Genomic DNA, 288,358 nt, shown 5'->3' with positions numbered 1-288,358 from the left:
TTTTTTTTTTGCTTTTACCAAAGTGTCTACAATTTAGATTATTTTTTTAGTTTGGTGTGGTCATTTTGAACCCTACTAATGAAAAAGACTGAAAAAAAATCCACCAATTTTCCAGTTTTCCAGTGTGATACGGTACATGTAATCAAAATATGACCACCAGAATCAGCATCCAATCATTTTGTGGTCAGCAAAAGGTCATTATTTGATAAATTGAATGCTCCATTCCTTCAAAAACGAACTGAAAATAGTTTTTAAAAAAAAAAAGTTTAAAACAAATCGAATTACCCTGAAATAAACCCTCGCCCTCTCCACTGTCTCGTCTTCACAACTATAACCAAAATCGTATTCTTTTCAAAGTCTTCAAGAGACTATTATATTCTGAATGCGAGGTCCGCACCATCATCTTCAAAGTTGAGCTTAGTCATGAGAGAGAGCAGACAAATACGAGTTTAATAGCCTTTATCCTTTCATCTGTTGTTGCTTCACAACTTTCTTTATCCCTTTCTCTCTCTCTCTCTCTCGCTCCCCACTCATTTCCTCTGTTTCTTTGTATTGTACATTCATTCTTTGATAAATATTAATGAAACTCACAACATAACACAAATAAAGTCAGCTTGAACGAAATAGGTGTGGTTTATAACACAGTTATGTTGTTTAATGCCAACATGCATATTTATGTACATAAAGTTGGATCATTAGCTTTAAAGGGTCATGATAGGACAGGGAAAAGTGTCTAATTATAATGCAAGCAAGATGAACGGAGTTGTGTGGTGATGTTAATTATAGAAAACTTGAGAATGAGAACCCTCACCGATCCTGATGATCTTACAGTAAAGGGCTATTTTCGGCACCACGGACAGCAATTGCCTTAAACAGTACTTACTTGCCGTGGACTGAAAGAGTTATTGTTTATTTCATTGAGCTGACAGTGCAATAGGAAGATGATATACTGTAGATGGGGCGTATGAGAGGAAAAGAAAAATACAGTGTCCCCTTAACCTAAAGTAGAGGGGCGGGGTTAGCTTAGCAGCAGGTGGTGAGAGAGATGGTGAAGAAGCTGAGCAGGATAGTCTTCGAGTTTGGTGAAGAGGGAATGGTGTTGATGGCCATGTGTAACAGGTGTGAACTAATGTTGCTTAAATATATAGACACAAGTTATACTAAATTAGATGTGAATCAGGTAGAGCAGAGGTGGGTGTGCATGAGTATGGACTCTGTATGGATTCTGTGAGCCTCCCTAAGGTGTCGTGGGTCTAACTCGACAAAACACTGGTAGTAACCCCACTATAGATACTGCACACTATCACCTGGTTGAAAAAGACTTTGGACTAGATAGTTTCTTACTCGGGAAAATGAGCAATGTGTATAATCACATTAAGGTAGTGTTAGCATAGCATCCTGTGAGTCAGTGAGGTGTTTGTTATAACGACATGTAGTAATATTGTCGACCATTGCAGTGTTACTCTGCAATAATATGGCGATTTGTGTGTACTTTAAAACTAAACACTTGGTTGTCGTCTTTGGTTATCTTTTGAGAGGATACCATCTACCCCCGTTTTGACTTGTTTATACAGTACTGTGCAAATGCTTTGTACAAAAAAAGACAAATTAGCATGCCTTGACAAAATAATGCCAGTTTTCTTGATAGAACGTGTAGTAACAGGGAAAAATGAATCAAATCAACATTTGATGTGCCAACTCTTTGCCTCTAAACCAGCACCAGATACATCGAGGTACACTTGAGCACAGATTTTCAAATTACTTGCTGTCTGTCTTTTCATGTAATCTAAGATTGACTTGGTGGCGTTGAGATCGGGCTCTGTGGGGGGGGGGTCACACTGTCCTTTGCAGAGACAGTTCTTTATGATGCTGGCTGTATGTAGATAGATAGAGGTCAATAACTAGAATAATACTTTTTGCTCTGAATAAGGACTATCGATTTTGGCCCTGTCCCACAAAGATCAATCACTCTTTCTTTTGAAATATTCTCACCAGAAAATATGTCAGCATGTGACTATTGTAAATTCAAGCAACAGTTAGTCCTCAAGTCAGCTTTTACATCGTTTTCTTACATTTATGACTAAGGCCTCAAAACAAAACAAAGTCCTTATCATCTGTAATCACACATTTTTCATGGTAGATTATAAAACAAATTAAACATAATACATGTTGCACCAATTCTTTACTGCGATGTTTTTCCTCTCCAGCATGGAAAGTTATAATCCAGAGGTTGAGAGGCATCACACTGCATGAACGTCGAAGCACTGGTCATAATGACAGTCAGCTGAGAGCCTCCAAGGTCAAGACTAACACTCCAACCCTGGCCTCTCCTCTGCAGTCACTGAGTAAGGCAAGAGGGTCTGTGTGTGTTAAGGCTGACCCCGAAGGCATTCACACAAACAGACACAAAAACACATGCACCAGGTGGCCCCGGTAAGGTTGGGCGATGGAGCATGTGATAACACCACTGCCTGCTCCTCTGCCAGGACAGGTCAGAGCAGCAGAGCCTGGTTACATGTTTCACTGGTTCAGTTAATGACCTGCCATTCTGCCCTACCTGCTGTAGCCTCCCTCACCATTCTCAAAGGTATCCGTGTGTGTGTGTGTGTGTGTGTGTGTGTGTGTGTGTGTGTGTGTGTGTGTGTGTGTGTGTGTGTGTGTGTGTGTGTGTGTGTGTGTGTGTGTGTGTGTGTGTGTGTGTGTGTAGCCGAGCAATGAGCTGCTTCAACATGTGTGCTTCTGAGAGAGAGAGAGAGAGGTATGTCCATGCATCAATCTGTGTGTGACATTTGTGTGAAAGATGGCGCTTGTAAAACAGACCTGAGAATGTCAGGGAAGCCATTTGATTTGTGCAGATTGCCTGAGCAGCCTGCGTTGTTACACAGGTCCTTTCACCTGAAGCTGACTGTAATTAGTTGGAAAAACACAAGAGAATGATGCAGACTCAAATGCAGGGAGTGTTTGTCCTTTTGGTCAGACAGAATGGGAAATCGAAATAATTGCATGCAAAATAAACCTTTCTCTTTAACAAATGTTATTGTCTGAAATTAATAAAATATTCCCTTTGTTTTATTATTTTTGTTATGGGGCCGTGTGCGTGCATGCGGATGCCATATGCTGCTCTGCTGTTATTCATGCTGTATTTTATAACTTTATTCACTGCTCTTTTAAATGTAAACATGAACATTCTAAGGATAGGTGTGTGTCTGTAGCCGTATGATGGATGTGCATGAATAAACAAAAGGTGGACGCAACAATTTGAACACCTGACAACTAAATATAACCTACTGAAATAGCCATGCAATACACAGGCTGCTGGTTGTGACCGCGGTGATGCATATTTGTTCCAATACGTTGTATTATGAAGTTATATCACCATAACATTCAAGTACATTACCATAAAACACTTTAGAGCTGTTATCAACACCTGTCTAACACACTGTCCAAATAAAATGTATATACTTTTCAATACAATTAATTCAATGACTATTGCATGGAGTTTCAATACATAATATATATAATGGTTGGCGGGTCTTTTTAAATGTGTGCTATAAATAGTCCTGATCTGTCCACTGAACAAATTTAACGACAAAATGTATCCCACTTTTAATCCTGTTATGGTCTCCACTAACTCCTGAGAAATCATCTGGCTTTTTAGCTGTTAAATATTCCACTATGTTCACCAGGGGACTCTGATCTGGTGCTGGGCAGGTGGTGTAATTGTGGGTTTCTATGATTTCTTATTTTCCTTTTTGCTAAAAATCAGCGGCCTGCTGCTGTTGAAAGCAATGTTGGTGAGATCAACAAAAAATAACAACACAGTAAAGTTGCGTGCCAGGCAAGCTAAAAGATGCTACAACTTTCTGCACTGCTGATGTCCCTTACCCGTTTGTCACTACGAGCAACATCTCTGACATTTCACACAGTCATATTTTCCTTTGCTTGGATTGATTGGCCCAGTTTATGTCGTGTTACTATGGAGGTGGCTGCATGAATGAATGAATGGGTGTGCTGAATGTGTGATGAAATAGTAAAGAAGAGGATTACGGATAAAAGCAGATGGTTGGCATATGTGTGTGCAAGCAAAACAAATGGTACGAAAGGCAAACAGTGTGAAGTACACCGATTTGTATTTATTTATTTGGCATTGTGTAATGCGTAGCTCGCTCCTGATTCAGTCATCACCTAACCAGCAATAATCTTTCACTTGAAAAAAATAGCTATACATGTCGCAGCAATTACCGTACAAACAGACAGACAGTCAAAATATGACATTAGAGATTTCCCCACCAAATGGAGCTAATCAGATCATCACTGAGGAGAAAATGTCAAGCATCACCTGACATGTAGGAAAGTATTAATTAGACAGATGATGAATGTCACTATAATGAAGGAGGGTGGAAACATGAATGAAACATGAATCACATGTAAATGGGCAGCAATATGGTTTCCTTCTGATTCTCAAGGCTGGATAACATTTCCATGAACCCTTTTCCTTACTGATATGCCTTTCTAATGACGGCTGCTTTGTTATTTCTATACCAGCTCTTATTCACTGTTGGTTTTAAATGGTGTGTCAACCAGGTCAGCTTCAAAACAGACACCATTTTATTTCCATTTGTATATAAAGCAATATTTACAAACATAGCCTTTACAGTTTATTTTGAATATCTTAATTGACTAAGCAGTAAATGACTACTGTATGCACACAGGAAGTGTCATTGCGGTGGCAGTCATTTACTACTCTCTAGTTTAACAGGAATCCAAATAGCCTTCTTCTGGCCCTATAAACATTAGACTACACTATTAAAGTCCACACAAGTGGCAAATTGCCTGTCCGCCTCTCATCATCAATGCTGCTGGTTTTGCTGCACTTCAAGCCTCATTGTGTTTCTCAGAATTAATTGATTTGGAAATGGTTTTTCAGTCAGCACAGAGCTGAGTAAACAAGCACAAAAGAGGGCAGGGAGGTAGGGATGTGGTTAGATGAGATTACATGTTGTTTTAGATAATAAACCAACTTCATTTTGTGTTTCATTCTCTTAATTCTGCCGGTGGCTGACAACACATCTTCTGTCTGCTAAACCTCTGTACGTACAGTAATCTCTCAATCGGCTTGGAGGGAGGCCTGCCACCGCTGTTGATAGAGACGAACAGCAACTGACTTCGTAGGGAAGAGGCTCCATCAACTTTGTGGGTTTTTTTTTTCAATATAAGGCAGGTCTGACAAAATTCAGAAAACAGGGACAAACTGTATTTTGCAGACAGATCGTATTTCATAATCAGGGATTGCTGTAGCCTTGCACAAATTTCATGAAATAGATTTTTCCATTTAATTTACTGTCCATCAACAAGTCATTATACAAAACATTCCCTGAAATTACGCTCTGTACCAAAATTACAGTTTTTTTCCCCTGTCTGTTTCTTCCGAGTCATCTGATTAGAAGAGTAAAGTTTTGATTTCCTTATCTTTTGACTTAGATTTGATTTGTTTTGTTCTCTGTAAGGACACACAAAGAAAAAAAAATAATGTTCCTGCTATTTCATCAGCGAAACAGTTAAATGAAATGAACCATGCATGAAAAGAACATGAAAGCTAAAAGGTAATCCAATTTCCATTAAATGCGATATTCTTAAATTCCTCTGAAGACCTTTTTGGGGAAAGCCATGATTAGAGAGCGTGAATGCATGTCATTTTATTCCAGCATTTCATAAAATGAGACCTATTAATAAAAATGTGGGTCTTGGAGATTAGTTGTTTCCCCCAGTGCTAACTGTCACAGTGTGCACAGATGGCTGTGGTAGGTATTAATGAAAAATCAGTATTCAACATTTAACAGCTCCCACTCAATCATCCTATTTAGATTGTATTTTAAAACAAAAAGACTACAAGAACACGGTGCAGATGTTTGAGTTCTTTGTTTACAGCTAAAAATCAATTTTACCAACATTATCTCTGAGTATCTCACATTATATTCACAACACAGAATCTTTCTACTTGAGATGCAGGCCTTTGCTCTAGCAGCAAATGTCACGCAGTTTATCATCATCCTGATCATCATGTGCATCAAAAAGAGACCTTTTGGGATTATACATCCAAAACACTCTTTACATTTGTAGAAGACAAACAAAATATGTCACTAAAAGAGGGGAAATCCTTACACCCGGGACACACTGCCGTGGATATTTATTTCAGCGCCCAGGTTAGAGCAGCCACACACACAGCTTGTGTGAGAAGCATGTCTCGCACACATGTCATCTAGAGAGTAGGCATCTTTGATCACGTGTTTACAATCTAACTATAGCAGAAACCCCATGTAGGCTCTAACTATAATACATCAACGATTTAACAGGTCAAGGACAGTCGTTCTCCAGTACACTTTCTCTTTCTAGCTGTGTGTGTGTGTGTGTGTGTGTGTGTGTGTGTGTGTGTGTGTGTGTGTGTGTGTGTGTGTGTGTGTGTGTGTGTGTGTGTGTGTGTGTGTGTGTGTGTGTGTGTGTGTGTGTGTGTGTGTGTGTGTGTGTGTCTAGTGCTGAACAAAGATAAACAAAAATCACGTGCCTACTTTTTGGTTACAACTCTTTACTTGTTGGACCACAAACATTCAATTAGTGATGGCTGTGGGAAACGAAAGATCAGGATGGCCTTCGCAACTCAGACATACTGGAAGTGTGAATACACACACGTGAGAGTGAGCCCCAGTACAGCGAGGGATACATCACACACATATGCATGTCCTGATTTATATGCTGCTGAATAAAGCTTTGATAGCTTTGAGAGCTATACTGATAGCTTTGAGAGCTATACAATCATGCTTGACCTTTCTTTATACACCAGCCTGAATTTGTTTATGAATGAATACACCCAGTCTGTGTTGCAGATCTCAGTAACAAAAAGGCACAGTTATATAGAATTAAGAGAAAGCAGAAGAGGGCTGATAATCAGTATAGAGGTCTTTAAGGTAACACAGCATGGAAGGAAGATAGAAGTCAGCAGTTCTTGAGGAACAATAGGTGTGATCAGATTATTTGGTATCTTTGCCTTGCACTGTCTTGAACATGCATATCACATAAATTGCTGGTTACGAAACCACAGTGTCTTCCACTTCTGGGATTTTACGCCACAGTGTGTTGCTCTAGTGCTGTGATGTTTGGTGATCCTGCAATTTGTTTCAGTCTGTCAAGTATTAGATGGATTGCCATAAAATGTTATACATGCATTCTTTGTCCCCAGAAGATGAAGCCTAACTTTTTATTCTTACGTTTTCATGCAATTTAGAGGGGGAGAGTGTAACCCTGGTTTATTTCTGTAGTTACAATTAACAAATGTCCCCTAAACACCTTACATATAAGTTAGTCACTGCTATTTACTAATGCTCCCTAAACGACTCATTTGCTTTTAGTAGACACTAACCAACTGCCTGCGCATGGATTAGACTTTTACTGCAGTGCACACAACTCAAACAACTCAGGCCAAACATATGTTTAAAGAAATTTAAATAAGGCACTCTCTTGTGAGAGTTACATACCAAATTTGAAACTGAGTGAACTGATCTATGTGTGCAGGTCTTACAAGTAGAGGCCTCATGGGATAAATGCTCTGGGCTCACTGACAATGATTTACTCCTGCATAAATGTAGGAAAGGTTATGGAAGGTATTTGGCACCAAATGGCATTTTTTTGATGGCAGATAATACCAAGGCAAATCTGTGAATTAAAAGTATCAAAGTTTGGTACCATACATGTAAGCCTCTAAAAAAGGTCATAGACACCAAGGACTTTGTTGCTCTCCAGTAACCCATTTTCATCTAATATATTTATTGACAGGTAATCATAAACTATTTGTTAGTTACTTGTTCAATAGCACTAACTTTGTAATTATTCTTGATGTATCAGTTTTAAAAAAATAAATACTAATGGACACCTGTTCAATCTTTTGTTTTCTGTCTGCCTTTTAGATTCAGCAACCGTCTGTTGAGGGGAGGGGGGTTCCATGCAGAGGCTTAATTTATTTTTATTCTGCTAGCATGAGTAGGTGTAAGGTTGATGAGTGCTTGCATGGCGATGATTCATTGGCAGGCACACGAGCAGCTCCAGAATTTACAGGAGAAAAATGTTAGGGACACCATGCTGACCTGAGTAAACTCTACATGAACACCCCCGGGGGGTGGTGTGTGAATGCTTAATGACACTTTGAGTGGAAGTTAAACGTCATTTACATACGGGCGGAAAGTGAATCAGTTTCAACACAGTCTGCGTCTGCAGTGCCGTTTCAGGCAATTTCAACCTCCCATTTTGAGTCAGTAACCAGCTTTTCCTGGCTTGTTGCCATTCGCATGCCCTCTCACTCAGAAACCAAACTCTCTGTAGCCTTTGCACCGAGACAAATAGCTTCTGCAAATTACCTGAGAACACTGCCAGTGATTGCCTGTTTACACTGTGTGCCCAAAATCCTGATGCAGTCATAATAAGACGCATGGTGTTCTGAACCTCACAGCAATTCCAACACAAAAAATATATATTGTGGTGTTGCTCATGAAGAAGTAATATTGCTTTTATTTGTTTTTCAATTATAGATAATGAGGGACAAAAATTGAAACTACATTTTTTTCCCTCTGACTATTATTGAAAATACCTTCAGATAAGAATGTGCTATGAAAGTTACAAAAAATCTTGAAGCTTTTTTTGAGTCTGTGTATGTGTTTGTGCTTTAGTGTGTTTGTGCTTTAGTGTGTGAAAGAGACACACACTAAACATACAAGCTATCTTAAAAATTACTAAGACTAAATATGCTTATAAGTCCTTTCAAGACACATTGGGAAAACTGTAAAATACAGGTGTCATATTTTGGCCTGTTTAAAATTAAATTATGAATAAAGCCTTTTGGCAGTTACTGGAGACTTTAACCACACCAGTCTGGATAAAGCTCTGCCAACTTTGCACCAGTATGTTAACTGCCCCACCCGGAACAATAAAACTCTGCATCTCCTGTATGCTAATGCCATGGATGCATACAGTGCTACTGCCCTTCCCCCCCCCCCCCCCATTGGTCGGTCTGATCACAACCTGGTCCTGCTGACACCAAAGTATGTTCCTCTGGTGCAGAGGCAGCCTGTAACCACCAGGACTGTGAGGAGGTGGACACAGGAGGCTAAAGACGCCCTGCAGGACTGCTTTGAGTCCACGGACTGGGATGTGCTGTTTGGACCACATGGGGAGGACATCAACAGCATGATGGACTGTATCACAGAATACATCAATTTCTGTGAACACACACCACCGTACCATCCCAGACTGTACACTGCTTCCCCAACAACAAGCCGTGGATCACCAGTGACCTGAAAGTTCTACTTAATAAGAAGAAAGCAGCCTTCAGGTCTGGGGACAGGGAGGAGCTCAAGAGAGTGCAGCACGACCTGAAGGAGAAGCTCAGGGAGTGCAAGGACTCCTACAGGAGGAAGCTGGAGGCCAAACTCCAGCAGAACAATGTGAGGGAGGTGTGGACCGGGATGAAGGAGATTACTGGCTTCAAAGGGAGAGAGACAACCAGGGGACTCCCTGGAGAGGAACAATGAGCTAAACTGTTTCTTCAACAGGTTTAGTTCACCACCCTCATCTGTCTCCTCCACACACCACACCTCCCAAACCCCCTCTGCTGCCTTCCCCCCCCTCCCCCCTCTTTCCCCCTGGTGAGCTGCATGGACACAGAGTCCTCAACTCCAAAGGGCTCTTCCACCATTGATGCCATGACCCCCTCCCCCTCCTCTCTGTGACAACTGGCCAGGTTAGGAGAGTACAAGGCAGTACTGCCCTGAACCAGTTCAAAATAGAACTTGGTTGAACACAGCTGCGGGTCATTTTGACCCAAGGACAACACAAGGGTTAATATTTTACTGTTGTTTTATTGCTTTCCTGTACCTATAATGCTGCTGTAGCGAAAAAATTTCCCCTTGTGGGATTAATAAAGTGTCTATCTATCTATCTATCTATCTATCTATCTATCTATCTATCTATCTATCTATCTATCTATCTATCTATCTATCTATCTATCTATCTATCTATCTATCTATCTATCTATCTGACAGTTTGAAAAAGTTATAAATAACATCTTTTACCTCTAACCCTAACCACTTTACTGGTGCCAATATATTGTGAGGCGAGAAGTTGTGAAAATTTAACATTGGTCACGTGTTTTCACATCAAAACCAGTTTTTCACAATATGAATGGTCTTTGAATGTCATATGTTTGCACATTTGCACAAACTAAAAAAAAGGAAAGTATAATGACAGCAAGCAATGTGGTGTGATCCATTGCTGTGCCTATGAAAAGTCTGGCAGCTGAATTCAAATCTGGAAAACATAAAAGTACTCTTGACCTTCTCCGTTTCTTTAAAAAAAAAAAAAAACGAGGAAACACTGTATTTTGGAAGTAGTTCTAAGCTTCAGAAAACCGCCTCAGTTATTTTCTTAATCTGCTCTTAAGATAACGAGTCAACACCTAGGTTTTGGTGTGTGTGTGTGTGTGTGTGTGTGTGTGTGTGTGTGTGTGTGTGTGTGTGTGTGTGTGTGTGTGTGTGTGTGTGTGTGTGTGTGTGTGTGTGTGTGTGTGTGTGTGTGTGTGTGTGTGTGTGTGTGTGTGTGTGTGTGTGTGTGTGTGTGTGTGTGTGTGTGTGTGTGTGTGTGTGTGTGTGACCAATATACAGTATAGTATCTTTTGTTTTGGACAAGTATTATGTTTTTGCATTATGTGTCCCGGTGCAAGCATATAAAGTGAAAAAAAGACCTGAGCCCAAGATGGAACCTTGTGGCACTGGGTAGAAGGATATGAGCAGCAGGATGAGGAACTACCAAGTAATGCTCGCAAGGTTTTATTGGAAAGAAAATATTTAAGCCATTTGAGGACAAATCCTGAGACAAAATCAGTCCCTACAACGGTTTATAAGAATTATGTGGTCTACTATGGTAAAATGATCCTCGAATGTGTAAAATGAAAACCCCATCTTTAAAAAAGCTTAAAACAAAAGCATAAAGCCACTAAAAAAACCTTCATAATACAGCTTGTGGTATAAAGACAGACAGAACTGAGGTGCATTGCATCGCACTGCTTGACCACACACCACCACTGTGACACAATGATATCACTGTCATACTGGCTCCTAAAAATAACATCGCTGCCAGATGCTTTGCCCTCCGCTATAATAGTCCCCATTACAGCAGCTCGTAAAACTCAATGTTTCACCATGGTAACAGTGGATGTATAGGCAGGTTTATTGGTAATATGTATTCCCTACTCTGAAAATGTCACTGGATAATGCAATAGGGATTAAATCTCTGGATAATGCAATAGGGATTAAATCTTTTAGATCAGGCAAACAGCTGGTTTAAGGAGAAGTGAGTGGGAAGCATTCATTATGTTTCTGCCTGTTTGTGGGGAAGTGACTTATTCTTGATGTTAAACCATGAGTTGTGTGTTTGATATTATAAGAATAATACAAAGCTTTGCTTTTGAAGTTTCACATACGTGATAGTTAAGATTTTAATATATTTGGAACGCTTGTTAATCTCAAACTAAGTCTGTTCTCTATTTCACATAGTATTTCAGAGAACTGATCAGAATGCTCGTTTGTGTGAGTAAACATGCTCTGCTGTTGAGAGTTGCACACAAACTTGGAGGCTCTTGGGGGTTGGCCTCCATCATTACTTCCAAATTCGGGAATTCAGAGAAACTGCACACACAGAAACATGTGCATGCACCAAAAAAAACAAAAAAAAACCAGTAATGTTTGGATTCCGCACGAGCTGTATGCACACAGAATGAGATAGTTTTGAAAGCACAATGTATGTACACACTGGCCATCCAAAGAACAAACTCTCAAACATGCAAGCAGAAAAGTTTTTTGGAAAGTAATGTTTGGACATCTTCTACAAACAATCCCACATACAGTCTTCAGAGACTATAAATTCCTCTTTGGTATTTACAGAAATGTTTTTCTATGCTGCTGTTGCTGATCAATAGCAGATCGTACTCGTCTGTAGCTGTCTCTCTCCCTCCGTCAGCCTGATCAATATCATGAATGATCAAAATCCAGTAAAAACCATAAAACTCAGTGTTAAAGACATGGAGGTAGACATAAATATGCCTGAAACGCCATCACTTCATGATCATTAAAGGCTATAGGAGCACTCAGTGCAACCCAGAGGAGTTATATCAGTTGATATTTTAATCACAGTGTAGCCCACATTATGCCAGTCCTCCTCCTCGACCGTTTTTATCTCTCCACCTCTTGTTCCCACTCTGACATATTTTTAAAGCACTGCAGTGTGTGTATTTCTTTGTATTTTAATGTACTGTGTGTGTCGACTATGTGTCTGCTTGATACCAGGCGAAGCAGCAGCCTCCTGTGAACTGATTGGTTCGCCTCTGTGGACACAAAGCAAGCTCAGACAGAGTTGTGCCACTGGTGGAAAACCTGCAGCATCCACTTTGAGGCTGACCTGTTACCCCTGCATCATCTCAGTGTGTGTGGTCGAGGGAAGTAGAGATCATGCAGTGCTTTTTAATGGATAGAGCAGACCAAAAACATGCCCTGCCGCAGAACTGAAATATACCAAGGTGTCTGGCACATTATTTTTCTGAAGCGGTGAAATAATAATATATGGCACCCTGAGTTTTTACAGAATGTCATGTTGTTTCCCAAGATCCTCGCCACTGGATGGACTGGATCAAACAGGTCTATCTAAATAAATGCTCAGTTCATGAGTTGCAACTACGGAGTGCAGTAAAGTGAAAGAAAAAATAACTATATGCTTTTACCCACCTTATTCTTCTGTTCTTGCAATAAATCTTGTGATTGCTGTGTAGTCTGGTCTTGGAGTTTGTGTTGACACTGTTGGTTACTTGCTGCAGAGATACCTTTGAGCCGTTTTCGTGGACTTTTTTCCTGCAAAAACAAGCAAAACATCATAGTGAATTTGCTGGAAGAGCTTATCAAAATCATTACACACGTTCTCCTACTTTGCAATTGTCAAACATAAGTGTAAAAATACTATATGACGGGCACTATTGTGTTGTAAAAAGGGACAGAGTGGCTAGAGGGACACAAATGGCTGTCACTCAGTCGGCACACCGCTTTGGTTCAGACTGAAGTATCTCAACAACTGTTTGATAGATTTCCATAAAACTATGTACACATATCCACGTTGGCCAGAGGATTAATCCTAATGATGGATGATCATGCTGATGTTAGCATTAGTTCAAAACGCCACTGTGACTAAGCACTGCCCCACAGAGCAACTAACATCTCAGAGGACTCCTGTCCTTTTTTCTGATTGACAATGGAAAATCCTCCCAGTCAAATGCTGACATGTACAAGACACAGAAGATGTAGTTTATAAATCATACTTCTAAATCCTGGGTTTGCTTTCAGGCCATAAACAAACTGCTCCTGATTGTTTACAATAGTTCAGCTGACAGATTTTATAGCAGCCCAAACAAACCGAACCCAACCAGACAAACTGACCAGAGTTTGTCTGAGCTGAACAGTTTAGTAGTAAAAGCACACTCTCTACTTGTCTCAGTTGCCATAGTTGCTCTTGTCTTTGAGCTTGTGTGTTATACATTACTTTGGCTTCTTTTTCTTAGATTATGTTTATAATTCAATATGCATATGCCCTTATTGGTCAAAACAAAACAAAAAAATAAATTGCAATACGGTTGCATAAATCTGTATACAGAAGCAAATTTGTCTTTTTCCTCTCCATACACTTATTCGTTGTTGTTTAAGCCTCCAGCTCTGAAACTTTTCTGTACCCGTCTGCCTCCAACTCGAAAACAGCTGTCATAGTTACATTTTTGATGCCCCGTGAAATAGCAAAACACCTTCAGCAGGGATCCTTGGAGGAGTTATGGCAGTGACCAAGAACCTTCAGGCATGGAACAGTATTACTGTTACAGTGCTGCCATGTACTCAATCTAGCTTCTCCCTGAACAACTACTCTGCTCCTCAGGCCAGTCATTTTCTGAGCTTGGGTTGTGTCGATATTGACCTCCCACAGGTACACGACTCTCCTTTCATCATTCCCTCTCTCTGCCCTGCAGGAGAAAGAAAATAGGCACACTTTCCTCTGTCTAGATTCATAACCTCTCTGCTGTCAGTCAGAACTTATGGTAAGTGTGTTTGTTTGTGTGTGTGTGTGTGTGTGTGTGTGTGTGTGTGTGTGTGTGTGTGTGTGTGTGTGTGTGTGTGTGTGTGTGTGTGTGTGTGTGTGTGTGTGTGTGTGTGTGTGTGTGTGTGTGTGTGTGTGTGTGTCTGCTTGCATGCGACTTTCCCCTGAGGATGTGTGCAAAGAGGGTGGGATTACCATAAAAGTGAGTTGTTGGTTCGTTCAAGGTTGCAGAAGTAAATCAGAAAAGTACAACTACACACATGTCCCACACTTTCTACATGGTGGTTAGACTTTTAAAGAGGTTCATATCCAGCATATAAACTGTACTTTAGACATAATGCATCAAATTAACATGGCCTTTATTCATTGTGGGTACATTTAAAAAATATGCACCTTGTTATGCCTCAACTGATGTTTAATTCATAGGAAAAGATTGAGATATATAATTATTTTTCTCATATAGAAAAGAAATAGCCCTTGATAGGAAGACTAGCAAACCAGGCAAAATGTCACATGAATGCATTACAGACAATCCTGTACACTCCTCGCCTCGAGTGTCTGGCCTCACGTGTCAAAGGTTGTCACTGGACACTTCGTTAAGAGAGATCACTCTGGTCATCAGTGGCATCACTATTTGCTACGTAGCTGTTACAGCGAGATACGAGAGGGTTTTATTGCACCAGGTGGCTCTTTATTAGTTTTGAGAAGACTTCCTCATTAGGAAAAGCAATTCTGGAGATATGAACTTTCTGTCTGTTGTAGCCACAAAAAAATGAATTTCATCTTACTTGCCATCATGAAGAGCTATTTATGTAAACTTCCCACCAAATCTAATCATGCAAACACGGAGCAAACACGGCACATTTGCCCGCTGTGCATATTTTGTATGGAACAATATAAATGTGCAGATGCAATCTGCCAACAGTAAACTGCTGATTGTTCAACAAAGATGCTGTATATTTGCCTCCTGTTGTACTCTCAGTGCAATATGTTCTCTGATAGGAGTTTGTTGCATTGCTCCCAATGTGCTGTTGTCCCTCAATTGCACTCTCCTGTACATCACTGCATTGATTATCAAATTTTAATTACATCATTTTAGAGTAATCAAATGCACCATAATCAACAGCTCATCAGCATGTTCTTGTCATCAGTTGTACTAAATATCATTGTATCACAATTATCAATTATGGTTGTCAAATTACTATCTGGCCCGTTTATTTTTCTGCCCCAACTGCCACTGTTGTGAAAAATAAAAAAGTCAAATCTAACAGACTGACCTTGGTGTATCATCTGTCTCAATGACCTATTAGTGTCCCTTCCTTTTATATACAATCACTCAAAGACACCATAATATCTCAACATGATCCCAACACTGCTGTTCATGAAAAATAAATACAACGGTAATTAATGCCCAAATTCTGTGCCCTTGAAATGAGGCTCATAACAGCTTTTCGATAAGAGCTGAGCAGAATGAGTGTGAAAGGCTCTCTGGTGTTTCACTGAGGGGAGCTGTGGCACCAAAAAGATACTTCAGTGCATAAAAATAAAAGCAGCAAAGGGAGTGCGGGAGCCACAAAAGTTCCCAAAGATTCTAAAGCTTCATTAAGAAGTGGAATTTTCGCTTTTTAGTTAGTAAGCCCAGATGTCAGATAGCAAGACATTTTAATATGCATGAAGGTGACAGAACTTCATTTCACAAAGTCATTTTAGGAGATAATAGGATATTTACATGAAAAAATTGCAATTTTCCTCCTTAGTTCTACGATATCTTCGCACTGACTCTGACCACTTATCAACTGTTTCTTCTTTCAACCACTGACTGATCAATCAAACAGTCGTTATCATCACAAAACTACAAAATTTGAAAAAACGTCTTGGCAAGCAAACAGAGTAAGCTGCACAGCAAAGATTAGAAAATGATACAGTCATCAAATGTAATCAGAGATAGCACTTTTAATCGAGTATAAATAGTCGGTTGTATTAAAAGCTGAAAAATTAAACAGTTAAGTGAAACAGAGAAATGCCCCCCCATTGTGCATTTAATCCACTTTAATTTTAGATAACCCATCAAATAATTTAGTAATATTTATGCTATTGGAGAGAGTGAAATTCTCCTCTGAACTTGTAGAATGTTCAGCTTCCCTGTTTAAATCTGAATAATATCTAATCAATGAAAACAAAAGAAAAAAAAAAGGCATATTTAGTATGTTTACATCTGGACATACTGCTCTGCTCTAATGAATCACTGAGAGGCTTTAGTCAAAAAAGTATCACTGCCATATGCACATACTGGTTAACACAACAACATGTTTTCACATTCGACCCATCGACCTCATGCACAATTAGCCAGTTGAGAGGAGTGGTGGTGGTGGGGGGGAGGGGGGGTGGGGAGCAGATCTCCATCCCAACCCCCTGTCCAAATATTTAATTGTGTTCAAAATATGTCCCCAATATATTGATATGAAAATATAAATAAAAATAATCATCTTTTAAACCACACAGAACTACATTACAAGGGTGGATCTTAAGTTCAGAGACTGCTCCTGAATCAATCCATAAAATAAAAAATGATAATAATAGTCATAAGTTAATTTCATGTATGAGTAAATTGTTAAATATTTTAGAATGGCAACAAGTACATTTTCAGATTTAGAATTTTTTGTGAAGGAGACTCCCAGACCACCCGGCAGATGTAGTCCCCTCAACGATGTTGTCTCCATGGTTACAGCCTTGCTATAAGCTATAACACCAGCAGTTATATAGATCAGCTTGGTATAAAGACTGGAAGCAAAGGGAAACCGCCAACCTTTTGTTGCATATTTCAAACGGAAAAAAAGCTGCCTACCACTACCTTTAAAGCTCACTAATTAACATGTGATAACTTGCTCTTAAAAAAATGAAGTGCAAGAAAAACAGCTGGTTTTACAAAGGGTTGTGTGCTGCACCAGTTCTTAGTCTGGCCTGTGATTAAAGACAGGAGACCTGTGCAATAAAAGCCATGAGTATATCATCTGTAGAGAATAATACTTGTGATGTTGAGTGCGGGTGGAGATTCAGCATCTTAATGAAGAACACTTACGCAAGGTGAAAGATTACTGATAGCCTTTGCAGCTCATTGTGGTTGTAGGGTTCATCTCAGTGCTTCTTCAGTCCCTCTTTATTCTTAAGTAGCCATCTATCAGCAAGCAACAGACATGGGGGATTTCATCTATCCTCCAAAGCTGCCTAAGGGATGTTACTGTGCCTAAAATTATAGACCAAATAAGGCAAAAATGACAGCCAACACTGCTATGAATCTGTGTTGTATTTCCTGGACAAAGCCCTACTCTCTTCAGACTCAGCCTCTTACTATATGTATAATATTTTTTCAAAGTAGCTCCACATCTCTGACCCATGTGCACCCACAGACAGATTCAGCTTGTCCCTTGTGCCATCGCTCTCTGGTGTTTCTCTATTATTACACTGAATTTTCTCTCCTGAGTTTTACTGTCAGCCCCTTTACCCCCGGTTCAATCCCTCCGCTCTGCTCTTCCTCTTATCCCGCTTCTTTCCTCACCACTTTCACCTCATCCCCGTATGACCTCCTTTCTCACCCTCAGAGCTCCCAACGGCTTCCACCTGCTCCCCTCTTCCTCCCTCCTCCTTTTCTTCTCAGCGCCTCATTTGATAGTTCTCCAGAGCTACAGCATGTTAGCGGTGGGAGCTGCTCCGATTCCATCTCCAAAATAAATGACTGTGAGGAGATAAAGAGCAGGGAAAGGCAGAATGATTGTGTGGGTTGGAGAGAGGGGCTCTCATTCCTCCAAGATAAGCAGGAACATGGAGTGTGTGTGTGTGTGTGTGTGTGTGTGTGTGTGTGTGTGTGTGTGTGTGTGTGTGTGTGTGTGTGTGTGTGTGTGTGTGTGTGTGTGTGTGTGTGTGTGTGTGTGTGTGTGTGTGTGTGTGTAAAAGGAGGAAGCGGCAGCAGAGAGGAAGCTCCTGAGGGCACCCCCGACGTATCACCTTATCAGCCACCAACACTCAAGCATCACTGCAGACCACCCCTCACTGCGTCTTCTTGATCTGTAGCGATAGGCCTCTCCCGCTTCGGCTCGCTCTCTCAAACAGCCAAAGGTAATTGTGTGGAATCATATCGCCATCAACCTGTGAACTACCCGATATGAAATTGACGCACCATGCATTAAGGCGGGGAGGAATTAATTTTACGGAACAGCGTTCATCCTTTAAGGATGAAACCAGAAGTGGAACAGGGAGGAAGAAATCTGCTTGATTTCCTCTCATGAAGCCCCTAAAAACAGAGCTGTGCTGCATGGGTCAGCGGCTTTGTTGAATGTGGGATGAATCTGCGATGAATGAATAATTGCATTTTCCTTCAAGAGAATCAGACTTGCTTTTATAAAGGGTGCTTAATGTGAATAATAGATCTCTACGCTCCATCTATTCACCAGATAGTCTACTGTGTCCCCACACACACACACACACACAAACACACACAAACACACACAAACACACACAAACAACATATTTCCAACTCCCCAAAGTTCCTTTACTCGCTTTCCCGAAACAGTTTAGTAATTAAGATCAGCAGCTGCGATTTCTGACACAGCTAGTCAGCATGTCACAGCCGAGCAGATCCCTCACACTTCCTTTCACCCGTTGTCTTTACAGTCTGCTGCTGGCACTCTCCCCCCCTCTGCACTGTCTTACCATGACAAATTGAGATGGGAAGATGAATGCTTAATGTTTTGTTGTTTTCTGTTTTCAATCTCCGCCTTCCAGAAGTAGGCCCCCTTTAATCACTATCAGTCAAGCGACTATTCAGCTGAGGGGATGTGCGATGTGCAAATATGGGAGAAGGTAAGACACTGCAGTTTTACAAGATCTCACAAAAAATTTAAAGGTTTATTACCTCTTTCTTGTTATAATGTGTCACAAAGAGGCAGAGGGGAATGGTCTCTAAAACCCTTGTTTTTTGGAGATCTGTTCATATTTTCATGCTTTCAGGGCTGAATAAATATTACACTAGACAAAATGAGTAAATACAGCACCAGGAATAAACACTGACAACTCCTGAGGAGATTTAGTGCAACTAAATAATACAATGCAGCATCCAAATCACTTCCCATTTACTAAGTAATGCACCGTAGTATTTTTTACTGCCATTTGATTTGAGTGTCCAAATTCTAAGTGTGTTCATTCATCTCCTGCGTATGACACCCATAAAGATTAGAAAATATAAGTACTACCATACTCTTTGCCAACAATTTCACAATGCAATTCATCCCATTGTATGGAAGCAAAATATACCATTATAATTTACTGTTCACTTATGACTTCTTTTCTTTATCATTCTATCTATAACTGTATTATACTGAAAGTGCTGAATGAATCAATGAGGCAGGGATTTTGGGGAAGCAAAAAGTTCACGTTCATGAATTATGTTCATTAACATGCTAGTGTTTATGTAGAATTTAAGGTCTTCCATGTTCACCATATAATTAGCTAAAGCACAACTGATGCTATACCTATGTATTGGGTAATAAGCGACTTATTAAAGGCGAACGTAAATTTTTAACTGATGATGGCACTAGATGAAAGATTATGATTTCACCAATGTGGCAGAATGTAAGTACATTTACGTAAGTATTGTACTTAAGTACAAATTTGTACTTTATTTGAGTATTTCTTTTTGACGGTACTTCTACTTCCCTCATCTCAGAGAAAAATATTGTATTTTTTACTCCACTACATCTATCTGACAGCTTTACGAGTTACTTTTCACATTACAATGTTTCATTCCCTTCCTGCTCAGTGAAAACCATGTATCTCCAAAGTTGATGATATTTGAATATTTGTGATAAACTGAAGGATTACATGTAAATTAGTAAATCTTTATGTGCTGAGAAAAATCTCCATAATTTTAAAAGCCTTCTTGACTTTGTTGTAAAGAGCCACAAACCTGAAAATAGAAGAGGTTTTTTTTTACATTGTTCACTTTTTAAAGATGCATGGTTTTCAGAGGAAAGTGACGTGAGTACTTTCCCTTTTGATACTTTACGTTTGATACAAAATGTACTTAAGTACATTTTTCTGATAATACTTACATACTTTTAATTAAGAAAGGTTTTGAATACAGGACTTTTACTTCTGAGGACTATTTTCACAGTGTGATATTATGACTTATGACGAGACCTGAATATTTCTTTAACATCTGGTGAAACCTCACCTGGGAACTATGAATATCTATTACAAATTTCATGGCCATCTGTTCAATAGTTACAAACCTCAATCTCAAACCAAAAACCTCAACATAATGGTGGTGTAAGGGTGAGGTCAGGGGATCACCAAAGTCTTTAGGATTTATACTATGGACACCATATATGCATCAAAGTCATTGCAGTCCATCTAATACTTATTGAGATAATAGAATATGGACCAAAGTGGTTGACTGACTGAACAATGTCTCTAAAAATCAACTTCTGATTAAAAATATCTCTCAACAAATCTTGTTTCTCTTCTTTTTATCTTATGTTTGAAAAAAGACATTCCATTAAAGCATGTCTTTACCATGGCTTGAAGTAGCAACTGACTATGAATAATTTACTCAACTTTATAGAATAATATTAATCCATGAACAATGACAACCTTTAGTCACCTGGTTGGTGTTTATTGTCTTGCTTTGTATTTTTGATTGTACTATAATTCATCATGTTGATTGAACCAACAAACAATTTGCAGACTGAAGTCAGAATCAGCTTACACACAGTTTCAGCCACATCATGGTCTGACTCAACTGATGTGAAGAATCTGAGGTAAAAATGAGCATCAGTTGCCGTCATCTGATCCCACACAGTGTGTTATAGTGGAGGACAACCCACAGAGCATCTGTGATACCACGTCATAGCTTCCCAAATACAAAGACTAGTGAGAAGTTTTATTTCTTCTCGAGACTCGTGTAACAACTTCCGTGACATGCTCCATGATGGTGACCCCGCAGCGGGAGTGCAGAGATCTATTCTGCAAAAGTGTAAACATGACGAGGCAAAGAGGAATGACGCTGATCAAGTAGAACGGAGAGGAAGGCCTCTGGAAGACTGTGACCTGAGTCGCAAAATCTCAGAAGGCAAGAGTCCTACTAAAAAAGAACTACAGAGTATCAGAGCCAAACATGTATTGATGCCCCATTAAAATGTACAACTGCAGACATAATGGAATTTTGTTCATTATTATTATTAATGTTTTATCAACCTTTATAACATGCACATGACTTACTAACTTTTTCTGATGGCTTATCACAAAGTAAGAATGGAATGACCCTTAAATGACTCGCACATAATTATACCTGAAGACAGAAGGCTTATTATTTATTAAGAAATCTCTGAGCATTTACAGCTGGTTTCTCAAAACCTTGCAAATTGAGTTTATAACTGACCTAACCTTCTACCTCACCTATAAAACATTAATTAATTATTTATTTCCTACTATTAAAGTCGTGAATTACAATTTATGAATCCACTGTAAATGACACCTTGTTAAAAAGTGGTACTGTGAGAAAATACTGAAGATGAAGAGCATTACTTTTTAACTGTGGGGGATCTTTTCCATAAATTGTTCATTCATGCGTCGACCTTTTCAGCTACTTAATCCCTAACAAGAAAGAAGACAAATTAAGCGATTAATGTCAAACGTGTGCAGTTACAACAGCCACTCTAAAACACAAGAAAATGCGGCAGTGTGCACAGGTTTGTGAACAGTCAGCTGGCTAAGAGCTATTCAAGGCCTTCCCAGCAGTTTGTCCTGACACTGTCTTATATCCCTCTTCAGTTTGTTGGTAATATTTCCTCGATGTATTCTCTCCAGTGGGTGCAGTGCAGCAGTGACCTTTACATGACTTCTCTATCTGCAACACACCATCTCGTCTGCCCTCACGGACGCAGCGGTAGAGTTCCCCACCACAACATAACCAGGCAATTTGATTCTATTGTATCTCTTTGCTCAAACACAGCCGAAATAATAAGTACAATTTATGTCCTCATAGATACATAGTGTAAAGTTATGCTGCACTGTGGGAGGAAGATCTTTAAATTCTGAAGCTGCTGCTCTCAAATAGTAATTACATTACTATACGATTTCATCTTTCTGTTAAATAAAAGGAAACCCTTTCATAATCCATCTCTAAAGCTAGTTTCCCTGCAAAACACAAAAATATAATAAGGATGCTTTCAAATGGTGTTTTAATAAATAAAAGTGTTCCCAGTAATGTAGACAAAAATGAACAAACATCAATCCCATTCAAATACAATTAATCTCATAAGCTTGCAACTTGGGGAATTTCTGTGTATTTGTATGGACTCTATACAGCTTCTTATTCTTATCTGTGTTTGGTTGTTCATTATACAGAGAAAGGCCAATTATCGCCAACAGGCTTGCTGAGGAGTGACCCCGAGAGAGTGAGTGGGGAGCATTCACAATTACCAAACCTCCAAGATAAGAATTTCATATGTTCATCCATATGCTGCAAAGTATTTTGGAGCCAGGACATCCACTGTGTATTCTGAAACCCACTTAAGAGAAACTCTCTCTCATTTTAGTGCTGAAAATCTGTCTTCCTGTTGACTTGAGAGAGGGGAGAAAAATCAGCTTTTAGGAGCTAAAAGTGTGTGGAAAACATGCCTAGATTACTTCTTTTCTTTAACCTTGGGCACATCACTTGTCACGGCTTTAGTGGGTGTGAAGCAGCACACGGCTATGCTATCAACAGGAGTTTGAGTGGCATGAAGAAGCGATTAAAAAGCAGCGTCAGCAGGAAGAGATGCACGGCGCAAATAATGTCATCCCAGGATGGAGCTGCTCTATTTTTCTGGAGCTCATTCCTTTTGCTGTGTCCAGTAAAGGCGATTACATTGAGATTGCATATTGTTTCAATTGATGAATAAATGTACTTGTTCATGTGTACAAGTGACAATGCCATAAGCACTCATTAAAACTCCAATTACTTTAACTGAGTGCATATTTAGTGGAAGCTGCAAATAAACCCTGTGCCCTGATTGATTTTAGCACAAAAGAAACAATCAGCAGGCCATCAATGCAGGCAAGGTGTGTGTGTGTGTGTGTGTGTGTGTGTGTGTGTGTGTGTGTGTGTGTGTGTGTGTGTGTGTGTGTGTGTGTGTGTGTGTGTGCGCGCGCGTGCGCGTGCGCGTGCGCGTGCGTGACTGTGTTACCACATTTAGATTTTTTTTTTTTAGTGGGAAGAGTGATGGGATTAATGTATGCAATAATTGGGGTGATACAGGGCCAAAGCTTTATTCTTAATGAGGCTCTCGGTTCTGGAGACAAGGTGCCCTCTCATGAATGACACGTGGAACCAACATGCTTTGCTTCCAGTATTAAGCTGGACAGAGTTTAAGGAGTGTCTGTGAAAATCAAAACGAGATATAAAAGCGACGTTATGAGCTTCAGTCTCAATGGAAAAGATTTGAATGTACTAATGAGAGAAATGGGAGCATCCAAGAAACAATACAAAGCTTAGAACAATAGAATAGAAATTATTTTAAAGGACATTCCCCTAATTAATTTAGAATTAAAATGTACTTTTTAATTGATGAAGAAAACATCAATATTGAGCTTGGTGTTTGTTTTGATTTGAGATATTTGTTCCCAAAAAGAGGAATTTTCAGTCATTTTCGCTATACCGACAATGTCAGTGTTGGATATTTGATTGGTCCGTGTGGGCATGATCTAAAATGGTTATTGTCTGTTGATGAATTAAAATTTGAATTATATCTATTTCTAGTTCTAATAACGTTCTATGCTACCATTATTCATGTAAAAAAAAATATGGAAATGAAGAAGTAAGAAACCAAAATCCCAAGAAATTCTCAAAACATGCCAAAGCCCCAGCCTCGTATTTTTTTACGGATCTGGGTTGACTTGCAGGCTGCGTAGCGATCAAATTTGTTTTGCACTCTGGAATCTTTTGTCAGCGATATTTGTTGAAAAATCACAGAATGACTAATGTACAGGAATGCTGGTATTACAGGACTGTGCACTGATATGAGTTTTGACACTCACCTTCATCTGGAGTCATTACAGAGACATCTCGCTGGATCCTGTCCTTTTACCACAAACACAGCCCTGAGTGTGCAGCTGTCTGTGACCCATCGTTACATCAAGGTGGAAACCAGTTAGCCAACCTTGTTAACTTCCACGTTCCTCAGAATAAAGGAAAACTTAAATACACAATGCATATTCCTAAACGTTGAATGTTCGTAATGAAAATAAATCTCGAATGGCAATACATTAACAACTAACAGTACATAACTGATAACATCTTACGGCAACATTTGTAGGCTCCAGAGCGAGTCATTACATGAATGATTGAATATCTATCAACGTGACAAACAGTGAAGCCTAAAAAACCAATCAGCGCTGAGCTGTGCAGCAATTTTGGCTTAGTGGCCAAACCACGTAAGTACAACTTCCACATTCATCCTAATGTGTGCACTGGCTCAAAAAGCATGTTATGTATGGGAAATACATAACACTGAAACACAAAATGAAAATATCAATCCGGTCAATAATTCGGGAACTAATTCAAAAGCATGAAAAGTACATTTCCGTGTGAACTGATGTTTTCTGCCCGCTCACCAGCAGGAGTGGTAGGCAGACAGATAGAAATAAAAGACTAAAATGCCAAACCTAAACTTAACGATGATCAAAGTAACTACAAGCAAAGGTCACAAGCATCAAAAGATTATCTTTTGATGCTTGTTCTCAATGAAAACATAGTCAAATTAAACCATGCTATACTTTAGCTCAAATACAACCTCCAAAAAAGAGTGCTAATGCTTTAATGTGATTGAGTATTTCCCTTTAAATGAAGCTTTAAGTTTCTGCTCCACTAAATTTCAGCAAAAACATGAAATAACTACAACACTAAAATGCACATCAATTCAACAATAATAATCCAAAACAGCATATATGTTTACTTACAGGGAGCATTTACTGCAGAGTGGGTACTTATTAAATATACCTTGTAATTCTCAAAATTCTGACCATCTTTTGAATAACAACATTTAATTTTACTTTCCGTACCTGAGTATTCAATATCAAGAAAAATACTTTTGATACTCAATAAATATCACCTAGCAGACTGTCAGACTTTTGCTTAAGTAATTTTCGAATAGGTGGCTTTCACTTTTACCAAAAATATTTTCTGGTAAGATATATGAAGAGTAGTTTTAGATGCTTCAGACACCATTACGAGTTAATCACAGGGAAGGAGTCAACCAAAGGATGCTAAAAGACCTAATCTGAGACAGATCCGTGTGTTTCGTTGTTGTCTTGAATGATATCAGGAAGGGATGATGTGAGACAGAAGAATGAAAGAGAAGCGCGGTGATTGTATCTGAAAAGTTGACATATAGAAAAATGCACAAACTGTTTTACTTCATGTGACATTCCTGGAAACTGTGTTACAGATAAGAGATTAAAAAAAAGGTGAAAAGGTTAAGAATAGCAGAGAGTCTGACAACACTCTGCCCAAAAGTGCCTTAGAGCTTTTGTACAAAGATGAAACAGACATCTCAGGATTTAAAAGAGAAAATAATAATGGCTTGGAATAAAAGGGAAACTAAATCAGGGCCATCCTTTTACAGGTCTAAACTAAAAGTAAAATGTGTAAGCATAAACAACAAGCATCTAAAAGGGGGGCAGACCCAGCACACTGGAGATATTAACTAGCAAAACAAATAAATAAAGAATGAAAGCAACAGTGTAAATAATAAACTATAAAAAAATCGAATCTAGACACTAAATGTACAGTTTGGTTGTGTGTAAAAAAACAAAACAACAAACGTTTAAAAATGTGTGATTGCATGTATTCTGACTGTGTGAATACCAAACTGAATGAGTTTGGTTTTTGTGTATTTTATGAGATTAAGTGTTGGATGTTGATGTCTCGGGACCTTGAAAGGCTAAAAACAAGAACTACATGTGCCTCAGCGGTGAAGCTGTGTAAACCAATTGGACTCTGGTTTTGGCTGTTTCCCCAGACTGTGATCCGAACAGGTTCAACCCGTGCATGACTGAGTTCAGAACTCAGGGACTACCTCCCAAAAGGACCTCGCAAAACGGGTTCCTGGGTAGGAGCGAGTCCAACCTGGGGATGTATCAGTCCGAGCAACTGCCAATAGAGCCATAAATGTTTTGGGTAAAATATACAATTCTGTAGACGAAAAAGAAAGCAGAATGAATGTCATGATAGTAAAAAATAATACTTCTAGGAAGTGACACCAATGATTGTGTTAGCCGTTAAAAGATACTGCTCTTGCAGGCTGTATATATTTTAAAATACACAAAACATTAGACATGATGCTAATAAACACCAGACACTCAAATAATAACTGGATTTGAAATTGGTACAGTTAGGTCTGCAAGTATTGTGGTTGGATTTGTGAACTAATTTTCTTGTTCTAAGTATTGCTTGTGATTACAGGACCAATTGGGGAAAAATGCTGTTCCGAAGCGGTGTAAAGTTCCAATTAAAATGTACAAAAGGGGGGTGTAATTTGTAAGGTTTATACGAATGATTAATTTTATGATGTTTTGACTGATGTTTGAATTTACATGATCCCAGGTTAATCAGAAATACATTCTAATGGATCCTCAGGGTTCCCCACTCGATAATTGTGGTTAACAGTTGTATTGTTCTTACACAGTTTGCATTTCGTTGTTCTGGTATTTTATTATAAACCTTAAAACCTTAATACCTCTATTTTGATTATTTGTGTAAAAGTAAGTAAAAGAGCAACAGGCATAAAGTAAATTAATTGATATGTGTTTCAACATGTATAAACAGGTTAACTGTGTTGGAAGAGGGTTTTCATCAAAATAGTCTTCAAACAGATGTTACGACTGTGACTGTATTTTTCTACATTCCGACAGTATTGGTCATATTTATAGGTTTAAATGGCCGGTCATGGGTCTTTTTTGCTCTGCTCCGAAGCTACATCATGGAGGGAGGTTTTGGACCATGGCTGCCCCTGGGACCTACGCATGCCCTCTTTATTCAAACCTGGCACACCTCACTTGTTGTGCATTCCAATTTTGGTGAGTGGACATGTCTTGGCTCCAGGGGAACAAAATTTACAGGTTCCTTGATGATATGGAACGATTTGATGATTAATTGACTGACATGATGTAATGAATCTTGAACTTTGAAAAGAAAATAATGGGTGTATGTCGCTCCTGTTGATTATATCAAATGTATTGATTGTAATCGTGATTTGATTTTGACTGAATGTGATTATTATGATGTTCACTTATGAGTAAGCCCGGACGTCATTTTTCTCTGACTGAGTCTCACTTAGTGGTTTTGGATTAAACTTAAGGTGTTGATTTCACATCAACAAAAGGGGGGGTTTCTCAAGGAAACTCTATTGTTTAGGCCTGACATACTATGAGACTCCTCTGATTCCGTGAACGGGGTAAAGGTCCTATAAAGGACACCCCCACCACAGGAACTAACTATCCATGATAAGTGTTGATTATGGCCACACTGGAGACAGCATGTCTGACTCTCTATCTGACAGTATTCAGCCAAGGACACATTGCTATCCTTATCGGAACCAATGTGTTCCTTATAGTTGAGCCCTGGTGAGAGTACGGTAGACAGGTTTACCAACCGGGCACGGCCACACGTCGTGTCCTCTCTCCTCGATCAAGCTGCTGCCAATAAACATCACTGCGTTGACACCCAGAACGGTCCACTCTGCCTTCACCTCATCTCCACGATTTCCATCACAGAGATTCTGTAAAATGGTGAATAAAACACAAACCCTGTAAAATTACTTTTTTTGTAAAATTCCCAAAAAGCTCCATTCAGTCCAATAACATTTGGAAGTAGTCAAATGATAGCTTTGTGTTTACTCATTCATTTGTGCAGGGAGTCAGATATCTTGGACATACATGCTCCCAATCAACATGACTGGGCAGAGATGTTAATGCACATACTTTATGGGTTCAAAGATACAGAGGCATGAGGAAGCGCTCTAAAACGTGGCAGATGTTTTTGGCATGTACGCCAAAGAACAACTTTTATATGAATCAGGCCCCATCTTAGAACACAGCATCCCCCTTTCCTAAATACATCCCTGGTATGAAATGATGCATAATAATAAAAATTCCTTACACAAGAAGTCAGGACACTGTAAGAAAATCTCAGATATTGTACAATCCCATCTTCATAGATAAAAATTAATAGTCTAGAATTCAGTCACCAAAAAGCCATGAACACAGAGTTCTTAGTTCTCTTTCTTTGCCAGCCACAATTCATATTTAGGCAGAATATCTGAGGTACAGTGTGAAATATGCAACTGCAGCTTCCACTATAAGTAGATATTATAGCCTCTACTTCCTCACTCTCTCCTTCACCTGTTCTCTCTCTCCCTTAGTCACATCCCGATACATATCGTTGCCTCTAAGTCTTCCCAATCTCCACTCCTTTTACAGTCTATCCTGTCATTCCCACCTCTCCGGTAATATCAAAATGGAAATGATGGACAGGCAATCTATATGGAAATGGTATACAGGAGTCCACACACTGCTCAGGGAGATGGACATCGCCGGACTTAATCCGAGGTTCCCCTGCACAACAATACATTCTCTATTGAAATTACAGTGCTGTTGTTTGAAACATTAATCAGCTTTATGGTTTTTTTTGGCCTATCACTGGTGGAAACAGCACAGTACATGGCAATTATAGGTGTCGTGAGATTGTTTTGAGTGACTAACAACAGTCCATTAGAGTAGGATCAGCACCACACTATTTAATCAAATTAACTGATTGCTGGTGTAACTTGGATTGTCCATGGGGTAACAAAAATCAGTGCACTTCATCTCAATATATGACATTTGGATGCAACAATATCTCAATTAGGAACTGTTTGATAACAAAGCAGAAAAGATAATGCCCACACAGCTGAGTTAAGTTTTGGTAAATATTACATAAGATCCTTGATTTTACGTCTCCCTTTTAATCAGTGTAACAAACACCTATGAGTGTCATTTCTTAAGCATGCACTTTTAAATGATGCGTGGAAGTAGTTCCAAAAGTAGCAGCAGTGGTAGAGTTTTGGCCCACAACGTGGTATAGAGTGGTCGATGCCAATTTGTTAAAGGGCTGCTCCAATAGTTTGAAAATTAACTCAAGGTCTATGCCGAGCATGATCGAACGACTGAAAACAATCCTCAATGGAGCATGACCATACCCCTTTTATTCACACAGGGAATTTAAGTCTGGTATGAAGGTCAAGGTGTGTCTCTACTTGTCTCAGTGTTTACAACTGTAATCCACAGTAAAGTGCACATAATCAGTTGTATTATTAATGTGAAAAATCATTTAATTCTAAAAAGCTGTCTCTGAAGGATTCCGACATAGAGTGTTTGTCTGTTTGAAGGAAGAGAATCTGATGATGTCACAGCAGAGTGATATCACAGCACAACAGTAAAAGTACAGCTTATTAAGTGGTGAGGAAACATGTTTGAAGAATAAGCTCAACAGCTCACCACTAAGTCTTGTGGATTTGGGAAGACAGAATTTAAGCAAAAACACGCTGCTTTACATGTAAATGAAGTCAAGACAAACACTTCTATAACTACTGTCTTTATTTCAGCACTTAAGAATCCATTTAATGTTCTTTAAGTTTTACGATTATTTTTTTTTACTGTTAGTTTCAACAATTTAACCACTGAACATAAAAAAAAATATTCAACTCCTGAAATAAAAACTTAAAAAGAGAGAAAAATGTGGTGTTGAGTTTTGTGTTTTGCTCACACTCATCACATGCAGACATTATCAGATTCTCTTCCTTCAAACTCAGATGAGCATTTTATTTTGGAAAGCTTTAGAGACAGCTCTTTAGAATTGCCTGTTTGTCTCTTTCAACTGCAGGTAACGAAGAGCTTCCAATGTGTCTATTATCGGCATCATCATAGACAACTGTACTACCGTCATGCAGATGCCCGTGTCAGTGAGTGTCTCAGCCCAGGTGAGGAGAAATCTACACTGATTAATAGCAACAGTTATGACACTGCAGCCAATTAACACATTGCAAGCTGTTATAAGTGTCCATGATAGGAATTCAAATGCAGTCGTGTGCTTCTTTATTCCATCAGTCCTGCGTGAATTTCAGATTGGATTTATTTAGAGTTTGGTTAACAACACAATAATACTCCTCTTCCTTTCCCTCTGTCTGTCTCAATCCCTCCTTCTTCCTTACCTCCTCTACCTGGGGTAACCAGGTGTCCCCACGTTATGTGGGAAAGCACAGCATTTGTATCAATTGTCCCACGTCCCACATATTGAGACAATGTCCTACATCTAGATTCACTCTAGTTAGTTTCTGGTAAACACTTCGGGACAGAATCTTTTGTAATATCTGGATTTTGTCTAAAGGCTGTGGAGAAAGCAAACTGTGCATAAGTGGGTCATGTGCAGGTTAGCCTGTCACTATCTTTACTGCCAACACGATGCCAAACGGGCAAAATTTTTAGTCACCACAAAGTCACAAGTTAAGCTGCATTTTCTGACACAGTACATGTGAGTCTCATAATGAATCTGTGGCTCAAAAAGAGATGTGCCAAACTGTTGATACATTCCCTCTGCATCCCAAAGATGATTCTTAGAAAGATAAGGAAACAGAAGTTGAAACAACTTGGGTTTACCACTGTGCAGCATCCCAACCATACGGGTAAGCAGACTGTGGTTGAAAGCTGGCACCACATAAAACCATTTAGCTGTCAAACTTTAGCTTTCCTTTAGTCTTACTGTATTTACTTCGTATGTGAGTTTGGGAAGTTGCATTCAAATGAAAAAAACATTTGTTTAGTCCTTCACATGTTAACAGCCTAACCTGTAACCTTCAAAGGGATCAAACAAATGTAAATAAATGTGGTCCATTCAACAAAAGCACCTTACTAGTTGTGTTAATTATTTGATGCAAGCTATTTGAAAAAGCTCTGAACACAGAGCACAAACATTCCATACTGAAATACCATGAAAAAATATAGACCGGTTTAATATTTGAATAGACCTGCTGGAAAATGGGTTTTAAATGTTTGTGTAATTATTGGAATTAACCATTTGCATTTAATATTACACAGTTGGAAACATATGATGTGTACTTATTCAATTGTCTGCACATATATGATAATGATATTTGCCAATAAAAAATTTTAGAAAGTTCATATATTGTAAAGAATATCAAGTAGGTGAACTGAAAGTTATTACTTGTAGAATAATGTACGTTACATGCTGTGTGTACTCTGATTGGTACTCGTAATTCTCTCAAAAGTTCACTACATCTGTACAGAAAGCAAAATACGGCATTTGAATTGGAAGGAGGCTGCTGCCCTGAGTTTCAGGTGCCAGTGTTTGTCATTGTTAATAACTACAAGCATCACAGCATTACTGCTGATTGATTCTGCTTGGGGCAATGAAATAATCGTCCTTTTCGCATCAGATTGGAGGACACAGACACCGGCTAAATTTATGGGGCTGTTTGCAAATCTACTGTCAGCCTCCTCCCCCGCCTCCCCTCTCCTTGAAAAGAAATTACAGCATCTCCATCCCCCAACAACAGTGATTTATATTTCATATGTAACACATGTTATTGAGTATGTTTAATATAACACTTGAAAAATGGCGGTACTGTATGAATGCATAATAAGAGGACTCCCTGACGAATTATCAAAAGACACCATAGGCATTAGCATGCAATCTGTCAAGCCTTACTAGTACAGTACAGTAAAGTATCGTTTTACACCGACTTGGATAATGTACACCTCTGTTGTAATCAATTATACAGCAGCATCTGTGTACAGACGTGTGGAAGTCCTACATGAAGCACACTTGTACGTGATGTATTGTAATTTAGATTTTTATTCATGCAGTAATTTGGTGACACAAAATAGGCATTAGTGGTCCTCATCAGCAACTGCATATCATTTACTGATGACACTGTGTGCCCAGCTGTTTCCAACAGATCTCATTAAGTGAAAAAGACATTAAATCAATGGTAATGAAGGGTTGAAATAATATTTCTAACAAGATAAACAGAAGTGTACACAAGAAGCCAAAATTCTACAGCTAAAGTTGTAAGGGCCCTACAGCAGTTCTGCAGTGTCACCAGGAAATCGGTGTGCTAGTGTTCTTCCTGCTTAAAGGCATTAAAAAATGTATGAATTTCATTGGATTAAATGCCAAAGTAAAAGTTATTTATTTCAGAGAAAAATAACACAGGCACACTGGTCAAGCAAAATATTTCACAAGACTAAAAATTATTTGGACGTCCAATGGTGATTTAACTATCAATCGTAGTTACAAAGTTTTAGTATTTAGGGCCCCATCCGACCAAACATTTGCAACACAATGATTTTAACTTCCAACTACTCGCAATTCGCCAGTCTTTAACATTCTGAAACCAGTCAACACCAAAGGAACAAGACGAGACGGTGTAACATCTCCACAGCAACGACCCTCTGTACTTCCATTTTAACTGACGGCTTTTCAGGCTTTTTCAGAGCTGGATAGAATTTGTCGCATCTTAAAATATGACTGACAATAGTGATAATGAGTTCCTTGCAGCAGTTACATTTTTAGTAATGATGAAACGGTGAAAACATTTTAACAAATAAGAGTAGACAGCATGGAGTCCATTGGTGCTTCAATGAGATACCCAGGACGCTTATGACAATTTATGCTGTAAACTGCCCTGTTTTCAAATTTTCTCCTATCCTTTTCTGAATCCGTTGCATCAGTTAGAGGAGGTGGTGTCTCCTCCAATAAGTAGAAAAAACACAAACTATTGTGCCTTAGATTACATTGTTCCCATTTACTACTTGACAAGCTGTGTTGTAGATGACACCATCAGCTGGTTTGAGTCGAGCTAAGACGGGCCAGTTCACAGTGCTCCAACTTTCCCTCACAACACTCTCAAACAGTTTCATCTCTGTGAATCTTTGGTCTGAACTTGGCTTTAGTTTGCCATCCTTTAGGTGACAGAACTCTCTACCGATTTTCTCAACATCCCTCCATGTTTCAGCCAGCAACGTTTTCAGTTCATGCGCATTAGACCATTGGCGAGCTGATATTTTTTTTTATCTATGGCATCCAATAGGAGCTCTATGGGATTTAGTTTTTTTTAAGAGGTGTGGTTCATCACATTAAAAATGGACATCTTACACCAAGATTGACAGTCAGAAATTGTCCAAATACATTTTTGTTATCAGCCTGATTTATTTTCAGCAGAAAAGTTTTTTTTAGAGTTGTGTTTAGTGTGTTTTTCTATGGATGAAATACTAGTTATAAAAACACTTTATTAAACAAAATGGAAGTTTGAAGATGCTTTAACTGTCCAAATACTTTTTGGCAGCCAACTGTAGCCTCCTCCTGACTCAGAACACAAAAGACTTTATACCTTCACTTCCAAATAAAGCTATATTGGTTTGGAGCAAAACAAAAGAAGAAATTAGTGGAGACAGAGCACACGAAAGAGTCAGAGAAGATTAAGCAATGGGGTGGGTTACAAAAAAGGAAAGCAACAGTGACAGAGACACAGAGGACTGCTTGGAGTCCACTCAGTCTTGACATGTTCAACATGCTGCTGTGGGTACACTGTTCCATGCCAAGCTGTTTTACCCTCTGAGACCCACTAAGCTGCCTACAACTCGGCCTGCCTCCTTAACGCACTGCTTTAGAAAGGTCAGCGAAAACTCCACAGTGCACCTTCCTACTGGTCGACCAAGGCTGCAGGTATGTATTAAGAAGTAGCAACAGTTCCCAGGTGAGTTTCTGGCATTATTGAACCATTGAGGTCAGTTGGAGATCACAGCAAGATCAAACTGCAATGAAGTGGGGTAGGCTCAACTTCAGACTCAGGGTCAGGCCTGTGAACTGTAAAGTGCTGTTTGAAATCCCCAACCAATAAAGACATGCAAGGTCGGTTTGTGGAGATTTGTTGTTACTGTCATTCCATCAAATCCTTTGTCTTTCTCTCAAGCAGAAAACAACAACTTTAATCTCAAAACTTTTACCCCTTTAAAGTTTGTTGAAACCATCATATTCCACATTGAATGTCAGTATCAAATGAAGCATATAATATGGACTTGTTCCCTCTAAACTAATGTCTATGTTTCCAACTTCCATCAATTAACTTAAGATAATAACTTAATGATGATTACACAGAGCGAAAAAGTCAAACCCAACTCTATGTTTTCTATCTTGCCAACATTGCAGTAACTGGCTCAATGTGAATTGTGTATCACTTTATCGAACAAAACTTCTGTCATATTTTGTATCCTTGGAAACCTTGGAATCTCTGATATAATTTAGAAATAACCCGTGGTGTTTTAAAAAATAGTTGGCCACACAGTATCCGTTTAATGACTGCCCACTGACAGCCACTGCTTGTTAGAGGTTGAAATACTGTGGATATTGTCTAAAAGAGGTTTATTTCCAATGTATCTCTGTAGGATCAATATGTCCTTTTACCTAGACAACAAAACAAAAGTTTATTTTCTGAAAAAAAATTATTTGACGACCTGCAACATGTCGTACCTTCGTTATCATAGTGACCATAATAAAAATGTGGTTAACGTTGTGAAATAGTTGCAGTTTGGTAAGGTTCGAGCACCAAAAATACTTGGTTAGATCATGGTTACAGTAAGACTTTTAACATAAGATATGTTACAACACTATGTCAAGTTAAATACATAAATAAGTAAGTAGGTTCAAATTAGTTAACATTGGCTTGTTTTCACACAGGACAGAAATAACAGTCTGCTAGGTGAAAGTGCTGTTTGATCCATCAAACCACCTCGACCTCCTCCCTACTACTTGGACTTTATCACTCTATGCAAGACCTTCCTCCTTTGTTCCCATCATAATCACTACAACCACTAGAGGTCACAATATATTTGTTTGTATTAAGCAATCTATATGGCCTTTTTTTTATAGGGAGGAAAGGCTGATATTGGCAGAGTTGGGTGTGTTGATTTGTTGTGTGGCGGGCTGTAAATTAGGCTTCAAATGTGTTTTTATGCACAGAGCTCTGATTTGCATGGGACATCCAAGAATTGGATGGCAGTTTAGGTTGCAACAGTAATCTCGGGGAGACATTTGTTTTATATTCACACATGTGGTCTGTGTTGTTTCCATAGCAACAGGTCATTCTGCCAGAAGAAAGGAGGCATAAAAAGTGGTTACACATCTGAGAAACGTCCTCCTATTCTCTGCTTTTCTATGTCTTCTCAGTCTCCGTTCACAATAGAGTCTCTTCCTTTCTAGCTTAATCTGCTCTCTGTTATTCTTGCCCTCTATCTAGAGAAACATGCATCTGCGCTGAGTGTCTTCTTCTTCTTGATCTTATCTCAAACAGCTCATCTTGAGCCCCGTTTGTCTTCAGGTCAGACTCTGCAGATGCTTTGTTCTTTTTTGCTTCGATCTGTTCACGCTGACTGGATAATCAAAACTATTCTGTTCTTTCCTGACTTTTATGGACAACAATCAAGAGTAAAAGTTGATTTGTAACAACAGTGTCAGTAATGAGGACCTTGTTTTTGATCTGACTGGAGCCCCTTCTTTAAAGTTAAGCAGTCAAGGGTCATCTCTTCCGGCAATGTCAGTCTTCCTAATGAGTAGAGTGGACACCAAACGACAACTGTTGTTTGCTTTCAAATGATGCACTACCCAATTATTTATGTAGCTTGAACTTTTGAGGACCATGGAACAGAGGAATCATACTGCTCTTTACAGGTAAAGGTCAGTGCATAGGCCACTCATCTCAATCAACATTTTAACACAAAACAAAGAAAGTGTAGAGATTCATAAAGACAGTCCAGATATCATCTGGTGGTTGAGATGCAGACTAATTAACAGCCAGATTCGGGATTCGATTTGATCTGAGAAGCTTTGACGCATGTCGTCACCTTTTTCCACACTTTTTGTTCCTCTCTGTATTGTCATATTGATAGAAAAAAAGGCTTACATACCCTTTCAGAAAAACAAAAAAACAAAGGGTGCACTGATATGCATACCAAAAATTATATATATTGACTCAGACTGGATTTCCAAACAACAAACGTACTGCTGCTATGGACTCCACAAATGTACTTGAATAGACACAGCCAGCGTGATCTGTTTGCATGCAGTGTGTCAATAATATATTTGCCAACCAGTCAGCCAATGATTTGGAAAAACAAAAATGTTTTCTGTGTATTAACAGACTTCGTGAGGAGATCTACAAAAATATTCATCACACACACTCCCATCACCCTCACAGAGTACACTCAAAGAAAGCATTAGTTTATGCCGGTTTCGAACAATCACTCTGCTTGATAATAACCCAACCTCAAAATGGGCAATTGATTGTTTTGTAGTGACAGCAATGTAATCTTGAACATTTCACAACATCCTAAAAAAAAAAAAGACTACTCTGTCTTCTTTACTTTCTTGCACAGCTTATGAGGACTTGTACGGTCTGCTCTGGAATAACATACCCACAGAAGCAAATTGTAATCATAGCGAGAACTGTAAACATGGCAAAGTGAAAGAGAGATGATGTTGATGGATGAAAGGTTCATGAAACTATGGCAGCAAGAACTGCTTTTTTGATATGTTCCGAAGAGACAAAAGAGTTTGTGAGAAACAACAGAGAAACCACAGCCCAGTGGTAGCAACAAAAAGGATTTAACTTGTGTTAACTTGCATTTTCTGCAACCTTTTTTTACAATGTGGTCTCAGTCCACACAGCAAGTAAGTAGTCTGCAACAATTCAATTTAATCTGTATATGGTCTGGTATAATGTGCTTATTTTAGTTGGATGACTTGGACCTCAGCAGAGCAAATATAATAGACGAGGGTGGTGTAGACCAGGACAAAGATGAGGATGTGTCTGCGTCATCCACCTCGACCTTACCACCAACAACTGCAGTTCAGCAGACATTAATCAACATCATCAACTCACACACTGTACCAAGGCCAAAACAAAAGTCAAGGGACAATCACGAACACCAAACAGCTTGGCAGGGACGCACACGTCATATCAATCAGCCATTTTACTATCAAAATCCATCCATCCGTGTACCTACTGCAAAACGCCCAGTGAGCTTCCTGGGGGCAGTACAAGAGCATAATAACCAGGTATTAATTGTATTGTGCTGCTAGACTACACAGAATTTAACTGAGATTTTTAAAGAGGGACATGTGACTTCCCCGTGTGATCATGAACACATACAGTGCTTATGTCCGTTCAGACTGTCTCATATTTGACTCCTTACAGGACTGATTCGTGTTTGTAAAAGCTTTATCAGTGCCATTCAGTATAACAGTGATATAGCTACATATACATCAGAATCTGCTACCCTGTGGTGGCCAATTAACTACATTTAGATTTTATAACAGGCTAAAAATATCCTTTATTTGTATGCTGAACTTCTCAAAAGATCGAACCTTAGGGTAATTTTTGAGTAACCCCAAAAAAAGTTTTTTTGTTTTTTTTTAGTTCCTCCTTTCTATCGTCATCACTCAAGTTGACAGATTGCAAGCGATGATTTGTTGAGAACCGACACGTCTGTTGTTGCTAGGTCAAGTTAAAGTGAAACTTTATTATCATCCGAAATCTCTGAGAGGTCCCACAAAGAATGGAGTCTTTTCAACAAACTTGAGGCAAACTTATTTGCTATAAATGGTTAATTAAGTGTCTACGACTAAAATATAGCTCACCCTACATAAGCTTTATTATAGTCTCGTGCAGGGGTCCCCAACCTTTTTTCCTCTGAGAACTACATTGACAAATAGAGCAACTCATGTTCAGTAATATTTATCCACCAACCTGAACTCCACTAAACCAACTGAATAAGCTTCTTTTATGTGAACAAAAACAAATCGATACTCAATACACACATACTCGACCACTAGCTCACGGGCTACGGGTAGCTTGTGAGCTACTGATTGGAGACCCCTGGTCTACTGTCTTCATTAACCTTTTGCCATTTGTGTGCTCATTCCTTGAAGTATTGTGATCCATTACTTTGAAAGGTCCAATGCTTTGTTGGGTTACAGCAGGAAGTCCTCCGATGTTTGATTCAGCTGAAAGTTTGTGACCCTTTTGTGGAGTCCTGCGATTGTACCAGTTATCAACCACAGCCAGGGATTTTTACAGCAGGAGATAAAATTAGCCACATCTGTCATTTTTTCAGGTTATATAAACATTTTACTGCTTAAATTCCAGAGAGGATTTACATACAAAAATAGCATACAGAATGCACACTCCACTTTCAAAAAAATAGCACAAGAGTGGATCAGAGCCAAAAGCAAACTGAGTATGTTTACTGTGCTTCTGTACCAGCATGGAGGGAAATAGAGTTTGTTTTTCTCCTTGTTATCTAAAGAGGTTTGTTTATCTGCTCATAGCTGAAATTTTCACTTATAAGAGGATAAGTGGGCACATTTTACTTTTAGGACAGCAGTTAACCCATGCAAAGACTTTACAGCCAATCTTGGACTTCTTGCCATCAGGCACGGCCATGCTATTGTTTTTGCTTTGCTCACAATATGTCACGATTTATTATTTACAATACACAATTACAATACAATGAATGTAACTTAACTGGCAAGATGGTTTCATACTGTAGACTTTATCAAAGCAGCTTTTAAATAGGCTCCTGTAAAGGTGCAATATGTAAGATTTCAGTGACATCTTGTAATACCACTGTAAATACTAAAAGGTGATAGTGAGTCGCATCCTGTATTTTTGCTCTTCTTCAGGAGTTATTGGCTTTTAATAACTGGTGAGAAATGGTGAAATGGAGCCTATAGTTCATGTTACAGCTTTCCTATCGCCATTTTTAACAGGACCATAGTAACAAGGAAACAGCGACAGCTAACCTACATATCAACACCATTTGGAATGATTTTTGTTATGGTTTGTGTTATTATTCGCTGCAGTGAAATCTATGTTGAATTATCCAAACAAGGTCAGTCAGCTGGTTTGTTTGCCACATAAATTGCCTCAGTTATGTAAATAGCTAGATGACGAGCTAATGTTAATGTCAGTTATGTTATATAATTAGCTAACTATATAAGCTATATAGTCACCATTAGCAATAGCAGTTCAACAAAAGTATAATTAATATAGCTAATGTATAATAATGAAGGTAAATACTATGTGAAGAAGTCGCCATGTGGTAAATATGGGCCTCACTTTGTGGGGAGAATTTACAATCTAATTTTGCCAGAAATGTTTTTTTCAAGTGAACACTGAGAGCAATTCATTTAAAAATCACTCTATTTTTAATATTTTGCAAGAAGTGATTGAAATTCTTTTCATCATGAATACATAATTTGCACTTTAATACATGAACAGGATACTATGTTGTTTTGTTGAGGATTTTCTGTCTCAAAAATGTGTGCTAAACACACTGCTGTTGATAATCCAATCCTGTTCTAGTTTTAAATATTTAAATTAATATTTAAATAAATCGTTATTGGTGAGTTACAGTCTATACTGTACAGTGTGTATATAAATGTAAAAATTAAATTTCTACATGGATAAAAGCTAAATAATGTCACTATTGATCTGCCTGTAGAAGCTCGAAGTAGGATACATGTCGAACAAGTTTGTGTAGATTCAGTCACAAACTGTTTATAACAATATGAAGATGTTTCATAAGGTCGAGTACTGTTAAGAAACTGCACGAATACTGACTCTAAATTATAATATTTATGTTGTGGATTTGACACGGGAAACACCAAAGCATATGTTCTCCTCTCCTGTTTTGTTTATGTGGTTTGTTTTCTGAAAAATGGCCAGCAAAACAATTCCGGGGCTGAGCTTACAAGTGAGCAATAAGTGAAACAAAAGAGGAAACATTCAGTGCCAAGTCAGAGTTTTTCACAGCAGCATACCAAGGAAGTGTATGTGCTCTCTGAGAGAAAATAAAACTGTGAAAGATGGCGGTGAATCACCACAGAAGGTGTGTAGTTTCTTGTAGCAGGGTTTAAACTAGAGATTCATTTGTTTCGATGATGTTATGAAACAACTTTGAGGTTTAAACTGAATACATATGTGTCATTTAAAGCTGTGTGATTATTGATACAATAAGTAGCACTAATGATGAGCTTCACACTTTGTTAATGTACTCCAACTGTCTCGCCTACTAGATGAATCAAAAAATCCTTAAACACCTCAAATATTTTCTAGTTCCATCAAAAGGTTTAAAGTAACACATTTACTTTCATCTCACACACACATCAAAGTTTGTGTTGTCTCAAAATCCACTGGTCTGTTGAGTGTCAAAACACAAAGAGGCTAATGAGGCTTGAGGGACCTTAGTTCATTTGGAGATCATGTTTCTTTTTTTGAAACACTGGGATATGTACTGTGGTAAACCCGAGATAAAAAAAAAAATTTAAAAAAAAAAGTCTCGTCATGTAAAGTGAAGTAGCATGTAAAATAGTGCTACGTAAATGAGCACGTTTGTGTAAAAAAAAAAAAAAAAAAGGCAGTCGGGTTTTAAATCGGCAGGCTTTAAACAGGAATAGCCGTGGGGAATAAAGTGGGACGAGAGTGGCAAAAAGCTTCAAATTCAAATAACGGTAATTCTAACCTTTTGTGTTCTCAGTGAAAAGCACAGCATGCTGAAAAGACGCTGCCATACAAGAGTGCCGGCCCTTTTATCTGCTGTAGGAGGAAAATATCACAAAAGTGGGCTTTAATCTTTAATTGCAACATTTTAGTCGGAATCAAATCCCTGCTGAAAGAACAACATCCGTCAACATAAAAGTTGGCATTGTTTGACATATGTCCAAGTTGTATAACAGTGATGCTTCATGAAATCCAGCATCCCACCCCCATATTTATTTCCCGTATCCTGGAGGGGTCAGAGCTGCTGCAGGACTGTAAAAAAAAAAAAAAAAAAAAAAGTCCTTCCAGAAAAGATTCCAGGTCTAAATACCAAACTAAAATTAAGCCTTATATAATTTTTATATGAAGTAAAAATTGATGCCTTTGACAATGCTGCTCTCCCTCTGCCTCTCAAAAAGAATATTCTTTCTCTCACCTTACACCTCTGCCTGAGGTAACACCAATTATCACAACAAGAAAAGGAGAACAGGAGAGTCAGAGAAACATTTCAGAAAAAAAACTTTTCAGTGAAGATTACTTCACTGTGTCCAACGAGGAAAAAAAGATAGAAAAATGTGCATACAGAGCCACGCAGCCCTATACATTCACTACGCAAACTCAGGGTCCCGCAAATGACACAAAGGCCTCCACCTCTCCTTTGTGCTTACAACTATGATCAGGGGATAAAGCAAAACTACTCTTCTCATCACAAAAAGAGAAACAAGACAAGGACAAAACCTAGTGTGTGCTGGATTGTGCATGAAACACTAGAGGACTTTTTATTTTAAAAAACAGGGCTTTTTATTCAATTAGTCTGATAGAGGCGAGAGCTGTTATGTGGACTGTAGTGATGAAGACGTAGCTGAGCAGTAAGGCAAACCTCCCTATTTACTGGCTACTCTACATCCCTACTCTATATCCTTACTCTCACCTGTGGTTGTAAACACTGGATACTGACTGAAAGAAAACGATCACGTAGCTGCTCGGGATCCCCCCGGGAAGAGCTGGAGGAAGTTGGGAGGAACAGGGACAGAAACTTTGATCAGTCAGTCCCTCACTCAGTGACCGACATTCGTGTCGCAACCTCTGTGGGAACCAGTTTAATATATGGGCCTGATGGGGCTCCTTTTAGGTGCACGTCATTTTAACACAAAACAAGGATTCTCTGGTCTATCAGTAAAGGTGTAATTATAACTCTGGATCAATACAAAATGTAAAGTAATGGATTGACAGCTGCTGGGCAGTATCGCATCTGTCATATCTGTGAAGTTTCCAGCCAAGCCATCAAAAAAAAAATCATTTTATATTTGAAAATGTATAAAAAGGGAATCTGATGGAATTTTAATCTGGGCCATGAGTCAGGAAGGGGGCCCCATCTCCGAATTTTGCTTAAAGCCCCCAGGAGGTCAGGACAGGTTTTGTGTGAGTGTATATGTGTGTGTTGCAAATTAATGATCCCAGATCTAGACTGGTTGACAGACATGCTGCTGAAAGGGTCAAAGAGCACTTTAACATTCTACAGCATGTTAGGCTGAATCGATTATTAGCAATGCTAGAGAACTGTTAGATTTTCTGGCAGCAGATATTCCCTCCAGCAGACAGCAGCTCAGTCGTGCTGGGAGCCGCTCTGACACCTGGCTTTCCCTGACAGATTGTAATGTTATGAATTCTAATTATCTGAAAGGAAGCAGTTTGTAATCCATAGACTTCGCCCCAACTGTGTCCACTGACAATTGATGCCACAGTGGTGGCAGGAAGCAGCACAGCGAAGAGCAATCATGTTTTTTGCTGCATAGCAGGATGCACATCATACAAACATTTATCCTTACACAGATGAAAAACACATTAGAAGATAATGTATCTCAAGACTGAAAATCTTGGTTGGTACATTTGACATTATTTTCAGTTTATTTAGTCCAATGGATTAACAACTTGAAATCAGTATTTTGCAACAGTGGAGTGCGTCTTGTACATTTTAAGGTTAGCAGATCATTTGTAACACTGACATATGAATCAATTTCATGATGACAGTTTAATCATTCCACTTGTTTTGATATATGAATTATGCAAACCATAAGACTTCTCCCAAAAACAACCTTGAAGGGCTCTACTGGCATGAGCTTGTGTTGCCGATAGAGGCCAGTTCATGTTGTCTGTGTCTATAGCCTCTCAAAAATTGTATTGATTATTCCTTGGCTAATGCTACACCCTTCAACCCAAGCTCATGAACATTGGGCCAGTAGTTTTTCAGTATTACTGCAGGAAAAACAAAGAAACTGCATCAAAAACATAATCTTTTTACATGTTTGTCCATTCTGTGACATTCTCAACTTTCCTTCAAAGGTCACTGCTGTCAAGAGCTCAACAGCACATCACCAGCTTGATGCAGAATAATATTCAGATTGATGCAGTTCCACTGAAATGACTTACTTTCACCACAAACTTTGCAGTTCTAAATACTGGTGTAACAGCACCTTAACAACACCAAAGTACTCATTACAGCCACCTACTGCAGGATCAGATGAAGATTTCTTCCAATGCACAAGTGCCTTAAAGTGCAATACCACTGAGAGCCACTGAGGGCTGGCTCTGGCACCAACAGAGTCCCATTTAACTTCTCTCACAACAGTATAAAGTCAAGAACAATTTTTCCACAAGCCAATATGGTGTCATTTCCAAAATTTACTCATGATGGTCAGCGTTCTAGTGGATAATAATATCAGGCCTTAAAGAGTGGGAAATTTGAGGGGTTGTCTGGTTTGATTGACATTCTCATAGGTCAGTCTATTCCAACCCTAGAAATCAAAGGTTTAAAGAAGGTATCAAATGTCTGTGTACCCATTGTGGTGTGTCAACTCCCTCTAAATAGTCTGCACCACACCCCACAAACAGAAATCTCTCTCCTTATGGCTGGCTGTGCCGTGCCGTGGGCTGAATGGCTGATGTATCTGGGTTTTACCTTTGACGACAGCGAGGCAGCTAGAGGTAGCTGAAACCGGCAGAGCTGGAGGGCTCCCACACAAAATTCCCTTTCCTCTGGGGGGCACCACCAATGTTTGCCTTACAAATTAAGTATTCATTTAAAAGTCCTGGTGAAAAACCTCTCAGAACCAATTATCATTGCTGTCTGAGATATAGTCTCCAGAGGCAGAGGGGGGACACCGTAGGCTCTTTGATTTTCTATTTTGAGATACTTAAAGTGTCTCTTTAGACAGGTATTTTTGAAGAGCCTTGGGTAGATACAGATAGTCGAGTAATTTCTTCTTTTTTTTTCTTTATGTTTTCGTCCTCTTAGATAGCTCTCCTGGTACTTTCCCCTGAGCTTTTTTTTTTTTTTTTATTGAATAATCATTTTGATTTGACAGTTTCCACCTTCCATATCTATCTTTTCTACCAACGTGCAGCTCCTTTACATGACATTTCAAACGTTTAGCTGGTGCTTAGTGTGACTGAACAGCGAATGAAAAACCTTTATGTTTTTTGGGGGGTTCTCTCCAATAATGAAACAAGGTCCAGAGTTTTTGTTCTGTAAAGCCTATCTCTACTACTTCTAATTAATACAAGTTATATTTGATGTTACTTTTAAGCTGATATTGTGGCTTTATTTACCTGAATTTTGCCTTAATTTCAAAGCATACCTTCCCATTAAATGATATGCATCAGTCAGGCAATTATTGTTAATTAAAAACAGCTGATATTAAATTGTGCTACATAGTAAAATTTTCTAAAGCACTGAAATTGTTCAGAAAAACCCCCAAAGTAAACAGAAACAAAAAGCTGTTTATTCCTTGGTGTGGTGACAAGCCTCCTGCTGCTGCTTTTCATTCAATACATTCAAAGTGAGGATATAAAATAAAACTTTATTATATCCCCGTAGACTGAGCTAAAACAGAGAAAATGGGGAGTTGAGGGGGCCCAAAACATGTTGTAAATAAGAAACTAAATAAATGGAAATATTGGAGAAGAAGCTTTGTTATTATCCATTACCCGATCTTTTCTAGTGTTTAACCTCAGAATTCGCAAAGCGATTCAAGCAATGCATTTAAAGGTTACCGTTTTCTGCTACAAATAGCAGTTTGGTTCCCATTAGAGTAACTCCATCTTTACATTCAAACCCCACCTAGTCAATGTCCTCCTCCCCAGTGAGGCAAACAATGGTTCACATTGGAGGAAATATTTCTTCAGCCACTGTTTGAGCAGCAGAGAGCCTGCACTGCTAACTCCCTCCCACAATGTATTCATGAGCTGTCAGTAGCAGCCACCGCAGGGGGAATAAAAGATGAAAATGATTCATGTGATGTTATGTTGTGCTCTTCGGTAAATCGGCCAGAACAAGTAAACAAATTTATGTTTCTTACACGAAGTACATTGTGACAAGTGAGGGGAAAAATGAGTGAAAGGATTTTATTTTATCCTCCTTGTCCTTCAGGAGTGTGAATGGGTTTGATTTATGGGTCTGCTGTTGGTCTTGGTGGGGCCGTGCGTGTGTGTGTGTGTGTGTGTGTGTGTGTGTGTGTGTGTGTGTGTGTGTGTGTGTGTGTGTGTGTGTGTGTGTGTGTGTGTGTGTGTGTGTGTGTGTGTGTGTGTGTGTGTGTGTGTGTGTGTGTGTGTGCGTGTTGATATACTGCATGTGTATGTCTGTGTTGTCCGCCACTGTACTAGACAGCAGGGCTAGCACCGCTCTCCTCTGGCCATTCAACCCAAACAAGTAGGCTCAACAGTGATTGATGGGGGTCCAAGTTCTGTACAAATCAAACCTGAGGGAACAAAACACACACAAACGATACATAATAGACACACTCAAACACCTGGATTATCAGGAGTGTACATCTCCCTCCACATTCTCCACCACTCGACAGTAGCTACCCGATTGTTTGCCTCCCCTCTCCCAATTCACTCCCCTGCTATTTCATCACATGGTCTTCTAGTCTTCTAAGAGCTCCAGAGACTACACTTGTCACCATCAAACCGGCAGTCAGATTTAAATCCACTGAAAATGACCGGCCATCGCTGTTCAACCGCACATCTGGAGGAAAGGGAAATACCATTCCCCGTATAAATTTCCGTTTAATGCTCTCGCCGTCTCATAGTTTCCCTAGAGGAGCATTGACATGCTGATATTCACTGCCCCCCACTGACTCTGCCTAGAATCACACTGTGCTGCCTGCTCAAGCAGACAAAAAGGTCTGCAATATGATTTATTTTGGACAAAGAATGTGCACATGTTGTAGTACTGATGTTGACCCAGGCATTTGTGTTCAATATGTCGAAGCAGAAAACTCTGTGCACTGTATTATCTGCACACCTTTAAAAACAAAAGAAGGTATTGTTAATTATGGTGGTAAAGTCACACCGAAATGAAACACTTAAGCACTACAAATGCTGTGTACTGAAAAGCAAACCCACGAAGGCAAACAGTATATGCAAAATTATTACAGAAAATCTATGCTTATTCATAAATAATTCACTTGTTTAGGGGCCTCTGCAGAACCTGAAGCAACTACTATGTTTATGCAGATATGTGCAAAACATATGGGGATAACCACACGGAACTGTTAGATGTACAACATTTGATGTTTCCCAAGCGGAACATAAATAATAAACCATACCATTAGCTCTACTCGCTAATCCATTAGAGAGGTTGGAGCCTATCACAGCAGGCAAGACGACCATTCCTGCTTACTTTGCGACAATCCTCCCGCTGAAACGACACCAACTTCCAAAACTACATATTTGAGTGTCTTAAGAGCCCTCTATAGGACCAACACGTCCTCACACCTAGCGACAGAAAAGGTTATCTGACCAGTGGAGTGTACAAGGATGGTCACAATTATTCCTCAATCGCCTGGTTGTAATTGTTTGAGCTGACCGCATTATAGTTTAATAATACACCTCATGACAAAGAAGAGCCTTTTGTTGGCATTGAACATTGAAATATAAGTAAAAATCTCTTTGCCCTTTAGGTTTTGTAAACGTGGGTGTGTGTGTTCATACGCTGCATGTGTATATCTGTGTTGTCCGCTACTGTACCAGACAGCAGGGCCAGCACCGCTTTCTTCAGGCCATTCAACACAAACAAGTAGGCTCAACAGTGATTGATGGAGGTCAAAGTTCTGTACAAATCAAACCTGAGGGGACAAAACACACATGAACGATACACAATAGACACACTCAAACACCTGGATTATCAGGGCTGTCAGGATGCTGAACTCTCTCCCCTCTCTGCCACTTTCACCATAAACTCTGAACTTTTGCACTGCGGACCCACACTTCTACGTGGTCTGTTTTATTGTTTTCGTTGCATATTTATGCTTTCTTGTTTTGTCTTTTTTTTTTTTTTTTGCACACAGTGGGACTGTGAGAAACAGTTTTTCGATCCATCTGTATGTCTGTATGTCATATGGTGGATTGACATTAAAAAAAAAAAAAGTTGTATAAGGGTTAGAATCATTTCCCTTCTTCTTCATAAAAACATCTGGATAAATTGTTGGTACCTTTTTTATATTTTAGGACAGGATTTGTATAATAAAGTTGTTATCATCATTTATATCTGCCCCATGCAAGTTTTGTTTACAAAGCCTAAAGGGCAAAGAAATGATTATTTATATTTCAATGTTCAATGCCAACAAAAGGCTCTTCTTTGTCATGAGGTGTTTTATTAAACTATAATTATATTATGATAATGAACAGAAAAATATAATTAAATTGTTAGCTGCAATAATTTGGATAACGATTGATCATTAGCTAAAATTTTATGATTGTGAGAGCCCTAGATCGTTCCAGCGAAAGGCATACTAAACCTTCATTGTCATAGAAACAACAACAACCACGTGATTCATGTTTCCAAATGGTCGCAGTTTGTTCAAGTTCAGGCACCAAAACTACTTGTTAGGCTTAGGGAAACTTAATGGTTTGGGTGAAAATAACTATGTTATGAAAGTTACGTTCCATACTATACAACTATGTATGCATTGCTCCCATTATAATGACAAAGACCAACAGCTCAAAATAAACTTAGGTCATTTTAATAACCTTCAACAATAAACCAGTGTTGTCATTTTCGGTATGAGGGTGGGCTGCATATTCACACCTATGGCTCATTTAGAATCAATATAACGCTACAAAAGTATAAACACAGAATAAATCAATATTTTCACACAGAAAGGCCCCAACCAACCAGTAGGTTCAAAACATCTGAGACATTTCCTGATGCTCATTTTTAAACAAGGATTAATAATGATTTAGCAAAGGTTATAAATATGTTATGCTGTAACTTGTATATGGTGTCTGCAACACATAGTGTTTGCAAATGCACAACTCCTCATTAACTGAGGCAGCAAAAGACATGCATTATCTTATACCCTGTAGCAAGGGTGTCAAGTGTGTGTGCGTGTTGGGTACAGGACAAGAGAGGTCGTAATTAGCAGTTCTACTAATTAGACTAAAGGTCAATTTTAACAAGACAGAGTATCTGGTTTCTCATTGGATATGAATCTGCACACTGACCACAGGCTAAGAGAACAAACACACACACACACACACACACACACACACACACACACACACACACACACACACACACACACACACACACACACACACACACACACACACACCATTACTCATATGTACACACAAAAAAGTGAGGCAACATTTCCATGTGAACTTGCTCGTGACATTTTGCACCCGACGTTTACACCCCCCTCTTCCTCTCTTCAGCCACTGCATCTCATTAATGCTGATAGCCAATTAATAGAAGCAAGAATTACTAACCTTTTCCATTTCTCCTCCAGACCACTAATGACCCCAGTGTGCTCTGCTACTTATCTTTATCCTTGCTATCCAGAGACACAAGTGAGTTTGTTTCTATGCCCGGGGCCGGAGTTAATGCGGCAGCACTCATGAGGAAGAAGATAGCTGTGGTTCTGTATATTGCCTTAAAGGGCACTACCACCTATGAGGGGTTTTCATGAAGATTAAGTCTAGAGGTGAACTACTCACCTAAGAACATACTACCATGCTGCCTGAGCATGTTTCTTTATGTCTAATTTTTTAATGTATAGTAGATGGTGTCAACATCTAGGCCTATGCATTAACCTCTTCATGTGATGTTTCAACAGTGTCTCATTACAAGCTGGTACAGTAGGTTATACTCTACAATATGCATGAATGGCACAACTCAGGAGAGAGCTTTGAAAACCTCACAAGGAGAACTGTATCTAGTTTTTGTGACTCTGCCATGTCTTTACAGAAGACTGGAAACAGACTTTTCAGACAAGTTTTCAAGGACTAGGGGGCACGAATGCTTAACAGTCTGACGTAGCTTTGTAGGAAGTGTGTTTAAAAAATGCTGAGAAAAGTCTACATGCTTTAACACATCTTTCTCTCACACAATCACAGAGAGAGGTGAGAGAGAAATATTACCAGGGAAAGGAGGAGCTATAGGGTCCAAACTTTGCAACCGCAATTCATCACTACATTTGATATTTGATTAGGCTAGTGCTAGTGCGGCAGCATGTCAGGTATGTTAATGTGTTGACTCGGTAAGAGCCTTGCAGTCACCACAAATTTGAAAGCAGAGCTAGGAGCTAGCCAGGGACTATAATGAAGATGTCCTCTTCTTTTATCACGATGCTCTAAAGTGACTAGCTTGCCTCCTTCCCGGCCAATGTATGTCTCCAATGAGAGAGAGAGAAAAAAAAAGAAAAGGTCTTAACATGTATTTTTTTATAAGTTTAAAGCTTTTTGGCTACAAGCTATAAACTAAACAACCCTGTTATGGTATGGCTTTTTAATCTGATGTGGTGAGAACGTTAAAAAACAACAGTACTTTGTACAAATCCAGCTAATTTTTTTCACAGAATTTGTCAAAAATCGATAAAAGAAAAGGCACATTTAACCATTTAGCCTCTGACCTGATGGATCTTCTTTGGTCTTGGACAGTGATGTGTTGCCCCTCTTGAATGACAAATGTCACTTAAAACACCTGGCTCATTGCTTCATTGCTATCGGCTTTCTGAAGCATTTCAAGGGTCTATGAAAGTGATTTCCTGAGTTCTACACAAGATTTGACACGCAACCTCTGCTCATGTCTACGGAGAAATCATAGATATATGCCTGGACTAGTGGTACAGCAATAAATATGTGTGTAAATCAGATGCTGAAGTTGATGAAGCCACAAAACTTAGAATACTTACTTATGAAGCTTAGAGCTTTTTCACTGGAAATGCAACAGAGGGCAACACTATGAGGGCAGTGAGAGGGAACCAAAACAGTCAAGTTGTGGGCTGTTGAATGAACTGCAAGATGCTACAATAGAGATGATGAGAACTGCAAAGGCTTGTAATAGTTCTCAGTGGGCTCATTGCCATAAGAAGCTCCTTCACATTACATGTTGTCATTTCATCAACGCTATTATAGAAATATTGCTTAGAGCTATTTTTTAACAAAATAAATGGCCTTGATTGAAGAGGTCTGGAGAAAAGACAATAAACAGATCTATCAGTAGCTGGATCGCTTACGTAGCCATCATCTTGGAAACCCACTCACCATTTGCCACTTCACCTGAAACTTATCAAGTGTGAAAAGACTCCTAATTGCCAACAACAATATAAGACTGTAGATTGTCTGGCCTGCACAATCAATGATAATGACGTTTCTCTCAATGGCATCAGGACCTCTTTCGGTGGAAAATAAGAAGCAGCTACGAACAATAAGATGCAATCTGAACGACACCAAAATGGAGACATCTGGAATGAGGCTGGTGCAGATGAAATAATAGATTGCTGGCAGGTGGAGAGAAACAAAAGTAGATGGGGATGTGACCTTTACGCTCAGCACCTGCAGGCGGGGACACTACGCAGCAGGCCACTCAACGAGTGTATCGATCCAGATACGCAGCTCACTTGGAATCAATACCGGCCTTAATATAGTCCATACTAAATATCGGCTTTTTAAAGAGATACAGGTGGCAAAAAAATTTTTTACCTCACTTCTCTAGTTAAAAGTGCTGATCATGTTTCATTTCACTTCCAGCTGGCCTCCAGAGGCGGTAAATATTCAAGTGAGCATTTCGGTTTATTGGCTGGCCTTAAAGTGTGTGAGGGATTCCAATCTACGGTTATTCCTTTGTGCAACAATGCTCATTACCAAACTCTGTAGTGAAAGTGTGTGAGCAATTCTGTGCTCTCAGCTAGCTGTGTGTGTCAATATGTGTGTGTGTAGATCCAAAATGAATTCATTAAGCCTCCTCTGTTAGATGGTCTAGTCGTATTTTATCTCTATTAAGTTCAATTCAATTTAATTTATATAGCACCAAATCACAACCCAAGTCCTTTCAAGGCTCTTACAACAGAAATTGTTTGACAAAGTGGCAATCCTCTAACAAATAGCTCCCTCATGTGGTGAACAGCTTCTACTCCTCCCCTACTGATGTATGTTTTCCTAGTATGTATTCAGCAGGATGGAGTTTTTCCTTTTTTTTCGTAGGTTACAACTTCCCTCTGGAACAAAAGCGGGATACGAGCGCAGCATATTTGTCAGTCTCTGAGGCTGGATCACTTTTACAAAACGCCAACATTTGTCCAGACCACTGAAGATTAGTCAAACCGAAATGTCACATTTGCATTCTTTTGGAGAGCCAATTCCCCTGCAGATACATCTTTTTATCTTCAGGCTAGACAGTTGAAGGGATAAGGCTACGGCAAAACCCTCAGTCGATAAATCTTCTGTAGGCTGTGAAGCGAACAACACAAAAATCATTCAGCATTCATCTGCATTAGAAGTAAAAAACCTGATGTGACTATGAATAAAGGTACTTGTCTTTATTTCATTCACCAGATCAAAATGTGTTTCTATGTTCACTCCTTGAAGGCTTTGCATTTTCAGTAGTCTGCCAAACTATCTCAGCAAAAACACAGACATTATGTATGAGTGTATAATAAAGCCAGGCTTTAAAAGCTACAAAACCTTCAGGCTCTCCAGAATCACTGCTCATAATGTTCAGGTATGCTCTTTTAATTCCTGAGTAAACTTTGGATAAGGGAGTCCTTGAGGAGGACAGAGGGTCTGGGACTTACCTCATTCTTCCTGGTACCTCCTGCCCTACTGGCATGACCTGGATAAGGTCTGATCGCGCTGCCCTGCCCTGGGAAAGGGGAAGCCATTAACAGTCCCGTGAGAAAGACACATTCAAATAGGAAACCATACAGAATAAACACACCGTCGCGTTCCCATGACCCAAGATGACTGGATGTGTGTGTGTGTGTGTGTGTGTGTGTGTGTGTGTGTGTGTGTGTGTGTGTGTGTGTGTGTGTGTGTGTGTGTGTGTGTGTGTGTGTGTGTGTGTGTGTGTGTGTGTGTGTGTGTGTGTGTGTGTGTGTGTGTGTGTGTGTGTGTGTGTGTACAGTGTCAGCCAGATAACCAGGAGTATCGTGTGTTGACCCAGCCAACTCCCTGCGGGAGTTTAGACTACAGGTGGCACCTCCCAGAGAACATGCAGGACGTTTGGGATGTGGGACACTGAGTGACGGTAACTACACCTCTACAACAGAGGGGCCACTAGGAGATATTGCCAATTTTTGAAAACTAATCTTAAAAGTTTATTTGCAATTGTAGTTCAGCAAGACTGTTTTTGATGACACATTAAAGAGTCTTAAATACAAAGAAAAACAGGCATTTATAAAGGGAGAAAAGATAGAGAAAGGGAGAAACTGGTGTAGAAGAGCTGAGTTTAGACTGAAAATGATCATTTAATTAATCACTGATTATTTTGGCAGCTATTTTGTCAATAATTCAATCCAGCATTTGGTCTAAAAGTTGTTTAAAAATTGCCTAGTATATTGTTCACAGTCACGTAAATGTAAAAATAGCTGCAAATCCCCACATTTAATAAGCTGTAACCTGAGAATTCATTTTTATTTTTAAGCCCTGAGTGATAAATTATTTCAATAACCTTATGAAGAACAAGCATATAAATATCTAATCCAGTAAGTTTTTTTCTGGTCAAACTCAAATGTTTCATATTTCTTTCATTCCTAAAATGTTTATTTTGTCAAATCTACTCTTGGCTCCAGATGTAAAATCAAAGTAACCTTCCTCTTAGCCACTTAGCCAGCCACTGCCCACTGAGAGGCAGTAGAGTTCCAGTATTCAGCACACCATCCATGCAGCCCTCAGTGCTGCCTTTGCCTGGAGCCAAATAAATCACAAACACCTTCAATATTTCTTGATATATTGCAGGCAAAATCATATTTAATCAAGCCCCAAATTCACCTAAATAGAACACATCATACCAAAGGCTACAGAGCAGTGCTGATATAGCAGCATAATATCCCAAGTCTACATTCGCAGTACATAAAAAGAATGTTTCTATCAAAAGAAAAACACACACTTTGTCCAAATCTTACACTCGCGCTTTGATTTACGGCCCCACCTTGGAACAATAACAGGTTGCTATTCATTATTTCATGAAGATTTACTATGTGAACAATTTAAGCTTTAGGAGCTCGAGTGCTGTGATTTCACTTGGTGATGAGCCAAGACGCTCAGCCGGAGGTAGCCAAGATCATTTCATCCCATTCCCTTTGCTCTTGAATGGCTAGAGCGAGCTTTGCACTAAACACAGGTCACACCCTCAGCCGGCCGACCTGAGTGTTGTATATATTATGTATACATAAGTGAATGTGTGCCTTGACAAAAGTAGAGGGGGGTTGTTGAGACCTCAGGGGTTGGGGGTTGTTCAAGGAGGCTTTGATTATACGATAATGAAGGCCAAGATTGAGAGCTGAAAAAAAGAGAAGGGTGGGTTTGCCTCATACAAAACAATAGATTGATCAAAATAAAGCAGGAAATAATCTTATAGAATAAAGAACTTTAAAGAACTAATCCTAAATGCTGTATTAATATGTGGTTAATAAAGTATGCAAGACAAAAAAAAAACTATTTTACAGTGGCTTTATTTAATTCCTGACAGAAATCCAAATAGAGCGTAGGCACAGACAGATTGATAGAGGGCTTACAGGCTCACTGATGGGTATAATAGCATGGTTATCTTTATAGGCCTGATGTTCATGCATGTGCGTGTGCTTATGTACCCATATTTCTGCCTGTCTACTTGTGTGTCAGAGCTTCTTTACATGTGAGTGTGTGCATGCATGTATTGTGTGTATATATCAAGGGGGATGGGGGTTGTCACTGAAAGCATGGTGCAGATTAAAAAGGGGGAGTGTGCAAAAGGAGTAATGACAAGAAAGAGGGAGCCGAGGGTTCCCAAGGCAACCTGCTGCTCCCTGGCCCTTGCGAGCTGGCGTGGGGGGTCCTGTCTCATCTTGCGTTGTGCCTGAGCACCTGCATACTGTTTGCACAGGCAACAGTGATTATTTTGATGATCTCTTGGTTTGCCAGAAGCCCACATCGCAGGCCATATTCACTGATCTAACATCCCCCTCTAGATGTCATCCATTTATTCAGCTGGAAATGTGTTGAAGAAATGCCATGTATGCATAGACAAAAAGACCCAGCCCAGGAGTAAAGCAACAATCAGAGCAGACCTTGAATCCACATGGAGAATGACAGTTCAGCGACATGCTTGGCATATCCCCAATGACATGTTGCAGCCTAATTTCCACACTTTTATCAAAATCGGGAACCTCAGTGGGAACCTGGCTGGATGTATTTGAGTCGATGGTATGTTGGATGATACAAAAACACTGACAGCGTTTGGTGGATCACAGAAACTCTTAAACATCAGACAATGGAATCTCTTCCTTTCCAGAGGGAGTTCTGGATTTATATTCCGCAGCCACTACCCCTCGTCAATCATACCAAATACTTCAAAATATAACAAGACCATAAATAACAACTACAGTACAAGACTGAAGGAAAAGATGGTTGCATTTGAGTTTAGAAGAATAAACTAGTAATACTTGAATGCCAAGCAGGTAACAGCTGATTCAGACAAAGTAGCCATGTGCAGTTATAAAAAGCTTGTCAAGTTTTCAATTTTTTGAAAAGTGCCTATACTTTAGGAACGTTTTTTTAGTCTCAACTAACTCCAGATGGAAATGTCTGGCTCTGAAATTTACAATCTCAAAGATCTCCATTTTGTTCTCTTTGGTGGCCCCTCTGGCAATAAACTATAAATGCATCTGTGTTTTTGGACTTCAATTCAGAGATCCAAACGTGTGTCGCCTGTTTGATGTCTGTCGGATGTCAGTCGGCTGTCAGTCGAAGAGAGAGTCTGTTGCGTTGGCTCCGCCTACCAGCTACCATCTATGTGGGAACAAGTACTGCTGGGAGATAAAAAAATTAAAAAAAAAAACATGTCACTAACTCTGCAGCACTTTACATTTTTTCCTGGTAATGTTGCCAATTCATAATATTGCAAATGCAAGGACTCTCATCAATGAGCCACAGCCTCAATCAACTTTGCGTTACCTCATTCGAGACAGAAATCCACTTAACAAACGTTGACTATCTTTGAGATTATTTCTTTAAACTGTTGAAGGCTCCGTGTTTGTCAGCGAGCCGATAGATTTCGTAAACAGTTTGATGCTGGGCAGGTAGTGTTCTTTTGGTTTTGTCAGAGCTTCGCTTGAGGAAAACAACTACCTGCTGTGCCCGGATATTGATGCAGATGAGAGCCGAGCAAGTCGATCAAAACTGTAAAGTCGTAGGCCATAAAAGCAAAACAAAGGGTTGTAACACTAAAAGGCTCCATAGGGCTGAAAAAAACTGATAATTCTCTGAAGGGTTGTCGCTTCAAAGGACCCCTTTAATATACACTTATACACTATAAGAATAATGTTTAATGCTGCTTTAATTCATATTTATAGGGTGTGTGACAACAACAAGTAACTATGTACACACACACACACACACAAAACACACACACACACACACACACACACACACACTTTACCCCTTCTGAAGACCTCTGCATTTCCTGTTAGTCCCAATAATGGAGGAACAAGCAGTTCTACTTCCTGGTTCTCAGGCTGGCGAGGAAGGAACAGCAGTCTGGTCACACGGTGCTCACTGCTTCCCCCTCACCTCCACCCCACCCGCCCTCCCTCCCTCCATTCTTCACACTTTTCTTTCATTCAGTTTTTCCCTCTCGTTCTTGAGCCCTCTGGTGTCGTTTACTTTTTCCTTACTGCTATCACCTCTGCCTTCTTTTACCTCCCACACAGGCCCACACAGACACACACAGTGGAAAGGAAAGACAGCTACCTCTCGCAGGAGAAGGCACACTCACAAACAAACACACTGTGTTTTCTCTGGTGGCAGGATGTTCCCCAGATCGAAGGATATTTTCACATGTCACGGACATGGTTTGAGGGGTGAAAAACACTGGTTCTATATTTACAGGCTTTGTTTATCTCCTGTTGTGGAAGTAGGACGTGGAAGTTGTCTTTAAAAAGACAACAGTTGTGCTATCCCGGGACAGGACAAGAGCCCTTGATGGAGATACGTAAAGCAATAGATAGCCAATACACAATGTGCTGTTGCAGCTGAGTGCAGGGAAAGTGACCTACTGTTCACACTTCACCTAAAAACGGCCACCTCAAAACTCTTTTATAAATCATTCATCGGGGCCTCCAGAGCACCATATGGGAACTTGCTGATGCAGTTCCAGAACAAGTGCCGACAAAGTAGTGCACTGCACGGTTATGTGTCCCCATAGACGTGTTATAGCATCATTGTCTGGCTGCGAGCACCGTGCTCTTTGCTCGTGCTCCCCGTGGCGTGTCCCATTAGTGGTCTCTAGCAGGCCACAACTCATTCCCGGCACAAGCCAAAACACTGCATTATTAACCAGCTGCGCTTGTTTACCGTATGTGATCAACCTTCAAAGCAACCAGTATGATAGGGCCGCATGCGCACAACCGGGCACCAATGCATTCATTCTGCATGTACACACACACATGTTATTTACTCTCAGCTGTAATGCCCTTAGGTCTGAAGCCTCATGGGGGAAAAAAATTGGTGCTCTGGTTACAGGCGACAATGGTGGCATTTAATATGGGTCATGGTTACTAGGCAACCAAAAGCTGAGTGGACTGGTGTTGGATTACTGATCGTTTCATAATTAATTACGGATTATGAATAATTGATTGAGAAGTGTTGGGTAATTTACAGTCGTGTGTAAATGGGAGATACTCCACTGCCTTACCCTCAGTGTGTGTGTGTGTGTGTGTGTGTGTGTGTGTGTGTGTGTGTGTGTGTGTGTGTGTGTGTGTGTGTGTGTGTGTGTGTGTGTGTGTGTGTGTGTGTGTGTGTGTGTGTGTGTGTGTGTGTGTGTGTGTGTGTGTGTGTGTGTGTGTGTGTGCCTGCCTGCGTGTGTCCATATGTAAATTATATGAATTTATTCATACCGCTAACATGTATATTGGTGTTAGTAGTGGATGATATCTTGGAGAAAAAATACATTTTCAAAAGTTTCCATGTAACCATGTCTGATGAATGAATTGTTTTTATTTTCAGTGAAAACACTGAACTGAGAGTGTTTCTCGCAAAATGTGGGTTATTCTACAACCAAGATAATCCAAATGACATAGGTCAAGAGGAATATTCACCATGTTTGTTTTCCTGAGATATAAAAGTTATAACTGGAAACTGTTGTTCTGGATGTTGGCACGGAGGCATCGATGATTTGCTGGTGAGAGGGGCTTCAAGAAGTGTGTGAGTGTGTTAACAGATAGAGAGCGAGAGTTAGAAAGAGAGGCAAAAGAAGAGAGGAGGATGTAGGTGAGAGGTAGATAAGCGGTGCGTAGGAGTTTGAGTGGGCCGAAGAGAGAGGGATGGAGCTGAAAGCAGATCTGGACAAAGGACCAGCCAGGAGAGAAAAACGTCCTGTATTCCTCATTTCAAGCTTAATCTAAATGCAAGGTTAGCTTTGAAAAACACTCATAAATGACTGTTAATATCTGGGATTAGGTGACTGAGATCTTCATTTCAGCATATGTTACACAAAAGCCACATTCTGCAGATGTGAATGATTTCAGAAAACAACAATTTGAATAGTTTCTGCTATGACAGAAGTAATTAACGTTGCATAATTTACAGAAAGATGCTGTTCTGGAGGTGACCAGTAGGGGTCAATGACCATCACAAAGTCCTTTTAAAATGCACCTGACTTCCACTGTCTCCATAGACAGACAGATAAGTAAACAGATAGATTGATTGATTGATGGATTGATAATAATTGATCAAATAAAGCTTGAGAACAGAGAGCACAGTGGAGACACATTAAAGAGAACCAGAAGATGTACTAATGTGCTATTGTATGATTTTTCGAGTCAGCTATCCTCGAGCACTACAACCTGTTACTATGGAAACACAGAGATATGTCAAAAATATGTTTTGACATCGGCATTATGAGTAGGGAGAATGGCATGAGGCTCACAAATATGCTGGAAAGGAAGGATGTGTAACACAGAAAACATCAATGGTCTCAAGTGGCAACCACATTGCTCTAAATCCAGCTGTATGTTTTCATGTCAGTCAAAGGTTTACATCATAAATCTAAACTTTTAAATAAAAATACATTGTGGTCAAATATAAAGCAGTCTCTGTTATATTCCTGAAAACTTGATATATTTGATGTGTTGCTTTTGAGGTTTTGACATGACTGCTGTGATATTTAAGCACAAGAAGCAGGCACAGCTGGTGACGCTGTTCATGCCGTGTCCTTGTGTTTTTTTCTAATTCTGAAATAACACAAAACATCAAATAGAGTTTGGAGGGGGGTGGAGGGTCAAACTAATTATTACAAATACAGGAAAAAGACTTAAAGAAAGACAGAGAGAGAGGGGGGTAGAGGAAGCAACGTAAAGAAAAGGACACCAGTATGTGTGGTGTGAGCGGGAGATGCATAAAAGGAGGGAGGGAAAGAAAAGGGCAGCAGCTGAAAGAAAATAAAGGAGGGAGGTGAAAGGAGAGGTAGATTACTGCAGTATTGTTTTCCTCCTTCAAACCCCGCCATCTCTCCTGCGAATCCACCTCTGTTGGCCTCACACAAACGTGTTAAATTATGTGCTGTGAGTTCTTGGTGGCTGCTTAGATCACACACCTTTATGAGAAGGCAGTTCAGAGAAAAAAGAGGGTTGTTCGTCTCAGACACGCAGCTCCCTATCAAGTGCCATCACTGAGGTGTGTGCAAGTATTTGTGTGTGAGATTGACAGTCTGCAGAGAGGAGGAGATGTGAGACTGGAATGACAAGCTGATGAAAACATTCAGAATTGAGCTTTTCAACCTACAAAGTGAGGCTGATTCCAACATAGATCTGAAGCAGAATGAGTTTGCTGCTTTTGTGAATTAAGTCTAGGAATAACTTTAGAAAATATTATCTGTGAGACAACGGTAAACAGAAGCAAAGAAGTAAAAGTCAGGGAGGGTTCAAGTGAGTAAGTAAAATAAGTGAGCAAAATGTTATACATTTTTCAAAAGCAGGGTAACGAAGTGAATCTCAGATTCGAAAAGACAAGCAAAAATGATTTAAGAACAAATCAAGGCAAAGCAAGGTTTTTTGGAATGCACATTTCAACAATAAGGCTGTTCAGAGTGCTTCACATAAAACCATTACAAGCATCAAAACATAAGGCAAAAGAAAAGGACATTTAAAAACAATTAAGAACAGTAATTAAAACATTAAAAACTATCATTAAAACATAAAACAAGCTTAAAAAAATAGGATAAAAGTTACAGTGCAGTTTAAGAAATAAAATACAGTAGTAAAATGCAGAAATGCAAGAAATTAATCAACATCCTTGAATCTGGTTCAATGAAAGGCAGCAGCAAACAGAAAAGTCTTCAATCTTGATTTGAAACAGCTGAGTCTCAGCAGACCTGCAGCTTTCTGGGAGTTTGTTCCAGATATGCTGAGCATTAAAAACTGAATGCTGCTTCTCCATGTTTAGTTCTGACTCTGGGAACAGAAAGGAGACTCGTCCCAGACGACCTGAGGGGTCGGGATGGTTCATAAGGTCGCAGCAAATTAGAAATGTATTTTGGCCCTAAACCATTCAGTGCTTTATAAACCAACAGCAGGATTTTAAAGTCAATTCTTTGTTGGACAGGAAGTCAGTGTAAAGACTTCAGAACTGGAGTGATGTGATCCAGTTTCTTGGTCTTAGTGAGGACTCGAGCTGCAGCGTTGTTCTGAATCAGCTGCAGCGTTCTGATTGACTTTTTAGAGAGACCTTTGAACACACCGTTACAATAGTCAAGTGTACTGAAGATGAATGGATGGACAAGTTTTTCCAAATCCTTTTGAGACATAAGTCCTCTAATCTTTGATATATTCTTCAGGTGATAGTAGGCTGATTTTGTAATTGTCTTGATATGGCTGTTCAGATTGAGGTCTGAATCCATGACAATACCTAGATTTCTGGCTTGGTTTGTGGTTTGTAACATCAGTGATTGAAGCTGAGCGCTGACTTTCAATTGTTCTTCCTTGGCCCCAAAAACAATTAATTCTGTTTTACCTTTGTTTAATTGAAGAAAATTATGGCACATACAGTTGTTGATTTGTTCAATGCATTTACAGCCCTTGTATGGGATTATAGTCCCCTGGCAATATAGTTATGTAAATTTGTGTCATCTGCATAATTATGATAACACACTTTTTTGTTTTCCATAATCTGAGCAAGTGGAAGCATGTAGATGTTGAACAGAAGAGGCCCCAGAAATTAACCTTGGGAACACCACATGTCATTTTAGTCCGCTCTGATGTGTAATTAGCTACAGACACAAAGTATTCTCGGTACTTCAAGTAGGATTCCAACCAGTTTCGTGCTGTGCCAGAAAGTCCCACCCAGCTTTCTAGTCAGTCTAGTATACTGTATGTCATGTTCAACAGTGTCAAATGCAGCCCTGAGATCCAATAATACTAACACTGAAATACTGCCACTGTCCGTGTTTAAGTGGGAATCAAATCAAATCAAGGAAAGGAAAATAGATGTAAGAATAAGTTTTGAGATGAAATATAAAACACTCAACAGAGTTTGCTGACGGGACCCTTTGAGTGTTGACTTGAGTGTGGATTTACAGTATATAGGAACAGCAACTCAATAATGATGGAGCCTAGTTGTATGACAGGTGGAGAATGGAAAAAACAGTGTGTTACAGTCGTAAAGATCTGAGGGGATATAACAATGAGGGATTTGTTCAGCCTATCTGAAAGATCACAAGAGGCGTAGTTTAACATAATTTCTTAATCAAAAGGAATAAGACTGAGGGAAATGACTTTAACCTCTAACAACTGAGACTTTTTGCCATTCTGTCACAGAAGAAAAAGATGTAAACACAAAGTAGGCTTATTATCTTTTTTTGACATCACATTTCTGGTCCAATATTCACTCTCTGTTTTGTGCTGAACATGTATAGCATAATGTACAAACCATAAAAAGCTTTCAGATTCTTTCACAATCAGAGTAGTGAGAATGAACCAAAACAGTGGAATTTCTGGCCACACAGCTAATGATAATGTGAAACGAAGGCGAGCTGCAAATACGGGGGTAATTTTCTAAAATCAAGCAACCCTTTCACACAGTCATGCTGTTTTCACATTGACATTTGATAAAACTATACCCACTTGTAATAATCCCTATATTTCTGGAAGATAAAGCCAGAGAATCTAATTACTTTTGTAAAAAAAAACATGAATTTAAGGTCTGTTTTGATTTCACATCAGGAAACATGCATGTACTATCTCTCAAGACAAGTAAAGTGAACAAATTAAACAAATACATAGAGTTGGACATCATCAGCATAGAAGCAATACTCAACAACAAAGCCAGTCTGAAAGACAATGCAGCATGTAAAGGGGAATAAGACAGGCCCTCGGATTAACCCCTGAGGAACTCCACAAATCACAAGAGCACAATTTAACTCCTTGTTAGCAAAGGAAAATAAGAACTGACTTGATGTCAAGAGACAAAACCATTCTGAGGGACAATTATGACACAGCAAATTAGTACTCGTCTCCTCTGCAGTCACAACACTTGTAATAAGATTCTTACTGTAACTAAGTTAAAACAAAAATAAAAACAAAAGTAGAAGTACATATGACAGTAAAGTAGGTTGTTCCCGGAAAACATCAGGAGACCTTGTGAATAAAAATGTTTTTATTGCGTTTTAGACATAAAACTGGAAACAGTGAGAGAAGAAATTAAAGGAACTACAAATAGCTGCAGCTCTGTGCGCAGCTGGGGGGTTATTTGTGGTGATAAACAGTTATGGCAGAGCAAAAAAAATGGTTGTGGTGAGGTGCAGGTGATAAACTATATGTGTATATTTACCGAGCAGTAGTAAATCTGACAGGGGTCAAAGTACAGGCGTAAAATACCCCAACAGCAGATAAACTGCAGGCCCGTTGTCCTGCCTCCCTGTGTGTGTCGTGTGTTCTTGTTTATTAGTAAGGATCTGAATCTGAGATCATGGGCAGTGTGGACAGCCAATCCATCATCATGACTGTTGTTCCATGCTCAGATTAGGTAACATGTTTGTTAGGTAACAATCACGAACAGAAAGTGAGAGATGTACAGATGTTCCAGTCACATCTACACTGGTTCCTCTTTGTTGAAGCCTATAGAGATGTTCTGCTTTCTAATGTCCTGCATAAAACCAGAGAGGAGGACTCTGCCTTTACTGCAGAATGGCTGTTTATCTTTAATGGGGAGCCTTGCTAAGTGCATGCGTGTCACGCTGACATCCTGCATCGTCCATGCTCATCTGCTTTTACAACCTATTAATTACAGCTCTGCTATCTCAGAGCCTGTGGCTATCTGTCTATCAGTCCATCGCCCTTTCTATCTCTCTTTGGACAAACAATCTCTTTCAATTTCACTCCCTCTGATTGCTTTCTCTTTCATTTCAGTCACTCAACTCTTTAATCTCATTTTCATTCTCTCTCAAAGTAAAATGTATCCAAAGAATCTCGCAGAACCGTGCAAGCATACAGTCATAAAAGAACAGATGACCTTGGCAGTTTGAAATCTTCCTCTCTCTTCCTCTCTTTCTTTCTCACGAAGGTTGAGAGATAACGGCGTGACTACAACAGGTTCACTGGCAAAGTCAGGAAGGATATACCTGAATAAACATGCACTGTGTGTGACGGTGTGCACATGAACATACACACCCCACACACTCCTATAAAAGCTAGTTGTGTGCGTGTATTTTCATGTCTACACACACATGAATACTGTGCTGCAAGACAATGTGCTATTTGACTGGGAGTGTATGTTGGAGTTGGGTGTGTGTGTGTGTGTGTGTGTGTGTGTGTGTGTGTGTGTGTGTGTGTGTGTGTGTGTGTGTGTGTGTGTGTGTGTGTGTGTGTGTGTGTGTGTGTGTGTGTGTGTGTGTGTGTGTGTGTGTGTGTGTGTGTGTGTGTGTGTGTGTGTGTGTGTGTGTATATGCCCATGAGTGTTGTGTGCACATTGGACAGGTTGTAATTTACAGAGGGAACATGGAGGCTCACAGAGGGGGCAGGACCCTGGGGAGCCATCAGGCTGAACTTGCTGTTCCTGGGACGTGCCCCAGGAAAAGACCCGATGTCACACGGATAAAAACAACACACACGCCCTGTCAAACAGCAGGGAGGATGGATGGATGGCGATAGGACAGGGGAGAGATAAAGAAGACAGAAAAGCAATCGATGGCCCCCTGAGTTAAACGGACAAAGAGAGGTATAAATTGATAGGAAGGGATAGAGGGGTGGGGGTGAAGACAAATTAAAAAAAAGGAAAAAGTAAAGCGTGTGTTCCCCTGGAAATACCATACCATGACCTGGCAGAGGATGGAAAAGATTCTGATACTGTAATGTTTTATAACAATACCTCACACTTGAACCCCACTCCCCAATGTATAACTAATGGCTAACAGATAAAGGCTTGAGCCAATGATAGAAGTGCGGTTTGGCAGAAACAGGATCAGTGTGACTCTTCAAAACCTATAAAAGAGTCCTATTGGTATTTAAATGTATTTGTTCCACAAATGCAGCCTTCTCTCCTTCCAGATACTTCTACATGGTGTGAGGTACCAGTACAGCAGGAGCAATACAAGAAGTATAAAAGGCAGACTTTGGTGACAGCTGAGCCGGATAACACGACAGCTCAAGATGACTCAGTTTACTTGCTGTCACAATTTCTTTTTTTTCTTTTTTTTTCTTTTTTTTTTTATCACCGACAAGTCCCAGTTGTGTGAGGAGGAATAAAACGGCAACATCTGTAGAACCTCCAGTCTTTATGCTGGAATGCTGAGATTTATGAGACGCATTCAAACAGATGAATGGTTTCGTTAAAAGCTGGACCTGGATGCATGTGCCAAAACATGTCGAAAGGCAGGTTGTAATTTAGTGGAAAAGTTGTGTTTTCTGCATTGCTGCTCTGCGTGAGTCTTTGCCCCCTACTGCAGCCCAATTGCAGAGACTTCCTAATGGATATCCTCTTGTCTCTGCTCTCTGATCCTCTACTACCCCTCCGGGATGGGGGGCCTTGTTTGTCTGCAAGTGTGTGTGTGTGCATGTGTGTGTATGCCTGAATGCTGCATTACTATACTGTATGTATGCACGGTAATTGGATAGGAGTTTTACACAAGCATCCTCGGGGCTGTTCATTACAGGCTGCACGGTATGACCTGGCGACTTGGTTATTCCAACTGTTATTTGACCCTTTGCGGGGGTCTGACGAGTGAAGCACCTCATGCACATTGCAGGTCAGAAAAAACAGACATATTAAAGGCATAATTGAACATTTATCATTTTAGCTAACCCTGTTTTTGTCCCTCCAAATTCTTCAATTATATTAGAATTTTAATAGACACCAATCAGACGTGATATGTGGGACACAGGTGTTGTTTTCTGAGTTGAAGCACTATGCATCTATTTCCCTAAATCTCTGTCAGTAAGGGAAAAAACACAGATTCTGTGTGATTAGGTAGTGCTGGGAGTTGCAGGAAGAATGATCAAAGCCTCTTCCTTTTCTCAGGGATCAAACAACAAAGGGGTATTTACTGCTTTGTTTAGTGCAGGGACAGAGAACTGCATCATTAGATGAAGGAGGGAAACTGGAGACGTTTTAGTTTCAGTGATAAACAGAAAGGTGTGACAGCAGCAGAAACAAATTGTCGCCCCAAAAAAGGTTTAGTTCCGTATTTGATTCACAGTTTGATACGGACAAAATTACTCTCAGAATCGCGTCAAAGCAACACAAAACATGTGACCACCTACAGCAAGCTGAGGGTTACGTGTTTCCTAAAACACAAACGCGATGGGTCTCGGTAATTTGACGGGGGTTATTTTAATGCTCACTTATAATTTAATCTGAGGACAGATCTGTGTTATGTACAACTGAAATATAATACCCTCCATTTACCCTGATTCTCCATCACTAATTCCAGTTAATGTGTCAGGGCAGAGGTCTATCACACCATGCACTGGACAAGACGCAGAATCCAACTTGGACTAAGCAGGAACCAACCATGAGATCGATGCATGAGCCGATCCCTAGTGGCTCTCAGTGGTATTGCAGTTTAAGGCACTTGTGCATTGACCTCATTTTCCAGTCCCAGGAGCTACATCCACTTTTATATAGTCTATGGCTTAGAGATATTCACACTCATATTTTTGATCAAATTTCCCTCACCTGCATATTTTTGGAAAGTGGGAAGCAAACCACAGAAAACACACGCAAGCCCATGGCTCTCATGATGTGAAGCAATGGTTCAAACCATTCAATCACTTTAACCACTGTAGTGGTTCGGTAGCTGTACCAATACAAAGATCTGAAACAGTGGCTCAAAAATAAGCTTATCTCTTCCTTACCAAGCACCAAAAGGGGAAATATTAAATCTAGTTTTTAGAGTGCAAGTGCACCTGAATTAGTTATTACATTACATTTCATTTAGCTGACGCTTTTATCCAAAGCGACTTACAATAGGTGCATTTCAACCATGAGGGTACACAACCCAGAACAACAAGAATCAAATGTGATGATCTCAAACTAAAAAATATTTTGGCTGCAATGCTTTTAGGAGTTAATCCATTTGTCCACTGTTTGAGTTATAAAGACAGGATAAAACTTTTATCTATACTTATACCTCATAAATCCTTTCATACAAGGCCATATAGGTCGTGTGTGCCAGCAGCTTAATAGGACCCATATTGACATTTATTGCAACCTCTGGTGGCAGTAGTAATTATGACGGGAGCGAAGGAGGTCGTAAGATAGCCCACTTAACACTCACTATAAAAACACAATCTAGAAAAGGAACAATAAACGAGCAATATCTTGTTCTCGTGTCAAAAGCAGCATATGGACTAAAACTGTTTAATGGAGGACTATCTGACAGAACATCTACACAATTCCATTAAAAGAAGCAGAGATCTACAGAAACATCTGTTTTATGACTTGTGTGCACTCAAAACACACCTGTGCGTTTTTCCAGGTAGCAATTAAAGCATGGGGTGATCACTGCAGTTGGTTTGGTTGTGCCAATTTATAGGATTATTGTGAGCGACCTGGCAGCTGTTTCATTATGTCTGAGGATTGATTTCATGTTTTAACAGACAATAAATATAGCGGGACTTTCTACAATTTAAAAGTATATGAATGTCTAAATATATAAATAAATAGATTATATATCAAATTAATTTTACTTTTTACAAATTTGTGGCTCATTTGTGCACTGCATACAATTTTATTTGGCCTCATTGAAAATTAACAAATATCAGTTTGTTTGTTTTCAAAAATAAGATTTAACACAAGGTAATATTGATACAACTACTGTATAAGATATTGCATTGTTTAAAATGATGTCTTATCAAATTATGTATGTGATTATTGACTATAGTACATATTTTTTTATCATGTTTTGCTTGTGTTTCTTGGTTTTGGTATTTTCTTTTAATTTTTTATCTTTTCTTTGTCATCTCTTTTGCATTTAATGAAACCTGTTATAGAATAACTACTATAGCAGTTGTATTAGGATATAGTACCTTGACAAGGTGAAAAAATAAGTCCCTCATCTTCTGTACTTGTTTCAGTGGAGGTAAACTCCATAGTTTTATATTATTGGCAACATAAGATAAATGTTTTCTAACATCAAACTGTTGTGTTTGCTTCCTATGAGCCCTTACTTTATTGTGAGTTGTTTTCTTTTCCGCTTAATCACCCCAAACTGTCTCGCCTCTCTACCTCTGTCTTGTCCTTCCAGTCGTGTTCTGGCAACAGTTGGAGAGCTTGGCTGTAGTGACCATCTCCTCATCCAGTCGAACAGCAGCCGTTCCAACGAGCAGTCGCAGGGTGTCTGGGGCCCTCGGCCCCAGCTGCTATCTAGGCTTCACAGTGGGTCTGCTCAGTGTGAATATTCATTAGGCTGGCCAGATAATCATGGGCTTCCCAATGTTTGTGTTGCTGCTTCGGGGGTTGAGGGGCCCATCGAAATATGTGAGGTTCAGTTTATTGCCAATTTAATGTTTTAAGATGTCTCTTATGAGCACTACATCACGGCGACATCCACACTGCTTAATTGAAACCATTACATAATAGTACATCATACCACAGGATTGGGCCTCGTAATTTCTTTAAAGTGTCTCCTTGGGACGCTGTCTGAAGAAGAACGAGGAAGAAAACCACAAAGTTTCCGGCAAAGCTAATATTATGATAATACTGCACAGTCAATTCACACACTTGGCCCAAATTCTTGTGGAACAGATCACCCCCAAATTTGATCATGACCATGGTGGGGGCCGGCCGGGCAGGCACAAACCAGAATAAGTCGCTCTGGGGCTTTTTGGCCCTCATGAGGCCTCATGATCCTGCAGGCCTGGATGGCACAGGGATGTTGAACAGCCCCAGCATCCTGCTCCACTGAACCAAATAATTCCTGCCAGTTGGAGGCCTATAGAGCCACTCTGATCCCTGGGAGGATGCCTTTCACAGCTACAACACCCACAAATCACTAGATTCATGGCTTGACTTCCTCTACAGAGCCAGGGCTTTTGCCCCCATGGTATACTCAGGGGGAGGGTTCATTTCCAGGTGTCCAATCCCCTTAAGGCTGTTCATAAAATTGGGGCCTCTGACTGGACAGGAAAAGACCAGATGATCAAATGCCCACAATTTGCTTTCCCAAATTAGGTTGGATGAAATCAAGGCAGCTGCTGGAGAATTGTGGAGAATTAGACAGATACTGTGGGTCGACTTGATTGAAACCATCAGGGACACGCCAATTTTTAGAAAATTTCCTGGAAATTCAAAGTTAAGAAAATATAGACAATTAAAAACACTGCAGAGGGGATGTTGCAGTATGTAATCCCCCAGCAATCTCTCAGTGTGTCCAATAATTCCCCTACGTAGCAACCAACAGCTTTGGAGATTTATAAATGGCTCCTTAGGTATTATACACCATCTTTGGATAATTAATTTGGACTGTTTAGGGGAACATACCACAGAGAGCAGTGTGGTATCTTCTTTCCTTTCCAGTGGTCTCCTTTTCTATTCCTCTATTCCTCCTCCCCTCCTCCCCTCCTCTCTCGCGGGGCGACAGCAAGGGGCGGCGGCGCACGTGGTGGTAGAACGGATCCTCCAGGTGATTGAGTTTTCAGCCAAAGCACCTTGAATAATTAAACATGTGGTGGGCGAGCCTGCTCAGGTTTCGCGGTTGATTCAGATTACCATGTGTATACAAACAGATGGAGGCGCGTACGTAAGCACACTCACGCAAATTCTCCTCTGTGTAAAGTACACACACACACACACAAATACAAACGCACTGCTCAGTATAGCCAGACCCTTGGCTATGCAGCTTTGTGGGAGGATATCTCACACAATTATCTGGCTGTACGGGCCGACTCCCTCCCTCTCACTATCTGCTGTACAATCAACTGTGGCTTCAAAACAACTTAATCCCTCTGACTGGCACACTGCGCTGTGTTGTTGCTATGCCGGCTAGATGTCCTGCACCAGGGTACAATTTCACACCATTGTATCCCACTCAGTCCGGTAGTTATGTTTATCCTTAAGAGTATTATGGAAATGCTTTTTTTCCCTATGAATGAGCAACAGCACTTCACTGATGATTTAAACATACTTCCTTCATGCTCAGGACTCTCTAGATTTATGTTGCCAAGCGCAGGAACTGGGAGTCTTTTGTTTATTAATATGTGTTCATGGCTCCAAAGGCTTAAGTAAAGTATTTGTATGTCTGCATACCCAGTGTCTACACCTGTAATGTGAATGCATGAAGAAAATGTGACACGCTGATCCATTGCTTCCACTGAACTTTTTTTGCATAATGTATGAGGGTACTGTCACTTTAAGATGCTGTTTCCTTCTGTAATACATGACCCCCCCCACAGTTTAGCTCATCACCCTTTACAGCCAAGCAAAGCATACACTGATATTACATCACAGGTTACACTCAAGCCTCAAGCAGTTCAAACACAAAGATGCCTTCTCTTGGCTTATTATTCCCAAAGACACCAAACTCTTCAGTATTACACATAGACACAAATATTTAACAAAAAAAGTATCATTCTGATCATGCAACACCCAAAACTTCCTGTTATCCACTGAGGATTAGCCCTGCCCTAAAATATATCTTCTGCTTAGGGTTGTCACTATCATGACATTTTAGTTGACATTTTAGTTGACATTCAATTGTCATACAAATAATGATCATAAAAAAAGTTGTCTTTTACTGTTATGCCCCTATTATAGTATAAGCATAATCATAGTTTGATAATACACATAACTTATGAAGAAGAAGAGCCATTTATTGGCTGCGGTGTTTATTTACATCTAAATCCACGTTAAAGTCAATAGATGCTCATCGGTTGAATATTAGAAGTGAGGTGCCACTAAATAAACCATTGGTGACCATAATTGTCCACTCGTGTGCCTTTAAACAACAGCAGAAGAAGGGCGTGAGATGAGATGATGTCATTAGAAGAGCACCAGTCAAACCTCAAACGGTGCCAAATGACCTCACTGTATCACTTTTGTTATAGACAATTGGAAATGATTCTGCCGATTGTGCTGAATTTTGATAGGTCTACATCTGCTATGACATGTCATGTCATCAGCGGTGGAGAAAGTAGTCACTATAAAATACTACAGTTAAAAAAAAGTACTGATGATTGGGAATGGCCCTTTATTGTTTGATATCCATTTCTTGTAAACAGCATTTTAATGGTATAATGAAGACTAATTTTAAGATAGGACAAGATTATGTGGTTTGTAATCTTTAAATAAACAGTCAATACAGCTGTCAATAAATGTCACAGAGAAATAAATAGAATATTTCCCTCTGAAAGGTAGTTAAATAGAACATTCAAGTTTTATAAAATAGAATGGCCAAAGCAGTCTTGACTATTAAGGATGAATATAAAAAGAAATACAGAAAATAAGTCATTTCTCCTGAGTTATACAGTGTTTTAGAGCTCCTAAAACATATGAAGGAAAAACTATTTTCATATGGCCTTGGCCCTGCCCTCCTTCCTGCCCACTTCCGTCGGTGCCACATGGCAGCCCGGCTGGCATCACCCTTCTAGGCTATGATACCGGGTGATGTCACACACCTGGCTGGCCTCTGCTGCCACTGTGACACCTGATCATGTTTGGCATGGCCCTGGTTCTGTTCATGGATGTTGGTACAAGTGTAATGTGACAGCTCGTTCCTTTCACATGGCATGAGTCTCTACATATGCTGATAGGCTTATGCTCCTCAGTTACAGCACTCTTCACTTGCCAGGACACAGGAAGCGCAGATACGTTCGGATCACTTCTAGTCGTTGAGTTGGATCAGGTGTGCAGTTTGGGGATACCAGGGGCAGCTAAGTCTGACATGCACATCGCATAGAAGATGCAGCGAGTGTCTTGTGATGCCAGTCCTGATTCTGATTGGTGCATCAGATTAATCAGATCTGGGTAGTCCATATAATCTTCATATAGGATGTAATCAAACAGGCCACACTTGCAGCAACGTCCACTTCCAGCAGTGTAACAATACAGCAGCTCACAGTACAAAGTTCCCTGATGGTTTTAAAATATAAACCAAGGACTTTACAGCACAAAGGATTCAAAATTCTTTGTCCTCCAAATATCTATGATGTCCAAAGTGATTTCAGCTTTCAAGCCAACATGTTTAAAACAATGTAAAGTTTGAATTCCATGGAGCCAAGTAAACTCCATCTCTCGACAAAACAAGAGAGAACAAACTAGTAAATTAATATCTTGAGCTGACACTGCGATGTCTCCAGAGTAAGAATAAACTGTCAAACTAAACATTATTATACTTTTTTTGGTGCAAAATGTAAATTAATAAACGTTTGTAAGAAACAACACAACTACTTTATTACAAGCAGATATTTATGGCCATAAAACTGAAGAGAACAAATGTCCAAAAGAAATTATCATCACATAAATAAAGAGCAAATGTCTGAACTTGAATTTCAGTTTGAATATCTCTATAGAAACTGATTATATATATCTGGAGTTGGAGGTTTTCATGAAACTGTAATTTACAAGGCAGCAGTTCAGACCTCTGACATTCAACAGTGTTAATATATATTAATTTATGTGACATTTAATTGCATCCTATGGCATTTTTAATGTCAACAAAATAAAAAATACTTAATTTAAGATGCCATACTTGGTCAGACTTGAGTTAATAATGTGATATTTTTTCAGCTCCATAATGTACACTGTCCCATTTTTATGGTGATAGATTGTGCCACAGTATATTTTCACACCCCCATCCAACTGTATAACTTTAGTTCATATTCCAGACGTATTCACAGCCCATGCTGTCACACAGACAGGATGACAGAGCGGAGCGCTTTACACCTGGTAAGGAAACAACCATTGGCTGAACGTCGCGATGGGTATGGGAGAGCCTCTGGGCTTCCACCACCTGCTCCATTTCTCACATTCTGTCACACCTTAGGGGACATAGCTCATCCGGTCCACAACCCAATTACTCCACAACACGTTTAACTGCCATCAAACGCTGCACAGCAGGGGTGCAGGGGTGCAAGGGAGCCGCGGAGAGCCGGGCTGTTGCCATGGCCACTGTCACTCAGCAGATTTCCGAGGATGGAGAAAGATACGGAGAGCTCTCTGATTGGTTGCGGTGCTATTTTGACCAACCGAGACATAGCCAGTACTAACAACAATCACAGACACTGTTGTTATGTAATTGAACAATTAAAATATGCACATTTGTGAATACTGGCTGGTCCTACTTGTTCCGTTGGAGGCATGTCAGAAAAAGTGGTTGGAGACCAAATTGTAGGATCTCTCTGTAATATAAATATACTATGAATTCAGACCACGTGCTCCCTCATATGATCTGTGAAATTACAGTATAAGTAAAGTTCTCATTTATCTTTATGTTAGTAGAGAAAGAAATCCAGGAAAGAATTACATTTATTTGTGACTCAAACTTTCATTCAACAGTCACATTGTTTAAAATGAGGAAAAATAAACATAAAAACATTCAAATAAAAGAGTATTATATCGAGTATGTCTCATTTAATTTTTTCACCAGGGTGGTGTGTTTCTGGAAATAAAATAGAAAGAAACTTCCGAATTCAACTCAGACTCACAGAAAGAAGTGCAAAGAAAAGACAGACAGGCAGAAGTAGCGAGGAAGAGAGAGTGATGTATCACTAGCACTTGATAAGAATGGGAATTCAAGCAAAAGTACCATTTAATAATCACTGGGAACTATTTGCCTAGACACCCTGCACACACAGACTCCATTTACCCCATAATCCCGGGCTCAACAAATGCAATCAAACTTCAGATACTCTCCTTGGACAAAGCTGATGAGGACCATTTTGATTTAACATTAAATTTAATCTGTCTAGCCATTGACTGTTAATCTGTACATGGACCGTCTGCTGACTGCTTTTCGCTCAAATGACTGTGCCAGGTCAAGCTAGCATCTCATAAATTTACAACTATGCAGAGTTTGCACTGCACCTCATTTTTGCTTATTATTTTGAGTTTCACAGAACTTTTTGTAGTAGTCTTTGCATGCCTTCTACTGTTTGTACAGTGTCATCTAATCTCACAACGTCACACATGTTTTACCAGAACCTGGTAGCAACTTGTTTGTCGTCTTCTTTTGTTGCTTAAAGGCGTTTGGCAAACAGCTTTTAGGTGCATTACTGACACCTTCTGGTGTTAGTAACAAATTACTACTAGCTGCTGATAAAAACAAGGGAAAATAGAAATTTTAACACCAGACAATAGTTGCATAGACTACTTTTGTTATTTATGATTTAATGACTATTTGACGGTTCAAAAATCAGGGCCCATTCCTACTTGATATCACAGATTTTTCCACTTGAACAACAATCAGAAATGGATGTCACACGCAGCTGATAAGATGTCTCAGATAAACTCTTGTCTAATGCCCAAGGTTAACCAGAGAAAAAAAGTATACTTAAGAAACTTAAAACAAATGTTACTATAGAAACATCTTGACAGAAATATGAATGCTAAAGTTTCCCAAAAGAATAAACTGTTCCAGCGCTGCCAAGTGCAACTCCAGTTTTATTCTGGAATCACTAAAATTCCAGTGAACTGAACAAATATTGGTTTTGTGCTGCTTATTTCTTGTTTATGCTTAAAAATTGCACTCAGAAACTGGGCAACAGATAATCTTTGAACATTCCTTGTTCCAGTGTTGATATGTTCAGAAAAATATGCGGAAAACTCATCTTTGAAAAACAAATGTTGCTATAATCACAGAGTAAGTCTGTCTGGGGATATGAGCATAAAAAGCATGAAAATTGGCACCCAGACCAATGAAACGTGACAAAAAAAAATATATGGACAATGACTCTCCATCTAGGGTATGGCACTGATTCAGATCCTATCAAGGTGTGGATGTAGCTCCTTTGGCATAGTAATGAAGTCATATCCATCGATGTGTTTCTTTGTGGTCATGGTGACAACATTGAGAACAGGAACAGGACCTGACTAACACACTCATTTCCCCCAAGCTTTGTTTCCTCTGACTCAGTATCTTGGGTCAAGGGAGCAGGACACACAGGAATACACAAAAATTCACCCCCCCCAAAGGCACACTAAGGAGTCCGACAACCTGCATTTGTATCCCAAGAAAACGGCTCTCAAATGGTCAGTAATAAATGTCACATCTATCCTTCTGCTGTCAGGGGACATTTTTGTGCATCAAAGAGATGGAAACTCAGTGCCGCTCAATCATCACGGAGAGCTGCAGGGCAGCGCCACAAACACACTGCTGAAGCCAGATACCAGGCCAAAACTAATGCGGAACGGAACCCGCCTGGGTCTTTTAACCACCGGACTCAGAGATACTGTATGGGGGTTGGATGATGGCGGGGGGGGGGGGGGGGGGGGCTAATGGGGACCAGAGGTCTGTAGTCTACGTGATGCTGGCCAGAGAGACCAGACGGCCGATGACTGATCTGGAGGGAGGAGGGGGTGAGAGGGCGGTCATTAGGGAGCTGCTCCGGCTCTAATCATAGAATAACACTCAGTCTTTTATCTACCTTCAGTTCCATATCACAATGAGGAAAACCAAGAGAGTGTAATCCAAGTCGTGGTCAGAGCAGCGAAGTTCACTGATGAGTCTCGGCAAGGAAACATCTGCAAACCATCCGCTTGGAATGAGACTCAAAATAAGTGGAGCTTACCCAAAAAAGGGGAGGATTAATTGGATTATTCCAAGGAGTAGTCGTTCACTGTAGTCATTACTCGGATCTTTATTTATATTGTGCAAGAAAGGCATGGCTGCAATATTTCATCTCGTGAAGTAAACCCTTATCCTGTTTTTCCACAAGTGTATAAAGTGTTATGTCACTTTGACAGTTTGGCCTCTAGTGTAGAAACGGGCTGTAAATCCGTAGAACTTCACACCGTGTGTCGTCGAAGAAAATAAAAGGACCTCTTAACTTCGCATGTTCAAGTCAGCGTGTCATCAGCTCGTGTTGCAAGTTTAAATATTAGCAAATAAAATGACAGCGCAGCCGATTAAATATAGATCTAACACACTGATCTGGTTTAAATACACACACGTGAATTGGCTCATTCAAATAATTTGCTTTGACATTTTCATTCCTGAATGGTGAGGAGATCCAACGTAGATCTTAAACTGATTAAAAAGGCCTAGGGAGAGAGCGAGGAGGGCATTAGTTAAGAAAACAGAGGCGAGAGCCGAGAGCGACAGCGGCTTGGCTTACGGAGACTGTGAGCTGGGGCACTCTTAATTCACTCAGAATTAGCCGAGTCGTGTGCGCTGAAATAATCATGCCCTTGTTTATTTGTTCAGGCCTTTGGCACAAGCCTTTATTAAGCTGCCTCCCTCCACGCTGCCTGTCTTAAAACTCTGCGTGAAAAGCAAGCGCTGGTTTACCAGAAAACATGGGACAGAGGGTCACTGGAACCCGTCTGGCAGAAATCATCTCTTGTTTTAAGCTCTGCTGTTCCATCAGCAGCTGTAGAACATGATTGGACTGGATAACTGACAAGCCCTGCGGGGAAAACCTGCCTGTCAGGCCAGTGTTTTAATAGCCTTGAAATAAAGGAACTCCACTCAGAACGTCACAGCTCCGAGTGCATAAAACATTGGTTGTCACTGAAGCAGCTCAACTGTTATAACGTGCAGACATAAGTTTGACAACCTGCCTCACACTTTAAAGCAACGTGGAGATATGTCAGTTTCTTGAAAGGCCCTCAATCATCATCTATGTAAAACTTTCATTAGAAATCACTCCGGATTGTCTTCATCTGCGAGGAAACAATGAAACGGTGTGCAGCATGCCTCATTAATTTGCAGATGTGCTGACTGATTCACTTATAAGACCATGTAAATATCCCAGAGACTGGACAGAGTAGATTACATGGACAATTTAGACATCAGTGCTCAGGCTAATTGTAGTCATCACTGGATCGTCTGTTACCAAACATTTAATGAACTAACACAGTGAAAAAGTACTTTGTGATCTACGTGGAACACAGTAAAACTGCGGTGTAGACAATATGTCACATGTAATAATGCACTAGTCCATCTGAATCTATTCAACTCTTAGTCACACAGCATTTATGACTTTTATGACCTCTGGCCCCATGAACTTGCAGATTGCATGCATATCACATTGGCACAGAGTCTCCATTTTGATTTCCATTGTGGTTGAGTCTGTCATTAAGAGCGCCAAAACAATGGCTAGAATGAGTGGTGCCACGGTAAACAGCTCCCCTGTGAATCCAAGCACAACAGTTCCACATTGCGGGGGAACGGGAGCTCGATGGGACTAAACACCATAGTCATACTCGAGCTGCAAATCATCGAAAGACATTATTGCAACCAGTTCCCACACAATGGCCCTTAAATTCCACCATAACGGAAAACGGTGGGTGTATTGCAAAGATGTGAGAAGTGAGAAAGCAGCCTGTGTCTTTTGGCCCTCTTTTGTGCCCTCGCTGTGACCTCTCTGTGGTTTACTGGGATAGGAGAGATTGTGCTATTGTGGGTGTGGAGTGCCAAATGTTGTCTGCTAGTTGCTCAACAAAAACTACCCAACAATTTTGGGGTACTCAATCGAACACGCTTAACAGAACTTGTAGAAACAACTTCCAATGTTTGGAATCAGCAACAGGAACTTTCTGTTCTCTCTTTAATGTTCTTTCAACTAAATTGCCCTCTGCCATCACTCCATCTACACTGCTGCATCACCGGCCTGTTAAACCTTGAACTCAGTCTAGAAACTCTGCTTGTGTTCAGATTTTGGTTTGAGCAGGACACATTAGAAGAAGATCAACCCCTCTCTCATATGGTACGCATGTTAAATATGATGTCAAGCTGGTTACCTTGGTTTTGTACAACGACTTGAAACAGGGGAAACATCGAGCCAGGCTCTTTCTAAAGTTAACTAAACGCACTTCTCAGCACCTCTAAAGCTCTCTCATTACAATGTTGTGTTTGGTTGGTTGATCTGAACATATAGAATGATGTATTTGTAAGAAAAGAGTGGCTCCCGCAGCACTATAGAAACTGGTCAGCTATTAGTTGATTGCATTAGGCTGATAATAATTTGTGCATGGTGTGTAATATCTGCGCACTGCCATAAAGGATAGCTCTTCCATCATTAGCTCAACATTTAGGTCCTGGGGGGCAGGACTCAGCAGTCAACAGGCAGACATCTGTTTCAACCCTCTGGGCAACAAGTGCAGAGACATTTTACTACGATAATAAGTGGCTTTAATGAGGAACTAATCGTCTCATTTATACGATGGAATTGTTTTGGATATACTATAGAATTAAAGTATTCTAGACAAAATAAGCTTATTTGCTGAAGTTAGATGAAAAGATCAATATCAATCGGGAGTCTAAATATGAAGCTACAACTTGCAGCCAGTAGTTCAGCATATTTGGAGAATTGGGAAACTGCTCGCCTGTTTCTGTCCAGAACAGTGTAGGAAATTTAAAACATATTTGGGGGGGTGCAACTTTTCCTCCACTGTCTAAAAGAAGTGGGGCATTTAGAACATTTCTGGGACACTTTTAAAAAACTGTAACTAGTGTATAAAGTTACTGTTTTTAATGTGAAATAAGCTCAAATTAATCACCCTCTTGTGATAACAGAAACACATAAAAGGCATTGCACTGCTGCTATAGAAAAACATCTGTGTGTGAGAGAAGACAGGAGTCAATTATATAGTTACACTTTTATTTAGCTCTTAATAACCTTCTTGTATGTAAAATGTGAATTTCATCACGACAGGTGCAGGATTCCCTGATCTCTACCAGATATCGTATTTGAATTCTGTACGTAGCACCATTTATGTGACGTTGGTAGATACACTAATCAAAATGAAATTAAATTCATGAAAATAAAATGATGGCTTAGGATACTTGCCTAAACTTGTAATTACAATAATTTGTTTTGTTGTTTTACAATCATGAGGGTAATTTTTGCCCTTTAATCTTTGTTTTTGTTTTTGAGAAGCACTCTGAGATTTTTGGGGACATTTTTACTTTTGCCACCCTTCATTTCCTACACTGGCCAAAAACCAATTCATAAAAATCCAAAAACAGGACACGCAAAGCTCACTAATTAACCTGGAATATTGTTCATTTAATCTGTGCAAACACCAAGTCTTTGTTCTAAGATAAGCTATCTACTGGCTTTAGTTTTGTAATTATCAACAGATGAAAGCGGTATCAATTTTGTCATCTCTAATCTCATAAAAAAAAAAAAAGTATATTGCCAAAAATGTTGAAACAATTGCTTTAAAAATAACACATGTTGGACTGGTATGTTTCTAAAATGTAGGATTTGTGTGCCTCAAAAGTACGGAGAGTTTCAGCTGCACCACAAACACAGCGGCGTATGTCAGTCAGTATTTTCCAAACACTTTGTTGTAACTGTTTTGCACCGGTGGGACAGGTGTAGCAGTGGGTCACTCATACCCATTAAAAGAATCAAGCCCCTTAAGTGAGAGCCACACTCATGCTGTTCTCACCTGTCAGCACACCACAAACACTGGACTGCATGAACCAGCTTTTCCACTCAATTAAACTCAGTGGTCCTGTAGCGCCTATCACTGTCAGCAAACCACTTTAATGGCCTAGTATAGTGGTATAGTGGCAGAGAATTTGTTGTTGCACACAATGCAGCAGAACGTTTAGAAATAATTTCCAAACACATCAATGACTTTAAACTAAAACCGTAGTAAATGCTCAGAGAATCACCATCAGGGCATCCCTGTCAGTGAGTCAGACAGACTGTGTGCCAGCTGTCTGCAGGCTGAACCACTACTGTCACCGCTACTCAAGACTCTAACCAACTGTAATCAGGGGGATCATCACGCTGTTCGTTTGTAATCTCAGCCTCCCAACATGTATGTTTGTGAATGAGCAGATTACCTCATAGTCAGAATAACAGTGACATAAAGGAGCTTTTCTATCGGAGCTTATAGAAAGACAATGACTGGGAGCGATTTGACTAAATACTGAAAATAAGACTAAAATGAACCTCGAGGTTCAAGAAAGGTGCTTCATGCGTTTACCCTAAAACAAAACGGGGACTCACGACTAAAAACTCAGCACTAATAGTGGTGGTCGAAAACTCTACCTAAAATGACCTACGGTCCATCTATCCATTATCTATATCGCCTTTGTCCTGTAGCAGGTCCTGAGCAGGTCACCATTTCCCACACAGAGACAGACAATCAAAATTTCAGCAATGTTTTTCAACAGAAAGTCTCTTACTTTTGCAGCGTGGGCTTTGAAAGATGTGGCTGTTTACCAGACAGGCAGGGACTACAAGTAGTCATAGAAGCCTGTAGGTGTTGGGATGAGAGAGGGTCTGAACTGGATTTGAAACTGTTGTCACACCTTAAAATATACCTAAGACACAATAGTGCACAGCTTTGACCGCTGGCTAATACCTATTTAGCCTCTATTTACCAAAGAAGACTCATTGTTGGCAAATTCCCTTTTTTACAGCTGTTAATTAAATGTGTCTTTTTTTAACGTGCTTTCTATAAGAATAAATGGAATTACATCTGGTTAAAGTCAACAAGAGGCTGCTGTGACTAATTATGAGATGAAAAAAACAATCTGGAGGGCACATGTTTTCAGTCATCCATGAAATAAACACTGATTAATAAATATTGAAAACTAACTGTTTCTAGTATCAGAACGAGATGAAGAGACTAAACCGGATATCACTGTTTAGTATACAGACTGGGGCAAAGTGAACAAATTTGACAAATATATATTGTTGTCTATTTATTACTCAACTCATCACATGCATGCTGTGTAGTGGTACGTTTTTTGTCAAATGTTTCCAGCTGAACGTCACTTGCACTATATTAAATGACCTTTTTGCATCAACAGAAGGGGCCTCTGCTGCTTTCTGCCAAGCCTGTACTCTTCCATGCAAAGCTAAATGAGAACAATGTGTATCTCTGTTTGATGATAGCACTACTCCACTGAAGAACACCCAAATTGTAATTTGACCTCTTCACTCAAAAGAAAAAGAGCCAGCGTAAAATCAAATACACACTTTTGTAGTGGCAAACAGAGCTTCATCTGCAAATAGAGTAACACAGACTGAGACATCAGAGAGAGAGAGAGACACACACACACACGTCGCCCACCCAAAACGGAAATAACATGCCTTTAAAAAAATAAAAAACATTGCCGCTGGAGAATAAATTTAATAAACTTTAAAAACCTTGTGCGCACTTTTTAATAACTTAAACTGTACCCACAGTAATCCCTCCTTCCAGCAAAACCAATCATTCAGGCTCCACTCATTTTTTTTCAGCATCCTGGTTTCGGTCACGGCTTGCTTGCAGCAGAGTTTTCTCATCTAAAACTTTATCCTTATATTGGACACAGGTGAAGATGTATGCAATGTAACCGACAACACCCCTTATCATCGCCCCCCAGAAAAAGCTCAGCTGCCTCATCTGGTCCGCTGCATCGACACAGTGTGTCACAAGTGGTTAGATCCAAACCTTTGAAATGCTTCCTGTGTTCCAGCCAGCATCTGCTTTCTATTTACCCGCCTCTAAAAACGACCATGGGTAAGGAAAGTACCCGAGAGGGAAGGGGATCTTACTGGGCAAGCACTTCTAAGAAAGTGGACGTGTGTGCTAATCACGCCAGTTTCGGACAATGCTTTTAATGTTGCTGGTTTGCCGGGGTCATGAACACTGGAGAGCACGTTTTCTGTTTGATGTCTCTTCCACGCACCCATCATAAAACTACACAACAGGAGTTTATATTACGACTGTCTCTGGTAGTTTCGTAGGGGGACTTCTTGGGGGGAACAATTAATGTTTTCAAAGCGTATAACTCAGTCTTTGTGGGAGGCGTTGGTCAGGCACATTGTTGGTGCATTGGTGGAAAGTGATAGCATGATTGACTAACAAAAACCTGGTCTTAAGTCAGTGATGCTGTGTTGTACTGTTATATTATGAGCAGATAAATAATATAGTCATGTACGCCTAGGTGGATGCACAACACCCTTGCACTCTACTTAAGGATGCGCAGCAGCGCACAAACATGCAATCGATTACAATGTGAAAGATTATTATTGTGCACATCAATCTGTACATGGGCAAATCTTTTTCCTCTGCAGAAAAAACTTTCTTTCCCACTCGGCCATTATAATAGCAATCCACCAAAACGAAAGCGCACCTGGCTTTTAAAGGGAATGGAGGATATCACTCCGATTGGTTTATTTTATGTTACGCCCAAAATACACCTACGATTAGTTAAGAGATTGTCCAACCCGTTTGAACCATGCGCCTTACTTTGTGCTCAGATTATCGACTTAATTAAACAAGCAAAAGTGGATTTAGACACGGCCTAAATGCACCTGCGACATGCGCTTTAGATCGTGCGCTTAGATTGTTAAGAGACAGTCTTAAGAGTCTACACCCAATGCCAGCAGCTGTATAAGACCTAGTACCGAGGTACAGTAGTGCTATAAGCTTAATGCTAACATATTCACAATGACAACCGGCTAAAGTTTATCAAACTAATGTTTGTATATAAAAGGTACTTACAACTGAGGTTTTATGACATCATAAATCAAAGTAGTAAAAAATTAAATATTGACTTGATAATGGCACGAGATCAAATATTATTACAAATCATCCTGAGGGGGATGTGAATGTGTGAACCAAGTGGCGTAGGTAGGTAGGTAGGTAGGTATATACTTTATTAATCCCCGAGGGGAAATTTTTTCGCCACAGCAGCATACATACAGAACATACGTGACATTCCATCCAGTAGTTGTCAAGATATTTTGATCAAAACCACCAATGTCAACCCATGTTTACACTAGATTAAAGGTAAGGAGATCACCATGTTTAGGCTTCATCCTCTAGGAAACACAAATGTCTATAAAAAAAAAAAAAAAAATTTAAAGTTTCATGGCAATCCATCGAATAAGATATTTCAGTCTCAACCACAGTCGTGAACCCACCAAATGACCAACAGTGACCTCGCACGCTGCCAGTGATGCTAAAATGTAGTTCTGTGATGTGTTGTGAAGCAGCTAGGAGTCATGGAATGTTAATGAAAAAATAGAAAATATACCAGATCCACTTGAAGATGGAGCAGAAGCAGCATCGAGTGCTTTCTGCCTTTGCAGTGGAGATGAAGAATTTTAAAAGCACTTTCCCAAACACAAACATGCTGACTGGTCCTTCTCCAAACTGTCCTCGTTCTCGTCCATGACAGATTGACCTCTCGACGAGGCGTTCTAAATGCAAACCATTTTTTCCTTGCTCAGCTTGTTATTTAAGACCGCTTTTTTGATGCCTGAGTTGCCGCGTCCCTTTTCTGGCCAGATTGCTCAACAGGCAGAGGTGAATGGCGTGCTGACGCTTCATATTACAGCGGGGCAGGTCAGTCAGGTCAGGTACAGGTAACACCGCAGACACTGCTTCTGTCAGTGCATTTTATTTTAAAGGTTCAGAGGGAAAAGAAGCTGACTTCTCTTGCTGGATGACCATTGGACATTAAAAAAAAAAAAAAACTACAATTTCTTACTTCTAAAAATGAAATCACTGATCATCCATTACTGAAGATTGACCTGCAGTGTAACAGCTTTAAAAGGTGTTAGTCTGCATAGGATCAAACAACGCTGTACGTCTAGCTCCATAAGCCACCTGAACAGCTTTGTACTCAGCTTTCCATGTGTGAGTTCCCTTTCTTTTTACAATATAAAGAACTTCAAGGCGCTGGGAAAGCGCTATATAAATTCACTCCATTATTGTCTACACATGCCGTCATGTGCAGACAATAATGGAGTCCCCCCGTGCACTTATTGTGCTCTAACAGATTTCGAGACTAATGGTTTAAACAGAGGGCAAGCCACCTGAAGCAGACGAGAAGGTGTTTCACACGTGCTACCGCACTGCAGTTCCACAAAGGAGTATTGAGAGTAAATGAGCTCAGTTTTGCAGAAAAGCTTCAAGCATTATATGAGGAGGAAAGAAGCCCTATAAAAAGTGTTTAAGGTAAAACTTGTATGATGTGTGTACGCGGTTGTAATTCCAATCCACCTCACAGAGTTGCTGAGAATGCCTAACAAGTTGAAATCCAATCATCGGTGCAGTCGCCCGCCGTTTGCCAAAAACAGTCAACCGTCAATTGAATGAGGAGCTGCCTCGTCGCCGTTTGACGGAGCAGAACATTTTCACACTTCATCCCCTCCCCTCCCCCTCTTTTGCTGCCAGGTGCCCGCCTGTGTTTTCAGTTTGAGTATTGTGCGTTCTCTGCAGCCCCAAGCTATATTTATGTTAAAATATTGGAAAAATAAACTCCACTTTGACCTGTGGTGTTGTCATCATCGTCAACAGGCTCAGATTTTTCTACTGGCTGGTGTACAGTACAAACGTAGACGTACACAGAAACACCCACACACTGTAGTATATCCTCTGAAACAGCAATACTGTGTACACACACACACACACACACACACACACACACACACAAATGGCTTTAAAGTGCACCCAAAGATCATTCTTTATTTATTTTTTAAATTCTCATTGTGCTATAGTCTGTTTGTTTCAGGGGCATGGTGTCAGGAAGATAAGAACAACAATTCATGAGGGAACACAAGTGGCAGAGAACAGTTTACGAGAGCATTTGTAAAATGAGAATGCCATATTTCGATAAGGCCCAATGTAAACTATTTGGACTGTTTTCGATAAACATTGAGCGATGGCAGCAATGCTCGGCTCACAAAGCAGCACACTGCATCTTCTGCAAAGAATTGTGTGGTGTGCCAAATCTTTTTTCTTTTCCTTTGTAATCAGCCACTGGAAAACCACCAAATCATTGGCCATTTGTTCAGTGGCCTCCAGACACAGCACTGCAGGTCTGATCCACATTCTTGTTTCGTGGTGTGGATGAAGTGCTATATATAAATAAATACACACCAGTTCATAGTATACACCCCATTCTTCCAGGAACAAAGTAGCCCCTAAAAATATGAATATTTAATCAGACCACAGCAGAGAGCTCTGAGCAGCTGTGTTGGCCTAAAAGGAAATTCCTTGTATATTTTCTCCAAGCAGGCATGTGAGATATTTTGGCCCATGACAGCTTTTAAAGTTGATGGGTTTCTTGTTCTAAAGCACTGTAAAGCACAGTGTTGTGTGTTTCTCAGTTGTAATTACACTTACTTTCATAAAATGAAAAGGACATTCACGAAAAGTACACATCTTCCGAGAAGCCATTCATGACTTTATCACAGGGGACTAACACATCATCTTTCTGTAACTTACATGCATTTTCAGTATTTATATGGACTCTGAATTTCCAAAAACAGAAAGTTTTATTGCTCTTTTTCTAACCATCTAAATGACAAATCTGCATTTTAAAGGTTCCCCCTCCTTGTTGCTCTTTGGCCTGCTATGTTTTTCTCTCTCTTCCACTCAAAACCCAGATCCAGACAATCACCAGGCGAGCTGTCATTCTTCCAGCCTTTGGAATGTCTGGAAACCTTCTTCTAAATTTCACATGAAAAAAAAAAATACAAAATACAGAGACAGTATAGAAGAAAATAGCTTCTTGGTGACATTTTGGCATCAACCCCAAATGGACATGAAATGTCCACACTGATTAGAGGACGATGTCACCCATATTACAGTGTGACACACTAAAATAAAATATAAAACACTGGGGGGTGGGTGGGGGGGTCGCTTTGACTTTGGCTGATTCAGGCCAGAAGCAGCTCGGTGGGACGAGTGACGAGGGTTTGCTGCCACACACGATTCACTTACACTTTTTTTTTTATTCAGGCTGCTTTTGCAAATTTTGAATTTGAATTGCTTTTAATTGAAATTCTCAGAAAATATATTTATGGACAAACATAGATGCTTTACATGTGTTTCATTTGTGCGGTTTATAACACAATTGAAGTTTTCCTGAAGCGTGTCACTGCAGCAAACTAGATTAAAATAAATAAATCTTCCTGTCGTGTCAGCTCTCAAAGGGACAAACAGTCAAACTACATACTGCTGTCCATGCACTTGATTGAATTCCTCCTCGGAGAATCACTCTGAACTCTACCAGATCCCTGGAGCTGTGTGCAGACTGAAGATAAGAATGCCCCAAAACAAGATCGCACACGCAGGACGAGAGATAAGGAAAGTGTCCATGCTGTGCTGCATGTGCAGGACTATTACAAAGCATAAGGAAAGCACTCTGACACTGATCTATGATCAATTCGATAGCAACCATGTTGATGTGACTCTGGTGTGAGACGCAGTGCAAGTCAGTGCAGGAGGGAAGCTGTGATAGTGAAACTGTTGAAAGAAGAAAGTGGCATGAGTATGTCAGGAATGGGAGGCTCAGGATTGGATGCATATGTACATGCAACTACAAGTGAATATAGAATATTTCAAACATTTAATTATACATGTCATATTATGTCCTGTGATAATGTTGTTTAAGTCAGTGATCCTCAAGCTTTTGGTCAAGAAATCAAATCTGAAGTGTCACAAGATCATTTACATAATAAGAAAAAAAAGGTAGTTGTAATACATAAAATAACATATTTGCATTCACATGTATCCTTTTTTTTATTTCTGGCTTTTTAAAATATAATATAAAAGGCTATGCTATATGTTGGACAGCACTGGTCATGTTCAAGTACTCAAATTTATCAGAACTTTATGCAATTCAATGATATTTCTTTTCTTTTCAAGCATCATATCTTCTCTAAATAAGTAGAATAAAAGTGGGTCCTTTTTAAGAGGTGTTTTGTTTATCCAACCTATCTGTAATAAACTAAATTTCCATCTATAAAAAGCCAAATTCAAGTGCATGGAGTCCTGAGCCTTAGCTCTAGCTATATTACAATCTATTGAGAAAGAAATAAAGTAGAGTATAAATTAAAGCACAGTTTAAGCAGAAAGTCAAGATAAATATTCAGATTGAAAAAATAGCCCTCATGCAGCATTAGGTTGAAGCATGTGGAGTTTAGATGACATCACTGTTAAAAAATAAAAACTCCTGGGGGCATTTATAAGGAAACTGCTCCTCAGTGGTGTTCACTGCACACAGGTTTGTTTGATCTCCAGTGACATAATTCAAATTAATTTAGTTGGCAAATTGCCCATGAAAAAGAGCAGCGTACAGTCTCAACTCCAAAAGGTTTCTCTCCTCTGGATGTACATTTCCCTGAACACTCAAAGAAACCTCTGCATAAATAATTCTGACATCATGAAACTAGTGAAATATTTGTTTCTCACAGCTGGATCATTTCAGCATAATTGAGCCAATATATCAGCGAATACAGTACTTCCACTAAGGTAGAAAACCAGGGCCAAAGACTGACGTGTCATTCATCTAAGTGAGTCAATCGTCATTACATCTCCATGTTTTCTTTTAAGGGTGTTAGAGGAGACGTCTTTCATCCTTTGCAGGTAAGCTGAAAAGAAATTTATTGCTCATTTGTCTCCACAACAGTAAAAATCACTGTTTTAATGATACAATACAATGACTTCAATTCCTGAGTGGCATGAGGCGAATTGGATGTAATTGACGTTTGCGTTGCCCAGATGGTGGTGTGTGTGTGTGTGTGTGTGTGTGTGTGTGTGTGTGTGTGTGTGTGTGTGTGTGTGTGTGTGTGTGTGTGTGTGTGTGTGTGTGTGTGTGTGTGTGTGTGTGTGTGTGTGTGTGTGTGTGTGTGTGTGTGCGTGTGTGGGTGCGAAAGGCCATGTGTTCCACTGTATGATGTAGGGGCTGTTTCTCCCACCAAATCACACTCTGGCCAATGTCACTCTTCTGCCTTGGGGGGTAAATATCCCTGGGAACCAAGCCCCAGATGAGAAAAACCTCCACAACCAAGTTCACACGTGTAAACACACACACACACACACACACACACACGCGCGCGCGCGCACAAAAACGTCCCTGACAACAGTAACACAAAAAAAAACTATGCAAAAGTATAACACAAATCTTGGCTTTCTAATGTGTCTCAGGTGGGCGATCGAGCCGAAGCGGTCCAACGGACAATACCAAGCATCAGATGCAGAGGTGACTCAGCCTGCATTTAAACCTGATCCAAAGCCAGCTCCACGCACACAATTAGTCGTCACTGCAACATTTGTTGTCTTCCCACTTGGGTATATAAGCCCTCTCAGGATCTGAAGATCACTTGGGATTTGAGAGAAAGGGGGAGGGCTCATTCACAGAGAGAGAGAGAGAGAGAGAGAGAGAGAGAGAGAGAGAGAGAGAGAGAGAGAGAGAGAGATCATTAGGGGCACATGCCATTTACCAAACAAACGGCATCAAACCATTGGTCATTAAAAAGGAAATTGCACAAAAATTACCCCCAAGTCAATTAGGCTCATTATTTTTTCCTCAGCATCGGTGGGGGGGGGGGGGGGGGGTTAGCAGATGGAAACCGGACACTTTTAACAGTTAGTTGTTTCAGTCGGTGTGTTACGGGAGGTCAAAGGAGGAGGAACAAAAAAAAAAAAAAAGGGGGGGTGGGCAGAAATAGCTGCTTGAATGCCGTACAACGTACCAGAAAACCGTCCAGTTTGCTTTGTTGTGCACGGCACCCGTGTTGTTGACAAAACTAAAGGCTTGTGTGATTGTGATGGGATGGGATATGTAGTAAGTCTTTGTTACAAACCAAACTATGGCGCCAACATCAGCATATATCTAGATGTGTTACAGCCCTGATCGCATTGCTCTGTTTAAAACATGTGGTATTCTCCCACCCCTTATCTACCACACCCAGCCGTCTGGGACCAGACTGCACGTAGTGTCTTTTACTGCTGCGGCAATAAATACAAATATTCTATTCAGACAGATATGCACATTTGTACCTTCATTTGAGGAGAATGTCTTTGTGCCACAACTTGTAGTTTTGTACGGATTAAACATGCGAGATACATCTTAATTAGTGACCAGACGTGTTGGTTGGCAGATTTTTTTTTCCCTTAGGGCTAGTTTTTTTTCCAAGCGTTATGCTAAGCTAATCAGCTGCTGGCACTGCCTTCATATGCAACATACTGATGTGAGAGTGGTTTCAACCCGCCGCTGCATTCAAATGTGTCTACTGTGTTCACAAGAAGGGTCCATATGAACGCCGCCCTTTCTGGTATTTACGACGTCAGACCTCGGAATTTTCCGAAAACTCAGATTTTAAGAGTTGCAACACATTCGCTGATGTTTACAGATATGCTGAATTCTCTGTAACTTAATATGCATGCACTATGGTCTCAACCATCTCATCTTCTCCCTCTGTTATTATGCCTTTGTATTACAATACTTGCCTGCTCTCTTGCTAAATTTTTAGCTGGCATGTGTTAATATGCTGTGATTTTCCTTCAAAGAAAAGGTGCTGACTTATCATTCACGTTCCATCCATTTATGATCATTTTAGACAACATGGAGTTTTGGAAAATTGTTGCACTCCTAAAGACGTGAGAAATGTTATGCGCAGGGCATTCTAAAACAGAAGTGCGCAAATTCTTTACTATAATCTGGATGGAGAGCCATAGGCCAAAAATAAATGTTCATCCATCCATCCATTATCTACACCTGCTGTATCCTGAACAGGGTCACGGAGGGACTGCAGCCTATCCCAGCTCACTTTGGGCGAGGGTAGGCTACACCCTGAACAGATTGCCAGTCTATCGCAGGGCCATAAATGTTCAATTACATTATATTTAAATATAATTTATTTTACCAAAAAAATTACATTCTATATTTTTGAATAATTAAAACACTAATCTTTACTCTGCTTTTAAAAAAAAATTAAAGATTAGGCTTTTTAAGCCATTTTAATTTTTTGCAGAAATATTTGTCAGAAACATAAACCATCCATATGCGTTTTTTTCAGAGAGTAAGCACAAGCTTGTCAAATGCCGTGGCGTGCCGAATAAAAGAGTGTGGGCCAAACTTGGCCTGAAAACCCCAAATTGGGCAGCTCTGCTCTAAGATATACTGAATATGTACAATTGAAAAGTCCCCAGTTCCAGCATCCCTCCCTTCTCTCCCTCCTTCATTTACAGTCCCCACTCTATAATGTCCACTATCAAATAAAGGTTTAAAAAACTTTGCATGTCAGTACATTCAATCTGCTCTTGAGGGAAATACAGTATTTCTGTGTTGTTTTAACAGATTCGCACTATTTACAAAATCTAAGTCTTTTCACTGAAAGAGCAGTAGGTGTGAGAGTAATATAATCAGAAAATGTGGCAATATGTAATGATCAATACATACAACAAATGAGCTTTTACTCATCTTTAAAAGGAGAGAAAAGATTGAGGGCACTTTAGACTATTGAAAAGCACAATGCAGTTCCCAAATATAGATCCCGGTGCCTTCCTTAAGTGTAATGACAGAGGGCTATTCAGTCGGCTTTCTTTACAGGCACCATACCATTAAACTGAGAGGAGGGGGGAATGGAGAGGGCACGCTGTGTCACACACAAACGTAATTGAATCACTTCCTTCAAGCCATATTCGATTACTGCCACTCATAAATGCACTTAGATGAGCTGCCCTATGGGTCCATTTATCAAGTCAGAAGGGCAGTCAGGATACTCTTAAGGAATAACAGTAGGGATAATTTGGCAACGGTGAACAGTTATTGTCAATATACAACAAATATACTGTACATTGTTGGTTTGTGAATGGGGTGGATGTGTCCTTGAAAAAGTGTTTTTTCAACCAAATTTTTATTTCTGCTGACTTACATCTGCTCCTCCCTCTTCGCCTGACCTTGACATCAACATGAAGTCAGCTTCAAGCTACACAGCCTGCTAGGGAACTCTACATCACCATGGGTGTGAGACTAATACACATCCAATGAAGCCATTGTGGAAGCCAGAGTTTTCAAGCTTGTTCAATAAAAGTAGCTTTTACAATATCCTAAGTGACTGTTTCTGGAGGAAATACCATCAAACAAGCCCCTGATTGTGTTTGATGGGTGGAGGTTGAATAGAGGAGGAAAAGACGGATAGGAGGAGGTCTGTTTGCTGTCTCTGTCTTCCCACCATCATGCAATTCCCCAAATGATGTGTGCAGCAACCCAGCTGGTGTCGTCCTGGGCTTGGATCAGAGAATACAGTAGGCCGCCTTTGAAGGGATCAAGGAAAAGAGTCCTGCTGGTAAACAAACACGGTTCAAAACCTTTGCTGGCTGGAGGTTAAAAAACAGGGTAGATTTGCTGTAAGCAGGATAATTTAAAGAACTGAGGAGGCTTTCATGGATCAATGTGTAAAGGACTGATATAACAAAAAGACAGACTGTCTGAGAAAGACTGCACATGGTGGATAACACGAGCGAATAACAAGAAATACTGTGAAGGAAAAATAACACAGGGCCTCCCACCTACTTGCCTACAGACCTGCTACATTTGTTATATATATTTAAAAGTCTAATCCAAACTGTACCATCTCACATTGTCTGCTTTAGATGGTCCAGAGGTCTAACAGACAATGGGTCATTACATTCCTTGTAGGAAACAGTACACGGGATCAGAAAGGCCTGTTATGGGAATGAGTCAGCAGGCCAGACAGCAAAGTAATCAAGCAAAGGATGAGAATAGAAAACAAGTGTCCTGTTTTCTGAGGATATACTTGGATGGAGGTTGTAAAGATTTAATGAATGCATGGGTTGAAGAAGTCTTCAGTTTACTATATTTCCATTTCTCCATCCATTTTCCTGATACTTATCTGGGGCCAGGTCACAGAAACAGCAGGCTAAGCTATGTATAGAGATGATCCTCTCCCCAGAAACATTTTCCAGCTCTACCTGAAGAATCTAAGTATGTTCCCAAGTCAGATGAGATATTTCATCTCTCCAGCATGCTTTGGGTCTACCCCCGGATCTCCTTCCAGTTGGATGTGCCTGGAAAATCTCTAGAGGATGGAGTCCTACTGATCAGACACCCAAACCACCTCAGCTGGCTCCTTTTCAGAACAGTGGCTCTTCTCTGTGCTCCATCTGGATGTCCGCACTGCTTACTCTCTCTATCTCTATATTGTTAGCCCAGCCACCTGGTAGAGGAGAATTATTTCAGCTGATTGTCTCCGAAGTTTCAAGTCCCAAAGCTAAAGACCCTATAAGTGAGGGTTGGAACATAGATCAACATGGTTATAATGGAAAAATCGGAAATGTTTAAAGAGACACTTTTTCCAAGTAACAATCAGGTGTTATTTGTAGTCAAGGGGAACACTGACTGTAAAGAGCAGCTAATAATTCAAGACACAGTGTCTTAATGATAAAAAAAAAAAGTCTTACATGGCTGACACCAACACAGTTCAGCTTAAGTAGCATAAAATATGACGCTAATTAATTGTAGGTGTGTTGTAGTCAGGAGGCGGGGCCACAGAGACTACACATGAAATCAGAAAGGCATCGTGAACATCCACACAAGACAAAATTTAATATTTTTTACGACTGGAAATGCTGGATGTGCAAGAGTCCGAGGCTTGTGCCCATTGTCTTGTTTGTGGTTTGGGAAAGCTGTAAAGATCAAACACTTTAAACTCTTTAAATGTAAAGTATCACTATTACGACACCTCCATGCACACCACTTCAGCATATTGGAAAAAAAAAAAAAAAACTTGGAAGTTTTGTTAAGTCTAGTTACAGATGCTAAGCCGTGATAGACAACGTGGGAAGAGGTTTAGCGAACACTCAATTCATTAGACCTTTTTATGGTATATTATTTTGACAGAAATCAGTCTACTATAATGAGGGTAGTTTTCTATCCTATCTTGCTGAATATATATTCAAACAGTAGAAAATCTAGTGTTTAAGTTAAATGCATTACTCCAGATGTGTTCCTTTTATGAAACAGTTTCAATACTGGAGCTTGATTGAAAAAAGGTCTCTGAGCTGAGTCTAATGTTTTGCCTTGGAAGAAGTGTGAGGGAGGCAACAACCCTCAAAAGATCAATGAGCACCAGCAAAGGAAGAGGAGGAGTTTATGTCAACCAATAACAGCAGGCCTTAGGGAGAAGCATCTGACGCAAACCAGGAAGCCACCTGATGTGAGAGGGGTCAGATAAATGCAACAGAACTGACGGTCACACGGGACAGGTGCTTCCTTAATGATACACATCACACTCGCACACTCACACACATACACAAATACACATACACACACTTGCATACTATATTAGGCCTGTTGCTCATCTCCTCCCTCAGCTGTGTCAGAGGCTTTCCCAGACATCCAGCCCACGCACACGCATGCACACACACACACACACACACACACACACACACACACACACACACACACACACACACACACACACACACACACACACACGCATCCTCAGACAGGAGGGGTGGGGAGGGGAGGACAAGCAGGCCAAGGAGGACGGAGGACAGGGCACGCACGCAGACAAGCCTGACAACAGGCAGGAAACTCTAGAGAGCAGCCGTGGCTATTTTCTCTCCTTTTCCATGCTCTCAGTTTCCATTTCGGTCAAAACAGGTAGGAAAAGAAAATAATTGCGGAAAAAAAAAAAAAGCAAAGGGTAAACAGAAGCACAATGAAAAAGTCAAATAAACCTTGAAGAAAGTATTAAAAGGGAACCTGAGCACCAAAATAGGAATGTCTCCTGTTTTACGTGTGAGGGATTTGGATGGCTCATCCTTCCTATCATGTTTCCTCTTCACAGTCTGACAGGAAAGCATACATCGAATACAGAGTTTGGGACTTCTGCCATGCTGCTCTGTCTCTCTGCTTCACACTGTGAATAAAGTTTGGAAAGGCAAAGAAGACTGCAGTTTATGAGGTGTCCATACGTGCAGATTGCACAGCGGAACCAAACAATGGGACCATCGCTGCTGCTCACGGGGGGGGGGGGGGGGGGGGGTGAGAGGGGACGGGCCGGGGAGGAGCAAGACACTCTGAGTCAGTGTCTATAGGTGCACGTATGCAAGGTTGCATCCTCCATTGAATATGCACATGAAGACACACATTTGGAACTTGTTAAACTTCTGACCTGAGGAGGGCTGCAACCGAAGACAAGCAACTCCTCATTCCGATTTAAACTGGGCCAGACATCTTCCTGGCTTCACAAAAACGTTGCGCAAACCCGGAAAAAAAACAACCAATGCTGCAATTTACAAAATCATAGGAAATAACTAATTATATATGATAACAGGAGTGCATCCTTTTGTCAGTGTGTCAGCCCATCAACTTTAATAGTAGCTTTCTGTTTACAGGAATAGGGCTCTGTCATTTAGTTTTGGGTGATGGTAGCTTCTCTAAGATGTGATTACAGCAACTAGTTTGGCTCTTCAGAAACTATTTATGGTGAAATCGGGCAGAATGGGTTTGACCACAAGTAAAAGGGGCCAACACAAAAAAAAAATAATCTGAAGATCCTCTGAGAAGCTTCCCCAATGCATACACAAACTCTCCAATACACTTTAAATTTAATCAAAGTTTGCCCTTAGGACCCATTCCAATACACACAAATGTGAGTGACGAAGAAAAAAATTGGAAAAGTCACGGCTGAGGGAACAGCAATCACTTTTTATGACAAGAATGTTTCATTGTTTTTACAACAAAACAGATTATGCTGAGACGCAGGCAGGCGGGCCAACAGCCGGTTGCTCGAACCCACTTAGAGTGATATAATGTCAGCCTGTCGTTTGTTTGAACGAGTGTCAGTTGGGCACAGTGGGATCTTTTTTCCCCTTTGTTTGTTTCCAATGGCCCATAAACAGTCTGGATAAACCAACAGAAAAAAAAAAAAAAAAAAAGACCTATTTCTCCTCCTCTTTTTATTTATTTTTAATTTTTTTTGCATCTCTCTCTTCCTCGGTCCCTCTTGTTCTGTGGCCTGAGTCGCCGAATCTCATACCCACAAACACTCTGGGATTGTTTTGAGCTGTCTGGCGGAGGAAGGAAAGCAGTGTGAGAAAGTGGCTGTTTTTTTGGAGCGGACAGGAATTGGCCTCACGGCGCACGGTTCCTCTCCTCGCAGCGGGAACAATGCCGTGGCGTCACACCCCTGCACTGACCCTCGCTGTTTCACATGGAAAAATGTTCCCAGAATTCCGCTCCCAGGCTTGGAGGTATAAGGCCGGCAGCGGGGAGGGAGCGAGGGAGGGAAAAGAGAGAGAGAGAGCGATGTCAGGGAAGGTAAGAGGGGAGAGGAAACCTATACGCTACCGGGAGCATTTGTAGCCATGGCGACATACTGTAAGCTGCGACTCCTGAAGCTGCTTGGTTAGATGGAGGGGGAGGAGGCATGGCTTCAAAATCACGAGTCCAAACAGCCAGTCACATAACTGAGCTGGGAGTACAGTCGGGGCACTGGCTCTGCCAGGTGAACTGGAGTTAACTACAAATTCAAGTTCTTGTCACAGTGCCGCCCCCCCCCCCCCTCCCCCCGTCACTCCCTGCTCATTATTACATTGTTGCCCCTTCCCGCTCTTTGTATAAAAACTAATCAGACTTATCAGCTGTTGTAAGAGAAGATGTGATATTGGCACGCAAAGCTTTACTTCCATAAGAGGCCTTATGGAGCCACATTAGGGAAGTAAAGCTAAAAGAGCCATAGAAAAGTAGCTAACTGCTCATCGACTGGTGTGCATGTTGAGCTCTGGAAGTTGCTCATGGTGCAATCTCATGGCCCAGATTGGCAGACCCCAACAGGGGAACGACCAGGGTTATCGTCAAAGCTATTAGCTGTTAGTTACTAATATTCATAATATAAGGTTTTGAAAACGAGTGCGGAAATAGATTGGAGACATGATTTCATCTTCGTAAAAAGAAGTAAAACAGAAGAATGAATCATCAACCAAACTGTCCGTCGTAATCATTGAAGCTCTTGTCTAAACTTTGGCCTTTTTTTCTGATGATTTGACCCTTTGTGTTTGATGCCCCGGCAAACTTTTATGTAGCAATCTTGTCACAATCTCAGATGTAAGCAACACAAATGAAATTGGTGAGTATCGTCTATGATGGTCAAACCTATGGGCCCAAATCATCTCCTTTAAGAGGACACCAGAGGCCATACAAGCCATACACCATAAGATCTATATATCATGCTAAAATGAATTAGATTATGCCACATTTGATTTTAATGTGAGGTTTTCAAGAACGGCATTCCTTGTGTTCGGTTGTGTCTGGATTTCCTGACAATAAATAAACTGAGACAAACTATCCGATCTTCTACCTGTCATAAAATAAGAGTTAAGTTCTTATATGAATATAGAAACAGCTTTTTCTTGCTGTAATCCTTCTGTGATGCAGAGGCAAAATCAACAGGTCTCTTTCCGTGGTAAACGGTGTATTCATGTTTATTTAAAGCTGATTTTGTGTCTGATTTACGGATCAAAGTTACTTTTCTTTCAGTACAAAATTCTGTCTTTTTCACTGTCCTTATATCTCTTCAAACATGCCTGGACTGGAGGAGTTATTTAAGGTCCTATGTTTTAAAAGTCACAAGAGGTCTGTCTTAAAAAATGTATTGATCCCTCATTTCCCAGTGAGTCAGATTATATATAATCTAACTTAAAGTAGAAAATCTAAAAGAAAAAAAAAAAACACAAGCAGCAGATTCGTATCAAACTTCAGGGGGGAAAAAAAGCTTTAGACGATATTGGATTTACTGCAGCCACTAAACTATGCAGTTGTGCTGCTTTATTAGTCTCGCCAGTAACAATACATCCCTAGTGCAGCATATACTGCTTGCTTCACACAATAACCATTTTATTTGCTCTTGTGAACCTGAAGTGTTTCCATAAAACACCAGTAAAAATCAGTGCTGATCTTGTAGAAAGATCATAAAGCTTGCAGAGAAAATGTGGCACTGTGTGTTCATGGCTCTCTCCGGGATGATTTGGCATCCTAACATGCATTATGGACAAAGATTAAAAATATAATTGGAAGAAATTTCGAGCAGCTTATGTAGAATGAAGGGTTGTTTTCCATCCTGTGCTGCTTACTACAGTGGAATAAGGTAGGTAAATCGCTTATTTGTGGTTACATCAGTCCGTGTAATTTATTGCACACTGCATGTATACTGTATCAAAACCTATATTTCTCCGTATATTTTTCCATGGTGAAAGTGAGTTGTGAGTTTGGCGCCCATCACTTGAAAGCTACACTTCAGAGGCAGACAACGAAACATGCTGATTGGGACAATAATATGGGCAATGAGGGTGCAGAGTCAGGAAACATGAAAGGAGGGTGATATGGTATTTTGATTTGTTGAACATTGACTCTTTAAATTCAAGGATGACTGGCACTGAAAGGGCAGTCCTGTCATGGAGCGTATTTAGCCCCTCGCTGCATGAAAACACATTTGACAATTTCATCCTTCTAATGCTGAAAAACAAAACAAAACAATTACCCAGCTAAGTTTTCTTTTGTTGTTCCTCTCTGCATTAAACACAGACGTCAGGGTGAACAGAGGTGGATGAGATCAGGACGAGGCATGAGATGAAAGAGGATGCTGGCTGCGGTCTTGGAGGAAATGGGGTGGGGAATGAACGCAGAACATTTAAAGAGGGAGAGGAGGAAAATGCAGGACTGCCTGCGTCCCTCTCCTCTGGTTTGTTTTAAACAGAAGTTGGCAGCGCAGCACCCGGCCTGTTTGGCACTGAGGCAGCAAATGGTCTCCACCTTGTGCTGTGACTCACTGGAAGCTCAGAAAGCAACACTGCCAAACTTTCTCTCATTACTTTTGGCTCTCTTTTTTTTACCCGCAGCCCATGATCCTCTTTTCTTTTACGACACAGACCTTGCGTTCCTTTTTTATTTTTATATATTTGTGTCACTTAATCTAATCACCGAAGTGGGATATTTGTTGATTTTGAATTGATAGTAACATGACCTCACATCAAACAGATGAAATAGGTCTATTTCCAATGACTCCCGATGCCATATGTAAGCATTTTCACTACCCTCTCACAGGCTATTAGAAGTTGGTGGCAAGCTCCGAATCACGTCATGTAAAGGAACAGAAACAACAAAATCTTCAACTATAACTCACATTTGAATGGATGCAAATGCAAAAAAGAAATTCATCGGACGTCCACGTAAAGTCTCCCCATCGTTGGATGGATCAGAGGCTCTTGCCTCTGCCTGAACACATCACTTATTGATCAATGTTTGTCCGTCTGACCTTCTCCACTCAGACACTTGATTACATGATTGTAGGTTGTGGAGTTCATTAGCTTAGCTAAATATACCGTCCCTCTTGGTCTCATTAACGCCTCCTTGGCTGAATTAATGTTGTGTAGCTCAGTCCAAACCATTTTGTTTGTCTCCTATTGACAGTCGGGGCTGTGTACAAACACCAGGTTGTTGTTTTTTTTAGCAGACACAGAATGGACAGCTAGCGGACGTCCTATACAGCCGTGTTTTAGGTGATGATGGTTTGGTTGATTGATATGGTCAGTGGAGACAATTTTATTTTCACATTTTATTTTTAAAACATTAGTTTGAAATTTTGGGAAAATATGCTTATTTGTTTTCTTGCAAAGAGTTGGATGAGAGGATCAAAAAATTACTGTACACACTACCAACAATGAAGAGTCTTGGTTTAGGATTAAAAGTGAAAACGGGGGAAACGGCTTGACTGGCTATAAAGATAAGAAAATGTTCCAGTCAGAGCCTCTGAAGTTCACTAATTAATTGACATTGGACATGACATGAGAATAGTATGGATCTTTTTTTTTTAATCTCCTTTTTGACAAGAATGCAAATAATTGTGTTGCCTGAAATGTGGCACTACTTCTTAAAGTTAACTAATTGAACTAAAAACCTTTCATGGGTTAAAAGATTTTTTTTTTTTTTTTTATTTTTTTATTAGACTGGACCACCAGCCGTAGACACACGTATACTTGTTTCCTGACACACTTGAGCTGTAAATTAGCATCAGCCTCCCCCCACATATTTGGAGAATACTCATACAAATATAAAACTCTGAAGAGACTGACCCCCATCAAACAAAGATTTACAAGCCTGATTTTATAATGGTTAGTGGGCGCCTTACCAGGCTGTTAGCTTTTACATATAATTTAGACGTAAATGTTCGAAAATACATTGTGGTACCACCAGAGGATGTGGTCTGAAAACTTTACTGACGTGTGCAAAGTAAACAAGCTAACTGTTTATGAGAGGGTTGTAGATACCAGAAGAAAATGTTAATCTCAACAGGATTCAGATGTGTAAAATGTGCTCAGGGACATAAACTTTTCTACTGAATGTTCCAAAAAGGTTTTACATTTTGACATGTAATGACTTGGCTATAACTTATACAGAAGTGTGAATGATGAGAAAAGCACACTAATTGTTTTCGTCAGCGTTTTCTGATCCATGATGAAAGAGGCTCACAAATGTTTCGATCCCTTGTTATACTGTACATTGGAATGTGGGGTGCACTTGTAAAAACATACTGCAGAACATTTCCACTACACGCACGCTATTCCTCTCTCTCACAGCTATGCTTTAATATCAAAAATACTACAGTTGACTTTTATAGGGTCAAAGGTTAAGAGATGGCTTGACACTCCTGGTAAATATAGCTCACCTTGGTTCCCACAACATAAACAACCTTGTGATGTCAGGGATGATCCCGGGGCCAGGATGAGGGCAATAAACAGGAAGTGGCTCAGCAGCAAGCTGCATCCCATAATAATCAAGGCAAAAACAGAGACAAACAATCCCAAATTACCGCGAGACACCAAGTGACAGATAACACAGACAAGCGACCCCGAAAACCCAACACAAACTTCCAGCAACCCCAAAGGCACCACACGAGAGAAACACAAACAACCCACACTCATGCAGAGAGCCTCGCAGCAAGACATCAAATGCATCAATTTACAAAATCAAAGAGTCGTAGACCCAAACAATCCACGAAGCAGAGAAACAGACACGTAGAAGCAACCAGAGATGCATGCAGACAAGGATGCAAACAAACATAAACAGAGGATAGTGTGACAAACATTGCCACGTACATCCATTCTGAACAGATGTAGCGGGTGTTTTAATGCACTGCAAACCCACTGAGACAGGAATACATTGTAGGGTGTCCCTGACTATCTCCATGCCAACGATGACAGCTAACTAAAAGAAACCATATGCACACAACTTCTCTGAGCACACATTTGAAACGGCTGCATGTCTTCATCTCTTCGGGTAACTTAACAGCTAACATACAGCATCATGTTACTTTGTACAATGCTGGAGGTGCACTGAAACTAGTGGATTGTTGGGGTTTTTTTTAGGTTTACTAACTTGCCAGCTGTGCAACAGCAGTAAGCACTATTTCTGAAAAGCCCACTTCCTTGATCTAAAAGTATTCTTTCGATTCTAGCATGATCTAAACTAAGATGGCACTGTACCTATTAAACATCAACACACAGTGAGCATGTTAGCTCAAAGCACTGCATGGCTGCAGACTTTGTCTGTCTTGCTCATCAACATTGATGCCAGTAAAGCTTGATTTGAACTGTAATGATATCATCTAAAATAAATATTTGAATATATTTAGACAGCATTTAACATGCGAGTCTGGTTAAAGAAATAAGAGATATTAAAAAGTGAAATAAAAAAAACTTCTGGTTTGGAATTGGTACTACAATTCAGTGGTCGCATTGGAATTAGTATTAAACCATTTTTATTGATTCCCAGGCCTGAATAATTAAAATGGGAAACAACACAAGTCACGAAAGTGATTTCTGGCCATTGATGAAAAATAAGGAAATCCGATAAGCGTGTTTATGATGAAGAATTTAATTTAAATATTGTTTCTGCAGATCTTTCGAAAATATATGTAAACCCTAACGCTGATTGTTTATACTCAGGTTTTTTTTTATTTTGTCTAATGCTGAACTTTTCCACAAGCAAGGTCATGATACTGCTCAGTGTATGGGTGTATATATATATATATATATATATATATATATATATATTATGATACACCCCCATATCAGTGGAGCAGACGTTTGTCGGGAACATTTAATTGTGCTTCCTTCATCTATGGCCGACAGACCCAGCAGGCCTGTGCAGCTGTTAATCCTGTTCCCTCCCATCCCCGACTGCTGACCACAGTCACAGAGGGAAGGAGGACTTGAAAGGCAACCTCGGTGACTGTACTTCACACCTATTTCTCTGCCTTACACACAGGAGCGCTTGCACACACACTTCATCTGTCTCCTCTTTTTTCTCGCACACACACACACACACACACACACGCACACGCGCACACACACACAGACAAACAGCAGCCTGGACGCTTAAGATAAGGAGCTGTGAGAGCGGGGGGGGGGGGGGGGGAGCCGCTCAGATGAAGTATGTGTGTACGTTTGTGTCTGTGTGTGTTTTTCTTTTTCGGAGGGGGTGGGGGTTGGGATGGGTGGGATGGGGGGGGGGGGGAGAACAACAACTCTACAGGACTCTACAGGACGTCCTGAGAATGGCGAGCCTCTCAAACAGCAGACGAGTCACACATCACGTCAAGTCATACAGACAGCAAGCCCCTAAAAAAAATAATAACAACAACAACAACAACAACAACAAAAATCATCACAAGAACCCCCCAAAGCCTAAAAAAATAAGAGCATGACAGCTGATGAGAAAAAAATGTCCCATCCATCAAAACTGACATTAAATATCAATAAGTTAATGACTGGGGAATTGTGACAATAATCTCCATCTGGCAGATATTCAAAAAGCAACTCTTTATGTTAATGAGGGGAAAACATAAGCGGACTGATGCTCCAACCACACCACCGGTTGGAAAAACAGCTGCTGCAGCTAAACAGTGTCAGAGGGCCTAAAGATGTCGTTAGCAGCAGGAGTCTGCTGATGGAGCTGCCTCTCCATTTCCCTAATGACTGCACCATAGGAAGAGAAGCAAGGTCTTCTCAGCACTGATTTTCCTCCTAGGGCTGTGCATGTGTGTGTGTGCGCGTGTGTGTGTGTGTGTGTGTGTGTGTGTGCGTGCGTGTGTGTGTGTGTGTGTGTGTGAGTGCGAAAGAGGTCTCAGCAGCAGCCTTCCTAATGGAGATGTGTTGTATACTGGCGGAAGTGACGGGGGGGTGCTAGGAAACAACAGTGTAACCGAAGGGAAGAGCAGAAGGAAAACAAGGACCCCTCCCTGTCCGAGTATGGGACAAACATGTTCAACGCACGCACACACGCACTCACTCACACACATTAACGCACATGCCTCCTCGCTCTCCTTTCAGGCTGATCTGGAGGGGAGCCAAGTTCCTTTTCGAACACCTTTCTCCTGTTGTGCTCAGTTGGCTGCGTCTCACATTTGAAGGGTATGTTTGGACGTTACACCAGACGCCGCAGCGAGGCAAGGCTCGTGCATCCAATAGCTTTAACTTTCAGATTAGGAGGACGATGAGGGCCACGTCTATCTCTGTGTACACTTGCTTTTCATCTTGTTTATTGGCCAACAAGCCCCTGTGGTCCTAAGGGCTGCCAGCCAATGACAGGCCAGGGATGAGAGCTGGCATGGTGCCCCTGCTGGAGCAGGTGCAGCCAGAGGAGGAGATAAGGAGAACATGCTGACAGATTTTCCCGATCAACTTAAAAACACTGATTGGGACAGTTGATGCGAGGCTAAAAAATGTTTTTTTTTTTTTGCTGAGGGGACACTGTATTACACGACACCCCTGTTTGTGTGGGATTAGAGAGGCGGGGGGGTGGGGAAGAGGTAAAATAATGTGTGTGTGTGTGTGTGTGTGTGTGTGTGTGTGTGTGTGTGTGTGTGTGTGTGTGTGTGTGTGTGTGTGTGTGTGTGTGTGTATGTGCGTGCGTGCGTGCGTGCGTGCGTGTGCTAGTCGGCTCTAGTGCCAGGGCTCCTGTGCGACATCGTGGAAAATCCTCCTCAGCAGTTTCCTGTAGGTCTCCATTATCAGGCCTCGTTGATAGACCAGCTTTTCCCCCCTACTTCCTGTCTCTCTTCCTCCCCTTCCACCCCACTTCCCCTCCCACACTCTTCTCAATCACATGAATCACTGCTGCCATGGAGAGGGCGAGGGGCTGGCAGCAACTATAAACTACACTCCTGACCTACGCACACGGTCAAATTATATACTTTTCTCTGTGCAGTGAGCTAATTTCTTCCCTTTGATGACATGTAAAGCAATGCCGGTTAGTCCCGTGCATCACTGCATCATTTGGGACATTATTTCATTATCATGCTACATTCACTGGTGCACACAAAGCATTACTTAAGACAAATGTCGAGTCACTTGCACATGAGGTCATACCTCCCCTTTCTGTGTACAATGTGAAACCAAGATGCCAGTCAGGATGGAGCTTGTCCTGTTTGTACTTCATTGGCAAGCCCTTGCAGTTTGTGTCTAAAAGCATAAACAGCATTTGCCAGTTCAGTTGCTTGACACTGCTCATCATGATCGTCCTGATTTTACAACCGCAAATCTTGTAATTGAGACATTTCGTCTCCTAAATCTGCGATGATATATAATCGCTTTTGTGAGTTGTGGGTGCTGTTAAAAAAAATTTTAAAAAAAGTTTTGGTGTCTTAATCCTTTTCAGCAGTGGCTAGATAACTCCTCACAACCCATGTTGTTACTAAGACAACATCAACAAACACAGTCTTACCTGACGATGATGGGAGCTGAAAGATGGCTGCTGGTCAATAAACACAAAGAATGGGTTGAAATTAGAGTGAGCTCGTTAATTTCAGCACAGATTACTGAGGGATGGGGAAGTATGAAGGAAAAAAAAAAGATAAGTGCAGGTAAAAGCGTGTCTTCGTAGTTGAAAATGAAAAGTAGAAGGGTTGAGAGTCAGAGAATATGATGGTTGGAGGGACAAAAACAAGACTAATCTTGCCGTCTTCTGAAATATGCCAATAGTAAATCTTTCTGCAGGCTTTCAATCTGCGCTGTACACATGTGGGGGATTGATCTATGGCAGGGATCATCGTGCCTTCCAGGGAAGGTAGGGCTGTTGTTCGCTACAGGACGTGACACAGAGCATGTGTGGGGGGCCTGATAGAGAGGCAGAGGCCGATGAGAAAAGGAAAGAAAATAAAGAGAGGGAGGAAAGGGAAGCACTTAGGTGTGCTTGATATCCTATCAGCACCCAATACCCATCCGAGCCATGGAAAAACACCACGAGTGTCATGAATGGGATTTATAATTCAGGCAGAGCCTGAGCAGGCTGAGCACAATTTGGAGATCAAATGTGGACGGATAAAAGCTTGGGAACAATACCCAGTTCCCTGTGTGTCCGAGAGCCAAATTTGCAGCGGCAATACGAGTTCCTTTTTGTTCCTGAAAATGCTGCTCAGATGTTTGACGCAAGACTGAGAGTGGAGGGGGCGGAGGGAGACAAAACAAACAGCAATTAAGGTAGTTTGTGAATCCGTTTGAAAGGCCTTGTGATCCATCCTTTAGGAAACATCTGCCATATTGATGTACGAGTCCAGGAAAAGACAAATTCCTTCTATTCCAGTAAAACAAACCGTAGCAGGGATGAATTGCCTTTTTTATTCATTTCTAACCTGACACTGGCACATTTCTATGCAATAAACCACACACAAACACACTCACACACTCACAGACAAGGTCTGTGTTTTTTTGCTACACTCCAAAATATATCCCTCATAAACATTTATAGTCTAAACACAGATAACGCCACCCCTATCACTTTGCTCTCAGATGGAAATTCCAGACAAGCGTCCGATAGGGAGAGAGGATAAGGATATATGTTTTGAAAAAGAAAGCTCTTGCCTGCCTAGGGAAGAAACATGTTTCATAATCCCCAGCAAATACAGCGTTTATCTCCCGTCTAGATATAGCTAAAATGACATACAAACATTTCTGCCGGTGGTCCAAATATCTCCAAAAGTCCCTGAGATGAAGCAGACAAAGAGCAACATATGAGATTTCCTGCGGAAGATATAGATGGGGAATACACAAACAATAGTTTTACAAATTTATTGTGCACTTTCCTGAACATGTGCAACAAATGAAAGTACAAGCAGAAGTGGGGAACTACTGTTGTGCTGTTTACCTCACTAGTCTTCAGGGAAATCATCCTTTTTAGAGAATCTGGAAACATTTATCACACTGTAAATGTGATAAATTAGACTGTGTGAAAAAGTCAAGTGTCATTCTGAGAAATCTGAAGAAAAATGAAAGGTGCCCCCCCCCCTCCTCCAGTTAAGAAAGCCTGACCTACAGTGCTTACACACCTTGTGTAAGTGTGTTTACACACTACACTAAACAACAAAGCTCGGCCTTGTAGCTGAAAATGACAGACAGAGGAAAAATCCAATATGGCGGTGGTGTTGGTAGCTTGTTGTGCAATAAACAGAGGAGCAGGCTGCAGTGTGCCATTGTTTTTATGTCAACACTGAACTGTTCATCCAGAGGGCACACACACACACACACACACGCACGCACGCACACACACACACACACACACACACACACACACACACACACACACACACACACACCTTTCCGCAGTTCCCCTTTGACAGTTGCTATGAATGTGATCAACTCTAGAAGGAATAATTTAAAGGAACAGGTTGACATTTGGGAAAATACAAACAATTTGCAATATTGCCCAAAATTTCTTAAGATCAATGCCACTTTTATATCTATTCATTGCGTACAAAGCTACAGCCAGCTTCTGCCTAACTTAGCTTAGTGCAAAGGCTTCTGGGATGAGAAGCAAGCCTGGCTCAGTCCAAACATAACAAATTCATCAAACAAGACAGTAAAAAATTAGCGTTAGCGGTGCCCAGGTCTTTGGACAGAGCCCGGCTGGCTGTCTTTCCCTGCTTTCCATCTTTACGTGAAGTTAGAATTGCTCAACTAACCAAGTGCAGACAATCGCTTCATTATAAGGATGTACATGTAAATATCACACTTCTCATCTAACTCTTGACAGATGCGAAAAGAAAAAATAATAAAGCACAGCATGACTAAGATCTAACAATCAAGAACATAAACACATCATGAACAAAATCTGACAAAAAAAAAAAATCAAATTAATGCCTTGCAGTCATCTGCCCAGTTGTCTCAAGACAATGCTTCAAATCTGGATGCGGAAGCAAAGCAGCTGCAAATTCTAAAACGTGGACGCTTCACAAACATCATCAGCCCAACAGCACAGAAGATCTATACAACCACCGGTTTCAAGGTGGACGAGCAAAATTTGTGTCACCAATTCAGTATCTGACCAAATGTGAAACATGGTCACAATCTTGCCTTCTGTTCATGAGTTATGGCATTGAAAAATGCGTGTTTTTGCAGAAAATGATGATGTTACAGTGAAGTTCACCAAAATGCCATCGCTTCATCACTGTATCCTATTAAACATGTACGGGACATTTTGTCTTAATTAGAAAATGAAGTCTTCAGTTATGGTCACGAGTGTGCTTTGTGAGCTCACAGTGCCCTTTGACCTTCGCCCCTTTAAAATCGAATCAGTTCATCGTTGCGTCCAAGTGAACGCTTGTGCTAAATTTGATGGAATTCCCACAAGGGAATTTTACAATATCATGTTCACCAGAATGGGACTGACAGATTGATGGAGAAACAACCTGAAATCATAATGCCTGCCATAATCATAATGCCTATGGCTATCACTATTGTGGGGGCATAAATAACTAATTCCAACTATGAGTTTTATGGTAGTAATATAAATGAACGCACACCTTTATGCATTTCTCCTTTTATTAGTTGCCCTTAATTTGTATTTCCTTGAAACTCAAACACAAATTCAACTGTAATTTGTACTATGTCATATACAATGTGAGTCGTGTTACTATGTTTGGGTTGGGCAAAGGATAAATATATCACTCTTTGTTTATATGCTGTAAAAGGGCAGAAACAGAGAGACAGAGCTGATAGAGAGCCTGACGAATTCCAACAAGTTCACAGTTTGGACTATAAATGTGTCTCTGTGGAAGACTTTTCTTATTTCAAGTTTTTACAACAGCATCTCGTAATCAAGGTCCAAGGTCAGAAGCTGGATGAAATATCAAATTTCTATATGTAAATATATTGAAATGGAAGAGAATCCCAAAAGATTGTCTTGGTTCTCTAACCGTGCAGCCAGATGTTCACCCACCATTTTTTCTAACTATTCCAAAACTGCAGAGTTTATAAACCAGTAAAAAAGGACTTAATGGAGACATGAGCAGATAAGACGCGAGTCGACTGTTCCAAGATGTCAAATATATTGCTTTACCAAGATTAATGTTGTATCAACATGTTTGATTGCGTAGCAACAGAACAAACTGTTGTTTATGTGAGGTTTATTGCTTGACAAGCAACCACGCAAAATAATTGCTAAGTAAATGTGATGACGCTCTAGACATTTCATGTTCATCACGTGTAACTATAAATGCAAATCTTGTATTTCTGTCTTTTCCTCAGCTTTCTGTTCGTTTAGTAAAAGCGGGTTAATTTACAGGAAAAGATGCAGAGTAATTTGGCCTGCAGCAAGACTGTACAGTCAGATCAGAAGCCAGACTCAGACAACATCGGCCAAAGCAAAGATCCATCTGTCTGTTCCTTGCTGAGAGAAGCGTGGAGGGCAGGGAGTGCACACACACACACACACACACACACACACACACACACACACACACACACACACACACACACACACACACACACACACACACACGCACACACACACACACACACCCTCCCAACGCCAGCTGGATCGGAGAAAGCAGCACTTGGGGAACAGTTGACACGCTGATCTCTTTAATGGTTACATCCTCCACACCCAACACCCAAGACACACGCTTTCATTAGTTTAAACCGACTGACAGAAAAAATACATATTGCAACATTCCTTCCTCCAGATTCACAACACACACAACTCTGTCCTGCTCACAGACAAACACACACACACACACACACACACACGTATATACACACTATCCTGTTAACCACCCCCACCTCCATGCAATCAGAGGCTCAGAATAGGAAGGAGGGAGAGGAAGCGGCCCTGCATTCACAGGCTGGGAACAAGGAGAAGGAAAAACAGCCGGAACCTGGAATTTACGGAGGAAAAAACAGCAGCCATCCAAAAATACCCCACGAACATCTCCGCGGATAAACAGAAATATCATTACTCTCATCCTCCTGCTCAGGAGTTTTCCTCACACACTTCCCTTCGTCTCATCCTCCACTCCTCAGCTCTGCTTTTGGCCACTCAAACACAATCATGGAAAGGCTCGCTGCAGCAGCACAGCTTTTTTTTCTGTTATGTGCCCAGTGTGATCACTTCTCAGATCTTACTGCTCAGCCTTTTCTCTCTCGCTCAGGTCAGGAAAGGCCCTGAGCTAATCAGTGCTAAGTGGAGCTGCTCGGTTCCTCAACAGCAGACCAAACACCCGGCCAGTGGTAATCCCTGCTGGGGGGCGATGAGTCCACTCTCCTTTACCCATTCTACCTCACAGTAACAGCTTCAAATAAAGGGTTTGATTTGCATCATAGCCACACAAGCATGTCTCTATAGGTCAAATCTGAAGCTAAAATTTAGGCTGAAAAGTGGTGTACATGTAGAAAAAAGGGTTATGAATCATCATTAGAAGGATTGGCTCATTCATTACCTACTAAATTAAAGTCAATATGTGCTCGTCATTAAGATCTGTTTCTTTTAGCAGATAATATAAGTTGTCATGTCCAGTGGACAGCCCAGTGACAGAGCCCTTCCTGTGGCTAAGAGGTGAGGTTCACTGACCCTGAGGTCATTTCCTTTGACCTCTTCTTCTTAATTGATTCAATTTCCTAGCCATTGGTCTCCTATTAGGATGTTCTAATAGGTCTATACCTCATCTTCAACATCCTTCTCTTTTGTTCCCCCTCAGAAATAGACACATATTCATGCTGCCCACTTGGGAGAACAAAATTTTGTATTTCTAAACGTTGTCATCCTATCCACATGTGATGTCAGTTACTTGCATACTTCCCTCCCTATAACTCTGGTCTCAAAAATGGCCGTAACCTTTAAACGACATAATTAACCTTTCAGTGACATAGTGACGTCATCAGTTGAACTCAAGCGAGACACAGTAGATGTGGGACTGGAGAGAAAAAAAGGAAAAAGTGAGGTGAGTGAGTCATCTCCAGTTTACCTGAGCTAAATGACAACACACAAGAATGTATTAGTGACACTCAAAACCTCTCAAAACTGCATTGCAATCACACATGAGAATCTCTACCTCTGCAGCTGAATTAACAACAGAAAGACAAAAGAAGCCACAACCAGACTTACCTACCTGATGGGGGTCTCGTTCTTTGTATACCCTGGATTATTATTTCCATAATTACAGAAAGGACATACAGTATGTCAAAATATGTCTAACATTCAGGATTTAACTGGAATATTAAAATGAATGCTCATAAAACTGCAGTATTATTTTCTAGTATACAATGACTTGTCATAAATCACAGTCAGTACACTGACATGCACCATGTGACCACTATTTTGCCTTCAGGCACTACCTATGCCTGGCTCCAGGCTGACTGTCCCACAGGACAGGCAGCGGGTAGATAACACTGCTGTATCATCAGTAACCTCCACGTGTGATGATTACTTTTCAAGTATAATTTTGTGGTTTGGCCTGTTATCAATGCAATGACAGTTATCTATTGTTTTTATGGCAGTAGAAAACGTGATTAAGATGCTACTCTTCCTGTAGGGCAGGTTTTCAAGTCCCACAGCAGGTGATTTTTCAAAATAAGAATCTTCTGAGTGCGATATTAAAGGAAAGCCAGTTTATGGTTTCCACGACCTTGTATGCTGAACAAACAGACAGCAGACACGGTTTCATTCACACTTCAATTTAGGGTAGCCTATGCATCCGTCTGCTACATAGACACAGAGTTTCTTGCCTTCCCGTCCTAAACAGAGTGGGCGGACATAGCACAGGATTTCTGGAGAATTTTGAACTTTGGACTGTGTTTGGGTGCCACCGATGGAAAGCGTGTACAAATCAAAGCACTGTCAAAGTCCTACAGCAATTACTTCAGTTACAAACAAACCCACTCCATTGCTCTCATATGTCTGGGCCTACCAGTTCAAGGAAAGTGTTTTGAAAGTAGTTTAACGCCATCTTTGAGTACTTAATTATGAATTAAACGTGAAGATCAGCCTCATCTGAAAATACACAGCCATTTTGTTTCCCTGGCACAATTTTGGACTGCACACTGATTACATCTATGTAATGCGGAATCACATGGACACATAAAGCATGAACTGGCTTTGAGACAAGTGTTAACACCGATAAACAGTACAATGCAAGTCAGACATATCTTTGTGTGAATATAAATGTGACATCCAGGTCATTTAGCTACTTATGAGGACTCCAGATTGGTCTAAAACTGTTTGTTCTTATCTCTATTCATTCATTTACTTCATACCCATGCTTGTTGGTTCAATTTGACAAAACCTCTTTTGGGGATTATATTTTTCACCACTGCATCTGAAAATTAAACACAACCCAATGCGAGATACTTCATTTAAAATCCATCAACCACACAGATATTAAGATAAACTCTCATTATATAGTCTTTAAGATCTTTATAGCGAGTATAACTGAAACATTTGATATACTGTATGCAATTTTGTCTACTGACACAGTTAATTCTCCATGAAAATGTGCTACTTCAGAAAAGCCATTTTGCAAAACTACAGGCCACACTGTTGTCATAAATAAACAACAATTGCAATTTGTTATTAGATTACTGGCACTCAGCCTGAAGCAGTGAAATAATGTCTGGGTTACTTACTAGGTTGTATTTCAGGGGATGCTTCATAAAATACCTAATTCTAGGGTGCTCGATTAACTCTGGAGGTTAGAACAAAAAAAAAAGCCCATGACTTCAAGTAAGCCATGGCCAGTTGCTGATGCAGCAGTTTCTCTGATTGCACTGCCCCACTCTTGCTTTAACTAAGTAACGTCTTCGTCTGCAGTAGTTTTTGTTTATTAGTTTAAGTGTTTGACATTTTCCCAGTGCAACATCTTATTCAAACAAGCCTGCTCAGAGCACGCTGTTTTAATCACAAACTTCTCTTTTAAGGTAAATACAACTGTCAGCCTGTCAGACAGACATTTCATAAAACTATGTTTGTGTTTGTATGGTATGGCATTTCAGACGTGTATGTGCACACATAAATGTTAATTTGTGTGTGTGTGTGTGTGTGTGTGTGTGTGTGTGTGTGTGTGTGTGTGTGTGTGTGTGTGTGTGTGTGTGTGTGTGTGTGTGTGTGTGTGTGTGTGTGTGTTAGCCCCATTGAGAGCGTTATTACAAAGAGCCAATAGGAGCGAAGGACCACACTCTAGCACATCCTGTTTGACTTGACCTCAGAGGATATTCTCCTTTCCCAAGCAAACAAACCGCCGGCTTTTTGGATCGTACCAACGTCGGAGGGGAAGGGAGGGGACGGGAGCCGGGAGATGTCTCTGGTGGGGAATCAGTGGGTAGAGCGGGGTTTTGAAGCACAGAGACGCAAAAGAGTTGCGGCTTTGCCAAAATGAGCAGCACAGGTTTGATCTCTGAAATAATACAGTAGATACGTGTGCCAGTAAACTGCAGGTCGCTCGCTAAATCTGACATTTTCCACAAGCATTCAGTCTTTCAGGGATCCAATAACTATACAAAGCATTCATACAACATATTTGTGCAAAAAGTAGAAGTGTTTTCTTGATTTTTGGCTTCAATACTGTATAACAAGAGCTCAAAAGTCCAGCTTCTAGCTTTGGAGCACTTTCAGATGCATCTAACATTCCTCTTCAGCAAATCAATGTTTGTTAATAGTGTTACAAAAAGCAAATAATCACAATCAAGAATCAAGAGACATAAGTAACAAGACAACCCTATGGTTGATTTTTTTTTCTTTTTTTTTTTTTTCTTATTGATTAATCTGCTTAAAACTTGTTTAAGGAATCAATTAAATATTTTGCCAATAAAATGTCAGAAAACAGTGAAAAATACAATTTACCCACAGCTCAAGGAGACGTATTTAATAGACAACAATCTTAAGAAACAATTTGGTTTGTTCTGTCACTAAATGATAAATCAATCATCAAAATGGTTGCTGATTAATATTCTGTCACTCAAATGGCCAATGAATCAACTCATCATTGTAGGAAGTGGAACAAAACCCACACACAAAAAGGCGTACATAAGGCAGAATATCAAAAAACCCTCCAACAGGCCACAGCTCAGACACACACCTCTTTTTTGTGGGTGTTTGAATATATTTGTCTCAATGGGATTTGTTAAGCCTATTTCAGGGTCACACCCTAAATTTAAAGACAACATTTTACCAAACCATCGTCCTCCATGATATCACTCAATCTGCTCCATCTGACACTGCTGTATCTCTGACATCCCGGCATTTGTTTTGCTTTACATATTATGCAGAGAGACGTCTCCTCCTCTAGCTGTATCTGATTAATCCATTATTTGGTTAAGTCGCTGCAGCCCACTCGCTTCAGTCTCCCCTCTGTGTTTTACTCGGCTGATGGTGGGCCAGCTTGATGCCACTGCTGGGAGACTATTGGGATTAATGCTGCCGACTGACACTAATCTCATTGTGGTTAAGGCTTTGGGAGAGACTGTGTACACCCACTTCACTCTCACTCCCAAACACTCGCATTTGTGGCACCAATCCGCTGGGACAATTCATGCCCGAGGAGGGATTTGTGCAGTGGATTCTCTCACTCACTGCTCACCTCATGGGTGGTTTGATTCAATTTTTAAATCACTGATATATGGACTCTTGAAAAAGCTTCAGATAAAAGATAGAAATAAACACGTGAATCATATTCCAGTTATGTTTTTAATTTTAAAACACATAAATCAAGCAGTGACACGAGTTGAGTTTGGAATGAACTGTGTCATTTTTTTTTTTTTTTTTTTTTTTAGCTTTTATTGCTGTTATTTTATTGCTGCATCTCTCACTGAGTTTTGGTCCTGATATAGTGGACTACATGCTCATAAATTAATTTTGAGTGGTGCGAGTCCTGCCACTTATCTGAATGAATAATGAAGGGTCTCTGCTCGTGATGAATGATATCTGCTGCTTTTATCAACTTCGGGAGCTGCTGTCACTATATTTAGACTATATAGCCTGTGTTTCCATGGCTACAACAGTTAAAGTGTGGCGAAGGCAGCAGATCTATACAATCGACATACTCTGAAATCACATCAGTAATCACAGCATGTGTGTCAGTCCACCTGGTCATTGACTCACCGACAACCTGCATCCCTTGAAAAGGAGTTTTTTTCAAAACAGAGTCCATTTTTGACAATTTTGTGTCATTTTTCCTTAAAACAATTTAATTTAAATCCATAAAAAAAATTAACTATAATCATGAACGTGCCGAGTTTGATTTTCACTTCAAGTGGGATGAATAAATTCTGCAAAACTCCGGTTCAGATTCAATCAAATCCAGTCCATTATATATCGTCAAGCCTTTTTCACTACAACTACTTCATTTAATCCTCACCCCGCCCTTATTTTCCTTTAAATTATCAAGGTAACCATAATACTTCAATTGCTCCACATGTGAATTAGATAAAGCATGATCTCTGCGACCATGATGTTCTGAGAAAGGTTGACTTTTGAGAACACTTTCCTTGTAGTCTGCCGGCAGCGTGGCTAAACAGCCCTGCCGGTTAATGTTGCCAGTGTACCTGTCAAAAGGCCAGCTGGTACAGCGCTGTTTGTAGTAAACAGCAAAAAGTCAGAGAAAGGAGAAGAAAGTTCCAAAACAGAGCATGAGGGAGAACATTATCAAGGTAGATGGATGATCTTTAAGGGGCACCGCGCTCCTGTGAAGTCCAAATGTCAAAAGGAAACCAATGAACTCGACAACTGTTGCTTGTTTTAGATTTTGCTGTCATTCAAACTTCTGTATTTTTATTTACATATTTATCCTTGGATTATATACAGATAGAAAGATGTAAAGATAGATCGATAGATACAGATTATCTATAGAAATCTCAAAAACATGTTCAAAAAGGTCATTTCCAAAGTAAAGGACTTCATGCTTTCCTCAAAGAAACCAGCAAATTTTAACTACTCGACCTCAGCAGGTCATTTCCTTCACCTGCAACTGGAGAAAATGAGAAATCCAGAGACTCAAATCTGACGGCTGATTTTTCTCTGACTTTTTTTTATGTGGGTCAGCAGTGACTTCCTTAAAGGAGCTCTTTCAGGTGTGGCTCAGAGGGATGCCGCGTACAGCCGGGAACTGAACCCGCGCCTCTGAAGAGCAGGTCGTAAATCTACCTCGCTCCTCTGGTCTTACTGCCGACATCATTGTCAAATCTGCGACAACATATTGGCCTCCTTTCCTCTTAAATCAAGATTTATAATACTTTTACGATAAAGTCCAGCTGGACTTCAAACATGAGCTGTGTTGAGGACAGCGAATACGGCCGGGGCCTCCTGATCAATATAGCAGCTGGCCCATCAGCCAACTTAACAGGATCAGATAAATGTGACCAATCCACATGGAGCACATAACAGTCTGCTGTCATAAAGCCAGAATGTGAAGTCTAAATGGATTTCACCCGACGTACTGCTGGTACTGGTACTTTTCTGTAACATGCGTACCAGTCATGTTTGCAGTTAAAACATGTAAAACTGTCCAGGCTTTAAATAAAGGGATGTGTTATCTTACACCATCATGGTCTGTTCCTTTCTGCTGCTCACTGTCTGCAGTCTAAAACTGAACATTTTAGGACATATAATGTCTACATAAATAATACTTTACTTTGTATTTAAATTTTCATTTTGCATTATGAACGAAGAGCAATAAGAAACATTGGCTCAAGTAAAAACTTTTCTTTGGACCCATTTTTATTTCCTTTTTGCACAAGCTGTATGTTGAGCTCTTTGTGCAGCCTCAAATGTAGAATCATTTCAAAGATGGACAACCAAAATTTAGACTGGTGGGCTCTTTAGAAATTAAGACTTCTTCTGCAGAAAAATAGATGATATTAGACCCAAAATATGTATTATTTTTTTTTGTATCCTTAATTGATTCTACTATATTCTACTATACAGTCAATTCTAAATAATGTTTCGCATATTATCCCTGTTCTCACAAGTTAAGAGATGATATGATATGTCTAAACTGCTGTTGAGTTCGAAACCTGCCTCCTCAAGCATTGACTGTATTTTTATTTTTATTTTTTTTAATTTTTTTAAATGGACATAGCTTCCGTGATATCACTTGTAGCTTTCTTGAAGAGCAGTTTTGAAGCTACGTTTGGCAGCGCCTGACTCCACCTTACTCCCGGCTAATCCAAAAATGGGAAAAGAAGTGGTGTGTGGATGGAGGGGAGTGGGCCGAATGAAGCCTGGTTGGTGAAACGAGCGCCGTGGAGAGTCTTTGTCTGTATGGCTGTGACTAACAGTCTGTGACAACTGTGGCAGCGTCTACCTGTCACTCAAAGCAGCCCGGCCCTTAATCATGCATACCCTAAATAGAATTTAAATTCATTCAGTTTTTATGAACATGGAAATTAGCCATAGAGATCAAAACCATTTAGAGTGCCAGGCTGTAAACAGGTTTATTTCGGATGTAAAGTTGGGAGTATTTACACGGTGGTCTGAGGGGGGATTGAGTCACTTTTGGAGCCATGCCTCAGGTGGTCATGTGAGAAACTGCAGTTTGTTAAACTTATGTAAAGGCCCAGGAAGTTTCCTGCTTGTCCTCGACTCACTAACATTCATGTTTTGTTTTTTGTTTTTAAATATCCGGCCTTATCCAAGGACCTTGAATATTTATCATTACAGACCATACTATTCCATTAAGACTGCAGTGCTTCAACCTCAACATAACTCAGTTTTAGTGTGTCCTTGTCATAATAAAGAGTCTGAGGTTGACAGAGCTGCATGCAGTACAGACTTTTAAGCCCGTTGAAGCAAATTTGTGATCCAGGTCTAAATAAATCAAGTTAACTTAGTCTGACAAACAGACAGCATATCTAAAAGCATATTTCCCAAGGACTTCATTTTATTCATTTAACGTTGTGTCACAGATCACATAGCTTTCACTTTGTTTTCAGATGACTCGTGATAAAAGGACAGGCTGACGTCATGGCAGCAGTCTTGCTTAATTTTTTTTTTTTATGACGGCATTCTTCACATTCCACCGACAACAATAGATATTCTGATGTCCGCTCTCTGACCGATCAACCTGTTTACACTTCCTTGTCAGATCACGGTTTATTCGTGAGGACTGACCAGAATGGTGAGAACAGGAACTGTGGCTTTCTCCGCAGTGTCCCTCAAATCCACAAACAACTACGGGCGGAACAATCTGAAGTGCACCAGCAAACCCACCCGTTTTCTCACCGAGGAGCAGAGGGACTCGAGAGGGGTCCAGTGGAGACACGACCATTTATACTGGGTGCTTTCTTCAACTTCCATGACACCCACATACAAGCTTGTAGTCACACACACATGCAAACATCAAAGCTTTCGGATGAAGACTTGAACATGAACCAAAGTCTGGTCAGTCGTACCCTGCTGTGTTGCTGGAAAGCAAAGAGCTTTGATGCAATATCTTAATAGATGCAGGGTCCCAGCTCGTGGTTTAGAGAACGGGTCCAAATAGCTTCGGTATGAGCCGCACCAAAGCAGTTGGTTTGTTGCAGGCTCCAGTTGCTGCCTGGCATTGCATAAGCGTGTAAGAATACAATGCTTTTTCAGCGAGGCATGTTATAAATAAAACCGCCGAGAGCATTTGTTGACAGCAGCTTAACTCTGCCTGAGCTTCTCTATTTGAACTGTTTGTGACTGTAGACATTGTGTGACACGTGTTCAAATTTTACAAACCGTGCTTTACAGTTTTTTTTGCCTTTGATTTTCCACACTATCAATCAAGCAAGGCATCTACTTTCCCCTGAACCAATCTTTTTTCGTTTTTTTTTTTTTTTTTTTTTGACAAAACATATTGTTCCCCGAGAGTGAATGGGCCATTTGCAGGTAAATCAATATGTGACGCGTGTGCAAGCGCAGTAATAAAAGCGAGGACCATCTGACATCAACAGCTTTCTCATAAAGTATTGCTGTTGTGTTTGTTTCAGCCCACATGTCGTTCTCTTTTCTTTCTTTTTTTTATCATACTTAGGAAAGTTTTGTGTTATCACCTGTGCTCACCTGTTAGACCTACTATAAACTCTGGCAGTCACACTTTTTATGGCTGTTTCACATTAGCTGGACAGGAGACATACGGCTATAAAACAAGATAAGCGGGGTAATATTCACCATTAAAAACCACTACTGGCACGAGTTTTGATGCAATAATTAGGGCAAACCTTGAATCACGGCTTAAACCTCCCATTCAGAACAAAATACAAACAGATTAGGCTCCTGTAAAGCACGCACGCACACACACACACACACACACACACACACACACACACACACACACACACACACACACACACACACACACACACACACACACACACACACACAGCTATGCACTTAACGATTCTGTTATAAAATTCACCTCATTTAACCATAAAGAGCCATCAGCATTGTAAGGTCAACAAGTAACAGCATTAGCGGCCGAGGGCATATAGACACAGGGAAGAGCAGCTCGCCAAGCCGATGCCATTGTGTCTCTGTGGACCCGCTGGAGACACAACAGGTGTGTCAATATGACAAGCATTAAACCAATCCACCGTGTCTGCCTCGTATAAGCACTGAATAAATATAGATGCTCTCCATTTTCACTCTCAGCAGCGCACAGCTACGATACGAAAACAACAAATGAAACGCAAACACTCAGATCACGTCGAGTTCAGGGGAGAGGCGTGATAACCGTTTTCCCGAAGGACAGAAATGTGTTTTTACATTAAGATTTTCAGCCAAAGATTTACCCTTGAACTCATAACACAAGCCATGACGAGGTAAAGCAGAGTTTGAAAGTCTGTTAACACGTATATACATGTATTTATTTATTTTTGAATGGAAGTATTGTGTTTAAAGGTATAAGATTCTGTCAGATGATCAAAATTCAAACTACAAAATAGTCAGTGACACGACAGCCCTCACCATGCTTGAAATACTGTTGTGAAAATAATGTTTCCATACCATTGTATGCTACTTTTTAAGCATTATTATCATAACAAAGAATTGTACAATTGCACAGTTCATATGCGCAAGACCAGTGACAGTGTTCCCTTAATATTCTACCGAAGCCTGTCGTATCCTCCTCGTGGTGCTGCTGCATTAAGTTTTTTGATCCTCCCTGTGTTCACAACATGGGAAATAATGCTATTACATGATTACTGTAGTTCCTTTGCACAAACGCATAGCTGATGCCAAACAGAATTTAGATGAACAGGTTGGAGAAAATTGGCTCGTCCCCTCCGTGAACAGACGATAGAGAACGGTGCGTCGGGGCTGCCAGTCTCCCACCAGATGGTAAACGAGAGAGACACGGCCGATCGAATAACAAATACAACCAATCAGATCATCAAAAACAACCAGTGGACGTGGAGGAAAACACTGAGGAGATGTATTTATTTGACAAATTATTCATACAATTGGAACTCCAAACCACAGCATGTTAGTTTTTCCTATGGGATTCAAGATGTTGAATTTCTTTAACGGAACTGGACATGAATTAATGATTAAAATACAATGAATTCATCTAAAAGGGTTTATTTAATTCAGAGTTTAGTGTTTTATAAATGTTCACGTCATCCTTTCATAGCCTTTTGAAGAGTGTGTAAAGTTATTTTAAGCGTCACACAAATTGAAGGGAGGAAACATTGTCAGTTAATAAATCGGGCGCATCATCGCGCTCAATTTCAGTCCTTCAAATTAAATCTTTTATCTCAATCCTGGGAACCCCGGGCCCCGTGTCATGTGATAGACATGTGCGAGTCGTGCGTGTGTGTGAGAGAGAGAGACGGAGAAAGACTGAGCGGGACAGAGGGGGAGAGAGAGAGAGAGAGAGAGAGAGAGAGAGAGAGAGAGAGAGAGAGAGAGAGAGAGAGAGAGAGAGAGAGAGAGAGAGAGCGAGCATTTGCATACAGCTGAATGGTTATATCTCTCGTCCCCGCACATTACACCCGCATGAGGGCGAGAGAGGGACACGCGCCGCAACAATAGGAGGCACGCTGCCATTAACCGTAAAATGCATGGGTGGGTATGAAGGGGCACACGCCACCAACAACATGAAACACACCCGGGATCATTTGTTGGGGAAAATGCGAGTTTTGACGCAATGTCGGTCTGTGTGTTCGTGCGTAAAAGTAAACGCCTGGAAGTGTTTTCTTATTAGTGTTGATTTCCACATTAAAAGTAAACTTTCATTTTGTTGTCGTACTATTATGATATTTGCTCCAGTGTGTTTTGGGTCTTATTTGCTTCAAAACGCATACCCAAAAAAAAGTACGCTTAAACGAGGTGAATATCAACGTCAACAGCAAATAAAACAATTGAAAAGATTTTTCCTATAATCGCATTTCTGCTTCCATTGTTTGTGATCCATCCCGGGGGAGACGCACGTATGACCCCACAGAGAGGGAAGTGTCTGAGAGGATAGTGCGCAAGGCTCCAACGCTGGAGTACGGGATGATTAGGCGTGCAATTGAGTGGAACCAAGGGCAAAGGGTGCGTGGAGTAAGGCAGTAATTGAATTTCTGCTTTCTCCTCTCAAAGTTGCGGCTCTACTACACTGTCCTTTCTCCCTGTGCGCAATGTGTAAACGTGCGTCCGGCATATTGTGCGCTAAAAATAAATCAACAGATGTTGGGGCTTGTTAATAATCGCCCAGTATCCATGGTGGTCAGTCCGCACAGTGCCAGTGGGTATTAAATCTGGATAATTGTTGTTGGGGTGGAAGGGAAGGGAAGGGGGGGTTGAATATGTAAAGTGGGCGGTGTCGGTCGGGTGAGTGACAGTTTATGTAATGAGCAGCGCAGTGCAAGTCTATATATCTGGGAGGAGACACACTACGGTCCATTCACTAGTAATAAGACGAGTGATGAACATCCGTGGCGCACTGACGCACTGAGTTCAGCACCAAAACAAGCTGTGAGCCGCACACATACAGCGGAGTGACCATTGTGGAGTACAGTACCATGCAAGGAGAGGACGCCTGCTGACAAGAGAGGAGCACGGCTGTGGATATTGCTCTTCCCTCACCTTTTGGATAACTTGGGAGGAAAAAAAATTGGAAACGCTTCCTCTGGACGCTTTTGACGCACAGCAACAAGGAGCTACTGAGAACTCCCTGGGAGTGAAGGATTTATGTGTTTTAGAGATTGTTTGTTTGTTTGTTTACCTCGGTGTAAATACTTCGGAATAAGAAGGTTTTGTTGCTTATTTGGCTGGTGACGCGGCTGCCCTGGAGAAACGAGAAGGATGGCAGCCTGGTTCACCTTTACCATCGCATTCAGCACCACGTTGATATCACAGGTATGAAGGAGGATACACATCTCCCCGGTGGTCCTCGGACCTCGGCGAAAACAGATGGAGAGCCGCTTGTTTTGAGGGGGGTTCTTTTACAGAATAATGTAACCGCACGTCGTTTTCTTAAATATTATTTCCTTCTCTTGTAGGTATTTGGATCCGGAGTTTTTGAGCTTGATCTCCACGAATTTAAAAACCACCAAGGCTTGCTCGCAAACGGAAACGCGTGCAAACCCAGCTGCAGGACTTATTTCAGAATTTGCTTGAAGAACTATCAGGCTGTGGTCTCGCCAGGTGACTGCATCTTTGGAAGTACAATGACACCGGTGCTGGGGACAAACTCTTTCAGCGCCAAGGAGAGTGGCACTTTACCTAGACCGATTCAGATACCGTTCAACTTTGGCTGGCCGGTAAGGGCGTGGATCAGTGCATCCACTTTTTATTTGTTTGCATCGCAGCGGCCGCTATTATGTTGCTTTCAGAGGAACTGCCATGCATTTCGGCAGCGCACAGGTTATTGGTCAGCTCATCTAATCCATATCATTAGGTAATACTCTACCGACAAACAGATTGGGCTGCTGCGACGTCGTCCATTACAAAATCGAGATGGGCCATGCAGTGCTGACTGAAACACATATTTCTTAATGCACTCTGAAGTGTAACTGAAATGCCTCTTTTCAACAAGCAGCAGCCTATCAAAAAAAAAAAAAAAAAAAAAACATGCACGATTTACTCCCTAACCAAACAAGAGCTCTGATTCTAAACTATAATCTGCAGTTTCGGTGATATTTATTAACTGCATGTGTTTTCTCTCTAGGGGTCATTTTCATTAATAATTGAAGCCTGGCATTCACCTTATGGAAATCTACCTGTAGGTAAGTGCAACATTTTTTCTTACCACAGGAGGGAGCTCTGTCTGTATATTTAGCAGCGAGACTCTCCAACCCATTTTGCACAATTCCACGCATAAAAAAAAGCAAAAATATAGGCTATCAAATGCAGCTTAGTCACTCAACATTTTTTTCCCTCTCTACCTCCTGTCAATTGTTCATAATTTCAGACCATTTTCACGCCTATTCATTCCTTTGTTATGAACTTCAGAACACCTTTTTCATTCTTATACCCAATACAATTGAACTTCCTCTGGTTTATTTTTGGCGTGGGAAAGAGCTGTGGGCTTTGGTGAGAATACACAGTGCTTGCCAAAAACCCCTGACTACATCTTCCTGTATTTTACACCTTACTCTGTTCCGCCCTTTGGAAGAGAGGACTGGGCCTGGGAATGTTTTTGCTGACGGAAAGAAAGAGGAAATTTCAACCTGAGTTTATCTTTTATCTAAGCTGTATAGGATTTGATAAGGGATGCTGCTTTGGTACTGGGCAGATTATTAAAGTGAAAGTGGATGACTTTTGAACCCACAAGCCATTTATGATGCAGTTCTTGACATAAAACCATAATCACCTCAGTGCATAAGCAGGTTTTAACCTTAAACATCCTCCTGACTTCCTCTTTTTTTTGTTTTCTCCTTTCAGATACCAACAACCCAGACCTTCTGATTAGCTTTTTTGCCATCCAAAGACAGCTGGGTGTGGGAACTGACTGGACTCAGCGCACGCAGACCGGAAAGGAGCCCGGAAAGCAGGCAGAGCTGCGATATTCTTACCGGTTCATCTGCAACGAAAGTTACTATGGAGAAAGTTGCTCAAAGAAATGCACGCCCAGGGACGACCGATTCGGCCACTACACCTGCACACGAGATGGGCAGTTATCCTGTCTTTCTGGCTGGAAGGGGAAATACTGCGAAGAACGTAAGCAATCCACTGAGAACTTCTACTATTCACACCTGTCTGGGCCACTTTCTGTCTGTGTCCATGTCTGTAATTGTTTCAGCTTTTGTTTTTGCTGTGGGCTGCGGTGCTGTGATATGTTTCTGAATGTGAGGTCATGCAGATGTTTGCAAATGATCAGTAAATGGTAAGAATCAGTTTAGACATAACTTCAGAGGGTGTTATCGCAAGGATTTGGTGGATTGTCCATACCTTAGAACAGTTGTTGGTTCCACGAGGATCTGAGAAGTCTGTCTCCGCCATAGTGTGCGACCATTGTCCTTCATTAGATGGTTTGTTCCTAAAGAGAGAAAAGGAACTTTCAGCAAACACAAGTTACAGAAAGCAGAAAGATGCGAGATGTGTTACCCTATAAACCATCATCATTGAGGCTACAGGATGTTGGGTACTATAACTAAACATGACCTAATGATATTTGGCAACTCTGACAAGCAATTATGGTCCAGAATACATTTTTCATAGTTATTTGCCTCGTATAATTTGTAATCGTATAATTCTGATGTGTAATTGGTTGCGGGTTTGCGAACACTCGCTGAATATGGGATTCGGGGACTGTCGGCTTTGCATGACAACAGGCACATTATACTTGTGCAAACCCAATTGGCCAAACCAAAGACCAACACTTGCATGATTTGGAAAGCTCTGAATGAGCCTATGAGGAGGCCCGGTGCCATTTGGCTCCACAATACCAGGGGCCCCTTTCACCAAAACAAATTAATCAAAGAGTAGATTGGAAGGAGGCACCGTGAGAGTAATAGTTACCATGTGCTGGATATGCGACCACATGGGTGACAGCGGATCTGTCATCCATGTCACTTGGCGGTGAAAGAGAAATTGGCATGTGCTATTTTGACTGTGGCGCCAAATTCTAACCAGATGGGCTCACGTGTTGCAATTACAGACACATCAATCGCCAGTGACTACAGAAAATATACATGAGAAAGATAGATTGAGGATCTTTCAGACACCATAATTCCCCCTCTCCCTCACACTCCCATACATAAATTTGATCAAGCCTTGTCGTTAGGGCCCGTAGCCACATTTAAGGAGGATGTAGGAGCTTAGTTTTTGAGCACATTAATGCAGACATTTAGGATAGCACAGGAGTAGTAGTCAAAATCAAGCTAATTAAATAAATGACTAATTAACACAGGGTAAATAATGGGTTGATTTAGCTTCATCTTGGCTTAAACAGGTGAACATTTACCTGGTGCTTTGTTGTTTGTTTTTTTTGTGTGTGTGCAAAGACAACAACAGTCAAATAAGAACTAAGAACTGGAGTTTAATAAAACCATAATTTTGTACCTTCATAAAGTGCCGCGCGCGTGCCCCGGCAGTAACATAATCCGCAAGCGGGTGGGGGGGGGGGATGTGCGCGCGCGCGCGCGCGGGCATTGATAGGAGGAGCCCGGACGACTGCACGCGCCAAGGTTAATCGTGGCATTATTATCCGCCACGCGCCACCGATGTTTAGTCCCTTCCATTGTTGGGCGCGCGGGTAGTAGCAGCTGCAAATATGGTTCTGGCAGACCACAAACAACAATAGTGACAGCTGTCTGCTATTGAGAGCGAGCATCTGTTCTGGACTAAACCGGCCGCTTACTGTCAGCCGCCCTGATATGTTGTCCTGCGAATCGGTGTCATGCAAAACCGGTATACTTAAAACAGGACAAACAAACTCTCGGACATGCCCCCCCCCCCCCCACACACACACACACACACACACACACACACACACACACGGGGCAGTTGGGGGTGTGGCGGACAGGTTTAGATTAATGAAGGCTTCTGTACTTTCCACGTGCAGGTCCATAGCTGGCTATTTCAAGAAGGTGAGGGCTCTGCAGCCTTGGTTGCCATTATGGAGTGAGACAGTCTCACTTGTGGTTATTTTTAACAGTTTCAAAAATTGTTCACCTGTCATAGGAAATCTGCAGCAACAAGGCGGGACGCTGTTCAAATGAGCAGCAGACTTACTGTGTTGTTGTTTTTTTTTCTCTCTTTTTGCTGTAGCTATCTGTCTGGAGGGCTGCAGTGAGAGGAATGGAAACTGCTCCAAACCCGGCGAGTGTGTGTAAGTATTAATAATGAGGTGTTGACGTGTGTTTGGGCTGTTGTGTACGACGGAACACATCAGTGTCGGTTACTTTCACTTAGAAAGCTTTGCTTTTGTTTCTCTAAACTTTCATTTTCAAAATCAGAAACTCTGTCTACTGCACATTGATCAGTGTTTGCATCATTTTAAGATTTGTATCAGCTATGCCCAAATGATTCATTGAGGAAGGCTGAAATTCACTAAATCAACAAAAATGTTTAAATCCGTCCCCTCTCTCATGTCTCTACATCACTCATCTGCTTCCCATGTTCCCTCCTTGTCCCTATTCTGTCTCACTCACTCACTCAAGAATAATTCTCACACATACACTCATCCACTCGCTGTGAGAAATTCATCTTGAATTTTATTTTTCCCTCTTTTTTGAAATACAAACGCATCATTCCTACCACTAAAACGGACCCACATTTAGGTTTAAACCCTACCCAACACAGTAAAGCTGCTCCCATGTATCTGCTCATGTAGACAAAAATAAATCTTGTAACCTTAAAAGTGCATCTGAAGTCAAAAGTTGATGCACGGTGATGAGAAATAGATATTCACAGTAAACAAGAAAAACTGCTCTGGCTTAAATGTTATATTTGTATTGAATGTATTATTATATTATCATTATTAATCTTCACTGTACTCTGCATACATTCTGAGTAGTTTAGACTCCAAACATTGGCTTCCACTTATCCTGTAGTTACAACATCTGTATTGTTTGTAATGTAGACAGCAATTATGTTATACACCTGTTCAAAACTGTTTTTATTAAATGAGATGTAATAAATGCCAGTGCTGATGCATGATTTTATAGGCCACTGAATCTATCATAGGCCTTCTGGGAAAAAGTTTTACAAGTAGAAGCTAGACCAAATAAACAGCTCACTTTGTAATTGTAAAACTTTGTTTTAGATTTCCGTGACAGATTAAATGATCATATGATTATATCCAACTGTGTTGGGGCAGCTATTAATGTTGTGTTGCATGATTGATCACTGACTTCTTAAAGTAACTGCCAGATCACCCATAATAAGCCTATAAAGCATCGTTGTCTGCTTTTAATGAATCTAAGCCAGTTGTTTAGCAGCATGATTAATGGAACAGAGCACATGTTCAGTTGTGTTACTATGAGACCGACAATATGCGGAAAAGTTGAATAATCAATGAACACATTTTGTCATTTTTCAGATGCAGAGACGGTTGGCAGGGCACGTTCTGTGACGAGTGCAAGAAGTATCCAGCCTGTAAGCACGGTACCTGCCAGCTGCCATGGCAGTGTAACTGCCAGGAGGGCTGGGGAGGCCTATTATGTGACCAAGGTACACCACACAACTTAGACCACTGCTGCTGTTCCTGTTTAAAAGACGCTCTCGTATTACTTGCGCACTGTTTTCATTTGAATTAACTTGAAAGCATTAGTAAATTAGGTTTCCTCTGAAGTGTTCCATCCGTAGCTTTTATACACATCCGGGTAGACAGCTTCTTCTTCCTTTTTTTTTCCTCCTCCTGCAGACACCCTGTAAACAAACACTCTTCTCTCTCTCTCTCTCCCCCCAGACCTGAACTTCTGCACCCATCACCATCCCTGTGTGAATGGCGCCACCTGTATGAACACAGGCCAGGGAAGCTATACGTGCACTTGCTTGCCGGGTTTCACAGGGGTCAACTGTGAGCTGGAGATGCAGGAGTGTGACAGCAACCCCTGCAGGAACGGCGGGATATGCACAGTGAGTTGGAAATAGAGTGACAACGGCTGATCTTTACATTCTTTTTTCAATTTCCACTCTAATGTTTTGCCGTCTCTCTCTCTCTCGTTTCCCAAGAACCTGGAGAGCAGCTACACCTGCACGTGTCCCCAAGGTTTCGAGGGTTCCCACTGTGAGCACAGCCTGCTGACGTGCGCCGACTCCCCCTGCTTCCACAGCGGCAAATGCTGGGAGAAGGACAATGGCCGCAGCTACATGTGCGAGTGTCCCCGCGGCTACACCGGACTCAACTGCGAGAAGAGAGTGGACAAGTGCACGTCGCTTCCCTGCGCTAATGGTACAGTCTTCCTCTCCTCTTTTGCCCACCTCCTCCCCTTTCTGAACTTCCCCCCCCCCCCCTGTAAATTCCTGCAACTGGAAGCAGTGTGGAACAACAGGAATTGGTGGGAACTTGGTGTCTATTGTCCTCCATATAAACACTCGGCAGCTCAGAGCAGCAGCTTGTAAATGTCACCACAGCTTGCTGCGGTTGTTGATGAAAGGGGACAAATATCCAGCGTAGTTCAATTTCTGTCTTCTTGTAAACACGGAGGGCTCTGGGATTGTTCTGCATTGGGAGAACAATACGCTGTGCTGTGGTCACACTGTGGATTTGATGGCGATGTGTGAACTCGAGAGGCCTTGTGGGAGGGTTAATGGAGATCATGTTCTTTCTGATTTTGAAATGCCTTGATGTGCTTGTCCTTCTGGATGCTCATGTTAGCTTTTCGGTTTCTTTGAAAATGTTAATACTTATTGTTCACCTCCTGCTCTGTAGGTGGTCTGTGTCTGATCCACGGTGGCCTCCGCATGTGCAGCTGCCGCGCAGGATTTACGGGCCAGCGCTGCGAAATCAACATCAATGAGTGTGCTGGTAACCCCTGCCTTAACGGAGGCACCTGCAGAGACCGATTCAACGACTACACCTGTGCCTGTCCTGCCGGATATGGTGGGCGAAACTGCGAGAGAATCCTGGACGAGTGTTCTCTTCGGCCTTGCCTCAACGGGGGTCTTTGCACCGGAGGCGGCGGGCCAGGCAAGCCTCCAGCAACCTGCATCTGCCTCTCTGGCTTCACAGGACCTCGGTGCGAGTCCTTCGCTGCAGTCACTTCGCCCGTCGCCAAAGGAGAGATTAAAGATGGCTTCCAGTGGGCGGCAGTTTCTCTGGCTGTGGGTCTGGTGGCGCTGCTGGTGCTGCTGTGCATGGTGGGCTTGGCTTTGAGGCACATCCACAGACAGGCCCAAAGGCAGAGAGGAGAAACAGAGACTATGAACAACTTGTCCAACGTTCAGAGGGATAACCTGATCCCGGCGTTGCAGCTGAAAAACACCAACCAGAAAATCAGCATGGAGGTGGACTGTGACTCAGAGAAATCAAACTTTATCCATAAAAACTATCACTTGGACTCTTACAACTCAAAATCAAAGGAGTTCAAGGATGAAAAGTCACAAGAGGATAAAAGTCTTATTTACGACAAGTGTTTAGAAGACAAAATGCCTTTGAGTAGAATGTACAGGTAAGAGGAACCACACTCACACTGTATTTCACACTGCTTGAGATCATGCAGCTTTCACTTTTACATTCATCTTTGTTGAGATAATGGGTTGAAGTAGTAGGTCTCCTGATACTTATTTAATTCATACAGAAGTGAATATATTGAGCCCTGATGATGTGGAAATTACTGTTTCCACTCATTCTGTGCCATGGTTTGGCTGTTTGAACTCAACAAGTAGTCTTTACGAACGTGGTTCTTCATTTACAGTGTTTCTATGGATTCAAGAATTGCCTCGCCTCAAACTACTCTGTCCCCGTTGCTGCCTCACTGCATGTGTGTACGCCTGATGCACAGCTCCGTCATGTGCTTCCAGTTTGCATTAACACAAAGTGTGATTTGTGTTTGCAGTGAAAAGCCAGAGTGTAGAATATCTACGATATGTTCCTCAAGAGACTCCATGTACCAGTCGGTATTTGTTATAGCAGAGGAGAGGAGGGAATGCGTCATAGCAACCGAGGTAAGCCAAAAAAAAAAAAGAAAAAAAAGAACTCATCTCATTATCAGCATTTCCTTAGATCCTTCATTTGAAAAGTGTTTGGTTGTCCCAAGTGTCCTTTGGCTCACGAGTGGAAACACATTTATGACATGGGTGTGATGCTATGTCGTAGAAAGATAGTAGTCTGGTATTTGGACCTACGCTGGGGAAAGCTCATTCATATGCCTTATTAGTTTCTGTAAATTATGCTGGCGGTTCTTTATCTTGGCCATATAATAACCTAAAGTCCAAACTTTTAATGATCCCTCACACATGTTTGGCTCCACTCAGTCTCAAAGGTGCGATGTTTTACTACCGTGGCATTCACAGGAATTTTGAAGTTGTTTATTTCTAAGCTAAATATAACGGTGATACTGAAGCATATGAGCCACAACAGCTCAAAAGACACTTGGAAATACGAAGACTTTTTGTAGCATCGGAATTATTGTGATATTTTAAATTATTGTAACAGGGGAATTGTTTTGCTTTTACTCAATTTTGTTTCCTCTTTTTCTCCACGCAGGTATAAACTGTGAGGGGTCAGAAGGCAAGGGAGCGAGGAAAAAGACACAATCGAGGCAGAATATAACATTCTGGATTGTTTACAAATGCCGAGAAGAGACTGGAGATTGTTTTCGATGTTCACTGCTGCTCTGGAACACTTGAGAGGGCAGATAAAAAAAACAAAAAACTCTGCTCTGCAAAAAAAACAAAAGAACAGAACTGAGAAACTTTATATGTTGACCGAGTGTTTGTATGCAAAAACATGTACAGTGAAGGACCTCTCTCAGTTGTGACAATGGTTAAAAGGACTGGCAAACAGACTGACGACCACAAGGTGTGAAGACTGACAGAGCAACGGTGAAATGTTAATTTATAATCTCTGCCATCCTGGACAGTAGAAGGAGGTGACGGCGGATCATTGCCCCTCGTATCTGACCCGGCCTTGTGTGATAATCATGAACACTTTGACAGCCAACCAATCAGCAAAAAAGGTGCCTAAGATTTGACCCCTCCAAGTCCCCCCCTACACACACACACACACACACACACTCCTGCCAGTTTCGCCTGCTATGCAAGACTCGGGGTCGAGATGAATGAACTCACCCACTGTCACAATCCAACCTCACCAACAGGGAGAGTTATGAATGTCTGAAACTAATCTTCAACTGTCAATCACGTGAAAACGACTGGTTGGACTCGTCCATGCAAAGGTGAAGATTGTATGCAGCCCAAATTCACTAGAAGCCTTAAAGGAGGGGGTTTGAATGCGAAATTTGTGCCCTTGTCTGTTCTTGGATCATTTGCACTACAAAAAAAAAAAAAAAAAAAACGGCGGGGAAAATACTTTTTAATCAACAGGGATTTGAAAAGAAAACCACAGGAGCGCAATAGTCAGTGCAGTGCCAGCAAGATCCAAGAAAAAGTGCGCATAGAAAAGTGTTTTTTTTATGCAGCCCGACTGAGAAAAATTAAGAAATGCGGAGAAAAGACTGTCACACCACTGCCTGCCTATAATAAATTTCAAAAGTACAGAACCAATAATGTAATTTTTTTTAATGATTATTTCCAGAGTTTAATTTAAATATGACACACTGCTCTTTATATGTTTTATAATATTATTTTGTATATAATGCATATTTATAAGGACCAAACTTCTGAAGAATAAAACTTCCTTGAAAACTGTTTGTCAGTAAATGGAGATGAAAACTTATTTTTGAGGTGTTTTTAAATAATGACGTTGACTACAAATCACGATCAAACGTGTCTTGTTTTTATTTTTTGATCTGGTTTCATTTAAGAGGTTAATCAACATTTCATGCCGTACTCTATTTGTTTCCATGCTACACAGCAAGACTTCTTAAATTGTGAGCTGGTACATGAAAATGAAATTCAGCTGTTCTCCCTAATATGTAATGTTTTTGAACATTATGTAGAAGCCCCCCCCACCCCCCCACCCCCTCGACTGTAGCATCACAACCTCGAGTAATTCCTGGAAACGCTGTTGGCTCCAACCCCACTCACTCAGCCACCCACCCACCCACCCCTTGTTCTCTCTCTGGCCCTAAATTGGCTTGAAATTCAAATCCGTTTCCACGGATACCACCCCCTCAAGCTGGAAATGGTGAAACAAAGCCAGGCGCGGGGCAAAGGGGACCACCCCTCCCACCCCCACAAACCCTCATAATGCTTGCACACGCATCCGTGCACACGCGCACACACACACACACACACACACAGACCAATGGCCGACCAAGCAGATGCCGTGGGGGAGCGCGGAGTGAGTCTGTGGTGCCATAAAAACAGCAGCATATGCCAGGCCTCTCTCCCCGTGTGTATGACCCACAGAGTGCACAGACAGACCACCTCCTCCCATAAAAAAAAACAAAAAAACACTCAGGCACTTACGGGCTCCTCGACTGCCTCCCCTTCAGGGTTAAGAGCAATATTTCAATGCCCGGTTCTGTACCACCCACTCCTGCAAACAAAGCTGGGGAGAGGACCTGGCACTGCGGCTGTCGGCAGAGGGGAGGGCAAAACCAAATGGAAGCCAGTGGATGTGTGAGGAATTCACATAAATACAAAAAAAAGATCTCTATTATAGAAATGTTGACTTGTCAGAGCGATCTGATTGCCCTCTGCCCTTCTCGTCTTTTGGAGAATTGCCTCTGTTCCATACGGTTCCGTACCAGAGACAGCACCAACGGATCGGTGTTTAAATTTGCTCCATTGTGTTTGAAAGTCGTGGTTTTTTTGTTTTGTTTTTTCTTCGCAACATGTCATCCGCATTATCAAAATGTCTCCTGCCTCCAATTAACAGAAATCCTGCAACAGTCAACACCCCCTAATCAGCGGCAATCAACACTCTGCAGAGAATCTGGATGGCTTTTCCCCTCACACACATCCTGTCGGCTTGTTGACCGAGGCATCCTCATCTCTTTAGGTGTGTGTGTGTGCATAGAAAAAAAAAAAAAAAAAGTTTGGAAAAGTGGGCTTCCGGCCCGGCTCAAGGAAAAACATACACACAATGATTTATCGCCCAGTTAAAGCACCTCATGCTTCAGTCTGTTAACTGACCTATTCTGATAGCACTCAAGTTTCTTCCTACCGTCATCATCCTCACACCTATAAGCAGACACACACCCTCATTCACACTCGATCACGCATACTAGGGTTCTGCTCTTTGGCCTCTGGGTGTCCATAACATAGCCAGGCATTTTCATTGTGTTATAATCACAGCATCCTGTTTGTGACCTAGTGACATCAGTTCCTGTTTCCTCCCTGATTAAGAAAAAAAAAAAGTAGAACTGTTCTTCTCACGCATCGCTTTCTTCATTCTGCACTTGGTTGCACAGATGACTTGAGCTTTCAGGAAACAACTGAAAAACAAGAGAGCGCGCGCAGACAAACACTCCCATCAGCACTATTTACTCCGAGCGTAGAAACAAGGAAAATTCATAAACTGATGTTATAAACAAAACAAATCTTAAATTCGACTCATCCCTCTCTTTATGCAAATGCCGAATGTTGAAATGTGTGTTGCAGAAATTTAGAACTGTTACTTAACCCTGGCTTTCTTTCATAGCTGCAACACTTTCACTGTATTCAAATCCCTCATTTGGCTTCAAATATAGTGACTAATTGCTTTTTTTAATGCGCTTGTGTCCTTAGATAAAATGCTCTTATTACGTCTCCAGTAGCCCTGCCGAGTCCTGCACTTGTAGTTGTCTCATTAATTAACACTAGGTGTCAGTAACAAACCCCCACACAGGAAATAAGTGATTAGTCCCTGCCAAATTAAAACCCCAGATACAACTTGATTTAACAGCAGCACATAGTTTACGCCTCGAGCACACATGCCTCGCTGTTGAACCAATCCAATTCATTCACCTGCACCTGGCGGGAGAAAAGAAAAGTCCGAAAATGGGGATAACGTGGCTAATTTCACACAGAAAATATCGAAGCAGCGGGAATCTGTTACTTCATTGACCTGCTGTGATTCCGCAGCAGTGGATGGGTACGATAGGCTGTGGCATGATGGGAGGGGTAAAGCACAGGGTCGCTCAAAGGCCCAGATTGTGTGCTGCTTTCGATTTATGAAGAGCTGATAAGAGTTGTCTGGCCTCTTATCAAGACAGATAATGCCAGCTATTTATAGATAATCTATTTATTGAGCACAGATGAGCCCATGCTATTACAGTATATCAGATCTATTGGGAGCGGTGGGCATTTTTGCACATTCGATAAGGTCTTGCATCTGTCTGACATCTCTCCGTGTTCCTCATTGTTCTTTTTTTGCCATTTTTCGTACTTTTATTTTTTAAGTATTTGTTTTCTTTAGGTTAGGTTAGGTTAGGTAGTTACTTTATTCATCCCCAAGGGGAATTTTTTTTTTTCGCTACAGCAGCATACAGAAGCAATAAGATAATAATAGAATAGAAAAGCAATAAAATAGCAGTAAAATAGCAGTAAAAATATAAAATGCACAGTATATACAGTACACTATATATGGTAGGTAGGTAGGTAGGTATATACTTTATTAATCCCCGAGGGGAAATTTTTTCGCCACAACAGCATACATACAGGAGCAATAATAGAAACAATAGAATAAAATAATAATAGAATAGAATAATATAATAGAAAAGCAATAAAATAAAAATATAAATATAAAATATAAAATGCACAGTACATACAGTATATATACAGTACATTAAATATCTATATATATTATATACAACAAACCAATAAACACAGTCAACATATATATATATATATATACATACGGTACAGTATATATCTATATATATAATATATATATAATATATATATAATATACAAGCAAGAAACCAAGAAACACAGTCAACAGTGTTATTGTACTGTGATGGATTTTGCCAGAGGTGAGTTATTGTAAAGTCTTATGGCAGTGGGCAGGAATGATCTCCTGTATCTGTCCTTGTGACAGCGGAGCTGGAGGAATCTTTTGGAGAAAGTGCTCCTCTGTCCCTGCAGCAGGTGGTGGAGAGGGTGGACAGGATTATCCAATATGGATAATAGTTTGTTCAGCGTCCTCCTCTCCACCACCTTTTCCAGACTATCCAGATTGTAGCCGATGATGGAGCCGGCCTTCTTCACCAGTTTGTTAAGTCTGTTGGTGTCACTGGCTCCAATGCTGCTCCCCCAGCAGACCCCAGCGAAGTACAATGCACTGGCCACAACAGACTGGTAGAACATCTCCAACATCTCGCTGCACACATTGAAGGATCGAAGTTTCCTCAAGAAAAAGAGTCGACTCATCACCTTCTTGTAGACAGGAGGTTAAACGGGATGTCCAAATACCCTCAAACCCTGACTTGGAAATCACAGCATTTGGCTGCCAAAGAAGGATGTTTGTTGGAGTATGGTGCACGCGAAGGAACTTGTGTGTGTTTACCAAACTGGAATAATTCTGCAAGAGTTAGTTTCCTGATTAGAATAGGCTAACCAGCTGCACAGTCAAGGCAATCACATGTGGCATGTCAACTCCCTCAAATGTCAAGGCTGATTTCCACCACTCATGGATCACATCGTGTTATCCCATCAGACAGATAGACATATTTGTTGAATTTATATAATTCATTTTTATTTCCAAAATGTTTATTTGCTTTCTTTGCGACATATGTTGTCAGATATAATATGTTGTGACACCAAATGCACCACTGCTATGGTATTTTCTCCTATATCAAGTCTGATGCAATGTCTTGGTATGTTGCTTTGTTGCTGCTATGGCCCTGAAACGCTGTGGAAAGTTGCATCAGCCAAATCAAATCCGAACCACGTAGGAGGAGAGTGACAACGCGAGTGACCAATCAAAAACGGAGTAAATTGGAGTGACAGTTAATAGACCAATCGTGTCGAAAGATTAACGCGCGACGCCAATCAAATTTAGACCAATAGCTCGACGTGTTTGGTCTTAAACCCCGCCTTATTCGGCGCACCGAAATTTGATTTGGTAAAATGTGACAGAAGGCAGGACATGCTGAAATATGATTGGTTCAAAGCAAAGGCACGAACTCGCCTCCCTGCCCGGTACTGTATAAATACACGACCGGCTCCTCGCCATATTTATCGAGGAAACGCAGCACCGCGGCCGGGCTGGTTGCGCGACAAATCGGCTCGTACGGTAACGTCTCTTTTTTAAAAAAAAAAAAAAAATCTCGATGTCTCGCTTCTTTATTTTGACATTGACTCGGTCACCGGCTGGCCAAAACGGTTTTTGATTTCCCTCCCCACCCTCGTTAACTTAAAAGACCACGGCGGCCGCCATGGATTTTTAAGGCATAATGCGGCACCTCTAATGCAAACGGCAATGCATCGTGCAAAGCAAAATCAACCGCGAAACTCCATCTTCGCGACTGCTAAGCAGTTGGGCTCGACTACCGTCCGCGGTATACCTGCGAGCCAGCCGGTACCGCTGCTCCTGGACCGGAGGAAGCTAACGCTAGCCAGCTAGTCCTCCGGAAGCTATAAAGTAAAACCTCAAACCTGATCCCATCGATTCATCGCGAACGTCGTCAAAACACCACCGATTACAACAACAACAACAACAACAACAACAAAAATGAAGCCTCAAGACGTGGTCGCCGGGAAGAGCAGCCTGTGGATCTTCGGGTACGGCTCACTGGTGTGGAAGCCCGACTTCAAGTACAAGAGGAGCGAGGTGGGCCGCATCCAAGGCTACAAGAGGCGCTTCTGGCACGGAGACAACTTCCACCGCGGGAACGACGAGTTGGTAAAGATTTTTTTTGTTGTTGTTGTTTTGTCTCTCTCTTTTTTTTTTTTTTTAATTTGGATAGGTTGTTGTGACGCTGATTGACACACTCGGGCGCTTTCCGTGACCTATTTCTTTTTCCCTCTTCCTCTTCCTCCGCAGCCCGGAAGAGTGGTGACGCTGATTGAAGACGATGACGTAAATGGCCTTTTTTTTTCTTTTTGGCACTTCCTATTGGTGTACTGATGCTTTCGTAGAAATTGATGATGCAAATTCTGTGTGTAAATCTCCTCCACCCCCCCCACACACACACCTCCTAACTGTTGACCGTCTCCTCCCCATCTAGGCGAGCACCTGGGGCGTGGCGTTCGAGGTGGCGGGCTCGCAGCTGGAGGAGTCGCTGACGTACCTCAACGTACGCGAGACCGTCTGCGGAGGCTACGTCACCAAGATGGTGGATTTCTACCCCGGTGGGGGGGAGGACCGGTCCCCGGTCCAGGCTCTGGTGTACATCGCGACCGCCGACAACGCCCTCTACCTGGGGCCGGCCAGCCCGGAGGCGATCGGCTTCCGGATCGCCGTGTGCCAGGGGAAGACGGGCCACAACCTGGAGTACCTGCTCCGGCTGGCCGAGTTCATGAGGAGCAGCTGCCCGCACGTGGAAGACCACCACCTGTTCTCCATCGAGGCCGCCGCGCTGACCGTGGTGTCGTACCTGTTCGCGGCAGCCCAGTAGCTCGTACCCTTTTTTTTCTTTGTTTGTTTCACTCGGGTGAACACGCTACAACGGGAGGCTTTTATCTCGCCAGTCCGCCTGCGTTTTAATGTTCGACTGTATTAAATGCTACTAAAGCGATGAAGGGAAAGCATGACATTTGGTGTGTTGTTTTTTTTTTCCTGACGCACGAGCTCATGTTTACATTGTAATCACCCTGTAACGCGTTTGTCCTTCAGCTACAAGATATATTGCGTAAACACCCGTGTGGTTTTGCTTTTAAAAGGCACATTTAAGGGTTTTTTATTTTGCACAGTTCAGATTCCGTCCGGTTTTAAAGGTACGGTAATTATTTATGCTTGTGAAATGTAATGGATGCCGTGACGCGTGTTTTCAAAGGCACATGACCTTGTTTGTTTTTAAAGCTGCTTGTGGCAACTTTTCTGTCTAAAGTCAAATGCCAATAAAAACAAAAATTTAAAATGGTTTTTTTTTTTTTTTTTTTTTTGTGCCTTCTTTAATTTTATGTCTTCTAAACGGGAACTTTTCAACTTTGCCTGCAAATTAAAATCTTCACCTAAAATCCCAGATTGCGTGGTAGTGATAGCTGGAGATTATAACCGAGTACAATTTTATCACCTCTTTCTGTAGCAAGGCATTGCACGTAATATGAAAAGGTGCAGTGCATCAGTGTGACTGAGCTACTGCAGACTAAAGAAAATAGATTTCCAATTTTTGGATTCATGTAGGAAATCCAAGGTGAACAGACTTCTGTTCATTTATTGCAGTATCTTAAACAAATTATGTTATTTAACATTTTGAATTCATCAACTTAATGATTACAATTATCTCGGAGGGGGAAATGCACGTCAATATTTGACAGCCACAAACTTAAGAGGTCAAACGGTTTCTGTCGGGTACACTTGTCTTTTTAGACCAGTTAACAGAGGGATGGTTTTTTCAGACACTGATGTGTCTACAGCCCTGATATGCAAAGTGATCTAGAAAGCACAGGACAGGAAAAAAGAGTGGTCAAGACCCCCTGTGGGATCCTGGCACACGGGTCAAAGGCGCAAGATGATTAAAGGGCAAACAAAAAGCAGTCTTGCAATACTTATTGTACCCTTTTCCCAAAGAACACTCAATATTTTCCTCCTCGTTTGGCTCCTTAAATATTTAAACATTAAAAAAAAATAATCTGACATTGAGTGAAACTGCTGACACCGCATTTCCACACTTAGGTTACGATGAGAGAGATCAGTATGTTGACTTCATATACATCTACAGACACATGCCGTGCACGTCAGCCATAGTATGAAAGTAGGGCTGCAGATTAAACTCGGCAGCAGTATCCTAATAACTCAGTCAAGCTGTGTTTTTGGAAGCAGCCCCCCCACCGAGTACACACATATATACACAAACATACATCGGACACGCCCGAGCACTGGCCAGAGCAGCTTGTACCTTGGACGTGGTTCAAGTTAAGAGTCTATCTAGGTGCATGGGGCTTATGTAACCGCGGGCCGGGAACAAGCCCAGACCTGGAAGTCCTGTGTTTACAAGTCTGCTCCGAGGTCGTGTCAGAGGAAGAACCCGCTGCTGAGGGCGCTTGTCGGGACGACCAAAACCACCTGAGAATATACTGACACGAGATCAGGTGCACGCCACGCCTTCGCAACCCACAGCAAGTCAATTTCACTGCCTTGATCGGGTTGTTTCGACACGTTTCATGAAGTTAAAACATCACATCAATTGCAAACCAGCCATTTCTCAAACTCAGTAACTAAAGACCCTAACAGATCGTTTCTGTTGCAGGAGTTTTGAATGTGTCTTTGAGATTTCTGTCGCCCATATGAAAAGAAGAAGAAAAAAAAAAGCTTCACAAAATTTGGTTCATGCTGTTTAAAACACACACACACACAAAAAAAAAACATTTGGAAAAGTACACCGTCAACACTTTTCGGCTGGCCTATTTGTGCTGCAGAAAGAAGCTCCAACACAAACAGTCCGCAGCGAGGTTTGTAAATGATTCCGTGTAACAGGGACATCGCTTCTGGAAACACTGCAGTTTTTTTGTTTGTTTTTGTTTTTTTTTATGTAATTTTAGCAAGCTGTGAGGACCACAAATGAAATTAGGACTGATGGGAATGATTCTAAAGATTTGCAGGTAAATTGGTGTCAGGAGTCGCTGCAGCATAATCATATTGTGGCCACAGACACGTCAGGAACCGGACACGGAGCTCACAGACGAGGATCACAAGAGGATTGCCAAACAAAATCATGGTTTAAAAATGCCACGCGTGACGCTCGGTAACGAATCCCGTTACTTTTGAGGCTCACAGATATTACGTTCATAACATTTGTACCCATAGCCGCAAGACAAACACCACAACCTCAAAGAAATGAAATGAAGTCATGCTTTTCTCACCCTTGTGCTGCGTGTTGATGATTTCCAGGGGAAAAAAAAACCTCTGGTTAGCTCCTCAGCTGGCAGTCATGCCTCCAGCTGACTGCAGAGGTCCTGTGATATATCCATATTTTTTTATTTTTTTGGGAGTCTTTTAACTCCACGACTGTTCTGTGTGGATGTATGGAGCAGCCAAGGGATATGAAGCTTCGATAGAACAGCAAACACAGTTGTTTCGTGAAACTCTTGGCCTCACAAATCTCCAGCAGGCTGTAGGCCACTTTTCAACCCCATTTCCTCCACAAGTCAAATATATATATATATATATATATATTTTTTTTTTTAACTCTACAGTGCTGGATTTTTCCATTTAAATGAACATCCATTACATTCCCACTTTTGCCAAATGAGTTCACACATTGCTGACTGAAGCCATTGTATTTTTTTTTTATAGTTGACATCGTTTGTTACATTTGTTCGCTGGTGTGACTTTCCCGCGTTGACTGCGGAATTCAAACCGGCTACGATGTGTGGGCGGAGCATGCGCACTTAGAGACTTCCGCCGGGCGACCGGGCTAACTTCCGGTTTAGCTCAATGCTAACTTGATTGGGGATAATAAATTTTAAATTCATGACAAGTGAAACGTGTCATTTCGCGGAGGTTTTGACGCCGTTTTATTTCATTGATCCACCGTTTATCCTCAATTTTTCTGAACACGTTTTTCACGTGTGAAAATGAACACAAAAAATAGAGCAGGATTTCTCTGATTTAACACTTTTATTTTCAGTTTTACTCCTGTTAGTAAAATGGCAGATGCATTTCATCATATGTACACATGACCTATAAAAATAGACAGGCAAACGAGGGAAAAGCCAGAGGAAATGTTGCTCTCATCATTATGTACATCAATATAGAACATGGTATTTTAAATCACACTATAAACACAAAAACAAACCTATAACAGATGTAGTGCTCAACTCAAGACACTGATGCAAACCCCCTTTTTTTAATTTATTTTTTTAAATCTAAAACATCAATGACATCAAAGAGAACCACAGACTTCTTATCACAGAAAACAATTTTTGAAAAATAAAAATGGCTTAAGAATTCACAATTTACAGTTTTACAGGAGAATATTATCGCATGAATTGCCCATTTTGAACAAAACTCAAATAAATAGAAGACAACCAAATAATCTTGAGTCAATTCATAAATTTATCATTAGCAGCATTGCTGTATCAACCAGTACCCCTCATTTTGGAATATAATTTTTACATTATTTTCCCATTGGACAAAAAATATAATTGTTTCTGTACTGGAATACATGTTGTGGACAAAATCTTTTCAAAATGTTACCACCTGCCATGTTGGTTTGGGTTCTCGTCTTTTATTACAAAAATAAGAGCTTTAGTACAAAAGCTGTAGACATGTAGTTTGGTAAATTGTGGGTGGGTAAGGTGTGGGTTCACATTAAGGTCTGTGAAATGTAGAATTATCCACCAGTCTGCACTGAGCATATCTACAGAACAATTAAATAACCTAATATACAACTATGAGAATCAATAACACCAAAAAGGAAGACGTGGCTCAGTGCATTTGACAGAAACTTCTTCACCTCAATACCCCGGCAAACACAAGGATTTGAAAAGCCCTTTACGCTGCATGTGTTGCCTCACGTCTTTGTTGTCATGGTGCTGCCAGGCAGCAAATCATATGCGATTCCTGTCACTAATTAAAAAAAAAGAAAAGAAAAGAAAGTACAGTTTGCACATGGAAATCCTCCTGTCATAACGCAAATAAAAATACTCAAGGCAGATTTTGTCCACTGTCCTGGACACAATAAAATAAAACATCAAATGCTGAGGCTGGTCAAGACTGTACCTTCAAATTACTGTGTTTGAGTCTGTGTGTGTGTTCAAGGAGATTCCGGTTAAGTTACTGAGCCAGCAGGCAGAGCGTGGTCCTCCAGGTATTGAGCCTCAGATACTATAAATACTGTACTCCCTATTTATTAGTTTAGGCATAGGGCGTCTGTGGGGATCACAGTGAAGAGTAGGTCAGTTTTCTGTGTGTGCAGGTTTGATACTGAGACAGCTGTGTGTGTGAAGGAGGGCACATTCTTGTGCGTATGGGTGCATCATCGAGCCCCAGGACCACCGGGGCCCTTGCCCTTCCTGACTGCACTGTGGTTGCTGTGGGCCAGTTGTTTGTGGGGGCTCGGAGTGGTCGTGCCTCCTTTGGTCTGGGGAGAGGAACTTCTGCTGGGGTTGAAGGCGGGGCTGGTACCGGACCGGCCCAGGGAAGGCTGCAGAGGGCTGGACGCGGAGAGGCCAGCTGAGAGGAGGGACGGGAAAAAAGGACAGTTACTTCTCTTGTTTAAACATCAGTTTCAAGACTACATAGCAACCGTCTTAGTGTATTTTTTTTAATTTTTACAGTTAATACACACACACACACACACACACACACACACACACACACACACACACACACACACACACACACACACACCCCCCCGACCACCCCACCATATTTAATCGTTTTATCCTGACAGGTAATGATGCAATACATGCGCGGCTGTATGACGATCAAACTATCACATCCAATTAACTTCACAAATACACAGCAAGTGTTTTTTCAAATACTTTCTTTTTCTTTTATGTATTTATTGTTTTTTTTTATTTATATTATTTCCAGCTGTGACCATGTGATCCAAATCTGTAGTGCAACGCATCATGGGTAGTGTCAGTTGACAGCACAGTAAAAAGAAAAACGTTTTTTTGGAACGAACGCTGAATTTTGGCCCTTTTCCAGAGTGAATACACAACATACTCATGAAAACCATTCCCAAATGAGTACGTAGTATGAAAGTCGGGCGCAGCTTGTGGCTGGGCTGAGGTGCAACTGTTTGTGACACTGATGGGGGTTTGTATCACTCTCACTGTGTCGATTGAGTTGTTAAAGTCATTATGAAAGTTTAAATCCACTTTGGAAGATCTTAATCTTTAATTCTGGCAATGTTTTTATTGGCATTAGCCAAGAAGCTTTGAGAATGACATCAGGCCATGTCAGCAGAAAAGATCACGCACACACACACACACACACACACACACACACACACACACACACACACACACACACACACACACACACACACACACACACACACACACACACACACACAGAGCTATGTTGTTGACACAAACACTGATTCTAAGTGTCGGCCAACGAAGACTTTCCTCTTCAGCTGTAACAAGTCTCGCTTAACCTGTTCAGTTCGAGACTTTAAGTGTTGACATGAAAACAAAGTTGACTCATCAGATTGAAAAAAAACCTCTGATCTGCTCGACATGACTGCAGAACAGAAGAACGACAGGCTTTGCAGCTGCTTCCCAAAGACAGAGAATTTATTAAGAAATGAATTGCCTCAACTGACATTAACCACCAACATTGATTGGCCTGGTTTGCCTTTAAGGACGGTCCGTTTAAAATAACACACATGTAACACACACGTTTTTGTTTTGTTTTTATTTCTGAGCTGCATGTGTGCACTCGTGTCTCTCCAATATTTACACACCTTTCGACACGCTGTAGCCGTAAGCTGCATAAGCTGCTGCTGAAGCAGCAGCAGCGCCGGCCATCGCTCCAGCCATGGCCGCCGCGCTGCCCGCTGTCGACTTACGGCCACGTCCTTTCCCTCCAGACTTAGTCCCGCCTCCGGATCCCTTAGGCCGTCCACGACTCCGCCCGGATCTGCCTCTGCAGGGACTGATTGTGTCCGAGGCCGAAAGACCTGAGGATGACAGGCAAGAAAGAAAAAAGGAAAAATATGAAAAACGCCTTATTTTCTTTACTCTCCTTTTTTTTTTTTTTTTTTTTAAATAATTGCTTCAGTACATTGATGGATATCTATGTCGAATAAATACACCCTGACAGTCAGCCCCGGCAGAATAAAGTTAAGCAAGAATACACAGCACCGTACGAGGCACATTCTGTTTGGTTTGGCCAAATTCTACTGCAATAAAGAATTATTATACATTAGTCACTGCTCATCATCACCATAAATACAGGCTTTAGCAAAAACAGGACTATTGCTCTCATTTTCCATACTGTTTGCAGAATCAGAGCCAGAGTTTGCCTCAGTGGTAATGTGCCTAATCCTCCAGTACCATTTTCTTTGCATGCTGTGGTGTAGAAGCTTTTCTCCGAAGGGGGACACGAGTCCATCCGACCATGAACACCACGGCACACATGAAAACCCTCCATAAAATCCCCCCCATCTTACCCTCACTCAGGCCATAATCTCAAGTCTTCTTCCCTTTTCATTCAGTTATCCAAATTCACCAGTTGCTCCTTCCTTCGCAGACTTCCAATCTCGTCCTTCAAACCTTTCATTGTGACATCATCTGCATCTGTGAGGCAACCAACGTCCTGCCAGCTCTCAGGGCCCGGTTATCAGGGGCCATCAAGAATCTCACTGGCAGGAGCCTCCTAGCATGGCAGCAAAAATCCCAAAATGGGTTTCCACGAAGCAGCATGTATATTTAGGGGAGGAGGGGGGGGATTAGCTTCTTGTAACAAATCCAACGTACGGATATAGAAGCTAAAATATACATTCACCACCTCTCTGGATTCCAGGGTACAGGACAAACTGAAACATTGCAGCTAGGGCAAAATAAAACCCTCATGAAGCTATAAAATCAGCTGTCTGAAACTTATGAGGTAACAGGCTACTTCTTTCAGTGGACTCTGGCCTATTAAAACACAACAGGAGCAAAACAAACCAGACATCTGTTTGCAGTCATGACCTTCATGTAAGTCTAACTGACCCGCTTTTCTGGCAACAATAATACGGCCTTCACAGATAACACTGGTTGTATTTGGCAAGTTTGGAAGTTGTCAAATAAAGAGCAGCAGTACAGCAGCTAAGATTATCTTCAGTTATGACAAAACTATTAAATAAAAGCACTGTGATAGTGAGTGAGATAGGTGGCAGGGTGGGTGGTGGTGTAAGAGAGTGAATAGAACAAACAACCAGGGTGCCAGGAGGACCTCTGACGTGGCTATAAGTACGACAGTCGTTTAACGGTTTGGACTGATGTTTTTGATGCTCTTTATGTTGAATTTTAGCTCTCTTTATGGAGACAAATTTGTTTAAAGTCAGTAATGGAAGAATGATCACATTCTTAAAGTATCAATGCATATTTCCTATTTCTTTCTTTCTTTCTGTGTAAGTACTGACTTTGGCCCCATGCAGAGTGTTATAATACTACGTATTTCATTAGGGGGCTTTTACTACAGACAGACATAATGTGTCTGCAGCATTTTATTTATGCAGCCAGATGGAGTGCAGCGAATGTGTCATTTCAGTCTAATATAAATCATCGTATTTTGGAGGCTGATCACACGTGTATGTTCTGCATGCAAAATAACAGCCAACAGCTGTCACATTACTGGCATTTTATTCATAAAATATGAGATATTACTGTAGTAAAAGAAGGTTTATGCGATGTAGTGGTGTAAATGTACCAAGTTTTGTGCAATGGAAATACTAAAGGGAAACTGCTTCCCTTTTTACAGACTGCAAAGAGCGAAATCAAGTCTTCACCTGCAGCAAATTTCCACGGACAACAGTATCTAAATTTCAGGCATTACAGTAAAGTTGTAAAGTAACATACTGGCAAGTATCCTGTGTATTGGTCCAACTGGTCCATAAATGTTGGCCAAACTCCGTCGTTCTCTCACCATTCATGTTGTCAGAGACCGATCCGGACACGGAGGCCGGAGAGTTGGTGGCGCGCGACTGAGGCGCCGAAGAAACCGGATCGTCCACGATGACCAGCATGTCGCTGCTGCTCTCGTCCGCGTCGGCATCCGGGGGTAACGAGCCGGGCTGGAGCTCGCTGCTCAGGGAGATCTGTCCATCCACGGGGGCACACACAGACACACACACAGGCTGGGGGTCAGCACCACAGGGGATCGGGAACCGGGCCGGCACAGCAAAAGGGCAACGGGAGAGAGGAACGGCGCGAGGAACAAAGAGTAAAGTGAGGAGAATGAGAAGTGACAGAGGGTTGGAAATTAAAAGATATTAAGAGGTTGAGGATGAAAGAGGGGGAGGTGGGCGGGGAGGAGGGGGGTAAGGAGAATTTAAAAGCACACGATGCAAAGTAAGAGAGTGAATTTGTGGATGTAGGCCAAAGAAACCTAATGGAGAGGCCACATTCCATAAAAATCCTCAACATCCCTCATCCATGACCTGCACTTTGACACACATGCACACGCACACGCACGCACACACACACACACACACACACACACACACACACACACACACACACACACACACACACACACACACACACACACACACACTCTCTCTCTCTCTCTCTCTCTCTGCTGGATTGCCTCACCTCACTGAAAGGACTGGGCATGGCTGAGTCCATGTCGACGCTGATGAACGAGTCGTCTCCGTCTGCAGACAGGTTTGAGTTGTCGGCCGAGGGCGCGTGAGAGATGACCAGGTTCACCTCTTTTTTCCTCTTGTTCTCCGACTCCTCGTTCTTCTTCTGCAGGTCGGACACAGAAAGCGGGAGCATGAGAAGGCGAGGGGACGGTGTGGAGTGGGAAATAGCAAGTGACAGGTCATATTTGATATAGCGGTGCTGCAGGGGAGGACGGTGTGGCTAAATCTCACCTACTTTAGGATCACCGTGTTGTCACTTGGTCGGTCCGTCGTTCAACACTTGAGTCCAGAGCAGATACAACTAAAACTCTAGTATGGATAAAGTCCGCTCACCTTACTTCTAACCTACTTTAGTCCTCGATCAGGCGTATCCAGGTATATCCTGATTTGTGTGATATTTTCTGGGTACATGTGTGATCCCCAGAGAATAAGTCTTAATGTTTTCGGTGTCTCTCCTTCACCATCAGGTCAAGATAAATACAACATAACATCAAAATCTAGCAGGCAGATCACAGATTTCTGGGCACATTTAATCTCTCCGAAGGATGAATCTTCTCCATTATGACGTTGCTTCTAGCTTTCTACTCAGGTCAAACTGACACCTCTGCACACCAGACAAACAGTGCTCAAGTCAGTTCCATCATGAATCATATTTACACCCGAAACCTTCATGAACCTTTTGAACTTCAGTGACACCCTGATGTTTGTTTCTCGACTCTCCTCGGGACTAAATAAGCATTTTTGGCATCAGCTCTATCCAGGTGAGGTCGTCTGCATGCTACATGTCAGACATCACAAGTTTCTTACATAGCGAGTCCTCCTCCATGTCTCCTTTTCTTCCTTCATTCCATCCTTCCTCGCCTGGTCACTCCCCGTCTTACATTCTTCATTTTGTTTCTCTCCCGTCTTGTTTTTTTCTACGCATCCTTCTCCACTGCTCCACCATACAATGATAAATGTGGCTGCTGTGGTTTCAGCTGATCGTGTTGCTGTACCTTCTCAGCGTACTTCTCCCTCTTCCTCTTGCGCTCCTTCACCTTGCTGCACTCCTCCTGCTGCCTCTTCTCCTCCTGCCTTTGACGCACTGCAGGAAAAGACACTACGTTTTTAATGTTTTTCCTTCTCTATAGATATTACTTTTTGTGCCCACTAAAACTGAATTGTCAGCGCATGTTCAAATACTCACACTTCTTCTCCAGCTCATCATCGTCCAAAAGCAGGCTGACCACCTCTTTAGGTTTGAGTGTGTCTGGTTTGAAGTTGCCTCCAGAGATCACCACCCTTTGGATCTGGTTACATGAAAACATTACAGCATTAATCAACCTAGTAATTAATTCCTATGAGCGTCATCAACTTGTTTTATTTATTAATTGTTTTACAAGACTAGTGGATTTTTTTTAACTCTCAAATTGAGTTTCAAGGAGACATTATGAAAACCACACTTCTTCTGTGTGATAATAACAATGTTGTATTTATAAGTAAAAAATAAAGGTGCATTTACAGTGTTTATATACACTGCTCAAAAAAATAAATAAAGGGAACACTTAAACAACACAATGTAACTCCAAGTCAATCACACTTCTGGGAAATCAACCTGTCCAGTTAGGAAGCAACACTGATTGTGAATCAATTTCACCTGCTGTTGTGCAAATGGAACAGACAACAGGTGGAAATGAGGCAATTATCAAGACAACCCCTATAAAGGAATGGTTCTGCAGGTGGCGGCCACAGACCATTTCTCTGTCCTCATCCTTTCTGGCTGATTTTTGGTCACTTTTGCATTTTGCCAGTGCCCTCACCACTAGAGGTAGCATGAGGCGGTGTCTACAACCGACAGAAGTTGTTCAGGTAGTGCAGCTCATCCAGGATGGCACATCAATGCACGCTGTGGCAAGAAGGTTTGCTGTGTCTGTCAGCACAGTGTCAAGAGCACGGAGGAGATACCAGGAGACAGGCCGGTCCACCAGGAGACGTGGAGGGGGCCGTAGAAGGACAACAACCCAGCAGCAGGACCGTTATCTGCTCCTTTGTGCAAGGAGGAACAGGAGGAGCACTGCCAGAGCCCTACAAAATGACCTCCAGCAGGCCACTAATGTGCATGTTTCTGCTCAAACTGTCAGAAACAGACTCCATGAGGGTGGTATGAGGGCCCGACGTCCACAAGTGGGGCCTGTGCTTACAGCCCAACACCGTGTAGGGCGATTGGCATTTGCCAGAGAACACCAAGATTGGCAGCTTCTCCGTCGGCGCCCTGTGCTCTTCACGGGTGAGAGCAGGTTCACACTGAGCACATGTGACAGAGTCTGGAGACGCCGTGGAGAACGTTCTGCTGCCTGAAACATCCTCCAGCGTGACCGGTTTGGCGGTGGGTCAGCGATGGTCTGGGGAGGCATTTCTTTGGAGGGCTGAACAGCCCTCCATGTGTTAGCCAGAGGTACCCTGACTGCCATGAGGTCCCGGGATGAGATCCTCAGACCCATTGTAAGACCATATGCTGGGGCAGTGGGCCCTGGGTTCCTTCTGATGCATGACAATGCCAGGCCTCATGTGGCTGGAGTGTGTCAGCAGTTCCTGCATGATGAAAGCATTGATGCTGTGGACCGGCTTGCCCGTTCCCCAGACCTGAATCCAATCCAGCACATCTCGGACATCATGTCTCGTTCCATCCACCGACGCCACGTCGCACCACAGACTGTCCAGGAGTTGACTGATGCTTTGATCCAGGTGTGGGAGGAGATTCCTCAGGAGAACATCCGTCATCTCATCAGGAGCATGCCCAGGCGTTGTAGGGAGTGCATACAGGCACATGGAGGCCAAACACAACACTGAGCCTCATTTTGACTTGTCTTGAGGAATTTCCACAGAAGTTGGATCAGCCTGTGATCTGATTTTTCCACTTTTATTTTGAGCATGATTCTGAATCCAGACCTCCATGGGATAATGATTTTGATTTCCATTGATCATGCTTATGTTATTTTGTTCTCAACACATTCCACTATGTAATGAATAAAAGATTTTCAACTGCAATATTTCATTCATTGAGATCTAGGATGTGTTGTTTAAGTGTTCCCTTTATTTTTTTTGAGCAGTATATATAAAAGCAGTTAAAAAAAAGAGGAAGTTATGTTCGAATATTTCATATATTCATCCAAAAATCCAAAACTTGTGGATCTGCTTTCTACAAAATGGCCAGCCAATCCGTTAATTTAATCTCATGTCTTTCTGATCTGTTTAAACCTCGGTCATATTTTCTGTATTGTATGAATAAATGCTTGTGTTTCGGACCTCGCTCTTCTCCTTGGCCCGCTGCAGTATCCTCTCCTCGATGGTGCCCTGGCAGATGAGGCGGTAGACGGTGACCTGCTTGGTCTGACCCAGCCTGTGAGCCCTGTCCATGGCCTGCTGGTCCACTGTGGGGTTCCAGTCGCTGTCATAGAAGATGACCTAGAGAGGAAACCACATCAATCATGTTATAACAACGGCATGGTCCGCTTCTGATCCTGAGGTATTTGTAAAGCGTTATGTGATGATAGTCCCCCGTTTCTGCCATTTCTTAGACAAATTACAAAGATGTGTTTTCCCTGGTAAACCTCCTATTAACATGACAGATGTCCTTTGTTAACAGTCATTTCAAACTCAATCTCATGTAAACTATATCTAACTTAAACAGTGCAATAGTGATACCAAAGCACATTATGCTGAGTTATGTTGATAAATCCAAGTTGTATATGCGTGTTCACGCCAATCTATTTTACACTATCATGCTATATTGTCATTATCTCAACATGTTATGCGGAAACATGCAGAAAATGATCTAGACTAAAACACAAGGCAGAGAATACACACTGCACTGGCCTTTGATGTATTTCGGAAATGTTCGTGCCGTTTAAATTTTGATATGGTATCAGTAAAGTGTTTTTCCAGAGTGTGTCTGTGACTCACAGTGTCAGCAGCAGTCAGGTTAATGCCGAGCCCTCCGGCCCTCGTACTCAGCAGAAACACAAAGATATCCGTTCTGTGGAGGGAAGGAGGGGGACAGAGAGGGAGCGAGATACAACAAATATCATTTACAACTGCAGTTACGGCACAAATATCCATACATCACTGCATAAAATGAAGTTACAATGTAAGATCAGAGCAAAAATTGTCAAGCGTAAGCGGGCCACTACAGCCCATTTAAACTTTAAGAGAAGAATTGCATAGGAAATGGAATACGAGCCAAACGGTTGAGTCCTGCACAATAAAGCTGCTTCAATAAACTTCAAACTCTCCCTACAACAAGAGCTAGTTTAACACTGGCGCCTGAGAGTTATGCACTAATGCAAACCAGAGCATGTGACTCACTGAGAACTACATGCGCACGCACGCACGCACGCACGCACGCACGCACGCACGCACGCACGCACACACACACACACACACACACACACACACACACACACACACACACACACACATTACAACATACACATATAAGAATAAACTGTTCACTGATTGCTGCAATGTACAAAAAGTCAGATTTTCTTCTACCAGAATCTTGTTGTCATGCGCGCGCGCACACACACACACACACACACACACACACACACACACACACACACACACACACACACACACACACACACACACACACACACACACACACACACACACAGAGGAGATTGTATCTCCACCCACCGGCTCTGGAAGTCAGCCACCATGTCTCTGCGCTCCGAAATCTTGGAGGATCCATCGAGGCGCATGTAGGTGTGCTTACGATAAACCATGTACTCCTGCAAAGACGGCACAAAACGGACACGCTGAAGAAAATAGTGATGTATTCTGTAACTCTTCATTTATGTCTGGTAAAACAGACAACTGGTTTTGTTCCAGTTTGGAGGACCGTCTCCAAAAATCAAAGTGTTTGCAAATGTTTGTTGTAAGATGTTAGATACAATCAGAGTAAAATGACTGAATATTTTCAGACTTCCAGAAGAATTGCATTTGGTTTGACCTTTTTTAAGCAGCTTCAGTGAACAAAACAGATTAAGTCTTGCATTCAAATATTAAAACAGCTGTTGAGCAGTTGATGGATTTGCTTCCTCGATCACCTCTGCTGCTAATTTTGAAGCCAACAAACTTTTGAAATCCAAACTTGTTGAAATTTAAATCGCAAACTGTTTTTCCGCCTCTGCTCAGGGAATAGTGACCAGCAACTATACACTGGATTTACCCAAGTTCTCAAGTTTGCATTTCTATTTAAGTCTCTCTATGAGGAGCCAATAAACCCAGCAGGTCTGCTTGTTAAGTTCCAAGGGTCAATAATTATTAATCATGAATGTAGGAATTTCTCTTTCCGACAGCAACTTTGTGTCCAAAATCTCAAAATCCCACATGTTTTCTGTGCATTTGTTGGAGTTGAACCCTCAATCCCAGCCCAGAGAGACACTGAGAAATGTAGAAATTGATATCCGATCCCCCTCCAAAGTCTGCTAAGCTTTTCTGTGTGTGTTGGTGGATTTAATGGGAGGAGCTCAGAAGTCCGGGCAGTGATGAGGGTACACGCTGATGTCTCTTTAAGTACCGCCCTGAACCCCCGACCTCCTCAATGAAACATGTCAGTGCCCCTGAACCACTGAACCACTCACAATTAGTGGCACACATCACGAGTCACCTTTCACAATCGCTACCAGTGATATCGATGATTTGACACTATGTTTTCCGTGACCCCTCCTGTCATGACACCCGGAGCCTCAGTCCCGGCAGGGCTTGCCCTCCTCCTCCTCATCCTCCTCCTCCTTCTCCTCCTCCTCTTGAGTGTCTGGCTGAGTTCCCAACAGCCCCATCTGCTCTGAGTGAACACTACATTAGAGACCATTAGTCCAGTGCTCGCCAAAAATGCTGCTAACCTTGTTGATTTGGGTTTTGATATCTTGCCAGAACGATGTTGCAGATATTGTTGCTCGAAGGACAGCCGCACTCTCTCTTCCTAATCTACATCTAAATCATGAGAATCTAAGTTTCAGAAAATAATCACCCGACCTGTTACGACCTCTGCAGCCGTTTTACTTTTTGGCTCGTCCTTAGCACACATCACCAGTGAAATGTAAAGAGTACCGCCACACTGAAACTTAAACCTCAACAGCTGGCAATTTTCTCTTTTGTTTTGTTTCAGTTTGTGTTAACCGTAAGTGACATTGGTATATTTCTGCGTTTTTTTTTTCCCACTTATTTTCGAATGTGTTTCACTGTAAATGTTATAAATCAAGGTATATGTTCGGGTCAAGCGAGCCGGACAAAATATTTATTTTTTCATATAACTGTCATCGGTCCATTATGAATCACGGTAAGCAAAAGAAACTCCAGTTTGCTGGTCGGATATCACAACCATAAAGTGATGTATGGGAGGTGAAACATGGGAAAACAAAAATTTGCTTTCAAGACTGATGAAATTTCCTGTTTCCTGCCTAATATTTCTGTCTCTGCTCAAACTGCAGTTTTACTTGGGAGTCTTTAAAGTTGGCATTTGAAGGTTCATGAAAACCCTCGATCAGAACAAACAAAGAGTGGCAGCCAGCTTGTTCCCAACATCACAAGAAATGACGAATCCCCCAAAGTCAAGAGATAGCGCTCTCAAAACTACAAGGTCACAGAATATGAATTTTGAGTTCTTGGAATAAGAACACTGCGTGATCAGAGCCAGTTCCCAAACTAACGACTGCAATTACAACAACATAAAACGTGGTCACATATCTACATGCAGTTGTACTATAAATAAATGTTTGCCAGTGAATGGTGGAGATTGTCAACACTAATGGAGCTCTTCATTAAAACTGAGTTGAACTTCACCCCATAAAACATACAGGAGCAACATATTCTATCAGCAAACGAAAACAGCAGCTCTGTTTACAAGTGTTGGGGTGCACTAAAAGATGTGTACAAAAAAACTAAAACATATATGAAGCCTTTAAGAGCTCTAAAATTCTCATAAATTGCCTGAAGTGGTGTCACTTGAGTTTGAGTCAGCAAAAGATGGCAAATTAGAAAATTTAAATGAAAATCGGGAGGTTTGGAGTTAAAGGAAAGTTAGATATCTAAAGTTCTCTAAAAATCTGTCCTTGAGAGTAGAGGCTCAAGGCTGCCCCTGTATAACACATCGAACTGTGCATTGTGGGTAATCTAGGCATCAGGTTTAGACCTTCTATAGAAGAAGGATCTGTGGAATAAAAAAGACGATTTCACTCCATCGATTTGGATCCTTTTTCTTTCAAACTCATTAATCCCACAGTATTACAGGAGTGTGAGCCCCAAAGTTAACACTATAAATTAAACTCCACGATATGGCTCCTCATTCTGTATCTGATGGAAAAAAAAGATTTGTCTCTTCCTCTTGTTTGCATTGTGGCTCCGAAAAGTCTCTTGTTTTCTCTCTTATTTGCAAGTGATTCCTTTTTGTTTTACTTTCTGCATCTAATTGACGACTCCACTGTGTCCTTATCGTGTGACCTGCAACCAACTCAGTATTACCATACGAAAGCAGATACAAAGGAATTGGGGGTGATTGTCAACTGTTTGTCACACTGTATAAAAGCTGCCCTACTGATCTGATCTGGGAGCACTGCTGGACACCTCTCTTTGAGGGTGCATGTAGTTGCTCCTTCTTGCAAGAATAAATGTCCGATATGTTTGATTTTGAACCAAGCCTCTGAGTAATTTTTCTAACATAATCACAGGCTACACATTTTCTGTTGGATTTATAATCACAGTGTGGCAGATATATATAATAAAAAAGTTAGAATGCATCATAAATATACGTTAAGATAACCAAAACTGCGTCCATGCTTTCTACGACTAAAAGGGTCACTGTAACTCACTTCAGGTTGGTTGATAATGAAAACAATTATTTGAATTGCATCACAAAATCATGTCCTGATTTTCTGCCTGCGGCACTAAAAAGTCAAGAGTGGGCATTCCAGCCAACACGGTAATCCGAGCTGCAGACTTAAAGTAGAGCAGAGTGCCATCTAAGCAGTCACAGACACACAGCTGAAGCAGGAGGGCAGTGACTTGGCAGTCCGGCTCCACTATCGGCTGATGCCAGAGAAAGCAAACGGTGTTATTTTTCTTCGGGCCACCCTGATCTCGACAATCCATCACCCGACGGCGTGATGTCACCAGAAGAACCAGCATCCGACCGGCGACAAAAACAATGATGCTAATGACAGAGATTAGCATCGGCCTCCGTCGCTCTGTCTCCTTGTCAGTCTCATTTTCAGGAAATCAGTTCCATCTGCAGTTTTCTACCCCCCCCCCCCTGACCAGTGAGAAAGAAAATCTGTCGAGAGGAAAACTGAAGCCAGATTGGGTGAAAGTATGATTTGATCTGCAGTTGTCTTTAGCCCATTAGTAAAGGAGACGCTGTCACACACCTCCCACCATTACACCATGAGGTCACTTCTAAACAATCACTTCTGTGATACACAAGAAGCCCAGTCACATTCGCCCATTAGAACAGGAAACCATAGCTAGAAGGGACAACTAGAGGTGGACCAATTAGTGGGAAGAACATTAAAACAGAATGGCTGCCCTGCGTTATCGCAACCATCTTGGGCATTCTCATCACCGCTGTTTTCCTATGGCCTTAAACACAAGGCGTGTTTTCCAGACACAGGAAGACAGTCCTTAACCACCTGGGCCGGGTCCATCTGCCATGAGAACATTTGGCCGTGGAAACAGCACTGCACTGTGTGAGTGGGGAAGGAATTCCCAATGACATCATGCCAGAGGCTTTTGGCTCCATAGTGATGTTTGCAACAAATATGGAGGCAACAATGGAGGCTGTCGGCACATAATCGTCGTCACAACTGCTTTGTTTTCATATGGAGACAGCAGTAAGGCAGGTTTGATACTTGTATCTTCATCTTAACTTTAACGCTCACACTTTTCTCCAGATGGCGGCGCGCATGTACACAGCGGCTCGGCGCTCTCGGTTTGACAGCAACTTTTTCATCCTGTGTGCTTTGTGTGTATTTGTTATATATTTATTTAATGTCTTGTTTTATCCTTGTTGTTTTTAATACATCTTTTACCTTGTTCTGCTGCTGAACTGATGAATTGCCAACTAAATTTCGTTGTATCGTTTTACGATGACAATAAACATCCTTATCCTAATAACCCCTGACCTCCAATCAGATGACAGCCAACCAATAAGCTTAAGAACAGAGAAAATGTCTCTCATTTTGATGCAATCATTTTCTTCTGTTTAAAATCAGCAGTTCATCGATATCACACCTACAGTAATTTGTATGATCACTTTTCAGAATCGGCTCTGTGTCCAACCAAGCAGACCTCAACCCATACAGATAAAAGTTTTTTTTTTTTTAAAGGAGCATTGCTGCTGATCACGTTCTTTCTTATAGTTCAGTGCACAATGGGAAATGTTGCGTTAATCTTCTTTTATTTGCTCCTGTCCTTTTCCCCTCAACGACCTTTATCTCCCAATTATTTCTTCCTGATCTAACCCCAAGGCCCTTGCCACTCCCAGCTCCCTCCACCTCCCATCTTTTCCTCCCTACTTCCAGACATCCCTCCCATCTGCTTGCCTCCCCCTGCAGATGAGACCCCTCTAATTAGTCCTAACCTGTTAATTAGCCGTCTAATGAGTGCACTGACGAGGGACAGGCAGGCTGATTAGAGGTACTGGAGCTCAATACCTCGCCGGTGCAAAGGGACCAGTTAAACAACTTACTTGGAACAATTCAAATATATTCAAATATATACAGACTTGACTCCTCTTCAAGTTATAGTACAGTTACAAGAAGTTATTATTTGCATTTAGCATTAGTGTGAGGCTAAGATGATGAATAATCATTTAATAGAGAGAATAGGTGTGCGACAAGGCGACGATTTATGGGAATAAATCACAATGACTAACAAACTGTGCTGTGTGTAGATATGCGTGTGTGTTTATACCTCGAGCAGGTCTATCATGCGTGTCATCTGGGAGTAGATGAGGACTCTGTGTCCCTGGGCCTTTAGCCGACTCAACAGGATATCCAAAGTGTGGAGCTTGCCACTTTCCGTGATCAGGCTTTCCTTATCTGAAAAAGGAAAAGACAAAGAATTGAAACCCAAACCACCTGCAGATTGGACGTCTCTGTGTCCAATATGTTGACTTACACAGCGCTGTCTTTTTCTTGAGCGAATAAATCGTCAAAACTCGCCATGCCAGACACGCGACAGAAGTTACGAACTCTTCCCCAAGAAACAAAAGTCTTTGCTAAGCGTCCGTTTTCTCTTGAATAAAGACCCTTTCACCAGAGTTGGATCCGCCTCGGGGTCAATCCTGCTAAATCGGTCCCTGATCTGCTGATTGTTTAAATAAAGCGTGTGCCCTTATTGACTGCACCGCTGATGACAGCACAGAGAGCGAGACGGAGAGAAACCGTGAGAAAAAGTGATTTACATTCTATTTCACACAATGGCACAAAAGATGAAGAAATAAGACTGGCAGTTGGCGTCGGTCACATTACTGCTGAGACCACATCAGGTGTTCTCTGGCCTTCAAATGACTGACCAATGAGAGCGTTCGAAGAGGGGGTGGTGGGAGAGGGGGGGAGGTCAATCTGACCCTGGCTCTGTTGTTGAAGTGGTTCCCTCCTTGTCCAGCTGATGAGGATTTAACGTCATCTGGCACAACGGTAGGATGAGAAAAAGGCCGGGGCTGCCATCGACCCGGTGACAGGCCCGCTATGGTGTTTGACCGAGGGGTCACGGCCCTTAGTGGGGAGAACCTAAGACCAGGTCCGGGGTCAGGTGACAGGGTCGGGCCAGGGGTTACAAGACAGTCCCTATGGGACGGTCAGTGCTTGGCAGTGTTGCGCTGGAGTTGGACACTTGTTCCCAAGCCTCTTTAGTGCAGTGAAAACTTAGCCGTAGAAATATTTCTCAAGTCTTATTTCCTTGCTTTGTCAACGGACTTGAACCAACCGCGTTAAAATCACGTTCCATTAATCCAAAATACGCGGCCCGAAAATCTGAACTGAGCCTGTTAGGATACATTCATACTACAATGTCCTGCTACGTTCAGTATTTGTGAATAATATATATGAAATAAACACATAAAATGCATTTCATGTCTCAACAAGACCCACAAAATCAAGTGGATCTTTCTCAACCATTATGCAGTACCATTCTATGCTAATATGTACTCAGGCTGAACCCTGACCTGTGACCCGAGTATGGCCCCCTAAAAAAAAGGTCAGGCCCTGCCGAGGTGTTAAAGAGGAACTAATAGAACAGATGAACAGGCGAAAAGCTCTCGGGAGGTACTAGAGATCTCACCTACAGGTCGCTGTGTTGTCAGCCTGTCAAATACATTCAGTCCTGCTCTCTCTCTCTCTCTCTCTCTCTCTCTCTCTCTCACACACACACACACACACACACACACACACACACACACACACACACACACACACACACACACACACACACACACACACACACACACACACACACACACGAGGCTTATAGGAAAGTGCTGAAACGATTAGTTGTGACTAAGTAATAAATACATATCCTTAATTGTACTCCATAGATGTCTTTGACAGCTGCTGTGCGGACCTTTTGACTTGTCACAGGAGGAAGAGTACGTGTATACCAAATTATATTTTGATCCATTCCATCACGTGTCCCAAAAAGCAATTGCAGAGAGCCACAGCGCCAGGGCTCAGAAAATAACACAACGCAATGGAATACAGTTATTTCTAATTTAACATGTGTGCTTTACCTGCTGTGAGGAAGGTCTCTCGTGGTCAAAGTATATTTGTTCTTAAATACTGTCATTTCTTTCTATGTTTTCAAAGTGAAGCCGAGATGAACTGATCTAAAATACTGAAATTCCACAAAGAAGATGGAAAAATGTTTAAAAGCAAATGAAAAGAAGGTAAAATGGTCTTAGGAGAATAATAAAAGGCTATTGCAATACACTAATTGCCAGAGACAATAAATGAAATCTATACCAGATCCAGTTACACACTGCTGTTGCTCACTTCGGTATGTATCAAGAACCCAGCGCACTTCAGGCTGTGAGATAAACACCACATCCGGCCATCAAAGTCCTACAATTGGCCTTGGCGTCGCAGACAGACGGCGAGTGAAGGGGGTCTGTGGTGGCTCCGGCTGCACTGAGGCGGTATTAGCCCGGTGCTGGCGGCGGTGATGTTGTGGTCTACGTCAGACGGGGGCCTCCTCACCGCTGGTGCCAGTCAAACCAGCGCCGCTGCTCGGTCAAAGGAAAACCGACTGCCACCGCTGGCCACGCTGCCAACCGCCCAGACGCAAACCACCGCTTGGCAAAGACGCGACTGCTAATATAAGGCAAGACTGCTCAACCCCTGCCGCTGATCTGTTTCTTTTTTAGCAGATTATATTTAAGCCTACCGACTCCAGTGGCATAATCAAAGCTGGGTTAAAGCCCCTATCTGAGGATTTCTGTAGCCAAACAGGACTAAATGTTGCATGTATTTAAACTAATTCTTCAAGGGCACAAAATGACAATCTGAAAATCCCACATTAAGCAGTTGGATATACTATTATCATTGTACGTAGACACTTGCCAGTCAGGGTAATCTTCTTGTTAATGCCTGGATTATGATGGAGACCATTAATAGTGAAGCTGCTCCGCTCCTTAAGACAGATGTTTGACTACACTGGTGATATCTCCGACGCTCTGATCTTTGTGTACTGGCTACAGGCATCGTCTGATCACTAATATATTTAGTACTCAAAGGCATTCAGCCTATTGGGGAATGATCAGTGCAAAGGAAATGCTGAATAATCAAGGGAAAGCAGACTGCTGATAAAAGACAAAATCCCCTTCTGCAACCATCCAAACTTCCTAAAGCCCAACGATGTGGTTTAGAGAGAGACAGAGAGAAAGAGAGAGAGAGAGAGAAAGAGTGAGAGAAAGAGTGAGAGAAAGCGAAAGAGAGAGAGAAAGAGAAAGAGTGAGAGAGAGAAAGCGAAAGAGAGAGAAAGAGAGTGAGAGAGAGAAAGAGAGAGAGTGAGAGAGAGAGAGGTGCCCGAGTTCAAAACATTTAGTTCTGCAAACAGAAAATCGACTTTATAAATATTGCTGCTGTAAAGGGAAGCCAAGAGGACGAATAATTGCAATTGGGGAGGGATTTAGTGGTCTGTCTCATTCCAATGTAACACTTATGGTTTACGTTATGAGCTACATGTGGCTGGAAGTGAAAAGCATGACCAGACGTCATAAATGTGAGCAAACTGGATGTAACTGCATGTAATGTGAATTATGGAGGATTGAGAGGGATTGAAATGAGGTCTTCCATTTTAACAAATGTAATGATTTGATGAAATGGTTCAGTGAAAACTGTGTAGCTGATGGCAAAACAAAGGGATTCTTAGATCACTTTACACGTACAAAAACAAGACGACAGTTGGAGTGAAACGCCTCTCTCCAAATATGCGAGATGGAAATTCAAATTTGGATTAAAATGCACTGAAATGGGCACAAAACAACTTTGCGATCGTGGACTGACGAGGACTGCGCACAGACCACACCCCAAAACACAAGCAAATCCCATGTGGTGTTACACCACTCTGCCGTTGCTATGGATACACATATCAAGCTTCACCACCTGCCCTGCCCCCCCCCTCCTTTTCATAGCACCCCCCACACACCCGCTTCAATCCAAGCCAGTCTAACAGTGGTCTCCTCCCATCCTCACCGCCTGCTGGCAGATTAAGCTACACCCCCCACCCTTCCCACCACATCCTCCAGCACCCTCTCCATCCTTCCCTCCTCCACCGCTACAAACTCTCCCTCCCACTCCCGCATGCACACCCTCTCTCCCGCCCCCCGTGCTGTCTGCCCCCCCCCCCCCCCCCCCCCAACATTGTAATCCAATCCCTGTAGGTCCAGAGCCAGGGGCCTGACATGGTCCTGACCCAATTAAAGGCCTGCTGCCAGCTAATTAACCCTGGCCCAGCCCTGGTGCCTGGCGCCTAATACTCCCAAACCAACTACGGTGCTAATTTCATTAATACGCCGCTGCAATCATCTGTCCTGTCCTGTCCCGTCCCGTCCCATCCCGTCCCGTCCCGTCCCGTCTGCTGCTGCTGTTGCTGCTGCTGCTGCTGCCGAAGCCAAGTGCAGAGCTCCCCACAACAGGGAGGGAAGCGAGCCAGTAGTGCCAAAAAAACATTTAATTTTTTTAAAATGACGAACAACAGCGAGATTGCGGAGCAAGACTTGGTGAAGGAAGATGGATGGGTGGTTATGTGAGAAAGAGAGACAGATGGGGGGCCACAGAACAGGTCGAATCAACGATCGAACTGAGCATCAGCCCCTCACTGTATAATGATACATTACACTGTGCAATCAATAAGTCAATGGGCAACACTTGTTCCGCACTGCTGATGATGGAAATATTAGCCTGACACTACTTTGCTGCCTCTGCACATATTGACAAAAATCAGACTTAAATTTAATTTTCTCACAGCGACAGCATCAGGATCGCTAAGAGCCAGATGCCAGTGGGAGGTTTGGGAAACTGGGAGTGAAGCGGTGGACAGAAAACAGGAGAATTTAGCTTCTCATTGGAGCTTGGGGAAGTTTTACAGATGCTTCGCCAAAATCTGACTTCGTCTAGAAAAGCAATATCTCCACTCTGGAGGGGAGCCAAATGAAAGAACGTGCATTCTCATAAGCCCAAAAATGTGCATGACTCAGTGTGACAGAAATTGAGTGATGGACTCCGCTGATGTGTGTGCGTATACATCGCTGTCTCCCCTCAAACATGCAAGAGGAGTTGGTTCTCGAGGAGTCGTTAAGCAGGGGAAGAGACAGCCAGTCTGAAGAGGACTCAGAGTTTCGCTGGGGAACCTCACCGCACCACAGCGGCCCACTGTGAACTCTGTCATTAAGACAGATTACTGCTGGTTACCCTTGTCCAGCACCGATTTAAGACACACCACAGATGAAAGCTAGCTGGATAAGGACAGAGCGAGCTACATATTACTTGGCATCCATATTCCAAGATCTCCTCACAGGGGGAATAATGTGGCTAATGTCTCCCCCTTCAGTCTTCTCTGGATGTTTAACTTCCTTAAGTATTCCTTTTTTGCGGACACATTAACAGCCATAAATTGGTCTCGGAAATCTCCATCCCTTTACTCACTCGGCTGGCTGTTTTGTTTTGCTTTTCTTCACTGGCAAAAAAAAAAAAGAAAAGAAAAAAGAAGCAGAATTCCGCAGACGGTTAGCGGTGCCAGTTTAATGCAGATTGAAAGGGGCAGAGTCAGACGGTGATGTGGTGAGGCTGGCCGTCTGTGTTGTTTCGTGCCCGTCTATCAGAAGGGCCGGGGGGGGAAGCTTCCTGCCATTTTGCTGGAGAGCAGTTTCTTTGAAGGGACAGGAAGGCAAGGGCTGCATTTCCCACAGACTTAATGTGAGCCGAGGGGCCGCAACCGACTCGCCTCCGTCTCTCTCCCTTTCTAATAGTCAGATTGATACGCTGCACACGTGCATTGAAAGGCATCGTTTAAAAAAACAACAACAACAAGCTGCACAATAAATACCGACTTCTTTTACCACCCCTCCACAGCAGAAACGGTAAATTACCAGTTCACAATAAAGCTAGAAAAAGAGTCAGGAGTCGGTGCTATAGGGAGAAGCCGGTCATTTTGCGGAGTGGCTCCTTCTAATTACTGTCAGTGAGATGGGGGGGGGGGGGGCCACACACACACAGCTAGGAAATATATTTATGTGTCATGTTTTTGGATGACTTATAAAAGATTCCAGCTTTTACAAGTCATCCAAGAGGATAAAAGTTCAATGTTATTTCCTTTCAAATTCATTTTTTTTTTTAACTTGAAATTTGCCTCCATTTAAATATAAACTGATCAGTTGTTTCTATGTGTAAATTCTCCTTTGAGTTAGGAGATTTGACCGCAGACCTGCATCTATTTGGCATACGAGCAAGACCAGTAATGTCTCTGTAATTACAGTCCAAACCTTTTTCTTCTGTCGCGTCTAAGGCCGGGTGACTGCACGGGTTCAATTCTTGGCAGATAATACCCGACATGCATCTTGCTTTCTGTGTGATCACCACTGATGGGGTCTCTGAGCGGTGCAGCAGCCTCACATCATCATCATCATCATCAATATGATCATTGCTAATGCAGTGGAGATAATTCTTTCTTTTCTGAGGACATTCTTCCTTCAAGGGAAATTCTGCCGTCACAATAACATTAAAACAATATGTTACAGCCTCAATTGTTTTTTCCTCCACTGTGGCCCGATTCCTAATAAGTCCTCTGATTAGATTCCTCCATCGATATCAGTGGGCAGCCGTACTCACGCCATAGTGCTCAAAACAAACAGTTTTTCAGCTCTGCCATTTGTTCTAAAGGTGTGGGACTGGGAGCGCGGAGGAGAGGGAGGGAGGGTGGGAAACTTCAGCTGGGCTACTGTACATATCTGAGCCTTGATGTGGCAACAATGTGTTCAGCGGAGGACGGGTGCCTGAGTGTTGGGTCACTTCCTTCCTACTGAGGCTGAGAAAGAGGTGGGAGACCAGACGGACCTGAGAGGCCGTTGCCAGATACTGATTTCAGATCGGCGCACACGGTCCTGTCTGTTAGTGAGACGGAGCGTGAAGCTTGTCCTCGGTCTGTGTGCGAGGAAAGCCAACGCCGCCGAGCGTGGGAGAGTGTGCGCCGAGAGGTGAGAGACACCTCAGGCCCCCCCGTGTGAGCTCATGCACGGTTCCCTGAATGGGCTCGATGGTACACAAACAACACACATATACACACTCTCGCTCACACACAGACGGACCATCTATTAGTGTTACCTAACTAAGTACTTGAACAATGACCAGTAGCTAAACTTCCTCGCTTTGTCTGCCTCCGTATAACTTCACAAGCGCTTTCAGACTGTTCTCACACAGACACACAAATACTTGTTTTGTTTCTCACTCTGACACACAAACGCTCTCACAACCACATGCACACAGTGTCTCATCTGATAGGATTTGTATAACTTTAGAGGCCATTAAATGATAGCAGTTGCACTACAATGTCATGCAAATGTGTCTTACAAGTATGAGACGCAATAACGAAAAAAAAAAATCAGTGCATCGCAGGCTTATCGAACAAGGACACACTGCTCCAATTTTCTGTGCCGGGAACCTCCCAAAAAAAAAAAAAAAAAGAGCTTTCATCAGAATCTGTGACATGGACAGATGATCAGAGGTAGAGGGAGCGAGCAGGACCTTTTGAGGTGACGGCATCTCTCACCCCGGACTTCCATCAGTCATCTGAACCTTTCACTCAACGAGCCAAGCTCTTCTGATAACACTACAAACACACACACACAATCCTGCATTCACACTTTCATGGAAATCGCTGCAATGTGTTTATGTGAGCAAACTTCCATTGAGGCCTTTTATCTCAGCACTTCCATTCGATTGCAAAGGGTTGGTAACTTCATAGAAAGACGGGTGGGGACGGAGGAGAACGATGCGCCCGATCTTTACTGATTCTCCCACGGGCCTGTTTCACCCCAAAAGTGGGTGTCCACCAATTGATAGAACGATTAGTTAAAAAGAGACGGAAACAAATGAATGTAAAATACTATGGGTTACAATTATTGAAGTTTTGAGGCATCGTAAAGTCTGTAGTCTTAAAAAAAAAAATGGTTAGCTAAGTTTTAGTATTGCTGTCTTTTTCTGAGGAAATCCAGATTACTGCTGACTGCAGACTTTTGGTGGACACCAGAATTTATAGATGTCCACGTAATGCCTCACGTGCTAGGTATCTCTAGACACTACAATTTAACAACATTCCCTAAATGCCTCACTTGCAGGCTGCCTTAGGACACTTAGCTAGCTGGCTGTGCACAGCAATGCCTTCAGTCCCCTGTTACTGCAGCAACTCAGACTGGTATGTGACCAAAGATTTAGTTTGAAAGGAGGCGTTTTAATGGGAGATACATTTTTCTAAGTTTAAAGCAAATGATTCTATTGATGTGGGCCGGCCAACCAAACGGAGTCTATGTATGGGAAACGCAGTATTGGTTTACTGACATTGATGAGATTTACTTTTGTGTAAACATAGTAAAAGTTGTGTGATTTAAAACAAAAACACTAATGTGGAGGTAGTCGTTATCAAAACTTGGTACCAAATAATAAGGCATTTTTAAACAGTAGATATTATCGAGGCAATTTGGTCATCGCCATAAAAGTATCCAAGTTGTATGGGAAGCCCTGCAGTTTGTGGTATTTACTAATGGACTTGAGTAATCATTTATTGGCTGTCCAGTCAGCGTGAGCAACAGCAAAGCTTCACATGTGACCAATAAACACACCACTGCAGGAACTCAGTTCAAAGTACAGCAATAACACTCCAAAGAACACACACACACACACACACACACACACACACACACACACACACACACACACACACACACACACACACACACACACACATAACCCTTACCAGGTATCCGTATGAAGGACCATCCATGGCGAGGGTAAAGGGCCATCACACCCCCAGGGCATTGCGGGTGGAAGGCGTTCGCCCTCAAACGCCAATCTGAGGCAAGTTCAGGGGATCCATACAGAAAACACTGTTTGAAGATCGTGCCCCCTCCGCTGCGTGTCACCCGCCACTCGTACTCAGCGCTGCGGTCGTCACAATAACGCTCCATGGGAACCACTGTCACCTAGGAAACACAAGATCATATTGTGTGATGGAGAGACGGAATTTTCACGAAAAATGAAACAATGAATTTTAACCATTGACAGGTTTAATACAGACAAATCGATACTGTGGATTGAGGGAGATCACTGCATGAAGGCTGCTTTCACTGAATCAGCAGGTTTTGCATGTATGTGTATGTGTGTGTGTGTGTGTGTGTGTGTGTGTGTGTGTGTGTGTGTGTGTGTGTGTGTGTGTGTGTGTGTGTGTGTGTGTGTGTGTGTGTGTGTGTGTGTGTGTGTGTGTGGGAGGGAGAAGGAGGACGCTTAACAACGGGTGAACAACCTGAGCAAGGAGCCTGTTTTTAGAGGCCTTGTTTGTTTTAAGTGTAGCTGGAAGGCACTGTGATCACCCCCACATCCCAACCACACACAGTCTCTCACTCACACACACACACACACACACACACACACACACACACACACACACACACACACACACACACACACACACACACACACACACACACACACACACACACACACACACAATTCACAGATAAGAGCTGCTCATTGTTGAAAGCCCACAAAAGCAGCGATCACAGCGCTTCCTCCTTCCACTTCCACGACCACCCAAATGCTCCCCTGTCTTGCTCGTGTTGGCAAACAACGACCACCAACCGTCCACACAAACACGCAGAGGATTTGCATGAGTGTCGTCTTCTGGTCATTTGTGTTGCTCTCGCACACGTACCCTGGTTGTGGCGGCGAGCAGGAACTTGGGGGACACCACGGGCTGGCAGGGCCAGAGCGTGCAGGTGGCAGAGTTTCTACTGTGGATCTTCACGTCTGCGTGTCCCATCATGCCGGGCCTGCAGGCTGTGAACACCAAATTCTGAAAAAAAACACACACACACACACACACACACACACACACACACACACACACACACACACACACACACACACACACACACACACACACACACACACACACACACACACACTGTTATTCTGTTTCATTAAGGCCAAAACTGCACAGAAGGTGAAATGTTTTAAAACACAGTAATTTCCAAAAACATCCCAACTGGCATTACCGCTCCTCCTGAACTCATTCTTCTTCTTTTAAATTGTTGTGAGGAGGAGAAATAAAAGAAAATATTACCCACAAATTAAAGGTAACAGCAGCAAAAAGATGCTATGCAAAACAGAAGTGAACAAATAGGAGCATACAGGCGTTACTGAGTGCAGAGCTCATGCTCTTTTGAACCTACTCTGACAGTAGATTCAAGTTTAACTGGCTTTATTCCTGACATGTTAGATAACATTTTAACTAAATGCCTAAAATTGTTATGTAAATGTATGATTACTGCAGCTTATACGATTTGAATTGCATATATCAAAGGATAAACTGGTTGCCTGATCATGTAATCTCACATTAGGGCGAGACGTGGGGCGCATCAGGTGCATAGATTTTGAGCAAAATGTATTGCTGAAGAGATGGTAGTGAATTTAGGTATAACATAATGGTAGGTTTATAAATATGGTGACGTTACTGTGTGTTTACCACTGTGGTCACACAGTGCCATCTAATGGCGGATTGTTAAAAAAAAAAATAAACCAACTTTGTCAGGCCAACTCCACTGGTTGGCCAGTATGCGAGTCTTCAATAGTGTTTATAAATGTTTATTGATCAGGATTCTGCAATCTGTATGAGGCAAAACATTAGATGTAGACTAAGATTTGTGTTCACACATGCAAAAGTGGTATCATTCAACATTCGAGGGGTTTACTGTGCTGTACCTGCAGTGACATTCAGAGTGTACATGCAGAGAAAGTACAAATTGTGAAGGCAGAAACACACAAAAACAGAAAGATGATGAGTAGAGACACATACTTTGCATATTCTATGACATACATGCCATATATGAACAGATACACGACACATATTGTTTGTATATTACAAAGTAGGACTGACTGTTTCAAAATGAGGTGGACAGATAGAGCACAGGAGACGGTAACAGAGAGCGGGTCTCGGAGGTATGTCAGAGATGCCTTATATTCTATCCATTGCTCGACAGCAGCAGCAGGTACGCTGAAAGCAATTCTGACCGCAGTGTCGAGTACACAGCCAGAGAGAGACGAGTCGAGCAGAGAGAAGCGTCACCGTCTGCCAGCTCCACGCAGCTTCAAAACAAAACCAAGGAGCTGAAAGAAGTTGACGAAAGCTGTGAGAGTGAACCACTTTCCCGAGCTAAAGTCAGAGTCTGGGGTCAGCATAGCATTAGTTCGCTATGTCTGCAAGTTTCTGTTTCTTGCTCACATTTGAGCTTGCTTCTCATATTATTTTTTTTCTGCCCGTTGCTTGAGCCGCTCCAGGGGGGAACCTAAGATGCTCGGCAGCTGCCTGACTCAGCGTGATGAGGCCAGGACAGGGAGAAGAGGATGGAATTACTCCCAACAGCATTTACTCTGCAGTGTTTTCCACCCAACAAGTTAAGCGAGAAGTGGCGGAGGGGGTTAGTGAAGACACATTCTGCCAACGGTCAACTGTTCGCTGGGTGAAACATTTGATCAGATATATTATTTTACATTATTTGATGAATGACTGGCATACTCTTGCAGCAGTGACCGAGTAGAGTATCTGCAGGCTGCTGCTTTTTTTGAGGGGGTTTGCATATTTGAACTGACACCTACACATCTCTTCCCTACTAATAATGATTTCCATACTGCCAAACAATACAAAAACAGCCTGAGGAAATATGTGCTGTCTCATCATAACTCTGGCTTTCAGCTGCAGAATCCAACACATATGAAACCATTTAGTGGAGCTGAAAAGAATTGGGGTGTGCTACATTTATCCCCTGAGATACCGAGTTGACAAACATTTCAGACTGCTAAGCTACCGGAATATTTCACAAAAACAATGTACTGCTTCTTTCCAAATCTTACACAGACCCCCAGCAACACACTGGGGCTGCAAACCAATCCAAACCACCTCCTGTTACAACTGTCAGTATCCGTTCGGTATTAAAATATGTGTTGTTTTCATAACCCACCATGACGGCAGCAAACAGGAGTGTTATTCAAAGAGCTGCTGACTCTGCTTCATTATGCGTTTCACAAAATGCTGTCGGTGTTCATGCGGTATTTTATCTCCTTTAAATCAAAAGCTTAATTTTTTTTTGTTTTAATGTGTCAAATAATTCTTGAAGCTTTCCTCTACATGTAGAGTGGAGATAGATGCTGTTTTCCACCGGCCCCAGAAACATACACTGGGATGGTAGTCAGCGTTATTGGGTCACGGGGGCAACAAAGGGATTAAGTTCCACACTGTATCCCAGAGGAGGGAGAGGAAGCCTGGGGCAGAGAGCACGATGTGTGGCCAAACACCGACTGATGCTCTGGGGAAAATTTCAGCATCGTCAGCAGCAAATGCCTCCCTACTGGTGTTTCATGTTTCTGTCACACATACTGCAGATGGCCACTCAAGCTTTTCTTGAGCATGGATCCCAGTGAGTGCGTATGTGCTTCTACATTAGGTACAATTCATCTGTGCTATGGCGAAGCACAACTGCCTTCCCTTTCAACTCCCCCGCTGGCCATCGTTTACAACACTCGGGTGCGTTTCCAACATCCACCCGATACTTGTATATTAGTAAAAATGTGTGCCAAATCTAATTGATGCAGTTCTTACAGCTAACTCTCCAACCGAGTAGAACTTAACGTCACTGCTGCTTTTGTCCGGGCGTACAGAGACGGAGGAAACTGGACCTGCTAGCCAGCCTTCAAACCTCAACTATCATGCAAGGAAGCGGATGAGGAATGTTGAGATCTGCCCACACAAATAGAAACAGGTGGTGCAGACAACTGCTTCCAAAAAAATCCTCAGCAGCAGTACACTTCCTGATTTTGGCTCCCATTCGTACCTGATGTGTAATGTACCCGAGTATGCTGATGTGGAACCGAGGTTGCATCTTCCAATTAAAAATACAAATTAAACCTGGTGCGAAACGTTGACACTCACCAAACACACCAGACTTTGGGCTCAAATGTACTCGGTGTAAAAGCACCCTGAATGTTTCCTACCTCCAAGACAGAACTGGTGTTGGGTAAAGCGATGGGTCTGTTAAGCCACAGAATCAGGTCCTTGTGAGACAGACACTTGTCCCGCCCCCCAGCTCTGGCATCATCCTGACTCTCTTCTTCATGGTCAAACAAGCGTTGATGGCGGAGCCGGTATGCAGCTTTCAGGGACAGAAAAAGGGCTAACCATCTGTGGAAGGAAATTGCAGAAAATGAAAAATTGTATTTCAGAAATCATTTTTGCGTAGATACCTCATAAAGAATATTGCCATCATGCCATTTTTGTGTCTTTCTAAGAGACAAAGAGAGAAAGAGAGCTGTGGCTAAACATTTTACGCCCACCTCACTAAAGTGCCTTGCAGCATAAGATTGGACATCTCAGCTGGTGACATGTCAATAAAGCGCAGGAAAGAGAAACAGCTTCCTTTGTCATCACCTGAAACCGAGAAAAAGGAAAAATGAGTGAAAAATTAGACTAAACGGAGGAAACACAAAGGAAAAATAGGACAAAATATCAAATAAGGAAGAAAGGAACTGGGGTGACATTAAGGTTTGAGCATTCGATGTCAGATTAGAAGAGAAACTCCTGGATCTATCGAGAGCTTTGTGTAGTCTGGGATCGAAGCTTTCTATGTGCTCACCTTTCCTGTGGAAAAGAGACTGCTGGATGTGATTTGGAGAGAAGGGAGACAACAGCACTTGAAGTAATCTAAGGAGGACATGGAGAGAAGGACCAGGTTACACCACAATATGGGAGGGGCAGCAAAATAGACTGAATTTGGGATGATAATTGTTCCCAGTTCAACCCACAAAATTCCTTTGCTTATAGCAATAATTGGAATAATAGCCTTTTGTCCACCATGACCAAGATTGTTGATGGAAAAAAAGACTTATTTGACAGTGATTACACAGTAATTTCCGAATACAAACCTAATTCTATTCAAAACAATGTTTGTAAAGATTTTGATAGACTTGTTTTCATTGGATCTGGGGAGTATTTGTGAAGATGAAGCGCGTCTGTGAACGTTTCTGTGTGGAAGAACTTACTTGGTTTTGGCCTGGTTGTGTGAGTGGATGAGGCCGTGACGGTAGAGGAACTTAGACATGACGTAGGGTTTGAGGGACATGTGGAAAGGAGAGCGTGTCTCCTGACGCTCAAACAAGTCAGGGTGATTGCACACCTACACACACACACACACACACACACACACACACACACACACACACACACACACACACACACACACACACACACACACACACACACACACTTGTAGTTGATAAAATGGGCAAAGGAGGCAGCATTTGTTTTGTTTGTTTGTTCTAGAACTGCCAATTTATTGTTTTAATTCCAACTAATAAAATGTAGTTACAATTTTACTAAAGGATTAAAAAAAAAATTGTAAACCCACTGTAGCTAAATAATTACAATTTTGACAGGATGATAGTGTAGAAGAGGACTGTATGAAAAATAATTCAGCATAGTCTATGCTATGTAATGTGCCTTCTTCTGTGTTGCCATAGTGACGCACTGACGCTAAGGGCAACATTTTCTTGTTCAACAGAAGTTCAAAAAATAAATCACACACACTTTGTGTAATGAAAGATAGAAGCTGTCGTCTTTATGTTCCTCTAACTTCAATCCGAGCTCTCCCGACTCTTTGTAGCTGCAATGATCCAAATTGTGCTTTGTTCTGTTTTTGCTTCGGAAACCAAAAGGAGAATTTAACATGGGGAACAGCTCGTACCTTCCTAAACTGCATGACCAGGTTCATGAGGGAGGAGGTGGTGGTGTGGGACTGCTGAGCCGTGCCCATGGAGGACTGCAGCAGGTCCTCAATAGAGATCTTGTTCCTCAGCGCCTGGTAGAGCAACCTCTGCCGGGACGTCAGCTGGCAGTAGGTCAGGATCTCAATCTGTAGAGGGAGCGAAGAGCCAAATGTGTATAAAAAGTCTCGGCCAATTAACATGGATATACACACAAAACTGCTACTAAAGCGACATCGTTACTATTATCTTGTTTTCCTGAGTTGAGTGAAACTGAGAAAAGGACAGACTCGACAGGGACGATTCTGTGTGAGTGCAGTCTAAATTTAAAATTCCAGTGACTTCACATTTTCACTTCTGCTCAAGATGTCCTGAGAAGCTCTGTTTTGAATGTGCTTTTATGTGATGCCCCCATTTTAAGACACAGTGTTTTTTTACACGGGCTTAAACAACAGATGATTTTATGGCGATGGACTTCACGTGCAGCTTGACCGATTCTTTAAACACACATCTCCGGTTTTATCGAGCGTCCCACGTACATGAAAGCAATGAAACTAAATAGCACCAATCCATAAAACCAACCATGAACTGTTTGTGAACTTCATCAGTTAGTATTGGCTTCAGTATGCTGACAAAACAAGAGAAACCCAACAAGAGTGGAGAAGTAAAAGGGAAGTGGGCTGGCAGGACGACATGTGGGTACACAGGAAAGTGAAAAAGACAGATGTGGGGGAGTGGTGAACTCTGCCATTCCTTCAACGCAGTGCAGCGAGACTCCCACAGTCTATGAGTGAGTATGTGTGCGCCGCCTGTGACAGCAGGAGACCCCGAGTCCAACATCTGTCAGGAGGATCTGCCAGCACAGGCATCACTCACAGGCTTATTACAACACTCTCTGTGTCAATGAGGTGTACTCGGAGACAGATGGAAGAAGGGTGCAGTTTAACCAGGAGAGGAGTGAAGTACGACTACATGTTGGCAAAATGTGACACAAATGGGCATTTTTAATTAATTGTTTTTCTAAAGAAATGTGTTTTCAGCACGCCCACATATTTTTTTTTTACTTTATTTTAGGCCGGCAGAGCAAGATTATTCCTTCTTCATTCTTGTCGAGGTCACCATTTAGAAAAATGTAAAACTGCTGTTACTTCATGCCACGTGTTATTTCTGTTCCATTTCAACATACAGCTAGCACGCAAGCGGCTCAGTGGAGCAAATACCAAAAAGAAAATGTGCTCTTCTACCTTGTCTGAGAGCTCGTTTTCCACATCCTTCTTGATCCTGCGCAGCATGAAAGGCTTTAGGATCATGTGCAATCGTGAAAGTTGGTCTAAAAAACAAGCATCAAACCCTCAAGTTTAGCCACAAAACGTATTACATGCAACAGCGAGCAGGAATAAAAGATCAGTGTTGGCACACAAATTGTAGGATTTCTGTACAAATAGGCTGAAAAATAGTCTGTCGGCCGAGAGGACCGTTTTTGGTTGCACTCACTCTCGTCGATGGCGGACTTGTTTTCAGCGTGACTCTCTATGTCCTTGGAGAACCACTCGTTAAACTCTTCATGGGAATCGAACAATGTCGGCATGATGAAGTGCAGCAGGGCCCAGAGCTGAGAGACAGTAACAACATGCAGTCGTTAACAGCTCTGAGTTTAAACACACCAACTCACACACACACACACACACACACACACACACACACACACACACACACACACACACACACACACACACACACACACACACACACACACACACACACACACACACACACACACACACACACACACACACACACACACACACGGCTCACTTCAGCCATTGTGTTCTGGATGGGCGTCCCAGTTAGCAGCAGTCTGTTTCGACACTGGAACTGCAGGAGGATTTTCCACCGAACACTGAAAACAGATAGAAACTGAGACTGACGAAGTGTAACAGCTACAAACATTTATCAGCCATATTTTATACTTAATGCAAAGTAAGCACATCAACTACTGAAACCGTGAACGTGATCACCGTCAGCATGTTTTCAAGATTAAACGTTTTTCCAAACATTTTCTGAGTTGATTTGTTCATTTTGGCTAATCTCCAACAGTAGTCATGAGATGACACACAGTCATGCAGCTGCATAAGCTGACGACTTCTTTTTTCCAGAATGAGCTGGAGGATTCTGTTCACATAAGCACTCCACAGAAATCAACTTGCATCAACTACAAAGTTGCCTCGTATTATATTGTAAATTCGAATTGGGTATTAAAGCAGTTGAAAGATCCGTCAGTATTTATAAAAAGACTCCTTAATCTATGTTTATCTGTTCAAACTAGTTGTTCAACTGGGGCAAGAAAAATGAAATTATCAGTCTACAAAACAACAGTCAGGTTTCCATCCAGATGTATCACAAATTTAAACTAGATATTCCAGATTATTTCCATCCACGACTATTTGGCGACTTTGGGCCGGTCAATAAATGGATCAAATCAAAAGGTAATCATATCTTTGACCAAATATCTCAATATTGATACTGAACAATATTGTAGGGATGACTGTTGGTGCTTTAACAAAATATTTACGCAACATAATTATCACATATAATGAATCGAACACTGCATATGAACACAACAGCCATTAAACGCCAACATCCACGACGTTAACGCTTTACCTGGTGCTGCTTTTCAGTGCCTGGGCCTCGTCCAGAACCATGTACTGCCACTTGACCCTCTGGAAGTACTTGACATCTTGGACCACCAGCTGGTAGCTCGTGATCACCACATGGAATGGTGCATTTTGTGTGTAAAGGGTTTTCTACAAAAAAAAAATTCACACAGTTACAGACTAGAAGGCAAAGACCACACAATACGTCAAAATGGATCTTCTCAACTTCTGTATAAATAATCTCCTCGTCTTTACCTGGCTCCAAAATTTTCGAATCACTTTGCGGTCATGAGGGTTTCCCCAGTATGGCAACACCTGGAGGACACGTCAGTAAGATTAAAAACAAGACAGAAGGTGCGTCCACACAGTCAATAAATTCACACACATCAAAGTGATCACTTAAGCTATATTCAAACTAAGCTTTTATAAGACCGTTACAGTTACACTGAGCAATGTAAGAAAACCAGAGCCTCCGTGGAAACGTTTAGGCGTAGCATCTTGTATGAATCACTGCTTCAGTTGTTGATGTATAAAGTGATGTGAAAAGATTTACACATCATTACATCACTTAACACTAGCTGGCATTCCATTGTTTTCAGTCAGTGTTGCTTTGAGTGCTCAGGAAGCTTATCTTCAAATTGTGTAATAGGGTCTTTTCACACCTCATTAGCAAAACAAACTAGAATTGATTTATTCCCAAACTAGCTGAGAAAATGGGCATAGTTGAATGCTGAGCACAACAAAGAATGCTGCATATTGTAGTATGTGTTTGTGTGTGTGTGTGTGTGTGTGTGTGTGTGTGTGTGTGTGTGTGTGTGTGTGTGTGTGTGTGTGTGTGTGTGTGTGTGTGTGTGTGTGTGTGTGTGCGCACTCAAGCGTAGCTGACATATTGATGTGTTTGATAAATGTTTTTTTGTTTTTTTAGCAGCCTGTTAAAATTCAGCTATGGCATCATTTTTTGGGAACAGCTACTAAACCAAAACAGCTTTGTAGGCAAACATTAACATAAGCAATGCTACCATACTGCCCCCCGATGGACAGTTCTAGGTATGTTTTCATGTCACAGGGTGTTGGGGTCAGTCTAACCGCACAGCACTGGGTTATTAACAAGGCATCAGTGCAACAATAGAGATGAAGATGCTGGGATTATTTTAGAAATGTGTTTGCAGATGTTTGCGCTGGCGGGCTCACTCAGCTGTGTTAGCTGTGATTCTCACCTTGAATTTGGGTACAAAGCGGGTGAACTCCTGATGCCAGTTGTTGAGCGTGGAGGCTGGAGAGATGATCAGGAACGGACCCCAGATGTTGTCTCTCTGCGCAGGACCAGAAAAGACAAAAACATGGTCAGCAGCTGCAACAGGTGGTCTTAGTATGTGCATGAGTGAGCCGCGCCTACAGAAACAGGAAGCTCTGGAGGAACACTGCATGCATGTTCCTGTCAGCGAGAGCTTATTGAAAAGCTCACATTTCCCCAGAATCCCCCCCCACACACACACACACACACCCCGACCCCCCTTTGGAGTTAAGGGACTTAAAGAACTAAAGAACCGGCAGATCAGCTGCTCAACACCAATGAAATTAGTCATGTGGTCCATTCAATGAAAAAAAATGTTCCAGCACCTGCAAAAAGCACAGCTAGAAACATGGGACTCTTTAAAGGATGCAGGTGCACAAAGAAGCTTCCTCATAGATTTTTTTTTTTTTTCATGAGTCAAAAACAATAGCAGAGACAAGTGAATGTTCCACAAAGGGTTTGTGGTGAATGAAACCTTTTGGCCCAGTCCCCTCTCACCTCCGCTAGGTGTGCCAAGAGCGCGATACTCTGAACCGTCTTCCCCAGTCCCATTTCATCTGCCAGGATTCCATTGATTCCCTGCAGAAATGAGGAGAAACAAAGGAAAACAATCACTTTCAAACATTATTTACGCCATAAATTCTTTCCGCTCACCAAAACATTAACAATAAATTATTTTCGCAATTCATACCTCGAGAGTAGTATGTCGATTTTGCACATAATGCAAACTGAGTTTTACAGAAAATCTCAGCATTAATTGAAGACACGGGACAGACATGGGTACCTGTTCATAGAGGTTGGCCAGCCAGTTCATGCCTTTGAGTTGGTAACCCTTTAGTTTCCCGTTGAAGATGGTGGGCTGAGGAATGTCTTCGCCTGCGTGGATGGATGGGTTTGAAAGGCTGTAGCTTTCCCCAAACCCGCAGCCGATCCCCGACGACAAGCTGCCAGCTGCGTGGACAGATGCACTGCGACTGTCTTTAGCCTCTTCGTCAAACATTCGCGTCTACACGGAGAGATTTGGAGATCACACAGAGTATAGACAGTGCAGCGTGTGTGGAAGAAGAGCATCTCTGAGGACATTAACTTACTCTCTCTTGATGAATCTGGTAGGCCTCTTTGGCATTCCTCAAGGCCTGGGATTTGTAGTATTCACTATCTGCAATCACAAAAAAATCCTCTTGTAAATTAAACCAAGAGCATCAAATACAATCAGACATTTCTTTGTGATGTACAAGAGTATATTACCCAAACACAGCAAAATCTAAACTCTACTTAATCAAATGAGTCACATGAATTGCAGGATACATCATTAGTGTACAACAGTAAAAGATAGAGATAAGTGATTTGTTGCTTGACCACCCAGCGCCCTGACTGCTCAACAGCACATTAAAACTGTACGGAGGAAATACACGAAAACAAATCTCCAGATAGAGGCGAGGCTGAATGGGCCAAAGATATAACAATAACTGATACTTTTTCCATTAAATTTGACACTGACACAGTTCAGAGGGATTCGTTCGCAAATTTCTCAAAGTGATTCGAGATAATGTTGATCATCATCAATACAGAGGTTCAGTTTCCAATTTCTCCAGTTATACATTAAACTTGATAATGCAATTCATACCATAGTCCTCCTGACTCATGTTGACCATCACTCCTCCTCCAATGTCGATCTGTCTCTGGGCTGCAGTGTCTTCAAGTTTCCTCAGAATCTCCTCCTGGGCTATATCTCCTCCTGGTCCCCCCACGTTGGCTTTTCCGCTCATAAAATGAGCATACAGCTCCGTCTGGGTGATGAGGAAATTCAATTTACGCTGCTGACGCTTGGCCTGTGAAGGAGAGAGAAAAGGCCGCATGGAGAAAAACGCTGTTATCACTCGGGATTTCAAAAGTGTCATGAATTTCCTTCCTCGTCACCTACCTCTCTCATCTCTTCGTCGAGTTTCCGTTGTTCCAGGGCTTCCTTCTCCGCCCTCTTCCTGTGCTCTTTCTCCACTTTGTCGTACTTCTTCCAGTAGAGCATCATCTCCTTGGTAAGGCGTCGGGCGCGAGGTAACGTCTCCTTGCAGTTCTTCTGAGCTTGGATAGCTGCACGCCGTACCTCGCGCATGCACTGGTGAGCCAGCTAGAAAACAGGAGTTAAATGTAGGACTTCGGCAATGTGTTATACTCTTGCGTAATACAGAAATGAGGAGTTGATGCCAACAAGTCAACCATCAACAGAAATAAAATAATGTGGAAGAAACCAAGAGCATTTAACAAAACGATTTTACAGCGGCAACACTTTACGTACCTTTTTAGCATTGGTCAATACGAGGTTCTTAGCAGAGGTCTTCTGCTTGAAAGACTGGGAAAAAAAAGTATTTAATAGGGCAGTTAGGACTTAGAAACCTTAGGAAATAGAACAGAACACCAAACCAACCCTTTACCCCCCCCCCCCCCCAACCTGAAAATAAAACAATACAGATTAAATGCATAAGCATTCTTTTTTTTTTTTTCATTCCTTCATGCACACTGACCTTGGGTATCTCCTTTTTGGCGATGGTGAGCCAGACTTTGCGTCGCCGTGCATTCAGCTGCTCAACAGTGAGATGTTTTTTCTTCACCACTGGCAGCGGAGCATCATGGGAAAACTTTGCAAAGATCTTGGTGACATAAGGACGCTCTTCGTCCAGAAATTCTCCCTCTCCTCGTTTCTTCTTCTTCTTCACTTTTTTCAGTTTGGCTAAAAGAAAAGGGTGACGTTAATTAAAAAGTTAAAGCTTAATGATTAAATAATTATGTAATTATGATGGAATGACATCATGACTTTTTTTTTCTTTCTTACCCTTAAATTTCTTCTCATCTTTGATTTTCTTCTTCTTTGGGCCCAGTAAGTGACGCTGTTGCTCGTAGAAGGGGTCATGGGAAGAGAGGAGTCCGGTGCTGTAGTACTGAAACTGGTGAAGCTGTAGGAAAGATTTGCACACATGGATACAATGGTGACATAAACGCATATATCACCACATTTCGAAATATCAGTAGGCACGGCATTCGTTCGTGTGTGCGTCTGTACCTCCCGGTCGGAGTAGAACTTGCTCTGATGCTGCCTGTTGTACCGATGCAGCCTCAGCATGTCGTGCAGCTCCTCCCGAGACAAAGTGAAGTTTGCGTCGTCCGAGTCCGTGTCCGAGTCGGTGGTGTCGTCGCTCAACAGGATACTCTGCAGGCGACGGAGGAGGAATGAATGTGGTTAAAGCAAGCTGATAGTGCATGATATACAATGTAGTGCGTAAGAGAGGAAGTATAAGGAGCGGTGAGACGGTCCAAAAAAGAGGCATCGGAAGGGGAAACATGAGAAGAAGTGCTGCATTTATTGGTTATTTGTTTAATCTGTTAATTAATTAAATCTGTAATACATCTGAGAATTTGTCAATGTAAGTACCTTGAGCCATTTCCTGTTCTTCTTCAACTTGGAAAAATTGTAGAGGCTTGTTTTATCTGCCTTTTGGTCTGCAAGATTCAAAGGGAAACAAGACACTGCGTTATATAAATACGTATTAACTCCTACATGAAGAGACAAAGGAAACCAGTGAGAGTGTGCTTGTGTAGTAATACCTGAATTACATAAATAAAAGTCTCTGTTCGTATCTTACCTTTACCTTGCAGGAGTACTCCGTTGAGGAGCTTGCCGTCTGCCAGCCCATCCCCTTGCTCACAGGACTCACTCTTCACTGTCAGAGCCACATGTTGAGTGGCGGGGTCCAGGGACAGCCCTGTCCCCAGTGCACCATCACTGTCATCACTATCATCACTACAACAAGAGAAATATGCATCTGTAAGCCCACCATTTGCATCCTGTCTATATCTATTGTTCTCCGTGGGTAAGTGTTCAGCAGGAAATGTCGCAGGGACATTACTGTATGTGATGGAGCATTAGATACTATGAGACGGATCAACTGGGTGTAATGCAAAATACACGACAAAAGTACAAGGCGGTCATGTAAAAAAAAAAAATCTACATTTTGTATAATGTAACGGTGTCGTTTTGCCGAGTTTTTAATTCATTTAGCTGCAGATGGTGCCCAGGAACAAACCTGAACATAGGATCAACAAGTGTGTGCCCACCTTCACCTCCCCTTTGTCTGTACCTGGTTATGTCTCTGTTGAAGATAGCAGCAGTCTGGCGCAGAAAACTGTCCAACTTCAGGGATCTTTCTAAGCGCTGCAGGTAGAGAGGTTTGGCCAGGCCAGAGGTCCCTGATGCCCCAACCTCCAGCCGGCCACCCTGCCCTGACGCCATGCAGCCCAGACACCTCTGCCCGACAGGGCAGGACTTTTTACTGAAGAGGGAGAAGACAGAAATAGAAAGAAATGGATGGGTAAATGTCTGAAGGTCAGATTGACCGGCACAGGAAACTGTAGGAAAAGTAAAGCTCTGCTGTTCTGATGATTTTCCACCTCAAGCAAGAACCGAGCATGTGAAGGTTCATACTACATAAAGGAATAACAAATAGCTTTCATAAAGATTTGCTGAGTTTTGTCTTCTTTTTCCTAATCCAGGATTTCCTAGCTTGTTCTGAGATGAGAGTACTCGCCTTCTAGCGTGGTTCAAGACCTTTCGATCACTGCCTACGTCTACGTTTGGCTGGGTATTAAAATAGCCATTTACTTTAAATATCAAGCTACTTTCCTCCAATGCTCGGAAATGCAGCACAAAGTCCATTATCCAAAATAGTGTATACAGCGAACCTACCTTCTCAGTAAGAGATAGCATTGTTCTTGATTCCAAGATTAAAGATCAGACAAAGATGAACAACCCTAATAAAGAAGAAGAAAACCAGTCACGCACTGATATTCAATTGAATATAATAAAACGTTTTTATGGGGGGGGGGCTCATATGTAAGTGCTCATGATTTTACAGTAACGAAACAGCAATTCCAGTCACAAAATTGTACATAATTCAGAAATAGGAAACTTATTCAACACTGCTGTGTGTTCAAAATTGCACACAATTTGCTTCCATGCTTTTGGTGTAAATACTTCCATCAAGAAAATAAACTTATCATGTTTGTATCACAACACACATTAAAAGAGATGTTTCGCCATGACATCTTATTCTACAGTCATTTTAGTTGATCAAAACATGTATAGTTTGATTTCACCACGACTGTAAAACCCTTGTTGGCCAAAAGTGTTACGATAACAGTCCGAGGCGTTATTTATTCCTAAATGCACAGGTGGTTTGTTTTGGAGAGTAGCTGACGTCATTCAGCGTCTAATTACTCATAAATACTCGTTACATATCTACTTGAACTTCACTGCCTCGCACGTGCAAAAAAAGATGCCAATAACCAAATAGAAAAAATAATAATAATAAAAAAAAATTAAAAAATAGTTTGTATTTCCCTTTTTTTTTTGCTTTTTTTGCTTCGTCTCGTCCTCATGTTATGATTCGCAAGCTTGTGTTAGCTCGGGGTGGGAGGGGGGGTAAGGTAGGGGAGGTGGAGGGGGGGGGGGGGTTTGCCAGCTAACCTTGAATGGCACACTGCATACTGGTAGCTTTGCGGGCTAACAGCCATTAGCTCAGTTAGCTCACGGACTCCCGACACCGACGTCCTCCGTCGCTCCTCTAATATGAAGCGTTCAGACCGGCTCTGTCTCTTTAAGGCCGCCGCCTCCCGTAACTATGTATTAAGATATCGTATCGGTTTTTAATGGCAGTTCTTTAAAGCGCGCTTGCCGCCGCGAAGCAGCGACGTCCGAGGCCCTCCCGCCCGCCCGCCCGCGCCTCTCGTATCCTCGCCGCGGACACGAGCGGAGAGAGACTCGGCCGCCCGGTGAACGCGTGATCCCCATCTTTTTTTTAATTCTTTCTCCCTCCCGGCCATCTTCCCCCCCCCATTGCTCCTTCGCCCATAACAACCACCGATGGGAGTCTCTCACCTCGGCCCCCCGTGTCCCCCCTTTCGGTCTCTCTCGTCGCTGCTGCCGACTCTCGGTTCTCGGACTCCAAAATGGCGGTTTGAGGCGCCAGGCGAGTCTGTGAGCTTTGAGTCGGCAGCAACGGCGGAGAGGCGGCCACTTTCTGTTACTGAGAGAGCAGAGACACGACGCCATGGCGAGGGTACAGCAAGGAGCAGGCGTTTTAATCAAGCACAGATAGAGTGACGCTAGCCCGTCGATGTTTCCGAGGATGTGACCGGCACCAAAAACTCCCAACTGTACATTTTATTAATAACAGAAGGTACGCCGCCAGCATATATGCAGTTTGGGGCTGTATAATTACAAATAATACAAACATATCGATGAATTTCTGTCCTCGATTGGTAGCGTCTGCTCACTGCGAAGATTACCGAGCAACGTCTTACGTCATCAGAAGGGAACTCCGTTTTAGGTAAAGTGAGGCAGCTGGATACACACACAGAAATGTTATCAAATTGCTGCATTATTTCAGATGTTGACAACTAATTCCAAAAACATGTAATAATTCCATACTTATTTTTTTAATGTATAAATATATTGATATGTATTGTCACCTATAGTGACTATTTGTTGCACACTAAATTGTCAGCATAGAGCTGACTCATGTATTTGGTAGGGATCAAAACAAAAACAGCTGCGGTCACAGTGGCCTAGACTCCGAAAAGCCTGCTTAACTGTAGCTTGGACCAAAACTACCAGTTACATACGATTCTCTTACGAGTCCATCCGTGGATCTGCCTCCTGAGAAACTTTGATCAAGTGTATTGATTTTTGTTACACGTAAAATGATTTGTTAAATATTTATTACACTTCAAAACAAACAGAACATCCAGTCCATCAAAACTGACAAGCTTTAATGTGCCACAGTTAAACTTACAAACAGATGAAATAACAGTTTGCTTAGCTTCCTCGGTTTAACTGTTAGATGAGCCCAGACCTGTAAAGAAGGGAGACTGAACTGAGCCAAGGACACACAGATATAGTTTAAGTGCATGTTATGTTGTCGATGTACCAAACAAGTGCAGAACATAATGCAATTAAAAGATGAAATGGGTATAGTGCACTTCTAGCCTTTCTATTGTTTTAATTAGAGATTCAGGCACATATATGCAGTGGGCAGCCTTGACAATATTTTACATTACAGCAATATTGCCCACAATGTCAGCTCATTTCCATTGATCACCAAATGCTCCTATACAAAGTGCAAAGGTCATTAAATCAGCTTCAAATACTGTATTCTGCAGAGAAGTGAAGCTGATAAAAGTTTTCAGCAGTAGGCACTACCAACAGGTGATCAGGTTGAATCCACCGAATGGGTCTTTTCTTTGGATGGCCCACTCTCGTCTCTTTTTCACCCCGAGAAAATAAAAGTATTTATTCATAGCCAGCTGGATCTCTCGTCCTCAAATTTCTGCGGGTCGATGAAAGGCTTGTCGATGGATTTGATCATCAGTTCGCCACAGTACACGCACTCAGATGCAATGGTGTCATCGATGTCTGATTTGATTTGCTCGCGGCTTGTACCAGCATTGCCCTTTCCAAGGCTCGACGTGTCTCCTTCATCTTTTAGTGCGGGACGGTGGCGGGATTTGGAGGATTGCGTGGTTGCAGCCAGCTTTTTCTGCAGCTCCTCCAAACGACTCTGCTTGTAGGTTGATAGGTGAGGGCTCACTTCCTAGAAGGTGGGGAAAAAAAGCGACATGGGAATTATTGCCACAGTAAAGTTTAGTTACCAGAATTTATGGTTACTTCGTGAATTAACGGAAAACAAAGCATCCCACGTCTGCAGTGGTGCATATTATTATCAGACATTTCAAACTACTACTTTGAATTTGTATTATCACTGCAAGACATCACTCCCGGTGAGTTACCTGAAACAGGCAGTCAGAGTGGAACATGTGTCCACACAGGAACAGGTAGAAAGGCCTGTTGAGCAGCGGGAAGTCACAAGCTGCACACTTTTCTTGGGAGTCCACTACACCATACTTGTTCCTCATCTCCTGGATGTCTTCCCTGATACGTTTAGCACTCTCCGTGGCCTCCTCCATTTCCTGCTTCAGCTCCTCAATGTGCTGGTTGTACTCCTCCAGAGAACTGCAGATGGCCTCCTGAGAAACCATAATGGACGGAGGATGAAGTTCATTGAAGCACGATACTATATTTTAGGTTTGTTTGTTCTCAATATGACCTACTTTTATCTGTTCAGTCAATTCACAGAATAAAAAACTAGAAAGCAAATCATTCTTGTTACAGACCTTAAAGTGGTCAATGGTGACAAAGTCGGGAAAGAAAGGCAGAATGTCTTCGATCTTGAGCAGGTCGCAGCTGGACAGACAGTTCATGGCTTTCTTCACATCTTTCTCCTCCTGCACCACATGCCTGGCGATCTTCAGCCACAGCTTTTTCCTCATCTCCTCGTCATCCTCGGGCAGGTCAGCGCATGACTTGGCTAAGTCCACATCGACCTGTGGATAATGAAAGACAATGAGCATTAGTGGCACGTGACAAAAATTGAAGAAAATACTTCTGTGAGTTTGATAATAAATTTATGACCACCCCTTCCGAGCATTTATTTACATGCAGCACACTTCACTTACTTGTAAAGCGAGATCCACTGCCTCCTCGTACAGTTCCATAATCCTGTAAACCAGGACGCAGGCCCGGAGGTAGCCGTGCTCTGCACACAGCCGGAGGGCGTACTTGAGGTCGTAGTGGATCTCTGAGGCGTGCGTACCTGCCTGCTCCAGATACCACAGCAGAGAGTCTGGCTTGTACTTGGCGTAAAGCGACAGCAGGTAGTTATGGATGGCCTCCTCTGTCACGGTCAGCTCATAGACACAGAACTCCATGTAGCGGATTGTTTCGCTAATCTGCTGGGTGCTGCCCATCTGGCTGTAGTTCATCAGAGCCGGGATGAGCTTCTTTGGGTCCAGCCTTTTGCCCATCTGAATCCAGGCATCAACCACGTTTTTGGGAATGTGCTGCATGAGGACGGGGGAGAACTTGTAAAACAGCTTTTCGTCGCAGTGCTTGGAGAGCACGTCCAAAGCGGCGCTGTAGTTGTCGTGCTGGCAGTAGTGGGATATCACCCTCTCGTAGTCCTGCATGACAACCGAGAAGTAAACCATGTCGTCCACGTTGCCGTGGCTGGCCAGCAGGTCGTAGATGGTGGTGCGGTTGTTGAACAGACACTCCTTGTGCTTGGAGCTGCTGATGAACCGGCGGAACTCGTCGCGGGTTTCCTGGAAGATGATGCTGTTGCCGTCGCTCTCCAGCTGGCCGAGACGGTTCAAGTAGAGTTCTGCGAGCCAGGTGACTAGAAGGGTGATCTGTGTTCTCTCACTCGGTTTCAGATTATATAGTTTCTTCAGCAAGAACTCCTTCAAGGCCTCCTCTTGTTTGGCTTCGATGAACTTGAGCGCTATCTCTTCAAAATAGTTCTGTGTGAGCGCGTAGCACTTGGCACTCTCCAGGTATCGCTTATTCTGGAAGCAGTGCTCGGCCTCCTTGGCCAGCACCATGTCTGTGCACTCAGGCCGGTCACGGCAGTACTCCTTGGCCAGATCAAATTTATTCATGCTCATGTACATCTGCCAGACGTCCCTGGCCTCGCGCTGGATGTGGTATCGGAAAACTGCCCGCTCAGTGTAGATCCACACCAACCCACCGACTGGGTCTTTGATCATTTTCTTAAGGGTACCAAACTTATCTGGGAACACATCCTCATAAACCACCTGTCCATTCAGAGTGCAGATGGCCTTGACTCGGTCATGAAGCAGTAGCAGGAAGTGGAACTGTGTCAGCACAATGGAGATGGGCTTGATGATGCTGAGGTCAATGTCGGGAGTGTATTCCCATACCTGTGTGATGGTGACAGAGGAGAGATGGAGAAAGTATGTGAAACTTAAATAATGAATAAACATGAGCAGAATGTGAAGTGGTAACATTACCTCAAGCCTACAGACACTCACCGGTAGCTGCAGATGCATTAACCACCTACAGATTAACTCAAAATATCTGGTTGTTTAAAACGACCTATTTTTACTCGCATGCAAACACGTAGCACTTCCTGTAGCTGCTCCACAATAAAAGCCTCCCGCTGATTTACCAATTAAAAGCTTATTAGCTGGGCTGCATCAGCAGGGCTGGCTCTGACACTAACTGAGTGATCAAACTTAAACAATTGGTCGGCTTAATGCTGTGACTTCATGTGTTGTTTCAAAATAAAAGCTTTCATTTCAAATTAAAAGCCCTCTAGTGTTTCATACAGGGTACCACCGTATCTTAGGTTTTCACCTAATCTTGTAATATAAAACCGTGGCCTTTGCGTCTAGTAGAAACGGACCGATGGGTGATTGTGGTGGCATGTGCTATTGCACAGATGTGTGCCTTATGACAAATAGATACTGCAGTCTTCCACTTCTATTGTCTTTCACTGAAAAAAATGCACACACGTGGACAAAATTGTTTGTTAATAGACTCTGTGTCACTGCGCTCCTTTTTTTTTTTAGGAAAACGAGTACTCTTTGGTTAAAAGGTCAGTGTAGAGGCCTGACAAATACACTGAATATTCGTACACTCACAAACAGACATTTACCTGCACATCACTCAGCAGGGAATCAGGCCTGACGTAGTCCAGCTGACCATAAAGAACCCCGTTACCCATCATCCAGGCGAAGGCCTTGGGGGAGGTCCGAAGCTTCGAGGTGTAGAAGGTGATCTCGCTGTATCCCATGTTGGCGGGGAACTCCTGGAAACTGGGCAGCAGGTCCTGGTTCTGGTTGAAGATAGTACTGAAGCCTTGCTGCTCCGAGCCCTCGGCTACCTTACCAACAAACTGGAACAGGCGTTTTCGAGTGGTGGCGATGATGAAGTACTTGTTCTCAAGGCCCCGCTCAATCTCCAGGCAGCATACAGGTGCAGGCCTGCCATCCTCCTCCAGGAAGTGAACCTACCTCAGGACATTAATATGTCATCATTTAGTTACATGCTAAGAAGAAGGATAAGTAGCGTCTGATGTTTTTGATTCTAAGTAGTGCAGAAAATGTACATTCTTATTGCACTTAAATATTGATAAACTTATATTTTTTAAACATACAAAAAAAAACGACTGTGCTGCTACAACTACCAAATAGACATTTTCTCACCTGTCTGAAGTATTGATCTGGATTGGTGTTGAACAAGCTGCCCTCAGTTGCAGAGATCTCTGCTTCGAAGATGATGCCCTGACTGGTGCCGACCAGGACGGGTCCCGTGCTGGTCTCATTACCCAGCAGCTTGTTCCAGCCCACGCTCTCGATGAGGTGGCCCCTCCAGCGGGACAGACTGCGCACCTTCTGGGTGTTTCTGTTGAGGTACAGACACTCACTGGTGCTCAGGCTGATCAGCAGATGGGAGCCTGTAGTCGGCAGATATGAAGGAGAATATAGCTTTTGTTAATACATCACAACCAAGACACTGCCGCAGTAATATTCCGAATTATGTCGAAGCATTGGATGTTCAAATTTAAAGATTTGAGCACTTGTGTTGCTGCAGGTTTTGAAACCTTTTTTGTCATTTGATTATTAAATCATGCTAAAATACTGGCTTAAAGATCAGTTTTGTGATGGCAATATTCCCACCTCTCGTAGAATGATGCACAATTACCTCAAAACATCCACTAAATGTATACAGTGCAATGGATAGGAGAGAAAAGGTGTAAATGCAAGGACAATTCAAAATCAATTGAGGATAAGTAATAATATAATACTATAATAAAAGGCAGACTCACAGTAAGCTTCACAAGCATATTGGTAATTAGTTGTCTAATTATGGTCTGTGGACGTTTTCAAAGGCTCTTATTTGTCCGTAGTGTGTGTGTGTGCGTGTGTGTGTGTGTGAATGTTGTCCGTCTCTCTGTAATGGACTGGCGATCTGTCCAGGATGTTCCACACCTTTACCCAAAGTCTGCTGGGAAAGGCTTCTCTTTGACCCTTGTACAGCAGGGCAATTCGAACTCAATACCAAGAGGGCCGGATAGGAGGATCACTGTGGACTTGAGGATCGCATAGAATATTTTGCCAATTAATGACTATGAATACCTCATAATGTTAATCAATAAGTACATGGAATAAACTAATCATGTGCATCCCTTTTATGGTATCAATTTCAGACCGGATATGACGATAGTAGTAAAACAGTACGGGCCTGTTTGTAATACTATCAAAACAATTCCAAGCAGACATAAGGTGCTTATCACAGGTCCATATCCATCGTTGTTAAAGGCAAAAACAGTGAAAAAGTATCCAGGCAAGCATCTTCTCACCGGAAATAGAAAATACAATTTTAAAAAAAGGCCTTATCCAGCTTGAACAGCCCTGCTGTACAGAATAAAACACGTGTAGATGATGAACGGAAGTTCTTCAACGAAAAACAAACAACCCAGAATGACCATTCACCTGTAGGGTCCAAGAACAGTCTGTGCACTTTACTGTCATCTTTCCTTCCTAATTCAGTCTGGTTGGGTTGATCCGGCTTGGCCAAGTCAATCCTGTGTCGAGTAAAAACACGAGTAGCATCAGCATCTTCTGTCTGCTGCATTTACAACAGATGGTTAAGAATAGATGAGTACTAATCAGAGAGAATTTAAACTAATCATGAGAGTGATATTTGCCTCAGCAGCGTGTCCTTCCCCAGACTCATGCAGAGCTGGTTGTTGCAGACCGCCAGATGGTTGATCTTCTCGGGTGGCGTGAAATCGATCCTCTGCTTGTTGAATATCGGTTTCTCTTCCTCAAGTCTCACGTTCACAAAGCCTATAACGTGAGGAAACAAGTCTCAGCGGAATGAGGCTTTCACGTGTACTATACGACATCGCTCTTCGTGTGCAGCCAAGAGGGGCGACCTACCTGAATGCGTTATCCCGATGTTGGCGTTTGTCAGGCGGCCGTGCTGCTGCGCACTCTGCCGGATGTTTTGAGAGTCCTCGTACTCATCAAGAATTGAAGCCATGATTTAATGCGCCGTAACCTCACGCTTATTTTAACACCTGCGAGATAATTCGGACAATCCGGATAAATAGACCTGGCGAGAAGCTTCTCCTAAAACGACATGGCGAAGACGCTAGCAGCCAGCGAGCTAGCACAACTTCCAGCAGTTAAAAGTCGCACTGACCTACTTCCTTTGTGCGCATGCGTCTGAATTGAAACTTTAAAAAAAAAAAAATGTACAACGTACGTTTTTACGCTGCAGCATAAACACGGGAACGCGTTAAATTCCGATTCATTCGTGCTATCGCAGCAGCTATCTTAACACCCGTGGACACAACACAGGGTGGACCCTGACAATCAGGTGACACACGGAATCATGTGATCACTCTCTTCGGGTTAGTTCTTTCTTCAGCAACTAGGGGGCGCAGTTCGACCAAATTACAGTGACGTGGTTTGTTATGAGATGTTGAGATGTTGCGGAATAGAAACTATTATAAATAACTCTTTTGCCACGGTCCCAATACATTTTTTTTTCACTTATTAGTGTTTACGTACACTATAGTATGTTTTTGTTATCGATGGTTGTAAAGGCAATGTGTATTGTAGCTTTTCAATTTCCCAAATAATAATAATAATAACTTTATTTCTATAGCGCTTTTGAAAAACAAGTTACAAAGTGCTTTACATACATTTAAAACACAATATGCAACAGTATAAAATATAATGATAAAATACAACAAAAATAAAACAGAGTCAATCAATAAAAATGCAGTCAACAAAGGGCACGTCTAAAATACTGCGTTTTTAAGAGTGACTTAAAAGAAAACCGTGTTATAAATAGGTTATTTATTATATGAGGATATTAAATATATTTTTTATTAAACTATGAATTTAAAAACCATAAGGCAATAGAATCAACTCAAACACACTCCTGAAATTGGTCCAAAAAACGAGAAAGGGATCAATTGTTGGATCGTACAGGAAAATTAAGGATAAAGGATAATGATACACAAACACTCAATTCAAAGTGGGATAGTCAGGCTATATTTATTTGTAAAGTTATCTATCTATCTATCTATCTATCTATCTATCTATCTATCTATCTATCTATCTATCTATCTATCTATCTATCTATCTATCTATCTATCTATCTATCTATCTATCTATCTATCTATCTATCTATCTATCTATCTATCTATCTATCTATCTATCTATCTATCTATCTATCTGTAAGAGGGAGCTGCTTTCCTTCTGTCTTATGGAGGTGGGGCTGTCTATGCAAATCTCAACCTGTCACAGCAGAAAGTTGTCCTCAAACCGTCCCACACACGTCTCCCTCAGTCAGAACAGCACAGTCAGCCGGGAGTATACAAGAAGACTGACTGCTCAGCTGACATCCAGTAGGGTATCTCGCAGACATTAAAAAAAAAAAAGGAGGAGAGTTTGCAGCCAGAGGTTGGATGCTGAGCTCGACATGCCACCTCACATGGATTACTTCTACCACGAGTCCCGAGTCCCGTCTGCCTGCGGGCTGACCCGGGAGGATGAGCTGGATCCCGGCGTCATCAGCTGCATGCTGGTCGGAGACGGAGCCGTCGGGAAGACCAGCATGATCGTCAGCTACACCTCCAACGGATACCCGACCGAGTACAGACAGACGGGCTTTGACGTCTTCTCCGGTGAGAATTTCAACTTAGCCTACATTTTATCAATAACAATTTTCCAAGGTCATTTCTACAACTGCTTATGCCCGAATATGTAGTGACTGTTAATGTTGATAGTGGAAATGGCCTAATTGTACCGGTATAGTTTTGAATTCGTTTTATTTTAATGTTTGAAATGTTTTCTTTCTTTGTATTATGTCTGACGCAAATAAAAAATAAAGTGAAGCTGACTGATTCATGTTTCCAACAGGTCAGGTCCAAGTAGAGGGATCTCCAGTCAAAGTTCAGCTTGTGGACACTGCTGGACAGGTAGGACAACAAGTTTCTCTTTTTGATATCTGCCGTGTTTTAATTGTTTTTTTTAAATACAGTTTTAATTTCTGCTTAATTTCTTATTATTATTATCTTATTTGGAAATTACAAATGTCTGACTGGTGCTATATAGACTTGCCTAGCCTTACAAGCCAGGATATTTTTTAGTTTTTAATGTGGAGTCCTAAATTCTTATCTGTTCTCTGATGTTGAACTGACTGTGTCAAGTAATAATTTGAATGTCACACAAAATTAATAACATCAAATCCCTTTTGGGAACAACTGTTTTTAATGTAATAAGCTATAAACGATGAAGTATAAACTGTCACCTCCTTTCTTAATCCAGTATGTGACTCAGTAACAGGTTTTCACCCTGCATATTAATAGATGATCTTTCTTTGACACTTTAACGAGTCAGTCTCCTTCACTTGTTCCTTGATCAGATCTGTACAGTTTGATTGACTCTAACCTTCAACCCTGTCGTCATGTTCCATGCAGGAAGAGTTTGATGATTTCAGGGCTCTCTCCTACGCACACACGGACGTCTTCCTCCTGTGCTTCAGCATGGTCAACCCCACCTCCTTTCACAACATCACCAAGAAGTGGGTTCCAGAGATCCGGGCCTACAACCCCTCCTCACCCATCGTTCTTGTGGGGACTCAGTCGGACCTGTTACTGGATGTGAACGTTCTCATCAACCTGGACCGATCTCGTGTCAAGCCGGTCCTGAACTCTCGGGCCCGTAGCATGGCGGCGAAGATCAGGGCCGCAGACTACATCGAGTGCTCGTCACTCACCCAGAAGAACTTGAAGGAGGCTTTCGATGCCGCCATCTTTGCTGCCATTAAGAACAAAGCCCGCAAGACCAAGAAGAGGAGGTTTTCCGACAGGCGCACCAAAGCTTTCTCCAGGTGTAGCTGGAAGAAGTTCTTCTGCTTCATCTGAACTGTCATTATTGACCCTGTGGGTTGTGGACCAAACATTTGATTTATTTTCTTTCATCACATGTCCCATCTGAGGCAGTTTAGCATCCTTCTTTATTTAATATGTGGCTCATTTTGTCTGGGAGGCTGAATAATGGAAACAAAGACATGAGTACAGCGAGCACCCGAGAATCAACATCAGCATTGACTGCAGAGAGGATTCTGGGTAATTCTGAGCCAGGGTCTGGTTTCACGCTCTAGCAGACTGATGCAGGACAAAAGTGTTGTTTACATTATATTAAAAAAAATATCTGAATGCTTTTATATGTATGCATCAAGGGCAGTGAACTGACACGTTAAAGGAGGTAGACAGATCACAGTAACAGAGGCCATTATGTAAAAACTGTGAATTTGCATGGTGTGCTTTTCTATCAACTGCTGTCTTTAATGTAAGGGAGGGGGAAAGCGAAAGTGTCAGCAGTGTGTTTGAGCAGATGGGCGTTAGCTTCCTCTCTGTCGTGTTCTTGCTGTTTTGTTGCACCGGCCTATTTATATGCCGTAGCTGCACGTGCAGGCTGCAGCGTGAGGTGCTGTTTTCTTACCTGTGTGTAAAAGCTCCCCTGGCTGGTTTGGCCGGTGGTTTTTTGGTCTTCAAAATAAGTCACCTGACGGATCTCATGAATCCTGACTTTATACTTGTATCACCTGGTGTCACATCTGTGGAGAAAGAAGCACTGCAGGAGGATTTGTTTGTGACAAATCAGAAACAAATATATTTCCACTGCTTTAATCTTTTACTTGGCACAGGAACTGGTTTGAAAATCCTCTTGCTGAAGAGAAAGGTTGCAGGAAAGCAGCAACCTTTGGCTTTTTTTGTTTTGTTCCCGTCCCTCACCAATCTGCATCTGTAAAAACAAACACTGTGGGAGTCTTTACTTCCAGCCTGCAGATATTTCCCTGCACCACCATCAGCCTGGATTTTTTTATTCGCCCAGCTTTGTTTATACGCTTAATACACTCCTTATCTACTCAGTGTGTACGGACTTAGAGGATGATAAATAGCCTCTGTGGGAATGTAAGTGTAAGGTAATACACTTTAAAAAAAAAAAAAAGCCTTGTGTGTGTGACAAGTGTGTGTAAGAGAGTCACACTTTGCACTCCATCTGGTGTGTATAAAAGTGTATATAAGTCTATGCTTCTTGTGGAAGTCAACCTAATGTGAATGTATTCTGTTTATTAAAACAGGACTTTTGTCATGTGTATGTTTATGAAATATAAGTTACATTTAAAATCAATAATGTACTCCACAAACTATGCGTTGTTACATTTTTACATCGCTGTTATGTATATCAGACCAACCATCTTCTGCTCTAACCTATGTGTCTTTTTTTACATGGCTGAGTGATGTGATGAATAAATGAAGTGCAACATATAACGTCAGTGTTATGTATATTTTTAGAACAGCTTGCCCGCAATGTTATGACTGTGCCAATCACAACCAGTTATCACGTCTGATAGCAACAATCAATTTGCATTAACAAAATACTTTTTAAAAACAGACACTAATAAGCAGTGAGCATCAGCGGTTTGTCTGACTGTTCGTCATCACCAGTCTGGGTACTTTTCCTGAACCACCCCTCCGTCCAAACATGTGATAAATAACATGTGGCCTCCAGCAGTGGGCTGCATTGACCAGTTCTAATGCAATCCACATGACTGGATGGGTTTTGGCAGTGCCATGCTGTGACTGATTGCTGTGTCTGATTGCGCCTTTTTGAAAAAGGGCTTCAGACATGGGAGAGTGGCATTCACAGGGGAGAAATTGAGTCAAATTCACTGATTGAGTATAAACAGTAGGAGTGGGTTGCTTCATCTCAACAGTGAAGTGTAGCTCAATGCAACGGAAACTTAAAAACATCATTGATTTCTGTCTGAAAGGTGTGACTATGAAAACAGCAGGTTTATTATGCTCGTTTTTAACCTGAGCAGGAGAAAAATGTACAGACGGTTGTTGTACTGCAAACTAAAATGAACACGACAGTGAAAGAAAGAGCAGAGAGGGGTTGTAAAACAGTTGCAGACCTGACAGCTCTGCAGGGCAATTATTTAGAGCAGGGTGGACGAGTCTGTGATGAACGAGAGGATGAAAGACATACACTCACCACCAATATATCAGAAATCTGTTTGGCATTAGTCAAGGAGCCGTCCATCACACGGTAATGACTCAGGGTTCTGTTTGAACTTCAGTTATCAGTGGGTCAAAGAGGGACATCCTACGTCTCGACCTCCTGACCTCGTATGGAGAGGTCACAGAGGGGAGCTGGTGTTTTGTCATCTGAAACCATGACACAAGTGGACCCACGCTGAACTTTGATTTGACTCTCTGAGGCCAGTTGGTGGCAGCCATGACCAGTACGAACAGTTGTTAGGTTGCCATTCCGAGAGGTAAGTTATTTAAAAAGTATATGAGGATTTAAAGCTGCTCTTATAAATATTTTTAAGATTAAATCAAATAACAATGCACAATGTGAAATGGCTTGCTTGTAATATTGAATCCACAAAGCATTACCATCTATCTGTGCCATTCCCTCTCGTTCCACAGAGCATTTTAGTGTCTTTCATGTCATTATTTTGATTTTACCGCCAGAAACTTTGATTTATTTTCACTTTTCAGTGTTGTTTTTTGAGAGGCACCAGGCATCTATTAGCTACAAGCTACATATGTTACTTGCCCAGCATTAGACAGATGAAGTTAGCTACTGGCTGGCAAAAAAAAAAGCAGAGCATTTAGGGGCAGTATCAAAATATTTTTCTCAGGAGCTTGTGGAGACCAAAACAGGGCTAAAAGGAGATGGCCTTAAATTCAACACATGGAACAAGTTAGCTTTACAAACTTTATAAGATTATCAAATTTGTGTTTACAGCTAGACGCGCTGCACCCAAGTGGTAAAAAAAAAGGCCAGTTTAAAACATGATCACAAACTTTTATTGTTTGGGGCATTATTCTAAAAAGGAATAATGAAGTTGTTTCTACCAGGTGTATGTTTAGAATAAATCCGGTTAGATTTTAGGATTGTTACTGATATCCTGATATGTTTGGTGTGTTGATATTCCATTTTACCCCCAAATCAAGTTTTTTAGATAATTTGACTTAACTATTAGCTTGTTTACAACCTGTTGGATCTTCTGACTGCTTGTGTTTCTTGCCCTAACAAACTTTGCTGCAGCACTGTTGCCGTCTTCCCAGATTTCAGCGATGACGTCATAGACTGCATTGTTGTCCTCATTGAGATAAATCGTGTACAAAATAAGTAATTATCTAAAAGTACCTTCTCAACATAAAAAAAAAAAAAACCATCCTCAAATCAGAACACTTTGAAATGCAATCTCTTTTAAAAAAAAAGCTTGATCCTGTTGTATTTACTCTATCTGTGTCTGGGGTTTGCAAAACATTTTAGGGGAAGTTCTGATGTGTGAGGGCAGGTGAAGGTCAGGAGTACTATGGCTATTAACATGTTGAAAGGTCGCAGCCCTGGGTCAATACAGGCCGTGAGACTCTTTTGAGAAACACACTCGAATGTCACGTCTTATTTTTAATGCTTTTATCGAGTGGAATTATTTTCCAATTGTTCATTAAGAGGTGGAACATAGATGTTTTGTAAAGTCCTTCACTTTAATACAAAGAATGTCATACATGAACGATGCGATACAAAAGTCTTGAGTGGATTATATTATATACAGTCACAGATGATGCAAACACAGACATCCGTCACAGAACAGTCATTGAGCAATCGTGAAGGCCGTGTTGGACAGGTTTTGGGTTCCCAGGAGTTTATTAAAGTGTTCCTTCTCCTTCTGCTACTCCTCCTCTTTCTCTCTTCTCATGGTTAGTCACCTATTTTTCTCATGTGCTCACTGAGGGCTGGTCCTCCTCCCAGGATCCCCTGCTTTTAGCGATTGTGTCAGGAGTAGTCAACCAGCTCTTCCTCTGGCTCCAGGCCAGTATCACTCTTGCCGGGTTTCACTGTAGTCAAAGACTGGCAAGAAGGCCTGGGAATCAGCAGGTGCACCAACAGGTCTGCCGGGCCGAGGACAAAGCCTATTGGCTCACGACTGCAGCTCCTCGGCCATCCAAATTGGCAGTTTGAACAGTTGTGCTTTGGGGAAGACTTGGCATCATTTACAGCATCTCTTTCACACACACAAAAAACTGTTGTGATTTTTTTATTGTTTTTCTTTTTGTCGTATTCCACCCTTTAATGGCTGATTGTGTGTTTCTGGGAATCTGTGTATGACATTATGACTGAGTGGCACTGTTGAAAATTAAGGTTAAAGGCTGAAATGATAAAACAGCTGGATATTTGATCCAAAACAGCTGGAAAAATACATTATAAAATGTTTAAATCACTGTACTATTTACTGTTTCCCTAATTCTCATGTAATTTGCATAGAGTTAATTTGAATAACAAAAAAACAACCTGACCTTGAGATTTAGAAAAAGCTCCCATTATTTTTGTCAAAACATAAACTGTCAGTTTTGATGTCAAGCAAAGCCAGTGAGAATTGTCCCAGTTCCTGATTACGGCTGTGCCTGGAGGCAACAACGATTATTTCTGTCCCACAGTCAACAGTAGAGGTTCACTTCCACAAATCTGCACTTGTCATTCATGCAGCAGAGTAATACACATGGAGTCCAATGTGCAAACAGCCCCTAACACTTTCAAACAGTGCTGACAGTGGTGGATGCTGATTTTGCATTGGGTCACTTTCCAAAGGTTGGGACAACTCATGAGCCTTTCAACTCATTATCAGATGCAGTTGAGTTTTCATGTGTGTCCCAATCTGTCATCATCAAGACAGACATCATGACTTTACAGTGAGCGTCAATGCGCACACATGATCTAAGAAGCTGTTGAGATGAGGCAAACAATGAGATGATTAGCACTTCAAACAGGCCTCATCTGGAGGCTCATTATGTTCCAGACTAACCAAAGACACAGAGGACTTAATCAGATCAGGACACCAAAGGACACTAACACAAAAGCAGTGAAATCAAAAGAAAACCAGTCTGAAATTCTGTTTTAATGTGCTTTCACTTAAGTCACAGTAACATTATTTAACTTTATATTATCAAAGTAATTGGCTGTGAACAGCCATTACAGCAGCAATACTATAAAGCGCGGACCTGCAGTAGACTTACAAACAAACAAATGCATTCATGCAGAAGAATCAATACCGAAATAAGCAGCACAATACCAGAAATTATTAAAATTAAGAATTTCGTGTTCAAAACTAAATTTGTTTAATCTTGGACACTTTCTGTAACAACTAGAATTTAAAAGCTAGAAAACAAATATTAAATTTCTTAATTCGAATCCCTCTTAAATTTAGTTTGTATTTTTGTGTGCATATTATAGCAGACATTGTTTTCTTTGAATACTTTGTTGTACTTAAAAAAATATATATTATATTGTACGTTCTTCTTTTTTTGCTTATTATTTGTTGATACAGTTTAATGTAACGCTGTTGTTGGCCAGACTGTACTGTGTATTCAATGATGAAACCCAGACAGTAATCTGATGAAAGTCTGAGTGATAGTTTACTCACAAAAAGTGTTACACAGTCTTATCAACCCACTTTCCTGCAAATCACCAGTAAAGGACCATATTATCGCTCCACAATAAAGAGTAGTGTTCTTTTTTTTGCGACAAGTTTATTTTACAAATCATGTACTTTGTGACTGACTTAGAGGACAGAATTCATTTGCAGCACAATAAAGGTGGGAGTGTTTACCCTGTTTGCAAGTTGTAGAGTGATCATAGGAGAGATTCATATTGCAGATTAATTTAGTGTGGTAACATGGAAACAAAGTCCTGAAACTGTATTATATTGAATTGATTTAGGTTACATTAAACATACAGTGAATAAAAAGTAAATAATAGTAACACTAAGTTTGGTTTCATGCTGGTTATCAAGCTGCATCTTGATCTGGAGCTGAGCTAAAACAAAAGACAGAAAGATAAACAGAAACCTGGCTCATAAATCTTCTTGTGTTTTTTATTTACTTGAAAAGTTTCTAAAAGTGACAGTTTGCCATGTTTTTAGGAGGGAAATACAGAGTGTCGTTTGCATATGGGAAATAGGTGATTTGATTGGATGTGAATCGGTACGTTGGGTGTGTCCACGTCTGGGAATCAAGGGGGTGAGGTGTTCTCACAGTGGCGTTGAGGTGAGGGGTGGAGGTTGGGGGTGTTGTGACATCCACACAACACACATGGTGGCATGTGAAGCGAGTGAGTGCGTGATGCAAGTCAACACAACCCTCATTGTCCCACTTTTACGCGTGTGTAGGCGCACGCATGCACACCCACACACATACAGGTACCAATATGTGTACAGTTAGGTTACATTTAAGGATATGATATAAATACAGGATGAACATGCATATAGGTGAGTGCACATGTACACTCATTGTCCCAAATAGTTAGTAAGACAGACATGGATTTGCCCGAACATAATGCGGTCTGGTGGCTCGATGACAATAGATATTGTATGTTTCAGTCTAAGTTTCTGGGAGAGCAGTTAATCATGTCTGGACTTGTTCAACAGAGAGTGACTGGCTGCCGTCCGATTACTCACAGCAAAGTAAATCGGCTTACTCAGCCTGTTTGTGTCACCGCCACCATCAGAGGAGTGTGTCTATGTGGTTGGGGCACCTTAATCTGTGAGAATAAAAGGGGACTATGTTTATATTGATATGGATCAGGATTTCTGAACATCACAATGTTAGGAAAACAGAGTGTCAATGCAATGCTGTTTCCCTCAGTCTTTATGCTAAGATAAGCTAACTGGCTGCTGCCCGTCGCTTTATATTTACTGTGCAGGGACGAGAGTGGTACCAGTCTCATTTGCACAAAAGTAAATATTTCCTGAAATGCTGTGAAAAATGCAAGTGATTCATGGAGTAAAAGTAGTAATTACATTGGTCGATCTTTTACTTTTTAATGCGCAAAGCTGATTATGATTTTTAGCTGCTAAAATGCACAACATTGTTCTTTGAAATTTAGGAGAGTAGTTGCGAAAATTAAAATACACAACATAAAAAGTGTACTGTTAAAATGAGTGACATATTTATGTATTTTTGCTGTGTTTTTTTCTGACCTAAAAACATTGAAAGAGTAGCAACTCAAATTAAAACTGCAAGCAGTGATGTACGGGCCCTAGCACTCCCACACGCCGCCTCCCTGAAGCCGTCTCCCCGACGTGCAGCGCGTGAGGGACCGCGTATCCCCGCTTAAAGTTGCTATTTTTGTCTCGTTTCCTGTCTCCAGCAGGGGACGCTGGCGAGCCGTTTGGCCACGCCCACTCGCAAAACACATCAGATGTATCGTCTCACCACGCCGGTTGTATGTGACACGTTTCGTGAGGTTTCAAGCATCCTTTGACCTTAAACATCAACTTCCTGTGTCACGACGAGACATCCAACTTTGCCGCATCGTCACGGCGACGCCCATTGACAAAGTCGAACGAATGTCTCAATATATCATCAACTACATGTTTAGGTTATTGTGACCCGACTTTACGTTCATGTGATCAACCAGCTCGACGTAGAATGTGAAAGTATGAAAAGTGTCATTTCCAGTGGCCAACAGGGGGCGCTATGACTATGAGCGAATATTACAGGGGTCTTCAGGGCGGGGCTGTTATCATACCTGTGATGTTTGGAGAAGGTCGGTCCATGTACATAAGATTTAAAGCAACTCGTAGTTTCATGGCGAGACGCTCAAAATGGCCGCCTCTCACGGGCACACGCATCGACGAAAACGAATTATTTTGATAACTTTTAATCCCAAACATGTTATCTATCCATAGAACCTAAATTCAAGTCGGTGGGACCAAATCCCTAGGACAAGTTCGACAAAGTACAACGTGTCAGAATCGCCCAAAATGGTGACTAAATTCAAAATGGTGGACTTCCTGTCGAGTTGACGTAACGGTGCAATGTAACTTTTTTGTGCGTCTAGGTGTGATAGACGTGTCCACCGGATTTCGTGAATTTAGGTAAATGTGTCTCTTTAGGGGGCGCTCTCGAGCCATTTGGCCACGCCCATTCGCAACTCCACTAGAATACGGAATTTTTCGCCGGGAGACATGTGTGTCTCCACTTTCATGAGTTTTTGAATATGATAAATCCAAAAAGGCAAATCACTTTACGAAAGAACGACTAAGAATAAGAACATTTTTACGAAAAACAATAGGGCTTTCGCACCGATGCTCGGGCCCTAATAAAGAAGAGTCAGAGCTCTACAGAAAACAATGTGGGGACATTATTTGGCAATCAGAGCTCATTTATTCGATGCCCATACTAGAGAAGAGAAGTGACGTCAAGTGAGCTTGTTGACAACAAACCAACAAGAGGAAGTTTAAGCTGTAGATTAACATTCACACAAATGCAGCAGACTAAAGCACAACAAGTGTAATCTTAGTTATTTTACTGAATTAGTGTGTTTCATCATTAATGCTCTAGTAACTGGTGAGAAGTCCTGGATGTCCTGATAGAAAAGCCGTTTAGATGCAGGCTTCCGGTCTTAGGTACATGATTATTTTGGGACGGTACGGATGTGTCATGTGTTCATGACACAACAGAAACTTGCTGCGGGGCTTCCAAAGAAGACGATAATGAGACAGCCAGCAGGATGTGCATCGATAGTTGTTTTCCCAAAAATGTGGCCTTCCCCGCTCACTCAAATAAATCGTTTTAAAACATTTTGATCAAGATAGAAGGTCATTTTCATGTTTAACTTTGTATTTCTGAAAATGTGTTGTTTTTAATGAGGCTTACGAAAAATACGTTTAGTATCACCTCAGGCCACATGTATAAATTTACTGTATTTGTTCCTAATAAAAGAGGACACATTTTCTCTACAACTGATGGGTCGTGCTCATACTGAGTTTACCATCGAAGGAGCCCATGTGCTTTGTAACCTTAATACTGTAGAAATAAATAAGAAATTCAGATTTATTTTAAAAGTATACCGGTTGTAGCTCAGTAATCTCATCTGTCATCTTCTCAGTGGTTCCATTCTAGTCCTCCCTGCCGCATCCTCTCTATTGTCTCTCACATGTGATGTCATTTTGCGTGTGGTCACCATGGGAATATTTCTGAACGAGTGGCATAGCATCGTCATAATTCTCATCTCTGCAGCAACTGATTACAGAGCAGGCGTACTTGTCCCGGACACACATATCTGCGCATGCCAATCTATTATCAGACGTGAGAGGAGGAGGCCTGTCATTACAGCGGCCGAGTTGTTTTCGGTGTCGGGATGATTAACAATTAGGAAAGACACTAAAGTTAAAGATGAGAATCACCACAAAAAAACAAAAAAAAATTAAACGGCATCATCAACATCGTACAACTTGGTAGTTGTTTGTAGTCGGCTTTTCCTGCAAGCTCTATTATGAGGAAAACAATAAAACTAATCACTTTATGAAGGAGAAGACCCCTTCTAAAGTCACATATGTTAATTAATGGCTACTTTATTTTGATTTATTGCCTTTAAAGTTTGATGTAAACCACAGTGATTCTGAGTGAATCATGAGTCATGGACAGCGACTCACCACTGAAAATGAAGAAACTGATGCTGTCATCACACAGCAACATGACTGACATGAGTCAATTAATGATGAGGCATACTGTACACTATATGCAAAAGAGTCAATCAAATCACTTATTTCAAGCCCAATAAAAGCACAAAAGTGCTCAGAGGATTTGAATGCGGCCGTTTATAAGCCTTTCCTTCACACTTGCACACGCACACGCACACACACACGCACGCACGCTCATACACACTCCCGACAATGGCTCGGCTCTTTTCTATAGAAACAAAAAAACGGATGCATGTTTGCATGTAGCTCTCCGCTGTCAGCTCCCCTGACAGACCTGTCGAGCAGGCTTCACGCTCTCTTATCTACTGCCAGCTGGTTTGACGAGAAGTTCGTCTCACTTTTCTCTCATCTACCAGGTGACGCTGCGAGGACGTGGCCTGAGAAGACTTTGTTTCAATGTATTTTTATTTATTTATTTATTTTTTTAAAGAAATTTGCATTTAAACTGACAGGCAGATTTGAAAACTAAGAAGGAGTGAGATTTACTGTAACAACACCAAGAGATTAAACAGGATCATCGACTCATGTACACAGTATTATAAAGGTTTCACTGAGCAGCAGCAGCTGCAGATGCAGGCTGAGGTGATAAAAGCTTGGGTAAATACATTTTGAGAGTCTAAATACTGGTTGAATGCTGGAGCACGTCAGAGGTTAGAAAGAGGGCAGTCCTGGACTTTCCTGTTCAAGGAGGAAACTGCTCTTCAGAGCAGTTAATCACACTGATGGCAGATGTCAAGAGATCGGCCATTATTTGGGTTGATGGATGTCCACGTCTTTGAACATATATCACTGCCCAACAATGTTTTTTTGCTGAACGTCCTTGTCAAACAAACAATTAAATTTGTTTATCAAGGATCCATAACCGCCTAAAAACAATAGAGTGAGCAGCTTATTTAGTGTAAAAAAACCAACATTGGTGGGAACACACACCGCTTTAATTCAAGGACACTGGGCAGAAGTTGCATCATACAAACAGGAGATGAGTTTAGAGTTTGTTTTTAATGTGTGACATCCCGCAGCTCAGAGAGAGTTTAGAAAAGAATTTGATATTTTTCATATCTTGGACTTTTTCAACAGTAAGCTCGAGCAGCAAAGGTGCTTTTAATCAGTGGATCGAGATCACCAAAAAGGTTCCAAAGAGTTTGACAAGTGGTCCTGTGTAAATGAGCCTGTGGTATCACTGTTATGTGATGTAAGAACAAGTCCATCGACACCGTTTTTTACTATGTTGTCTATGGCAAAATCTTCTCTTGTTTGAGTATATTGTTTTACAAGTCCATGTTTTAGACATTTTGTCTGTAGTTTGCTTTCTTTTGTAATGATTAGCACTCTCCTGTTTCATTACAAAATTACAAAAAGAGAGATTTCTTTGGACAGAGAGGTGATCAGGTACACTTTGAACGTTAGGGGGGAAGGACAATGGAGCTCCACAGTTGGAGTCCCCAGTGTCAGCTCAAGTGACCAAAAACAAAAACAAAAACAAAAACAAAAATCAATGGATTAGACGAAACTGATTTCGCAACTCCGCCCCAAAATGCAAATATTTCTCCATTAACTTTAGTTGCAAAAACCTTTTTAACCCTCTGTGACAGACAGAATGAAATCCTCCATGAAGAAAACTGCTGTAAAGATGCACATCCCACAGGAAAATACACTTCCACACAATATCACAACTCTGCATATGCAGTGTTCAACAGAGGGAGAATAAAGTGACCAGTAAAACTCACTGACGTTATCAAAGGGAGTTCGTTTTTTTTTTTTTTTTTTTTTTTTGTGTGATTCAAATCCAAACTGAAATCATGTTACTCCTGCCTGTTTGAGCCGGTAGTAAACTGACATATTTCAAACAATAGGCTAACGGTTTCTTCCTTCAGCACCTGCCCGCCAGCAAGTCAACACACAATAATAATAATACAAAGACCAGGCTTTACTCTGAACAGAGCCATTACATGCACCAGATGGCAAACCTTTGCACTTGATCCATTTCTGTAAACTGAATGCACATATGTATACTGTATACTCTTCTGCAACAACAAGTGATGTAGCTCCAGTAAGTAAGTGACTTGGTTTGACGTTTTGGGAAATACACTCATGTGCTCAGATCAGATGCCACTGGCATGTCGGTAGCTGGAGCAAGCAGTTGGTTAGCTTAGCTTAGCATAAGGGCTAGCTTGCTCTGTGGGAAAGTAACAAAATCTGCCAGCATATTGAAAGTTATTTTAATTTCAGCATCAAATCATCTACTACCATCGTGAACTGTTGTGCTCAAAAGTTAACTGAAGCTAATTAACATGATTACTAACTGACCAATTATACCTTCTTTGTCTAATATGTAAATATAAAAGTCCCAATTTGCTGTTTTACTTTTTATTTCTTGGCTGGGAGAAGTTACCAAGAAAGTTTTGATCCCTGCCAAGAAATAGTCCAGCACATAACTTCCTTTAAAAAAAACCTAAAAAACAAAGTTAGATTCTGTGTGGAATAAAGAAAAGACATATGTTAAAGCTGGGGCAGACAATTCTGTAAAAATCAGATAAAGACCCACAAAACAAAACAAGAAAGAAAACACAAATAAAAAGAAAAAGAAAATGCAGTCCTCTTCCTGCAGCTCCGCCCCTTTCTCCTTTTTAGCCTAAGCCCCTCCCACCAGATGAGTTACAAGCATACAAGCGCACTTTCATCGCAAAATTCTCACATCTCTAAAATATGCCACCATTATTGACACCTATCGCATTTATTGTCACACTTTGTTTGTGTTGATTTGCGTCACAGGCAGCTGTTGCTAGAGTTGGTATGGCAACTGTTTCTCAGTGATTTTCCACCAATGAACCAGATTTCGTATCTGGAGGGACATACGCATGCATTTCTGCATGTGTACGCTTTGTAGAACAGCCAATAGGAACGCCCTTCTCTCTGAAATGATTGGCCTAAAATCTCTTTTATTTGCAAATTGTCTTCAGCCTAAATCCAGACGTAAAAGGAGGTCCACAAGTCAAATATTCTCTCGGACCTCTTGTAATACAATGAGCTGAAACGTCACTTTGGAGTTTTCGCCCAATGGTGCAACAAGAAAAAAAAAAAAACTGCCAACCTCAGCTTTAAATAGTGGATTTTAGAGGTGCTAATAGTTGGACTTTGTTACCTTTACACAACCAGGCTAGTTGGTTCCTGTCTTTATGCTAAACTAAGCTAAACTACGCATAATCGCTGTTGACTGCTCCTGGCAAGAACGTCACTATTTACCAAAAATGTTCAACTCGCTATAAATTGATTATGTGCTGGTTTGTGTGTGTGTGTGTGTGTGTGCACTGCAGGTGGTAACGGGGTAACTCCACCTCTCAGTGGGTCTCCAGTCCCTCCTCTCCCACCAAAGCATGAGGTTCTCACACCAATAACTCTGTACGCTGACTTTACATGTTGTTGATAACACAGAACTACAAATCTGACATAAATCCCACATTTGAATAGAGCCAGCAGGAACAGATAGGGTCACCGAGTTCAGTAGCTTCTGCCAAGTATGTTAAAGAACATAACATCCACAGATAGATTCAAGTCGAGGTGAAGCACAAAAGTTACTGTCCTACTATAAAGAGGGGAAATTAACGGTCCACACCTCTGGCAGAAGAAAGCCTCACTATGTTTTTGCCCAGCCAAACCTTTGACCTTTCCAATTGGGGGGGGACGACAACGACACTGCTGCTTTGCTTTATGAGCCCTATTCAGAAGCCCTGAGGTGTGACTCCCCAGTTTTCTCCCCTGCCTGGTCCCTGACTGTTTCACACCTCCGGGAGGTACTATTATCCTGTCGAGGGCTACTCTTCACAGCAGCGTAACGCTTTGCCCCGTGAAAGTCACACCCATCTGCTTGTTTTGTTGGCCTGCAGAGCATCGAGTTCACACACGGGTCTGAGGGGATGCTGTAGATGGTCATTGAGAATGAGAATGGATGGAAAACACAAGGCCCTGAGGGGAAACATAGGAAGAGTGGCAGCGAAAACATAGGCTCTGAACTCAACCTGAGCACTAATCTGATGTGGATCTTTTTATGCAGGTCTAATTATTTTCAAGCCATCACTTGTATCCCATAACATTAAATCTTAAAGAGTGAGGATCAACACTCCTGAACAAACTGTTAACAATACCATTCCTGTGCAGCCAAGATCTTTCTGAAAATCTTCCTACAGTCATTATTGCCATTTTTAAATAAGCGAGGAACATTTCTGAGAACAGGTCTTGTCTATAAACAGGAACACAACAGACACCTGATGAACGTGACCAACTGCCTCTACTAAATGAAGGTCTAGTTAGGAGGAAGTGAAAATGTGTTTGAGAAGAAGGCGTGGAGGACTAATTATAAAAAACAAACAATGCTTCAACACTATATATTCACTCACACAACTCCTTTAATAACTCTTGTTTAGCTTTATGCATTGTCACACAGAGCACATTCAAAACCAGTTTGTTTATGTGGACAAACAAAGAACAGGACAGTGTCTTAACCTCTGAAGAGCAAGAGCTGATTCATCAAGCCTACTTCCAAAAGTTTTAAGTGTGGTGCTGCCCCCTACTGGAGAAAGTAAGTACAACTCCTCAAAGAAAAACACAACCATCTCAAATAATTGAAAAGCAGCACAGACTTTATGTTTTATCAAATAATTTTAAAAAAAGGAATCAAAATAGTGTTATGCTTGTTATAAAACACAGAAATTGTCATAATAAGTCCATTCAATTCTAAATAAATAAGTAAAGTCAATAAAGCTAAATTGCTAGATTGTATTTCTATGCTTTCTTACAGTGATTCTCAACTGGTGGCTCGCGGCCCAGAGGTGGGTTGTGGATGTCTGAATGAAAAAACATTCAGACATCCAATGGTATAGTTAATGGGAAAAATGTTTCCAATGAAGCAGTGGGCGTGTGGCAGCAGTTTGCTGCCATTGTTGTCGAGACAGTAGTGACTGAAACTCATTGTTTATGTCATCATTATTTAGTTCAAGAAAAGCCTGCATTTTTATTTCATGCAGTTGAATTAGGATTATTGAAAGTGGATGAGCACCCGTTTAAAATGGTTTGAAAAGTTTATATGCTTGTAATGGAATCCAGCTGCACATTTGTTTCACCTTCTTTGTTTATTTCACGTTTTTAACAGTGCAAGAAATCATTGTGTAAAACTGCTCTCGTCTACTTTTTAACTCGTAAATTCCAAACATTTGGATCACAACTGAATGACCATGTAAAAAGGTGGTTCTTAAAAGCCAGACCAGTTGCGAATCAGTGCTTCACTACAATACAAGTTAAAAGGTTTGGATGTTTAGGATTAAACAAATAGTCTAGGACCAGTGCTATTTTTCACAAGTTATTCAAAAAACTACATAACAAAGTACCACAGTAAGACAAATATTGGTCTTTAAAATGTGGCAGCATTTTCTTTTGTAATAAACAGATTGCACCAACATCATGTGGGCTATCATTAAGGTGTGAAAAGGAGGAACAATTCATAACAAAATACTCTGTACATCAACTACCTCCTTTGTACTTTTTCACCCATTGAAAAGAGAAGTACTTAAAGTCGGAAACATGTTGCAGGACAAGAAATATTGCATGTGGTGCGCGTCATTGGCACTTTGAGAGAATCTCCTGACAGCTTTTGTAAACTTTCACTAAGCAGTTCAGCCTTGGCTTTGAACTCTGAAAGACAAAGGACGGATGCGAATTAGAAACAGGCTCTTGTGAATAACAGTGCACGTATCAACAGCCCCTTTAAAGAGGTAAACGGGTAACGAAACACAGAAAATAACTTGTCTAGCGTACTCTCTGAGGCACGGGTACAGTTTACATTCATCCTCACCTGAAACAGTGGCACAACACATGACACCGCATTGGGTTCTGAAGGGTCCTTCAGCAGCACACAAAGGTAGTAGATGATTTGATGCTGAAATTAAGAACATCACACGTCAGTCCAGTTTTCCCACAAATGTACGAACTGGAATAACAACAGAAGAATAGCGCGAGGAGTCATTTGTATTTTCCATTAGTTTGCTTCTGCACCATGTAAATAGCTTCATTGATGACTATATCCTTGATCTCGCTCATCTCAATGAACGAGGTGATCTCGCGGCCCGAGGCGTAGCTGGAGGACACCTGGATGCCCAAGGAGCCAATGATGAGGAGGGACTCGTGGTCGACCTTCACGAAGTGGATGTGAAGCATCATGCCGACGAGGGTGACGATGATCGCGCTGGACAGGACAGCCGTGTTCTGAGAAAGAGGGAAAGCGTTCACATCCACTCTTTGTTGGGTGTTTTCTGTGATTCATTAAAGACAGTTTAGTACAGTTAATCTGAAACTTGTAAACTTTGCAGATCACAAAGAGTATGACCTGTAGTACGGGCTCTTACATCTGCCGGGGGAAAAAAATTTTTTTACTGGCTGTACAAATAAACATTACGTTCTTACTTGTATATTATGTCTACCAGTGATATCTTAGTATGATTTAACACAATCATCTGACGACTATAAAAGGCCATTATAGCTCCAAAATATCGACAATAAACAAACGAGACGTATTTGTCTGAACGTCTTAATATCAGCATCGTGACTTTGGTGTATAACATGGTCCATTGAAGAGGTTATAGTAATAATAATAATAATAATAATAATAATAATGAAAAGAGCAAGCAGTAATCGTCTAGAAATGTGTATTCAAATGAATGCTTCCTTCAGAGTAACTATCCAAGAAACAGCACACGTAGTAAAAGGATTTCAAAGTGCAGTCGCATGATGTTTTTCCTTGCGGTTACGGAGAGCCGTCCCGAGACACGTGGGTCTTACCTCCGTGAAGAAGAACACGGTGTACGCCACGAGCCACACGGCGCAGGTGTACACCATCACCTTGCCGATGGACACCTTGGGGGAGCTGACCGTGAACTCCCTGCAAAAGCTGGAGTGGTTTTGATATTCCAGAGAAATGTTCTTCCCGCTAATGTCGGAGAAGGTTTCGTCCTCCATCGTAAAATGAACCCCCCCCCAAAAAACAACAACAACAACAACAACAACAACAACAACAACACGGGAGTGAATTACGAGTGGAGCTTCGAAGACTTAAGTCAGCGCAGCCACGCGTGCTAAGTTAGCACCGAGCTAACATTAGCCATCTGCAAGGTCAGCAGCAATAAACAAGAGATGACTTCTTAACGACGAGGGAGAGAAAACTCTGAATGCATACTTAAGCCGCTACCTTGCTCCCAATTGAATATTAAATAAATACACACAAAAAAAAGAAGAAAAAAAGACGATGAAACAGTTGAATACTTCCAAGATGAGCGTATCGGCTGCCTGCGTTAATCTTTGTTTTGGTTGCACTGTTTTAACCACCGGGGTGTGCCGGCGTTGCGTGGGTTCGGTAAGAGTGGCTCAAAGCAGCGAAGCAGGTTCATCGCGACAATTAGGGGGCATCTGAATATTAAACACACGTTTCACGGTAACGTACGTGACGTGTTAGTCGGTAGTACCGCCGTAGGGCGTTGTCGTGAGTTTGCAGTCTCCGGGCGACCGGGTAACGGCGGCGTACGCCGGTGTACCAATACGAGTGCACCCTGCAGCAGCAGCGGGAGGGAGCGAGGCATTATGGGCAACGGTTTATATCGCGTCGATATCTCCGCTTTATTTGTTTGAGTTGACGCGTTGCTTTTGTCAAAACTACCTTTAGAAATCACGCGAGGAGCACAAGTAAGTATTTGAACTATATATGGAATAAAAAAAAAAAAAGATCTCGTTTTTAGCTGCAAATTTCAAATACCTCATTTCCCACAATGCATTGTGTGTGTTTTTTTTTTTGTGTGTGACTTTTGACCTCTGGATAAAAAAAAAACAAAAAAAAACAAGCCGATCAGCTGATGTAAAAGCAACAACATCGACAAAAAGGGTCTGACGAGATTATAGCGAACTTTTGCTCTACGCGGCGGTGTTGGACAAGAGTACGTGTCCAGGTTTTTAGGCCTTGTCGTCGTCCGGCCGGGACCGGCAGCAACCGCTCGGTTCAAGTCGGACTGAAACGAAGCTCGGAAGTGTGTCTCTCTCTTTCGGTACGAGCAGCTAATGTCTTGTTTATTATTTGGAGTTTCACGGCGTGTTTCTTTTTTGCGGGGCGTTATGACGATTTCATTTTTTGCGACACCAGTGACTTCGCATTACTACTTGTAAAAGTCCCGCTTGTTGTCAACACCCGGGGAGGGGGAGGGGGAGGGGACAGGGACGCACGTCGTACCGGTGGTCCGTCAGGTCCGTTTGACATGAGCGGTCGAGGTCCGGCAGTAGATGGAGGAATGAGCAGCGCGGTGCCGGTGTGTCAGGAGAGCTACGCCTGCGGAGGCGCGGAGGAGGCTGCGTTTGAATGCGACGAGTGCGGTAGCTTGCAGTGCGCCCGCTGCGAACAGGAGCTCCATCGCCAGGAGCGGATGAGGAATCACGACCGGGTCCGGATCGTGCCGGGTCACGTCCCTTTCTGCGACTCCTGTAAGGGTGACAGCAGCTGCTCCGTCCGACTCCGAGCGGTGGTGCGCTGCCAGGGTTGTAAGATAAACCTGTGTTTGGATTGCCAGAAACGTACCCACGGCGGAGTCAACAAGAGGAAGCACCCTCTGACACCTTATCCCCCTCCCGCCAAAGCGTCTCGGGACGACGACAACAACAGCGCGACTGCTGGGCAAACGGACATGGAGATCCTCAAATCCAAGCTGGAGAAGGTGTGCAGCTTCCTGTTGGTGGACGAGAAAGAAGAAATGCAGGTAGGTGCCTGAAAACAAAACAAAAACAAAATCGATTTCGACTTTTGACCGCTCCTCATTACTGAGGTGCCGGGACGACTGGACTGACCTTGTGCGGATCCTCAGGTGAAGGACGAGGAGGACTTCGTCAGCAGACTGGGCTGCAGACCGGATGAGCTCCTCAAGGTGGTGTCCATCTTTGGAAACACTGGCGAGGGCAAATCCCATACCCTCAACCATACTTTCTTTCTTGGGAGGGAAGTCTTCAAGACCTCCCCCACCCAGGAGTCCTGCACCATGGGTGTTTGGGCAGCCATGGACCCTCTGCACTGGGTTGTAGTCATCGACACAGAGGGACTGCTTGGGGCTGGTACGGGACAAACAACGTATTTCCTTTTAATATCGTGAAATAAACAGGGATATCAGGATGCTATTAAGATACAACTGCCCTCTTTTCACCCACCAGGTGCTAATCAGGGGAAGCGAACCCGGCTGCTCCTCAAGGTCCTGGCGATCTCTGACGTGGTAATCTACCGAACGCACGCTGACCGTCTCCACGACGACCTCTTCAAGTTCCTCGGGGACGCATCGGACGCCTACTTGAAACATTTCACCAGGGAGTTGAAGGCGACGACCACCCGCTGTGGTCTGGACGTCCCGTTGTCCACGCTGGGCCCCGCGGTGATCATCTTCCACGAGACCGTCCACACCAAGCTACTAGGATCAGGTACACCGAATGACTCCACTGTGTTGATGCTTTGAGCTTTTTAGGAAGTCGGTGAGCCAGAGTGGCGCTCTGTTCAAAGACGTTCACGCCCCCCCCCCCCCCCTTTCCCTTGTTTTCTGTCTCGGCCTGGGTACGTTCTCCAAAATGAAGACAAGCCATCTGAATCGGCCGAGCGTCTGCTCCAGGAGCGTTTCAGGAAGCTGGGCCTGTTTCCGGAAGCGTTCAGCTCCGTCCAGTACCGCGGGACTCGGACCTACAACCCTCCCACTGACTTCAGCGGTTTGCTGCGCAGTCTGGAGCAACAGCTGGACAACAACAACACCCGCTCACCGCGCTCGGCCAGCGTCATCTACAAGGCTCTGCAGGTAGTGACGCTTGTCGGTAACCGTGTGTGTTCATGTGGTCGGGGAACTGAACATCACGCGAGTGAATGCAGGGGGAAAAAAACGACGTGCGTAGGCGCATTCGTGCCGACGTTGTAGCCGAGGCCGCCGAGCCAGACAGTGTCAGTGAGAGCTACTGACTCGTTCTGCCCCACCCTCTCCTCCTACCTCCTTCTTTCAGGCCCTGAGCGAGTGCTTCAGTGGGGAGATTCCAGACGAGCACATGACCAGCAACTCCTTCTTTCCAGACGAGTACTTTACCTGCTCCAGCATCTGCCTCAGCTGTGGGTACGTGTCTCCACCGGCTGCAGCGCAAATTAGAAATCATTCACGGCACTAAAAAAAAAAAAAAAAAATTACATAACATTCTCGGATGCTACAGCAGCCCTCTTACTGTAGCTTCAATAAAGGACTGCACAGTGCGCGTTGATTTCTCTACGGCCTTCTTCATTTAACTGGGTTCCTGTGATGATAAAAGAGTCGGGCTTTTGTCTCCGACTTGCTGTGCTTCTACTCTCAGGTCAGACTGTAAGAGAAGCATGAACCACCTCAAGGAAGGACTTGACCACGAAGCCAAACATCGCTGCCGCTACTCTGCCCAGTACGACAACCGTATCTATACGTGCAAGGCAAGTACACGCGCACACGCACACACACACACACACACACACACACACACACACACAGCCTGCTTGGCCAGACTCTGAGTGTCTGTGCTGAACTTCTCAGGCCTGCTATGAGGGGGGAAAGGAGGTAATAGTGGTTCCCAAAACGACGGCCTCGTCTGACTCACCGTGGTTTGGTTTGGCCATCTACGCTTGGTCCGGGTGAGTCGAGCTCCGACACAACCACTTGGAAGATGATTGGAAATGGCTTCCTTCCTAGCACAAATAATTGAATACATCCCCATTCGATAAGATGAAACGTTGAGCAGCTTTGCCATGTATGATCCACTCGCCTCAGTCCGTGTTCAGAAATCATTGTGCTGCCCCGTCTGCAATCCGTGTCCTAGATACTGAGTTTGTTTCTGTCTTTTGTCCAGATATGTAATCGAGTGTCCCAACTGTGCAGTGATCTACAGAAGCAGGCAGTACTGGTATGGAAACCAGGACCCGGTGGAAACGGTGGTCAGAACAGAGATCCAGCACATCTGGCCAGGGGTGAGACCACAGTGGAACAGCCCGTGTGATATTCGGCTTAAACCAACTAAACAGAGTCGAAAGCCATTTTCACCGATTCTCAGTCACACCAATGCATTTGTACTACGTTCTCGTCAGCTAGTTATATTTTGTTGTCCAGGGAAGTACTGCAGCATTATTTCATCTTGATCTAAGCATACCTAACAGTAAAGCCTATTAGTGACAAATGATTGTCTCGCTGTCAGCCTGGTGGTCCGTATTCAGTGATAAGAGTGAGTCACACTTGGTAAACCATGACCCCTCCTCTTTTCAGTCGGAGGGGTTCCTGAAAGACAACAACAACGCTGCTCAGAGGTTGTTGGATGGAGTCAAATACATTTCTCAGTCCGTGTCTGAACTCAGCGTCAAGCCTGCCAAAGCGGTCACCTCCTGGCTCACCGACCAGATCGCTCCCACTTACTGGAAACCCAACTCCTTTGTCCTGGTAAATACACTAAAAATGTGACCAAGATCACAAGTAACTTATAAGCAGGTTATCTGCAGTGTGACGGCTGGGAGCAAACTCGGGTGTTTTGCTTCTTCTTTGTGTTGTAGAAATGCCATAAATGTGGGGAGGAGTTCCAGCCCAACGACACCAAGCACCACTGCCGAGCCTGCGGGGAGGGCTTCTGCGACGCCTGCTCCTCCAAAGCCCGGCCGGTCCCCGAGAGGGGCTGGGGTCTCGCGCCTGTGCGGGTCTGCGATGCGTGTTTCCACAACAGGGGAATCTCAACTGGTATGCGAAGGAGTCCCTCTATTCCAATCGAACCCAATTCAGCCCTTAAAACACCTCCAACAGAATATCCGTTTTTCGTGGTTTCCCAGATGTCACACTTGATTTCTAAGTGACTGACTTGGTGTGTGCTTGTTTCCGTGTTGCAGAGTTGCTGGATGCTGCCTTGGAAGAGGAGGGAAGCACCCTGATAGCGAGGAAGGTCGGGGAGGCTGTTCAGAACACGTTAGGAGCTGTAGTTGGAGCCATCGACATACCTCTCGGTGAGCATCGGATCCGTCTCCCTTATCGGTACAATAAAGACGACAAACTGAAATAACCCCACCGGCCGAGCGTTTTTCAGCGGGGAAAGCAGCCTGTTAACTCATCAAAAACTGGGTGAAATGATATGAGGGGAAAATGCGATTACTATTTAAAAGTTACCAAAAAGAAGCAACTCGCTTTTCTTAAAATCAGAAGACGCCCAGCTGCGCCGTCCACATTAACAACTCGCACTTTATTTCCGGTGTGTGCAGGTCTAGTGAAGGACGCAGCTCGCCCGGCCTACTGGGTCCCAGATCAGGACATCCACTCCTGCTGCGAGTGCCAACGGGAGTTCACCCCGCGTCTCTCCATCCACCACTGTCGCGCCTGCGGCCAGGGCGTGTGCGACGACTGCTCCCAGGAGCGGCGCACCGTGCCGTCCCGCGGCTGGGACCACCCGGTGAGGGTCTGCAACAGCTGCAACCAGAAACCTGGAGAACTCTAGCAGGACGAGGAGACGGGGTCAGGAGCGGGAACGGTTCAGGACGCCAGCCTCTGTGAAAACTGGAACTGACGGCATTTGGAGTCTCGCTAAAAGGCTTGGTCACTTTTGGGCGTTTTCTGTTTGCTTCTAGACTGCGGCAGGTTGGACTCGTGTTCATTGTACTTTTAATGCTGGCTTCACGTCACGTCAGTCCCTTCGTCCTATTTCACTTTTAATATGCCTTTTGTTTTCCACTGAAGAATATCAGTTAAGAGTGATACTTGAGCGTCAAGAACACAGGAGAGACAAAACAACTCAAAGTAGAACTGAATTGAGGAGAATTTCCATATGCCCCTTTAGATCCTGTTCAATTTGTATTGATGCACATGGATCCCTCTCATATTAGCACTATTAGCAACTTCTGTCTTATTTGGCGCTACGTGTGTAAACCAGTTAAAAGACGTACTGACTGATTCCAGATAAGCACTTGTAACTACTTGTTGGAGGATGGTTTGTGCAGGAGCCCTGCATGTAACATTTACCACTCGCTTTAGAGGTAAAGATGGGAACCCCATCCCCCCTTCACCCCCCCCTCCTCCCAAAGTTATCCACCACAGTTAATTGTGATCCACCTTTTGAACAACCCTGCGTTAGTTGTCCTCTGATTCAGCCCTGCTCGTTTTAGCTTTCCTGCTACGCTTTGGCTTCAACAGGGTTTTATTACTACAATCATGAGCCATTGATGTCATGTAGCATCAAGGTGCATTCCAACTTATATACTTACTTACTAATTACTACTTAGATAATCCCTTAAATCCTTTGTGACTGTTTGTGCTCTTGAATGAGCCGATAACAAAAGAACAGCCTTATTAATGCTGTCCACGTAAGCTCTTTTAAGTATGGCAGAGAATATACAGTACATATATGGGGAAAAAGTTTACTTTTTAAAAGAGAAAATTGGAAATGGCCTCATTTTGTTTTTAATGTTAAAACTACTATCTGTCAATGAGGCAAATCTGACTGCAGTGGGATTACATGCAACAGAAACTGCTTTTATATAGTGGCTGGCTCACAGTAGAAATGTGGTGCAGTAAGGACTTGCGACCATCTTTGAGGCTGGACCCTTAAAACAGGAGAATCACCAGAAGAGTAATGCAGTTTTACTCTGTCAAATCAGGCTGTCGCTAGTGAGCTTTGAGCTTTTAATGAGCTGCAGCACCAAGTCAGCAATGTTTGAGGTAGCTTGTATTGCAACAGGACTGTATAGATCATCTGAGCTGATAATTATCAAATCAATATATGACAAGTCGCAGTCAGGCTTTCTACTGAAAACCGAGGCATTGGGAGATTTGACTGCATGGGATTTTTTTTTTTTTTTTTCACTTAGTGGCTGGGAGAGTTCGTTTGGCGACGATGTCGACAAACCGGCTGAAATAACAGACTTGAACCTCCATTCAGAAAATGACCTCATCGCTGTTCCTGACTGAGAGAGAGATGATCAATGAATATAGATATCATACGGAGCCAATCAATACCCTGTCTTCATGTATGCTCATACAGTACGTATTAAACTGCAGAAACTCGACATCTGAGCGTGTGTCATTATGGAGCAAATACGATACATGATGTCACCATGTTTAATAAATCTTAAGAATAGTATTGGGACTCGACAACAAGTTAGAAAATGTGTTGATTTGCAATATGAACACAGTATCATCGTTTTCTAATTTAGATCACCAACATCCTAAAGTCCATTTAAAAATCAAGGTTAATCATGTCTTCAAGTAATAATTCTAAAGATTTTCAATTAAATAACGTCTGTGAAGTCTCTTTGAGGCCTTGCATTTGCAGCGGTTTGCACCGAATGGTCTCGGCATCAGTGGGGGGGAAGAAAAATGGAAAGTGGCGCGCAGTTAGAGACGTGTTTTTAATCCTCCAGCAGCGGTTGTTGCACCAGAGAGTAGACGGAGATAACGCAACGGGCTCACTCTTCAACAGCCGACGATGTCTAGATCTCTGCGAATTAAAGTCCCAACTCACGGCTTCAATTACCAGTTAACACCATAGGTGCTGCCAAACTGAACGAAACGGAGATCTTCGAGACTGTAACTTTAAAGGTCCCATATTTGACACTTTTCCCAATGTTTAACTTGCAGCGTTGGTATTTTCCTGAGGAAAATTTAAACTTTTTGTTTTCTGAGTAACACACATCCAGGCCCAACCGCAAGTTTTCTTCAGTCTTGTACGTTGCTCGCTTTGTGGCAGAACGACTCCTTTATGTTTTCTTGCAAATGAAAGGTTGGACAGGGTGCCGTGCTGAGAGCAGACATATGACATAAGCGTATACAGGTTGTGTATATTTCTCCGTCTACTGAGCATTTTGACACTTTAACAGCATTTATGTCGCATCCCAGAGCTGCTTTGTAATCAAAAAAAAGAAAAATCTAAATTTAAACAATATGGGACCTTTTAAGTAAGTGCACTTCTTCTGAAAAGGGTACGGTAAGCAATGTCTACCTGTAACTGTGTGCACTTATGAATGTCGCACCTCCATTTCCTCTTGGCACAAACAAATCTGCCAAAAATAACATTCCCCTGAGATTTAAATGTAACTTTCGGAGGTCCACTTCCAAGTCCAAACTTTACTGCAACTTCTTGCATACGGACTGCGTGGACTTCATCCAGCCAATTTAAACAGCACCGCTGGTAGATCCAGCAAAAAAAAAAAAAAAAAAAAGGTGTCACTTTTCATTGTAATCCGACAGGCCAGCCTCCAGCTCTCCTCCGTCCTGGTAGTCGGTGTTGTATGGGAAGTAGTAGAGGTCGTGTTTGACTGCCATGAGCAGGCCGGGAAGCCCCCTGCAGCCGCCCAAATTAGAGGAGAAGACCACGCTCGGGATCAAGTCGTTTGCAGCCGGGTGGGGTGATGGGATGGTCCTCAGCAGATGGCCGTCTTTTAGGCTCCATAACCTCGTGTAGCAATCTTGACCCACTGTGGAAAGGACCCGAATCAAGTCAGGTAAGCAGTGAAAGCTTTGGGTAACCGAATTGTTTCATGGCAGCAACTATACCGATACAGCTTTTCATCCTTCCCTCCTACCTGCCAATAAAAGCCCTTCCCTCTCATTGACGTGGATGGGAAGATAGGCGTGCTCATTGTAATGCCCTTTATACTCCTGCACTGGCTTCGTCCCCCGCACATCCCACAGCTTGATCTGCACAGAAATGAAAAAAATAGTTGTGGGAAAAAAAAATGAAGAAATTTAGAGCACAAATAACATTAAAATCTAAACACTGTGTTCTGACGGGGGTCCCATAATTTGATCCAGTACAGAGGTTTGAATTTAAAGCTAAAGGTTCATGTCAGGGTGTGGTGGGTTAAGAGCTCTGGCTCACATACAACCGCTAAAGAGAAATATCGACAATCGTTACCTCATTTTTCCTCCCTGTCATTCTTTTAACATGTTGTTGGTCACCACTGTTAACACCTTGATTATAGTTTTAAAGAACAATAAACAGAACTACGTGCTGTCAAGTCTTCCTGCTGGGGACATCGGCCTCATGTCAGGAGACAAAAGTAACATACTAGTAATTCAGAGCCCGCGGACTTTGTTTGCAAGTCAAAGAGCCTGACCTGGCCCAGCATGTCAGCAGCGAGCAGGTAGTTCTCGTCCTGGAGGACGCGAACGGAGGTGATGGCCGATTCTTGATGAAAGCGAGTGGCCTTCCAGCTCTGATCCCTGCGGCCCCGCTGCCGGAGGTCGATGCTGAAGATCTCCCCCGATCTGCAACCGTTATACAGGACAGGAACCTGGGGGGAAGGAGGGGAGGGGGATCGAGGCGTTTTATGCAAGTCACACGATGCAGGATGAATCTGTACAAAAACCATCATTCCGGTGGCATCAAACACGCTTTGAAACGACAAAGTGACTCACCCTGTGGGCAAACTGCTGAGCCAAGACGTCACTGCCAACGCTGTACGTCTGTGTTCGGCCCGTCTCTGCATCCTTCACAATCACCCTACGAGACAGACCTGCCAACACGTACATTAAAACACTTATTTACTTGAATTATTCATTGACGTTTACTGAACAGAAGATTGCTTGTCAACCAGCTGTATTGTCAACGATGGTCAGCAATTACTTGAACACCGCTGTCAAACAGGCACACCATCTCGCCCCTGTGACCCTAAAGCAAAGTTAGACTCCAGTGTGTTTGCCAAAATGTTTGCTTGTATACGTGTCGTCTGTCTGCTCGGTAAAACTGTGCTGTCAGAGACGGTTACATGACTACATAGCCGTGGCCAGCCACCTTCCACATCTGCAGCAGCTGCTGGTTAGGATTTGATGATTGAACTGCGATACTGACCAGTGCTGAAAGTCTTGTCAAACTGGGGATTGAGACACCAAGCACAAGACCACGCGGTGGATATCTTAAAGCTACACAGCATCCCGGGCTGATCTGAGGAGAAAGGGCAAGTGGAGGAGGATTAAAATGGGGCGGTACAAAACCACGCCAACAATATAAGTTATTATCGATCACAGTCTGTCTACAGCGGATGCTACTAAAGCAGGAGCTTTAAAACCCAGTGAGGGATTGTGGACTAAGAGGTATCTTGGCAAAACTTCTTTCAAACGATATTTCAAAACAAAAGCCAGCTGTAAATGTAATTCCAAGAACCGAAACTTTTCAAAATTTGGAGAACTTCATTTGTCGAAGTGAGCTGATCAATAAAATATGTGCTGTATTGCTACTGTGGGCCTTTAGAAATAAACTTTAGTGTCCCAATGTGAATATCGTGAATAGTGCGAGAAGCCTGACGAACCTGGGTTTGAGTTGCTGAAGAGCGAAGCAGGAAGTAAACTGACGCAGCCAGGAGTGTCTGCCACTCCCACCAGACACAGCCTGGGAGTCAGTTCGGTCAAGGTAAATAAAAGCTGAGCCCAGCAAACACTGAGGCGAAGATGCTTATGAAAATCAAAACATGAAGATGATGTAGGAATGTATTTTGAGAAAAGCACCTGACGCAACTATATTTGTAATGCTGCATCTATTTCTGCCGAAAAATGCTGAATATAGGTCCTGTCTTTTGAAAACAAAAGGAAATATAACTCGGTCATCTGTGTTACCAAGGATACAAAACGTGAGAATCAGGGTAGTTGACTGAGGCCCAGCAGATGGAGTTCACCTGCAACACACGTAGTCAGAGCAGAGCTGTTACTATTATGTCAAGGGACATCAAATATATTTCTAGACACACTGTAAAAATACTCTTCTGAGGTGATTCAGGGCTACTCCACATTAACATAATTAACTTGCACTGCAGTCAGTGCACAGAATAGAGTTCGAGAGGTGTCCTCATATTCAAAGTTATGGCCCAGCTCCGGTGAAACACTCCCCACCTTACGGTTGGTGAAGTACAGGTTATCACACATCTCCACAGACAGAGAGCCCCGGTTGCTGCTGCTGAAGTTCATGATGCCGTACTTGCAGCCGCCGTGAGCGACATCGTTGACCGTGAACACTCGCTCACACACCGAATCCCCCTGAGAAACACAAGGGAGAGGGAGGAGGGTAAAGAGACACTCAAAATTACCGCCTCCCGGTCCAGGTGACTGTTTGTGCCAAATTTGAAGAGTTCACCTCAAGGCGAGAAATCACATTCGCAATGGGAAACCAATGCGAGATCGCAGTGACCTGGATTTTTTTCACCACCGACATCTAATCAGTTCATCCTTGTGCCAAAGTTAACGTTTGTGCCAAATTTACAAAAAGAATTCCCCCGAGGTGATCCTGAGAAATGACGAGGACGGATCGATTGAGATCACAACGGCCGTGACCTTTGACGTCCCCGAAATCGAATCACTTCATTTTCGAGAGCGCGTGAACTTGGTGAACAAGAGATTCCCTCAAGTTGTTCCTAAGATGACGCGTTCACAAGAACGGGACGAAAAAACAACCAACCCGACAAATATAATGATTCTGGCTATGAAGGTGTGTAGACATTAAAAAAAAAAAAAATAAATAGAGCAGCAAGTACAGTAGGAAAAAAAAATTATTCTAATTATTTTTTTAAACTATACATTATGTAGAAATACATTTCCACAGTGTGACATTATGCTGGCATGTTTTATGTGCGTCCTCACCACTATGAGTCTGAAGTTGTCGGTGTTCGGGCTGCTGTTGTCGTTGCTCTGGATCTCTAGTTTATGGCGTCTCATTCCGCTGACCTTCACCTCATGGACGAGCCTGGAAATCAACAGTAACTATAGTAACAACGACTAACAGCCATGTCTGCAGACAATCAACTGAACCAGAATAATTTACACACTTCCCTCTCAGCTGTTAAACAGAGAGAGAGTGTGTGTGTATAATTCATTTAATTATAGAAATGTTTGCTTATGGGATGACTATAATCATCTGGGTGTGCATGTATATCAAATTCATTTAATTCAGGCTGTCAGGCAGAACAATATTATGACAACATTTTTGCTTATTTTTTGTTCCTTTTTCTCTTTTTATAAAAATGCCATGTCAAAATTGATTAGCATCCTTATTAGTGGTTTGCAAAGCTCAGAAAAAGAAAAAAAAAAAAAAAACTCCCTCCACACATACAGAAGTCATTAACATTTGAGTTGGTCTTTGTTCCATTGAGCTTGTTTCCTGTAATGCATCACAGCTGTGGCTATAGACACGTGTGTGTGTGTGTGTGTGTGTGTGTGTGTGTGTGTGTGTGTGTGTGTGTGTGTGTGTGTGTGTGTGTGTGTGTGTGTGTAGGATACAAAGAAATCAGCCATGTGCACACAGCATACAATACCTGCAATAAGAGTTCTCAGGTAACAGGCCAAGATGTCTTCTTTGCAGCAGCAGTGAAGTGTTGAGTCCTGTTCTCGGGGCTTTCTATAAAAGAAGAGGATGCATGTCCCCCCGTCATCAGACAAACTCCATTGCGGGACTACAGAATAACCGTGTGCACGTTCAATTCCGCTCATTCTTTTCTTAGTAAAGCAAAATCCATGAGGCAGAACAGGGCGATAAAGTAAATAAAGGTCCGTGTTAAAATAGAAGAAGGTGTGAGGTCTGATTGCATTGTTTGCGTCCTCTAAATACTCTGTCCTCTCAGCACTGGAGATGGCGTGAGGCCATTACACCAGACGCCACTGACATAATGCTTCAGTGCGGTCTCGGACACTGCATAACTCGCCGTGACTCACGTGATGAGCTTTTATCTCGAGGTTAATTATTAATACATAGATTGTGTCTCCACAAGGCCACGTTTATACTCAAAAAAAGAAGCACAATTGAATCTTTAAGTACAACAAACAATATAATGCTGAGCGATAAAGAGGGGTATAAATAATTCTCCCTCACAACTGACTCACTTTTCTTGGCTTTTCATCCTCTGCCAGCATCTTGTGTCTCTGCTTCTCCCTTTCTTTCTCCTGCAGCTGCTCCCTGGTCAGCGGGTTACAGTTGTTGTGTCCAGGCAGCAGGCGGAAGTAGCGGTTTTTCTCAGGGTCGAAGTAGAAACCGGGCAACTCTGGCAAGAGAAAAAAAGGAGGTAAAACTGAGCTTCGCACACGTTCCTCTCTATTTATTTTACTCGTGGGGTTTCTGATCGGAATATTCTCGTCGATATCTTCCCCGAGATGTCCAACGCAGCGAGCCCAGTGAATATGTGGCGGAAATCTGTTCCTGATTTTTGACATCAGTCAGTGTTTGCCACGAGAGAGTGATACTGAGAGGGTTGGTGTCTTGGTACTGACCTGGTGCAGCACTGCTGGCTTTAGAGGAGGAGGAGGAGGATGAGGAAGGTGTGGGTGGAGGTGAAGAAGAGGCAGCTTGGTTATCATATCTCCTCTGAGATGCTCTGTGTGACGGCCCCGCGTCATTATACCCATACCTGTGAACAACAACAACAACAACAACAACAACAACAACAACACTTAGCCAGAAACTACCCGAGCCGGTCAGCACTGAACACGTGTCCCTCTCTTTAAATCTCAAAAATACTTCAAAGTGAACTACCACTGCTCGTCCTGCGACGACCGTCGCCGGCTGCCTCTGTACCACCCGTGGCGTTGACCGGCACCTTGTCGCCTCTGCTGCCGCTGCCCTTCTCGCCAGTTCCACTTCCTCATCCCTTCCGTCGGGAGTCCCGCGGTGAGCAGCCTCGCACCGCGTTGTCTTTCATCCGCTCCCGCGCGCGAGGTTACAGACACGTTTTGGTATTAACGCCGGGGGGCCATTCAACGCGAGGGGATTGTCACAAAACGTTTGGGTGGTTTGATAAATACCCGCTTTGGGTAAAGGTAAAACAAGCGTTTCTTCCTTTATAACGGAGGAGTAACAACTAAAGTTAGACTAACAAAACCTCACGAGCTAGCTGCTACACAGTCACTTCCTGCCATGTGGTCCCGCCTACGGATGCCATTCATTGGCTGATTGCTAACAACAGTGTCTGACGTTTCAGTCATTCATTGGTTATTTTCTTGGTGCGCTATGCATAAATATAATAATGTAGGGAATTATTATTATTATTATTATTATTTTTTATATCAGATGATAGACATTTAAATACAAAATAAAGCACCTGCTCGACATGTGTACATCCCGAACTCGATGCATTATATTGTACCCGTACTACTACTAAAAAAAACAATTAAAAAAACCCCAATATGAATAAATTAATGTATCATAGGTTGATGGGTTATTGTTTAAAGAGCCATTACAACCCTCTAACGTAGGGGGGGGGGGGGGGGGGACACAGAAAGGTCGCACGCTCGACGTGCACGCTATTCATGAATTTTCACGCTAAACCCCAAACACATTTTTCTGCGTGGAGTTATTACAGTCCGGGACGTTAATTTTGACAGATTTACGCGAAGCCACGCCTTGTGTCCCGACGTTGGGGTTGTATTGGTAGAGAGCACAGCGCACAGGACCGCATTGGTTGTTGTGTGTTTTTTTTTTTTTCCTTCTTCTTCCATTAAGGGTCCCAAACTACGGCGAGGTTTTGGAATATTACGTTACAGTCCTGCAGGAAGATGGCGACTGTCATTCATAATCCATTAAAATCGTAAGTACATTTTACATTTTTTTATTTTTTATTTTTTTTAATAAAATTACTGCATCGTTTGATTGGCTGTTGTGACCCTGAACTACATTTGCATGGGGGGGTTAAACGCGCTTTAATAATAATAATAATAATAATAATAATAATAATAATAATAATACAACATTGAACACCTTTACTGTGCACTCTTCGTACTTGATGTTTGTGTATTGTAGAAACAAGCACTGGTGCAGAGAAAAAGCAGCTCCTAACATTTACATCGCGCAGATTTCTGCATGTGCACTTGGTTTCACTTAGAAAGTTGTCCACATTCTGCTTTTATAAAAACGTTCGTCACAACTTTGCATGCGGGGCTTTTTGTCAGGGGGGTTAGATTGGATCAGTTTGCGTATCATTTAATGCAAGTATATGTCACAAAGCTCTCTCTGAACGGGCGCGATACTGAGCGACTCGTGCTTTTTGACCCTGTCATATGTGTGCAGACAAAGCGCAGCAGATTACTATCAACATTAACCTCGATTTCTTGCATGAAGAGGAAAACCTGCCAGCGGCTGAGCTTCACCGTCGGTGCGTGCACGTTTTGCAGTCCGTAAAAATCAACAACTGAGCCCGTGAGAAAAAAAATAGTTACAGGATGCAACATTTATTTGACCTTTATGAGAGGAATAAGATCTGAATAGAATAAAGATCAACTGGGATGATCCCAACTTCCCGTCTATATCATGTTTGTCTTTTTTTTACTTCCTGACAGCAGATGTTTACCACTGGTCATGGGGAATGTGCAGAGAGTTTGACAGTTGGTGAAAGAGGACAAATCAAACGTTTGAATCAAAACACGCGTGGGAGGGTTGGGGGAGACTTTATTTATTACTTTATTGTTAATTTGATCTGCAGTGCATCTACTATTATTTTCTCAACTGTGAAGTGTTGTCGGTCATCCTTTTAAAGAGCAATTATCATGAGGGATACAATTTGCAAAGAAATATCCACCGAGTTGCGAGGACTCACGGTGCCCCCTTTTTTTTTTTTTTGTGTGAAGCTCTTTGTTTAGAAAGAGAACACATTTTACAGTACACCCGGGGCTTGGAGGGGAGGGAGAGGGGGGCTTTAAAATGATGTATTCTACCCAAACAGATTAGAGGCTGCAGAGATTGTAGGTATATGTGTTTTGCTTTTGTGCTTCTGCAGTTGTGCATGTAGAGCAGCAGATTAAGAGCCTCCCAGTATTTCCCTGGGTCCATCTGAGAGAGAGAGAGAGAGAGAGAGAGAGAGAGAGAGAGAGAGAGAGAGAGAGAGAGAGAGAGAGACCACTACATGTAAAGAAAAGCAGACTGATACTGGGGCAGAGGGAGGGAGAGAGTCCCATCTGCCCTTCATATACAGCGGGGCTTTCTCAGACCCCCTCCTCCACCCCACCCGATCTAATATCTGCAAAAAAGGGAAAACAATGTGCGTTATATGTGTAGGTTGGAGGCAGGACTCCACCGACCAAAACATATATAAACCCATACCAAAATACAAGAGCAAAGTGTAATGAAGAATGGATGTGACATGATTGTGTAGGAATGTTAGGGCCAATATCAAGTAACATGAGTTACGGCCATAGGAAATGATGCTGTAGTCTATACTTTTCAGCCAGCGCTGTTGTTTCTGTCCACCGTGTTTGAAACAATAGCCCCCCCCCCTCCCGACTTGTCATCTGTCCTCAGGATGTGGCTGGTAAATCATATGCACTCAATAAGGACGTGGTAATAATCTTGCCCGCTCTCCTGCCAGCGCTCAGCTCTGAAAGATGAATTATAACCATCAGCACCTGGCAGTCTGGCTTTCCAGACTCATGTTTAGCCCCTGCATATTTACTTGACTGATTTAAACTCTCATTTTTTTTACAAAGGCCTCTTTGTGATTGAATCCTGGGAGGCTGTGTGGGATGGGGCTTAATGAGGAGCTGACATGAGAAGTATTCAAATAAGCGCTGTAATTCATATGCAGAGATGGGCATATTGTGTGTCCATTTCCCCTCTGTTCGTATCTTTAGGTTTGGATTTGTAATGAACTGAAGAGCTCGGTGGGAAGCGGTTCTGGTTGTGTTTGCGTGGGTTAAGCGGAGGATGGATGTGAGGGGTTGTTTGGGGTTGCGTGATTCTATCGCGTGTGTTTGTTGCATGTGCGTGTAGCCGTGCGCCCCTCCCCCAATATGTGTAAGAGGGGGCGTGAGTGAGTGATGGAGGTGTGTGTGTGTGTGTGTGTGTGTGTGTGTGTGGGGGGGGGGGTGTCGAGGGGTCGAGGGGGTCTGGCTGGCTGCATTTAGGCCTACTGCATACATTTCTACTACACCCACAGCACAGGGGTGAACCCTGGCCTTTGTCTATCTGGGCCCAGGGAAGGTCCGGGAATGATTTCCAGGCATGGGGAATTAAATGGCCAGGAATTTTTTTTTTTTTTTTATAGAAAGCTCTATGCAGTGATCAATCTTTCTTTTTTCTTTTCTGTTCTTGCACATGGGAGGGGCACATGTTTCTCTCCTTATGCTTATGTGCAGGACTTCAGGGAGGGTATGCGATTCTTCATATATTTAAAAGCATTTTTTTTACTTTGGAGACATTTTTTCCCGTGATCCCATGCTGAGATTAAATGAGTTATCGTTCTGCCCACATCTCCAGCTTCCAGTCCCCCCACCCACCACCACCACCACACACACACACACACACACACACACACACACACACACACACACACACACACACACACACACACACACACACACACACTCCCCCTCCACAGCAAAACAACAGCAAGAGCATCTGAATCAGGATTTCCTTCTGCACCCCCCTCCACCCCCACCCTCTGCACTCTGCACCTTTCACTTTTCATTCCCTTTGTGTGTCTGTTTGTGCACAAGTAAGATTGTGTGTGCGTGTGCGTGTGCGTGTGCGAGTGCGAGTGCGAGTGCGCTCGTGCGCAAACACATCCGCATGTTTGAGAGAAAATGAGTGTGACAGGGTTTGAAAGGGAACACGTGTGCCCCGGGACATATCAGATCCCCCCCCCCCCCTCACTCCCCTTCTTCCCCTCCCATTCTTCTCCCTTGGCCCCTCCTCCTCCTCGTCCCTCGTCCCCCCCCCCTCCCTCCTCGGCCTACAAAGTGCCACAAAAGACTCCTATCAGTACCCACATGCTGTTGCCCTGCCCTGCACTTCCTCTGAGGCCTCTCACTTATCCCAAGGCAAAAACTGGACTTCTTCTGCCTTTATTATCTTTTACACAATATGTGGTCGACCTTCATCATTCATTTCTTAACACGATTAAACAGTTAGAGACACTCACTTTTCCATTACCTCTGAATCAGTTTTCTTAATGAGGTCATGCAAACAAGTTTTAAACAGTTCTACATGCTGCACCTCCAGGGTCTGTGACAGAGACTCATATCAGCTCATTTGTGGGAAGTTTTAGTTTTCATACTTTGAACATTTTGTCAGAGTAACTGTCCATCTGTGCAACATCATACACAGCAAACACCACCAATGTACTACTGCTGACCAAATGAAAATAGTGCAAAAACATGATCGGCATAAGAAAACTACCCGTAATAGTTTGCAAGATGAATGATGATTTGATTACTAATCAGTGAATATACTATACTATAATATATTTATACATTTACAACAATAACTGTGACTACTCTGTTTCTTATATTAACAGAAACACGAGAAGCTTAGCTCAAGGGACTGATTTTCAACTGCATGTTTTGGTCTTTCTCAATAGATGGAGTTTGTTTAGTCTCATATTTTTATGTCATTAATCTAAAAGTAGAGTTTCTAAAGTAATTGGTCAGAAAACACAAGTAAATAAATAAATGTGGTGACCCAAAAGCCAAGTGATTAGGATGCATACCGTATGGGTGCTCAGCAGTGAATCGCCGGTTCAACTCCCGGCTAGACCCTGACTGAGTGTCATTCCCCTGCTCTCGTTCCCCCCATTTCCTGCCTGTCGATAAAGGCACAAAATGCCCCCAAAAATAATCTAAAAAAAGAGAACAAAACAAGAACAGTTTAGAACAGTAAAGTGCACAACTGTTAATGTATAAATGTACAAGTGAAACTGCATCAAATCAAACACAAGTCATTTTAAACTGATATGCACACTAAAAAATGAATAAGTAGAAACATTTAAGTTATTTTCTTATACATACTAAATATTATGTTCTCACCACATAACATACTGTCCCTTTAATATGGAAACTGACAATAACTGCAGCAACAGAGACAGATTTAACACTAACTTACTTCTACCTTACACACACACACACACACACGCACACGCGCACACGCACACACACACACACACACACACACACACACACACACACACACACACATGCACGCATGCACATTCTTGCAAACATATCACCTCCCAGACACGGACACCTCTTACCAAAAGCAGTCAGACAAGTCTCGTTTTGTGTTTTAGAAATTAAACTGAATGAGTTGGTGCTTTAAGTGCAACCATAAAGCCCTCTGCACATTATCAGAGATTTAGTGTGTCACGTTCATGTCCCCGGTGTAATCCTGGATGAACGTTAGAAGTAATCAGCTCATTAACTTTAATTATATTGCAAATAACAAAACTATAGTATCTTTCGCTCCTGTACTGATTGTGTTGGTCTCATGGGTGCCATGACCTCAGCTATTAACTGAGATGTTGCTTCAACGAATAACTCATTAAATTGATTGACAAAGCTTTGTAAAGTGAGGCGAGGAGGACAAGGCAAAATAAAAAAACAGTTCTGCCTAAGAGCAATATTTTCTTTTACGTTTTTCATTTAACCCATAAACAACCATAATGATGCATTTTGATCAGTTAGTTTAAGAAATGTCAGTAAAAAATAAATAATTTGACATTGAAATTACTTCTTTTATCTGACCATCAGTCAGACTAATACATATGACAAAGGCAATTGTTTAATCCTCATATTTTGCTTGAAAAATTACTATAAAGATGATCAAAACTGTTACAAAATAAAGCATCAAATTATCGGACACTAAGAAGCGTTTAACTTTTCAGAACTTGTTGAAACAGGAAGGAAACAGTGCAGAGGAGAGTGTTGAGAGATGAACAGAAAGGTGAAGAGAGGCATGACAGTGATTTATCATTCCGCCGCTTTTAGTGATTAATTATTTATTCAGCGAGGAGGAAGAAAAAGTGCTGGGAGTAATACAGAACTGACAGAAATATGTGGCAGATAAGAGTAAGATTGATGGAGAAGAATGACAGCAGACATCCCAACACAAAGGCTGATTAATGGAGCCTCCCCTCCCCCTCGGCTAAGGATTCACTGTCAATTTGAATATTCAAAATGTTCATATGCTCTTTTTTTTGGGACTCGACTGGTTCTTCTAAAGTGTGTTTGACCCTGTTGGCTCACCTGGAGTTCAATGCAAATGAAACAGTGCGATGATGTCTTCCTCTGGCTGTGATAAATCATTCATGGGCACCTGTGAGGGTGATAGCTCTTGATGTCCAAACAAAACAGAACAAAAGACAGGGATTGAAACGCTGATAGGGTCCTTAGCATCCTCCTCTCCTCTCCTCTCCTCTCCTCTCCTCTCCACCCCCTTTCCTTTATTCTCCTCTCCTCTCACATTGACCTGTAAACAATTATCTCCAGTCTGATGAAATGGCACTGTGCCCATCATAGCCTCTATACGTGGCGGTGATGAGACTGACCGTCACACAAAGCTCCTCTGTGCCGGGAACAATTGACACAACCATATAGTGGCGCGCACTCACACAACAACACACAACAACTGCAGATTCCATCAGTATCCAGGAAGCCGTTGCGAGAGGAATGTGTTCCCGGACATGTAAAACTGCACTTACATAAGCACCATCTCTTGGATCAGTGGTACAGTTAACTAATGGGTACAAATAGGAGCGCAGTGCAATCTTTGACGGTGGAGTCGGGCAAACCCGTAGACAGATGGAGGCATGCACGTACACTAACTCTTTACTCTCACGTAATGAATACACCACAATGCACAGCGGGCAAACAAGCAGGCACGAGCACTTATGTAAGAGTTTATGAAGCTGCCTGGGGACCTCATGCAGATGCTTTGTTGCTGGAAATGGGACAGAAACATATCAGGCAATTTGTGATGACACGGGGAGGGAAGGAAATGGGGAAGAAAAGATGAGGAGAAAATGCCTGTAGCTCCCTACACACACACACACACACACACACACACACACACACACACACACACACACACACACACACACACACACACACACACACACACACACACACACACACACACACACACACACACACACAGAGCAACTTACAATCTTTAATTCAGGCAACAAATAGTGACAGCAGAGATAACACGTTACCTCTGGGAATATGAGTTATGTGGCAGGAAGTCTCATCTGGAGTTTTGACTGGATCACTCTGACTGCTGGTCTCATACTGTAAAAACACGTGTCACAGAAAACGCCAGCTGGATTCCTCATTTCTGAAGGATTCTGGACAAAAAACTTCACAAACACCACATGCCTTTAAACTAAGACTTTCACACACACGGTGGCACCGAAGGTGCCGTCAGGGCTGCTACAGGTTTTAGTTTTTACCTCTTAGCTCTGCTGCTTTTTCAGCTGACTCCTCACACAGAAATTGTAAAGAGATCACTGGTTTTTAGAGCGCATCGCTCATCATAATTTGTCTGCTAATTCCCTCATATTGGATTTGAGGGAGCGAGATATATCTTTTTCTTAAAGGCAGATTGACATGCAGGAAAATGTACTTTTTCATTTGTTCCTGTTACATGACATGCTACAGACTACTTGACCAGAAAGAGGGAAATAGCTAGCCTGACTCTCTGCAGCAGCAAAAATCCACCTGCTTGCACCTCTTAATCTCCCCAATAAACAAATCCACACACACATCCAAAAACAACTACTTGTGAGTTGCATGTAGGACTATTTATTAGCCAGTAGCAATGCCTTCCCTCAATCCCCCCACTGGTTGTCTATTCCTTTTAAAGAGGCTTTGTCCAAGTCATTTTTGCTCTTCTGCTGATCAGATTAAATTGCTCAATATATCAAGATGAAGATAGCTATAGCGTCCTCAGGTTTTGTCCAGTAGAGAAAATTCTACCACATGTGGTTCTATTACAGCACATTTAAGAGTCCTTATCATCACTTCAGCACGGTGCTGAATGATCTCTTTAGATCAGAGCTGATCACGATTTGTTTACAAGCATGTTAAATTACCTTGCCCCCTCAGCAAAGACACCGTCAGAATATCTTGGTTTACTCGGTATATTATTATTTTGCTGCCTTTCCTCTAGTCAGGGATCATTTGTAAGAGCTGCCGTCATCTAAGAAAATAAAAATGATTTATGGCACAGCACAGAATATATACTACCTAGTTTGCTTTTCTCCCCAGGTTGTTCATTTTCAGCTTTTTAAAACAAATTTTGCACTCATCTCTGCTCTTTGTCCAGAGTTGACTTGTAATTCACATTTACAAATGTGAAGCTGTTAGATGGGAACCTTCATCTGTGTAATGTTTTCATTTCACCCTCTTTTATTAATATTGAGGTTCCCTCTCCTCTCTTGTTAATCACGCACAATCTTCAAACCTCTTCACTTATCTATCCCCCTGATTTCTTCTTTACATGTAATACCTGGTTCACTCCTTGCTGTTGGTCAGTCCAGCCTCTCACCCCCCCCCCCTCCCACCACCACAATCCTTTTCCTCCTTCATCCACCCTTCGCGCCCTCCATCTCCAAACACTGCACATCTTTGTGAGATTCAGTGTGCGAGAGTGCTGGTCTTTGTCCAGCTTGGCATTCTTTACATATCTGTGAAGAGTATCCACAGGCCGCCCTGCTCTGCTCAGCCAGTCAGAGAGACGGCTGATGGGCAGGCAGATAGACACGTATGCACATAAACAGAGAGACAGGATATATACTGTAACTCCAGCAGCAAAAGGGCATAGTGGCATTAATACAAAATAAATTAAAAAAACATCTTCAACCTACTTTTCACAAATTATACTGGCTTAAATGAGGACAGTTTGGGAAAAATTCCTGCATAGGACATTTTAATAATAAAGTCTCCTTTATGAATCTCATTTAACATATAAGGTTTTTTTTTGTCTTTTGCAAACGTGACTTCATCTTGGTTGGGTCTCAAATGATCTCAGCTGCAGAAATCCTGCCTTTGGACTGAGACTGTGCAGGTTATTGATGCCTCACATCATGATTTACTCCCTCTCATTGGTCGATAGTGTGTATGTGTTTGTGTGTCTGTGTGTAGTCCATCTGTTGTGTAGATTCGATCTGGCACACTCACTCATCTATCAATTTGACAGAGTTAACATGTCTTCTATTTTTATGGTTCATCGTCGTTTCCTGTGTGTTTGTCCATATTGTGCTCAGGCTCGTAGTGATCGTCATTTTTAGCTCAGCTGCCTTCCTGCTGCATGTGACGTTTACAGACTTTGCACAATAAACGATAAAGCAAAATGTGGAGAAAGGTTGGTTAATTATAGTGAGCTTAAAACTCGTTCATGCTTGATTTCCAAATGATACCAAACCATCAACTGCTCACATTACTGCCTCAAAAATGCAAGTATTTCGATGTTAGGAGTTCAGCAAGAGCAATAACTCAGCTCACAAAAAGCAGAAATCAAAGCAGCATGCTTCCAATAGCCTTGATCAATTGCAAAAAAAACCCACAATAATGTCAGTTGTGGGTAACTTCATTTTCACAGAGATATTTTTATAATACAGTTCAGATTTGGAATGAATGGGGCAGTTGTTGTCAACATAAATGTTAATGAGCCTGATGCATTAACTTGTCTTCTCGTCTTGTCTATGTGACTGTTTACCTTCCGGGTTTCTGTCTGTCTGTGGTCAGGCTCGGTGACCAGTTCTATAAGGAGGCCATCGAACACTGTCGCAACTATAATGCCCGACTTTGTGCTGAGCGCAGCGTGCGAATGCCCTTCTTGGACTCGCAAACCGGCGTGGCCCAGAACAACTGCTACATCTGGATGGAAAAGCGCCACCGCCAGCCAGGTCAGAACTACTGCACGGGCTCAAAAACTCCTGCTTTTATTAATACATTTTACATTTTGGGAAATCTTTTTTTGCTTTTTGATCAGCATTAAAGGTTCAGTGTGGAGGATTTAGGGGGATCTATGGAATTATAATTGTGTTTCCTTCTGTGTATAATCACCTCAAATTAAGAATCATTGTGTGTTCATTAACTTAGATGAGCCCTTCATGTCTACATAAGTAGCGGGTCATCTTCTACGGAGCCCACCATGTTGCACTGCCATGTTTGCAATTTGCAACCTCACCAATAAATGTCAGTAAACCCTACACACGCTTCTTAAAATGAGATGCTGATACCACGCTTCTATCATAACTTCAACATAAGGCTACAGCCAATCGCTAGTTAGCTTAGCTTAGCATCTAGGGAATTGTGGGGGAATCGCTTGCCTGGCCTTGTCCAAATATAATAATAATAATACAATATATCTTCATTCAGTCTTTATTCAGTACAAAACACAAAGTGTAAAAATATAAATTTGTAGTTTCAGAGAAGCTACTGCTGGACTATTTTTGTCCAGAAATAATGTCTCTCATCCGGAAAGTATTCACATTACTTCACGTTTTCCACATTTTGTTATGTTACAGCCTTATTCCAAAATGGATTAAATTAATTTTTTTCCTCAAAATTCTGCACACAATACCCCATAATGATAACGTGAAAAAAGTTTTGTTTTTAATTTTTGCAAATCTATTAAAAATAAAAAACAAAAACAAAATCAGAAGTACATAAGTATTCACAGCCTTTGCCATGACACTCAAAATTGAGCTCAGGTGCATCCTGTTTCCACTGATCATCCTTGATATGTTTCTACAACTTGATTGGAGTCCACCTGTGGTAAACTCAGTTGATTGGACATGATTTGGAAAGACACACACCATCTATATAAGGTCCCACAGTTAACAGTGCATGTCAGAGCACAAACCAAGCCATGAAGTCCAAAGCATTGTCTGTTGACCTCCGAGACAGGATTGTATCGAGGCACAGATCTGGAGAAGGGTTCATAAAAATGTCTGCAGCATTGAAGGTCCCAATGAGCACAGTGGCCTCCATCATCCGTAAATGGAAGAAGTTTGGAACCACCAGGACTCTTCCTAGAGTCGGCCGCCCGGCCAAACTGAGCGATCGGGGGAGAAGGGCCTTAGTCGGGGAGGTGACCAAGAACCCGATGGTCACTCTGACAGAGCTCCAGCGTTGCTCTGTGAAGAGAGGAGAACCTTCCAGAAGGACAACCATCTCTGCAGCACTCCACCAAGCAGGCCTGTATGGTCGAGTGGCCAGATGGAAGCCACTCCTCAGTAAAAGGCTCATGACAGCCCACCTGGAGTTTACCAAAAGGCACCTGAAGGACTGTCAGACCGTGAGAAACTAAATTCTCTGGTCTGATGAAACAAAGATTGAACTCTTTGGCCTGAATGCCAAGCACTGGAGGAAACTAGGGTGAAGGTTCATCTTCCAACAGGACAACGACCCTAAGCACACAGCCAAGATAACAAAGGAGTGTCTTCGGGACAACTCTGTGAATGTCCTTGAGTGGCCCAGCCAGAGCCCAGACTTGAACCTGATTGAACATCTCTGGAGAGATCTGAAAATGGCTGTGCACCGACGCTCCCCATCCAACCTGATGGAGCTTGAGAGGTCCTGCAAAGAAGAATGGGAGAAACTGCCCAAAAATAGGTGTGCCAAGCTTGAAGCATCATACTCAAAAAGACTTGAGGCTGTAACTGCTGCCAAAGGTGCTTCAACAAAGTATTGAGCAAAGGCTGTGAATACTTATGTACGTGTTATATTTTCGTTCTTTATTTTTAATAAATTTTCAAAAATTGTAAACAAACTTTTTTCACTTTGCCATTATGGGGTATTGTGTGTAGAATTTTGAGGAAATCTCAAAATTTAGAATCTGTAACAACAAAAATGTGGAAAAAGTGAAGCGCTGTGAATACTTTCTGGATCCACTGTAATGTTTGAGTGTGGCAGTAAACCAGTGCAAACTCCAGGAAGTCACTGTGAGATTTAACATTTTAGTGAGCTGGTAAACCTTTTTTTTTTTAAGCTTTGGACAGAGCCTGGTCAGATGTGTCGCTCAGCTTCTAGTCTTTCTGCTAAGCTAACCAGCTACCTGCTGGAGCTTCCCAATCACTGCACAGACATGAGAGTGGCATCGATCCTCTCATCTGACTCTCAGTAATAAAATAAATAAGCAGATTTTAGAAAATGTTAAGTAATTGCATCCATATGATAGATATGAAGGATGACCTTTATAGATCTCCTCTTGCAATAAATAAGCCATTCGACTCCTCTTTTGTATAATTTATAGATAACCACTTGCTGATTTATCCTAAATTGAGCAGTCAGAATGCGTTATGCACATCTGGTTCGTCTGAACAGCCAAAGGGAACAATCCGCTCCTCAGAGAGAGCTGGACACAAATAGCCTGCCCTCCATCTTGTATGCAAAGCCCTTTAGGCCACACCCTATACTTTGTGGCAGACCTAACTCACATTATATGCATTTATTCTGGGCTTATCCTTCCCCCTCTTGATTTTTTTTTTCTCTGCTCATGAAGACATAAAGAAAACCCTCCATCTCTGTCTTCTACCCACCTAATGGTGGAATATGATTAAAGGCGGAGAGACCACAATGTTCTGCTCAAATACGAGGAGCATACTTTGCTGACAAAGTCAAGCATTTTTCCAAATGGAATACATAAAAGTATATTTTTCTCCAAATGAAATAACATTAGCAGACTGATGCTTCTTTTCTTGCCATCCCACTAACGTGCAAACAAGGAATTCAAATCCTCAAAATTCTAGCTTATGAGGGATAAATAGTCTCGGGAATCCGACCATGAGAGCAGGATTTCTTTGAATATACGGACCATTAGCCTGAGCACTGCTGAAATCAGGACATATTAAGTGTCAGGGAAACAAGGCCAGGCCTGTGTGTGTGTGTGTGTGTGTGTGTGTGTGTGTGTGTGTGTGTGTGTGTGTGTGTGTGTGTGTGTGTGTGTGTGTGTGTGTGTGTGTGTGTGTGTGTGTGTGTGTGTGTGTGTGTGTGTGTGTGTGTGTGTGTGTGTGTATGGGACTCAATGCAAGATTTGTTAAAATGGTACACTTGCCAGTGGTTGTTAAAATTCTTCCTGTGTGCCTGTGTCTCTCTGCATGTGTGTATATGTACATATACATGCATGCGTTCGTGCGTGCGTGTGTGTGTGTGTGTGTGTGTGTGTGTGTGTGTGTGTGTGTGTGTGTGTGTGTGTGTGTGTGTGTGTGTGTGTGTGTGTGTGTGTGTGTGTGTGTGTGTGTGTGTGTGTGTGTGTGTGTGTGTGTGTGTGTGTCCAGGCCAGGCAGCAGGACAGATGTATACTTACCCTGCCCGTTGCTGGAGAAAGAAGAGGCGACTCCACCCTCCCCTGGATCCCCAGCTCCGCCTGTGCGAGCTCCGACTAGGTAAGACAAACAACACACACACGGTCAAGCAGCACATCCGCATTCACAGTGAAAGTCATGGCCACAGCAGTATTGACCCACAGTTGTCCAATGAAAGCCACTTGGACTGATGCATCCTGTTATTTTTGATTGTTTTGAAATACATGTGTGTCTTATTTGCGCCCGCAGTGCTGTTGTGTAGCTGCACAGAGTTTGTGGCGTTAATGCTCGCTATCTGACCATCTGGCTCTGGTTAGCCCGTTTCTCTCACCAGGTCTCCAGGTTCATTCTCTCCCTCGAATCAATGCCTCCTCTCACTCTTCTATGGCTGCAGACACACACATAGGCACACAAACACCCCCACACATGACTCCTGCTTCCCATTGCAAGCACAGAAGCACCCTGTCTGGGCCTCTATAATCATTTGTCCATGAGGCATTACAATGTAAGTGAGTCTTATGAGGTGGAAGTGTGTGCTTTTTTTGTTTGTTTTATGTGCGTGTGCATCCATGCATGCATACAGTTGGTGTGTTATAGGGGGATTTTAGCAAAAGGAATGCCCCAGGAACCTGATAAGGGGAGAGAAATGAAGGCACGTCTTTGTTTCTGCTTTTCTACGCCATTGTTTCGCTCTCGCTGTCTTCCAGACGCAATATAATCCTCCGGAGCTTTATGCTAAGAATGATTCCACTTTAAGCAGCGGACAGGGAGTCCCTCTCATGAAAAAAAAAAAAAAAGAAACTACATAGAGCTGCAACTGACCAAGCATACAAGCAAATGAAAAGAGAAAGAAAACTAGCAATACACTGTAGTTAACAAAGACTGTAAAGGTTTTGTGGATGAGAGTGAACTCTTCAGTTTTGTTCTTCTGATACCTCATTGTGTAGTTTTGCCCAGATATCTATCATAACACGACAGGAATGTGAATTCTCCCCTCTCAGTCTTCTGCAAATACTGTATGTTTCTTTAATGCTTCCTGAACAGGGAGGTTTGTGTTTGTTTATCTGTGTGTGTGTGTGTGTGTGTGTGTGTGCGTGTGTGCATGCGTGCGTGGACATACAGAGACTCTGTCACAAGGTTACTCTGAAAGAATTTGAAACCAGAATTAAATTCCTTGTTTCTGAAGATCCTTTTGCGTTTTTGTTTTTTCTGTCACAGCTCATTTCAGTGGCTTTTTTTTTTCCTCAGGAGCCATGCTGCTCTCCTCACTATAAACTCCTGTTGAATCTAATGAGGGTTATGACAAAAGGTGCAAGCAGTTTGATATTTTTGTGAAGCTTAACATTTGTCTCAGCTGTACAAATAGCAATAAGTATGCATGAAAGATTAACCTCTGTTACAGTCATTCTTTTTTCATTTTCGTCTTTGTTCTTGTCCATTAAGATTCTGTATTCCATTAAGGCCAACCATATGAGTAAATTTTCATTTTGAAAAGTTTTTTTTTAAAACAAAAACTGCACAAGTGTTGTAACACCGATTGAGAACAAATCTAATATCACATGACCATTTATGTTCACTGGGCATCCCAAAACCAGTGATACTCTGTATTTGGTGACCCATCAGATTCCGGGACCTTCAGCCTTGGAGGAGTGAGATAGTCAGGGTAAGATTATCAGGGCAGGTTCATGGAATCTGATGGGTCACCAAATATAGTGCAACACCGGCACCCCATGTCGGGTTGATAACACCGCTGGACTTTAGAATTGTCACAAATGGCCTGAATACTAGCTTGCCTCCTGCATATGCAGGTAGTAGCGGCATTATAAAAAGCTGAATTTAACTGCACAACATCTGTTAGCCTAGCTAGACCACAGGGTCGACAACACTTGTAATTTGTTATCCATGTTCAATAACCCAAAGGTAGACACGACTGATGTCGTTTGTTTTCTTCAGGAAAAGGGTCACGGGATCGGGGTGTCACGATTTAGCAAAGGACTCCCGTGACTGATGAGACCTAATGAGAAAGCAAAACAAAGTTTCTGTTTCTGCCCGTCCAGACTAAAACGCAATCCCAGAGTTTTCTAACTAAAAAGAAAGCCAGCAGCATTTTCAAAAGTCTCCATTTTAGTAGTTTGAAATCGATGGAGTACTGTGAATGGTAGGCGTAAACGTAGCAAAAGTTATGCGGTTTAAAATTAAAACATTTTAGCGTGGATGTAGCCTAAATTGCAGGACACAAAAGAAACAGATTATAAAGATAATTAACAATATTAAAGCAGCAGAGGTTGAAATATCTTGGCTTTGTCACGCTCTCAAAATGTATTTCCCGTAAAGCAACTCAGCAGATTTCAAATCCACTTCTTTCAAACTCCTTCCTTCTAGTTTGATGCTTAGTCTTGCTGCTAAATATTCTCAAACGCAAACTGAGATGACCGTAATAACATAATGAAGTGGGTTTAGATCAATAGGATTTGTTTGTGTGTGTGTGTGTGTGTGTGTGTGTGTGTGTGAATATTTGTTGATATGAGGTTGGGGTTGAGGATACTTCTTGCTGGTAGAGCAAAAATCCATGAACAGTCGAAGGGAAGGTGAGAATGCTACACAGACGAAGGTCGATGGGTGAGAGGAGAGAGCAGAGGTGGTTGAAGAAAAAAAGTCCAGGCAGTACCAGCACAAAGTCAATATACAAAAAGACACAGAAAAGAGAGCAAGGGAGACACAGCAGCTCTGTGTTAGATACGTTTCTTACAGCTCCAGTGGCCGTGCTCACTCTCTGCCTTTCTTCATACATCCCTACTTTCATTCTGGTTTCATCCTGGTATCAGAGTTCAAACGGGACGACGGAGAGTCAGCTCATCTCTACGGAAATGAAAAAGAGAGATAGGAGAGAGATAAAGTGGATTGGAAGGAGCAAGAAATAAAGAGGGAGAAATCATTTAGGATTATGAGGCTTACTCTCCTACTGTGCACCAGGCATATTTTCATTGATGTTGAATAGTTTAGCCTCAATGTTAGCAGAACTATGTTGATCACTAATACAACACGTCCACGATATGCACACTTCCATTTATGCTAAATTGTCAGATTGTTGATCCAAAACGGAGCTTCCTGAAACTGTGAAAAAACTCATATAGTCATGTCATGGGCTTGATTTTTAATTAGTTTTTTTTATTGAAGCACTAAGAAGAATTTAATGCATTCTTTTTGTCTGCTTTGTACTTCATCGCCAGTTAAATGGATTGTATATGCATGCATTAGACATGCCGTCTTATTTATTACTGTGGGCAAAAATGCTTCCCAAAGCAGTTTAAGCCTTTGGGTCAAAACCACAATCAAAGTAACAGCTGAGCCAATAAGAATGGTCTGTAATCAATCCAAACATTGATTACTTCTTTGTGATTAGAGGTAGAAATATTTGCTTTTTAATACCATCACTCCTCTTTTCCCTGAGTGCATCGAGAGGATGAGTTATTATTGCATATAGCTCATCATGACATGGGTATCATTTATAAGGTAACCTTGCCAGAGCTTTTCCCACTTATTTGTTTATTTTTGTTAATGTCTGGCATCATTTTATTATGTCAGCAGCAGCCTAAACCAGCACAGAAACACACAGGCTCTGATGTCGCAGTGAAATTTCTGGCCAGAAGTTCAGTAGTTCAATGAAAGGTTATACAATAGTAATTTTTTGGGGGGCTTAAAAATAAGTCTGTGCATTACTGTGGCTCTTTCATGAAATTCATGTAGTAAACTTGTTCTTGAGGATTGCTTATCAAGAAGCATCAGATGCACTACAGAGAGAAACAATGCTGGCTTTGTGTAATGTTCTGATCCTCATGTTAGAGTGGCGATGCTGCAACATAAGAGCTTTCACTCAGGTAGTCCTGCAACCCAAATTCATAGCTTTGCTTTGAGGCCTGTTCTCATTGACTGCAGGACTTTGCTGCAGGATTAATGGCATTCATCGAATTTAGAGTGGCATGTTGTGGATTAAAACTGCAATTAAAAAACACAGGTGGTGGTACACTTGGCTACAATATGCAGACACATAAAAACACACACACACACACACGCGCGCGCACACACACACACACACACACACACACACACACACACACACACACACACACACACACACACACACACACACACACACACACACACACACACACACACACACACGAGCCCCACCTCAAGTGCTTTTTTCTTTCTGTTATTCTCTCCATGCCCCATCTCTTTAGAAGCAGAGCTGGCCCCCAAGCGAGAGGGGCCACCAGGGGAGGCCACAGCCTTGGAGGCCCTCCTGAGGGCGGACAGTCTGCTGGAGAAAAAAAACAGCCTCAGCGGGGAAGAGGAGACATTGATGGAAATACAGGTATTTTTTCATACGTTTGCATGATAGTGGCTCTGTTTTGGTGCAAACTCAACATTCTCATGTGTAGAAGTTTTTTTTCCCTTAAAGAGGAGTTTTTTTCCCCTCCGAGCTTATGTGGGAATTGTTGTATTGTTGGGTTTCTCTGTTTAATGTTGTAAAGTTCCACTATAAGGACTTTAATGTGTTAAGTGCCATGAAATTGACCGCAGCATTGTTTTTTTTGTTTTTTGTTTTATGATTAATTCCATCATGGGTCTTTTACTTGACATATGAATGTTGTATGATGTGTAATTTGGCTGTATGCTGCCATATAATGTCGGAATAAAATTGTTTCTGTGCAGCTGGATCCTTAATGGCTGTTGATGACATAACCTCATGTAACAAACGTTAGAACAGCTGGAAATGAAATTAGACTTCTGCAATTTAGATGAGTGTAAAGATATTTATACCTCATGTACCCCCTTCCACCTCCTCCTCCCTCTTCCTCTGTGTTTTTGTTTGTACTCTGTAGAGAGTTCTGGAGGCAGAGGAAAATGGGGACGGTTTCCATGATGATGAAGACTTTGAACAAGACACTCCAAAGAGAAAAAACAGAAACAGAGGAAAAGTGAGTGTCGGAGACAAAAACACAGAGTTTACGTGTGTGTGTGTGCATGTGTGTGTGTGTGTGTGTGTGTGTGTGTGTGTGTGTGTGTGTGTGTGTGTGTGTGTGTGTGTGTGTGTGTGTGTGTGTGTGTGTGTGTGTGTGTGTGTGTGTGTGTGTGTGTGTGTGTGTGTGTGTGTGTGTGTGTGTGTGTGTAAAATACTGTAGCCCCTCTGTGAGTCTGTTTTCAGGCCCATCTTTGCTAAAGATGCTCAAAATGACAACGTTAACATGCAGTTTAACATGTTGATTTATGTTCGCAAATAATCTGCTGACTGAATTAGAATTGGAGGACGAAGTTTACACATTGGAGGATTAAATCCATGATCGTATGTGTGTTGTGTTTCCTTTTAGAGCAGAGGATCGAGTCGCAGACGGACAGAACCTGTTAACGTGGACGACCAGGATAAACCATACGTCTGTGACAGTACGGAAAAAGATAACTAAACTCTTTATACATCGTGTGCCATCCTGTGTTTAGTGCCATTAGTGTGTTCTTTACTTTACCTGCAGTCAGAATAACAATATTTTCTAAATGTGGAGAAACTCGGCTGCTTAAAATCAGGCTGTTTGAGGAGGAATTATATGGAGAGAACATCTTTCAATTATAGCGCTTTCTGTCTGTTCCTTTAAGAGCAGTCCTCTGCAGCATGAAGAAAAGCGTTTGCTGTTATTCCAGACCTGACTAGCATGCCACTGATGTGCTCGGACAGAATCCCCCGGGAATGGATTGCCACAGGGATTGTGGATAGAGATAGCTATGCTGACTGAGCCTCAAACAAATGAATCTCATCCTCATTTTGTGTCTTGTTCTGTCTTTCTGTTACTGTTTGCTTTTGTGTCTTCTCTGTTCCAGACAGATACAAACAAAAATATAACTCAAAAAAGGCTGAAGAAGGTATCTGAACCTCGCCATCTTGTCTTTCTAAAGGCTTTGTGAACTGTCTTTACGATCAGCCTTTTTGCTCTCGGGCGTCTGGTGTGGGAATGGCTGACTGAATGCTGATTCTTTGGACATGTGCAATGCTTTAAATGCTTTACGCTATAGTCCAGGCATCCCTTCCTGAATTCAGTGCCAGCACTGCATGACACTAACGCTATGCCCTCTGTGCCCTTGTGCTTGCTCATCGCAAGGCATGCACCAAATAATGCTTACGCACCAGCTCGGCTAATGCCGCACTGAGGGATGCATGTTTTGCAGGTCACTCCGAGCTGTGATGTGATCCTCAGATGTAGTCATTGTAGAAGTGTTTCCGCTGGGTCTTTTTTTATGTCACCATTGGGAAGTGTTTTTAACCAAAGTTTTTTTTTTTTTTTTTTTAAGCTTAGACAGAGATGGCTGCTGCAATAATGTGCTGGAAAGCTGTGATAATAAGCGACTTCTATAGTGGCTACAGATCCAACGTGCTCACTGTAAAGACTTCAAAATAATACCATGAACATAATGCAAGAAAAGACTAGATCAAAGTTGTGGTTTTTTGCCATGCGTATAGAAATGCATCAGTGCTGTTTTGTTTTAAGAATTAGATTTGTGTGTAATTAAAGTAGGATAAAAATGTAAAAAAGAAAAGCATTAGTAGTGCAAATTCAATTGTTATTACAGTTGTAGGCAAATACTGTACTTTTGATACACCTCTGTTCCAATACACATTTGTTGTCTGACTGGACTTTGTTTATTATCAGTTAAATTCATTATTTTACATTTCCTATCATTGTTGCTCTTGTTTTGCCTTCATTTAGTTATACTTCAACTCATAAAACATCTTTTTGCATTAGAAATGTAGTAGATTAGGCCTCACTTCTCAGCAGTAATAAACTGTCTTCTCAACAACTAACTTAAACTCATGTCTGATGTCTTAAACTGATGGTTACATCCAACAATGGGGAAGGTTTTCCCTATTTCTAATGGAACTGTGTTTTATCCACAGTCTGTGGAAAGCGCTACAAGAACCGGCCTGGCCTGAGCTACCATTACACCCACACTCACCTGGCAGAGGAAGAGGGTGAGGAGGAGGAGAAGGAAACAGAGATGGCCTCGTCTTCTCCACACAGCTCGGACAACCACAAACGTAAGACAATGGCTGGTGTTTAATTACATAGTGCAACAGAATATTTCCCTAAGTGGTAGTTCAGAAATGTCCTCAAATTTTTCCCCACAGAAACTGACCAATCACCAATCGCTGAACACAGTCAAACTGCCTCGGTCACAGTTTATAATAAACTGAATGGCTTTGAGATGTCAAAAAAAGTAAGAATACTTATGTCTATTCCAGCTCAGAAGGGCCCAGATGGCACCATCATCCCCAACGACTACTGCGACTTTTGCCTGGGTGACCAGGACTCCAACAGGAAAACAGGGCAGGCCGAGGAGCTGGTGTCCTGCTCGGACTGTGGACGCTCTGGTGAGTCCCCGGTTACTGTAACAGACAGCAGATCATTTACATTAAAGCCTCAGATTAGTTGTTCCACTCAGCATCAATTTATGATCTAAATAAAAGCTCCATCTACCTTCAATTTAGTGGATTTAAAAGAATGTCATGTCAGTGATTTCGGTATTGCAAGAAAACAGCACTCTAATTAAAAGGATAGTTAGAATACGCTTATTCACTTTCTTGCCATGAGTGAGATGAGAGGATCAATAGCACTCGCATGTCTGAATGGTCAAATTAAAGCTAGCACCAGCTATGCTAAGCCAACCAGACAGTTAGACCAACCAGCTTCCCCACCGCTCTCTATCTTCAAGCTGAATTAAGCTGAGCTAAGCTAATTGTCCTCCAGCTTCAGCCACTACTTTAACGCATTAGAGCGTTATCAATCTCCTCATCTATCTCTGTGCAGGCAAGGAGTAATCTAACTTTCTAAAATGTCAAACTATTAGTTTTAGAGGTAACTGAGATTTTTTTTAGAAATTTGTTGTCTCTTAGACTCATACTTTACTTTGTGTCTACTACACATCTCATGTTTGTTTCCCTTTACTTCCTTTTTATCCACAATCTTGTTCATGTATATTCCTCGCTTTCTTGCAATGTTTGTCTTTGCTACAACTGTGTTTCTGTAATGGTCACGAATGTGATGCAGTTTAAGACTCTGCATCAAATACACAGATCAATAATCACATCCTTTTTTTTTGGAACTATATTTTGGAAGACACGCTAATAACTATAGTGTTATTACAAAGTTCAGTTCGGCCTTTAGTGTTCAGTATGATGCCAAAACAGCTCAATCTGCTTCACTAAAATTCAAACCAACCCGTGTCTTCAGCTGAGGATGTACATTTCATTAGATATGTACGGTGTGCAGTGAATTAAGCTTTCAGGTTGCTTCAGTGTCTTGTCAATGGGTTGTCAATGAGCCTTTCAGACCATAACAATTGAGAGCCAACGGCTGGACCTCCTTGCAATTATACATTTAAAGATAACGTTCATTCATTGAGTCCGCTGCTTGCTTCCATCCTGCATGCTTCTCCATGTCAGCCTCGTCCATCAGTAAGGACTTCTGCCTTTAGACGATATGCCTTCACTCTTTTGTTGCTCAGTTTTCATGCATCACCTTATGGCACATTTGGCTGCATTTTTGTTTTTGTTTTTTCTCCCTCCTTTTTTTTCTCCACATTAGCCAAAAGCCACATCTGCTGGATATCTCAGCAAAGCATTTCTCGAATCATCTGCAATGAGCGAGCAGAATATTCATTTCATCCAGTGAGATGTTTGTTAGAGCAGCTGCGAGAGTGTGTGGCCTTGTCTGTGTTGCTCTGACGCTGATGTTTTCATGGTAGCTGGAAGAGGAGGAGTGAAGAAGGATGGGAGGAAGCTGAGTGCTCTTGAAGAATTGTTCGGCAACGCGTCCGACAGCGAGGCCTCCACGTTTCATGGCTTCGAAGATGCAGAGCTGGAAGACATTTTGTTGTCAGACAGTGAGGCTTTCGCTGACAGCTGATAACGGGACATCTTGACTAGCTGGACCTCGTGGCCGTAGAAGGCATGCTCCGATTAAAAGCTTTTAATTGAGGCAACGCTGCAAGACTTTAAAGGCACATCATGGACCACAGTTGCTCACCATGAGGACACTTTTTAAAAGTCATCGGACTATTTTGAACTCGCGTAGGAGATGTAGGGAAGATTTATATTTTAAGCCAACTTCTTGGAAGTTTTGTTTCTCATGGATACAATGATATTTTTTTTACCATGCTCATGGATTGTACTGTTCAATAGTTAAGACATTTTCCATTTTTCATAAACAAAAATGGCTCCTTACGTGTGACTTAGCATCAGATAATCAAGATGACAGACCAAACATCACAATTAATCCTGGACTGAAAACATTGATTACACTGAGGACCGCAGAATGAGTCAAATTAAACATGTGGCAGGGGGAGGGATGCACGTGGACTCTTGAGTCTCTCCATTGGCTAAAGAGGAAAGGGAGCCGAGAGGTAAGAGCCAATCGCCACTCCATTGTTCCTCTCTGTCTGCGAGGATTAGATCCTTACTTTTATCACTGAGAAGAAATGCTCACTGTGCCGCCTGCTGCTTGGTGGTATCTATTTAAACATAATAGGCTGACTATTAATAACCGACACAGCTAATTTCTCCTCGCCTCAAAGTCCTCAGTTTGATTTGGGAGGCAGGCAGCAGCTTACACATCTCTGCATTAAATAGTACTCAGGTCACGTTTGTTTTTGATTTACCCATCAGAGGCTGATAGGGATTGTGATTAATGTCTCTGGCTGCTTTCCCAGTCCAGATTTCAATCCTTGATTATGGCTCATTCACGGCTCATTGATACCCCATTGATACTGATAACTGTGCTCATTAATACGCCGACAGCACTGGGATGCGTTGCAGAGGCTACAAAAATACATCAGCAGTATAGCTTTAAAATAAACTGTTATTAAAGCTGACAACGAGAGGACACTTTTACCAAACGTGTTTCTTTTTGTGCTGCAGATTTACGGGAATACGATAAAATATGTCTTGGCTCCGTTTCCCTGTGCACACATAATTGCTTGTGTTTTGTTTTCCAGGCGTATAATCAACATGTCTTTTGTGACTAGATTGCTTTTGATGCCAAATGTTATCCAGCTGTCTGTGCGGTCAATACTGTTGGTGCATTTACAGTTGTCTGAATCACAGGCACACTTCATAGTCTTTTACATTTTGTCAATAAATGGAAAATATTTGTTAAATCACTTGAGCATAAATATTTCCTTAAATAAATCATACTGAAAAATATTTCTTTTATATCAGATTACCATTTTTTTTTACATTACATGACCATTTTTTTTTTTTACATTAGATAACCATTTCTTTCAATCTACAGCATTTAGAAGTAACTTAAAATGACTCCTCTGTCAATCCACTATTTCCCCCCTTTCTCCTTTTTTCTCATCTCTTTCCACACAGGTCACCCCACATGTCTGCAGTTCACTGACAACATGATGCAGGCCGTGACGACGTACCAGTGGCAGTGCATCGAGTGCAAATCTTGCAGCCTCTGCGGCACCTCAGAGAACGACGTAAGTATATCACAGGACGGAGCCTCGTGCTGCTTTCTCAGAAATGTCAGCATTCACTTTGAATTAGCTTGGAAGAACCAAATTTGACTTGTTTTTCCCTTAATGCCACGGTCATTCACCAACCTGCAGTCAGCCTGCCATAGGCAATATATTACTTTGAATTTAACTCGGAAAGCCCAGTAATATTTTATATATATTTGTATTTTCATATATATGTTGCATGATGAATATTATCTAAACTCTGTGGCAATTTAGCAATATATTCTCAAGTTTATAATTTCATATGCTTCACACTGTATTGCTTTTGATTTTTGATTGTGTGCTTTTCATGCAGGACCAGCTGCTGTTCTGCGATGACTGTGACAGAGGATACCACATGTACTGCCTGAAGCCTCCGATGACCCAGCCTCCTGAAGGTACCGAGGCGAAGAGCCACTCGCACAGTTTCGCTATATATGTCATGTATTGTATATTTGAGAGCTATTTCGGGCTATATTTGGAAAGGAGCGAAGGACAAAAGATTTCAGCCTCTCTCTGTGTGTGTCTCTCTCTCTCTCTCTCTACATAGGGAGCTGGAGCTGTCACTTGTGTCTGGACTTGTTAAAAGACAAGGCCTCAGCCTTCGGAGAAGCTTAAGGACACCCTGAAAACACAAACATTTATAAGTTTGTACATATACATTAACATTAGCAAAAAAAAAACACAAAAAAAAAACCCCTAAAACTCTCAGATACAATCAAACAGGCACATCCATGCACAGACACACACCCACACTCCAGTGCATTAGCAGGCTCAGGGCAGTTTCCTGTGTGAGATCCTCTACCTCTCAAATAGCCACGCAACGCTCAACAGATGCAAATGCCATCAGCGCAACACTCTTTACCAATAAGTCAGACAACAGCAGGTTTGCCACTCAGTCATTTCTCTACCTCACCACTCAGCAGATGGCAAGAAGCCAAAGCGACATTGATAACGGCCAATACTGTGTAGTACATGTGTGTGTGTGTGTGTGTGTGTGTGTGAAATACGTGTTGATTTTAAACCAAACATCTGAAAATCTCTGGATGTTTCCCCTCCCCGCTGATTTTAATTTATTTGAGTACGATTTGGAGGGCTGTTCTCCAAGAGTATTTGCTGAAGCTGCATCACTTCCTTCCCCTGCTGCTCGACATCTGCAGAGGGGGAACCTGAGTGAGTTTGATTGATGTTTGTTTAAATTTCTCCTCCCAGCTCTACTCCTCTCCTGTGTTTAGACTCTACAGTGACGTTCTTATTTCATATCTGGACAGACTCTGTGTTAGTTATGACATATTTCACGGGATTTTGTCAAGCTTGGTGTAATTTATATCCAGTGCTAAGAGGAAACGGGGCTATAAAAACAGCCTGGACTATCATTCCTTTTGGAGCACGGGGGAACATTTTTAATCCTCATCTGTTTTCTGTATCTTTTCGGTTACTTGGATACCGTGGTGCTCAGTGTGACACATTTTCAATGATATACTTATTTATGCATTGTTGATAGTGGTCCAGTGTTGCTGTCAAGGAGATCTTTGTTACTGTAAGTCAGTGGTTCCCAAACTCGGTCATGCTCCCCTTCAAAAACTGAGAAAATGTCCAGCGCCCTCCCCTACTACCCCAAAACACACTGTACAATGATTGTATTTACATCAACTAAATAAGATTAATATGAACATTATCTGAAATAGAAAATTTAAATTTAAAATATAATTTAGACTGTGTTCTTCCCTGTCCAAGTTGTTCATCTTTTTTGTTTTACTTTCTAAGTAAATCTTGCTAAATTGAATAGCCTTGCTAACATCAGAGCGCTCTTGTTTGGAGCTAATAACTTTGTTCCAGCAATCACTTCAATGCAGCAGCTGATCTTACATCCAGGTCAAGCTTCAAATTCTTACAGAGTTCATATGAAGTACACAACAATGCGGGAAGATTTGCCTTTCAAAATTGCCAGCACTTTTTTTGAAACAATGGGTTTTCAAAGGCTCCCCGTTTAGAGCTGATGGCTTTTGTTTTTTTCAACTGAAATAACCAACTGTAGGTAGCCAGCTACTTCCTGCTAATTTGTTGATTGAACTTTTTATTTTAAATAAAAGGGTTTTAAATATGCTCACGATGATTACGTACCCTGTATGATACAACTAATACTAAAACACTGAAGCTAAAGCTATAAGTTGCAAGCAAATGAACAGATGTTAAGATATTGGCAAATCTTGGTTCCCATTAAGTGGGTGTTACAATTTTGAACTGGAATTTTGTAACATGTTACCCCAAATAATAACATAGTCAAAGTTTTAAAATAAGGCCAGACTGGGCAGTTTAAATTAAAGCAGGCAAACATACTGTTAAATCCATTTCTTACAATATATTTTGGGTTTTATAAAGATTTTTAAAAAGGCACTAAACCAAACTCTTTGTATGCCAAATAACTCTAGCGGCCCAAACACATTGCCTCAATGTATTTAGAAATCCAAAGCTCAACAGACTAGCGGTATCTAGTTGCAGTTGCTAAACTGTCATTGGACAATCACTGTTGAGGAAAATCCAATAGTCCTTTAAATGTTATTACCATTTACACCCGTGTTTTACAGCTTAAATGAATCTGAAAAACCTCTATTCAGCTTTGATGGTTTCACAATACATTTTTCACCGAGCTTGCAGCCCTTTCTCATTCCCAAGGCGTCAAATGCTTTGTTTTTGGTGCCTAAACCTAAGACCTTGTGCGTATCGATGAGATGCCAAAAGGCTGTGATAAAACAGCAGTATTTGACGCTCTGGAAAGAGAACAGGATGTGTGCTCCTGTAATACCTCTGTGCCCCTACAAAGGGGCCCACCCCACAGTTTGGGAACCACTGCTGTGCACCAGACTTTGTAACCTGTGTCCATCCATGACCAGAGGAAGCAGCGTTTACTGGTGTGTCTTGTCTGGAAGCTGCCACAGTTTTCTTTCTTTTGCATTTGTAAAGTTATATGAATAAGGTTGATATGTTTACTTAGTTTCATGTCAAATTAAGTACTAAAAACCTTTGAAACCCCATCAATGTAATGTATGTTTTTGTACTGAGCTCTAACCGAGTGCTATATAAAAACTAGGCTCATCATTAATAGGAAGAAACACCACATATAAGCTCATAAAAAAGAGAAAACACCCTTAAAGTACACACAGTGTGCAAGCCTTTACAGGATATCGCATTCTGCATTCGTGTTTTGTTATTGTGAATTTGTATTGATATTGCTTTTCCACCGACAATCATGAGCTAGTGTCGACACATTATGTTAATAATATAGGAAGGTTTTCATTATGCTTTTCTATGGCGGGCATGACGCCCCTTTGGATCTTCCTTTTTAAAATTGTAAGTGATGTCATGTTTATTTGATACAGTGGTTCAAACTGTGCGTTGTATTTTGTTAAAAATAAATGTTAACATTTTGTGTTAAAATAAAGACTCCTGCCACCTGATGCTTTTCTTCTTTAGAAATACTCAGAAATACTTTCAAGTGTTTCTGTTCCTTCCAATAATCCATTACCAGGAAACAGAAATAAGTAGACATCGAAACCATGATGACTGTATCCAATATGAAATCTGTTGTGAAGTAATGGGCAGATTAAGCATCGTTTCCCTTTTATTCTCCCCAGACAAATTACTGCCTTTTTATCGATCTGTCTGGAGACCTCTTTGTATACAGATGCCTTTTCTTGTGTCTACAGAAAGGGTACAGAGTCAACGTCTTCATCAGTATTATAAAGTCCAAGCGACATTATTGAGCTCATAAAATTAGTCCAAACTTTTGTCACCACTATCAGAAAGGAAATGCTTATTGTAAGTGTCGCTTCAGATGCCTATATCATTACTGCTGGAGAAATTACATGAAAGCATTTACATCATATTACCACTAGGGTGCACTATTGGACCAGAATAGATCTCTGGATAAAATGCTATATACAGTATATGCTTTCGTGTGCATCAACATTATGCTAAATCTTATGGTGCACTTAGTAAACTGATCATGTTTCATAGTCATAACATATAAATTCTCCTTTCTTTTGATGCTACATAAATATTTTTCACCCATCTGCTAGTAATGAAAGAAATATTTAGAAGTAAAAGAAGTAAAAGTAGCAGCCTTGTAAGCATTCTCAATTACATATGAAAATACAGTTAAATTCATACTGAAGTAAAAAAATATTATCTGTAAAATGTACTTCAAGTGTCAAAAGTGATCATAGTGGTCCCTGTAAGAATATTACAAATCATAAAATTGGATTATTGTACCCAACAAATAAAGTAAAAAAACGAATTTCAGTGTTTTATTAAATCATTATCTATGTTGTATGCAAAATTAAAATCTGTAAAGTAACTATTAACTAGAAGGAGTTTGAGAACTTTGAGTGTTTGGACTTCTTCATGTTGACAAACTAAGATGTTACTGATTAAAGTGCAATAACAAGAGCTTGAATGAAAAGAGTTTAATAGTGAGGGAAGTGAGGGATTGTTGACAGTTTACCGAGAAACAGATGTTCATAAGAATGACGAGAACAACGACATGTGGATGACCACGGTCTGTTGGTCCACACCCTCCAAATAATGGTCATTATTTGAACTATTCGGTTGGATGAAAAACAAAACTCACTTCTGAGGTGACAAAGTGACTCACTTTACACAAAAGGAAGTTTGTTTCTGCTGGCGAGTGTGTTTGTCTCAGCAGCTTGTAGACATTGAAGAGATGATGGTCATGAATGTGGTTGTAGGGAAGGTGGGATTCAGCAACAGCTGCTCCAACAGCTCCCCGCCTTTTTCTCTTGTGGTCACTGAGCACATGGCGCTTTTCCACAAACTCTCCAGCGTCCCACCTGGGAGATGACATCATCATTACCATCACTAAAAGCTTGAAAATTCAAGACAAACAACAGCTATATGAAAAATGTAACTTTGTTGGTGTCCTACCAAGTACAAAGTTGATATTTTTCTTCCAGGAGAAGATTCTCAGTGTGTGGTTCTCCTCTGCACTCAGATCAGCTATGTTAGGTGCAACATCGCCGTCCTACAAGTACAAATAAGACAGAAATGAAAAAAAACTGCGAGATGTTAAATAAATAGATGGATGGATGAAGTTGTCGGTATGTACCTTCAAAACCCGACCTGGCATGGGGTTTAGGAACATCATTGCTTTTTCCAAGTTGGACTGGAAATGAGCCGCCGACACGTACTCTGCTGAGCTCAGCCAGCTGCTGGCGAACGACATCTCTTCAGAGGAATAGTGGCTCTGCCTGATGGAGAGGAGAGGACAGGAGGGAGGCCGAGGTTCAGACAGGTTAAAGGAATACTTCAGCATTTTAGGAAATATACGTTCTGCTACAGTCACATAATAAGCTACAGCCTGGAGACAATTAGTCTAATTTAGCAGGGGAAATCAGCTGGCCCGGCTCTGTCCTGGACTTATGTTATCACTGTGAGGTTGCCTAGCTACCAGCAGAGACTGTACTGTATGCAACTGGCCAAGAAATAGTCGAGCAAACAAAATCCCCCTGCATTTTACCCTTAGTTTTTGGTATAGACTACAGGTTAAACAAAAAGATATAATTTGTTGAATAATGAGCTTTAAAGGTTCTGGGAGACAGTTTCCCTCTTTCAAGTCTTTACACTCAGCTATGCTCCATATTGTATCAAGGTAGATAGATGGATACATACTTGGTGTTGCATGCTGCAGAGGCTGAATATGAAGCCATGAGGGCATCCCAGTAGAGACCAAGAAGAGCATCTTTCTTCTCGTTGTCAGGCAGAGGAGAGTCAGTCGAAGCCTTCAGACCCTTAAAACACACACATGGACCATTAAAGGACTATTCCAGCAATTTAGTATTACAGTTTCATAAAGGTGGGGGAAGCTGAAGAGACAGTAAAACAAAAGCAGGAGGAGCCAAGGTATGCTGACTTTAGACCCTCTCTGCTTTACATAGGCTCATGTTTTTCTAACTCCATACCTCGACTTTGTACCCCAGGTGTTCTGTTATAAGAGGACATTATACAAGTGTAATGCAAAGAAGTACACATTTAAAACCAGCACCGGTGTGTATGTGTTTTCCAAATACCTGAAAAAAGGCATCCCACTTCTTCATAGCATCAGGGTAGCGAGTTGAACAGTCAGCATGGGAAGTACAATAGTCCTCTGCACCTACAGGCGCCTGCATCTGGACCTGATGACATAATAATGATCATTATAGTCATCCTCAACATCATTAAAACTATAATTGTTCATGTTTGTGATGATATAAAAACAACATCTGCCAAAAATATTCCATGAGTACAGCTTTTAATGGGGTTTTTTTTACGATCAATTTAGGACTGCACAAGTACCTGAACTCCATCTCCTAAGAAGCCCTGCTGTGCAGCAGACAGGAAGGGAAGTATAGAAGCATAGTGGTTCACACCTGGGGAGAAATAAAGTTGCAGTTCATGCTCTGCGTGTGCGTTTGTGTTCATTTCTAAGTTTGTTTGTCGTACTTACAGGCCCACCAGCTCTGAGGTGAAATGCACATAGTATCTCCTGTTTGTAGACCGCAGGTTGTTGCACCGGTTGGGTCACCCAGACGCCCTACAGAAACAGCACATTATTGGTTGGTGTCTCGATTCTATAGCATTATTATTGATACTACTCATAATAATGTTCTTCTTACCTGACGTGAGCAGCCATCCGAGCTGCAGTGGCAGTCCCCAGATTGGACTGTCTGTTGCGTTTGTCCCCATGGATCCCATGAAGGGATCTGTGGCAGCTATCATCAGCCGGTAAAGACTCATGCGTTGAAGGAAGTGCCAGGGGTCAGGATTCAAAACCCCATCCTGGATTGGCAAATCAGTCATTTGGCCAGTCGTATGTGCCCACAGGATAGGCCTGTCATTTTCTAGAACTACAGCAGAGCTGCTGAGAGCCACTGCACAGGCCAGGGTGAAGCCAAGAAGCGCTGGACGCAGCATGATGGGTCCGCAGAGGAGCAGCGAGTCAGGAGGGTATGCCCTGGGCTGAGACTTATTTGAGGGCTTAACAGGGCTTATCTACCCTCTGTTCACACTGAAATTGTCTGCACAAACAAACACCCACATTCACCTTTGTCCATGTGACAGACAGTTCAATGGACCCTCGCTAAGATAAGAGAATGTCTATATGCAGCTCGATGTCAGATTTATCTCCGCCAGTCAGAACAGAATCTGTCTGACATCACTGAACTTGGGGTTCAGTGTCTTGCCCGAGGACACTCAGGCATGTGGACAGTAGGAGCTGGGGATTGAACCACCAACCTTAGTGGGCAACCCACTCTACCATCTGGGCCACAGACAACCCATTTAACGCCCCTCAAAGTCAAAGATAACAGTGGGTGGCTACAGATAAATCACAATTACAGTATGTTCTATGTTGGTTTCAGTCCTGTTACGATCTACATGGTTTTTTTTTTAACATTAATTCTAATTCAAAAGATATGTGATCATGACTGGCTTTTTTCTATGAAAAAAACAACAACTCAAAATACGGGAGGGAATGAGGTGAATGTTTATTTTTCCATGAACTGAAGTAGTGTTTGGTTAGCCTTGATGTGCTAACAAATACCCCCCCCCTAACATAAACAATGAGTTGTGTTAGCTCATACAATTTTGAGCTGTAAGCACGTCCACTAAAGATCATTTGTCCAACATCTGTGCTATGCAACAGCATGTTTGCATTCAGGGACAGGTTATTTGATCTGGAACAGGTCTGCCTTCTGTCCCCTGAATGAGTCAAAACTAAACACAGATAAAAGCTCAGCTTTTAAGCTTTTATATCTAGAATTATAGGTCAGCTCGAACTCCCTGTTCTTTTTAGTCAAATAAATACTTTTCCATTTTTCACTGACTTTTATCAAACCAAATAAGTGTGTGCCTGTATTTCTAATTGTATTTTTTGTAACCCTTTTTCATTTTATATATGTTGCTTTTACATTTTCTTTTGATGCCTATTATGTTTTATGTAAAGCACTTTGAATTGCCCTTATGTTGAAATATACTATACATATATAGACTTGCCTTTTTGTGCCTTGAACCAAAGATTTGAATACAAAAGCTTCTACTTATTATATGTACTGTCATTGGCAAATATTAATAGACAACTTTGAATTTCCTTATTGGATCCAACATGATGTGTAACTGAACTGGACTGGTCAGGTGCCTATGAACCAGCATCTTGCTCAGTTATTGTAATTTACTTTCAAAATAAAACATAAACAATGGTCTAAATCAGGGGTCTTCAAAGTTTTTCAGGCCATGGACCCCCAAACTGGTAGAGAGATGGAGCCTACTATATATATTGTATAAAATTGTGTTTTATATTAAACTGGAGGAGTGCAGGAGGTTTGGAGGGACAGGTCCAGGTTAGTCTTGCGCTGTGAGTGAACCGGTGCCCAGCTTGAGAGAGCTCCTGTGTGTCACTGAATGTGTGTATTTCTTACTGAAAGATAACATCTTCTGCCTCCATTTATCCATTCACTACAACATGAAGGATTCATGTTAATGGGTATTTAAAGACATTTAAATTTGTGAAAAATATATACAGTGAACCCTCGCTATAACGCAGTTCACCTTTCACGGTCTCGCTGCTTCACGGATTTGCATCGTGCATTGAAATCACATTACGACTATATGTAACGTAGATATAGTTAATGTCCAGTTCTATCTATTTCAATTGTAAAATAAAGGTTACTATTTCACGGATTTCGCCTATCACGGTTTCTATTTGGAACGTAACCCCCATGAAAAACGAGGGTTCACTGTATATAAAAAAAAAAATTATAAAATAAAAATTATAAAGAGATATTTAAAAAAAAAAAGAAAAATTCAACCAAAAATGTCATGGACCCCCTGCAGTACCTCCGTGGACCCCCTAGGGGTCGCGGACCCCCCTGTTGACGACCTCTAATCTAAATAGGAGGATTTGTAGATTTATGTGTTTTTAGTTGGACAATAGCTTCGACACTTACTGTGAATGAGCTGCCTCCTATTTTTCTTCTTTTTTTTTTTTTTTTTTAATGAGTCTAGACATGATTTTTCACAGTTTTTGCTCTTCATGTTTGTTTTTGCGGGGAAGTTATGTTGCTTCATTTCATCGTTTGCCACAATAAAAACATTTTCCACCAATCACGTTGCCTCCGGAGCGGCAGGCATCATGTGACGGGGGAGTGGCACAAAAACCAGGAAACAACACACGGGGCCGCTGGAAATTACAAGAAAGGTAAAGTCAAAACTTTTACACAACAGAGCTGAACATTTGGGCAGAATCGACGCGTTAGGAGGAGACAGGCGATTTTACGATGTCGTTTCACATGTTGGAAACAACAAAGCAAATGAATTTGCTCTCCGGGAAAAAAAAGAAAAAGAAAAAGGAGCGACACATTTTTGACTCGGATTCATAACTTTTGTTAGGAGTGTAAAGTTCATATAAATCCTGCGTTAATCCCGATAAACACAAGTGGTTCAGGAGTGATTATTTATGCCTTTATTTTCTTGCCAGTAAAAAAAACAAAAAAAACTCCTGTGATTTCCGCATTTGTCTTGCAGGCAAAGGGGGGCAAAATACGGAGGATGATGAGAGTGCAACAAGTTTTAATTAACATAAGTCCCCGTGATATTTGATTGAAGTGAAAACACGTATTGTGTCCGTGTGACAAGTTTCTTAGCTGCTGTTTATTTGCATACTGGCCCTGGTTTCTGTCCTTTCGAGTCAGCAGGAAGTTTGCATGATCAGCTCTGATGAAAAACCCCTTCACTGTGACAATGTGTAATTGTTATACACCAGAAATTAAAGGGGGGGGGGGGAAAGAAAAAACAACAACCTTTTTATGTATATGTTCACTCTGAATTGATGGTAAATGTAGTCACATGAAGTAATACATTCCTCAGTGTGAGCTATATTGATTGAGGAAGCTGTGTTTTTCCTGAGTTGTCCTGTTCCTTGCGCAATGACAGAAGGGCCTACATGTACCAGGATGCATTGCTCCTGAACTTGTGACACCTGATCCCCAAATCCCTGTGCAGCGCCCACTTAACAATAATAACGAAAAAGCAACCGGACAATATTGGCAGCTTACAGGTTATTGTGACGTTACATTTACTAAATCGGACCAATCTGCAATCATTTTCAAGGTATGAATACATCATTTATAACGAAATCCAGAGTGTGTTAGTTGACTCCTGTGTCTTTTACACCAATGTACCTGCCGAAACACCTCCTGGGTTGAACCTTTGGTTGTGAATCACCATATTTTCAACCTGACAATTTTCCTGTAGACAAAGCAGGGTCTATATATATATATATATATATATATATATATATATATATATATATATATATATATATATATATATATATATAAAAGGGGTTTCTGAGTTTGAAATGGAATAAGTTGACTGGCCCCTACGGAGACATAAACTCAACCTCATCCAACAGCTTCTAAATGAACTGGAGCATCAACTGTACTCCAGGCTTTACTGCCCGAAACATACGGTGGGAATAAAACCCCTGACAGAGATGAAGTCATGAGTGGCACGACACTCAGTCTCACCACAAGATGGTGGAAGATAATTATTATCACAGTAGATATTTTTGGGTGTTTTGCAGGAAGAAAATGTGTAAAAAAAAAAAAAAAAGGTTTTCATACATCAAATCGGGTTACAAAGGGTATACCAGGAGGAGCACATCCGTGGCATCAACGTGTAGCAGCTTGTGTTTCATGTTATAGTGACTTATTAAAGCTGCCACAAATTAAGGCATAGCCAGTAAAACATGTTTTGTAAGTTGACAAGATTTGGACAATATACAGAAACAACTGGTTTCAGCCTTGGATGCCAAAAGGTATTTTCACATGTCAGTCATGAGAACAGTTAGCGAACCACAGTAATTATGATAATTAGATCCCAGTGTGAATCATGACAGAACAAAGTGACAGACTGTGTGTGTGTGTGTGTGTGTGTGTGTGTGTGTGTGTGTGTGTGTGTGTGTGTGTGTGTGTTGTTGTGTGTCCTTACAGCGCTCATCATGGCCTACCAGGCTGGGATTCAAGAGGACCCCAGTGTTTTGGTTCACAACATCAGTTCCAATATCCAGAAGATCACACTGCTGAGTAATACACACACACACACACACACACACACACACACACACACACACACACACACACACACACACCATTAAGATTACACCGACTTTACTGACTGCACTGTGTGAATCATTGTAGACACGTGGAGATACTTCAGTGCAAATAAACAACGCGTTTTTTGTTCTGTCTTCCCTCTCAGCCTCCGAGCTGCAGCGGGCAGTGTCCCTGCTGGGAACGGAGCAGGACAGCAGCCAGCTACGACAGACGCTGTGAGTTATGGAGGCTCGGTTGGGTTTTATATAACTGGTCTATAATAATAAGTATCTTAGTAAAAAATAAAGAAAAAGTTCAACCTCAAAACCATGATGGGCTCAAAAGTTGATCACTCATTTAAGAATTATATTTTGCTCATAAAGATTCCGCTACAGCTCCAGTTTTCTTTAATCAGCTGCTTATAATTCCTACTGAGAGTACGTAGGGTCTTATGATATCTGTCTCTTTACCAGCTTTACTTCAACAAAATAAAATAGTATTTCTGTTTGGTCGAAAGTCAACAGAAACAGCAGCAAGGCAACCACCTGGCGAAGGAGACTGACCGACTGATCAAGGCATTCAGTGCACTTCCTGTTGGCCTGGATCAGGTACCAAACTCTTAAAATTCTTCCTTAACCGTTGTTCAAAGCTTATTTCCCAAGTTTGGTAGCACAAGCAGTCTGATTTAAATCATCCGGACCACGTTGCTCTAACACATATTTTTGTGGATTCTCTGGTTGTCTTTGTTTTCTGGGTCTTAGCGGCAGAGGAAGTTACAGAAGGAGCGTCTGCTGAACGACTTCTCCGCCTCTCTAAACAGCTTCCAGAAGACGCAGCGGGATGCAGCCAGCAAGGAGAGAGAGTTTGTGGCCCGAGTCAGAGCCAGCTCCAGGCTGTCGGTGAGTGAACCGCCTGTATCACCTGTCAGCGAGATGCCAGTGAGGTCATCGTGCCAGCGGGTTGAGCAGTAAAATAATCCGTTATCAAATGAGATGTCCCACACAGAGTATGCTCGGATACTGTGGGAGGGTGATAATGAATGATCTGAGCTATAGAGACAACGCCTGTGATTCCAGCAGACGCACCGCAGCGGTTTCAGAAATTTGCCAGATGCATCTAAATTATTACTCCATTTTCTAATAACGGAGGCAGTGTGCCTTTCTTAAACTCCCCAAATTATTTTACGCACTTCCCCTTATGTCTGCTTCCGCATGTCTCTAAATTACATGAACAATCCTTTGAAATGTATTGTGTCTCGTCTTGGATGTAAAATCTATCAATAAGAACAAAAACCTCCTGTGTGTTCTGGCTGTTACTTTTACTTTTACAATGTGACAAGTTTTTTTTTCTTCTTTCCTCAGTTTCATTTGCAACAACAACAGATGTCAGTTTAGAAGCAAAGTTTCACAGGAAGCTCTCACATTACTGAGCTTCACACGGGGTCTTTTTAAATAGTGACTGTTTTCACTCCCATGGGGGAGCCTGCTTGCCTGGTAACTCTGTTCCCTCATCGCTTATCTCACTGCACAGAAAATAATCTGTATCTGCTGTTTCTATTGATCGGCAGGAACAGTTTCTTATTGCTTTAAATGCTTGGTGAGGAACATATCTTGGCTCGCACAAATGGTACAGGTTTTATTTGTTGCATGTGACTGAGCATAAATTTGGACAATGAGCTGGTTTGCACATACTGAATCAAATTATATTCAATGATGCACTAGGGGAATGGGCACAGATGTTATAACACCCTGTGCCTACTGAAATATTGCTGTGCATATAATCAGGAAAAGAATGTCCTCTGCAGTACATTTACAATATTAAGTAAGTAAATATGAATTATCTCTAAAAGGGAGGTCAACCTGAAGACAGCTTTGGAGATCTATCTGCTTTCCAGGGGTAAGTCCACCGTTTCTGATCATCATCATCATCATCATATCTATTGTTATTATTTTAGTAATTATTATTATTACATGTATTCCTGCAGTGAGTCACAGGTGCAGGTTCAGACCGAGGCTATCACTGAAGAAGACCTGATGCTGATCCAGGAGAGAGAGTCGTCCATCAGGCAGCTGGAGGTATAAACGATCCACAGAGTACTCGTGCATAATATAGCTCTGTGTCAATGTTTACTATAAAGTCACAAACATGAGTGACACTTCAAGTGCCTCTTTTATGTGAACCCTCTCTTTGTATGATCCTTCATTTAGTCCGACATCACAGACATAAATGACATCTTCAAGGACCTGGGCATGATGGTCCATGAGCAGGGAGACATGATAGGTGAGCAACTACACATTTACAAAATGTAACATCTTCACACCCACTGTAAGAACATATTCTTTTGGATATTTACTTGTCAATCTATGGCCAGTACATCACCCAGTGCTCACTTAATTTAAGACATATAGCAAAGAGCAAATATGAGCGTGCGGTATTGTAAAATATTTGCTGTGCTTTAAGCCCGCCCACCCAACTGTGTGTTTTACAGATAGTATAGAAGCTAACGTGGAGAAGGCCGATGTCAACGTCCAGAATGCCACACAGCAGCTGGCACAAGCTGCAAACTACCAGGTAAAATACTATACGACAGAGAGGATGAGGAACACGAGTGAGTAAAGACAGATACACTAGAGGAACTGAGAGGAGCAGCAGAGAAGCTTTAAAATGCATAAATTATTTTTTTCTAAAATAATTACTTTTTTATCTACCATATTTCCTATCTCATAAGTATTTGTTCATATTGTGTGCACTTTTTTTGGTCTTCTCTATGCTGCAGTAAATTCCCCCACTGTGGGATTAATAAAGTCAAATCTATATATCTAAATGTTAAGAGGTTGGCTGGCAGCTGGTGCGTCAGTAAAGAAATCGAAGCGATAGTCCCTCCAGGTATGTCTTATAAGTGCGTGACTCCCCTGCACATGGACTGCCTTGTGTAACCAAGTTATTAGTCAGTTTTCTTTCTTAAATAAGGGTGAAACTAAAAAGAGAACGCTGAGTCACAAGGTGATTCATGCTATTTGGTGAGTCACCTCAAAACATCCACTAGTTTGAGTAAAACAATCTCCCTGTTCATTCAAATTCAGACGATCTTTTATGTTTATTTAAGGCTCGAACAACTTTTTTCCTTTTTTTTTTTCCTTCCAGCAAAGCTCCCGGAAGAAGATTTGCATCCTGATGATAGTGTTGGCTGTGGCTGCTGTGGTAATAGGACTCATCATCTGGGGTTCTGTGAAAGACTAAGGGTATTGTAGTCCTCACTGACAGGACAGAACACTCTATCACTGTGAAGCCAAACTAGCGCCGGTAGCTTTATTGTTATAATCAGCTTTAATGAAATAATTTGTGTCGGCTTTACTTGTGTTTACTTCGACAGGAAACAACCTGTTTGCCAGATAAAGGAGTAAACTCAACCAGGGTATTGCTGTGTTCACTGGCAGTCACTGTAATGTTGACAGTCTCCCCATTGAGCTGAATGTTGGATAGTGTACAGTGCAGACAATGTTTCTGGGTGCAATGAAGCAGCAAGTGGGTGGAGGCAGGTAGGAGGTGATTATCCTTCATTTGGCTGCAGCTGATTCCTTTTATCATCAGGTTAGGTATGAAAAGTCCTCATGCTATATTTTCTTATCAACTAAAATATAAATCAAGTGCAGTTTGTACATTGACTGCAAATAAACAAAAGCCAGCCTTGGTCCATCGTAAAATATAGCCAAACTACATTCAGCTTATTAAGAAACACAGTGACAATGCAGTCTTTCAATAATTCATCTCCTTTATTTTAGGTTATCATTTGTTGTCATTATTATTAATTAAAATCATTAGTTCATGTTTATTATTGTGTATATAATGAGAAATCAAGAAGTACTGTATATACCATTTGTAATAATTGTCCATGTTAAATTACAATCCAATAGCAATCAATGATTCCAAATATTAAAGGGAAGGATTGGTTGTTACTTGAGGGAGGTGGTGTTTCTTTTGACTCATCAGTAAATCCTTATTAAATTGCAGTCCTTGTCGCACAAAGAATCTAACATGTACAGTAGACAATAGCAGCAAGGGTCAGGTAATACTTAAGAGTTTTGTTTTTTGGTTTGTTTTAATCTTTTGAGATGAGATGTTTTATTTAAAACTCCTGAGCACAAATGTTTTCAATTATTCTTGCTGATTAGACCTCGTTACAGGCTGCCTTTGGCTTTGTGTTAGAAGTATATCATTCATTCACTGATGGTCCTCAGAGGTCTGATTAAATGAGAGCTTTATGGGTTGATCATTTGTGTGAAGGGATGGTAGGCTGTCACTATTTTTCTGTGAATGACAAACTACCTATTATTTCTAGTATCACAAATATAATGAATCCACAACTCAAACCAAAGCAAATACAAAGTACAGGAAGTTAATACAGAGTAGTGTAAATTAAAGCAAACACTAATAAGACAATCGCCACAACTTTTTGACCCACGTGTAAAATTGTGATGATGTGTATGTTTTTAAGATTGAAATTTAACTACCATTTGTTCAATAAATTACTTGAATACAAGATGTGAAAAGAGTGTTTATTATTATTATTATTATAAGATTATAATATAGTTTAGACTATATTACATTGTTCCTCTGGTACTATAGCGCATAACTAAAATATGTATTGCAGAAACAATATTCAACTTTATTTTCAAAGATAAGTGATAGATACCCTGGTGGGTGAAACTCATTGGACAGGTTGTTTTACATATCATGGAGTGCTGCTTAGTTATTTTCAAGTGCATTGGACATTGAAAAACAAGATAATAAAAAAATTGTAAAGCACCTTTCATACAAGAAATATAGCTCAAAGTGCTTCACAGCAAGAGAATGACATGGTGTTTCACATAAACAGATAAAAAGGAACACTTAAAAATATAGAAATGAAATGCCGAAGAACAGATAAAATGCAATAGAATTCAAATATAAAATAAGCAATATGCATTTTAAAGGTACAGCAGTTCAAGTGTAGGAAAGTGCAAGAGAGCTTCAAGAGTAGCTAGTTAAAAGTGGACGTACAGAGATATGTTTTGAGCTTTCTTTTGAAAGTATTAACTGAGCAGCTTCCCTGATATCTACAGGTAGTTTGTTCCACAGCTTTGGATCGTAGCTGACAAAAGCTGAATCCCCAATTTTCTTTCGGCTGTTGCTGAGAACCTCCAATAAACCTGCAGCAGATGATCTCAGTGTTTTTGAAGGCTCATAGTTCACCAGAGTTAGAGATGTAACTCGGTCCGAGCCCATTAAGAGCTTCGTATGCGAGGAGGAGGACCTTAAAGTCAGTCCTGGGTCTTACAGGCAGCCAGTGCAGAGCAGCTAGAACTGGACTGATGTTCTCTCCTCTTGGTTCTGGTTAACACTCGAGCTGCAGAGTATTGCTAAAATACATTCAGTGATGGAGCGCATAGATGCATCATCATTTGGTTCAGCAGCGATGTACAGTTGTGTATCATCTGCATAACTATGAAAACAAACATTGTGCTCTCTAACGATGTTCCCCAGAGGCAGCATGTAGAGTGAGAACAGTAAAGGGCCGAGGCAGCTTCCCTGTGAAACCCCACAGCAGCTGTCATATTTCTCTGACACTTGATCTCCAACGGTGACATAAAACTTCCTCCCTCTGATGTATGTTTTGAACCAGTTTAAGACACTGTCGGACAGACCAACTAACTTCTCAACACAATTGATCAGAAAATCACAGTCCATCGTATCAAAGGCTGCGATCAGGTCTGAGAGGATCAGAAATGAGACCTTATTTTCATCAGAGTTTAGTCAGAGGTTGCTGATTATTTTAGTAAGTGCTGTGATGTGCTGTGATGTGCTCTAAAGATGTCAGCATTGACATTTCAGTAACTGTTGGTGACCCTCTGTCTTGCCCTTTAGTATTAGTTCTCTGTGTTCCCCAGTAGAGGACAGTGAAGTTATCATTTGGGCCAAATCGGTAGGGACGAATAGTTTCCTGGCTGAATTGTGTAGTACAGAGGGGAATTTCAACCAATATGATGCTAGCCAGAGCGGTCATGCTCTTTACTGTTTGACAGAAAGAAAAACATTAGTTATATTTGCTTGTAATGCAAGAGTTTGTTCCTGTTTACTGATAACATGATCTCAGCATTTTCCACAGATAAGGATAGTCCAAGTTCTCAGGTAAAACTAAACCTTAAGAAAAAGTCACCTGAGTAAATGCATCATTAACTGAAGCCAACACAAGAGTGTATGTGTATATCTTTGCATGTCACAAACAACAATTTAAATATAGAGGAAACAACATATAAATGAAAGAGGACCAATAACGGATCCTTGTGGTACCCCTCATGAAACCTTTTATTAAACATTCTACTGTTTGACCTGGAAAGAGTTAAAAAACAGATTGTACAATATGTTTTCCCTTGTTTATTGTATGGACTGAAAGAAATAACATTTATGAAAGGATGAGATCAGGGAGGAGAAGGAAGTTAGCTTATATGTGTCAGAAAAGACTGCTGGAGTTGGACAGTAATGTAGAAGTAACAGACTGCTGTGACGCAGAAGGCAAAAGTTTCCTTGGCAGAGTGAAAGATGAGGAGGATTTGGGCACAGTGTTGTAAATACACCACTCGGGCACAGAATGGGTTGAACCAAGCGTCAGTAGGACAGAGAATATTTTGGTCTGGTTACGCACACACAGAAAGTAACAGGTCGTTGCAAAGAGCTGAGCAGGATTTTCCCTCCTGACTGTAATGTCACTGCTGTGGAGGACGAGGAAAGTTTGAGCCGGGGCAAAATAACTGCGGTGGAAGCAGGGGGTATTCGGTTTGTGGTGGATAGACTCCGTAGGTTGTTTTTCACGTAACAACATTTTCCTTAACCCTTATTGTACTGCATTATTTAAGAAGAAGGCTAAGCGGCAAACCACGGGAATAGAGGCTGAAATTTTGGGCGGAAGTAACTCGGTGATGTACCTCCTTTGTAGAACTGTAACACTGTGGCAAAACTGTATCTTGGATACGGAGGCTGTTTTTTCAGATGACTTCAAATTCACAGATAACTACAGAAACCGGACTAACTTTAGAGATGGGAGGTTTCTCTCTTTCACACTGTAGTTCAAAAAGTATCTGTTGGGATGGAGAAAAACTGGAGAAATGACTGATCTGCGCAAACAGTGAGCTCACCGACGTCAGGTTGGTTGATGCGTCATTAGAAGGAGGGTTCAAGGAAATTACAAGTTGCTATTAGTTTTAATTTCCATTAGTAAGCTGAAAGAAGCTCTTTCTAAAATGTCTATAAAATGTGTCACTTTGTATTTTTTTTTTTTTTTTCCAGAAACAGAAGGGAAGAGGCATGATTTACATTTAATAACAGAAACTAAGAAACTGGATTACATATTGCCTATTAACAGTATTCACACTCTGACATTTTAAATATCGGATTTACATTAAATTGGACTAATGTGTTACAAGAAATGTTTTAAACAGAATAATCAAAATTGAAACTCTACAGGCCAAGATATGCAGACTTTTTTGTCCTTTCGCATTATGCAACTTGATTGCATTTTTATCAGAGCTGCCTGGTAAATGAAAACTGCTTTCAAACTCCATACCGAGCCTTTCTATTAAAAATTATGATTAAAATAGTCTTAAACAAAATCCAGATTAACTTCACATTCCTGGGGTTCTTATCTCAGACTGGAAATATCCCTTCAGAGCCACAGAAGACACAACTGTGTTTATAGAATAAGCAGGACTTTGTGATAAGAAAACGGATGTTTGTGTAATATTGATGGGTTGCCAATGAACTTTTACTCGCTGTACCTCCTAAAATTCACACTACCTGAATGACAATGTGTAAAGCCTGTTGTTGTTTTTGTTTTTTTTATTAAATCAAAGTAGATAATTGCTGCTGCCACCAGGGGGCAGTGTTCGATTTCTTACCTTAACCCTGAAGTCCATAGCATACCTAAATCTATGCCTATAACTATTTACTTTTCTGTCACAGTGCATGACTATGTGAAAGTACATATAACACAAATCATAGGACATCTACCCACAACACTCACCGAGTATATACTTTCATTGTCTAACAGTAGTGCACACATAGAGGGTAAACCTTTTAAAGACATAATACATCTCATTATAATAGCAATAGAATAAAACTAGCCTCCTTTAAACTGCATCAGACCTTTGTCACAGCCAATCGAGACTTTGATCTCTCCTTGAATGGGATTTTAGGTCTGATCCATGTTAATTAACTGAGATCAAAGTCCAGACTGTCCTTCAAACTGGCTGCTCAGTTTCAAGCTGTTCATGCTGAGCATGGTGTCCTTGAGTGAGACACTGAATCCCTTTCTCCTCTGGGGTGCAAATCAACCAATTATAATAATAATGACTATTATCTGACGGGGCACTAAAGGAACTAGAGTAGTGCATTATTTTTTCAGCTGAAATCGTGTTAGCAGTAGCCTTGTCCTCGTCATAACTGAGTCTTATTTTTAACCATCCTCTCCTCTTCTCCCACCCTACTCTTATTTCGCCTTCTCTCTCTTGTCATTTCCTTTCCATTACAGTAAATCTGCAGTGCTGCATCAATGGCTGCAGATGTACTCACTATTTTTAGTGCTCGGTAAAGCCCACAGGATAGACACTGCATTTACCTCGGGTTAATGTTGATTCAGCATGTATTTTGAAGCGTTACTAATGGTTACTGGCATATTTCCGGCGCTGTAGAATGCATTATCCTAAGCATGGATTTGTCATGGCTGTAAGTAATATCTTTATGAATATTGGCAAGTTGTTTGTTGGCTTTCTAAACACTGTAATAAGCAATTTCATCACACATCAATCACACTGAAAACACACATCAATGACACTTCATGCATAGCGAAGTAAACAGAAAAAAAGATTAATCAATATTTGGTGTGACCATCCTTTGCCTTTAAAGCAGCTCCAGCTCTCCTAGATACACTCGTGCAGTGTTTTAAAGTACTTGGCTGGAAGGTTGTTTCATGCATCTTTGAGTATTTGCTGCAATTCCTCTGTGGATTCAGGCTATCTGCCTGATATTGAGATCAGAGCTTTTACTATCTTTTGCAAGACTCCCTGTTCTTCCCATCACCGAAGATATAATTCTTTTTGACTTTGGCATCAACAACAAAAACAACAAAGTATTTAAGCCTCATCAAAGTCTGCTAATCTGTCACTGCACACATGGTTAAAAGTTCTATAGGTAAAATTGGCATAAATAAAGTCTGTAATGTTGACAACCTTAAAAACTACCTGGTACTGACCATCCACTTGTAATCATCCAGTGGATCCACAGCTACAGAGGGCAGCATTCCTCCCAGCAGCCCAGGAATTCAAGCCTTACTTTGGAGTCCAGCAGGAGGAATGCGGAGTGTTTGCTGTCTCTGTGGTGTAGGAATATTAAGAAAAAAAAAGGCATAAATAAAAATGAGGTACAGCTGGCAAGGGTGGGATGACAACTGGCAACAGAACAGAAAAACATGCTACTGGGTTAGAGGTTTTCAGATTTAGAGGTCTCTGTGTATTCTGGTAAATATTGATGTTTTTCTGAGGAGGAAGTAGCTCTTAGGTATGTGACAGGATGTTTCTCGCTGAGAGGAAACCACAGCTGTTTCAAAGGTAAAATTCTGAGCTCGCACACTGAAGAAACGCTGAGTGCACCTGTGCAGAACTGATAAACTTCCTTTCACCCCAAGACAAACAACTGACATCAAATGAGAGCAGACACTGTGGTTTTTTTGGTTTTTTTTTTTTTTTAACTCTAACAGCCTCTCATATTTAAGACTGCAGCGGGTAACCTTATATGCTGGTGGTAGATGTCTACAGAACTTCAATAACCAGAGGGCATATGCTGGGCAGTCAGTAAACACCGCAGCATGCTCATATTTACTAAAGACCCTGATCTGATCTTCTAAAGGCAGAAGAAAGTCAAAAGAACTTTCCTTTTTAGTGTCTCTTTCCTTTCTCTTAGATCTTCCCCACAGAGCGTTTCAGCATCTTTTAGCCATTTGTTTTGGTTCAGTCTCATGGGTCCCATAAACTTTGTTTCCATCTGCAGCGGGCAGCTGTTGTCGGTAAAAGAGCTCTGATAATCCTACTGTACTTTTCCCACAAAGCACAAAACTGCAGGAAGACAAGGGTGGTGACCAGCTGCTTAGCAAAGTGGAGCATTTGCCAAAAAAGCAAGATACTTGCCTGAAGCTGCTGTGAGTTGGTAGTGAGTGAAACACAACTAAAAGGAGTTAATGTTGAAATGACATTTTACAGTTTGCCAGAAGTGAGACTAATTAACAGTGATGCTAATCTTGCACCTTGTCTGATAGGTATTTAAGCAACTGGCAAACACACTACCCACTTTAAAATGTGTCAATATGTCTGTGTTGCATTCGCAGCTGCAGGAGGTCAAAAACTAACGACACAGGTGGCAAGAGAATGAAACAAAAGGGCAAACTTTACTTATAGGATGTTGGTAGAATACAATTAAAAACTAAAGGTGCCAACAAAAAGGCAAAAACAACCTGGAAAAAAAGCCAGTCATACACGAGGAAGTAAAACCAAGTGCTCGCAGGAAACATCCATACGAACTGGCACAGAGGGGGCCTTCGATGTCTCCCCATAGACGAAGGCCACGACTTAACGGGATGCATGCTCTGAAGGATGCAGCCACTGAGTTGCGATATAGCTACAGAATACACGAGGAGAGGACAGACAATGAGACACGGGTAGAACAAATCAAAGCGGGGCAGGTAATCCCATCAAAATAACACACACAGGCAGGTTGCAGTACAAAATAGAACGGAAACACGACAAGTGGAAACAAAGGGCCGGAACATATTTGCTGCTGTTGTCATACAGAAATGCTGCTTTATGGCTCTCATTGAGCCTGAAATTTCTTGCGCTGCAAAATATCTTCCTGGCCTGCGTCTTCCACATCTGTGCATAACCCAGATTCTTTTTTATTTTCATGACTACAGGTTGGTTCAGGAGTGAAAACCGTTCTCATTTTGCAACTGAACACATTCCTCTCCTTCCTCCAATCTCAGTTCTCCTGTACTTTGTTTCCAATCTTCTAACTTTTCTTACAATGTACCCCCGTGATTTAACTGGAAACCCTAAAACAGAGTGATATCTTATTAGAGTGAGATGACATCGCCGGACGATTCATCATCCAGCAGACGTCTCTGATTTACCGACGTTCAAGTCAAGTTGACAGCGCGCTGATTTACTCTTTCGTAACAGCGGGAAAGTAAAGGAGGCGGTCATCAACCTCCCCATTAAACAGTTTCTATACATCTTGTGTGAACAAGTTAAATACCATCCTGGTTTGTTCAGCTCAAATCATCTCCCATATATGTAGGAAGGCTGTTTGTACAGAGGAACGTAACCAGGAGAAAAAACGCTGGGAGACAAACTATGGTGAGTTTGTGTTACACAACAGACGTCATAACCTCCAGCTGCCTCGCCGCTGGTGGGAATGAAGGACGGAGGTGATTGAGAAGTGGATGTGTGTCTCCTAGGTGGCCACGGTGTTGTGCTGGAAGGATGTGGGCACTGGTCAGACCACACACACACATACACACAAACACAGATACACATAAGCACACGAGCAGCAAGGCCTCGGCAAACTCCAGCTCCTGTTATTGTTATGCAGCGGCAAGATTTAACTCCATGGTGGACCATAGGAATTAGAGTCTGGATCAGTACGCTGGTAGCTATTTGATTCCTCGGTTTCTATAATGGTGGGTAATAAATTGTGGGTACATGTCATGGTGAGAGTGGAGGAATTTGGCTCTGGGTTAGATGTTCCTGTTGAACCACAGTTAGACTTTAGAGAATCTGGATGAAGCAGGAAAAACATGCCAGCAGCATAAGCTAAACGGCCTTGTATCCACTGCATAATTTTAGGCCGTATGGGAACCAAATCCACATAATTCTCTGTTTGTTGTCTTTCTGTGTTGTTAGCTACGTGCACTCCAACTCATTTGGCTTTTTGGGCGGAGAGCAAACCATAAAATGTAACTGTAGTGGAAAAGTATTATATGTAGCATTCAACATTCCTGACCAAATAAGCAACAGCCAAAGTTTGGAAGTCTGGAAAGTTTTTGCATTATTCATTACTAGTCTAACTTGAGAGTGCTGCCTATTTAAACAAACAACCCCAATTATTCTAATTGCAGTGTTTTAATGTGACTGGTGCACAAACAGAGATGGCATCACCTTTTTCCTACTCCGAGGCTGGTAAACTTGAAATAGATTTAATTTTCGTTTGTCTATCTCCTATCTTATTGCCAGACAACTCCAGGAATGCACACACATGATTTACAGATCTTTGCTGAGTGAATAATACCTGTTAATCACCGGCTCTGAACGGTGTTTGACGTCAGAGGTGGACAAAACTAACAGAACAGGAGGTGTGAAGAGTGTGTGCGTGAGGCGTGTTTGAGCAGGCAGTTGGGGGCCGTCGGGGTCAAAGGTTAAGAGGGGTTAACGGACGGGGCGTCGGTGGTGGTCGGGTGAAAGGTGCTCAGCAAACACAGCTTGCTGTCACAAACACAGCCGCAACTCGGTGGGAAGAGACTGAGCGACGATGAGTGTGTGCGAGACGGAGAGGGAGGAAGGCGGGGAAGGATTGACTGAGAGCACACGAGAGTAAACGCGTGAAGGAGGGAAGCCCTCGCTTCACTCACAGTGTTGTGATATGTTCGTCATGTTTTCACACCAGGGGGATTGTCAGACGGTTTGTTTCCACCTCACTGTCTGGTATTTACCGTCAGCTGTCGAGAAGTCGCCGAGTGTCCTGCAGCTGCTTCATGAGACCAGCTGAGACGAGATGAAATGGAATTCAATAAAACGGCTAATTTATGAGGCAATACCGTATCATATCGAACCATACCATACATGATGCGAAACAATGCTTGACGATACAACGTGATACGATACACTTTGCTATGATGTGAAACAACGCAGTAAGATATACAGCGATACGATGCAATATAATGCAATGCGACGTGATGCTGTATGATCCGATACAACACGATATGATGACGGGTAAGATTATGTGTTCAATAGAAATTGACTTTACTGGCAGGATGAGATGCGCTTTATTGATGAAATGAAATGCAGTCTGATGTGATGGAAACTGTGCAGTTAGTCTGAAACTAGACACATTACATGAGACCAAATCTGACAAGATGAGATTAAATGCTGAACAGGTAATATTGAGATGAAATGAAGTGTGACTATAAGGGACGAGATTAACTAAACTGAGGTGAGGAAACAAACAATGAGTTCACAGGAATTTTACTGAGTATGTAAAATGCAGTAGTGAGGACACGTGAGATTAAATGAATTTAGTTTACTGATTAGAGGAAGCAATTAATTAGAGGAAAGAATTTATGATTAAATATGAGTAAATATGAGATGATAGGTTCGAAAAATTTAGTTTAGATTACTTTACATTAAATAAACTTTACTGGTGAGATGAGATTAATCTAATTGATGAAATTAGATGTAATTAGACGGGATTAATTAAAGTCATAAAGTGAAATCTATATAAAATGCGGCAAATTGAGATTTACTGAAGAGATGAAAAAAAATCAAAGCAGAAAAGATTAAATGGATTAAGAAGCAACAAAAGGGCTTCACCAATGAGATGTGAAAAAAAATGAGAATTTGTGAGGCAAGATAACAAAATAATAGATGATGAGATGAAAAGATGTGAGACTAGATTCGTTGAAATGAAAATAACTTTACTGATGAATTTAATAATAAGGCATGATAAATGTGACTATGAGATGAGATGTGATAAGATAAGAGAAGATGACCTTTGTTAATGAGGGTAAAAAACAAGAAAACCTGTATATCTATTAAGAACCCTCGCAGCCACTAACGAGAGAGTTAACCAAAGAATAGCTGAATAAGATAATTGATTTTGTGAAGCCTGTATTTATTTTTTCTTTGATTTTCTCTGCGAGTTCAAGCAGCTGTTTAATTTAACCAAAGAGACACAACAAGCTAAACAGGATCAAGTCAGACTTGAGCTAAATCCATCCCCATGTTTCTCTTCTGACCGGTTCAATCCGACCCTCAAAGGCACAAATCTGCCACCACATCAAACGTTTTCTTTTTAGATCTCAGTATAGACTTTTGCTTTTTACCTTAATTTATCCTGGGAATATTTGCCAAGCACACATGCTCTCTTTCATCAACACCCTACTTCACACGTACAGAGTTACACACATTCATTCCTGGGCAGCTGCCCAGTGCAACCACAGTCTTCTACTGTTGGTCCAGTGGGCAGCTCCACTGGAGCAATTTACATGCTCAAGGGCATTTCTATGGTGTTAGCTGACAGAGAGGGGAGTAGGAGCATTCACTTCGCTGAGCTGCATTTTGCTTGGCAAATCTGGGATCCATCTCAATCATCTCATCAGTCCGCTTATCCAAACTTCAGGCCTGCACATATTGGAACTAGACACTTGGTGTAATGACAGACATAAGCTGCATTCAGTGAAAGGACTCTTGGAAAGCTTTGCCAACAAATCAACAAATTAGATACCGGCCTATATGGACTGTTTTGTAGTTATTCTGTGAGCCATATTTGGATTCTTGTCCAGCAGCAGATTTAGACCTTATTGTAACAGTTGTCAGTGACATTTCTTGTACCAAACCCAAGTGCCCAAGTACCACTTCCCACTGCAGATACCAACAATTAGATCATTATCACTCAATAAAATTCACAAATTCAACCATACATTTGACTCAGAAAGGCTAAATAACACAAAACTACTACTTCAGAGAATCTATTGCTTGAGAAGGTGCCACTCAGCAGCTCAACTGCCAACTCCTCGTCAGCAGTGAGAGATTCGACTGATCTGCCACGTCCAGCATTGTCACCTCCCTAATAATAATAATAATAATAATAATAATAATGATAACAATAGTAATAATAATGACAATAACACAATATAGTGGCAATGAAATTAATGTTTATTTATTTTACGCCATTCAAACTGAAAAGGCTACCAGCTGATTTGACAACAAGGCGATGTCACACACATGCCATCAACAAGCCAATGAAGGGCAAGTGTAGGGACGCGGGGGACGTGCGTACCTACGTAGGGACGTAGGTATATCATGCAAAGTTCTTAAATGCGCTCACAAAATTGCAATGTGAAACCAACAGTAACCGGATCAAATGTATGCGATGTAAAAAAAAACAAACTAAAAAAAAACCATTCAGGTGTAAGAACACCCGAAAATGACAGAAGTGCCATTATATCATTTCTAAATGAACTGCCGGACAGCATGGACGGTCATCCTCAGTGTTTTGACTGAGGCTCAGTGTTCCAGGCAAACAGCTCAGCGCTCACCTTTTCATAAGAGCTCTCCCTTCATGCGGCAAACGTGTTGCTCTGCTCGGACCAGTCTGAACTGCCCCTCGCTAGGACGCGGCCGCTTCAGCATCAAACGATATTTTTAATCAAGTGGTCAAAAGCTATTGCACAAACATTCTAAAGTAGCTTAGGTCAACAGTGTCCCAGAGCCTGTTCTGTTAGCTGGAATGCTCCTGTATGCTGCGAACAGGCCTCTCTTTGTGTTTCAGTCCAGCGGCCTCACGCCACACCGCACCGCTCTGGAATCCTGTTTGTTTTCTTTCAAATTTCTCAACCTACTTCACTCCGATGTGGAAGCGCAGTGTGCTGCGTGTGCGTATGTGCTTAAAGGTGTGCGCTAAGTGTGCGTCTGTGTTTGCACCAGTGCAGCAACAGTGTGGCTCATTGAGCATGTGCTCATTTCAAGCCGCTGCCAAAGTTCACATGCTTTAAAGTAGAACATACCGGGGAGTGAAAATATTATAAAACTTTGAGCCTGTGCAAATCCAGCCAGACCCAATGTAGGTTGTTAATGTGAAGAGTAACAGATAGATGCCTATTGGACTTAACTCGGCTTTCTGTAGCCAACAGGCCTGGTTATTAATTTGCATCATCGAACTACTTTTTTCCAACGAGGACTCGCCCTGGTAATGTTTTGTGCGTCTGGTCGAAATACCGGCGTCCCTGAAGACTTGGTGAAGTACACGATGACGTTCATCAGCAGTAGGTACTGAGACAAGACTGAAAAAACAAACTGAACAAACTGAACAAACTGAACTTTAGCTTGTTGTTCTGCATTTTTGTACTCCCACACGTTCATTTCTAGTCAATCCACTTATCTAACCAGTAATCTGCAATTATCCACAATACAGAGGGCTTGTTAACGCCCTCCATGCTGACTGGACAAGCACCTCAGGCCTCCCCTCTCCCTCTTTAAGTCCTCCTCCCCCTTTATCCTCATTTCTACTGTTGGCTGACCAAACCAGAGGAATTAATTATCCCGGAAACCTTGCAGGACAGTGTGAGCCAAGCAGGGCAAGGCTATTCTTCTTTCCTGGGCTTCCTGATAATGAAACCTTGGCAAAAAACTGGCCTGTCATTACTTCAACTAATGACCACTGTTCTCTTGCCATATGAACTGTAACCTCCTGACCAGCTTGGATCTGCTTGTGAAGAGATTTTGCTGATCAAATGAAAATGTCAGGCACATCACCATCCTGCTTCTACTGCTGAAGACACAATTCAACCTTTGTCAGGGAAACTTTACAAAAGATGTGTGTTAAAAGCATCTTTGTGTCATTATGAACAAGGATATTCTTCTTTTATTACTTTTCTGAAGGAATTTTACAGCGAAGAGACAAAATTAAGTGTAAATGAGACATTTCAACAGTTGCCCAGTCAGCTCAGTTTTAATTAGATAAACATTATTTCTGTAAATAACTGTAGTGCATAAGCAGAATTATATATGCCCACTTTATTCTGTGCAGGAGGAGAGAGCCTACCCCAACTCACACTGGGCAAGAGGTGTGGTACAACCTAGACAGGTCACCAGTCTGGCACATCGTTTATAGACAGACAAGCGTTCACATTCACACCTACAGGCAATTAAGAGGTGGCAATTTACATAACATGCACAACTGTGTCGAGGGAACCTGTGCAGACGCGGGCACAACTCAGAAACTCATAGAAGTCTCAAGCATAGGCCGCTCATAAAGTGACAAGGACATGTTTATACAGTGTGCATGAAATGAATATAATACTGAACAAGAGTTTAGTCGTGAATGTATCAAATGGATAGCTTTGAAAATTTCTGGAAACTTAAACCAGAAAAAAAACTGTGCTGACTGCGTGGGTTGTGTAGCAAGTGTGTGGTCAAGAAAGAGAACACGCGTGTGTGACGGTGAGGCTGATGACCGGACACCGGAGCAGAGTATAAAGTTAGCAGTATAGATGTGCAGCGCAAGTACAATTTAAACCATTTGTCTGTGAATAGTATTTCAACTCCTCAAGACTGCATAGTTTTCAGTCTAATGACTACCCGCCCCTTTTCCCACTCATCAACATTTTTACAGTAATTACTCCTTCCACAAATCTTGGGAAAGGCCCAGGTATGTTCAAGAAACTTATGAGACACACAATTCCTCAGAAAATGATGGTGGATGGTATCATGCACATTCAAAGCTCTTGATAATGCTGTTATCTCAGTGTATTTCTGAGCATCCATCTTTCTCCTGTCATCAAAACATCTCTCTCTAATGTGTTTGACTCCGTTTCAAATCCTGCACTCCTTCATTTCCAGTAACCTGAGGAAATGCCTTCTCTGGGCTGTCCCACTAAATGCCACATATAGGCGGCCCCCTTCTAATACTGCAGGGTAAGCTGCTCTGAAAAGCACCTCCAAAATACTCTGCAGGGCGGTGTGTCCTGAATGTCCCGCACCTGCATAAACACACCGAGCCAGGAGAGCGGCCTGCGGCCATGCCAGGCACGCTAAAAACCACGTCCAAAAGGCAGGAGAATAATATACCTGGGAACAGTTACCGTGAGAAGCAAAGGTAATGCAGAATACAGTAACCCGCAAAAGCTCGCACTCAAAAGGAGGCCGGGTAAGAAAGGTACAACCTTCAGTTTAAACATGTTTAATGAAAGTCAGTAGGCCAAGCAAGGTTTAAGTTCTTCAAGCACAGACAAAACATATCCAGTAACCAAATACAGAACACTATATATATATATATATATATATATACATATATAGATATATATAGTTATATAAAACAAAGAACTAGTAAAATATTATTGTATCAGTCATAATAAAAAAAAGAGAAACCACATGGCTGGGTTGCAGAGACAAAAAAAAATAAAATTCAAATCCTATTGGGTGAGAGCAAACACTCGGAAACTGCAGGGATAATTAAGTAAAGTGAGTGTATAAAGGTTATATGAAAAATGTGTTGGGGGACCGGTGAAAGTGACAAATGACCTCCTTAGACAGGCCGCATATTGACACACTGCCACCGAAGACTGACCTGTCAGTCTGGGACAAGGCTTCATATTCACACAGCATCCCACAGCACCTCGTAGTTACGTAACTGTTGCACCCTTCAATCATTCTACTGTAAGTGAGACCTCACTGTACAAGGCCATACTGTACAAGCTGCACTGCTTTATAGCACGAGAGGCTCGGTTTGAGCCAGTGGGCCTCTATGATTAATCCAGGAGCACTCTAAATTGTAGAAATGCCCTTAAGAAGTGATTTAGTCTGAGTATAAGTCCTGCTTCCTGGGTTTAGAAATATTAAACGTGACTAACAAAAATGTGTTGACCCCTTGGTTTCTGGATAAAGATCACGGGGCTGAAAAGATTACAGTGATCTCAGAAAGAAGAGGTGGATTTTTTTTTTTGGACTCACCACCTAAGTTGTTGATTGAATCTTAATCTTTAATTCTTAATCAATAGGAGTTCTGGTTTGTTTAACATTAGAGTACAAAGCACTGTAACTTAGAACAGCTGGACTGTGTAATAATCATGAGAAAGCATTAGAAAGCAGACAATCTAAGTACGTGTTGCTTACTGAATGTCAGGTGGTCTCAGGACTGTGGACTGTTAAATAAAACCCATTGTTTCACAACACGTGACAGCAGATGGCGAACCCCGAGGATAAACTCCAGACCTCAAACAGTTTAAAAGGAAGTTGTTGGCACTTTAGCTTCAGTTGCTCTCGCGAGAACACTCGTTTTTAGACCTTTGATTTTCAATAAATCTACACTGCATCGACCCCCGAAGTCTCTGTGTTTGATTTTGAAATACTGCAAGTGGTGTGAAGGAACCGGGTCATTAGGCCACAGGCAAGAAATCCCCCCCACATGTGACACAATGCACTGTGGTCACAAAATACCTACAAATACTGTACTATAAATGATGTCTGTAGTCATATCTACAAAATGCATTGACATCAGTTGTTCCAGGATTTATTTTTTCACAGCAGTATATCAGTAGTTGTTACATCACAGCATGAAATTGCAAGTTTCACAAACAAGCAAACAGACTACAAAACAAGTAGACAGAGGTTGCAATTGACTTAAATGCTGTGGCATTACACCCCCCACACCACCACACACACACACACACACACACACGAGAGAAGGAGGGCGGTCTGCTCACCAACATGTCAGAGCAGGAAGACGTCTCTGTTGTTGTGGTTCACGTTGTCCCGCTCATCAAGGGTCAAATATATTTCCGGTCTTCACAAACAGTTTTTGAACGTCCCGCGCGTGGAAATGTTTTTCTGAGCCAGACGATGCCATCTATTGCGTAATAGTGTCCAGCACTCACGTGTTTGTATCAACCGACTGCCCTCGGGTGCTGCCCTCCTGAGCAAAAATGTCTGCCGGCATGAAAACGCACGGTCCGTGGTCGTTAACGATCATATTGTTCCTACCATTGGCGCGTGAAAAGCATCATTAGCACTACGTACTTCACGGTACAGGACGCCTCGGTCTGCGCCTGGTTCCACCGCAGCTTGGGTGTCCTGGTCATCCTGCTGCAGGTGAAATGGTGCGTGCGCCTGCTCTTCATCATCCCAAATTAATCCTCGCAGTAGGCATTGAAGCAAACACGCTCGAGGTCCTCACTGTTGTTCTGCTCCACTGTGTTGTCCTATAAATCAACAAGGATTAGCAGGTTTGTTCATCAAGAGCAGGCGAGCTCGCAGCATCAGACAAATACATAACTTACTTTTCCCATTGACAAAACTCTGGCTAGATTTACCGTTTGGATTTTATGCTTTATTTTGCACTTGCAAAAAAAAAAAAAAATTAACTAAGATTATTCTTTTCCAAAATTATATTAGAAATTTCCAAAACGACTTCAATATATATTCATGTTCATGTTTTTTTTTTTATATATATATAGCCTATATATTTTTATTTTCATAACAAAACCCTTGGGGTTTCTCGGTTGCTACGGCACCTCTGGTTTGCTGCTGATTATCTGTGGATGGATGTGACAAGATACCAGAGTCATCGTTTCTTCCTGCGTCATCTTCTCCTGCTTCTGATATAACATATGAGATATAAGAGAAGAATAAATACAGTTTGAGAAATAGCTGATGATGCAGGAGACATGATAATGATGATAATGTTTTTTTTTTTTATTGGACCAAGAATGATGAATATGACAAAGTGATAATGCTTTAAGCAGAAATTACAGTACAATGATGCCATCTTACATTTTGGCTCTTGATTAGGAACACTGTCATTGTATCATTGCTCAAACTGGAGATGCACTAAAAGGGAAAATGGGTTCTATTTGAGCTCAAATTATAATTAATATATTGGCATATTTTACCAAATGTAATTCTTGGCAACAACGCAAATAAATGTGCTTCAGGAAATTCAAAATGATTTATCTAAAACGATGGAAGTTGTGCCAAGTTGTTCACCATTAAGGTCAATAGCAACTCCCCACCATGTTTTACTTAACACTCATTTGCTACCACACTCTTTTAAAACTTGTGCGTATGTGACCGGATTCGTTCCTGGTGAGAGTGGAAAACATGTTTCTTGCTGCCTGTGTCTAGGTAGGAGAAACATGTGAAACTCGGGTTGTCTGCTGCCGGTTTGACAGCAAGCTGAGTGATAACTGCTTCCTGCGTCATCACTTCCTCCTCACTTTGCTGTGGAATTCACCTTCCACGGTTCCAGCTGGGGAATAGTCCGTGTTGTTGTGAAGAGGATGATGGGAGGATACTTTTTTTCCACTGCCAGTTTGCAGTGGGCAGGTATGCTGCAAGGTAAAGCACATTCAGTCAGTTTTGGACACAGTTGGATTATTTATTTGGGGATGTCAGGCTGTCCTCTGAGTTTGTGCATTAATGCAGTAACTTTTTCTTACCTATTTTTGAACCTGATAATTGAAACAGACTACAAAAAATAGTCATTGAAATCTCCTTCCTTGACTGAATTGTCAGATTTTGGAGAAATGCTTTGTTCCATGTCTCTTGGTAATCATTTGAGAACCACATTAAAACATAATCGGCGACTGTGGGAGATTCTTTGAGGACAGGGGAGAGAAAGTGTCAGTAATAACAGATTACCTTCCAGTTAGTAGTCAGGCAAGAGGGTCTGATTGCCACCAGACGGACAGACAAACAGACAGACACTGGGCGAGGGTGTAGGCTACAGTCTGACCTTGCAGCTCGCAGACAGATGGGGAGAGGCCTTTTCGTTCCAGACTCACAGACAGACAGGGAGGGGTGCCGTTAGCCACTGTGCAGAAAATGCATATCTGGAAACAATTATCGCAGATGGGAACCCTAGCCAGGCTGATTCTGAGGAACAGCACAATTCTATCAGGAGCTTATTGGGAACAGTTTGCTCTGCTTTGTTCACCAGATTTCACCAGTCACTAAATAGCATTTGATTATTCCAACAACATTGTACGAAACAGCTCTTCACTTTTCTCACAGCTCACAGTGTTGTTTTATAATCCTTTATTTCATCGAGAACACGTTTGTGTTTGCATTGACAGCTTAGCAGAAGGGGAAAGACCTCGAAAAGCAATATTTGCACAGCCGTTTATGAATAAGAAGTCCTCCTTGAACTAAACTTTCACCTTTTGTCCATTCACATTAGTCATCTGAAAACAGTGCTGCGTTCTGCAGCACTCAGCACTAACAACACCATCAAAGGACAAATCTATTGTTGACTTTGAATGTTCTTTCACTCCAAACACCTCACAGATGCTGTTTTTTTCCCGCTGATGCCAGAGGGTCCGACCAGGTTTCACTGGTAAAGCCAGAAGCACAGCAGTGATGAGAGGCACTCATCACACACTTCTCTAATAAGAGTGCTTGCGGCTTCAACATAGTTCTCTTAGATTGAAGAGACTTTTTGTGTGTGTGTGTGTGTGTGTGTGTGTGTGTGTGTGTGTGTGTGTGTGTGTGTGTGTGTGTGTGTGTGTGTGTGTGTGTGTGTGTGTGTGTGTGTGTGTGTGTGTGTGTGTGTGTGTGTGTGTGTGTGTGTGTGTGTGTGTGTGTGTGTGTGTGTGTTGGTCTTTGTGCCAGGATAGGAAGCTGGATCTCTGGGCTGGTGTCTCTGTAAAAAATGCACACAAAACACTTTGTAGTTTGAGCTTTAGGACTTTAAGTCATTGGTCATGCAGCTGAGAGTCATACCTTTGACTACCGTTTTGTATTACATAAGGACAGCAGGCAGTGTTTACAGAGGCACAGGACAAAGTAATAATAGACAAGTGTCCTGTACTCTGACAGCCTCTTGTTTCGTTCCTATCTTCAACTATTAGATGTCACCTTAAAGGGGTACGCTGCTGATTTTATACATGAAGGTCAGTTTTCATGGAGAGTACTAACCAGCCTGAGAAAAGTCATTACTCAGTAGTGTTCAGCCTGTGTTTATGCTGTCTTCTGTGGCTCTAGAGGGGTTTTGTTAAGTCTTAGAGAATAATCCTGATCATGCCATCAGGGTTTTCTCAGCTTGGGTTTGGAGTCTACAAATTTATAACAGGAAGGGTACATTACAAACTAAGGCCGTGGAGTCAGAGAGTCATGGCTGCTGACAAGGCAGGGAGGGTCCAAGAACAATAAATAAGTTGCCTTACATAAAATATAGGATCCAGCACTTTTAGAGGCTTGAATGATACCTATGAGTCACTTCAGCCTCTGCTGTATCACTTTCTGCCACTATAAAAAGTCTGACTCATGTGAGTCCCACAACTTTCTTAAAGTACAGTAGTGAATGAGTTGGGTACCTCTCCTTTATATAGGTCTATGCTGTCGCTGTTCTGGAGCTTTTGTTCAGCAGATTTACCCAGCAGTCTTGGATTTTGAGTTTTGTGCAACATATATAATTATAAGACAAATTACATAACAAATGAGTGAATGAAGATCATGTGATATGATTCAAAGTAGACCTGCAATAATTAGTCAAGTAATTAATCAACACAGAATTGAGTGGCAACCACAGAATTTGGATAAATGATTAATTATTTCAGTCATTTGCAATCAAAATGCCAAACATGTGACATTCTGCTCATATATGAACATTTGGTGGTTTCACTTCTCTTAATAATATAGTTAAATGAAAAGGTTTGGGGCTATTACAACAAAAAATTAGACAACTGTCTCTCTTTACATTGCTTCTGTATTTTTTGATGCTTTAGAGACTAAACAATGAATCGATTAATTATAAAAGTTACAAAAGACTCATTGTAAAAATGATAGTTGACTCCAACAGAATGAATCTTGTGGTACTTGTATCATATGCCAAACATAAACGTTTGACCTCAGATTTATCAGCAACCATTGTGACTGCAACAGGTCTAAAACTAGCTCGTTAAAGCTGGAAGGGAATTCTTTAATAACACATTACATATTCTCATCTTTTAGTTATTGCAGCAATTTCTGAATCCTCTTTCCACCTCAGTAAATAAGGTTCCATATTAATTTGTAAGTTTATTCGCATGTGAGGCAAATAAGCAGTTACAAACTGGTAAACAGCTTTTAAATAATTCATATGTTTGATTGAGGTGCTGTAAATGGAGATTTGTGTTACTGACAGGCATCTGCTAAATTATTAGAAACTTGTCAACAAGCTGTGTAGGAGCTACAGTCTTTTTCTAACTGTGAACGCACAAACTGTAAAAGCAACCACTAAGCTTTATATGAATATGTATGAGAGCACAGTTCTCCCGCTGACAACCAGTAAATAACCATCCCGTAAAACAAGAGACTAAACACACACTCTCAAAAACCAGTTTGACATCTCAGGCACCCTCAGTGTGAGCAAAAAAAAAAAAAAAAATCCCAGGGATTTCAATGAAAGCCTTTAAAAAGTTTAATGATAGAAAAACATTGGGAGTTTATTTGATGTTGAGGAATGTTAAGGTAACATCTTGACCTGGATCGCTGCACATCACGGAGTGAAACACCTGCCTGGGAAGCAGAAACCCACAAAGCAAAATGTTTTTTTTTTTCTCTGCTTGAAGTAACATTTACCTTGGCAGTGAATGAGACAAAGCAGCAGCGTGTGATTAAAGCCAATGTTTTTATTCAAGGCTTTTACAGGAAGCTAATTAGCTGAGGTATGCAGTCGTGTGCCAAGCTAATAGGGGGAAACTGCCATTCCTGCAGGGAAACAGTGGCCTCAGAAAGCTACAGAATATGTATTTACGTTCATAGCCTCCTCTGTGCGAGCCGCAGGACTTTCAATTCAAACTATTCACAACATGGATTTCTTGTTTTTTTCAAATTGAAAAAAAAAAGTCAGGATGTGGTCAAGCTCACTGGACCGCATGAGGAGTTATTAGTCCTTTTGCAAATGAATGGTAGAAGTCAGTTTTAATTAAAAAAAAAAAAAAAAATAGCACCTGCACACAAACAGTAACTGATTCTGGTGCAGCAGAAACACACTATCACAGACAGGTCAGTTTAAAAAAATGGCAAGGTGAAACACATTGAGCAGAGCAGCTTGATGGTTGTGAAAAAACAAACACAAAGCATGAACGAGGAACCTCAAACGACCCTGAAATAATGACAGTAAAGAATCCCTAAATGCATTCAAATATGGTGAGCTAATGAAAAAAAAAAGAATGGCTTCTTCCATTGCAATTTACATCACAACAGAGTGGATGGCCAAACTGCTTCTCAATGCGCCATCTGTTGGTAAACAATATTAAATCTGCTACGTTCACACAGGCAAAAACGCAGGAATGCGACCAAATATAAGCACTTCATTTGATTTTAGTTGCTGCAGTACACAGCTGACTGTTCACAGCTTTGCACAGCATCTTGACCTATAATTGTTGTCATGTGATTGGTTGAGGGCTGCCATCTTTTGATTTCTTTCATAGGGTCATAACAGTTTTCATCCTACTACTTCTCATTTTTGATTTTCCTTTTTTCCTTAAGGCTTCTCACTGTGTCCGTTAGGTATTAAAGCTGATCCTCTTAGCTTAGCTTAGCATCGACTGGAACTCTGGACAAATAAGAAACAGCCTGTGTCTCTATGGGTACTATACAGTAAATAAGATTTAATTTGTTTACTCTGTTGACAAAAAGAAAGGCATGATATTATTGTAGTGGAATGGGCAAGACGACTGTGACATGATGACAGAAATAGTTACATCATGTAACTTCCTCTAATACCAGAAATTGTTGCTTTACATTTATTTATAGGGAATAAACAAATAAGATCTAATAGTGTGTGTAAATTATTTTGAGAATGGAGGCCTGGTAGGTCTTTTATTAGTTTTAACTGAGCAAGAAGCAAATGTGTGTTTTTTAAAATGTTGAACTATTCCTTTAAATGAAGCTCTTCAACACACTGCCACTCTGAATGAGCTCCAGCTAAGGGCTTCTGTTGTAGTTGTAACACTGTGTGTGGCCCGACCTATGCTATATTTAGAGACCATCATCTGCAAAGGGCAGACCATCTGGAGGGTTGTAGAAACTTGACCCAGAGCGTTCGGGTTATTTCAAGTATCTTCAGATTTGAAAAGTTTATTCGAATTCATTGCGATGACTTCATGATGTTGAAGAACTGCCTCAATAGAAAGGATTGAAGGTAGGTTGCCAAAAGTCTGCTCGGTTTTATCTAACCATCAAGGTTCAATGTAAGGTCCAGAGGACAAAGCATCAGGTGAAAAGTCTGGTATGATGTCTAAGAATAGAAACCCCATCAACCTCCAGCTAGGAGGTCAGGGAAACAGAACAGAAGCTTTCCTGGACCCACATGTAGTTGTGTTTAGGCACAGACCATCTGACTTCCACATCCTCGTGTGTGGCAGTAAATTTGCAGCTGAGATGAGTTTCTGTTGTTTGTTGAAAGAGTTACAGCCTGAAATTCTCATCATCGTCTCTAGCCTAAACAATTTCCAGGACATAGGATTTAAAGGCAGTTTCCACTGTCTCTCTCTCTCTGCCTTTGACAATTCAGCCACCCATCAGTCCCAATTGTTATATCTGTGTAAATGTTCCCAGGCACTCTGTCTATTGTTAGTTTCCACCTGCAAGCTTCTTTTACAGCCAGTCAAAAATGCTTTGTCTAAAGGAGATGAAAGTGATACGTCTTCCCTTTCCCTTCTATTTAACTAAATGATTTATAGGAGAAAATTTGAACAAAAAATGCAATCCTTCTTTTAACTATGTCCCTCTGGCATCAAACAGTCAATGCATTATACCTCGGCCCATTACCCCAAGTAATCCTAAACCCAACTATTTTGTGCAGGCGCTGCCTGAAAAAGATTGGGTCTCATGCATGTTTCCAAGCTGAACATTTTCCACCACTCTGGGCTTTAAATAGACACCGTTTCCATCTTGACAGTTCATCTGCCCACCAACCCCATTGTTAAATCTCAACAAATCATCAGCAGGCTCCAGATCCATTATTAGTTTCCACTGCTTGTCTCCTCATAGACAGGCTTCAAAAAGTTTCCATCAGTTTCCAACCCTTTGATCTGTCAGTAATTGATCCGTCCTTCCACCATTGTTAAATGTCAACAGATCACTCTCCAATATGTTTAAACATTTTACCGATGAGTGTTTTTGCAGACGGGCTTCGAGCACCACTTTACTTTCCCTGCATGTCTTTATTAGCCTGTTTGCTTTGCTGATGAAACACACATATCGCAGCTGAAACAGGAATGTTGCACTTATGTTACTTTCTTTTGTTGCCTTGTTCTACATGTGGCTGCATAGTGCTCAAAAAAATATGTGCACTGTGCTTTCTGAAATTAAAAGGTTAATAAATATAACCGTTTTTTCACTCCTGTTTTACAACCATGTTGTTTTCAACTTTTCCAGTCTCACTGTCTCTGTACAGGCAGCCAAAGAGTTCAAAGGAGCAGAAATATGTAGGCAGGAAAATCATTTTGAGATCTTGGTTTCATGTTCAGTTTACACAGTGGTATATAGATGGTTTGTTTGAAGGCAAAAGCCATGGAACATTCCTCAAATAGTCTGCCAGCTACCACTAATGGAATTCAGTTTAATGGACAGCTGAGTGCAGGTAACACAACTAAAACTTCAAATGTGGACTCGGTTTGGAAAAACACACTGGGTATGCACATATATACATATATATTCAGGAAGTTACTATAACGTTGAATCAGTGGAAATACATTAGCATTTACTGCAGAAGTGTTGTCCTAACAAGATGTACCTAATAAATTGGCAGAATGCACAAATAAAGTCCACTAAGTACTTCTGCAAGGCTTGGATAAATGCATCCACTAAACCTCACACATTTTTTAAACAGGCATGAAATGGAAAGTACACCGAAGCAAATTAAAGACAGATGCTTTTCGAAGCACTGTGTGTACTGAAAATGTTCACCGTGAAATTAAAGTCTGTATCTGACCAGGTGTGGAACAAAAACGCAGCCTCAGAACAAAATGTTTGGTGTGACTTTCAATTTTGATGTTTATCTTCCTGTTTGGCTTTGAGAGTGCCGGGAAGGTATGACTGCAGCGCTCCTGAATACAGGTAGTGTGTGGGAACCATGGAAACGGTGAGAAGATGCCACACAGGACACAGAGGCCTGCTCTGTGACGTCACTATCAGGTATGACATCATCGACCATGGTGTGATTGAACACACACACACACACACACACACACACACACACACATGGATGTTAAAGAAAACTGGGAATAATTTCCACTTTCCATGCCTGAAGGAGAGACTAAAATGTCGTTTACTAGAACATGACGTAGTCATATAAAAATGTAGCCTGGTCAGACACAGAGTGTGTCATCCAGATCCTAAAGTTGGAAAACCTCCCAGCTGACTGTGGCCTTGTGATGTCACACTACGAAAGGAGCACTAGCGTAATGAGGCTATAATGGGCAGGCAGCAACTTGCATATATCTGGACCAGGATAGGCGGCAGGCCTTGACCTGGAATTGTTTCGAAAGTCACATGACCTCAGATGTCTGTATGAACTCAGAGTTAAATAAGGAACCTCACTCTATCAGTTTATTCTCTTGGGAAATCTAGGAAGGCTGAGGGTCATTGTGATTTAGAAAAATTCCAAAAACAATGAAAGAGAACATAAGCATGTAAATTCCATTGTTATATGTGGTATATGGTGTCAGCTCTATTATTCAGACTGATGCAGAGTCTTCGCTCTGTTGAGATGAAGTCTGCAAGTCTGATCCCAGAAACTATTTAATACTTATACAGTTTCAGAGTTTCCTCATCTATCACCTATTTTCCCTACATTTACACTTTTACATATGTATAAAAAAGTGTGGAAGACTAGTGCAATGACAATTCAAGTGCATATAGGTATTGTTACGGCCACACACAAAAAATAAATACTTAAGACCACCAACGTATAAAGACGACGCAATACCTGTGGAGCAATAAATTAATTTCAATCCCCAAAGACAGATAAGCTAAACTAACAAACAAAAAAATCTTAGAACAGACCAACCAGGCCTCCATCTTCTAAATGAAGAATAAAACACAAATGAAAACAAATTGTTAGAAAGATATTTGTCAATGAGATAAGGCTTCTTCTCCTCCAACCTGCCTTAAATAGTCCAGAGTGGGCATCAGAAACACCTGAGGAGAGAGGTGGGAACATTAAACAAGCATCAAAGTGGGACTTTTTTTTTTTTTTTTGATGTGCTTCCTCTAAAAACAGGTAGGACATAATTCAGGGTGAAATTATTAAATAGCAACTCTTTGTATTATCTTTAAAGCCGCTCTATTCAATATTTCTATATCAATAGTCCACATGAACAATTGTGTGTAAACTCATCAGGAATTATACCCGACTCTGCTGTCCCTCTCAGCTCTGTGGAGCTTTGGTAGCATCTTTCAGCTCTTTGTTTTGGTTGTCTGGCTTGTAACTTTACTATTTTAGTTCAGTGTTTCTTCATTATTTTCTGCCACTGCAGGTGGTTGTTTTCCTCAAAAAAGTTTTAAACGTGCACTACTAAACATGCCCAGCACAAAGCGGGTCAACATAGAGGAGAATTTAACAGCTAAAGAACCAGATATGTTCCTCAGCAGGTGATGGATAACAATCCACTAAGTCCAAGAGGTTGACCGTATCCATTTTATAAGGTGTTGTTCACGTGTCATTTTTTTTTCATTTTTTTTTCACATAATTGTAGTTTGAACAAAATAAACTCCATTTTCTTTATTGCATTTTATAGAACTGGTGGAGGGGTCTTTCTTTCTGATGGTTTTCTTTGTGTTTGTATTAGTTGGAGATGTTATTCCTGCCAACTGGAACATAAAGACTAAAGATCCACAAGTTTCACATGGAGCAAATGAAGCCCAAGGTTACAAAAGAAATAAAGCTTGACGTAAGCCCATATCATTATATTATATAAAATTATCTAACAAGATGACTAATTCTTTTATTTCATTGTGACTGTTCAAGTCTTTGTAGGACACGAGTACAGTAGATTTTCCAAAGCATAAGAGTGTGTAAGATTTAAAGTCAGATGTTTAGCTCACAGATATGTTTTTTAACGTGGATGCCAACAAGTACAAAGCTGAACACTCCTCTGACATTGTATCACCACTACAGTTCCATTACTGATTATAATACACTGAAACTCTCTAAGACAAATATTTCAGTCTATACTTAGCCTTGACATATCTGAGCCTACCACACACAGAGCCATATGTTTCCTTTGGCCACCACAGCCGTCCCGTCCACACCACACATCCAGATCTGCAAAACAGTGAGAGCGCGGCCAGCCAGGCTGCTGATATTCAGCTCAGGAAACCCTGAGACTCACAAGACAAGCTGAGTGAGCATTTAATCTGACAAACAGCATCATAACAACTTCCAGAAAAATCGAAGTTTTCTAACTTGTATGTTACAATGTCCAAAACTAAATTTACCTTAAAATGGTCAGATATCAAGATTCACTTTATTATAATGAACAGACTCCTTGTTAGAGTCGGTCATTGATAATGTACTAGAGTGGTTTTATAAAACTGATAATGATAAAATTATAACATTTGATTTATCGCATCCTTTAAAAATATTGAAATGTGTCAAATTACACAAAGCATTGAAATTACAATGGGATTTGTCTTTATATTCAGATCTCATTCCTTGAAAACATCTCAAAAACTGCCTGTGATGTGAGATAAATGGACTTAATAAACAGCCTGACGGAAACTAGATTGCTCTGCAATGAAGATAACAATGTCAGCAAAGTCGGTGTGTTGTTTTGGAGCGTGGCAGGAGCACGTTCCTCCATCAATCTGTTTCCTTGAGATATCCTGGAACTTTAGTTTGGGGGGTCCTGAGGCTGTAAAGACTAACAGCAAACACAACACACACACACACACACACACACACACACACACACACACACACACACACACACACACACACACACACACACACACACACACACACACACACACACACACACACACACACACACACACACACAGAGGCACACACACTTCTCTGGTCTGTTTTGAGACATGCAGTGCTCCACACACTTTCACTTGAGACCTTGGTCAGATGGTCTAGCAGGAGTCCCTACTGTACTGAGCCAACATAGGGAAAGAACATATCCTTATTAGGAAAAGAGCAGACGTCCTTATATGGGGAAGCTTCCTCTGTAGTAACAGCCCAGTCTGCTGGCTTCTCACTCACATTCCTTCTGCTCCAGGTTTCTCTGGGACCTTTTCATTTCCGATTCGCTGGCTGGAGAAGGAGCAGGGCCGCCTTTCATAAGAGTCTGGCCTGATGTGTGATCCCCTTTTTCAAAAAAATACACAAACCTCCGTCTAGCCTCTTTCCTGCAATCCTCCAATTTGGGGTTTGATGGAGTAAAATAAGCCCGACCAGGGACAGAGCACACCTGGCCTTTCAAGTTTGTCATAGACTAAACCTCATTAGGCAGGTGAGAAGTCAGAGAGCACGTAGCCTTTGTTCTCCTTTTAGCTGCCCTGCAAGCCTTCAAGGGCGGGCTGCACTTTCACTGAAGTCGACTCAGGGTTTTTAATCATCATTTATCCTGACTAAGACCCAGTGAAGTCAAAACGGCCCGTTGAACGTGAAATAAAATCTGAAGTCTTTGTTTTCAGCAAAATCCTCTGAAAAATGTTGCCTTTTCGGCAAGTAAGAAAATCGGCCTAATGGTCAAATCAACAAACTTCCATTCCAGCAATTCGAAAAGCGGCCTAATACTTAAATCAACAAACATCCATTTCAGGAAGTCCCGTTGGGACTGAGAACATTAGCCTTTGTCCCCTTAATACCTGTCCTGCATACCATGGCTAGGTTCAGGTAACTGAGAAAACTGACCATCAGGTTCATCTGATTGGATTGAACAGCAAATATAAATGACAGAAATAGAACATATTCTGTTTACTGTTCAATATTGACTGAAGTGTCACATAATGAATCATGATATATTTGAAATCTGGATAGTAGATTACTGTAGTCACCAAATATTATTTGCAGTGTTGAAATAAAGTACAACAAAAGTACTTATAGCCTATGTATATTTGCAATTGTTGCTACTTTAAATTTACACCTTGCACATTTCTCCGGATAATATTATATACACAGTAGTTAAAAATAGCTACAACATAACCAGCTGCTGTTATACATTGATTATCTGTCTAATGCTGCAATATGTCATAAAGGACCATTTTTGCAGACGACACACTGTTACATAGCTACTTTAAGTGTAATTAGCTGATAATACAGCCTTTTATTTGTGATGGAGTATTTTTATAATGTGTTAACACTGCTGTTACTTAAGTAAAGAATCGATATAGTTCTCCAAACACTGCTAAACGAGTCTCTATCTGCAGAACAAATTCAAAGTCACAAGAGAACACAATTAAGTATTCACCATCAAAATGCTTCATTCATGTTAAACAGATCATAATTTGCCCACTATGTGTTTAAATGAGTATTACTCTGCAGTACAGCCGCTGATGTCAGCGCACAAAAATGCCACTGCAGTGTCCCAGACACAACCACAAAAGTACAGAGGACACAGTTACAAGACAGCAGTTGCCAAGTCTTTGTGCTGGAAGGAACACCTTGATGGAGAACCAGCTCCAGTTAATGACTGAATGTATTTCCTTTCTCTAACCGCACGCTGCTAATTTACTAAAGTACAACCTGTCTGTGGGTCTTTGAAGCCAAAGTTGAGGAATGCTGTTTTGAGCTTAAAGTCTTAACCACCCGTTGCACATCAAGCAGTTGATTCACTCACTGTGTCTATGCTTTTTTTTATGAGCTCCTACCTGTTGTTTTTTAACTGTTCTTTGTGGCTTTCCTTTTGAACTGTGCTACCCGTTACCCTTTTGGTCCTTTTTTTTTTTTTTTTCATTTTTTTTTTTCATTATTAATATTTATAGGTACAGGCTGTCTGTTTGTGAAGTCAGTCTTCAGGAATTCCCAGTGTGGGGTCCCAGGCCTCTAACCAGACTTAACCTCCCATTCCAGATGAAAGCTGCTCTGAGAGAGACAGTGTTGTTTGGCCGAGCAGCAGAGCCTTGCCTTCAGACAGCAGGAATGTGGGATGTCTGGAGTGGGGGTCAGGAAGCGAGGAAAGAATGCCAAGCATGTCCATGTTTGTCCAGGGCTGGCTCTCCATTCAGCCCCCAGTGACGTGCTGCTAGGGCCAGTGAGTATAAAGGGAGCTCCACTCTGCAGTCAGAACTCAGATCAACTCTTCTACCGAAGCTAAACTTTAGCTTTCACCAAGAAAGACTGAAAAAAACAAACAAAAGAGTGTGACCGGAGCAGCAATTTGAAACACTACAACGAGACAAGAGATCAACTTGATCAGAAAAGTTTCTCCAGCTCTGAGACGAAAGGAAGATTTTCTCCACGAAAGGTTTTGGAAGAAACTAACTTTATTACTAAAAGGAAGAAATTATGTCTGCTGGACTGAAGAAAATGATTTTGCTGCCTCTGCTGTGCTTCATGCTCTCACACATGGTAAGAAATGATTTAATTGTTGTGTTGCTGCGGGCTTTACTTTTGACCATTTGGACATTACTTTGAGCCCTTAAGGTTTACAATTACCAGAACATGAGCTCTACCCTTACAAGACATTATGTTCTCAGCGTGCTGGATGTATATCTGTCTGTAACGCAGCATTGGGACATGATACTTACCCGAGCATGTTGTCTGTGTGTGTTCCCAGGCTGCAGGTCAGGAGTGCAGCGGCCAGTGTTCGTGCCCCTCCACCCCACCTCAGTGCCCCCCGGGAGTGAGCCTGGTGCTGGACGGCTGTGGCTGCTGCCGGGCGTGTGCCAAACAGATGGGGGAGCTGTGCACTGAGAAAGATGTCTGTGATCCACACAAAAGCCTCTACTGTGACTTCGGGGCCCCCATCAACAGACGCATCGGAGTGTGCACAGGTGAGCCACTGATAGGAGAAACTGTCTGTGCCGGTTTACTCAACATCAGGACAGACGCCTGTCTCAAATGTATGAATCAAATTGTGACCTTTCCTTTGCAATTTGTGCTCCACAGCTCGAGAGGGAGCCACCTGTGTGTTTAGCGGCATGGTGTACAAGAGCGGAGAGACATTCCAGAGCAGCTGCAAGTACCAGTGTACCTGTCTGGATGGAGCTGTAGGCTGCCTTCCCCTCTGCTCAATGGACATCCGGCTGCCCAGCCCAGACTGCCCCATGCCCAGACGGGTCAAGGTGCCAGGGAAGTGCTGCCAGGAGTGGGAGTGTGACTCTCCCTTCAGACACAGCTTCATGGGCTCAGCTTTGGCTGGTAAGACTCTTCTGTAGTTTTGGAGCACATGAGACTATAGTTTCTTTCTTGATCCCTAAAATGAGCTGTAATCAGGATGGTCTTTCTAATCCAGTGCTTCTTGCTGTGTTTACAGCATACAGAGAGGAGGAGACCTATGGCCCAGATCCTTCTATGATGAGGGAGAACTGCCTGGTTCAGACTACTGAATGGAGCGCCTGCTCTAAGACCTGTGGCCTTGGGATATCTACCAGGGTCACCAATGACAACCGCGATTGCCGCCTGGAAAAACAGACCCGGTTGTGTATGGTGCGACCATGTGAGTCTCAGCTGGAGCAAAGCATCAGGGTGAGTTCATATTACAGCACCACTACCCCCACCACAGCACCACTCATGATCTCAAGCCATACAATAGCAGGACTTTATTACCAAAGAATGCCTGCTGAAGTTTTTTTTTTTTTTTTTTTTCTTCTTGCAGAAAGGGAAAAAGTGCATCCGTACTCCCCGTCTCTCCAAGCCCATGAAGTTCGAGATCTCCGGCTGCACCACCACCAAGTCCTACAGGCCCAAGTTCTGCGGAGTCTGCCTGGATGGTCGCTGCTGCACCCCCCACAGGACCACCACCCTGCCCATGGAGTTCAAATGTCCCGATGGACAAGTCATGAAGAAGCACATGATGTTCATCAAGTCCTGTGCCTGCCACCACAACTGCCCCGGGGAGAACGACATCTTTGAGTCCATGTATTACAAGAAGATGATGGGAGACATGGCGTGAGCCGCTGAGGGAGGACCAGAGCTTATGACTTGAAAACAAACAGAACTCCATCTCATTTTGCAGCTCAGTATATATGTTTCTAATGTTCTATTGTGTCATTTTCCCATTGTTAAAGTAGCCCAGACACTAGTCTTAGTGTCTGTGTGTTTTGTATGGCTGGTGCACGTCACAGCCACATAGACTCAGACAGAGGGTTGCTTTGCAGCTCCAAGAGATTCCTGCACTATAACGTCTTTTTTTTTGTTTGTTTATTTTTTGACAAAGCTACTGCCAGGTTTCTGCCCAAACCCCTTGAAAT

General features: G+C 41.7%; 12 protein-coding genes and 1 long non-coding RNA gene across 22 annotated transcripts in view; 7 read left to right on the top strand and 6 right to left on the bottom strand.

Annotated features, from left to right (window-relative positions):
• The first annotated feature begins 118,885 nt into the window (after positions 1 to 118,885).
• Positions 118,886 to 128,721, top strand: dll4 (delta-like 4 (Drosophila)). Its single transcript, XM_069714403.1, has 11 exons — positions 118,886 to 119,319; positions 119,463 to 119,723; positions 120,131 to 120,188; positions 120,847 to 121,122; positions 123,175 to 123,235; positions 124,448 to 124,578; positions 124,817 to 124,986; positions 125,083 to 125,302; positions 125,783 to 126,521; positions 126,909 to 127,017; positions 127,559 to 128,721. Exons 1-11 carry the CDS (start codon positions 119,266 to 119,268, stop codon positions 127,562 to 127,564), a joined length of 2,085 nt encoding a protein of 694 aa, XP_069570504.1. The 5' UTR covers positions 118,886 to 119,265; the 3' UTR covers positions 127,565 to 128,721.
• Positions 128,722 to 133,140: 4,419 nt separating this feature from the next.
• chac1 (ChaC, cation transport regulator homolog 1 (E. coli)) lies at positions 133,141 to 134,983 on the top strand. The gene is made up of 3 exons (XM_069714406.1): positions 133,141 to 133,804; positions 133,946 to 133,981; positions 134,130 to 134,983. The coding sequence occupies exons 1-3, from the start codon at positions 133,634 to 133,636 to the stop codon at positions 134,517 to 134,519; spliced, it is 597 nt and encodes a 198-aa protein (XP_069570507.1). The 5' UTR covers positions 133,141 to 133,633; the 3' UTR covers positions 134,520 to 134,983.
• Positions 134,984 to 137,664: 2,681 nt separating this feature from the next.
• ino80 (INO80 complex ATPase subunit) lies at positions 137,665 to 177,955 on the bottom strand. 3 transcript variants are annotated; one of them, XM_069714359.1, is made up of 37 exons: positions 177,807 to 177,888; positions 176,616 to 176,680; positions 176,011 to 176,202; positions 175,516 to 175,673; positions 175,305 to 175,372; positions 174,936 to 175,082; positions 174,708 to 174,828; positions 174,400 to 174,605; positions 174,174 to 174,227; positions 173,802 to 174,005; positions 173,505 to 173,709; positions 172,969 to 173,036; positions 172,662 to 172,883; positions 172,376 to 172,456; positions 171,801 to 171,896; positions 170,839 to 170,898; positions 170,591 to 170,733; positions 169,745 to 169,829; positions 169,424 to 169,541; positions 169,174 to 169,259; positions 167,911 to 168,078; positions 167,210 to 167,343; positions 166,804 to 166,871; positions 166,505 to 166,598; positions 166,166 to 166,352; positions 162,831 to 162,971; positions 161,877 to 162,102; positions 153,324 to 153,451; positions 148,050 to 148,144; positions 147,315 to 147,387; positions 146,658 to 146,816; positions 144,559 to 144,661; positions 144,368 to 144,456; positions 143,320 to 143,475; positions 142,652 to 142,823; positions 140,484 to 140,699; positions 137,665 to 139,240 (listed from the first exon to the last, which is right to left on the bottom strand). In XM_069714359.1, the coding sequence occupies exons 3-37, from the start codon at positions 176,160 to 176,162 to the stop codon at positions 139,044 to 139,046; spliced, it is 4,680 nt and encodes a 1,559-aa protein (XP_069570460.1). In that variant the 5' UTR covers positions 176,163 to 176,202; positions 176,616 to 176,680; positions 177,807 to 177,888; the 3' UTR covers positions 137,665 to 139,043. The 3 variants fall into 3 exon arrangements, with proteins under 3 accessions (XP_069570460.1, XP_069570461.1, XP_069570462.1); XM_069714360.1 differs by lacking the exon at positions 177,807 to 177,888 and adding an exon at positions 177,396 to 177,715; XM_069714361.1 differs by lacking the exon at positions 176,616 to 176,680 and having other exon boundaries at positions 177,807 to 177,955.
• Positions 177,956 to 178,631: 676 nt separating this feature from the next.
• Positions 178,632 to 185,173, bottom strand: vps18 (VPS18 core subunit of CORVET and HOPS complexes). Its single transcript, XM_069714381.1, has 9 exons — positions 184,733 to 185,173; positions 184,498 to 184,639; positions 184,283 to 184,374; positions 182,993 to 183,243; positions 182,443 to 182,796; positions 180,443 to 181,705; positions 180,101 to 180,310; positions 179,717 to 179,953; positions 178,632 to 179,520 (listed from the first exon to the last, which is right to left on the bottom strand). The coding sequence occupies exons 1-9, from the start codon at positions 184,833 to 184,835 to the stop codon at positions 179,224 to 179,226; spliced, it is 2,949 nt and encodes a 982-aa protein (XP_069570482.1). The 5' UTR covers positions 184,836 to 185,173; the 3' UTR covers positions 178,632 to 179,223.
• Positions 185,174 to 186,064: 891 nt separating this feature from the next.
• rhov (ras homolog family member V) lies at positions 186,065 to 189,141 on the top strand. Its single transcript, XM_069714445.1, has 3 exons — positions 186,065 to 186,492; positions 186,728 to 186,786; positions 187,288 to 189,141. Exons 1-3 carry the CDS (start codon positions 186,288 to 186,290, stop codon positions 187,732 to 187,734), a joined length of 711 nt encoding a protein of 236 aa, XP_069570546.1. The 5' UTR covers positions 186,065 to 186,287; the 3' UTR covers positions 187,735 to 189,141.
• A 12,877-nt stretch (positions 189,142 to 202,018) lies between these two features.
• Positions 202,019 to 204,650, bottom strand: pigh (phosphatidylinositol glycan anchor biosynthesis, class H). Its single transcript, XM_069714413.1, has 4 exons — positions 204,210 to 204,650; positions 203,427 to 203,636; positions 203,227 to 203,310; positions 202,019 to 203,066 (listed from the first exon to the last, which is right to left on the bottom strand). The coding sequence occupies exons 1-4, from the start codon at positions 204,384 to 204,386 to the stop codon at positions 202,992 to 202,994; spliced, it is 546 nt and encodes a 181-aa protein (XP_069570514.1). The 5' UTR covers positions 204,387 to 204,650; the 3' UTR covers positions 202,019 to 202,991.
• A 129-nt stretch (positions 204,651 to 204,779) lies between these two features.
• On the top strand, positions 204,780 to 210,466 carry zfyve1 (zinc finger, FYVE domain containing 1). 4 transcript variants are annotated; one of them, XM_069714395.1, is made up of 13 exons: positions 204,780 to 205,106; positions 205,979 to 206,164; positions 206,270 to 206,513; positions 206,610 to 206,870; positions 207,021 to 207,235; positions 207,435 to 207,541; positions 207,774 to 207,882; positions 207,983 to 208,080; positions 208,296 to 208,413; positions 208,706 to 208,876; positions 208,987 to 209,167; positions 209,314 to 209,427; positions 209,680 to 210,466. In XM_069714395.1, the coding sequence occupies exons 2-13, from the start codon at positions 206,093 to 206,095 to the stop codon at positions 209,910 to 209,912; spliced, it is 1,923 nt and encodes a 640-aa protein (XP_069570496.1). In that variant the 5' UTR covers positions 204,780 to 205,106; positions 205,979 to 206,092; the 3' UTR covers positions 209,913 to 210,466. The 4 variants fall into 4 exon arrangements, with proteins under 4 accessions (XP_069570496.1, XP_069570493.1, XP_069570494.1 ...); XM_069714393.1 differs by lacking the exon at positions 204,780 to 205,106 and adding an exon at positions 205,802 to 205,892; XM_069714394.1 differs by lacking the exon at positions 204,780 to 205,106 and adding an exon at positions 205,807 to 205,898.
• A 1,048-nt stretch (positions 210,467 to 211,514) lies between these two features.
• wdr21 (WD repeat domain 21) lies at positions 211,515 to 218,269 on the bottom strand. Its single transcript, XM_069714458.1, has 13 exons — positions 217,920 to 218,269; positions 217,658 to 217,794; positions 217,274 to 217,431; positions 216,709 to 216,791; positions 216,038 to 216,140; positions 215,294 to 215,437; positions 215,030 to 215,079; positions 214,717 to 214,796; positions 214,260 to 214,352; positions 213,827 to 213,924; positions 213,526 to 213,702; positions 212,992 to 213,106; positions 211,515 to 212,883 (listed from the first exon to the last, which is right to left on the bottom strand). Exons 1-13 carry the CDS (start codon positions 218,030 to 218,032, stop codon positions 212,633 to 212,635), a joined length of 1,602 nt encoding a protein of 533 aa, XP_069570559.1. The 5' UTR covers positions 218,033 to 218,269; the 3' UTR covers positions 211,515 to 212,632.
• A 569-nt stretch (positions 218,270 to 218,838) lies between these two features.
• Positions 218,839 to 245,468, top strand: dpf3 (double PHD fingers 3). 4 transcript variants are annotated; one of them, XM_069714459.1, is made up of 12 exons: positions 218,839 to 218,970; positions 227,894 to 228,054; positions 231,433 to 231,540; positions 235,701 to 235,834; positions 236,346 to 236,441; positions 236,832 to 236,904; positions 237,334 to 237,375; positions 238,406 to 238,546; positions 238,751 to 238,879; positions 241,880 to 241,992; positions 242,327 to 242,408; positions 242,561 to 245,468. In XM_069714459.1, the coding sequence occupies exons 1-12, from the start codon at positions 218,939 to 218,941 to the stop codon at positions 242,626 to 242,628; spliced, it is 1,179 nt and encodes a 392-aa protein (XP_069570560.1). In that variant the 5' UTR covers positions 218,839 to 218,938; the 3' UTR covers positions 242,629 to 245,468. The 4 variants fall into 4 exon arrangements, 2 of the variants coding, with proteins under 2 accessions (XP_069570560.1, XP_069570561.1); XR_011311628.1 differs by lacking the exons at positions 242,327 to 242,408; positions 242,561 to 245,468 and adding an exon at positions 240,253 to 240,909 and having other exon boundaries at positions 241,880 to 241,967; XM_069714460.1 differs by lacking the exon at positions 237,334 to 237,375.
• On the bottom strand, positions 231,444 to 235,761 carry LOC138630249 (uncharacterized). The gene is made up of 3 exons (XR_011311630.1): positions 235,651 to 235,761; positions 234,209 to 234,318; positions 231,444 to 231,536 (listed from the first exon to the last, which is right to left on the bottom strand). It is a non-coding gene; the product is annotated as an uncharacterized lncRNA (long non-coding RNA).
• A 993-nt stretch (positions 245,469 to 246,461) lies between the features above and the next one.
• On the bottom strand, positions 246,462 to 249,015 carry LOC138630248 (protein LEG1 homolog). Its single transcript, XM_069714461.1, has 8 exons — positions 248,682 to 249,015; positions 248,513 to 248,599; positions 248,362 to 248,435; positions 248,097 to 248,201; positions 247,699 to 247,817; positions 247,136 to 247,277; positions 246,955 to 247,051; positions 246,462 to 246,860 (listed from the first exon to the last, which is right to left on the bottom strand). The coding sequence occupies exons 1-8, from the start codon at positions 248,977 to 248,979 to the stop codon at positions 246,709 to 246,711; spliced, it is 1,074 nt and encodes a 357-aa protein (XP_069570562.1). The 5' UTR covers positions 248,980 to 249,015; the 3' UTR covers positions 246,462 to 246,708.
• Positions 249,016 to 251,040: 2,025 nt separating this feature from the next.
• Positions 251,041 to 257,697, top strand: stx7l (syntaxin 7-like). Of its 2 annotated transcripts, XM_069714408.1 has the most exons (10): positions 251,041 to 251,260; positions 253,056 to 253,148; positions 253,324 to 253,393; positions 253,675 to 253,765; positions 253,919 to 254,056; positions 255,007 to 255,053; positions 255,142 to 255,232; positions 255,365 to 255,437; positions 255,646 to 255,728; positions 256,302 to 257,697. In XM_069714408.1, the coding sequence occupies exons 1-10, from the start codon at positions 251,119 to 251,121 to the stop codon at positions 256,395 to 256,397; spliced, it is 924 nt and encodes a 307-aa protein (XP_069570509.1). In that variant the 5' UTR covers positions 251,041 to 251,118; the 3' UTR covers positions 256,398 to 257,697. The 2 variants fall into 2 exon arrangements, with proteins under 2 accessions (XP_069570509.1, XP_069570511.1); XM_069714410.1 differs by lacking the exon at positions 251,041 to 251,260 and having other exon boundaries at positions 252,381 to 253,148.
• Positions 257,698 to 286,238: 28,541 nt separating this feature from the next.
• The window catches only part of ccn2a (cellular communication network factor 2a), a 2,871-nt gene continuing 751 nt past the window's right edge, over positions 286,239 to 288,358 (top strand). The window contains exons 1-5 of the mRNA XM_069714414.1: positions 286,239 to 286,514; positions 286,723 to 286,939; positions 287,055 to 287,306; positions 287,422 to 287,633; positions 287,764 to 288,358. The exon at positions 287,764 to 288,358 is cut by the window's right edge and continues 751 nt beyond it. Coding sequence (XP_069570515.1) covers positions 286,452 to 286,514; positions 286,723 to 286,939; positions 287,055 to 287,306; positions 287,422 to 287,633; positions 287,764 to 288,060 — 1,041 coding nt within the window. The 5' untranslated portion in view covers positions 286,239 to 286,451 and the 3' untranslated portion in view covers positions 288,061 to 288,358. The remainder of the gene's footprint in view (positions 286,515 to 286,722; positions 286,940 to 287,054; positions 287,307 to 287,421; positions 287,634 to 287,763) is intronic.

Source organism: Brachyistius frenatus, unplaced genomic scaffold, assembly GCF_029030835.1.
Source record: "Brachyistius frenatus isolate BFR_SWC_R1_liver_20210118 unplaced genomic scaffold, ASM2903083v1 Contig_130, whole genome shotgun sequence".
Taxonomy (NCBI): Eukaryota; Metazoa; Chordata; class Actinopteri; family Embiotocidae; genus Brachyistius; species Brachyistius frenatus.
Note: the sequence above shows the minus strand (reverse complement) of the source record. Positions and strands in the feature narration are given on the sequence as shown.

Excerpts from the sequence above, each read along its gene's own strand:
- wdr21 (XM_069714458.1), bottom strand. The coding sequence starts at position 218,032 with ATGAGGAAGTGGAACTGGCGAGAAGGGCAGCGGCAGCAGAGGCGACAA. Across the intron at positions 216,141-216,708 it reads CCTGAGAACTCTTATTGCAG|GCTCGTCCATGAGGTGAAGG; the intron begins GTATTGTATGCT and ends GTTGATTTCCAG. Across the intron at positions 214,353-214,716 it reads CTTCAGCAACTCAAACCCAG|ATCAGCCCGGGATGCTGTGT; the intron begins GTTCGTCAGGCT and ends CTTTCTCCTCAG.
- ino80 (XM_069714361.1), bottom strand. The coding sequence starts at position 176,162 with ATGGCGTCAGGGCAGGGTGGCCGGCTGGAGGTTGGGGCATCAGGGACC. Across the intron at positions 174,006-174,173 it reads TATTGACCAATGCTAAAAAG|CTGGCTCACCAGTGCATGCG; the intron begins GTACGTAAAGTG and ends CCTGTTTTCTAG. Across the intron at positions 139,241-140,483 it reads CGGCTACAGCGTGTCGAAAG|CTGGCCTCTCCGCGTCCAGC; the intron begins GTGTGTAAATAT and ends CCCTCCTCTCAG.
- rhov (XM_069714445.1), top strand. The coding sequence starts at position 186,288 with ATGCCACCTCACATGGATTACTTCTACCACGAGTCCCGAGTCCCGTCT. Across the intron at positions 186,493-186,727 it reads GGGCTTTGACGTCTTCTCCG|GTCAGGTCCAAGTAGAGGGA; the intron begins GTGAGAATTTCA and ends TGTTTCCAACAG. Across the intron at positions 186,787-187,287 it reads TTGTGGACACTGCTGGACAG|GAAGAGTTTGATGATTTCAG; the intron begins GTAGGACAACAA and ends TGTTCCATGCAG.
- dpf3 (XM_069714459.1), top strand. The coding sequence starts at position 218,939 with ATGGCGACTGTCATTCATAATCCATTAAAATC. Across the intron at positions 238,880-241,879 it reads CTCGGACTGTGGACGCTCTG|GTCACCCCACATGTCTGCAG; the intron begins GTGAGTCCCCGG and ends CTTTCCACACAG. Across the intron at positions 241,993-242,326 it reads GCGGCACCTCAGAGAACGAC|GACCAGCTGCTGTTCTGCGA; the intron begins GTAAGTATATCA and ends CTTTTCATGCAG.
- dll4 (XM_069714403.1), top strand. The coding sequence starts at position 119,266 with ATGGCAGCCTGGTTCACCTTTACCATCGCATTCAGCACCACGTTGATA. Across the intron at positions 120,189-120,846 it reads TTATGGAAATCTACCTGTAG|ATACCAACAACCCAGACCTT; the intron begins GTAAGTGCAACA and ends TTCTCCTTTCAG. Across the intron at positions 124,579-124,816 it reads AGGCCTATTATGTGACCAAG|ACCTGAACTTCTGCACCCAT; the intron begins GTACACCACACA and ends CTCTCCCCCCAG.
- vps18 (XM_069714381.1), bottom strand. The coding sequence starts at position 184,835 with ATGGCTTCAATTCTTGATGAGTACGAGGACTCTCAAAACATCCGGCAG. Across the intron at positions 184,640-184,732 it reads CATCGGGATAACGCATTCAG|GCTTTGTGAACGTGAGACTT; the intron begins GTAGGTCGCCCC and ends CTCACGTTATAG. Across the intron at positions 180,311-180,442 it reads CAGTGGATCTCGCTTTACAA|GTCGATGTGGACTTAGCCAA; the intron begins GTAAGTGAAGTG and ends CATTATCCACAG.
- chac1 (XM_069714406.1), top strand. The coding sequence starts at position 133,634 with ATGAAGCCTCAAGACGTGGTCGCCGGGAAGAGCAGCCTGTGGATCTTC. Across the intron at positions 133,805-133,945 it reads ACCGCGGGAACGACGAGTTG|CCCGGAAGAGTGGTGACGCT; the intron begins GTAAAGATTTTT and ends CTTCCTCCGCAG. Across the intron at positions 133,982-134,129 it reads CGCTGATTGAAGACGATGAC|GCGAGCACCTGGGGCGTGGC; the intron begins GTAAATGGCCTT and ends CTCCCCATCTAG.
- stx7l (XM_069714408.1), top strand. The coding sequence starts at position 251,119 with ATGTTGCTTCATTTCATCGTTTGCCACAATAAAAACATTTTCCACCAA. Across the intron at positions 251,261-253,055 it reads CGCTGGAAATTACAAGAAAG|CGCTCATCATGGCCTACCAG; the intron begins GTAAAGTCAAAA and ends GTGTCCTTACAG. Across the intron at positions 255,729-256,301 it reads CACAAGCTGCAAACTACCAG|CAAAGCTCCCGGAAGAAGAT; the intron begins GTAAAATACTAT and ends TTTTCCTTCCAG.
- LOC138630248 (XM_069714461.1), bottom strand. The coding sequence starts at position 248,979 with ATGCTGCGTCCAGCGCTTCTTGGCTTCACCCTGGCCTGTGCAGTGGCT. Across the intron at positions 248,600-248,681 it reads CGGATGGCTGCTCACGTCAG|GGCGTCTGGGTGACCCAACC; the intron begins GTAAGAAGAACA and ends CTGTTTCTGTAG. Across the intron at positions 246,861-246,954 it reads AAATATCAACTTTGTACTTG|GTGGGACGCTGGAGAGTTTG; the intron begins GTAGGACACCAA and ends GTCATCTCCCAG.
- pigh (XM_069714413.1), bottom strand. The coding sequence starts at position 204,386 with ATGGAGGACGAAACCTTCTCCGACATTAGCGGGAAGAACATTTCTCTG. Across the intron at positions 203,637-204,209 it reads CCGTGTTCTTCTTCACGGAG|AACACGGCTGTCCTGTCCAG; the intron begins GTAAGACCCACG and ends CCTCTTTCTCAG. Across the intron at positions 203,067-203,226 it reads GTGTTGTGCCACTGTTTCAG|AGTTCAAAGCCAAGGCTGAA; the intron begins GTGAGGATGAAT and ends TTTGTCTTTCAG.
- zfyve1 (XM_069714392.1), top strand. The coding sequence starts at position 205,670 with ATGAGCGGTCGAGGTCCGGCAGTAGATGGAGGAATGAGCAGCGCGGTG. Across the intron at positions 207,236-207,434 it reads TCATCTACAAGGCTCTGCAG|GCCCTGAGCGAGTGCTTCAG; the intron begins GTAGTGACGCTT and ends TCCTTCTTTCAG. Across the intron at positions 207,883-207,982 it reads ACCGTATCTATACGTGCAAG|GCCTGCTATGAGGGGGGAAA; the intron begins GCAAGTACACGC and ends TGAACTTCTCAG.